Here is a 255,120-nt window from a genome sequence, read left to right on the forward strand (position 1 = left end):
TGACCCTGGGTCAGAAATCAATTTTGAACAAAGGCTAATGCTAACATTTTCTCTTCCATTGTGAGTGATAATCTCCTGCCCAGCTTTTGGCATTGAGCACAGTGACTTCTGGAAGGATGTCTTGACTTGGAAAAGCGCGGGCAGGCTGACCTTCAGACAAAAGAGGAGCCCCTCCCTCCTCCCCTTTACTGTAGGAACGTTTGTGTGTTTCCTTCGATTCTGCAGATGGGAGAGAAAACCCTGCAAGACTAATCTGAGCAGCCATGAAGTCTCCATCAGACCTGGGCAGAGGCCCAGGGGGACCACAAGCTCGCTCATAAATGCACAGTGTCTAATAAAACTGTGATGACGATGATGATGATACATTTATTGAGCAGCAAAAATGTGCTAAATTTAAAAATGCAGGCCCTCCGTTATTCATACCTCCTGACGGACGTGCAGAAACTGCTGGCTGGTTGTTTCCCCCGTAACTGGCATCTTGTTTCCTCAGCCTGACGGCTGCTGGTGGCCTGCGTGCCGCTCACGAACTGCGGGTTTTCTGTGGCCCGAGCACTGCCCCTGACCATCACCGCACATCAGCACCACTCAGCTCAGCTCCGCTCTACAGAGTCAGTGTGGGACGAGGGCGCGTACCCGGCCCGTGGGGTTTTTTCCCCTCTTTCTCCAAAGGAACGCGTGTGTTTGAGTTTTCAAAGTGAGGAATCCACTGCTTAACCCAAAGGTCACACCCACAAAAGTGACTTGGTATCCTAAATCCACTTCTGATTTAGAAATCACTGCAGGAAATCGCAGCCCTCTCAGGTGAACTCTCTTTTCTGTTTGAGGAAAACAACAAGCAATTAGGTCCTCGGGGAATTTTAGAACGTCCCCAACAACCGTTACTTTACAAGCAGTTTATCAACTCTTAGGTAAAGTGCTTTAAAATGCAGCAAATGGGTAACACGTGGAAAACCACTGCTTGTACATCCACCCAGGAACAGGCGCTTTGTGAACGGCTCATTCTGTCTAAATTCTGCGATGAAAAGGATAAAGTCAGTCGACAGAAAAGTCTTCTTCTACGCCAGGAGAAGGCTGCTGTTTCCCTTTGTGCCCTCCCCTCCTCCAGAGCCGAAAGCCCGCGACATGACTCAGCCACAGCCGAGAAGGGACGTTCCAGGGCCCAGCTTGGCCGGCCTCTGTCCCCAAGCGCACCGAAGCCCAGCTGTTTAAAAGGTCACCTCCCTTTTCTGCATCTGGAATCGCTTTCATGCACAAATAGTATAAGTTAAATCGGTCACTTGTGAGCTGAGTTCAGCACTGGCTCCTCGCTTCCAGAAGTGAGGAATCGGCTTCCAGTGAGATGGCGTTTACGAGCAGATTTGTGTCCACACGCTACAGCGGAAACAAACAGCCCTGCGAGGACGGCAAGGACCCTCCTTAAAGCTGAGCACCCCAGACGGGTTTTTCCTTCCCCTCCTCACTTTTCTAACATGATCGGTCAACACAATTGCTGTCACACATGCAAATTCAGAAGAAAGAACCAAAACAAATTCAGAGTTTTCACGTCTCGTATTCCAAAAAAAGGGGGTCTGGACTTGAGTTATGCACAAGAAAAGTTACTTTGATGAAAAAGACGAGTTTATCTTCGAATCCACCCAGTAAATAGTGTTGTCCTAATTTTTTGTTCTTAAATCGTTTTTACACTTAGAAGTAGTTTGCAATTCATGCAACTCCTGTCTTTCTACACGGAGGAATTACTGTATGTGTCCTCGTTACGGCAAATTGATCAAGGCATGAGGTTCAGCCAGGGGAAGTTAAGGAAACCACTTAGAGAACCAATGTGAGGAACACTGAGGTGGCTCTTCCCAGGGAGGGACTGCGATGGGCAAGTCGGGCGCCCAGGATGCTACGTTTAGGAGGCTTTTGGGACCTGACCCTGTACTGGAGGGACCTGCCTCCCTGCTTCCCTGAGTCCAGGTGTTCTGGGCGGGGCCGGCCCCCTGACAGCCAGCAGACCTGAAAGCGTGGTGGCCTCACTGCCAGGCCCCGGAGCCCCCTTGGGTCCCCTGGTGGTGTCAGTCAGCCTGTGATGCTGAACTGGGCCAGTCGCCAGTCGCTGAAGTAGCACCGGCCAGCTCACACTCAGAGGGAAGGGGCCCCTGCCCTCGCCCCAGGGAGCCCCCTCCTGGTCTCTCCACTTCTCCTTACAAACCTGGCAGGTAAACGTGAGGGCAGAGGCTGGGGGAGGGCACAGGGTCTGCCTTGCATGAGGCTCCGCGCTCGCTGAGACAGAGGTGCCTTTGCAGGAGGTGGGCTCACAGCCCTGGCTCTGTCCTGCACAGGGGCGCCGACAGGCTGCTGTCCACCTGGCGGTCTGGGCCGTCTCGGGGGGCACTGGTCCCCCCCGGACCCCGGCCAGGCCGGCTATCACTCAGTGAGGTTAGTCTCTAACTGGCTCACACGGCCTCACTGCACAGGCTCTCCTGTAATTGGTGCCATTAGCGAGGTGGCCATCAGGCCGTTGCCTGAAACTTCCTGGGGGGACCCGCTGGCGGCCGGGCGGCCACGGTTCACTCGAGTGGAACAGCGGGAGGCGCGCTAATTCCCAGGCCCGGGTCCATTAGGGAGAGAAGCAGCTCATTAGAGGTCCTACCCTCTCAGCTCCAATTACCCCCAGATAATGACAGAGCGCGCAGCCCGCGGCCACAACCTCTCTCTCACTCGTGATCCCACCGTTGCATCCACAGGGCCCAGGCCAGACCCTGGCCCTGCACCGGCGGGCGGGGCGCAGGCAGCCCGGGGCCACAGGGCCGCGCTCCTGTCAAGGCAGCCCTGGTCCGCACGCAGGGCTGGTGGCGGATGCGCCGGCCGGCCGGCAGAGCAGGACAGAGGGCTCCTGGCGTGCCGGCTCCAGGGCAAGGTGAGCAAGACCATTGTCTCCAAGGCTTTAACGTCTCTTCTCTTTGCAGAAAACTGTCGGAACAAAACCTGACCTGAACTACCTCCCCACGTCACATTAACTTGGGAGAAGAGGCGGGGCAGGGAAGCCAAGAGGGACAGGAGGAAACACTTCCCAGGAAAGCAGAAAACTGCGTGAGCCTGCTCTAGAAGTAGCGCCTTCACCCAGGTACCTCCTGTTGGACCAATGGGCGGAGGCCCCAGCCTCAGGCACCATCATGCTCGTACTTAAGTCCAGTGTCGTTGAAATTAACTCCTGTTTCCTCACCCTCCGACCGCTTGGTTCGTGACCTGTGTCATAATTTCCCACTGCGTTTGAAGCCACGCTTCTGATTTGCAGCTCTCTGGCCACTTGAAGGACCTTGTGTTTGCCCACCTGTGTCCTCACCCGCAGCCCTGTCCTTGTTCCTGGGTCCCAGCTGGAAAAGTGTCGTGTGACTCGCATCTGAACTGACGAGGGGCAACGTCTGCCTAGCGGTAACTGTCAAACCGTAAAAAAGTGTGTCCTTCAGTCTTTTCCTGTCTTAAGTGGATCAGTTTGTTCTCTTTGTTACGTGAATATTCTCTCAAGCAGGCAGCAGCGTATTCTGGAGACTATTACTTCACTGACAGACCTGGTCCACAGGCACTGATGAAGGAGATGTTTGTGGATAATCCAAATAGCAGAGCATAGCTGTGTTAGGAGAGGCCACGTGTCTGGGTGTCCTAACCGAACACCCCAGAGCACACGAGAAAAACGACGACTGTTTGGAATGTAATAGAACTGTCAAAAATGACTCGAAGTCAGCTCTGCAAACAGCAAGACCTAAGTCGCTGTTCTGTTCACCCTGTGCCCGTGTGGAAGTACACATGCCTGTTTCCAGGTGGAAAATAAAACCGAAGATTAGAGGCGCCCTCTAGTGGACACAGCTGGCACCGCCACCTCAGGGTGGCTTGTCCGCATCAGACCAGGACCCAAACCACAGGTCCTTTTTCTTTTTGTAATTAAAGTAGAGTCGATTTACAATGTTGTGTTAATTTCTGGTGCACAGCATAGTGATTCAGTTACATATATATTTATATCCTTTTCATGTTCTTTTTCATTATAGGTTATTACAAGGTATTGAATACAGTTCCCTGTGCTGTGCGGTAGGACCTTGTTGTTTATCTATTTTATACACAGTAGTGTGTCTCTGCTAATCCCAAACTCCTAATTTTTCCTTCCCCCTTCTTTCCCCGCTGGTAACCATAAGTTTGGTTATGTCTGTGAGTCTGTTTCTGTTTTGTAAGTGAGTCCATTTGTGCCATTTTTTTTTAGGTTCCACACATAAGTGATGTCATATGGTATTTGTCTTTCTCTGACTTACTTCACTTAGTATGGTCACCTCTAGGTCCATCCATGTTGCTGCAAATGGCATTACTTCCTTCTTTTTATGGCTGAATAGTTTTCCATTGTATAAATACACCACATCTTTATCCAGTCATCTGTCCATGGACATTGAGATTGCTTCCATGCCTTGGCTGTTGTAAATAGTGCTGCTGTGAACATTGGGGTGCATGTATCTTTTCAAATTAGTTTTCTCTGGATATAGGGCCAGCAGTGGGATTGCTGGGTCATAAGGTAACACAGGTCCATTTTTAAAGATGTTCACCTTCCTAGTTACTCCTCAGATGAACACTGGCCCTGCTGGGCAGGACATCAGAGGTTCGTGTGCGGTGTCATCAGGGACCCTGCTTAGCTCGCCGGGCCCCCTGTGCTAGGAGAGGCCCCGCCGGCCTCACCTTGGGCCTGCCCTTCCGGGACACCCTGAAGCTGTCTTGGCCTTACTGCACGTCCGACGAAACGGGGCCTTCGTTTGTCAAGCCCTGTACGCTCACACACCTTCATCGTGTGGAAGGGAAAACCTGATGTGACTCAGTCTTGCCGGGGCCACAGCTCTCTCCTAGTCCCCAGATGCCGTGGTCTCTCCTCAGACCGTGGCCCCAAGGCCTTGCTGGCTTTCCAGCACACACTCCGCCCTTAATAACCAGGTGTTGTACAACTCACCCCCATTTCAATGTCCAAACCTGGCCTTCTAGGAGCAGCAGCCAGAGGATCCCGGCAGAGACGGCTGCACAAAGGTCTGTGGTCAGGACTTGGGGGGAGGGCCCCATCTCCAGCCACAGGGGAGCAGGGGAGCAGAGACGTGAGGAGAGCCCTCCAGGCCGAGGCCCACCTCCCCTGCCGTCCCCTTCAGAGGGCAGCAGACCTGCCGGTGCCCGCTGTCCAGTCCAGCTCAAGGGCCCGGGTCGGGGTGAGGCCCAGGAACCGGCACCTCTAATGAGTTTCCAGGTGATGCTCTCGGGCCCAGGACCACACTTGGAGACCTGATTGAGTCTCATCGTCAGAACCACCTGGAGACTCTGAAGCCCTAATGCCCAGACCACCCCCAGGACAACAGAAATTCAAACATCCACCCGGGGGCCCAGGCTGGGATGTGTTATACATTTCAGCGACAGAAACACAGAACGACGACACGTCTCTTCACTGCAGGGCCTCCCCGAACAGGACCTCACTTGAGCCTCAAACGATCCTAGGAGGAAGGAGGGCGAAAGTTTAACTCGAATCTGGAGAACAGTGGTCAGGCAGTCAGTAGCAGCTCTGGGGCTTAACTCAGAGATTGTTGCTTGATAAAGTCATCTCCAGAGTCAAGTGAACTTGGAGGGGAGGTGTTGGGAGGTGACAGAGCGCCACGTGAGGCCATCTGGGGCTTCGCAGCGATCCCTGAACAAACCCGGGTCCCTTGGTGGCCGCAGGAGCCGCAGCAGTGAGACAGGGAGACACTGGGCCTCTCCCTCCTCCAGCCTCCTCCCAGCCCTCTTCCAGCCTCACCCATGCGGCGGCCGCCAGCACAGGAGCCAGGGGCACAGAGCAGTGAGGGTCCGAGTATAGACAGGCTGGAACCGCCAGTGACGCCATCAAATCCCAGGTCTGCCCGCAGAAGCCAGCAACCTCAACCAAGCTGCCTGGCCCCTCAGAAACAGAGTCTTCCAGTCTAGCGGACAGAGCTTCTGCATCTGAAGTGAATCATCACCAGTGACGCACGGCGCCCCCCGTGCAGCGCTGCGTTGAGGCGGCACCTCCTAAGTACCTCGTCCTCTGCTGTCAGAGCTGGTGGTCTTCCCGCTGCCCACACCCCTGAAACCACTGGAAATGACTGGTCCATGCCCCGTAATGGCCCTGGGATCTGAGATGAGCCGTTTCCCAGGCTGCGTGAGTGATGGGCTGCCCCGGACAGTGTCTGACTGGGCACCCTGAGACGCTGCCTACAACACAGCCCAGAAAAGCCAGGTCACTGCTGAACAGACTGACCTGGACGTGCGAGGCACAGACACACCCCCAAAGCAGTGTGACCCGTGCCAGCAGGCTGGCGACCACAAGCTAGGAAGTGACCTCCCTCTGCCTCCCCATAGGGCTCCCACGGGGCAGAATGTGTTCTGAAGACATTTTCAGGTGCTTGGAGAACACTCGTTTGAGGTCACTGTTTTATATTGTCAGTCAAAAGCAGCAGACACACTCTTCTGGTCGCCAGCCATTTAGAGAAGCCAGGTGCGTGTCACACAAGAATCAGCCAATTCAGACGGGGAGGGAAAAGCTGAGGGTTCGCGTGGCTCCATGACAAGGCGCCATTAACCTTGCGCGGCAGACTCCGGTTTTGCCCGCCTAAACGTAGAATGCAGAATTACTAAAGCTGAGTAACCAGGTGGTATTTTAAAAAAGTCAAATCTTTATCTAGAGGAAAATCCTTCACTAAGAGTCACTAGGCCTGGGTTACCTTTCCAAAGACAGCACAAAAGCCTCTAGTCTCTGGGTTCATTTTACTTCCTTTGTAAAATTAGAGAGTCAGTGAATCATTTCAAAGGTTTCTCCCACATCTAAGATTGTAGAATTTATTTCACAATTGAACAAGAAATTTCAAACTTCACCCCTTACTTTTCTTGACTCTAGTTTTGTTTACCAAATATTTTGTCTCCTCTATTGCGCGCACAAGTCAACCACGAGCCCAGGGAAGGGCCATCAGCCGGGGGGAGGGTTATCTCTAAAAAGAGCAGCAACACAGGATCAGAAACTGACTGTATGTCGAGTAATTAATTAATTAAAATTTTTTACATGAGAAGAGCGGCAAATCCGTGGTGCTTCCGGGCAACGCCTCTAAGCTCGGGGCCTCGGTCCCTCTGCACCACGTGCGGAGACTTACTGCTCTGGCTGCTGGAGGGGCCGAGGGCCTCACGCCCAGAGCATCCCTCAGAGCCAGCCATGTGGGGTCACTTACGGTGGCCATTACTAACCACGCGTCAGTTCTAAGAAAAACTTCCTTTTTGTTAGTCAGCATATAAAAAATTTGCAGGATTCCATAACAAAATTTATCGTGAAAACCCAGCTTTTTAAAATTTTCTGGTCAGTTGGTCACTCAAAAATGAAGTTAACTTCCACAGAATTCAAACAGTCCTACCGTCACATAACAATGGACACGCGGGGCCTTCACCCTCGTCGTTAGCACCAACATTATAATCACAATACCTTTTCCTCTATTCAGAGAGCACCTCTTTTCCCAAAGAGTTTGATGTATTTTCCAAAAGTATTTTCCTTAAATCTCTTGACTACAGGAAATAATCCCAGTTAAAACACAATGTGTTTTATAGAAAACAGTAATTATTGTCCAGTTTTACAACCTTAAACTTTATTGAGGGAAAAATTAATGCACTTTGTCATCTCCAATATTATTTTTAAAAGCATCACATTTTAAGAGAGACTTTACTATTAATTATTATTATTAACAATAATAATGCTAATTATAACCATTAGCCCTTGGCAGCTGCTCACACGGAGAAACTAGAGACTCAGTAAGCTTCTTTGAGTTTCACGTTCTCATGCAACATATAATTTTGATACACTGAAAATAGATCTCAACAGTAGTAATTCTATACTTGTGTTCTTAATAGTATCGTGACGTAATAGATTTCTTTCCCACTTAGATTGTGTCTTCCAGCGCATGCAGAGCAATTATTCAAAACTCTGTAATTCACGTTAGACTCAGATGCACAGACCCTAATAAATCTTACTGGAGCTTAGGGTAAAATATATCAGTTAACATCATTAATCTTGACATGATTTATTATGCTACTTGATTCAGGTTATTTTAGAGCTTAGAGACATATATATAGATATATATACACACACACACACACAATATATACATTACATATATAATTGCATATCATAACCCCATGTTAAAAAGAAAGGAAGTAACAAAGTTAACAATTCTAACAAGAATTAAGAACGAATTCCACTAATGTTACACATCCTAAACTTTCTAGAAATGATCATCTCACCGAGCACCATTATCAGTACTTACCACAGAGGAATCAGGAGTATTCACTTGCCTCAAAAGAGCCGTGTGAATGGCCGCAGTGTGCCTTCTAATTTTTTCCAGAAATAATGTACCTTTCTCCATCCTGTCTGACCTGTGTTTTCTCCAATATCTTCCTTTATGTTAATACGCATTGCTCTGCCTGGATGCTGGAGATGGAGGCACAGTAGTGCGACTGTATTTAACACCACTGTTCTGTACACGTAAAAATGGTTAAGATGGTAAATGTTCTATGAAGTGCATTTTGCCACAATTTTAAAAATTAATAAAGAAATAATAATTGGTGGAATGTTTAAAATTCAGTGGATTAAACAACGGAAAACGTAGCTGAAGAGAAAATCAGTGAACTGGAAGACTGATCTGAGAAAGCCGCTCGGAGGCAGCAGAGAGGGGCAGGCAGGCGGAGGGCCTGGAAGCAGCACCGGCAGCTGCAGGAGGAGCCGTGAAAGCCTGGGGGGGAAGCAGCTGCGCGGAGAAGAGACAGTAGCGGAGGAGAGAACGACGGAGAAGTTCCCAGAACTAAAGACAGACGTGACTCGTGGATAGTGGAAGCACAACCTGTATTGAATAAGAAGAAAACGGGAATCCCCAGCTACACGCATTTCGGCAAACTGCTGTCGGCCACAGATAACGAGACTGTCTTCGGAGCAGAAAGGGCCGCCAGGAGCCCCCGCGGGCCGAGGCAGACACCTCAGGGGCAGGAAGGGGAGCAGGACGGCTTCGCCGGGTGAAGAGTAAGAAGCTGCCAGCCCGGAAAAATCCAACCTCGAGAGAAAAGTTCGAAATACCGTTCTGATCCATTTAAAACTGAGGGCTCCTGGGAGTAAACCACACCAGGGGGTCAGGGTCGTGCACTCAGGGGAAAGGGAGATGGTCCGAGGAGGAGGGACCGAGATGCAGGAAGAAACGGTGGGCAAGTCACTTGTTTAAAGTGCAGGAAACGCTAAGTAAATACTTCTTTTCTGAATCAACAATGTCTGATTTGTAAAGAAAAGGACAAGACGAAATGCTAGGTGGACATAACATGTGAACTGGGAGGAACGATCAGAGCTGAAGTGTCCTGAGCGCCTGCATTGTTCACAAGGGGCTAAAATATTAACTTTAAAGTTAATTTAAGTTGGTTCCACCAAACCTCAGTTGGCATCCGGAGGAAGGAAATTCGTACACACTGCCCTATGCTTTGACCTCAGAATGCTGGCTTTAGGTCCTTTTCTTTGTAAAAGATAAAATTTCTTAAAGCACTTGTGACCTGTTGGGGAGCATTCAAGTGACCTCCAGAAGATCTCTGTCACATAACACATTTCTTCTTTGCTCTTGGGCTCAAAGAAAGGAGACGACAGGGTGAATGCAAGGGGGAGGGAGGGGCGGAAGGGGCGGGCAGAGGGAGGAGTGGCAGGAGGGGATGAAAGGGCCAGAAGTGATTTACAGTCCGCCTGGTGTCCAGTGTGCCCACCGTGCTGCCCTGCCGTCCCCACTGTCTTTGATCTTTCTCACGGCTCGTCCCATCTGCTCCCTGGAGAAGCTGGAAGGACCAAGGGTCAGAGCAATGTTATTTCTTCTCTTGCTGGACCTCAGCCTCCCCCCGCAGCCTGCTTCGTTGCTGCTTTTGTTGGGGCTGAAATCAGTGGCCTGCACGGATATGTAAGTGTGTCCAGATGTAAACGACGGTTGTGGGTGAATGGTGTCTTCCAGAGATGCTCCCGTCCCAACCCCCGGTACTGGTGAATGTGACCTTCTTTGGAAACAGTCCTTGCACAAGTAGTCAAGTTAAGATGAGGTCACAGTGGACTGAATGGCCCCTACCCCAGTGACTGGTGCCATTGTGAGAGAAGAGAGGGGATTAGGGAACAGACATGCAGACATGCACAGGTGGAGGACAGCATGTGATGGTGGAGGCGGAGGCTGGAGGCTGCGGCAGCAAGACTGAGGCCACCAAGGATGACCAGCACCCACCACAAGGTGGGGAGACACACGAAGGGGCTTCTCTGGAGCCCTCAGAGGGAGCACGCCCTGCAGACGCCTTGACTTCAGACTTCCGGCCTCCAGGCTGTGAGAAAACAGGTTTCTGGTGTGTTAAGCACACCCTGCCCCATAAGGTGTGGTAGTTTGTTACGGTGGCCCCTAAAAACTCGATACAGGCACCACAGATGCTGAGAATTCAGAGGGCTCTCAGACCAGAGGAGGAAGCGTTCAAAGTTCTCTCCTCCTCAGATCAAACTTAATCTGTTGCCGCAAATTGCTAAGCAAAGTAGTTTGCTCTGCTTAGAAAATATTTTGTAACGTTAGGTTCTGGCTGGGCAATTCCATCATATTCGTGTTTAAAATCTTAACCAGAAGAAAAGCTGACGTGGAAGAAAAGAACAAAGAATTAGTAGATGCCTGGCACCTGGTACGTGTTTAGTAAACACTTGTCGAATGAGTGAGTGAGCGAATGAGCACAGAATTACCAGAAAATGTCCTAAGACACGAGGCAGGCCTGCTGGTCCCGCTCCTCCAGCACCAGCACTAGGAGCTCTCACAAGCTGAGCCCAGCAGCGCAGCGCACAGGCCTACGGCCCGGCGGGGCCCGCAGCGGAGAGCAGGTGGCGAACACAAGCGCAGACGGGACGCCTCCTGAGGGCGATCTGCAGTCGTGCCCGCAGCTCAGGGAAGACGTGAACAGTCACAACAATTGGCTCTGATGGAGCACCTCATTTTAGCCTTCCTCCCCGCCCCTCCTCCTAGCACAGCTGCCCCAGTCCCGCAGCCCGCTCCCCAGCCTACATGCCGTCCTCAAGCAGTCTTGGGCTAAATGTTCCTGCAGTGACTGCCAGCCGCCCCTAAGTCAAGCTCTCGTTCCTTTTGTGCCCCGTGTCCAACAGAACCTTCCGTGATTCTGCGCCAGGGCCCAGGGCAGCAGGGACCAGCCGCGCGGTGACCGGGCACCTGATGTGTAGCCAGCACACCTGCAGGACTGAATTTAAAGTGTCCACTGAATGCTGATTAAATCAGACAGCCACAGCGGGGGGGGGGGGGGGGGGGGGACTCCTGCGTGGGGCAGCAGAGCCCTAGGCTAGTTCTGAGAAAACCCGTTTTTCCATTGCTTTCATGTCCTGCTTCCTCAGCCTCGAGCCCTGGGCTAGCAGGACACAGTCCGCAGCCACCCATCCTAGCGCACTCCGTCCCCAGGCAGCGAAGAGGCGGCCTGCCCCTGCTCTGCCTGCCAAGTGGCCAGTTTGAGGGGAATTGATGAAGTTGCCAAGAAGCCCACCACCCAGCCTTGCAGACAGTCCATCACTGAAAGGAATTTTATCATGAGACTGAATGATCCTCTTCCTCCTGGAATTTCTGTCTGGTGTTTCCAGTGACCTATGATGACAGGGAGTTCGCATTTCTTAACAGCTACTATGTACAGAGTGATTTTTCTAGACCCTCTATAAAAAAGTGAAAAAGGAGCTGCCTAGAAGGGGCGTTCATTGAACTGGGAAAAATCTAGCATTCAGAAAGACAGAGTGTACATTTTTGTAAAAATCAGGTGAATTCAAGGTATATTTATTTGTTGCCTTACTTCTGCTCATCTCTCTCTCTCTCTCTCTCTCTCTCTCTCGTCTTCTGCCCTAAGTGTGAGCTTTCTAAAGGCAGGAACCCTTCCTGGGTGGGTAGGGTCTTCTGGCCTCAGTCTAGTCACAGTGGGAAGGGGATGGCTCAGTGGTAGAGCACATGCTTAGCATGCTCGGGGTCCTGGGTTCAATCCCCAGTGCCTCTGGTAAAAAATAAAAACTAAATAAATAAACCTTGCTAGTCAGGCCGCCCCAGAATCTCTTGGGAGCCTGTTAGAAATGCAAGCTCCGCCTCGTTCCTGCAGAACTCGACTTGCATTTTAACTAGACTCACCTACCCCCTGCACCCTTCCGCCTGGTCATTTGTTTGCACATTACAGTGGAAAAGCACTGATCCAAGCTATTCAGAATGGTCCACACTGAATCCAGTAAATATTGTGTTTGTTAGAAGGATGGTAGTAGGCTGGTATTAAGTCTGAGAGGATATTTAAGTTACTTGTAGAAAGCTCATCAATTGACTAATTAATCATAATTTAAATTTGAGAAGTAGGTTCCTCCGTAACAGAGGAGCCATAAGTTTCTTAAAGCTACCTGCTCAGGGGAGCACGGGCAGATGAATGGTTGCACTGGAATTTTAACCAGGCGTCCTCCACGGTGACGGCAATCTTCAACTGTTCTCTAACCAAGACCGGAACCGACGAAAACGGTTGAAATAGCTTTCCAGAAATAGTGGGTAAGCGAAGGAGCAAAGATAACTGCATTTTCATAGTCTTCTGTCCCTCCGGTGCTGGGGTGGGGGAAGGGGCGTTGGAGCTCAGCTGCCTGCTTCCAGCAGCTCCCTCGTCCCAGGGCCTCTTCTTTATCCCCTGCCAATAAAAACTTGCATCACCTAAAATAAATGCATAAATCCATAAGCAAATGAAATAAATCTGAGAAGCCGTATATTGTTGTGGAAAGAGGGCTCGACTGAGCCGAGGAAACCTGCATCTTTTAGTCTTGATGCTGCCGTACCTTGTGACATCACTTTGGCCAAGCCATTCATCCCCTTAGGTTTCAGTCACTCTGCTCTTGTTTCTTCGTTACTATTCATCTAAACATATAAAACCAAGGTTTTCTACTCTTTGCTCTCAAACCAGGCCCCAGGGGCTCTTCAGAATTTCACAAAAGAGTAACCATCAGACCTCAAATAATGTTTTGTATTGAAAAAGCCTAAGGCCCAAAGACAAGTGCAACGCAGAGAAAACTCGGCCCCTGTTTGAATGCCCGTCTTCATGTCGATGACGTGTGGCACGGAAAAACCTGCACACGAAGACATTCGGTCTCGTTTACAGTTAACAGTCATAATCCTACTCTTCCTCCTCCAGCTTTTTTCCCTTGAACCTCTTGGTAAAGCTTGTGTCTTCCAGGTGACAGCAGTCCCACGTCAGATGCTGGCTATGCAAGGGTTCTGGCCCAGACTGCCCTCTGACACAAGAACAGAACACTGCCCTGCCCCTGGGCCCCTAGATTAGGCATTCAGAGATTTTTTTTACTCCCTGACAGGCAGGGTCAACGCCCCTACTCAGCCTAGAAGTAGTTTCAGAAGGCAGACCGTTGCCCCTCTGCACCCCCAAAGATTATGGCAGTAAAACCTCTGAGAGGGGAATGAGACAGGAGGGAAGGGGGCAGAGTACAGCCATTCAGGGAATGACAGCAATTAACACGAAAACAGCAGAAGAGTCAATTCCCAGTAGGCCTTGAGGACAAGGATGACGGAGGTCTGACTTCTAGGAGAACCTGAGCTTCCTTATCCGCCCATTGTAATACATCAGCACGGTGAGGGGCATGCCCACAGGCCATGACAGCTCCAGGGCTGGCCACTGAAGGTCAAAGAGTGGGCCAGTTCCTGGGAATCCCAGCCCGTCCCCCAGGTCAGGTGGAATGGCCCTCCCACTTGCAGGGGTGAAGCCGGCCCGCAGCCTCTCCGGCTCCCTCCCCCTCGGAGCCGCCCCGCAGCTGTCTGTGGGGTGTGTACCTACTTCTGCTTTAACCTGAGCTCCCAACCCCCACACCTCGTGGCCTTGCTCTCACCTTCTGAAACAGCCTACGCTCTACGCAGTATGTATCTCTCTAAATAAATCTGCCTTTACTCAAGAAGAAAGAAAAAGCCTGTCGTGGGAACTGTGCGTCTCCGCACAGCAGGGTCGCCCAGAATTTCGTCTTTCGCGCCAAGCATCTTCGCCGTCTCCCAGATTACTGTCAAGAGTTGAGCTGTCTCAGACACAGGAGAAATTCTCTCCTTTCATAAGGCTTCCGGAATGGCCACGGGGTGGGTGTTTAACAGCCTTTGCCGCAAAAGAACCTAAATCCTTCCATCCTTAAACTGTAGTTTGAGCCTGAGTCCTCAGATTCGCGGAGATTCGGGTCAGCAAGGCCTCCCTCTCTGAAAGGAGCCACTCACAGACACCTCGCCCGGATTAGCTGGCAGGCGGGGGTGGCCGGGACACGCAAGGAGGACGCAGCATAGGACAAAACGCGGTGCCTGTGGCAGGGCGGTGCCCAGGGTCACAGGCCTTCCAGGTCAGAGACAAGCAGGAGGCTGGACCAGGCCCTCCTGCCTCCGCTCTGTGCCGCCTCTTTCTGTCCTGGGCTTTTCCATGAATTAGAAGCCTTTTTTTTTTTCAGTCCAGCTTCAGTGACTTCATATTGTCACTACTTTGTAAAATCAAGAGCAGATCTGTCCCCAGCAGGGACACCTGAAAATTTTCCAGTCCCTCAATGCTCTAGGGAGTGAGGGCTATATTTAGATACCACACTGCATTTCAGAGAAAATGTGATTTTCCTTGAAGGGTTTGCACCCACATCCTCTCCTTAAGCCAAACGTACTTTCAAGTTCACAAAAGCTCTACCTGTCGAGACAGCAAATCCGGCTATAATTAAAAGGGAGGAAACATTTTACACATGAAAATGTGTTATTTGGTTAAATCACAAATAACAAAAAAAAAAAACATTAAAGGTGAAGCAAGATATAATTTGCATTGCTGGTTTTTATTTACTGAACAAGCTGTTGGGAGAAAATTGTTTTAACTGTTGACTTACTGTGTTCTAATACCTTTTTTTAATGTTTCACATAGTGACTGCAGTGGAGCTTGTAAAAATAACTTTAAATTCCAATGTCAGGTGGAGCATGAAGATTTGGTTTCATTTTCAAAACTGCTCTGTTGAGAAATACGCCCTAAAAAGCAATTCTCATTTTACTCCATTATACCTCCAACAGCTGCAGGATGAATTAGAAAATGTATTTAACCCAATCTGAAATTTAGAATTCTGATCTCTGAGGAAAGTATTTTTGAAGACTCTCACACATGCTAGGAAAAGGATTTAGAACTTCGGTAAGGCACCACAAAGACAGAAGCTCTGTGAAATTTAACAAAGGGTACCTTCTTTTTTTTTTCCCCCAACAATGCTTCTGATCTATACAATACAATTTAGTGCTTTATATACTGTATTATATATGGATAAGTAACCCCTTATTCCTGAATTTTACACCCTCTGGGCACATTACATTAACATATACAAAAACATGCTTTACACAGACAAGTTCAGGCAAATAGTTGTTTGCAAATAAGCAAATGTTACACACACACACACACACACATGCACACACACACCACATAGTCATTTTTTTTTTTCTGGCAATTCACCTATAAAAACCAGGCTTTCGAACACGGTGCATCTTTCTGACGCTACAGAGAGCTCTTTGAGCAGTTAGAGTGAACAGGGACCCTGAGCCTTGGTGATTTTTCGGAACCTACCCCAGGGGACGTCACTGCAGCGCCTCCTGCTGGGCCGGGTGGGCCTGCGCGCACCTGCCGTCCCACCTGCCGTGGGCAGGTAGATGCGGCTGTGGTCAGATGTCATCTTCACTCGCTGTGCTGTGTAACTCATCACTGCCATTCTCTTTTTAAACAAAAATGTCCTGTGTGCTATCTTCCTACTTTTCTCCTTCTACTTCATAAAAAACACATAATGAATTTTGTAAACACTACATATCAGCCTAAACAGTAAGTTGTTATGATTCTCAATATCTACCTTTGAGTGAGAAGTGAAATATTTCTTTCAAAAAGATTGCAATACAATGAATACAGGTATGTATATGTATGAGTGAAACATGACGCTGTGCACCAGAAACTGACACATTCTAAACTGACTACACTACAGTAAAAAGAATTGTTAGCAATAAATAAATAAAGATTGCAATAGATCTGAGATCTATTTGAACTGAGATCATTTGAACTGAAATACAGAAAAGCGTGTACACAAAAGACATGTGCACCATGTAAACGTGCCTATGGTTTGAGCATTAACTGTTTAGTATTATAACATCCTTTGTCCTAACTTCTGTCCATTTATCCCATCTAATTCCACCTTAAATTTAACATTTTTAAATCAACACATATATTAACATCTTTATTAATCAATCAACCAATAAGTATTTATTAAACGTAATTGGGAGAGCTACCAAGAAGCTGCTGATGCCGAGTCTGCCCCTAGCGGGAAGCAGCCGTCGTCACCATCACCCCAACGATCCGCATCAAACTTGGCAGCGCCGGGCCTCCCGCGTCCGGGCTCAGGGCTCACACTCTCGGCTTCCTGGGGCCTCAGCTCACCTGCCCGGGATGAGGCTCCGGCTTAGCCCTCCTGCTGACGGGAAGTGGCCCTCCCAGCCCACCCCGGCGGCCCTGCCGGCCCAGCAGAACATCTCAGTTTCCCCGGGGGGGCCAAAGGGACCCCCAAAGAGTAACAGCAAATCAGGCCACGTGAGCCTGGTGGCCAGGTTCAGACCTGCCGCCCCACCCAGTGGCTGCCTCCTTGAAGACTGGCCTTGGTGGTCACCCCTCCGCCAAGGAGCCCAGAAGCAACGCCCTCCCTCCACCTGTGCCGGCTCTTCTGCGTGGTTCGTGATTCTGTTCTAATTCCATATGTATTTTGAGTTTTTCATAATAAAAGCTTAGAAAGACATAAGGATCAGGGTTTCATTCCTTTAGTTAATAATTCACTCTCTCCTTCCATTTAAACTCATATATATTTCTCAGAGAACTTTTTGAGCTATGACAGTCATTAAAAACTAATGTCTAAATTAACTGAACAGAATGCCAGACCTTTGCATCTCGAGCTCATAAAACTTAAATTTTCTAAGTTAATGAAGCCAACTTAGTCACATGGATCTCACTAAAATAATATTAACATTTTTAGACAGAGCAAAACATTTGTTGCACCCTTAATAAAATTAAAATTTTCTTTTCACCTTTTACTCACCATTTAAATTTTTATTATCTGATTTTTAACAATTAGCTGTAAATGTGTAGGTTTAAGAACTAAACAAACAGACACAAATGGGGGCAACACACTTTTACAAGTTCTAAGCTCAGGGGCACAACCCAGCACGTGGAGACCCCTGCCCGTGACGGGGCACCGTGCGGGGAGCTGTGTCTGATACGTCTTTGCAGCTCTGAGACTTGGCGTCTGCTTGGCACATATTTCACGCTCAGCATAATTCGCCCGATGGAAAAAAAAAAAAGCCACTTTGGAGTGGCAGAGGGTGAGAATTTTAAAACTGGAAAAATAAACTGAAAGCAATCTCCTCGCTTTCCGGCGAGGAGAAGGAGGCTGAGGAAGGTGAAATTGCACGGCTAATGGAAGTCTGGTGAAAGGAATGTCTGAGGAAGATGGATCTGACACAGATCTGGGGGACAATTCAGAGGAGAAAGGGCAGCAGCTACAGTCCGTGTTAAGAGGACGGCGGGCATCAAAGCAAGCAGTGAGGGGAGTGTGGACCGGGTGCCGGGGAGGGAAAGAGACGCAGGCGAGGATCTGAAAGTCGCTAAAAATGCAACTGTGGGCACCACTTTTTCACTGTCAGTGCGATTTAATCTTGACCTATTTCTGCACATGCTGGTATCAATCACCATACCCAGATATTTTTACCCAGGGCCCCAAACTGCACAAAAAGGACATCATTAGCAATTCCTTTGACTCATCTCGGGCCTCTGAGGATGATTCATACCCCCTGCTCCACAATTATCCACCATAAATATAGATGAACTTCTTTCTATTCCAAGCAATGGTTCTTTCTAACGTCCATTCACATGCTGTTTACTCTGTTACTCTAGGACTGAGTCCAAGCTCTTTAATTTATCTTGGGAGACCCTCCATATCTTTTTCTCCTCCACTTGAGATAATCCATCTCAACGCTCGTGATTCTGCAATATGACAGTGAACCATCTTTCAGAATCAGGAGAGCAATGTGTTTATATCCCCCACACATGCTAGGGTTAAAGATGCATTTGAGTTAAACCTTCTAAAACGGAAACACAGAGAGTAAAAGCCTTCAGCAAGAAAAGCTGGCTGAGCTCCTTCGTTCAAGACCAGCCACCTAGAGAAAATCAAAGTCTGGTTGTAGGGCGGAAAGAAGATAAATGAGAGAAACCCGTGGGCTGGCGGATGAGAAAAGCCAGGGGAAATCTGGACAGGCAGGAGACCACCACAGGGCAGAGGGGGTCTGGGCACAGGGGGGTCAGGCACAGGGTGGGCGGCGGTGCCCGGAAGGAGGCGTGGAAAGCCCGAAGACAGCATATCGAGGGCCATGAGAGCTGACAACTGGTCTATATATTGGTAGAAATTACTGCATGACTCCCTTGTGGCCCCCAAGCCACTCAAGGTCAGCCCTAAACCCACCCTTCTTCTCCAAGCCGTGGAAGCACCCACTGGACCTTGCTCTCCCCCAGGCTCTCAGCCCAGTGTTCCCCCAGGTGTGGAGAAGTCTACCTACCTAAACCTTTCTCACTTTCCAAGTTCCAGATCCAGTCTCCTCCCTTCCCTCAAGGGCTTCCTCACTGCCCTGGTCCACCATACTCTCCCTCCTCTGCTCAGTACAATAGTTACACACCCCCTTGCATGGTTTTGAAATCCAGACTTGGTCTCTCCAGTGAAAGTAGCAGCCCCTGAGAACAGTTTTTCCACCGTATAACTTGTGTCCCTCCTACAGGAAAGGAGCACAGAGTAAGTGCATTAAGAGCGATGTTTTGAAGCTGTCGGTGTGTATAGTCTGTTTTTCTCCAGCTACCGTTTAAAGCAGCATAAACCTGACAGCTTTAGAAACAGCTTCTTACTGGGGGCTTGGTTTATAAACCACATGGTTGAAAACATGTCCCCACCAAGGACTTTCTCTACAGCTGGTGAGGAAGAAACAAACAAAGCTGGAGCCTAAAAAGACCAATACAGTCAATGTGCTCAGACACGTGTCAGCAGCTGCCAGGGAAGGCTTCATACTGAGAACAGTTAGCCGGCCAAAGATGGCTCTATTATAAGAATTTGGTTCCTCTGCAAAAGAAAAGTTTGAGTGCATTAGATCTTGGAGTTCTAGAGGTCTGAGCACATCACACACACGCGTACACACACACATGCAAAATACAAGGCACAGCTTTTCAAGTAGGTTTAAAGATTTTCAGCAAAAGAAAATAATTAAAAATGAGGGTTTTGTCTTGGGAAATAAATTCCACAAAAGGAACAGTATATTTCTGTAGGTTTGCTGCCTAAAGAATGGAAATTGGCACCCTACAGCTTCATTTGTGCCATGTAATTACTCACTTACTCACATTTCCTTCACTGAATGTCTAATATGTGCTGAGCACTGTGTTGCATGCTGAATAAACAGAAAAATAAGATATCCTCACCCACGAGGATGTCAAACTGTGGGAGAAATACAGTGTTCTTCAAACATGCCAAATGCTCTAATAGGAACACGCATTTATTTGGGGCTTGGGGCTGTGACTATGTGACAGATGTCAGCTTTCATTAAATGTGTACTGTGAACTGTGAATGAGGCAGCATGTATTTACACAACTACACAACTGTGTTTTATAGCTGTGGTTTCTGGAAACCAAGAACAAGCTTCAAGATAGGACATCCAGGATGTCCAAACAGACCCTAAAAATCCTGTAATCACCAGGGGACAGTAATAAACGAGATGTCAATAATCCAGAAAATTAAGACATAAGCCAAGAGCCACCAGAGTTGGTGGAAGTGGAAAAACAGACCAGAGACTGACGAGGTCAAGCCAGGTAAGGAGTATGAAACTCTCAGGTTAGGCCGGTCATCATGGACTCACAGACCTTCAGGAAAGCTCACCTGAGCTCCGAAGGCAGGAGTAAGCCAAATCTCCAAGAAGACAAACCGACATCTTACGGCTAGACACTGCCTGAAGAATGTTCCATGTAATCCCCCAACCCCAGAACGTGAGAGGCTTGTTTACAGTTGAGAAAATGGAGGCTCAGAGAATGTAAGTAATTTGCCCAAAATCACAGTGATCATCCTGGTAGAGCCAGGATTCAAACACTGTGGTCTGGCACACACAGCTGTGCACCATGAGCCATCTGCTTCCTGCTGGGGAGGCACAGTGAAAGGGCTTCCAGCAGCCAAGGAGAGGGGAAGCTCCAACTGCAGATCCACTAAGACAAGCTGGCTATGGAAAAGGGAGCGAGGGCTGGGGCCGACCATGACAAGAGGATTCAAGGAGTTAAGTGCTCAAATTAGATTGCGTGTGGCACTTGTTCTGTTTTTGGTTTCTTGTTTGTTTTCCCTGACTTCAAGATGGCTGTGGTTACGTGATGAGGATTCCTGGCACCTCTGTCGTTGGCTGTCAGTTACTGCCTGACCAAGTAAAGCTTCTGATGGCCTAGGGACACTTCAGAGGCTGAACAAAGTTGAACAATTAAATTTACTCTGAAAAGGAAAGACCAAGGAATGGAGGATCAGAGACTGCAACACAAGGGCAAGCCATCTGCCTCAGCTAAGTCATTCCTTATGTGCAGTCATTTCAGTACGGAGGTGTCTCTCCAAGCCTGCCCCAGGGAAAATACCTGGGTCCCAACGGTAGGGACACGGGGTAGGTGGGCTGCTGCATCTGACCGGTGCCAGGTGGGATGAGAGCCCCACCACTTTATTGGAGCAGAGTTTACACCCCACACTCAGCAGAGACTGCCTGGGGTGAAGAGTGGCTTTGGAGGATCACTGAAAACTACTTCATCAGTTAGATGGCTGGGTAGGATTTGATTTAGCAAGAGCCAAGCAGCAGACAAGACTATTAAGGACAGGAAGGATGAAAAGGCAGATGAGGAAGGCACTCTTTTTTTTTTTTTTAAGTTTGTCCGTTTTGCAAGATGAAAAAAGTTCTGAAGACGGACGGTGGTGACGGCTGCATAACAAAGTGAACGTACTTACTGCCACTGACCTGTGCACTAAAAAGGCGTCAAAAAATGGTGTTGTGTACATTTCACCACAATCAAAAAAGACACTTAAAAAAAGTCTGCTTAGGTGCTGAAGCAAGACAACTCGGAACAGCTTTTTTTAACGAAGGTGTTTACCGAGGCTGGGCGAGCTGACGTTACTCTGGGCGGCCGGTGAGAAAGCGCGCACAGGTAACGCCGCTTTGCGACCCCAGGTAGAAATTCCGAACCCAGCAGGCCCGCGGGATTCTCAGCAGACCCCGTTCTCAAGACCGCAGGGCGTCTCGCCCGCGCCCAGCACGGGCCCGGGTCGCGCTGCTGCGATCACGCCCACCGGGAAGCGGGCTCCGGGCTCGGCGAGACCAACGCCCTCCCCCGAGGCCCCGCCCCACTCCCGCCCACGGCACGGCGAGCAGGCTCGGGGCGGGGCGAGGAGGGGAGGGAGGAGTCGGGGGCGGAAACCGCCCGGGTCTCGCGACACCGCAGGCGCGCGAGTTCTCGGACCGCCGTGGGAAACGGCGCGGGTGCGGCGGCGGGGCGCTTCCGCAAAGATGGCGGCGGCGGGCGGCGCGCGGCTGGCGGCCTGGAGCGGAAGGCTGAGGCGCGGGTTGTCTGCCGGCCGGCGGGCCTTGCCAGGGCCCGGGCCCGTGGCGGCGGCAGTGGCCGGCGTGGCCCTGGCGGGAGCAGGAGCGCTGCGATACCACGGCCGCGTGAATGTGGCGGCGCCCCAGGGCAGCCTCACCGTCGTAGCCCAGGTACGGGACGGGCCCGGTCCGGCAGCCCCGCCGCGCCCCTCGGTCGTCGGACGCCTGTGGGCGGGGCGGAGGGGGCGGGTGAGGAGCGGGGTCTGGAGCCGCCCCCCGCAGCCGGGCGACGCCGACCCGCCGGTGACGGTGTGGGCGTGCCCTGTCCGCTCCCTGCCCCTCCGTCGGCCCCGGGTCCGGGAGGGGCGCTCGGGTCCGCGGGGGGGTCCAGGTGCCCGCCCGCCCACCACTGCGGCGGGACCGCCCCTTCTCTGCGCGGCCTGCTCAAGTTGTCCTAATAGGTGACCTTCTAATAAAAATGTCAGCCATAAAAATTGACCGGTTGATAATTGCCAGGTTTCCTGATCAGCTGTAAGGGGCATTATCGCATGTCGTAAACCTGAATGCTTCACCGCACTCAAGTACTAAGCAAAAGATGTTTCTTCTAAAACCTCCATGTTTGAAGGTGAAGGTTATGTTCCCTGTTTAAATATAAAATTGCCAAGTAAAATACTTGAAAATTTGAAAAAGAGTGCTACTTTTGAAATATTTTATGGACATTTTAATTTTAGTAAGTGTGTGAATTTTTTGAAAATTAAAAGCTGTATTTTATTCTTTTTGTTTGTTCCACTTAAATTATACCTTTCTAAATGCCTTGAGTTCTGAAAAACTCAACAAATACAATAAAAGAGAGAAAAGCAGGCCTTGTGGATTAAAATTAAGTATTGACAGATAGTGTTTTTTCACAGCATTAAGATGCCACAGAGTTAATACGTAACAATAACTCTCCCCTGTCCTCATCCATTTCTAATCACAGATAGGAGGGTCTACCTAATAGTGTTTTATAGCATTTTTTGTTAATCTTGTGTCAAACATTCAATTTATTTTTCATTTTTGGTTTGTTTGCCTCTGTTCTCAACCCCTTAATTCATCTTGTTTTAGGACCCTTAGTTAATCTCCCCAAGAGTATCACTTTAATCACGTAATCTTCTTCAGAAACCGTTAGTGCCTCATTCTCCTAGGATGAAATCCACGTCTTTAAATTTTGTCATTCAGAGCCCTCCATGGTCACACTCTGGCATAATCACTACTCAGACACAATCAAAGGAATTCACTCCGTGTGCCCAGAACGTGGCTTCGGCTTCACCCCCTCAGCAATCTGTAGATACTGGTTTCTGTTCATCTGTCTCACTGTTTCTGTGGCCCGCCCTAGCCTGCTTGTGTTTTGAATCCCTGACAGCGCACTGCAGGCTTGACACAGCGTAGTATTCTGAATTCTCCCAGCCCCTCCCTCCCCTCCAGCCTTTGGTACTTCCAGCCAAGCTAACGTAATACACAAACCATTTTATTGTCAGTGTTTTTCAAGGTCTGTTGACACAGCATTTGCTTGGCCTGCTGTTGGACCAATTTAAAACGCTGATTTTCATCCTTTTGCCACTACAGTGGACTTGAAGATGACCTCACCTTCCTCTCAGCAGCAGTGGCTGGATATGGCAGGAATTGAGGCGCCTATGATTTGAAAACTCTACTTCGTTGATTCTGATAACATTTCCCTAGAAGGAAATTGAACACTTTTCGGGTTCCCATTGTGACCAAAGCTTGCATTTGTGTGGGTCAATCAGGAGTTAAGGGTAGAATTCAAGGTCATGAAATAGCAAGTAATTTGGAATTCCCCTTCTTTCTTTCCTTTCTTTGCACAATTACCAAAGTGCTGCCTCTGCCAGGCAGTATGCAAGGGGTGAGGACTCAGGACCTAGTGCAGGTGCTTCCAGGTCTGGGAGGAGGGCAGTTTTAATACCGGGTGGTGAGTGCTGGGTGCACTGGTGGGGGCTGGAAGCGCACCTCACACAGCCTTGGTGTCCTGAGGTGGGTGAAGAGTATCGCAGAGGTCTGAAGGCAGGAGTTCAGCCCCTTAAGAGTGTGAGCTGCAGAAGAGGAGGGTCAAACCAGGGGTAGGTGATGGCAGGGAATCTGATCCTGACATGCCCCTGAAGTCATATGATGAGAATTTCATCTTGAGGATGGCAGGGAGCCATTGTAGGGGTTCTTAACCTTCATGGTCCCCAAGAATTCAAGCGTAGAATTCAGGGAGTCTGTGAACTTCAATCGAAAAAGATAACATTTTTGTGTTCATTGACCTGTAACTGAACATCTTCAATTGTGAAGGTAGGCAACTAATGAGTTTCAGGCATACAGTGTAGTGTAGTTAACCGTAGTCATCATGCTGTAACACTCGATCTCCAGGACTTATTCATCCTGTGTCACTGAAACCTACTACCCTTTAATCAGCATCTCTCCATTTCCCCAAGTTTTTGGCATCCACCACTCTACTCTATTCTTCTGAGTTCCACCATGTAGGTTTCATAAATGACTGAGTTCATGTGGTATCTGTCTTTCTGTATCTGGCTCGCTTCACTCAGCATGATGTCCTCCAGGTTCATCCATGTTGTTTCAAATGGCAAGGTTTCCTTTTTCAAGGCTGAATAGTGTTCCACCATGTGGTTGTGGGTGTGTATCGACATCCTCTTTAACCATTCATTTGTTGATGGAAACCTAGGTTGTTTCCACACTTCGGCTGTTGTGAATAATGCTGCAGTGAACATGGGAGTGCAGGTATCTCTTAGAGAAAGTGATTTCACTTCCTTTAGATACACATCCAGAAGCAGGATTGCTGGATCATATGGTGGTTCCATTTTTAATTTTTGAAGAATCTCCATACTGTTCTCCATAGTGACTGCACCAAGTTACATTCCCAGCACCATTGCTGGAGGCTCCCTTTTCCCCATATCCTCTCCAGCACTTATCTCTTGTCTTTTTGAAGCGAGCCATTCCGACAGGTGGGAGGTGATATCTCACTGTGGCTTTGATTTGCATTTCCCTGCTGATTAGTGGTGCTGAGCACTGTTTCATGTATCTGTTGGTCTTTTGTATGTCTTCTTTTCAAAAATGTTGATCAGGTCCTTTGCCCATTTTTTAATCAGGGTTTTTGTTTTTGGGGTTTTTTGTTTTGTTGTTTTGCCATCGAGATGTTTTGAGTTCTCTATATATTTTGGATATTAACCCCTTATCAGATGTATGGTTTGTAAATATTTTCTGCCATTCTGCAGGTCATCTTTCACTCTGTTGACTGTTTCTTTTGTTGTGCAGAAGCTTTTTAGTTTGATGTAGGCCTACTTGATAATTTTTTGCTTTTGTTACCTGTGCTTTTGGGGTCATGTCCAAAAAACCATTGCCCAGACCAATGTCCAGAAGCTTTCCCTATATTTTTATCTCATAGTTTCACTGTTTCAGTTCTTACATTTAAGTCTTTAACCCATTTTGAGTTAATTTTGTACAAGGTGTGAGATACAGGACCAGTTCATTCTTCTGCGTGTGGCTGTCCACCGTTTTTTTACAGAGATTATCCTTTTCCCATTGCATGTTCTTGGCACCCTTATCGAAGATCCGTTGACAGTGCATGAATTCACTTCTGGGCTCTCTTTTCTGTTCCATTGTTCTGTATATCTGTTTTTATGCCAGGACCATACTCTTTGGTACCTTCTACTTCTGGTTGTATTACTGTAGCTTTGTAATAGATTTTGGTTTTGGTGGGGAGGTAATTAGATATAATGAATTAAGTTTATTTATTTATTTTAGGGAAGTACTGGGGATTGAAGCCAGGACCTTGTGCATGCTAAGCACACACTCTACCACTGAGCTGTTCCCTCCCCTCTGATTTTGAAATCAGGAAATGTCTGCTTCCAGGTTTGTTCTTCTTACTCAAGATTGGTTTGACTTTTCAGGGTCTTTTGTGGTTGCATATGAATTTTAGGATTTTTTTTCTATTTCCATAAAGAACGCTGTTGGAATTTGATAGGGATTGCATCGAATCTGTAAATCACTGAAGTCTGTTGCTACTGAGAGGGTGAGGATAGACAACTGAGCGTTGGGTGTGGCAACGGGAGAGTTGTTGGTGACCTTGATAAGAGGCATTTCAGTGAAATACTGAGGGCAAATTTAACGGGAATATGTTGAGGAGAGACTGTGAAGTAAGGAAGCAAAGAAAGTGAATAGATGCTTCTGTCTAGAAGTGCTGTTGTAAAGGGCATTAAAAGACTGATCAAGGGACACCAGACCAAGGACAGATGTTGTCTTAAGATTTGGGACAATAGAGGGCGTCTGTTTGCTGGTGGAATGATGTAATAAGGAGGCAAAAAGTGGTACAGCTCTGGCGGGGTAGCTAGAGGTTGAAGTCCCTGAGGAAGGAAGTTACCTGGAGTCAGACCCCTGGTAGAACGGTCAGGCTTGGAGACTGGCAGGTTCTCCTCCTCCATCCCTACAGAAGGGAGAGCAGAGGGCATGGCTGCGACAGGAGAAGCTGACAGGAGAAGCTGACGGTGAGCCGCTCTGGGAAATTGGGGGGTGGACTCAGGGAGACGTGGGTGGGTCAGAGGGGTGGTCATGACTGCTGCTGGCGCGAACACCCAGGGAGGCGGGGAGATGGGCTCACCCGCAATGAAAGCTTCATCCCTAGCAGCAGTTAGGATGAATGTGGGCCCAGTGCTGCAGGCTTGTCATGGCTGGCTTTTGGTGAGACTTTCCAGTATAGCTAAAAAAAAAATTACCTAACAAATTATTTTCAAGAAGCTTTGGTATTACGAGTTTACTATGAGTATATATTGCATCATGGCATTAAATTTAAAAATTATTGAAATTCTAAAGTAGCAAGAGAACACCAAAGATAGTTTTTTCTTTGATATTATTTAAATTCACATTTTGAATTCATTTTACCTTTTGTGAGTACAATCGGACTAAAACAAATGGTCACAAATTTTAAATAAATAAAAGCAAGGAATGTGGATCATGTCTAAGTAGTCAGAAATGTGATAACTTGGAAAGTGGTTTTGCAAGTGTCCTTAGATGTAGAACTCCTTTTCTGTTGCATATCAGTGAATGTTTTAAAAGCTCAAATAATGTGATTTAAGGAGACAGAGCTGTTTTAATTTGCCCTAAGAGCCCTAAACAATTTGTAAAATTAAACTGGCATCACTTTCTTTCATTTCAATTTGTCTGACTATATTTGTGGTCATTATTTTTGAGAAAGAGGGGAAAGGACATGACTAGGACATTAGCAAGCATAAAGCTAGAATATAGTGCAGTCTGCTTGGAGTGGAGTGTGCTTGTGTGCAGTGTGTTAGGTTTAATGATAGTACATTTAATATTGGAATGCCAAGGGCAATGAACTTGATAGCAACATACAGAAGTTTAATAACTGTGAAACATTGTAAGCCTAGTGAAGACTAAAGCTTTCTTGCAACAGTAAAGCAAGAATGCAAAGAAGTTTTTATACTTTATTGCCTCAGGTGAAAATGTCTGTAGGAACAGATAAGTGATGACAAAGCTTTGATGTTAATAAAGCCAAATGGAAGTCAAAAATCAAAGTGTGTAAATGGCCAGATTATGAAAAGAAAGATGACAAAGTTGTACCCTGTAATTAGATGTAATTTGTGCTTTTGGCATAGCTATTTGTCCTGCATGAATGAGAGGCTGTCTTACCTTCTTCCCTGTGTGATGGGACAGCATTTATATACCCTACTGTAAATCTGTGGAGGTGCTTTCTGGCGGGTGGGGGTGGGGAGCCAAGAAAGGAAGAAAAACAAATTTTAATATAAAAGTAGAAGCATTTTTTAATCTGTCCTTTTGCAATTTTATTTATTTAGCTGAGCCCAAGTTAAAAATGACCATTTCCTCTTACTCTATAAAGCATATGTTCTGGTAGATAATGTACTCAGACTAATGCTTTTGTTACTGTGAATTTTGGAATTTTATGAATTATAAAGCGCATAAACATACCCTAAGCCACCAATAGTGGCAGTATATGAGTTCAAAACTTACAGTTTGAAAAGTGGTAAATATTTTCTAAAGTAAACCATAGCAAATGTAGTCTCTTAATAACCTGCTCTCCATAAAACAGATAAATAAATTTCAGATAAGTAAATAACTTCAGTATAGAAATGATACTTAATGAGTCCCATTGTCAAGCACAGCCTGGTCTATAGAGAAGATTTTCTTTGAGGTCTGTGAAAGTCCCATGCATGTGCGGCATGTGGAATAAAAGCTGTGATTACTGCTCATTAAGACATGCGGCCTTATAAAACCTCCCATTCGTCCACGTGTGTGTGGTATGATGTATGTGTTATGTGCCAACAACTCTATAGCTTGAGTGTTTCCTATTGCACACTGCAGTTCAGGCGTCTCCTTCCTCAGTCCTCATCACCGAGCTGATGTGCCCTGGAAATGCAGACCATTTTTAAAATTAGATGAAACCAACCTTAAATAGGAAGTAGAATTTTTTTTACAAATTGTTCTAGATACTCCAAAGCAAAATATGATTCACTTAGTATATCTGCTGTTTGGGAGAACCAAGTCATTTTCCTCATTTGCTGGTATACACAATGAGAAGATTATTCATTTAACAAATTATAAATGGGTTGGTTTCGGTGTCTTTGAGTCTGTGCAGTGTATCAATATCAAGAGATTAAATCACACTGTTAAGTGTTTTAAAGACAAAATCTTTTTCAATTTAAATTTAGTCATAATTGACCTATTAAGAGCAGCTTAGTTTAGAAGCAGATCCCTAGTAGGGCTTCTGCCTCTGTTCAGACCCACAGCCCTGGGGAGTTCTGGAGCGCCTGCAGTCGTGCAGGCCGGCAGGCGGGCCAGGAGCCTGCACGGGCGGCGTGCACAGCTCTGCGTGCGTGGCTTCTGCGGGTGCTCAGAGCTGTGGCTGCAAAGGAAGAGCAGCGAACACTGAGCACGTCCGAACGGCTCGGCTCGTCTGACTGGGTCCTGCTTGCGCTGGCATGTGCTGTGAAAGGCTTCTCTCCTCTGGCGGTTCTCGCCCTCAGACTCACCAAGTAGAATACTTGGGTGTGGAGCGGGGGAAGAGTCATTATAAGGGGACGTCACAACTTACCCAGGAAACTGTCGCCGTACGTAGAGGACCGTCAGTCTTCTCCTGGGAGCTAGAGGCACACTTTTCTTTTTGAAAGCTAATACTAACCATGTTTTACTTGTAATTAAAGCTTGACTTAATTTATTTAATACTGCAACTGTTTTGTTTTTAAATTAGGACTTGGTATTTTATTAGTACTGCCGTTAGGCAGTAATTAAATCCATCTTAAATTGCAGTCTTGAAAACATTGCTTCTTGAAACACTAAAGAAATGCTATTCATAAAATAATAAATAAAATGGTTATTGAAATTTCTTGAGTACATCAGGAAGGGAGTCCCAGTGGTTGGCTGTGTCTTAATTCTGAAAGATTAATTATGGTGACTTCTTATTAAAATATGTATATATTATAAAAAATTTAGGAAAAAAGACAAAAACATGTAAAAACCTTCTTTCCTCTACCATGACTTGAAAAGACTAGTCACCGTTAAAGTTTTGGTTGCTGTATCTTGAGTGGGAAGGTTTTTATTAAAATCCGTTTAAAACTTTGCAAGGCAAGACGAAGGTATTAACAATGATTGTTCTTTCACGTCATAGAAACAGAAACACAGCTGACGGCTCTGAAGTCAAGAGAGGCTCCACAGAGGGTCCGTGCAGCCGAGGCGGGCCGTCTGCCTGTGGGGCCCGCGCTGTCTTCCTGCCCCGCGGTCTGCTCTCACCCGCCTTCCGCCTCAGTGTGTCCCTGGGGACAGCCGTGGGTCTCGGGCCTCGTGTGCCCACTGCTTCCCCGTGCGGAGCAGCGCCTGGTTTGGGGAGGCGGCCGGCGTGGCTCTAGCCAGCGGCAGTGAAAGGGTCCAGTGATATGAGGACCAGAACTGTGCAGATATACATGTAAGATTTTATGAAACCCAAGCTTCTCTTCAGATTTTTTACACAGCAGTGATGTCCTCTAGTACTTTTCTTTACTCTGGCTACACAGCAGTTGTGTATTTTTTATCTTAATTAATCTGCTTTCGCTGGTAGAAAATGTAAGACATTTTTAAAGGGCTTGGAATTAATAATTTTCTCATTTTATGCTTCCTCCTATTGAGAAAACTTTTTTTTTCTTTTTAATTTTGAGGGGTGGGGCGGAGGGTGTAGATCAGCAGTGAAGTGCACGGCCCCCAGTACCACCATTTAAATAAAGAAGCCTAATTAGAAGAAAAGGAGGGGAAGGGAAAAGAAAAGAAAGATTTTTTAAAAAAACTCTGCGGGGTTGGGGGGAGCAAAGAAAAAACCAAGAGACCTCTGCAGTCATATGTTAAAAGTGAATTGTCTCACATTCATCTCAGTTATTTAAAGTTAACTAACTGTATATCCTATTCTAACATGAGCAGCACTCACAGTTGGGCCTTCTTTTGTTACTGTGTTTTGCTGTGTCGTCACTCAAGTTGCTGATTCACCTTTGTCATTTATTCTTAATCTCTGAGCACCAGGATGCTTGCCTGTGTGACGCGGGGTTAAGAGCCTCTGCTCTGAATGTTTAGGTTACATTCCTTGTCCCTTCAAGGTTCTTAATATTCATTCTTCTTTACATTATGAAACATTTCGAGTGTTACACCTTTAAAATCATTTCACGTTCACTGTTTTGATCCCATCACTGCGTTGCTCTTAGCTTTTGGCTGACAATTACCCCCAAATCAGATAGTTTACAGTATTTACTTTTGCTTTATGATATTTACTCTTCCTTTTACCCCTGCTTCACTTCTGTTCTGACTGTCCGTGCCCTTTCCTAGCCCAGTGTGCCTTCCACTAGCCCTGGTGTACTAGCTTGTCACGCTCCAGCTTTATAAATGTGCAGGTGCCCCTGTTACCGTAATCCTCTCCCGTATGTCTCCACGATCCATGGTCCGCGAGCGCCTCCACAGGCCTGTTCTCCTTACCCTCAGCATGCAAGCCAGGCGGGTATTCAAGTCCTCGGAGTGTACCTATGATTTCATGCTAATATTTGTAATAGTGATAATAATATAACATATATACAGTCTTTTATTTTAAGTTAAAAGAGTATCTGAGCAATAGCCATAAGTATTTAGAAACTAATTTTACACTAAACAAAGTGACAAAGTTCATCCAAGTCTTTAAGTATTCAGAGTGACTCTTTGGGATTTCACTAGCAATTCAGGTTTGGAGATTTGAGTTGCCTGAATCATTGTGGAACTTCAGGCTCTATTTTAGCCCAGAAAAAATCTGTTCCTTCTTTTCCCTGCTCTCTTCCCAAGATTTTTACTAGGATTATTCTCTTGACTATAAAGAAGACAGGAGTAAGTTAGCCACCAAATAAACTAACAGGGTGCATGTTAAAAGAAAAATCTTTATCTTGACCCCTGAGAATTTCAGAATCTTCTGTGAGAAGCAAAACCAGTGAAAATGCGTAGTGTCTAAGTTGTTACACTCATACTCTAAGGGTAGGCACGGAGGGAGCTAGCCTGTTGGGTGCAGGCCTCACTGTTGCCTGGGCAAATGCTGGCGTCCTGCTGACCTAGTATGTGAGTCACGGGCACAGCTTTATCCTCTTCCCACTGCTTGAAGGCTGACATGTAGACACTCAGGTTTCCTCATCTGACGCCAGCTGCTCTTAAAGGCGAAGACGGTGGTGGAGGAGTAGAGTAGAAGTGGTAAAGGGGAAGGTCTCTTCAGCTTATTTATTTAGCAGTTGAGTACTTTAGTTGTGCTTGGCGCTACCTTAAAGCAAACAAACAAAAACAGTCTGTTCAGTTTTTCAGTCATTATACAGAAATTCTATTATGAAATCTTTTTAAATCTTCACTGTTACAGAATCTCCAGAAATTACGAAATGAAAGCATGAATATCTCATCAAGAAATATGTCCAAAGTATCAGGTAAAGCAAAAAGGGAGACTTTGGCAAATCCTTGCCAGGTCTTAAATACTCTGTTGTCAGTGTCCTTACTTCACAGATAGAAAGCAGAGCTTTGCTTAAGCGATGAATTAATTTGCCAAAATAGATCATTGTATCTGTGCAAGACTTTTTTGTATCATGCAGTCTATGTGTTATTTTGTTTACTAGTGATTTAATTTATAAACATGAGCAGAAATATGAATGGCATGCACCTCAGGGCCTTTTTTGTTAAAGCAGTCTCTTGACCTGTTTTGCTGACGCTTGGTAAAATGTTTAGCTCATCCCCTGTTCATTTCCTATAAGGACATTTAAGTAAAACTTTGTCTTAGACATACTGTGTTATGTTATGTCACGGAACTCCAAACTGAAGCTGAAAAAATCCATTACAGCCTAAACCAAACATGGTATAGGGCCTGAAACTGATCAGATCTTTCAGATTTCCAGATGGAAAGTGAGCAGCAGCTGGTGCAGCCCAGTTTCAGAGTGTCTGAGATTCCATGACTTCTGCAGCAGGCAAACAATAAGACCAAATGCTTTGGGTACAGTTAATGCTGCCACCACCTGTCCATGGCTTTACCTCTGCTCTTGTTAGGGAGACTTCTTTAATCTAAAGTGATTAGCAGTGTGCAGTAATTTGTGGTTGTAATCAAAGGAGACAGGCCTTTATTTCTCTTTGTGGGCAGCATACGCAGGCACAGTCGTGCTGGCAGAGCGCGTACCTGGCTATCCAAAGATGTTTTAATAAGTCGTGAATAAGATTTAATATGCACAAAACCCTTTGCATATTGGTTCAAAGACAGATCTGTTTTTAAATTGTTATTTTTTAGTATTACAATTTGAGTTTGGAATTGGTTCCCATTCTCAAAGATTCATTCATTCCTGATACACTTTTTTAAACTATTACCAATATTAACCATGTGTTAGGCACTGGGATACAGAGAAAAGGTACATTCTGTCCTTGAGGAAGTCATCGTAGGGGCAGCAGTTCCAGCGCAGAGTCGTCAGGGCTTTGAGAAGCATCTGCTGAGTTCTGTATGCTCACACCAGAGGACACCTAACCCGAAGTGGGTGCCCGGGGGGGGGGACTGTTAGAGGCAGAAACTACCAGAAACCTCAACAAACAAGTTAGCCAAATGAAAAAGGAGCCAAGAAGCAACTAATTGTATTACGTGCTTTGTGAGGTTTCTTCATTCCAGTCCAAAGCAGCAAGTGGCTATTTGATCTGTCTTCAGGAAAGAAGATCAGGAAAGGTGTATCAAAGCTCTTCAAGGGCAGCCAGGTGAAGACTGGAGCCCAGACGCACCACAGACCTGTCATTTCCAGGAAAGGCGCGTCAGCCGTGACCAACACTAAGGCTGACGTTTTAAATTAGTACAGTATTTGTTTTGTACAAAGACCAATTCATAAAAATAATAGTATCAATGGAATTTTAAAATAGAAGTGTAATTTTTGTTTTTAATAAGAAATTGCAAATCTGCCCCTTCGTTTAAGCTTTCATTATTTTCTCATTTACCTGAAAGTTTTCAGAAACTTTGTTCTGTTTTTGTTTTGGATAAAATTTCTGTTTGCATGCAAGCAGCATGTTGCTGTTTGGTTTTTTCTTTTAACTAATTCCAGTCTATGTCCAAATTCCGTGGGACTGTTGGGGCCTGGTGGCCAAGAGGCAGACTGCCCTCAGTGTTCAGCCACAAGCTTTGAAAAGCCGTCCTCGCCGGGGTCTTCCTGTAAGTGAGGGACAGTCTTGCTGGGAGCAGGGGGCAGGGAAGCCAGAGTGGGTCACACAGAAGGTGGGGGCTGGGGGGAGCAGTGCAGAATACTGTGTGGATGAGTCCGCTCCCTTCTGGAATGGAAGCCCACACTGTAAAATACAGCTCTGGCCCGCAGCTGTTCCCCAGAAGGGACGGGAGGGAGGCTGGCCTGAGGGAGCCCTTAACCCATCCCCTCCACGCTCCATCCTGTGTGTGAGGTCGGATACCGTGTCCTAAGTGTGGCTAACGCTGGCGGAGCCTCTGTTCCTGACCCAGCCCTTTGATAGCAGCCTTTCCTCAGGCTTTCTGGAAGTTCTCCATTCTGAGGAGACCTTTTTGCATGGGTGTATAAGGTTCCTGAAATTAGATCATAGCTTGTATCACAAAAGGTTCCCTGTTACGCTCACTGTACCTCTCAGCTGCCCAAAGAAGAGAGCACAGTCCAGATAAAGTTACTGATACCAGACCTGTTGGTAGTTTTCTGTTTAAATTTAATTATATAATAATGAAAAATACCAGTCTGGTGCATCTCTCTTCTCCTCCTCCTCCCTCTCTCCCTCTCTCCATCTCTCTTTTTAGTTCGTCCTGCTATAGAGTAAATCCTTGTTGTTTATCTGTTTTATACATTGCAGTGTGTATCTGTTCATCCCAAACTCCCAATTTATCCTCCCCTTCTTCTCCTTTGGTAACCATAAGTTTTCTGTGTCTGTGAGTCTGTTTCTGTTTTGTAAATAAGTTGATTTGTATCATTTTTTAGATTCCACATATAAGTGATACCAGATAATATTTGTCTTCCTCTGCCTGGCTTGCTTCACTTGGAATGACAATCTCCAGGTCCATCCACGTTGCTGCAGATGGCATTGTTTCATTCTTTGTATGTCTGAGTGGTGTTCCGCTGTATGGGTAAAGCACAGCTTCTTTATCCAGCCCGCTGTCGATGGACACTGGGTTGCTCCCGTGTCCTGGCTGTTGTGAAGAGTGCTGCTGTGAACACCAGGGTGTGTGTGTACCTCTCATTCTAAAAGGAAAGAAGTGAGAATGTCAGGGTTGATAAATAACATTGGAGACATAACTATCAGAGGTGGGAATTTGTCATCGTGCGGCTTTCTCGTTTGCTGAATTCCGGGTGCTCCTCTCCTGCTTCTGCCTGGCACGTCCCACCTCTGTTACCGGCCCCCCCAGGACGGAAGCGCCTGTCCGGGTGTCAGTCCATCCGTGTGCAGAGCGTGGTTGCAGGAGACACGCAGTGGTTATTCAGTAAGTTGATGCTAAATGGTGGGGGAAGCAGTCTCAGAGTGGTGGTTACCTCTGTGTAGGGAAATGAGCTAAAGCAACTCAGTCGTTTCTCACGAAAAGCACTGCTCAGTTGTGGGTGCGGTGAGTGATGCTGACGAAGCTTCAGGAAGGTGTTGAGATCTCGGTTAAGGCTCTAGTCTTTTTTCTTAATCATGTGAAACCTAGTTTACACTTCTTGTTTAGAGCATAAGCAAAAATGTATGTAGTTGTAATGTACCTCGTGAGAGGTGATTATAGGGGAAGGGGAAACGAGTGTTCTGCTCAGCAGTCACATCAGGACAGGGAAGCAGTTACCGGGAGAGAAGACGCTCCTTTCCTGACTCCTCAGCGTCCCGCTCAGTGGCCGCTCTTCTTCAAACAGATGGCTGTGGCACTATGGTATTTTTTTAAATTAATATATGTAAACATATGCCATTTGACTTCTCTAAGAAAATCCAGTCTCTGGAAGGAAGTCTGGACCAGGCCATCACCGGATCAGACGATCTTCAGAAGCCACAGGAATGGTTCCAGAGCTCCCAGTTTTCCTGGGGATGGCTTTTGTCTCCTCAATAACCCTCTGTCACTTTGTACAGTTCAGCATGAGGCACAGCGTAGGCAGGAACGTTTCTAATTTAGTCGGGTAGCATTTTGTTTCTTGTACAGTAAAATCTCCATGATTCCAAACAAAATGGAAACATTCTAATGACTGAAAATTTCCAGTTATAAAGTTTTCTTTCAGAAGAAAACCTGTTCTTTAATTACACCACAGAAAGTTCAAAGACAACAAAACAATTACATTTTATCCAGATTGTTACAAATTCCAAAATAAAGACCCCAAATGCATAGGTCTTGCTGCATTTTGCCTAATGGGATGTGTGTACGTTGGACATACTGGACACGTTGTACGGAGGATCTTTTCTTTCCCACTTTCTTCCTGAGAAATGCAGAGACCAAAGAATGTTCAACAAAGAGCAGAGCAGAGAACTTTTTCCAATTTGTCACTTCGTGGATAAAAAGTAGAGACAGGATGGTGAAGCACCTGTTGTTCAAAGGCAATAAACTAGTGAAATGTTTTAACAGAAGTCATCAGCTTTCCAAGATCTCTTTTATCCAGTTCACATCACTCATTGCTCTTAATTCCTTTGTCACATTTTTTACTGCATTACAAGTAATCCTTGGAAGCCATGGAGTGTTTTACGTGTAATCAGAACCATGTGCACGGGTCTCACGTGCTGAGTGCAGCCCCAGCCCCAGCACTACTCTGCCCTCCTTCCCTGCAGTTGGAGCTCCAGAGGTTTGAGAAGTACTCCACACTGGGAGGCGGAACTCAGCCCACCCACACCACGTTCCACCCACCAAGACTGAGCTCGGCCCAGCCGGTGGCGGGGGTGGTTTAGGACAGTAGGCCTCTGCAGCCCTTCTGATCTCCGGGACCACGTTCCCTCTGTCACCTTCGTCCTCCTCCTCCTCCAAGGGGCTGCCCCTGATGTTTATGTGTGTGGTGCGTCAGCCAGCAGTGTCGGCTTGAAGTAGCTTCTGAAATCCCATTCAGATGAAGGGCAGGATTGGAACCGCTTCGCCCTTCCTGCTGGAATGGTTCTCCTGAACCTCAGCAAATGAGATGGGGTCAAGGAGGGCAGAAAGTTCTCTCCAGCCTTTCAGGTCGAATAGCTTGGCCAAGCTACCCCCCTTACACTGCTTTGATTTCCTCATGGAACATGCAGAGGTGACGTGTCTTTAAATAATCTTAGAAGTAAATCACGCCTAATCCTTCAGTGCGGTGCTTTCTTATGTTAATGTCTCTGAGAACAGCTTTTAAGAGGGTGGATCCAGCAGTTAGGGCATCATTTAACCTTATTTATTTTCTAACATCTCCTTTATTTAGGTTTCCTGAAAGAACTGAAGCCGGTCAGTCTCCCCGGAGGCCCTCTAGGACTGCTCAGACCTGAGAGCCGACTCGCCCAGGGCCGCGGGCGGCCGAGCAGGGCGGTCAGTCTCCCAGGGCTTCAATGGCGCTCCCCCTCTGGGCTTGCTCTTCCTCCTCCTGACACCCGGCAGGTTTCACTGTGCGTGTCCTTCTCCCTAAACACTCTTCTCTCTGCTTTTCTTCTGCCTCTGTGTGATTTTTCCCTTCTCATGAATTTGTATGTTTCTGCGTTGACTCCGGTCTTCAGTGCTTCGTGAGGTTTGTAGTTTTGTTGGTGTTCTTGTCCCGTTTCCTCTGCGTAGCTCTGCCAGCTGCCCTTCACCTGTTTGTCATCCTACGCCTTGCCTTTGCTCTCCGACATGTTAAAGCCCATCACATTGCGTTTTCTGTGATTGTTTTTCTGCTTTCTTTCAGTATTTGGTTTTCATTGTTGTTTCCTGTTGCTTCATTTTTCCACAGAATCTGTACAGGCCCATCAGGTTTTAAAGAGATGTCCTAGCCAGATATGTTATTCGCCAAGAACAGTGTAAATATATAACCTTGACCCCTTTCTGTCTTGGACGGAGCCCCCCCTGTCCTCAGCAGCTGGAGAGCAGGGCGTTAGCATGTATCCCTGTATCAGTGGTTCCGCTGCCCGAGGGACTGGAACAGGAGCTGGCCGGCTCTGGGGTCGGGAGCACATCTCTGTCCGAGATCTGCTCCGGCGTTCTGCCTCTGCCCATTTGGGGTTTTTCCCACCCGCGGCGATGGCCTTTGGGTTCATTCTGTTCCCCTACTTGGGGTGCCTGCCTCCCTAGAGAGATGCCCTGGTACAGAGTTGCTAGGTTTTCGGTCAGTGTGGTCAGTATTTCCCTCTGCTCAAGCGCACGCTGGTTTGCTGGTGCTGGTCCTTCCCTTGGCAGCATGCGGGAGGAGAGAGGCGAGCGCGGGGCCTGCGGCGGCCAGTGAGGGACAGGAGGGGCACGACCGCGCAGCCCCTGGCGTCCAGGTACCTGCGCACCTGGAGGACTCCCGTCCCTGGTGCGCTCCGCTGCCGTGCGTGCACTGGACCGCTGTAGGAGATCCCCGTGGGAGCCGTGCTGCTCACGGGCAGGGTGCCACGCCCACAGCCAGACGAGGCTCCCTAATCTGCAAAGTCTTCTAGGACCTTCTCGTCGTTTTCTTTCCTAGTTGCTGTCTTACACTTGGATCCAGATGATCCGTGTGTTTCTACAAGTTAGAAGTGAAGGTTCGGAGCTGGCTTCAGCATGGGTGGGCTTACTTTTTGCTTTTGGTTCTGGTTCTCTGTCAGATTATAGGTGGGAGGTTTTAAGAAAATTTACTCAGTGCTTTCTCATTATTTTGTGGTGGTGATTTTTTTTAATGACCGTTTGATTTTATTAAGAGTTAAGTCTCAGGAATTTGCATCATACCTTTTTTCTTAGCATGGAGAAAGGACCGTCCCAGATTTTATTTCCAAATGGATTATTACATAGACTGAGAGTGAAAACCAAAAATCAAAGGAAAAAAGGCATACTTGGGTTTTGTAGTGATATATAAAAATAAAATAAATACATTTTATATATTTATATATGTGTATATTTGTGTATATGTGTATATGTACATGTGTATATATGTATACATGCATATATATGTATGTGTATATATGTGTATGTGTATATGCGTATATATGTGTATATGTGATATGTGTATATGTATGTATGTGTATATGTGTATGTGTATAGGTATGTATGTGTATATGTGTATATATACACACATATGAAATATACATGAAACCTGGAGGTTCCGGCTCCCTTCAGTGCTGAGATTCTCACCATAGTCTTGAAACAGCCCTTGGAGCCAAAGAGGTTTTTAGACATGAATAGCAATGTTTATAGTGAAATTTACACCCTAAATAAATTGCTTACAATTATGGTTTGCCTTACGACACCTCTTATCTTTGAAAGGGATTGATTTAGCCCCGGGAGACAACAGTCACATCCCTTGACATCCTGAAACCCCACAAGCTGTGCGCAGCGTCCTGAATGGTTGGTATAGATGCTTTTCCTGTAGGTGACGTTTCATTATATAATGACTGAGAATACACTAGTGGAAGGTTCTTTTAAACATCTATGTTAACAGTGTTGGAAAGATGAAAAGACTGGCATCCTGTGGTTTATTTGACATGTAGTAGTATTCGTGACAAGCCCAGACTCTGTCTACGTGTATTTTTCTGAAAGACATTCTGCTTTCACTCCCAGCTCTCGTCATTTTCAGTCAACGTGGACGTAGCCCTGGTGTGGCTACGTAGCACACATTCTACAGAGTGCTCTGGGTGTGTGTAGTAGATTAGGGAGTGATGCTGAATTTACACAGCATCAGTGGAGTGTGAGTTGTGCCGTGTAAGTGAATCTTCCAGACAACTAAAATTACCCTCGTGAGCAATCCAACATCTTTTTTATGCAAGATTTACATTAAAAACAGTTAAACTACATTACATACTCTCCTGTGTTTCTGACAGAACATTCCCTGCATAATTAGCAGTGCCTCAGTGACTGAAGGCCGGTATCAGCGTAAATAGACCTAGAGCCCGTTTACCGGCTGTGATAACGCTGACTGATCCAGACTGGTGTGGCCAGGTCTGTTTAATGTTTCTCTCCCATCTCACTGTCAGGCTATTGAATCTCCCTTCTGCCACGTGTATACTTGACTTCGGCCTTTATAATGTAATAGTTTTCATATGCTGGCATTTTGAAACTGAAAAACCAACTTTATTGGATTGGTGCATTGATTAAGAGTCAGTGCTGAATCATGGCATGAGATCAACACAGGAAAGGGGGCTTTAGTTTCACCTTCTCTACTTTTTCTTGTTCATCCTGGAGAGGATATTTAACCAAAATTGGAAGAGATGAAAAACAGCCCAGTCACATGTTGATGGCCTACTGTGGATCACGTGCCCCTCTGATAACACAGCCGTCACCCAAATTTGGATGACATGGCGATCAGCATGTTAAGATGATGCCTTTCAGAATAATTGACACCTCTCAAGACTGCAGAAAGACTTCTGCAAGTTATAGACACATACAGGCATATAAAATATGGTAACGTGAGACAGAGGAATTTTTAGGGTCTTAATCTCCCAGAAGTAAAAACAGGATTTCTTTAAGAATAGTTTTCATGTCTTGTCATGAGAGAGTGGGAGCTTTGCGTTTTTACTTCCGGGTCATTTTCACTATAGGTTAGGACCAAGGAAGAGTCAGACTGCCATGGGGCAGAGGACAGGAAAACCGAGAGGGATGTGCAGCAGCGAGCCAGCTTGTCACGGAACTGTTGGAGGAGGAGGGGGAACCGGTCCCTTTTAGTTGGCTGAAGTTTGGAAAGGAGAATTTGTTCGTATAAAAAGAATTAAGTTGTTGGTAAAAGGTACTTTTTTAACTAGTCATGAACAACTTAGATGTTAGTATAAAAGAGCCAACAGTTGTTTAAAGATTTGGAAATACATATACTATATTTCAGTGTAGATTATTTACTTTTTAAAATATCTTAATAGACTATATAGTAACATTAGTATAGTAAATACAAATATTCTCTAAACTAATAATGTGTATGTTCATGTTCAGCTTCCTTTGTTCTTCAGGACACTGTATTGTCCTTCCTGTCTCGTATCTGACTTTGTCAGTGCTATGACATCCACTGGGAAGACTCTTACTGCCTCCCCTTCCCTGTCCCATCTGTACATTTTCTGTAAATTCACCGCCAAAACAAGTACCAGTCCGTTCCAGGAGGACTTAGTGTTTGTCTTGTTTACCACTGTTTTCCTACAGAAACGCACTTACCAACTTGGTAATATAGCAGATGATAGTGTATCTGCCTCGTGTATGGTATGTTCAGAAAATACTAATGAAAATCAATTTTCTGATTACTAGGATAAGAGTATGGATTCATATAATTAAAACATGCCCCTTGAGTTATTTTTATAATAGTAATTTAAGGGGAAAGAGAAGGAAAGACATGAATAGGCAAGTTCTAGAGAAGGTAGTGACACAATCATAGCAGTGTTAGTGAGTGTTCAGGTCTGTCCAGTACTCAGGTAGGCTCTGCATGGAACACGAAAGGGGTACAAAACTCGCTGCTCGAGGAAACCAGCTGTCAAACTGGTGAGAGAAAATTAGTACTAGTTAGATACTGAGGTCCTCTATAAAGGAGTTGTTGACGGCTTTGAATTTGGGGAGGTTTAAACAACTAAAATTCATGTTTTCCCCCATTTCAGTCTTGGTCAGCACTCACTGAAGAACACTTGTCTGTCTGTGTGAGAAGGAAGTGATGTGTCCAGGACTAATGTTGTGGTCCAAGTTAGAGCATTGCCTTAAGGAGAGCAGTCCAGAGTGAGTGCTGTTGGATTTCACAGAGAATACCTCCTGTGTCAGGATTACTGTTTTGACCTTGGTGTCTGTGTTAACTGGCACGTCATCTTCTTCCAGTCTGCCTCGGACACAGTGCCCAACCCCGGGGACGAGGATGGTGTGGTAGCTAAGAGGGAAACGCTTCGAGTCGGACACACCAGGTTTTCTTTCCTGGCTCTGCCATTTACTGCACAGCTTTCCTGTCTGCTGTGTGTCTACCGTTCAGTTAGTGTGAGGATGAACTAAGTACTCCCTGGAAAGTACCTGATGAGCGCAGTGTGTAAAGTAAGTGCTCAGTGAAAGGTCAGCAATAAAGATTTCAGTACTGTCTCTGTCAGCACTGGGGTCCAACCTGTGTCCCGCTGCCCGGGATACAGGCGCTGACACTGACAGTGTTTTACCCGTTCTCTTGTTCTTCTGGCACTTTCCACCCATGATATAAATAGATTTCCAACAGCAGAGCTGTTTTTCGGGCAGGGAATATTTTATCTTTGTGAAAGCACAGCCTTACATGATCTGTTGCCTTCCTCGCCCTCTGGTCTGATCTCCTGCCACACCTTACCCCTTGCTGAGGGCGCTCCTCCTCCGGAGAGCCCCAGGGCCCGCGAGGTGGCCCTCGCTTAGTCTCCATAAAGGTCGCCTCTTTGGAGAGGCTTTCCTTGTCTATTCTATCTAAACTGTTACTTCTCACCACTTTCTTCATGGCACTTCTTGCTGTCTTACATTGTTTTATGCATGTATTCATTAATCGTCGTGCTCCTGCTGGTGAGTGCGAGTTCCCTCCGATCAGTCCCATTCACCGTGTATCCTCAGTGCCTTCACACTCAGAACAGGCCATCAGTAAATATTTGCTCCAGAAACGATTTAAATTTTGGAGGTCGTTAGACCTCAACACAAAAATTACTCTTTAAAGATTACTCTAAAAGTAGCTAAGTTAGGGAATAATACTGAGAAAATGATCTTAAATTGCAATTTCTTTTTCTTCTAGAAAAATGTTGACTATGGAGAGACAATGGGGAAGTCGTCCCTTCGTAAACAGCGCTTCCTGCAGTTTGCGTCCCTGGAGCATGAGGGAGAGTGTTACATGACACCACGAGACTTCCTCTTTTCGGTCATGTTTGAGCGCATCGAACGTAAGTTTTTTTTCTGTTTTTTTTTTTTAAGTTAAAAAAATCAAATGTTAAGACTGAAAAACCTCTTTTTCATAATTGGTAACAGCTTTTCTTCGTTTTAATTATCATCATTCTTTGTGCCATGCGTTTACTTAATTATTTAGATTTTTCATCCTTTACAACACTAGTTAAAGTTTTATTTACTTATCTGTTGATGCATTTATGTAAGAAATAGTTGCTTTGTATATTTTCTATACTGCTTTGTTGTTTTTCTAAAGAGGGGGAAAATAGGTAAGTTTTTAACTGTCACTAAATAAATTATTAATAAAATAACTAATTGATCCAAGATATTATTTTGAGGGGTATTGAGGTTTTAAATTAGGAGGATCATATAATGGAGTAGTCATGATTCCACTCTTTAAAAAAAAAAAAAAAGCTGGAAAAATAGAATTAGAAGCAAAACTCCAAAAGCTATAATTACATAATTTTAGTTCATAAACTCAACTCTCAATTATCCCAAATTGTCAGAGATTCTTAGTTTTATTTATCTAAACTAGTCCCTTTCACTTTGCAGAGATTAGATATGCCCCATCCTCTGCAGACCTGCTCTGTGGAAAGTTCTTGGCTTCCTGACATCTTTCCGAGTGTGCTGAAGGTGTTGCCCTGTGGATAGCTACATATGGGATGGGTGAAATGGGCCAGGCCTGGGTGAGCCGTGAGAAGAACAGACTGAATTGAAGAAGACTGAAAAGGTTTAGGAAGGCATTACTAATACTGAGGGATGATGAACAAAAACAAAAGGAGTGATCATGGCATGTCCCAGGGACTTTTAGTTCGCCAGTCATTAGAACCAAAGGATGGCGTTGGAGGGTGGTGAGAGATCAAATTGAAAAACGAGTAAGGGCCAGGTTGTGCAGAGGATTTCAGTGACCCTGTGCAGCCACCAGAGAAATGTGTTTTTGGTGTAGATGAGTGGACTTCATCTTGAACCAAAGAGGGAGCAATGAAGGCTTATGAGAAGGAAAATAAGGTGGTGAAAATACGCTTAGATTATTTTGGTACAGCTTCTGTTAATCTAAAACAGTAAAGCAGCCACTTATTTTATCAGCAAAGTGGTTTTGGTGGGAGGAGCAAAGAACTGCTATTTGCAACATGCATCAATAACCAAACCACGTGCAAGTCCAGTACAGCAAAGGAGGGAAAACTCTTATGGAAGAGAAGGGGAAGTTGAGGGGGCTGTTACAAACAAAAAGCCTGCTGGAGGAAACTGGGAGCTTGAAGTGTAGTGGCTTTTCATTGCTTGAGCTGTTGCCAAGTAGGAGAAAATGTTTCTTCTTCCTGCCGGCAGTAGAACGAGTCACTTCCTGCTGCAGATGCAGGTGTGTCTCCCTGCTGGGACTGAGGTGGGGTCACGTGTGCACACGGGCTCCCCCTTCTGGCTTGCCCGCTCCATTTCAGTGCAGTCTCCTCTTGCTAATTTTCACTCTTCTTTGGAAGGAAGTGTGGCAGTATGCATGAAAAACCTTAAGTTTGTTTCCCCATTCTGATGCAGTAAGTTTACTCCTAGCAAATTAGTCTTAGTCAATAATTGGAGAGATACAAAAAATTTTTCTTTTAAAAAGTAGTTTAGCCTCTTTAGCATGTAAAGCTTGGACATCATCACTCCTGTCTCAGCAAAAGAGAAGCTGAAAGATTGAAAATCAGCAGCTCTTCTTGGATCCGTGAGAGAATTGAGACCACAGGGCACACAGAACTGGGAACTGGAGGCAGCAGATACTGAGACGCAGAGCGTACCCAGAAGGAAGCTGCCCAGAAACCACCCATGCAGCTCGCCTCTGGTAGGAATAGCTAATGAGTAGTCGGCCAGGTGCTGGAATCTGAGCGTGGACTCCCTTGAGAGAGAAGAATGTGTGAAAGTCCAGCCATGAGGGGCCCCCCCAGGTTCTCGCAGTGAAAATCTGAGCAGAGTCCTCTCCTGCGTCCCCTCAGGGGAGAGGGAAAGTAGCCGTTGTTAAATCCCAGAGCTTTCTGCTCTCCTTGACTGTTAAGGCCTGCGCAGGAAGGAAGCTGTTTTTACCAGAGTCTAACTAGCTCCAGCCCCCTCTAGCCTTCCTGCCTCGCCCAAAGGGGAAAAACAAAAACAAAAAACCAAAAGCACGTGTGAAGATGGCAGCCCAGGGACACAGCTCACTGGCAGACTGAGACCGAATCACAGGATCACGGAATGCGCTCACTCCGCCCACACCTCGCCCCACGTCGGCAGTAGGGCTCCTGTGTAACGGGGGTAAAACTGAAAGAACCGCGCCTCCCAGGCCCTGCTTAAGGAGTCTCTACGGAAACGAAAGCACAGCAGAGCCAGCAAAACCGAGACAGCAGAGGAGACGTTGACCTCTGACCCCTGCAGCTACAGCAGACGTGAACACAGCCTGGTGCCGGCCCGGTGGACACAGAGCCTCACCCTGAAGGCTGTTCATTTCATGCACGTTTACCCAGTGCATCATGCCTGCTCTCAACACTGAAATCAAATGTCATGCTAAAAGGCAGAAAGCACAGTCTGAAGAGACAAAGCAAACTCCAGAATTAGAGTCAAATACAGCAGAGATTTTAGAATTATCAGACGAGGAATTTTAAATAACCATAAGTAATATACTAAGGACTCTAGTGGAAAACGTCCACAGCACGTAACAATAGCCGGGTAATGTAAGCCGAGGTAGAGAGACTCTTAAAATCAAAAGGAAATGTTAGAAATAAAAAACACTGTAACAGAAATGAAGAATGTCTTTGATGGTCCCATCAGAGTAATGCTCTGGGCAGAGGAAATAGTTATCTTGAAGATTTGTCAGTGGAAGCTTCCCAAACTGAAAACCAAAAAGAAAAAAGACTGGAATAAAACAGAATATTTTAAAGCTACAAGATAATTCAAAAACTGTAATATGCAAATAATGGCAATACCAGAAGGAGAAGAAAGAACAGAAGAAATATTTGAAGTATTAACAGCTGAGAATTTTCTAAAATTATTAACAAACACCAAACCATAGATTCAGGAATCTCACAGAATACCAAGGAGGATGAATACAAAAAAATCTACACCTAAGTGTATTTATTATATTCAAACTGGAGAAAAATCAAAGACAAAGAAAAATCTTGAAAGAAGCTACAGGGGGCAAGAAAAACCTTAACCTATCAAGAAACAAGAAGAAGAATTACATTATATTTCTCTTCAGAAGTCATGTGAGCAAGAAGAGAGTAGAGCATAATACTTTAAATTTTGAAAGAAAAAGCCACCACCTAGAATTCTGTATCCGGTGAAACTGTCCTTCAGAAGTGAAGGAGAAATAACAAATTTCTCAGACAAAGAAAAACTGAGGAAATTTGTTACCAGTAGACCAGCTTTACAAGAAATGTTAAGTTCTTCTGAGAGAAGGAAAATAATTTAGGTCAAAAAGTCAGATCTACTTGAAAGTAAGAGAATTAGAAATGGATTAAATGAAGAGAAAAGAAAATAATTTTCGTTCACTTTAAAGAAACACCTATTCAAGAAAATCTGCTAAAATTGGATAATTTTTATTAATTCTGTGGTATTTGGACAAAGCCTGATCCCTCTTTCCCCTTCCCAGCTCAGTGAAGCAGAAGCTCCATTCCAGACTGACGCAGCCAGGGACACAGGGGTCCCCTCCCCACAGCTGCCAGTCAGAAGGCTTTCTTCCTCGGAGGAACAGGACCCCAGTGCTTCTCATCCTGCTCCCAGCTGCTTGTGCTGAGGCCAAGTTCTGGATGTGTGCAGTGGGGAGGTGGGGGCTGCCTTCTTCCCCTCTGCCCTCACCTGTGGAATGGAGGCTCTGCCTTGAGCTCTGTACCACTGAGAGTACTGGGGCCCTAATTTCTCTTGCCTCAGCTCCTAAGGCATTGGTTGCACTGAGTAGACTTGAGAGCACTGACCCTCACCTAGAGCGAGGGTGTCACCCAGAGCCCTGCTCACAGCTCTAGCGCCCTGGCTCTGAGACTCTGCCTGGGGGAAGGAGTCACATGGTAAAACAAGTGGCTCCTAATCTCTTCCCAGAGAAACTGGCTTGTTTTCAACAGAGCGTGCACTCGAACATTCAAGCCTAAGGGCGCTCTGAAGAGCAGGTGGAGGTTGTGGTGCAAGGTAACTGGGAGGATACTGAGAGATTCAGCGAAGGTAACTGTAGTCGGGCTAGTTTGCCCACGAGAACTGGAAAGACAGCTGGGAGGCGCCCTCCTGAGGTCATAACAAATACCAAACACTAACCATGAGAACTGTTCCTTCAAGGAACCCAGGTTTGGTTGTATTTTTATCTAAAGCAGTTTATGTCCTAGGGCATTCTTGAAAACAAGAAAGCAGTCAACTGCCAGTTCGAGCTTAACACCTTGGTATCATAAGGGAAAGAGACGAGGAGAGCTGCCAAAACAGTCGTCATCCCAGTGACTGTGGGTGTACCCAAAGCTGCTCCGCCCTGGGAAGCAACATCTGAGGCTTAGCATCAGGAGCAGGGGTAATAGTCTTAAGTAAAACAATTTAGCCAGACACTGAACAAATAAAAAAGCAAATAGCAAGCCCTGTGGTGAGGAGGGTACAAGTACCCAGAGTTGCTTCTTACATTATCTACAATGTTCAGTATCCAAAAACAAAGAAACAGGAAAGTATGACCCCACTGGACAAAAATAGTCAACAGAAACTGCTTGTGATTGCAACCAGATATCAGAATCAGAAAAAGACTTCAAAATAGCAATTATAAATATATTCAAAGAACTAAAGTAAACCACGATTAAAGAATTAAAAGAAAGTGTGACGACAGTGTCACATCAAATAAAGAATACCAACTAAGACGTAGAAATTATTTTAAAACAACCAAATAGAAATCCTGGAATTGAAGGTTACAATAACTGGAATGAAAATTTCACTAGAGGGGCCCAGCAGTAGATTTGAACTGGCAGAAGAAAACATTAGTGAATGTAAAGACAGACTGATAGAGATTATTCAGTCTAAAGAACAGAAGAAAAAGAATGAAGAAAAATGTGAAATCTCAGAAAAATGTGGGACACCAGTAAGTACACATCAATATATGCATAATGGGAGTATTAGAAGGTGAGGAGGCAAGGGAACAGAAAAATGTTTGAAGAAATAATATCTGAAAATGTCCCAAATGTATTGAAAAACACTAACTTATACATCCAGGAAGATGAGCAAACTCCAAGTAGGCTAAACACGAGGAGATCCACTAACAGACATGTCCTAATAAAAATACTGACACTCAAGGAGAAGGTGAAAATCTTAAAAGCAGCAAAATAGAGAGAGAAAAAAAAGACTTGTCATCTACTACAGGGCTTATGATAAGATAACAGCTGACTCAGCAGGAACAGTGGCAGCCAGGAGGCAGTGGGATAACATTCTTAGGCTGCTCAGAAAGAAAGCCTGTCAGCCAAGAATTTTATATTCAGTAAAGCTATCTTTCAGAAATGAAGGTGAAATGGACTTCCCCAGATTAACAAAAACTAAGATAATTTGTTGCTAGTAGACCTGTCTTACAAGGAACACAAAAGGAAGCTTTTCAAGGAAAACAAATGACTCCAGACAGTAAATGGAATTCACACAGAGAACACTGGTAAAGGTAATTACATATCTTTAAAGGGTTATATAAAGGCATATATTTTTCCTTTTAACTGATCTTTAAAATAATTACACATATATAAATATATATATATCACCCTTTATAATGTTAAGATCTTTTCTATTCCGAGTTTATTGGGTGTTTTTACCATGAAAGGGTGTTAGATTTTGTCAGATGCTTCTTTTGCATCCATTTAGATGATCATGTGGGTTTTTTCTTTCATTCCGTTCATGTGGTATATTGCAATGATTAATTTCCATATCTTGAACCACCCTTGCATTCCAGTGATAAATCCCATTTAGTCATGATGTATGTTTTTAGTGGGCTATTGAATTCTGTTGGCTAGGTTTTGTTTTTGTTTTTGTTTTTTGAGAATTTTTTCACCAGTATTAATAAGATAGTGGCCTATAGTAGTTTTCTTTTCTTACAATATTTATGTCTAGCTTTGGTATCAGTAATGAGGGTCTCTTAGAGTGAGTTCACACATTTACCTCCTCTTCAATTTTTGGAAGAGTTTGAGGAGGATCAGTGTTAATTCTTTAATGTTTGCTAGAATTCACTAGTGAGGCCTTTGGTCCTGGGCTTATCTTTGTTGGGAAGTGGTTTTTTTTAACATTTTTTTTTATTGAGTTATAGTCATTTTACAATGTTGTGTCAAATTTCAGTGTAGAGCACAATTTTTCAGTTATACATGGACATACATACATTCATTGTCACTTTTTTTTTTTGCTGTGAGCTACCACAAGATTTTGTATGTATTTCCCTGTGCTATACAGTATAATCTTGTTTATCTTTTCTACAGTTTGAAATCCCAGTCCGTCCCTTCCCACCCCCCACCCTCTTGGCAACCACAAGTTTATATTCTATGTCTATGAGTTTGTTTCTGTTTTGTATTTATGGGTTTTTTTTCTTTTTTTTTTTAGATTCCACATATGAGCAATCTCATATGGTATTTTTCTTTCTCTTTCTGGCTTACTTCACTTAGAATGACATTCTCCAGGAACATCCATGTTGCAAATGGCGTTATGTTGTCAGTTTTTATGGCTGAATAGTATTCCATTGTATAAACATACCACATCTTCTCTATCCAGTCATCTGCTGACGGACATTTAGGCTGTCTCCATGTCTTGGCTATTGTAAATAGTGCTACTATGAACATTGGGGTGCAGGTGTCATCCTGAAGTAGGGTTCCTTCTGGATATATACCCAGGAGCGGGATTCCTGGGTCATAGATAAGTTTATTCCTAGTATTTTGAGGAATCTCCATATTGTTTTCCACAGTGGCTGCAACAAACTGCATTCCCACCAGCAGTGTAGGAGGGTTCCCTTTTCTCCACAGCCTCTCCAGCATTTGTCATTTGTGGACTTTTGAATGATGGCCATTCTGGCTGGTGTGAGGTGATGCCTCATTGTAGTTTTGATTTGCATTTCTCTGATAATTAGTGATATTGCACATTTTTCATGTGCCTATTGATCATTTGTATTTCTTCCTTGGAGAATTGCTTGTTTAGGTCTGCTACCCAATTTTGGATTGGGTTGTTTGTTTTTTCTTATTATATCATATGAGCTGCTTATTATTCTGGAGATCAAGCCTTTGTTGGTTTCATCGTTTGCAAAAATTTCCTCTCATTCCGTAGGTTGTCGTTTTGTTTTACTTACGGTTTCCTTTACTGTGCAGAAGTGCTGGGAAGGTTTTGATTACCAGTTCACCTCCATTCTTGTTTGGGTATAGTCACATTTTCTGTTTCTTCTTGAATTCGTTTGCTAGTTCCCACTTCTTTGTCCGTTTGAGGTAGGTTATCCAACTTGTTGGCATACATTGTGTGTACTATTCTCTCAGGATCCTTCTTATTTCTGCAGGATCACTTGTAATGTCCCCATATTCATTTCTGATTTTAGTAATTTAACTTAAGGCTTCTCTCCTTTTTATAGTCAAGCTAGGTAAAGTTTTCCAATTTTGTTGATCTTTTCCGAGAACCAACTTTTGATTTCACTGATATTCTCTGTTGTTATTCCTCTCTCTCTTGTTTATCTCAACTCCAGTCTTTGCTCTCTCTCCCGTATGCTCGCTTTCACTGCAGTCGGCCCTTCCACTGCCTCTCCAGTGTGTACAGTCAAGCTGCTGATTTGCGATCTTTCTTCTTTTTCAATGTGCACTTTCGCAGCAGTAAGTTTCCCTGTTGGTGGTGCTTCTACTACGCACCGTAAGCTTCAGTATGTTGGGATTTCATTTCTTTTCTTCTCAAGGTATTTTCTAATTTCCTTTGTGATTTCTTCTTTGGTCCGTTGGTTATTTAAGAGTATGTTATTTAATGTCCACATGTTTATGAATACTTTAGTTTTCCTTTTGTTCGTTTATAGTTTCATCCCACTAATAGCAGAAAAAATATTTTGTATGATTTCGGTGTTTAATTTTATTAAGGTTTGGGGTTTCGTTTGGGGGGGGTGTTTTTGTTTTTTAACTGTCACATAGTCTGTCCTGGAATGTTCCATGTACACTTGAGAAGAATGTGCATCCTGCTGTTCTCGGGAGAAGAGTTCTGCATGTTTGCTGGTCTCACTGGTTTGCGGTGTTGCTCACACTCTCTAGTTCCTTCCTTATCCTCTGTGTGGCGGTTCTGTCCTTTGTTGAAAATGGAGTATTGAAGTCTGTTCCTGTAGAACTGGGTTTTTTCCCTTCAGTTCTGTCAGTTAGGCAAGTTTTAAAAAATTATGTAGAGGGTAAGATCATCTCTCTTCCCCTGATTATATATGTGTATAAATAAAATACAGTCTGCAAGGATATTGGCCAAATTGTTAGTAATTCACTGTTTTGGAAATCCTGGCTTTTATATTTCCCTTTTGTTCTGATGGTTTTCTAATTCATCTGAAACAAACATTTATTATTTGTATAAAAAAGAAAAAGTAAAAATACTTCTTAAAGAAATCTGCATTTTCAAGGTGAGTGAAACAGGAAGAACCCGTTACAGAGATTTTTAAAATAAAATAAGACCATTGACCGAGGGTGAGAGAGCAGTATTGTGGGAGTCGGGAAGTGTTTGGTCAGTCGTGTAGGTGTCCAGAAAGGTCCGGTAGGGTGGTAACTGGGGAGAGAATGTGGGTTTGGTCATCAGCGCGGGTCACTAGGACCTTTGGCAGATCAGTGTCAAGAGAGTGGTGGGCAGGTAAAGAGAGAATTAGAAAGAAATGCAAATGGCAGGTATAGATTGTTTTTCCTAAAACTTTTTTTTCTAAAAGGTGCAAAACGGAGAGGAGGATGTTATGAAGGAAAACAAAGGGTAATGAAAGCATTTTTTAGAAAGACTTCATAGCCAAACAATTCTTGATATCAGAAATGTCTGTGCTTTGTCCTACAGTGAAATTTACTCTAATTTTTTCATTTTAGGGTTTCAAGTGGAGGTTGTAAAAACTCAGCACTCTCAAAATACTAATGTCTCATATACTTATAAATAATGTGTGTTAGTGACTGTTTTCTCTTTACCTAACTTGGTGATTCACTCCTCTGACTTTCTCTCATTAGACATGTGTATTTTCTTCCTCGTGTGACATCAGCTATTCACTCTTGTGCTCAGCATCATCAAAGAATTTCCCCCATTTTATGTTCTTTCAGTCGAATCTAAGTTTTGCTTTGCTCTGCCTTGTTGTAGCCATAGGCCCAAGCTGTTCTAATGAAGTTCAGAATTTACATGGCTTTTTCTCTGTTTCATTGTTGTTGTTTTTATGCAGCTCTTGAGTCGACCAATTTAGATTCTTATAATGTTTCCACTGTATTATTCATTGGAATGCAATTAAACTCTATCAGAAAGCATTTAGCGAAATCAAGACTTGAGTAATTCTGAAGGCTGAATAATACGTCCTTTATGCATATGATGTACTTCACCTTCATTTGTCATCGTGGGCAGGAGGAAGAAGAATGTTGGTTGCATTCCTGCGGATCATGATGAACAGCAAAACAGGGGAAGACAGAGCCAGCGCAGTGACCCGTGATCTTCATGTATAAACAGAAAGAGAGAAAACAGTCTGAGATTTATTAGCTCCTAAACTCACTTCTGCCTGGTATTTATCTTTCTGGACTTTTGCAGATAATGTACTTTATTAATAGTAATCGATGGGGCTTACTTAAACCATGTCCCCAGGCCTCTTTACGGCGTGCTGGCTGCCTGTTCGCCTTTGTTATCTGCCAGGTTTGGAGGAGAGCGGGGTCATCCTTGGGCTCCTACTGCACACGCCAAAAACCTCAAAAATGCACTCCTTTGAGAATTAGGTTATCTAGCCGAAACACCAATGTCCCTCATTCAAGTTCTTTTCCATTGAATTCCAAGTTTTGGTGCTAGTTTTTACTAAATTGCGTTAGCCTTACAGCTCCTTAGTTCTCAGCTGTAGTGACCTTCGTTCTCACCACTCACCTCCCGAGCCCGTCACCAGTTTGCAGCGTCCCACACTCTGGCAGCAGCCTGTCTCCCCACCTTTCCTGCTCCCTCTCACTCGGCGCACCTGTTCTTGACCTCGTGAGCCTCTGCTCTCAGGTATTCCGTTCTTCCCAGGCTCTCGACCCCCTGGACCTCCTGCGCTCCCTGTGGTGCATGATTTGTCACTTTGTCACTCTTTCAGAATTGCTTTCCGATGTCGTTCCCCTTTGTCTTTTGGAACCTAGACTTCTGTGAGCTGTAGCTGTTGGAGCAGAGGGAAGGGCCGAGGGCTGGGGTGCTCGGCTGTTCCAAAGGTGAAAAGATTGTTTCCCTAAAGAAGTCTTTGTACCTACCTCTCTCTTTTTCAGTGAAAAACTTGGGGATGATTTTCCTAAAGCATTTGCGTCTTTGCTTTCTAGCTGACACCGTGTGACCAAGAGCTTTATGGAGTCGCTGCTGTAGGTTTTCTTCCAAAAGAGAGAACAAGGCTTAGGCTCAGTTACATCCCCGCTCTGATAAAACTTACATTTTAAATAAGTATCTTATTCTGTTTTATACTTTTTAAGTTGACTGTACCGCTAGTGCTTAGTGCCAGTTTATTGGTTGTGTTTGAAATGGGTTCTTTGCTATACCTTCCGTTTGGGGGAACCTGAGAGACAAGACCCTGCCTGAAATCATCCATTGTGATTTCAGGTTGTTCAGAATTTCCTATATTTTCAAGTTAATGCTTCAGATTTCTTATGTTTAAATACCAGTCTTTGACAAACATTCAAAGTGCTGGTGTGGATGTGCTGAAATCGGAACCCTCATAAATTTTTTGGTGGGAATGTGGGAATGTAAAATGGTACAAATACTGTGGAGAACACTTTGGTAGTTCCTCAAAACGATAAACAAAGAATTACCGTATGACCCAGCAGCTCCACTCCTAGGTGTAAAGCCAAGAGAAGCGAAAACACAGTCCCCACAAAAGCGTGCGCGTGGATGTTCATAGCAACATTATTCATAATGGCCAGAAAAACGTCCGCCAGTGGTGAGTGGATTAACAAGATATGGTATATTCACACAGTGGGATAGTCTCCAGCTATTTTTAAAGTGAAGTACAGACAGACCTCATTTCACTGCGCAGCACAGACACTGCGCTTTCTGCAAATGGACAGTTTGTTGCAACCCTGCATTGTCAGAGGAAGATTAGCATTTTTTAGCAGTGAAGTATTTTAGTTAAAGTATGTCCATTTGTAGACATGATGCTGTTGCAGACTTCATCAGTTACGGCATGGTATAAGAATAAGTTTTATATGCCCTGGGAAACCAAAAACTTCCTGTGACGCGCTTTGCTTTGTTAAGATGGTGAATTTCCTCAAGTGAAAACAAAAGGGAGAGTGTTCCACGCGAGGGGTCGGTCAGCCAAGGTGCGCTGGCAGGGGACGGTTCCGAAAGCGGCTGCAGCAGCGCTTCTGGTCCCGTGCGCCCTTCCAGGCCTTCCTCTCTCCCCACCAAGAGGCCGAGCCGTGTCCGCTCCCCTCAGCTGAGGCGGGCGCACCCACGTGACAGCAGGCGCTTTCGAGGCTGGATCCTCAAAGGCCGCACGGACCTACAGCCATTTGCTGTGTCGTCGGAGCAGTGAAAGGTGCGAGGCCGCGCCTCTGAGGTCGGGAGGCAGGCGGGGCCGTCCGCTCTCGCCACGCGCGGCCCACACGGTGCCGGAAGCACTGGCCCGTGTGAAAGGCAAGGAAACGAAATGACACCTGCAGAGTTGAAAAGGAAAGCAGGGTCGTCTTTGTTCAGAGACGTGATTATCTGGTAGAAGACCCCCAAAGCGTCCAAGGCAACAGCTGCTGGAACTAGCAGGTGAGTTGTCAGGGTCGCGGCGCGCGCAGCGCCTCTGCACGGAAGCCGTCGTCTGCCTGTGTGCTCGCGCCTCTGCTGCGTGCCCGCGGGCCCCACGCCGCCTCCGCGCTCAGGCAGAGGGCCGACCGCCAGCTGCGAGAGAAAGCCGGCCTTTCGCTGGTGGTTCCCTGGGCTGCGCGCGGCGCTCGGCCCCTCCCCTCGCCACGCTGGGGGAGACCCGGCCCATCCCGCCTCGGGCCTGGCCGGTCCCGGGCGGTGGCCTCCCCGCCCTCCTGAGCTGAGCGCGCTCGGCCGTCCGCAGGCCCCAGCTTAACCCGGCTCGTACCTGGAGGAGCTTCCCTGCCCCCCCTCTTCCCAGTGTTTGGTTTCCTAGCTCCTGTCTGTCCCCCTTTATATCAGTTTTTAAACTGGAAATAAATAGTTTATGTAGATTGTTCTTAATATTTCACAATGCTTAAGGTCACAAAAAAGAAAGTCACTTTTTTTTTCTATTCAGAAATGATGTGAACGTATTTCCAGACCCTACTTAGCAAAGCTGACAAGGAGGCCAGTTCTAGCCATTTTAGGGGATCGCATTTGTCTTTCTCTAGAGGAAATACCAGAGGCTGTCTCTTGCTCTCACTATTAAATATTACAGCAGAAATAAAGCAGCCATACGCTTTGTTGAGGGAAAATAGCACCATGGAATTTGCCCTTTTTTCCTGCAGTCACCAGTTTCATTAGTGACATTAGGGAGCTTCGTTGCTCTGCTCATGTGCCGTTTTCTGCCTTGATTTCCAGAAGAGCTGTGACTGAATTCAAGCAAGTACTGGAATAATCAGCTTTTACACTAATTCTAATATTGATGCCAAGTTGTTCCATGTGTTCATGCGAAAGATATGAAATGATATAAATGTCTCCACTGTTAATTTTTATGTGTTGAAAGTCCACTTACCTCCAGCAAAATGAAATTGAATTAGATACCATTAGCAATGTTTGTGTAATTATGATTATCCAGTAACTTCATTTGGGCTACAGGCAAAGATTTATTTGACCTGGGACAACGCTTAATATGTATTAATGCAGTTTTACTTATTTTAAGTATTAAAATGGCTGTTTGCCTGTAACAAGATGTGCCTGTTCCCGATTTTTACTTCAGAATCCTCTGTAAACAGTGAAAAGCACGCAGTGGAATCTCCAGAATAGGTGGAGACCTTTTAAAACATTCTACTCCTGAGCCAAAATTCCTTCAAAGTGCTTGAAAATTTATGCCTTCCCTGCCAAGAAGAGCCACAGTGTATCTCCATCCTCATGCTCACACAACAAAGCACTACAGCCTCAACTCTGGATCTGCCTTTTTTGCTGTTAGTTTTTCCCCCATTCTGTTATTTTTATATATGAGAGCATAAATATAAATGAAAATTAGGTTTTTATGTTTGTGAAACTATTTGCAAATGATATGACTGATAACGGTTAATGTCCAAAATATATAAGCAGCTCATGCAACTCAGTATCAAGAAAACAAGCAACCCAATGAAAAAGTGGGCAGGAGACCTGGGTAGACGTGTTTCCAGAGAAGACGCACACAGACGGCCAGAGGTGCGTGAGAAGGCGTGCAGCCTCGCTGAGGGTCAGAGAAACGCGGCCAGAGTCACAGTGGGCTGTCGCCTCCCGCCCGGCAGCACGGCTGTCGTCAAAAAGTACACAGATAGCAGATGGTGGTGAGGATGTGGAGAAAAAGGAACCCTCATACATTGTTGGTGGGGATGTAGATTGATGCAGACGCTGGAAAACAGTATGGAGTACTCCAAAAAAAATAAAAATGGAACTACCACATGAGCCAGCAGTTCCATTCCTGAGTATTTATACAAAGAAAATAAAAACACTAATTTGAAAAGATGCACGCACGCAGCGTTCATAGCAACATTGTTTACAGTAACCAAGATGTGGAAGCAGCCTAAATGTCCATCAGCAGATGAAGGAATAAGGAATATGTGGTTTATATGCCCACACACGATGGCATACTACTCAGCCAAAGAAAAGAAAGAAATGTTGCCGTTTGTAACAATATGGATGGACCCAGAGGGTGTTATGCTTAGTGAAGTGTAAGTGAAGACAGAAAGACAAATACTGTATGTTATCATTTATATGTGGAATCTAAAAAATAAACGAATGAATAAAACCAAAAAGGAACAGCCTCACAGATACAGAAAGCAAACTAGTGGTTACCTGTGGGGAGAGAGAAGGGGAAGGAGGGGAGGAGGTCCAAACGACTGTGTATGAAATAAATAAGCTACAGGGATGCGTTGTACAGCACAGGGAACACAGCCCATGTTTTACAGTAACCGAATGGAGCATAATCTGTAAAAGTTATTCAGCACCATCTTGTACACCCGAGACTAATATTACATTGTACATCAATTATACTTCAATTTTTAAAAAGTAGGGGGAAGACTGCCAAAAAATACACCCATGTATCTACATCTGTTCAGTGTGTCCTTGTGTTGTCGCTGTGGTCAGGTGGACAGGGTCGTGCTCCTCCGGCGGCAGAGCAGACTGGACTCTGGGCTGATTCTCTGGTCCCCTCCTGGAGCAGCCCGCAGACGAGGGGTACAAACAGGCCCGCCTGGGGAGAGGCGCCGAGACAGCCCCGAGCATTCTTCTCCTCGGGGAGAAGTCTGTGGACGCGGGAGGAAGGAAGTGAGAGAGACGGTGTTCTCCTAGTCGCTCTGCCTCATCCTTCTTTTTAACCTGAAAATGAATTTTACGTCAGAGAATGTCCCGCAAACTTTTTATCAGCAAAGATACAACTTTTTATCATTTTCTAATTATCGATTCCATTTTGAAAGCCTTTCGCCAGACAGGCTCACTAAGCACATGGTTTCTCCATCTTTGATGATCACACGCACACACAGGTACCAAGCAGAACCTGGAGTCCGCATGAAGTAAGCAGTATTAGCGTTCTGAGTTACCATCAGGAGCAGCCGACTGCCTCTGTGACCGTCGTGCTCGGTGCTCCCAGGGCTGACTGCGGTCCGCAGGATCCGCTGCTGCTCTGATGGAGCGCGGGGCGTCTGACGCCTGCTTTTCACCAGATTTTGAAAGATCTGCGAGAGAAAAGAAATCCTCCAGCGCCGCACCATGACCGGTGCCTGTCGCCGTCACAGGGCCTTGCTTGCTTGTGAAGTAGGGACCGTACTCTCCGAGCCACGAAGCCGCAGGGGTCTGAATGAGAGGACCTTCTGGGATCTCCTGATCTTTTACTCAGTTATTCATTGAATGAACGTTTCAGTACTCATCACCACACACATGGAGTCGGCCTCAGTAGTGTTTCAGATTGGTTCTGACGGGGTTCTGTGTCACATTGCCAGTTGTTGGTGACTTTATTGTTGCCTTTCATTCACATGGTATTGAATTTTGTTGGCTTAGCTGTTTGGCATCCAGACTTCTCCTGCACCTCTTCCTCACTCAGTTTCAGGTAGAAGGGTTTTTTTAAGCCCAAAGATTTTTGAAAGACCAGATCTAGCTCTGAAGCAGATAATAAGACCCCTTAAAATATCTTATTTCTGAAAAATTGTTCATATTGACCGCAAGATGTTCCTGTGGGGTCATCAGTTACTACTTCCTAGAGTGCGACTCAGCTGCGTGTAAGGGTTAGTCTGTCTGTAAGAAACCGATGAGGCTAGCCCTAATTGTCTAAAAATAAAAGCATGTTTGGTCATGTATAATTTGTGACATAACTTTAAGAAAAGCAATATAACGCATGTGAATCATGATCAATTAATTTTTTAAGTTGATAGGAAATGCAAAGATAGGTAAAATACAGCTTTCTGAAGTTTATCAGCATTCTGTTACTACGTATTCCTATACACACATTCACACAGACACTTAGATGTGTAAATTAAACGGTAGCTTTTATCTGTTTGATGATCTCATGTTGTAATAGCACCTGACATTAGAATCTGGGGTTACTTGTCATTGGATAGCATGTAATAGTTTATCAGTGACGAATAATTATCCCAAAATAGTAACTCTGAAGCTTATAAACATGGTCATAGATGCTTCTAAAAATTATACAGTCATATTCACAACTAGTGTTTGATTAATAATGCAAAACTAAAATCTTGGGGATGTATTAACAATAAATAATAGAATTTGTCCCTCGTAGGTCTATAGGCCAAGTTTAAGCACCCCAAACTGCAGAAAACGCCCATTTTAAAGTATCCTTTTTTTTTTTAACTTGTCACCTGAATTTTCTTAGAACATGTAATTATACCGAAGGAACTTAATGGATAAGATAATTTTGAAAGCAAGAAGGGAAGTTTGTGATGCGCATGGCTTACATAAGAAACAAAATAAACAAAGTATTTTCCAGTGTTGTTCTGAATGTGTAAAATGGCTTGAGGCTATCTTCAGAGTAAGTCTCAGCAAAAGAAGCAGGTGATTGCTTTAGAATTACAGTGGATAAAAGGAAACGTCAGCATAAAGAAGATGTCCGGAAGCCTGACAGAACTTTAACCTCCGTTACCCAGAGGGAAACTCTTAGAAGCAACATGGCTTTAGAATGAACAGGCCTGCTGGCTAGCCTTTTAAATCTGACTGGAGAGCTGAAAGCTCAAGGACTTCTCAGAGTTCTAAAAAGGTAGCTTTCTAAAGCTTGAATGTGCATTTCTTTTAATCAATGAAATCAAAAAGAGACAGACTTTAATAATCATGTGAAGGAAGAAATTATGTTTGGCGCAAATTTATTTATCTTAGCTGAGATGAGTCAAAGATGATTCTAAGGCTTCATATGTCTGGAAGGGAGTTGTGGAACTGAAAATAGGCCGTAGATCAACTACCGTGTGTGTGTATGTGTGTGTGTGGGTGGGTGTGGGTGTGTGTGTGGGTCTGTGTGTGTGTTGGTGGGTGTGTGTGGGTCTGTGGGGGGGGGTGTGGGTGGGTGTGTGGGTCTGTTGGGGGGGGTGGATCTGGGGGGGGGTGGGTGTGGACTTAGAATTCTCTGGCTCATAACTTTCGTTTACAGATATTAGCTAAATTTGCCAAACTTCTATTTCTCATAAACATCTAGTTGTTTGCCCTCTTCGTCTTTTAAGTGATTTTCTTTCTTGCTGGGCATTGGGTTTTACCAGTGCTGGGTGCTGAGTGACGTTCCTCCTTTGCTGCAGGTAAAACTTCAGTCAAGAAGCTGACAGACAAGGTAAGGGATGAGGGGTCTGCTTTTCTTTCCTTCTTGTTAAGGTAGAAAACAAGCTTCCATAAGTTAAATTGAAAGGTGATAATATGTGTATTCAAAGGACATCGAGGACGTCCTGGCGGGAATCAGAAGAGCTAGTTGTGGGTCAACGTTTTTCAGAGACCTTGGCGATAAAGGTAATTTTGATTTCATGTTAAATTTCTGCTTGTGTTTTCTTTAACCAAAATATTACTATTAAGGAATTAGGTTATGAGGTTTGCAACTGCGTGTTGGAGAGTCTACACAGAGAATGTTGTGATGCTGTGTTGCTTACGAGGTGTTTTAAAACATAATAAAATGCTCACTATGTTGCAAGTACCCTTCTCAAACCCTTTGAACAATTACAGATAAATTATTTAAACACTGATTTTAATTAAAGCCTGAAGACAAGGAGTGAGGTGGGGCATCTAAGGTAAGACGAGAAAGCCTCAGACACAGTGCGCAGGAGCACCAGCACCTGCGGGAGCAGGGCGGAAGGGGTGCCCCTGAGAGAGTCCCAGCAGAGGAGAGGGGAGCGGGCCCAGCGGCCCGAGGAGCCCCGGGGAGGGAGGGAGGGAGCTGCCAAGGAAACCAGGGGTCGCGTCAGCCGACTGAGGCACGCTCATTAGATGAGAAGCAGAGCTTTAGACATGTCGGCAAGAGCAGGCGTAGTGAGGGGCGGGTTCTGAAGCCAAACTGCAGAACGTGGGAGGGAGCGGGGACACCAGGAGATGCCGCAGGGCAGGGGAGGGGGACCAAGAGGGCCTAGAGGGCAGTCTTGGGGGCAGGGCAGAAGGCCGGGGGACATTGGTTTATGGTAGAGAAGGGACCTGGGCTATCCCTTGGCCTGGGAGAGAGAAGTGGAAACACCAGAGAGCAGGACAGAGTTCCGGGAAACGTGCGAGAGAGGGCTGTCCCCGGAGCACAGGTGGACGGCGTGTCCTCAGGTGGAGAGCACTTGCCTGGTACCCGCAGGGAAGGATGAGCACGTGGGTGTCCAGTGCCCCTGCTGGCAGAGTTAGTGGTAAGAAGCTGAGGCGGGTTGGGAGGGTCACTTTGATTTTCTTTACAAAGTAGGAGGGTGGAGAAGGAGAAGGCCTGAAGGCAGCTTCTGTGGTCAGTAACAAGAACTGACAGGGGAACATGGGAAGGTTTCTGGGAAGCCTTGAGGGGCCAGAAGACAGTGTAGGTCACGAAAGAGCCGTCAGCCCGTCGGTGCAGCTATGCGATGGTTCTCCACGGCCTCTAGTGGGAACAGGAATGCCGTTCGGCTGTATAGGGTTAGGGTTCTGCAGGACACACGGATGGAAGAATGGTTGTGGGAGTTAAGAATGTTGAGAGCAACATTTTTACTTAAAAGTGTAAGAAGTTTTAAGTAACGAGCCTTGGCATCTAAGCAAGATCATAGAAAAGAAAGTAAAACAGGAAGAGAGATGAAAAGAAGAAAGCGAGAAGGAGGGAGAGGGGGGCTGGGAACAGGTGAGCTGTGAACCCACGAGCGAGCAGGAGACCCTGTGAGGTCGAGAGCAGGGCGTCTGCCCTGATGAGGTCACAGGTGAAGCAGCTCCAGGTTCTTTCCGGTTCAGGGTATGGCTGTGGATTAGATGGCTGGAGCACTGACGTCATGTGTGTGACCACAGGGCTAAGGGACAGTGTCGTCCTGTGTGCTGAAATCGCCTGGGACGATGATGTTGAGGTGAGAGAAAGGCAGTGAAGCAGGGGCCGGTCTTTGGGACTGAAAGCTACAGCGCGGGCGGCGTGGTCGAGGACCAACCACAGAGGAAGCAGGAGGCGGGCTGGCTCGGTGGTGTTCGCCTCAGAGTAGCGGGTTTGTCCGGAGGTTGGAAGAGTGAAGGTCTGGAGTTAGCACTGCAGTGGGAGACAGGGGTCACCCCCGTCGGAGGGCCAGCCGGGCGCCACACCCTCCGGGGGGGCTGGGCTGAGCGAGTGGAGGAGTGGGGTCGGGGCAGAGCCGTGGAGGCCGGCGTGCAGGTGTGAGAACACAGATGTGCAGAGGGGCTGCCAGGGGTGTGTGGAGTTGGGCCGGAGAGGTGACAGAGCCTAAATCTGCATGGCTTTGCAGGACCTTGACCTCGTCTGAGAGCAGTGGGCTGCCGTCAGAGAGTTGTCAGAAAGTGGCAGATCCGATGGGAAGACCCCTCTGGGGGAGGGCGGCGAGTGGCCGAGGGGGTGAATGACCCGAGACAATGGGAGGTTTTGCAGCCCCAGCGCGGGATGTGCCAGAGCAGGGGTCGTGGGACGGAGAGCAGGGGTCGTGGGACGGAGAGCCGGGTGTGATCTTGACTGGCGTCTTGGTGACAGAATGGACAGGCTGGGTTAGACTGCGTGTGAGGGAGGGGAAAGGGGTCCGGGATGAGGCCCAGCGCTCTGGCCTGAGCAGCTCGGTGATGACTGTGTGGGTCACGGAGGCTCCGGGGCGCGGGAAGGAGGCCGTGTCTGCAGGGTCGGGAGGGGCCGTGCCCGGTGGAGGACGTGCGCTGTCCTCCCTGAACGGCTTGGGAAGCCTGGGTAAAGCGGGGACACCAGGGGCCCTGGACAGAGCACCTCACTTTAAGGGAGGGCGGCGAGCAGGGCGGAGCCCGAGGAAGAGGCCTCGGGGTGCCAGGGCTGCGCCAGGCCGCTTCCAGAGCCCGCTGTGCCCGCGGCGGCTCCTGCGCTCAGGCCCTCGCCCTGGGGGCCCTGTGCGCATGCTAACACCTTTCCTGCTCGCAGGAGTCCTACGCCGTTATCTCGTACCCTGTTTATAGACAAGTTACCCGAGGCACCAGGAGGTCAGGTCACCTGCCCGAGGCCAGATGCAGTTGGTGAATGCAATTCATAAATGTTTTCAGCTTTACTCTCATACCTATTCGAGCCAAATGTCACTTAGGAGGTGTCGTTTGAAAATGCTCATACAAATAGGCGAAGGACCTCCATGGGTCCTTTTTATGTAAGGACCAGTCTGTGACAAGTATAGAAAAGTATTCACCCACAGTTGTGATAAATTAATGGCAGATAATGTTCCTTCCTGTTGGCCACAGAAGGAGCTGGAGAATTAAACAGCACATGCAGTTTCCTAGCTAACTTTCTGCTATTGAATATAGAAGAGTTTTTACAGTTATCCTTGAGAGATTTACAGCATTCTCAAATCACATTACTTTTTTTTAACCTTTGTATGTAAACGTTAGCTTCAAAATGAGAGTATTTGTATCACACAACACTCCATGGAGGAGGAAGACAATGAAAGAGCTCTGGCGTCTGAGCTCCGTGGAGTCGGCACTGACCAGCTGCTTATGGGCGAGAAGTGTCAAGTCCTGCCCACTCGCCAGGGTTCGGAGTCCAGTGGACTCACAGCCCTCGAGTCCATTCTGCGATGTTAGTTCCTTGTACTGAGCTGCCTGTCTTCGCACCATCCCACCCGCCCTCTCCGGACTCCTTGGTCAGCACCAAACCTGTCTACTTTCGAGAGGTTAAAAAGCTTCTTAACTGTTTAAGTGGGGATTTACTGGGAGGTGGTCTGTGCGTATGGAGAAGAGGGTGTGTTTGGGGCCAACAGACATACGTTCACAGTTTCCTGGTTTCGCGACCTGAGGAGGTACTGGCCTTCCTCGCTTTCGTCACCTTTGAAACAAGCTAGTGATCCCTGCGCGACGATGGCTAAGAGTTTAATGAGTAAGATGTTTTTAACATTTATAGTATCTGGTACCTAGCCCCAAAAACCATGTTAGGAGCATAGCTTTAAGCCTGGTTTGGCTCCCCAGCTCTGGCAGTTAGCTGGTGACCTCGGGCAAGCCAGTCCGCTTGCTTGTCACTGTGTGTCTGGCACATTGTATGTTTATAATTGGTAATATTATCATTGATCTGTGTTTTCATAAGGTTTCATATTAACTGGACCTTGGCCTCTCATTAAGGAATTTCTAAATTAAAATAAATAATACCTTCTAAATCATAATTAAAGATTTTAGGAAATGGTCATTAATTCGGCACTTAAAAGTGGATTTTATGTGTAATATTTAAATCCCAAATGGTGATACTTAAATTGAAGCTGTGGCTTTGAGATGTCCTTTCGCTACAAATGCTTTTCTGAAAGCATTTTGGGGTTTTAAGAAAGATACTCTGTTTACAGTTGTGAAAACTTGGGTAGTGTCCGTGGATATAACTCCATTGTTTCATCGTTGATTTTTTTCCCCTAAAGTAAGGAAGGCAGGGATAGTCTATAATAATTCTGACTTAACGGCAAAATATTAGAAGCAGCAGTGGGTTAATTCAGCGTTTGTGTAAAGCACTAACATGGGTATATGTAATAAATATATTAATATTTACACCACTAATAAATATATTCACACGTGTTATATTTATATATTAATATAGTAATGAAATAAATATAATTTAGAAAGTCTTTTAAATATTACTTTAAAGGCAAATTCATAAAATGAATGCTGAAAAGAGAAAGTTTAAACCATTTTAAGGAGGCAGTATCTGGGAGAAGAGCTTAATCTGTGGTACTTAAGAGAGGGACCATTTGCAAAGACCTCAGACGCTCCCCTCGCTTCTGCAAAGACATCCTTCCGCAGCCTCCCGGCAGGCAGTACCCTCCCCCGAGCTGGGAGCTGGGAGCTGGGAGCGGGCCTTGAGTGCTGCCTGTGCCTGCACAGCCCGCCAGGACACCCTCCCGCCACTGCCTGTCCCGGCCCCCCCCCCCCCCAGGAGAGCGAGCTGAGACCCCAGGACACAGGCCTTGTTCTTTCTCATCTTTTTAGTTCTGCTGCACTGCACCGTCTCTCGCACTTTCTAATTCAGCCACAAATCCTCCAAGAGGAAGAACGTGTGTGGTCATTTCTGTATCGCTAGCTGCCTGTAGCGTGTTGCCTAAAACGCTCTCCAGCACAGAGCAGACGCTCGTCTAAAAGTGACTGACTAGTATCGCTAGTGACAGTCATCCTCGTCCGTTTCTCTGAGCCCTGATCATTTTTGTTGTGTAACTTCAGTTCGCCTATCTCTGTCGAAAGTAGGAAGGCTGCACGTTTTTCAAAATATTTTCCAGTTAAGGGGGAGGGTATAGCTCAGTGGTAGAGCGCGTGCCTAGTGTGCACAGGGTCCTGGGTTCAATCCCCAGTGCCTCCATTAAAAATAAATAAGTAAATAAACCTAATTACCTACCCCCCCAAAGAAAACAAATAAAAATATTTTCCCGTTAAAACTTGTAAGTAATTTTTATTGATCCTCTTCCAAGTTAGGACTAGTTGGTGTTATTTTCTCAGCAGTGAAATCCGCTTAGCGGTGATGCTTTTGTAAGTTTTAGAAAGACTGTATCAACCATTACCAGTGTCCAAATAAAACCATGAGATTATCGTGTAATTGTTACTTCTTTTTCATTAAAACATTTTTCTTTTGATGTCAACTATTTCTAAGATAAAAATGAAATTTCTGCCTCCTGGTGACCAAAAATGTTATCAGCTTGATACTTTATGATTTGCAACTATTATATAAAATGCTTTTCCTTTTCCTGAACTAGATATTATGTAATTGAAGTTATTCAGTGTAATACCATATGTTATATGGTGTACACTTATTTCAAAGTACATTACCTATAAAATGCTGCCACTTAATTGAAGTAAATAAGTCTAATCATGGCAGAACTGAACAGAAAACATAATTTTTCAAACTGCACTTCCCTACTATTGATTACAAGATTGTATCTTAATACCATGTAGTCTGCGCTCAGAATCATGAAGATAATTATCAAAATTGGTAACATTTATAGTGAAGTATATCCTGTGCAGCAAAGAATTTAACAAACTTTCAGGCAGTTTTCTCTTTACGTAAAGGAAGAAAGGGCTCTGCGCTGAACCCGCGGCGCCCGCGTCTGGCCCGCCTGCTTCAGCTCCGCAGCGTCTTCTCCAGACCCCTGCTGCCGTGCTGCTCCCTCCCACGTCACCGTCTTTCTTCACTGCCTCATCCCTGTCTTATGTAAACTCAGAAAATGTTCTCCCATTTTTAAGGAAAAAGATTCTTTCTCTGACCCCACATCTCCTGTCAGCCGGCTCCTACTTTTCTGACCCCTTTTCACAGCCGAACCCTTTGTTTTATATTGTGTCCACTTCTTGGCTTCCCACTCATTCTTCAGCCAGCTTCAGCCTGGCCCGTCCTCTGTGGACACCGCTCCTGTCCAGGTCAGCCTGGCCCGTCCTCTGTGGACACCGCTCCTGTCCAGGTCAGCCTGGCCCGTCCTCTGTGGACACCGCTCCTGTCCAGGTCAGCCTGGCCCGTCCTCTGTGGACACTACTCCATCTAGGTCCCAGTCCAGCCTGTGTGACCCCAGTGGTGTTTCTCATGGCAGCCGTGACCCCATAGTTCCTCCCAGCGTTTTCCTTACCATCCTCGTTGTTTCTTCTCTGTCGCCTTTGATGGAATTCAACCAGAATCACGTAAACTGGGGAAATCAAACAGTGAGGTCAGTTCTAATAGGATGAGTTTGAAAGATGGAGCAGGCTAGTCAGGCCTAAAAGAGCAATGAGAAATTCTGTGTCTCACAGGAGATAATGAGGTTTAAAGCAAGGCTTAACAAATTTTGAAGAAAGTGGGAGGCCACCTGGCAAATGCAGGGCAGTGTCTCGAGGCCTGAGGTGTGCAGTGAGAGCGGAGGCGTCTGCAAGCAGGGAGCAGACGTCCGTTTTCCTGGTGTGACGAAGGCGGCCAGCGGTGGTAGCTCCCACAAGCCAGGGGAGCGGGGGGCCTTGAGAGCAGCAGGGCGACTCGAAGGGCAGGCGAGAAGGTACTCCAGTTTCCCAGACTGCTCCGTTACAGTTGTGCCTCTTTGAGCAGGGGGTGCGGGGCACCTCCAGATTTTCTTTCTTCTCTCGACACAGGGACCGGTGCTCTGTCATCCAGCCTCCACTTGCGGCCGCGAGGCTTGTGAAGCAGTTTTCCGCTTTGCCAGGGGAGGCGTGGGGAGGGTTGTCGCTGGTGGCGTCCAGTTCGAGGGTTCTGCTGCACGTGGTCACATCTGGAAGCCACGGTTCTGTCTCTGGAAGAAGGGGTGTGCGTCTGTGTATCTTTACCAGCTCCGCCGCTTCTGTACCGTAAGGGAGGTAAAACTGAGAACTGTTTTCAGAGGGTTCTAAGAAAGATTATTAGTAACTTCTTTGTTACTTGTTCCCGTTGACTTCCAGGTACATATACGTATCTGTGCGGCTCTGGCTCTGGCTCTGTATGTATGCCTTTCTAACATCAGGGAGATAAACTTGTCAGCCTAGCCACACACTGTTCTTGCTGAGGAGTTCTGGTTCCCCGCCCTTTGTGCAGCTAGAGGGCTCTATATTCTCGGAATGAACAGGGGCGTCATTCATTTCCAGGATTTTTTTTTCGGCAGGGGAGGGGGAGAGGAGGGAGGTAGGTTTACTAATTTATTTATTTTTAGAGGAGGCACCAGAGATTGAACCCAGGACCTTGTGCATGCTAAGCATGTGCTCTGCCACTTGAGCTATACCCTCCCCTGCATTTCCAAGATTTCTTAAAGAATAAAAAGTCAGTATTTCTAGATGGTTAGGGAGAAGGCCCTTAGTGATGGACTATTGAAAAGATAAACAGAAAATGGAAGTCCAGAGCAGAAAGTTTGCGTTTTTTTCCTTTAGGCGCAGTCTGTGAAGATATTCAGAGAAGGAGGAAAAAGGAAGACAGGGGGCTTTACGTGGAGCTGGAAGGAAGGGAGGAGGGAGGGGCTGCAGGCGAGGTAACGTGACAGCGCTCGTTTCAGAGTCGGGGAGGATCAGAACACAGGCGCTGGCAGCTGCGGGGGGCCAGGGACACCCAGCTTCCTGCCGTCCACGCGGCGCTGCAGGTCGCGGCCCCACTGAGGACGTAGCAGCGCAACTCGCCGAGGACGAGAAAAGTAAGCCGCTGACGGGCAGGAGCCGCGTGTCCGTGCAGAATCAGAAGTAGCGAGGCAAGGCGGTGAGGACGGCTGGTTCCGCGCGTTCCTGCGGCGCCAGCTCCCTCACCCCGGCTGTCCCGTCCCTGCTGTCACTCTGCTCCAGCCGGGGTCCGGCCCTGGGCCTCCTGTCCTCTGGGACGGCCACTTGACCGCACTGTCACTGGGAGAAGAGTGTCCCTGAGGTGAGGGAGGCTTCACAGTTCCTGTGTCCCCTGGAGTAACTAACAGAATTCTCTAAAGCCTGTGTTACCTGTGAAATAGAGGTCATTTGTTTCCACGGTTAGAGGGGGATGCGTATGCGAGTCTCGGGCTCAGTGCCTGGAGACAGGTCAACACAGGACCTCGGCGGGCAGAGTCACGTGCTGCATGCTCTCTGGGGTCTCTGCAGCCACGCTATCCCGGGTCTCCTTGTGCTGCTCCCTCCTCCTGCCCTGCAGGCGCTGGGCTGCCTGGGGTCCTCCTTCACTCACTGCCCTTCTCCTCGCTCCCTTTGGTTGTAGCATCCGTGTGTGCTGGTGACTCAGATCCCTCCTAGCAGCCCAGGCCACTCTCCCAAGCCTCCTGTGTACAAAGTGGCTGCCAGGCACCTGCATGTGGTTCTCAGTTACCTAAAATTCATCATATCCCAGACCATCGTCCCTCAAACCTTGGTTTTTGATCTTATTTGGTAGTAGGATTTTTCACCCAGCTCATCGAAACCCAGAAACATCTTTGAACCCTTTCTTTCTTTGCCCCTCCCATCCTTCACATGCAGTCAGACATAAATCTAATTTCGACTCCTAAATACTTACTGAATTCATTCCCTTTTCTCCCTGCCTCTAGAAAACTTAGAAACAGAACAAGAAAAAGTCTCGAGAAAGGACTTAAACAGGTTTTTTTTAGTTTTTCTCTGAAATACATGAGTTGAAATATACATTCCACTTAAAGAAAAAACACTACTGTGAATATTTTATAGGAAAGTTTCAACAGATACACTTTTTTTCAGATATACTCCTTTGTTGATATAATTGAAGTCACTTGAAGAAAAGAATAACATTTAGCTACACTTGGAGCAATTTATTCTGTTCTACCACATGAAAGCGCTGCCCAAGTGCACACTCTGTCGTAACAAGCAAAGGTGGCGGACGCTTGAAGTCAGAAGACAGCTCGCCCCCTTGCATTGCTGTAAAGAAAAGTGAATTGTCTGTTACGATTATTATGTATTGTTTACAGACTGAGCAGAATTTTCAACGTGATACTGTCCTCAAGGATTTACCAAATACAAGTTAAGATATGTCATAAGATATAAGTATGTTCCTATGATAGCTGTAGTCATTTCTGTTTGGGGAACAGAGTTCTCAAAATTGCATTCCGTAGCAAGTCATATTTTTCAGTGGTTCCAAATTTAAAATATTTCCAGGGAAGCATAGTAACTAACAGAATTTGATCATCTCTTCTAGTGGCCCTTAAGAATTCTTTACTCAGTTTTTAAATACAAATTATTTAAACTACTTCCCCATTTGAAGTGCAGTTTTGAAACATTGCCATTTCACAGCATTCATTTTACAATTCAGTGTAACAAATATGTATTAAACTGTCTCTCCTATAAATGTTCTGAAGTGTCAGTTTTCTTTAAAAGCATTTCAGAGGCAGATGGGCAGAATGCTGTTGGAGAGCTGTATTGTCTGTAATCTGTCTTGAGAGTGTAAGGTGCTGCTGTTACACTGTCTCAACTGTGTTTATTCAAGCATTTTATTTAAGTCAGTATTTCAAAGAAAGACTATGGGATTTTCTTTTTCAAAAAGTTCCCCTATGCACGGGACAAGCACCTATGTCTCGAGAAGAGGACAGTGAGGTCTCCTTTTGGCACCAAGCCCAGTTCTGCTTGGCAGATTGACCGTTTTTTCACGTTGCTGTATTCCTTTGAAAACTAGAAAAAAAAAAATCTATTCACTCTTTTGAGGCCGCCAAGGGATGAAATCCTTTGATCCTTCAGCTAACATTAGAACATTTCTCTCAGCTCTGAAGTATGGCAGAACACATTTAATTTATTCTCCCTTGGTATAAACACTGAATGTTTTTAAGAAAAAATATCTGAAGACTTACTGTGGGCTTTCTTATTAAAGGGAAGTACACCTGCTCCAGAATAAAAACAACAGAAAAGTTGATGATGCAAAAACTGTAAGTCATTAAGAACATTTAAAATATATACATGAAGGCGCTGTAGCTGAAACATGGAATTACCTAGAGGGCAGCCCTGCCTGCCTTGCTCTGCGCTGCTTTCTGAGTCTCCACCGTGTTGACCGGGAGCCGGCAGGGGTGGTCCTCCTTCACAGAAGGATGAGGCAGACCCCTGCCGCCACCGCCTCCAGCCTGTCTTCCCTGTCTCTGAACCCCTGGATTGGCTTCCCTTCCCATTGATTCTTCCACGTAGACAGTATTCCAGACAAACAGTTGCTTTTTAATGCTCATATTCAGCTTTATCAACCTTATATATGTGGTTTTCCCACTGATACTACACCTGCTTAAGTAAAATTTTCTCCCATCATTCGAAGACCATTTTTAGAATTATTTCTTCTGAGACGTCTCTGATCACCTAAACTCTGGAATTGACTTCACTGTTTTTTTAAGTCTTGTAAATCTTCTGTCAGCATCTCTCGGTGGTATTTAGCATTTCCTGTAAGCATTTGCATTTGGGCTTCCTGGTGAAAGTATACAGCGCCATCTGTTAAGAATTCTTGCCACAAACCAAACTTGAATCTGAGCACAGCTCTGGATCCAAGTACCAGTTTGCAGAAAATGTAGATGTTAGAGGAATGAGTGAAATGACACCACGGATGCACTTAGCAAAATCTTCTGGACACTCAGAAACTTTACAGGACAAATGACCAAGCTTCTTTTAACAATTAAGTTGAAATTGAGAGGGGGAAAAAGACCAGGGAGAACCTATAGAGTAAAAGAGATTTAAGACACGGGCGACAACAGAAAAATTTTAAAGTTTTGCGACTCAAAGTACACTATCAAGAGTGAAAAGGCAGCCCACAGGATGGAAGAAAATATTTGCAAATCCCATGTAGGGGGTTAATATCCAGAATATATAAAGAACTGCTACAATCCAATAACAACCAAAAAAAAAACCAGTTAAAAACGAGCAAAGGACTGGAGTAGACATTTCTGCAAAGAAAACATTCAGACGGCTAGTTCACAAATGTTTATGGTGATTCTTTGCATTGCAAGCACGGGAAGCCTGACACTGCTTACTGGAGCAGGAGAGGAAGTTTATTTAGTGGGCAGACGTAGATCCAGCTTCAGCCCAGCTTCGTCCAGGGTTCAAACAGCCTCTTTCTGGCCTGCGTTGGAGACCAGCCCCCTGGAAGGTCCAGGCACTCATCTGGCCTCGCTGTCCTAAGCGGGACATTCTTGCATCATCAGAGCTCGGGGGGAGTGGAGTGAGTGGCCCAGCATTCTCGCAGCGGTTCCCCCAGTCCCCGCATCTGGCTGAGCAGGGCTCAGCCCTGCAGGAGCGTGGCTGCCGCCTGGCCAGTTAGCATCTCCCTCCAGAGGTGAAGACGAGTCGTCCCACCCAGACAGGAGTGGGGAGGGATGGCTTCTCAAAGGCCAGTCAGGTCACTGCTGCGAAGATCGAATGACTTCATTTTGATAATGTAGTTTGACCTTTCGCATATTCAGATCTCTGTCATTCTACTGAATTTGTAAGTTTGCTTCAGTTGAGATGTTATGAATAGTGAACTTTGTGTAGAGATTACGCAGAATGCCGTGCAAGTGAAGCCCCTCGTGGACACCTTTGTTTGCTGGCCAACGTCCGTTCCCCTTCCTGCTAGCGACAGTGACCTGATCAGTCTTTTGTTTTTAAGCATTTGTACTAGACTCTCTTATGACGGTTCTCCGTAGTACCAAAGAGAGGTCATTTAAAGTAAAATGTGTTTTTACTTGGGTGAAGGTTCCATACAGTATATGTATGTGTGTGATCACTTCTAAACCGCCTGAAACTTGTTTTCAGTGTGTGTGTTCTCTCTCTTTCAGGGCTCGTTTCGTACACTGAGTATCTGTTCCTGCTTACAGTCCTCACTAGTGAGTACCTCAGTCCCTCAGTGACCCTGACTGTTCCTACCAGGCGGGGCGCGGAGGTTCTGTACTTGCGTCTCTGTCACTGCGGGTGTTGCCGGTGCCTTGGCGTCTGTCCCTGCAAGATGACGCTTGGATCGGGTCATCCCTGGGCTCTCGGCCTCCTTTGCTCTCTGCTCCCGTAACTTTGTCTCATGACTGAAGGCTCTTTGAGCAGAAGAAACAGACCTAGCCTTCACTTAGGGATATTAAAAATGCCTCATCTGGGGGGGTATAGCTCAGTGGGAGAGTACCTGCCTAGCATGCACGAGGCCCTGGGTTCAGTCCCCAGTGCCTCCATTAAAAAATTAATTAATAAAAAGGCTAATTTCCTCTCCCCCAAAATACAATAATAAATAATTTTTTTTAAAATGCCTCGTCTGAGGTGGGCAGGGTAGAGCTCAGTGGTAGAGGGCATACTCAGCATGCACACGGTCCTGGGTTTAATCCCCAGCGCCTCCATTAAAAAAATAATAATAAATTTTTTTAAAAACCTAATTACCTCCCTCCCCCCAAAAACATTTTTTTAAAAAGCCTCATCTGACATCCTGCAAAATTCCTGACCAGCCCTCTTCAGACTGTCAAAGCCAAGAATACCAAGGAGAGATTAAGAAACTTCCCCAGCTTGGAGGAGACCGAGGAGGCATCCCAGCTAAATGCAGCGTGTTTCCTGTGTCTGACCCTAGAGCAGAAGAAACGTGCAACCCAAATGAAGTCCATAGTTTAGTATGAAATGCTGTCGTGTTAAGTGCTTAGTTCTGATAAAGGCACGAGGTTCCAGAAGATGCTGACGGTAGCGGCAGCTGGGTGGGGGGCCGGTGAGAGCGCGCTGTGCCGACCTCACAGCGTCCCTGTAAGTCCAGAATCACTTACGAGTAATTTTTTTAAAGCCTTACTCTTGAGAAAGGGAAATCAAGGATAATCAAATGAAAATAGCCAAGGTACTGTAAGAATACAGGAAAGCGCCGAGTATAGCTACAGAAATAAAGTGGTTGAACTACGTGTGCTCTGACGAGCAGAGCACGGCGGGGGAGCAGCACACCGTGGAGGCAGGTCAGCCTCTGCAAGCTGGTGTCCTAAGCAGGTACGGCTTTTTGTCTGTCTTAGGCACTTACGTTGTTTCTGGTGGCTCATTTCAAGTTTGAAGATCTGTATATCTGCAAATAAATTGCCTTTCACCAACATTGCCATAATTATTCATTTTTCACTTGCTTGCAGAACCCCATACTGGGTTTCATGTTGCATTTAAAATGCTGGATGCAGATGGTGATGAGATGGTTGAGAAAAAGGAATTTTTTAAGGTAAGTAGATTCTAGTTAATTTTGGTTCATTGTTGAACACCTGTTGTGTTTACACTGTACTGTAGTCTGTTTAAGTGTGCAATAGTGTCCTGTCCTAATATGCATGCCTTCATTTAAAAATACTTCATTGCTAAAAATGCTAACCATCCTCTACCAATGCAGGGTTGCCCCAAACCTTCAATTTGTAAAAAACACAAAATCTGCAAGGCACAATAATACGAGGTATGCCTGTATTTCTAATGGAATACATCATATGAATGATCTGTAATGTAAAATACACACCGGATTTTGAAGAAATAAGAAAGGACTATAAAATATATTGATTTTTGTATTGAAGATGTGATAAAGTCATAATTTTGAGATATAATTTCGCCTGTTTCTTTACATTTTTGCTGCACTTTAATGAAAATGAAACTGAGAACTACAGATGATAAATTATCTTTTATATACTTAGTCAAGAAAAATAACAAGTAATTTCAATCAGTGGCTTCACTCCAAAGAAAAGGCCTTGGTTCTGAAACGGATGTTACTTATGTAAGTTAATTAAAATGTTCATTGTGCAGGTGTCCTTCTTCTTTAAAAGGATTCCTCAGTTTAACAGACTTTTTAAGTAACTGGACAACTTCCAGCACTGGCCTCACTGGCTGAGACACTGAGAGCTGCACCCGCCGCTGTGCAGCCGCACACCTGCCCCTTCCCTCACCTCGGCTCGCCCTGCGCTGAGGTTCGCGCACTCTGCACCCTCCTCCAGATACTTTGTGAACTTGTTAAATGTTTATAACCTACTTTTTGTAGGATCCCACTGTTTATAAATGTGTTCTCTATTTTATGACCTTCTTTTTGCTACATCATGTTTTCTTAATATTTGAGATAGTTTCTTATGTATAAAACCAAATATTTTAGTAATTAAATTTGCAAAGTCATGGTCTAGACCCTTGTCAGAGGGGTTTAACTGTGAGGTTACGTTATATACAATAAACTGCACCTGTCCACAGTGTGCAGAGGGATGAGTTTTGACAAATTTATGCTCTGTGTCCCTACATCCCAGTCAAGATCTGAAACATTTCCCACGCTCCAGAAAGCCCTCTTGGGCCTTTCAGTCCGTTCTTCACCCGTCCTGGCCCCAGGCAACAACCAGTCCTCTGCTTTCTTCTAGCATCGATGTGCTCCTTTCCTCGAGTCTCACGTAAATGGAATCAGAAAGTGTGCGCTCTGTTTGCCTCGCTCGGGCCCGTCCCCGCTGCCGCGGGCGTCAGTGGTCCGCCCGTCCCCGCTGCTGGGGGGGGTGGGGGGTCTCTGTTGTGCGGACGTCGTTCATCTCCCCAGTCCCTTGTGGATGAGCATGCTGGTTGTTTCCAGGCTGAGGCTGCTGTGAATATTCATACACAGGTCTTTGGGTGAATGTATGTTTTCTCTGACTGAATACTTAGGAGTGGGGTTGCCAGGTCATACGTTAAGTATAAATTAAGAAGCTGCCAGTTCTGTTTTCTGGGTACTGTTTTACATTCCCACCCGCAGTGGGAGAGAGTTCCATTTCTTTCGTGTCTCAAAGGCTTTTTTTCAGTCCTAAATTAGTCATCTATATGTGTGCTCATTAATCCATCAGTGGTTTTTCTAAGTAGTTAGTAGGTGCTGATCACTGTGCCGTATACTTGCCTTTTTCCTGGTTCTAACGTGCCTACTAAAACATTCTAAATCACTTACTCAGGCCAATACTTTCCTGCTGGTCAGCACTGCTCTAAAGTATACAGGGCTAAAGATACTGAGGAATTTTTAGATGTACTTTGTTGCATACTCCTTATGACAGTTGTCTCAGATGCTGGAAAAGATTTTTCTTACTCCTGCGTTTGCAGCTTAAGTAAAAAGGCTGGAGGATTCCAGAGGATTGAAGTTGCCTGAAATAAACCTCTAGGTACATGAGGTTTCACTGTACTATTCAGAAAACAGGTGGTAATCTTATAAAATCCATTTTCTCAAAGTGGGAGAAGTTAAATGTACTAAAAGCTGTAGAGAAGACTACTGTTTAACTGCTGAAAGAATGTTTGGAATGTTCCACGTATTCAGAATATGTTATAAATAAGAGATACGGATTTGGACCCCAAAAAAGTGTTTCATTAGAAAGTCATTGTGAGCAAATGTCAGCCCCCTTCCTCCCCAGGTCTCCTCCCAGGGGCCCATGGAGCCACGTCCTGCAGGGTCTCCTTCCCTGCGGGGCAGCCTCCACCCGGGACGTGGCACACGCCTGCTTCAGGAGTGTTTCAGATACTTTTTCTGCGTAATCATTCAACACGCTGAATTTGAAGAACGCTTTCTGAATACCACGGTTTTTCCTGGTCAACCTCCTAAGCCTGTAAAGGGTTCTTTGTGCTGATCTTAGAAATGAAACACTGAACTTGATAACCCGTGGAGCATGATACACTATGTCAATTAAAAATAACAGCTTAGAGGAGAAAAAGCATTTACATTAATTACTTGAATAATTATTTCATTTCCATGGTCATCATATTAGGAATCCTAAGTATGTATTCTCTTCTATTTGAAGTTTTATTGAAATAGCCAAACAGTTCTTTTCCGGTCAGAGAAGCATGTTTAAGGGGCAGGATTTGTGAGTTTTCCAGCTTATCTGACTGTTTCCCCAGTAAATTCTGTTTGTTGCTCTTCCTATCATAAGTGCTAGGAAAGTAACGAGAATTACTTTAATACCCAAAACAGAGGCACAGCGAAGTGACTTGAACGGCAAACGCAAAAGTAACGAAGAAATCTATTAATATGAAGTCTTAGGAAAATGTCCTAGAATATAAATTGCCTTAGTTTGTTTCTTTTGTGCTATGTGGTACATTCCGGTTTTGTTAACATCAGGTCTGCACGCTGTGAGGTAAGTGTATTTATTGCTCACTTCTTCATCCCAAGAACAAGTACAGTGGCAGCGCTCCGTGTAAACTCTTCTCTGTCAGCAGACCACAGGCCGCCTGCAGCGGTCAAAGCCAGTGATAATCAGTCCATTTCGTCTTTACCTCGATAGAAGGTACATCTGCTTATTTGGGATAAGAGCCAGGGTTTCAGTGTAATTTCTTTAAACAAGAGATTGATGACAAGTCTGTTTACTAGTATAGATTTCTCTTTAGGTGGTCCCTTGATTTCACAGGTCTTTCATACTGGTAGGAAGGACTGTGCTCTTAACGCAGTGGTGTAATAATTTTATTATACTATGTCTACCTGCTAATGGGGGGGCTATAGCTCCAGTGGTAGAGTCATGCTTAGCATGCGTGAGGTCCTGGGTTCCATCCCTGGTACCTCCTCTGGGAATAAATGAGTAAACCTAATCACCTCCCCCAACCAAAAAAAAAAAAAAAAAAAAGGAAAAAGGAAACTAAATGTACCTGCTAGAGTTATTATTAACTGTAAAGGCCTTCAGTAGAATTTATTCTTCTTGATTTTGGAATAGTGTTCTTATTCCAGAACTTAATCATGATCCATTCTGAAAGCAAAAACAAGTTAAACTGACCCTAGATAGTTGTCTTCACTTTCAGCCTGAAACTGAAAATACGGATCAGTATAGAGCTGGTCGGTTTGGCAGTGGTTGTTAGATGTCGGGAATTCGTATTTGCGCGTGCCCTCCTGCTGCCTTTGTAGCTGCGTATAACCTCTTTACCTGTTTTTGGTTCTCTAGCAAAGCACCCCTATTTCTACCAGAAACTTTGCTCTTACCTCTACCTAGAATGCCCTTTCCCCACCCCCTTGGTAGCTTTTAATTATTCAGCTCTCAGCCCAGATGTCATGTCCTCAAAGACAACTCCCCAGAATAAGCATGTCTGACAGAAAGCCTGAATCTTGGCACACCACTTCATTGTCTTTTTATTCTAGTCGTAGCACAAGACTGAAAATTCTGGAATTACCTGACTGATTTGTTCACTTGCGCGTTATCTCTGTCCCACTGGATGTTGTCTACATCCCACTGGAATGTAAGTTCAGTGAAAGCACCCCGTGCCGCCCTCTGTCCGTAACCGCTGTGCTCCCAGCACGGAGACCGCACGTGGTCACGTGGGGGCACTTAGCGCAGTGCCGTCGTGACTCAGCGTCACATGCAGCCGTCTCAGAAAGCACCGTAGTAGACCAGAGAGACCTTTTGGCCTAAGAGGGTACCTGGATACAAAGTGTTCATGGTCTTTCAAATGGAGCTGTTACTACAAAACAAGATACACAGCACTGCAGTCTTCAAAGTGCAGCCGAACCTGCCGTAACCTCTCCCTGAGTCCAGACCAAAGTGCCTTAGCTAAGACTCTGGCAGGGCAGCTCCGTCTGGCACTAAACCCACATAGTCAGACTGCAGGACTGACCCTTGTTCTAAGTTCCACATGATACTGGGACAGCCTCCTGAAGAACTTCTTACTTCAGTGAGCTAATTCTGTTTGCTTTTTTGTTTTGTAACTATTTACAATGACTACGTGAAGATTATAACTATAGACAATAACTATATTGTCTTATAATAAAAGATAAGTTTTGAATGTTCTATAAAAATGTATCATTTTATGAATAACATCTGTTGTTCCTATTTTTAAAATTATCCATCTGATAAATTTGACTGATCCTTAGTACTTGACCTAACAGAAACAAACAACAACAAAAGAGATCAAATGCCCAGTATTAGCAATGAAAAGGAGAGCTCACCACACATCCTGCAGGCATCGGAGGGATAGAAGTGGAACACTGTGAGGTACTGGTTCCTATGTGACTGGGAGTTTGATAACTCAGACGAACGGACAAGTGCCTTAAGAAACAAAACTTACCGAAGCTAACGAGATGGGATAGAAATCTGAATGGCCCTTTATCAAAGGAACTGGATTTGTTATCAAAAACTTTCCCACAAAGAAATATCCAGGCTCAGATGCTTTCACCGGTGAAACCTGTTCAAGCACACAGGGATGCAGAAATGCCCAGTTTGCACAGACTCTTTGAGAAAACGCAGGAAAAGGGAACAGTTCCCTCATGTGATGAGACCAGCACATCCCTGATGGCTGAAACTTGGCGAAGACCTAACAGGAAAAGTGGACTATAGACCACCTTTCCTCGTGAACAGAGATGAAAATGCTTAACCGGATGGAGCAAAGCTCGTCAAGCGCTATATAAAATAACACATCACGACGAAGTGAGATTTATCCACAGAGTACAAAATTTGCTTAATAGTTGAAAACCAGTCAGTGCAGTCCATCTTAGTATTAACAGAATAGAAGAGGAACCAACACGATCATACCAGTTCATGCACACAAAGCATTTAACAAAATAAGCACTTTTGTGATAAAAGTTAGCAGGTAGGAATAGGAGAGAACTTCAGTCTGTGAAAGGCGTGCACAGAAAATTTAAAGATACATCCTGCCACAAGATGAAGTACTGGACGCTTTCCCCTTGAGGTCAGGAACCAGGCAAAGGACGTCTTCTTACCCCTTCTGTTTGACATTTTGCTGGAGATTCTAGAGATAAAAGCAATACAGGGGGAAAAGGGGAAAAGATGAGAAAGGAAGAAGTAAATCTGACTTTACCACAGATAATAGGACTAAGGAACTGACAACCAAATCACAGCCAAATCAAAGACGTGTAAGTGAATTTAGCAAGGTCTCCGGGTGGGAGATCAGTGTAGAAAAATCCATTGTGTTTTCATATAATGGTAGCAAACTTTTGGAAAATGAATTTAAAATCAGTTCTTTTTAGATGGTGCCAAATGATATAAAAGAAGTAGGAATAAATTTAACAAAAAACATACACCAGAAACTTCAGACATTGCTGGTAGAAATTCAAGGAGACCTCAATAAATGGAGAAATACACCATGTTAATGGATTGAAGATTTGGTAGTGTTAAGATGTCACTTCTTCCCAAATTGGTCTAAAGATTCAATTTCCCCAAGCAGAAACCCAGCCGACTTTTTTTTTTTTTAATAGAAATTAACAAGCTGATTTTAAAGAGTATATTTAAAAGCAAAGGCTCTAAACCACCCAGATCAATCCTGAAAAGCAGGAATAAATCTGGATACTCTGACACTACCTAACTTTAAGATTCTGCAGACCTGCAGTAGTGGTGACACTGTGACGTTGCCCTAAGGACGGACAGGTAGATCAGTGGAGGGGAGCAGAGTCCACACGTACATAGTCACAATTCTCAGTAAAGCCTCCAACTCAGTTAATGAAGAAACAAAAGTCTTTTCAACAAATAACACTAGAACAAGGGATAGGATATTATGTATATGAAAAAGCCATAACCCTTGCCTCAGACCACATACAGAAATGTATTTGAGATGTATCTTACGTCTAAACATAAAAACTAAAGCCATGAAGCTTCTGGGAAAAAATATAAGAGAGTATCTTCAGGATCAGTAAGTCAGTTACTTAGGGCACTGAAAGCAGTGACCATTAAGGGAAAAAGAGTGATAATCAAAATTAACGGCTTCTGTGTATTAAGAAAATGAATAGGCAAACTGTAGGATAAGAGAAAATATTTTCCAAGCAGGTAATTGACAAAGGACTTGTGTCCAGAATATATAGTAGATCCATACAACTTAGTAGTTAAAAAAAATTAAAATCTAGATAAAAGAGTACAACAGACACATCAGAAGAGAAAATGTGTGAATAGGAGACAGCACTTGAAAAAGTGAGTTATCAGGGAAATGCACGTTAAAACCACAGAGAAGTACTGTTCTTCCAATAGAATGGCTGAAATTAAAAAGGTTGATGGCACCACATGGTGAGGCTGTGAAGGAACCAGAATTCACTTTGGAAAAAGGCTTGACAGTTTCTTATAAAGTCAGACAGACCTAACTGTTCCCTCCTGGGAATTTACCCAAGAGAAATGTTAAAGCATGTCGAAGACAACAGAGGCTGCGCAGGGAAGTTTGTGGGAGCTGCGCTGCACAAACAGTGCACACGCTTAGCAACACGGTGTCATGCGCGTGAATGTGCATCAAGAGGCTGAATCTCGTGCTGAGTCACCAAAACCACAGCAGAGGTGAGAGCTGTGTCTGCTGCCTTGATGGTGGTGGTGTGTTAGGGGGTGTGCAGAGGTTCAGACTCATCGAGATGTGTACATTACCGTGTGCAAGTTTTTGTGTGTTAAGTATACCTCAGTAAAGCTGGGGGAAAAAGAAAAAGTTTATGGCAGCTTAAGTCACAGTAGCCGAAAACTGGAGGCAGTAACGTGAACATCTGTCAGCAGGTGAATGGATAAACAGCTGTGTATTTATTCAAATGGGTCCAGCTCAGCAACAAATGGGAACGTGTCCTGATAGCAGACAACACAGATAAATCACAGAGCCACTGTGCCGAGTTACAGGAGATGATGGCAGACACAGACGACTTGATGCCATTTATTTGAATCTCTAAACCAATGAAAACTGTACGGCCCAGATTTGTGCATTGCAGTGCACGGGAGTCTTCCCCGAAAGAGCTGTGAATATTAATGACGAGTCGGGAGTGGGGGTGGGTGACTAGGGACCACGAGTGGTGGAACATGGGTAAGGCTGCACCCGAGTCATGTGTTGGGGGTAGTTTATTACAGGGTTCTCTCTGCTGTGTTTGAAATTATCCCTAATAAAAATGTTAAGAGGAGCAGTTTTAAGCAAAGTAAGAAATGTTTGGGTGTTGAACATGGCAGTATACTGATTGTCAACTTAGATAAAGGATAAAACAAATAAAAGCTCTTTAACGTTATTCCCTAAAATTGGGGGGGGGGGGCGAGTGTTGAAAAGTCTGAGGGCTTTAGAGAGCTAGAGACAAGCCTTATGCCTACAACAAATGTAGCAGAAGCAGCAACATTTGAGGCAGCCCTTCTCAAACTATTAACAAAGAAGCCGTCTAGAAAAAAATGGGTGGAGATTTTGTCTACATTTAATTTTTTTTAAACTTTTTTTTTAATTTGCTTTCCATGTGAGGACTGGTACAGATGACACTGAACGGTAGGTAGGTTTTTAGCGTGCTCAGTCCTGAGGTACTGTTGACAGTTTTTTAACTGGCAGAAATGTAGGCCTATGAATTATCTCAAAGCTTTATAAATGCATAAAGAGAAAAGGGAAGGCTGTTTATATGATATGAATAGCTTTTTAAGAGCTATACACTTGCAATATGGCCATAAACAATCAGAAAAATTAATTACGAATAAAAATCCTCTTGAAAAATGAGGATAATCATGAAGTTTTTATATAGTGATGCCTTTAGTATATATATATATTAAGTAAGCCAGCTTTCTTAGGAGAAAAAGTGATCCAAATCATAGTAATAACAATGTTAATACTTGTATATCTTTCTCCTTTAATTCTTATGTGATCTAAGAAAAAAACTGATATTAGGAGTTATAATAAAAAATTTAATATTTAATTTAATATTTAACAAATAACTGGTATATATTTTGTAATAAGAACTTAGCATCTGTTTTTAGGTTGTTTTGAGAATTCCGGTAGACACACAGCTGAATTCATGTTTGCACTCTTTTTAGCTGCAGAAGATCATCAGTAAACAGGATGACCTGAAGACAGCAGTAGCTAGTGAAACAGAATGCCAGGTATGTGCAATAAGCCGAACGTTTCCAAACAGACGTTATTTACAGTAGCTTCTCTATTCTGTTTGTTCAAATAAGTATTCCCAGATAGTCCAGAAAGTCATCAGTAACTTGACTTTTCTAAATATTTGAGTAGAATTGCTACATTCACGTGATCCGACCTCAAGAGGCTCCCAGAAGGATGTATGTAGGCAGAATTTTCCTCCCGTCACCAGCTCCCATGTGTTCTTCCAGACAGACTTCATGCGCAAACTCTGCCCCCCTTCCTGCGCCCCCGCTGATGGGCCTGACCGCCCTCCGCGGTGCACCCCCTCTCTGGGTTCCTGCTTACCCTCCACTGAACAGTGCCCAGAAGATTCTAGAAGCCCCCCTCTGCCTGAGCTCCACATGCTGCCAAGTAGCCTGCTTTCCCCCACGTCTTGTCCCGGCTGCCTTTTCACCCCTTAGATTCAAGGTTTTCGTGGGTTCTGTCAGGTGACAGCCACACTGCCTACCGCTGTGTGTGGGAGGCAGGCTGGACCAGCACCTGAATCCAGCGCTTCTCTCTCAAACTATATGGTTTAAACCCTTTTGTTGTTTAGTTGCTGCTGATAATCTTTTTAGTGGTTCTGTGTTATTATTTTTGTTTATTTTCTGGGAGACTGGAAGGAGGAAGGGTCTGTGGATCTGCATCACTCATTACCTTGGATGGAATCCTCACCTGTTAATTTTATCATTAGGAAAAGCTAGCGTTTTTCAAATTTCCAACATTCAGCAGAAGGTCCAAGGCTTTCCTGCTTTGATTCTCTCCATCCTGCTTCATTAGAAAATGCTAGGAGGTCACATTTTGAAATAACTAGTTTCACTATTCTGAGCTCTCTCTTTGGCCCACTCCAGTTGTGCCCACAGCTGAAGTCCCCCTGGAGCGATTCCGGTGTGTTAGCCCTCGGTGTTTTTCTCCTGCTCGAGCGAAGTCCGTAGAGAACGGTGCTATGCAGAGTAATAGAATGTTATTTGCCGTTGTTGTTACGAGAATCTTTTGTGGGTATTGTCCTAGGAGTTCTAGGCTGCTGTGTCCATTTTTGTTCTTGGTTATGATTACCTAAAATTATTATACCCTTTTTTTGTAGGAAACAACAGTGAAAGAACCTGAGATTAACACAACCCTTCAGCTACGTTTCTTTGGGACAAAAGGGGAAAAAAAACTGCATTATAAAGAGTTTCGTAAGTAAGTGCGAATACTTATATTCATTTAGGGAAATTTTATAGGTAAGAGGTAAAGAAACAACTGAATGCATTCGTGCCCCAGGACTGCAGACCGTTAAGCCACATACTGTGCGGAATTCGTCTGAGAGCAAACCCTGTGAAATGTAAACTAAAGTTACTATGCTAAAAAACATCTAACTTACTATGAAAAATAATACTCGTGTATAGACTATAATAATTATATTTAGTAACGTACTATAACAGTTGGTTCTTAATTTAAAACAAACCTGCCCAACTTAACGTCAGACAATGACCATTTCCTATTGCCATGAGTCTTTGGGTCCAATGGGTGGTTCCCCAATGGGGGCAGGGTCGCCCTTCTGGACTGCACAGGCGCACGCGGCGGCCGCTGCCGCTGGTTGGCTGCCCCAGCCCCGGCCCCAGCCCTGGCTCCGGCGCCACCCGGGGGGCTCAACCGGGCAGCTCCGCTCGGCGGCGCAGTCTCCGGGCCTCCTGCACAGGGGTCCACGGCGTTTCTCCGTGACGACTTCTCAGCGGTGCCTTCACAGCCTGAGACGGGTGTGTGTGGATGTGTCAGTATGCAGCGCGGGTGTCTGTCAGTGTTACACCAACAGTGTGTTTACCCACCCTGAGCTGACTGCTTTACCTGTGAAGTGGGCCTAGCACTTACAGGGTGTGAGATGCGGGGCCCTCCTGCCTCCTCAGGTGGATGAGCAGCAGTGGGCCAGCAGTGAGCAGCAGCGAGGCCACCTGAGAAAAGAGGAGAGCTCGAGAAGAGACACAGGCGTGAGGCCCTGTGGCTGGTAAAGGACCTCGGTCCTGCAGAGCTGTAAATAAGCATGAAGTGGGAGAGTGGCCAGGGAAGTGTGTGCCCACCTGGGGGAGAGTTCGCTCACCGGAAGACCCAACTTCAGTTAACCCTGCGAGGGGAGGCCCTGAATGGAGGCCTGGGGAGGGTACCTGTTCAGACGTGCCCATCACTCTCTCCGGATGATGGGTGACAGTAAAGGGAGGACTTTGTGAGGGAGGGGACCGCTGGGATTGCAGGCAAGAAATGGGCTAGCGTTGTGGCAAAAAGGATTTCCAAGTGGGAGAGTTTCCAAGACATAGGAGATAAGATCGTAGGGCTTTAGTGACTGTTTCAAGTTGCTTCTAACTTTAATTTTCCTTAAACAGAATAATTTCATCTAGAATTCTTCCTTTAAATTTTTTTTAATAGGAGTTTCTGTAAATAATAGGCCCTGAGAAATCTGTCATGCCATCATGCAATTAAAAAAAAAAAGGTCCAGTTAATAGAGACTGCTTTAAATGCAGTTTTTCAGGAGCTTATCTCTTGAATAGAGCAGAGTGCCCCTGAAGTTAAAATTATAGGTGTGCTGGGCTAGACTGTGATAATCATAGTATATCTTTAAAATTGTGCGTACGTCATAAAGTAACAAAAAATAGCTTCCCTGTATAATTTTTTTCACCATCATACTGGCCAAATTAATCATCGAAATTCCACAATAAGCATTCAGTGTGCTATTTGCAGCTTTTAATTTGTTTTTATGGGAGTGTGATGGGTAACCCTTCCTCATAAAGAGTTGTTTGCCTTTTCTCTTCCATCCTTTGTCTCAGCCTCCTTCTTACAGCTTCTCTGATAAAGGACATTGTTTTATAAGATACAGCTTGTAAGTCTCTAGGAAAGGCACTGAAGGAGACAAAGTGTTCCCACCTGGGTCCTCGGACTCCTTAGTCAGCAGGAACTGACACAAGGCCAGACAAGGAGTTCAGGGAGGCTTTACTGGGACTCGTGCTGCAGTAGGAGGGAGCGAGAACCGGTGACAGGTGCCCCTGCTCTGTCCCCGAGGGGGTCAGGGCGGGCCCCGGGGGCGGGCCAGAGGGGTGGCTCTACTATAAATTCTTCAGTTCAGTGTTTATGTCCAGTAGCATGTTCCAGACTCTGACGTCATAATGAGATGTAGTTTTAGACTTAGGCAAGGTTATTATCATTAAGCATATGTAATATTTCTCAAAAGTAGTATAATCAGTTGAGAGCAGCTGTATAGTTTAACAGCAACTAAGTTTGTAATATTTCAACCTCAGATGGAGCCCAAAGAAGGAGGAAAGGAACAAGTTAGTAATGCTTTTACTCTGTATTTTCTACTCCTCTAGTCACTGTGCATTCATCTGCAAGCAAAGCCTCCCTTTAACAGTCCTTGCAAGACAGCACTGACTGCCAGCACAGCACACGGAACAGCGAAACAAAGGACAAAGCATATCAGTCAGAGCTTTTGTGGATCAGTCCAAACTTGAAATGCTTCAAATTTTAGATGAAATTCTGCTTTGACCCAGAAAGATACACAACATTGATAAATAAATCTGTGTATCCAGTACATTCAGAAAAGGCTGCGGGTAACAGACTCTTACCTCCCACATAGATAGACGCCTAAAGTCAAACTCCCTCTTCATGCTTTTAAGTTCTGTGGGGTGATCAAAATCTAAAGCAAGTCAATTTTTAACAGCAGCAGTGTTTCTCCAGCTGAACGAGAACATTCCTGTTGGTCTCCCCGTGTGCGTTTCTGTTAAGTTGTGGCATGACCAGTGGTGCGGCCCCCTGGACATGTGGGAAAGTGAGCAGAGGGTCTGCCACAGAGTGAAACTCATGCACATAATGATTCTTCTCACATGATTTAGGTTATAAATAAATGAAGTGCGGCATTTCTGGGTTCTCATTCAAAGAAAATATTTTTTAATCTGATATCCCTTCAACTTGCACCTTTCCCAGGAAGCTGTAGATGACAGTTTGATCAAAGCGCCATGTTGTTTTTATTTAAAAAAATAATATTGAGTCGTACAGACATATGTTATGGTCCAAAAGATTATAAGCATTTTTAGGTAAATCTAAGCTTTTGATGTAAGGCCATTGGTTACACTGATAAACTTTGGTATCTGGAAACTGTTAGGAGCCATTATTTATCATTAATATTCTAAAAGCAGTATTCTAACTGAAATTTGAGTTTCTCTGACTAGTGATGGTTTTTCTGTATTTGAAAAAAATTTATTTTCTGTATAGTCTTGTTTTCTCTGGATGTACCAGAGCAGCATCTTACAGGTTTCTAAGTCTTGAAGTTTATCAGGATGCAGGTTGCCAAGCGTAACTTGCACAGCCAGGTTGGGTGCGGGCCGCCGGGTCAGAGCACTCACCCGCAGGGCCGCAGCCCAGGTCCAGCACATGAAGCCACAAGCTGCTTACATCCATCTCATATTTTAATGTCTAGATTTATGGAAAACTTACAAACCGAGGTCCAAGAAATGGAGTTCCTGCAATTTTCTAAAGGTTTGAGTTTCATGAGAAAAGAAGACTTTGCAGAGTGGCTCCTTTTCTTCACTAACACTGAAAATAAAGACGTTTATTGGAAAAATGTGCGAGAGAAGTTGTCAGCAGGAGAGGTTGGTATCCCTTTTTATTATGCTCATGATGCAGATGAAATAACGCTAATGTATTTATAAAATTAAATAACTTAATTACTAATCAAAACTAAGATTAATCAAAACTAAGCTGCTCTCTGTTATTTGAGTGTAAGATCGAATTGAGGAATGTTCTTCACGTACTGTTTTCTTACTAAGGAAGCGCTGCCTAGGACAGACCCCGTGTAGTGGCCACGACCGTGCGCCCAGTGCAGGGGGGTGCACCATCGCCCGCCACCTTCTCATATCTGGGAAGCTTACCTGGCCGGTGCAGATCCACAGGATAGAAGAGTTAAAAGTGTGAGCGGCGGCCGTTCTCTTTGCATATGATGTGATTACAGGCGAATAGAACCCAGGAGAATCAAACTGAAAAACCATCAGAAGTTGCATTCAGCACAGTGCGTGTCACAGTGCTTCTCTCTCGGGAGCAGCTGTGCAGACGACAGGCCAGAAAGTGTAACAGCGCATGTGTGTGCAGGTGTGTGCGTGTGTGTGTACACAGATACTGCGGGAAGTGATGACTGCTAAGCTGTTAATAATGGTTAGTGTACAGTGCAAAGATTTCAAGTGATTTTTACTTTATTGTTGCAAATTTTTTTTGAAATGGGCATGAGTTTTTATATAATTTTTAAAGCTATCTCTGTAGTGAGAAAAAAAGATAATAAAATATAAGAAAGATGTCATTTCAATAGAGATATATAACAATTAGAAATAAATTTAACAAGAAATACATAGAAAACTCTTTAAAGCCTTGATGGATGTAAAAGAAAACTTACCTAATTACAGAGACATCCCGTTACTGAGTGGAAAATCTTAGCATTACAAACACAGCAGTTGTCCCCTACGTTAGTCTGCAAATGTAGTGTTAAATGAGTCTGAACAGCACAGGTTCTCTGCCCTCACACATCAGGTCTGAAACCCTGTGGCTGACACAGGGGAGGTCGCCTTCTCAGTCATGCTGTTTCCCTTGTGGCCCGTGGGGGACCGGACTCTGAGGCCCCGCCCCTCAAAGCCCCACCATCTGGAAGAAACGCCACCCTCCGAGGCTGCGCAGGAAAACAAGGACTGAGTCACTGTCCAGCAGTGAGCGTTTGAGCCCGGATGTGTCACGTGGCTGCTGGCCAGACAGATGGCATGACACACCTGACTACGTGGAGGAGGGGACGTACAGGAGTCAAGAGGGAACCAGAGCTTCACTGAAAGTGCTCTGGGGTTCTCAGGAGCGGGCCAGACAAGCCACTGGAGTCTGTGAAACTTCGGGGGGCAGGGGTGCCTGGAAATTCCTGCCCCGTCCCCATACTTTTGCTGTGAACCTAAAACTGCTCTAAAAAAATTAAGTCTTTAAAAAAAGAAAACGCTGAGATAGTAAGATGTGTCACCAAATATTGGAACCAAAGTGTTACCAACAGTGAATCTGACTGACAAATCAGTTAAACAGACTATCAAGTCGGAAAGAGATACAGTTACACTGGGAAACTTGGTGTGTATAAACTCAGATTGCGACGAGCTGGGTGAGAGAAGAACCAGGAGGAAATGGCACTGGGACAGTTCACTGGCCATCAGAGGGGTACGTGGACGTGGACCTCTGTCCCTCTCAGGCCTCGGGTGCATTCCGTGCGGGTCAGAGTTAGGAGGAGAACGACACTGAGGACGTACAAACACTGGAGCGGTGTCCTAGCATGCGTGCTAAGCAAAACCCAGAGACTTCCAGTGAAGTGGTTAAATTACCATCTAAAATTTAAAAGTCTGTTGCCTCCCTCATCCCCCACAAACTATACTCAAAGTCAAAGGAAAAAGGAAAAATTAACAAAATGAGGGGAGATACTGGTCTCCCGTTTAATAAGCCAATTTCTTTAATTTATAGTGAGATACTAAAAAATCAGGAGTTGAAGGGTCTTTCTACCCTATTTAATGTATAATGGGGTCTTAAAAATCAATGTGCTAATTACTCAGCGTCTGGACTTCATGTACTTGCAAGACGCGTGTACCACTGCACCTCCTCACAGGCATCGGCTGGGTCAGAGGCAGAGAAGCTTGTCATTCCCGGGTCAGTGGCAGCACAGGCCTCAGGTTTGTCCCCGTCCGCCGAGGCCCACGCGGCGGGTCTGCGCTACAGCCAGGGAGCCTGGGTCTTCCGTGACCGGCAGCGGGCGAAGCTGTCCTCTGCCCTGAGGGAGCCACGTCTCGTTCCGGGCTGCTGACTGTGCCGACGTCCTGGGAGGGACCATCCAGAGCAGAGAGGAGGCAGCCCCGGTCTGGAAGACGTGCAGAACACGCGGCGCGCTGTCTCCCAGCTGCAGGGCCCTGGCGCCCATCAGACGTCTGGGCGGAGGACACAGGGGAGTCCACAAATGACCGACAAATGTGTGAGTGAGAGGTGGTTAACTGTGTTACGGGTAGAACCGTACGGAGGCCAACACCGACGACGTACCACTTCTCACCAACAGTGAAGCAAAAACATCAGCAGCTTTGCACCTAGTGGCTGCTTCGAGGTCATGATGCTGAGAAACAGCCACTCTTGTTTGTGTGGTGAGCGTGAAGCCGGGTGTAGAAGTGTGTGGCGAGGACGCTCCCGCCGTGCGGGTCGGGGGGTGTGCGTTTCATAGGCATAGAACGTTTCCGGAAGGATCCGGAAGGACGCGGGGCTCAAAGAGGGAAGAGCTCTTCTCATTTTTCATTTGTTGTGCTGTTGGGGTTTTTATTTACCATGTGTACATATTCTTCAAAAAGTTAAATTGTAAAAAATAAAATTTGATAAACTCACAAACACTGAAACTTGAATAAGACACCGCATGTGCAGAGGGCGTGGTCCTGAAGGTCTCTGCAAAGAGAAACTTTTTTTCAGGTCAGGAAGAATTTACTTTCAGAATAAGAATTTTTATACTTTTACTTTTTCAGTGGAAAACTAGCTAAAAGGTTTTCAAAAAATTAAAAAAAAACATTTTGTTTGTTTTGTTTTTAAGTGCATAGGTTTTAAATATACTTCAGTTTAAAAAAAAATCAGATGGACCAAGGTTTAAGTTCTGATCACCCCATTCGGCAGACCGTAGGCAACACGCTTGATACCGGGAGGGCTGCCGCCCACGCAGAGGGCAAGGCCGCGCTGCATACAAGCAGGCCCGGCCAGCCCCGGACCCGGTGCCCTGACTCGGGGCTGTGTCCCCGGGTGAAACTGAGCAGAAAGGAGGAGCCGGCCCCCAGCTGGACGTGGTAGCCACCTCAGGCTGCTCCAGGCTTAAACAGCAAGTGTGTGTTCTCAGTTCTGGAGCCTGGAGGCCAAGGTCCAGGTGCCAGCGTGCTTAGTTTCCGGTGAGGTCTGCCCAGCCGGCCAGCAGCTGCCTCCCCACACGGCCATTTCTCTGTGTGCACACACAGGTGAGAGCGCTCCAGCGGCTCCTCCTCCTGTCACCAGGACCTGTCTTGTCAGAACGGGGCCCACCCCAGGGCGTCTTCTAGCCACAACTACCTCTGCACAGGCCCCGCCCCCAAATACAGCCACACAGCCGATGGGGGGAGGGTGGGGAGCGGGGTGGTCAAGGCTTCAGCATGGGGCCTCTGAGGAGACGGAGGTGAGTCCACAGCACAGGCCCGCCTCCTGGCACCCTGCGCTCCTGGCTCCGGGCGGCCCCGCTGGCACAGCGTGCAGCTAGACCCAGCGGCCCCGCTGGGTGCCCCCCTGGGGCCCCTCCTCTGCTCTGAAATCTGTAGTTCTGTTCTTACTCTGCATCTCAGAATTTCTGACAGGCATGCTTAGAAAGATACAAGTTCGTAGACTTGATAGAAAAGAGGACTCACATTATATTCTTAAGATTATCATATTTACAAAATTGTAATAAAAAGTCACTTTGTTATTTCATTAGAGCATTAGTTTGGATGAGTTCAAGTCCTTCTGTCACTTTGCGACCCACCTGGAGGACTTCGCCATTGCCATGCAGATGTTCAGCTTAGCTCATCGCCCTGTCCGGCTGAGTAAGTCGTGCGAGTCATTCAGTGTCGTCGTCTGTACGCAGTGTTGCTCTCTTCTTTAAGTAGTTATACCAGTCAGGGACCACTTACGAGCAAGACAAGTGATCGGCCATTCAGTCAGTTCAGTGTGAGGGTTCTCCGTGTTTGGCACCAGCACTCATGTTTCAACAGTCACCTTACCTGCTTTTACTTTCTAATTTTTCTGCTGAGAAGCAGAAGGAAATATTTAAATATCTGCGTTCAAAACATCGATGAGATTAGAATAACCTGCTTATCTTGCGTTTACTTCCATGACATTTCTCAGCTAAATTTATTATTTGAACATGTTCTTGATGAGTATTTTTGTTTTTGTTTTACTTCCCAAATAATAAGTATATAGATGTTTTTGCTTCTCAAATAATGAGAATTTAGACTTAGACTATTTTACTTGATCGATGAGCTTTTGCATTTTCTCTCTGTAGCGGAGTTTAAGAGAGCTGTGAAGGTAGCCACGGGCCAGGAGCTCTCAAACAATATTTTGGACACCGTCTTCAAGATCTTCGATTTGGATGGTGATGAATGTCTCAGTCACGAAGAGTTTCTTGGGGTGTTAAAAAACAGGATGCATCGAGGCTTATGGGTAACAGACTTTGAATAATTACATGCTTTTATGTCATTAAGTGAACAGAGTTTGAGGAAATGTGTAGTCCTCAGTGGGGTTCTCATTTTCTAAGGAGATTACAAGCTCTAATTACAACACTGAAATACCTCCCACAGATGGGTCCACCATTCTTCTTTGCTTTTTTTTTTTTAATGTATGAATCTAACCAGAAACTACTATTGAGAAATCATAGCCTGGAATTTTGCTCTGGGCTCCGTACGTGGACACCTATGTCCGGGCCCCAGCTGTGTCACTCACTAACTGCCAGGTCTGGCAGAGCCACTTAATTCTTCTGAGCCTTGGATTCCTCGTCTGCATAATGAGGACAGTGGTGGAACCTGCCAGAGAGTTATTATGAGAATTAAGTGTGAAATATTTGGTGGCTGACACACGTGAGTAAATGTTGGCTGGTGTCCTCATTCACTCAGACTCGCATGGTGGTCTGTGACTATGGGACAAGTCAAACTCAGAATTTTGTTTAGATTAGAATCTGCTAGAAACACACAGGGACGCAGCGTGCAGGTTGAAGACGGTGGTCCAGGAGGACTACCTGCCACGTCAGTAGGTGATCAGCCAGGACGGTGGAAGGGAGAACCAGAGAAAGAAGCTGGAGGGGTCATGAAACAGTTGTTTATTACAACCTAGAGGAGCAGGTTCATCTTCCTGCTGCAAACACCACTTACGAAAAATGAACAAATGCTAGTTTCCACTAGCAAACGTGTTTTACAGACTTGTGGTTATTCATCATTAGGCATCACATTCCTGGAAATTCAGCCGACCTTCCCAGATAACAACTTAGTGTCCTCAGCAGCCTCTTTGCCATTTCTCAAAAAAATGTGTTAAACAGGAGAGCTGCCCGTCGGTGGTAGGAGAGGGTCACAAGTGCCCCTTGCAGTAGGCCTGCGCCTCCGCCCGGCGGGCCCCGCAGCGCAGGGGCCACGTGCTGTCTGGCCTGTGCTTCCCGCTTAACTGGCGGGGGCCGTGACCGCGCCCACTTGTCTGAATTGTAGTGCTGCTTCTTCAGACTTCTCAGCAAGTGTATGGTCACCTATAGTGTCTTCTAAGTTTTAGCCAAGGTTAAATCAGAGTTTAAGGCTTGCAGTTTTTATTCCACATAGCTAAGTTCACAAAAACCAGAAATGTTATAAAACATTATAAAAGGAAAAGAGTATCAATCACATTTTTAAGCCAATGTATGAAAGAGACCACCCAGGGTCTCTGCCGTCTCCTTAGGGAGGATGCTGTCCGTTCCATAGTAGCCGGAGGGTGTTCTTACCTCACGTCCTCTTCTCGCCTTTCACGCTTACTTTACAGCTTGTGTTGCGATCAGCTCTACCCCGGAATCCACCTCAGGTACCTTCGGAGTCACGGGGGGAACACACAGCAGCGAAGTGCATGTGAACCGTGTTTAACTTTGCAGACAGTGACCCTCTAATTCTTACTTTTGGTTCACAGGTACCACAGCAACTAAGCATTCAAGAATACTGGAAGTGTGTGAAAAAAGAAAGCATCAAGGGAGTAAAAGAAGTCTGGAAACAAGCTGGCAGAGGCCCTTTATAGACAAGATAACATGGGAATTGCTTTGCTCCGAGAGTCAGAGTTGGGGATTTTTTCCAAGTCCTGGATGTTTATGGTCCAAAGTCCTCACTCTTTTCCTTTGTGATATAAAGATGCCTCGTCTTTGCTTCTGATTCAGTAGTTTCTTAGTCCGATTTCATTAAAGAGCTTAGTAAAAAGAAAAGAAGTGTTCTTTTACGAAGACAAATAATTGGATTCTGTCAGAAGCCTGGGGTTGAAATAAGGCTTTGACTTTGATAAGATGGAACACCTAGTACTCACTGATTTCTCAGCACCGAGTGTTTTCTGGGAGAGTCCACAAGTATCCGCCAGAAACGTCCCTGACACACGAGGCCAGGACCCAGCCTGCACGCCCTGGAGGTCCTGTGAGGACCCGTTTGCTTCAAACACTTCAGGTTTTCTCATCTGCACCTTACATCTCATGAATTCTCGTGTGTTTTATTTCAGGGAGCTGTGTGTTAGTTGTCTTAAAAAATAATATTTAAATTTCAGGATTCTATCTGGAGACAGAACCAACTATAAAGATAAAAAATTACAGAGGTGCGTTTTGCATTTTTATATGTGCTGTTTTAAAACTACTATTTTTAACGAAATACTCTCATTCATTGACAACCTCACTAGTTTGTATTCTTGAAATCTAGTGTAATTAGGAGAACCTTGATCACAAGATAAGGGTCTCTTGAGATATATGGGCTATGGGTAAATGTTTAAAATGGTACTAGAAATTAATTGGCATTAATTGTAAAATGGCATATTTTAAACATGGCAAAGAAAAATTATTTTTTAATATGCTTCTCAAATAGGACTACTGCAGATACTTAAACCGTGGTCCACTCGGGATAAAGAGCTGATTCCAAGGTGGGGCAGGGGAGGTTCAAGATGAGCCTGGACCGTCAGAGGCGAGGGGGCGGCACTCTTGGAAGATGAGGGCCAGCCAGGAGTGGGGTGGGCGGGGCATCCTGGCCGGGTCTGGGACAGCTTGAGCATCACAGCGATCAGTGCAGGGAGGGATCGCAGCCTGCTGAATGAAGTGAGAGAGTTCATGAGCTTCCTCCGCAAATTGATTGATTGACTGACTGACTATCCGACTGACTGATTGACTGATTGATTGATGGATGGAGTAAGAGGAGCCTCTCCTTACCATTGTGAAGGGATAAGGCCTTGTAACATGTGAATGAATCTGCTAACTTGGAAGGCTCTCTTGTAATTTAATGGTTGAGATTGACAAGTGGTGGTAAAAGCTTTTGTCCAGTTATTTTTAAAAAATCACCAATTAGATAAAAAATTGTTCTAACTCATTATTTTATAATTAATTTTTATTTATCTTATTATAAAAACCAAACCAAGAGAAAAAAAAAGACAATGCTAAAAAAATAAAAGTACAGGCCTGCCGCCCGCACCCTTTCTCTGTTAGCCACAGAAATGCCATCTGACTCTCTTTGCCTGTCTGCCTGGCTGACGTTGTGGGTGAAGATCAGGATATAAAAAGCAAAAAGTTAGGGGGTTTTCTGGTGTCTTCAGTCTCACCATAACCGTTCCAGCCCCTCGCCTGGCACGGCTCTTGCTGCCCGCCGATCCCTGTACCCCACCTCTGTGGGGCTGCTTCCCCTGTGCACCACTCCCCCAGCCCATGCACTCGCCACCCCTCCTGACCACAATGCATTTTCCTTTCTTGTCCTGGTGAAATTCTGGGTGTCAGATCCCTGTCCACAGATCGGGTTTGTCTCTGCCAAATGTACATCAGAGCTGGAGCCATGCCTCAGTCATGTCTACATCCCAGCCTGGCAGGGTCAATCCCACATCCTGCAGATGCTTGTTGAATAAAAGGAGGAGGAGAAGGAGGTCAGATGGCTTGTGAGACCTGCCAGGTTGCAGGTGACGAAAAGCAAAGGGTCCTGCTGTCACAGGACCTAGAGTCTAAAGTGAAGATGACGTTTTAAATATTCAATGCAAATTGAGACAAAAAAATGGAGCACTGCTGGGGAACGAAAGAGTAGCCTTTCTTAAGCCAGAGTGTTCAGGAGGGTGAGAGAGCAGCTTTCAGTTCTTCAGAGTCAAGAGATGTTCTACCACAAAAAAAAAGTCTGAAAATGAATCATTCATTTTTTGTCATTATCATGTAATTGCTGCAAAACAACCTGGTCCCATTTGAAAAGAATCTGGATCACCTTTGTGTGAAATAAGCAATCTGGACTGGACGGTGTCTCTTCTCCGGAGGCGGGAACACCGACTCGGGAGCACTGGCCTTCCTAACGCCCAGGTCCTAAGGTGTGAACGCCAGTTAACGAAGGGGCTCCACGTAATCAAGAGGAAGTGCGTTAGTGCGGCCGGGAGGCTTGTCTCAGGAGCTGACCCTGGGCTTCCCTTGGAAACCATGCCAGCAAGAAGAGAATGGAATGAAATATTTAAGAGAGTTGAGAGAAAAAAGCCCACCAACCTAGAATTCTGTATCTGTCAATATTCCAACTCAAAAGCAAAGCAAACAAAAACTCAGGACTTTCTCAGAGGAATAAAAATTGAGGCAATTTGTCACTAGGATACCTGTTTCACAAAAAAAAAAAAAGTTACATTCTTCAGGAAGAAGGAAAATTACATAGCTCAGAAACTTGGCTCTACATGAACAAAAGGGGGGCTTTAGAGAAGGAATAAATGAAGGTAAAAAATAAAGTATTTTGTTTTTCCTATTTGGGGGGCAGGTAATTAGGCTTACTTATTTTTAGAGGAGGTGCTGGGGATTGAACCCAGGACCCTGTGCACGTTGAGCATGTGCTCTGCCGCCGAGCTACACCCTCCCCCCGTTTTTCCTTCTCTTAACTGATCTAACAGGTAACAGTGTGTTCGGGATAAGCATAGCAACAACGTAGTGGGCGTCACAGCTCGTGGGCAAGTGAGGTGAAGGGCGGCCGTGCTGCGGGGGGGGGGGGGGGTGCGGAATGCCCTGCTTTAACGGGCCTGCCGCTGCTCCGGAGGTGCATCCCCCGTGTCATTGGAAAGGACGAGAGCTGGTTGTAAACGTGCACTGCAAACTCCAGGACGCCCACCAAAGAAATACGTGGCCGGTGAGGCTGCTTCCAAAGCGTCCCACGGCAGTGAAGGCTGGACCCTCACCAGGGTCCCGAGGCTCCGACTGCCCCGCCGCTGACTCCGCACGCAGCCTCGCCGTCTGCCCCCCTCCCTGCTCGGCCGTCGCAGCCATCCCGTTCTTCCCGCAGCCCCCGAGCGCTCACTCCGGCCTCAGGACGCTGACGCTTGCTGCGTGCGCGCTGTGCTGTTCCGACGCGGGTCCTCCCTGGCCTCGCTCCTCCCGGCGGCTCTGCGCTCTGCTCGGTTACGCTGTCCCAACGAGCGTCGGGGACCAGCCTCCACCCTTGCTCTGTTTCGTTTCTCTTCACAGGACCTTCTCTCCCAGAGTGCATGTGTATGTATTTTTAATCTGGCTATTGTCTCCATCCTACTAGAATTTCAGTCCTGCAAGAACAGAGAATTTCTCTATTCACCACGGTGTTTTTGGTACCTGATACAACACGTGACACGTGGTGGCTGCTCAGTAAATATTTTTGAATCATGAAGAGATAAATAAGAAGGAGCTATGGGCCAGTCGTGAGCGCATAGGAAGGACTTCCCAGACAGAGCGCGGCCCGCCCAGGAAGCGTCCTCCTTTCCAGACAGACGCACCCCTGCTGCAGGGCACCAGAGCCGGCTGCGATCGGCCCCTTGCTTTGGTTTTCTGTTCACCAAGCAGCCTTCAGAAGATCTGGGTCCACACCGTTTGCTCACAGGAGAGGGGCTCTGGTCAGGCCAGCCTCCCGACCACGCAGTGACCCCGACCACGCGGTGACCCTGACGTGGGCCCCCACCCCTTGGACGCAGCCGCACTGAAACCGCTCTGCAGGAGGTCAGACAGGAGGAAGACGGTCAGGGGGCAGCTGGGACCGAGGAGGAACCACCAGCGCTCTCCCCACTGCCGTCTCTGCTTTTGCGTAGCGAGTCCGTTCTCCAAGGCGCGAGCGCCCGAGGAGGCCGGCGCCGCCCCCGGTGGAAGCCTGACTCGCCTGCGGACGTGCTTACCGCTCTCCAGCCCCGTCTCTGGCCGCCGGGTTGGGTGGAGGGTGCGGGGTCCAGGCCCCCGCAGGCTGGAGGGCGGCCGGCGAGGCCGTTTACTGGGGGGGGGGGGGGGGGGCTGCTACTCCCAGAAGAGTTTAAAGGGTAGACTCTTCCTCCCCACAGGGAGAGGCTGGCGGCTCAGGCCAGCCCGGGGTCTCCGGGGCCAGCAGGGCGGACTGCCTCATCGCCAGAGGACCGGGTCAGAGCGACAAGTAGGTTTCAGGAGAACTCTCAAGAAGCTGGCCGCTGGCGGAAGAGGATGCTCCAGGGACTATGTCCTTAACGCTTTGTCAGCAACAGCTTTGACAGCGAGCAGTGAACCAGCAGCACTGCAAAAGACTTCCCTTTGATCTGCACGCTTTATTTTCTCCTCCTGTTACTAGAGCAGTTTAGCCTTCCATCGGGGGCCGGAGGTGAGCCAGCAGGGGGGCGTGGGAAGCAGAGAGGAGCCACCAGGCCCTCTAGTCCTGGGCGGGCCTCTCTCAGCCCGCAGGCGTCCCACAGCCCGCCGTCCCTCTCCTCCGCCAGGTGAGCTGGGGACGAGGAGCGCCCGGAAACCTCGTCTTAGCGATGCGGGCGGCGTTTCTCCAGTTGGCGTTTCTGCCGGCTTGGTACCAAAGAAAAGCAGGACCTGGACAGGCACGTGCACAGGGGGATCCGCGGAGCCGAGCTCGCGTCAATCTGGGACAGGGTTTCCACCCCAAAGCAGGGCTCCGGGCCTCGGAGAGCTGTGCCCTCCTCTGTCCGCCACCGTGGCAGGTGTGTGCCGCTACCCTGTAACGGGTACGTGCATTTTAAGGAAATTTCCCTGATCTTCCCAGGGAAGTACCAGGCAAATAGCAGAATCAGAGTTTGATGCCAATAAGGACACACAGAAGCTGACCGGGCAGCTCGGGGCGAACGAGGAGTCAAGGTGTGCTTAGCGGAAATGGCACATCCTCAAGAGCTGGGGGCCGACTGACACCAGTGTCACCCCAGTGCCGCGGGACAGCTGAGACCAGAAGATGAGATGCAGGGAGAAAACCGCGCTGAGGAAAATAAGGAGACTTGCCTGTGACCTGCAGCAGCGCCGCGGCTCCTTGAAGGCGCAAGAAGGCAACGCAGAGGGTCCGCTAGATGGCGCTCCTGCCTTTCCAAACGGTTCTCTCCTGGGGCCCCACGCCTGATGCTTAGCAGAGGCCGCGCGAACGCCCAAAGTACGGAAGATTTCCAAAGTGACTTCCCGACTGACGAGCACGGGAGAGACGACGGACTGACACGCCTGAGCTGCGTCCCTCCAGCTCTTAGAGGGGCGAGGACGGTGCTACCACAGCTCCCATCAGGTGCGGTTTGTGTTTGGCTACGTTCTGCGAGGACTCTGGACGCCGGTGACGGGCTGTAACGGGGTGGGAGGGGCCGTAACGGGTTGGGAGCTGTAACGGGGGGCTGTAACGGGGTGGGGGGGCTGTAACGGGGTGGGCTCCTCCTTCAGCACAAGCAGCGTCAGATCCCTGTGCTCACCGGCTCCGCCCAGCACTGCTGGTGTGGTCTTCCGTGCATGAGAGCTTTCCCTCCAAGAAGATGGAACGGGAGAAAACATTTTGCTTATAACATTTATATCACCTGGATTTACGTAAGATTTAGACATTCAATTCTGGGAGACAATGGTATTAATTAATAATTCTTTTATTTTGCAGAATGTCAGACGTGCTCTCCCAAGTGATAAAATTTTACGACCCAAAGAGAGAATTAAAGGAATTTTTATTGCAGCATCATTTCAAATAAAAATTCTGAAGTGACTTGAGTGCCGAGCACCATGAAAGTGGATAAAGAAATGGTGCCAGAAGTTGTACAAGGGGCTCCAGGCGGCAGTTAACACGAGGATGCTCAGATTAAGTCCCATGACCTCGCCGGTTGTGAGCCATTGTCTCCCTGCGCCAGCCCGTCCCTCCCTCACGCTCTGCTTGGTGACGCTGGGACGGGCGTGCCCTCCGCCGCTGTCCTGCCAGGTCCCCACAGCCTGCACCCTGGCAGCACTTGGTACCACCGCCCGCTGGGCTCGCAGTGGAAGCAAAACAGATCTAATCTTTCCTTTAAAAGTTCACAGTCTAGGGAAACGATCTTTGATTTAAAAATCGTACGTAGGAGAGGTACCTGAGCGTATGAGACAGGACTTAACGTGGACAGGCTGACTACGAGACAGTTCCAAACGCTGAGCCCTCACGCACATACGCACACAGATAAACACACACCCAAACACGCGCACACGCAAGCGCTCGGCATGTGCGCCTCTCCCATCTGGAACAGCACGTCCACTCCACCTCCTCCGCCGGAAAAGTCGGTTCGCAATCCAAAGCGATCATAGAGAGATCACAGCAGTGGAGACAGCAGCGCTGTGTGCTGTGTCCTAAAAACCCGCTCTTTTCTGGCGGGGAGCCAGTCAATGTTTCCAGTGGCAGCAGCCAAGCCCAGACTTCCCTGCAGCCTCAGTGCCTTCAGTAACAGTCACCTGGGCTGATGAGTGAACTGGTGGTCGGGAAGCTTTCTGGGGACAGATCCCATATGTGCACACACAGATCCCACCCAACCAGAAACTCGCAGTCATCAGGGTCAGGGCTCTATCTGTGATCCCACTGTGACAGCTGCATCTCTGGACTCCCTTTTTGGCTGCATTTTATTAGTCAACAAACAGATCATTAGTCAACTACACAGCAAAGAAAAAGAAAGGCCGGCTCAGCCCAGTCCACTGATGGATGTTCAAATTAGTGGGAGAAACTTTACAGAGAAGCAGGATATTTGCATAGCCTCAGAGTACCTCCTCCAAATACTTACCCAGTACTGTGATGCTGGGAACAGATGTCCACAAATTCCTTGACATTCCTCCCTCCCGGAGGTAGAATTTAATTCACAGAGGAGAACTGAAGATGAGACAGAGCAACTGAGCTGCTCGTGGCCCTGAAGGAGCCTCCAGTCCCCGAACTTAGAGCAGAGGCTGGCTGAGGGCAGGGTGTGCTGGGAGTGAGTGAAGGAGGATGAAGACGCGGGAGGACTGCAGGCGGGGCGTCTGTGGGGGCAGAGCAGGCCGGTGGCTGGCGGGGCACCGCAGGCCCAGGACTCACCGGAGACAGTGAGAAGGCAGGGGACGCAGGGATGGGGGGCCTCCAACCCACTCCTTCTCTCTCTCTTCTGATTCAGCACTGAAGGTCAGAGGCTGCCACTTTCCCCCACTCTCTTGATCCTAAAGCAAGATTCGGCCCTTCTGAAGTCCTCAGAGGAAATTTTTTCTCGTTCATAGAAATAGGGAAACACAATTTTATGTTTGTGTGTGTGTGTGTGTTTCAGCCTAGCCCCACAAGCTTAAAAGCCAGTGGTCAGATTCATTGCCACTGCTGAGAAAGCCAAGAGGAAGGCGTGTCTTGCATTTTTTTTCATTGAAGTATATAGTTAGTTTACAATGTTGTGTTAATTTCTGGTGTACATAATATTTAAGTCACACATAAACATGCGTATCTCCCTTTTCATATTCTTTTCATTATAGTTACGACAAGATATTGAGTATAGTTCCCTGTGCTCTACAGTAGGACGTTGTTGTTTATCTATTTTGTATATAGTAGTTAGTATCTGCAAATCTCAAACTCCCAATTTATCCCTTCCAACACCCTACCCCCTGGTAACCATAAGTTTGTTTTCTATGTCTATGAGTCTTTTTCTGTTTTGTAAATAAGCTCATTTGTCTCTGTTTTAGATTCCACATATCAGTGATGTCTTGCATTTTTAATGATGACAATAATTACCACCTATCACTGGGCAGCAGGCATCATCCTCATCTCAAAAATGGTCCTAAAAGTATGACATGTTTTTGTAGAACTGTGAGAAATAAACAAAGCTGCTAATATTTTGCTTCCAGTTTTCCCACATACACTTTTTGTAAAAAAATAAAATGTAGTTTTACATAATACGATAAATACTCTGTTTAAATGTATTGTGATTACTACTCAAGATGGTTTTAACTTTCTCATCTCATATCTGTTCATCTGTTTCCAGTCCTATTTTGTTGCTTTTTCCTTCTTCTTTTCTATCTTCTGTTAGTCAGACTAAGTTTTCTCTATTTTCTTCACTGCTACTTTGTTAAAAACTTAGAGATGATATTTCTATTCTTTCAGTAAATACCCTTCTTCCAATGTATGTACCTAAATATCAATTTTTCTAACAATGTCTAAAGTTATTCAGTATTTCCCTCCAGCTCGTGAGTAAAAGAATCTTAACGTCTAGTTATCTCCGAGCACCCTCCACTCCCTCACCTGGTTATTTTGACCAGAATTTTCTTTTTACTCTTTTAAACACACAAGAAAGTTGTTTTAGGTTTTTCCATTAATTGCAATTACATTTACAAAGATATCTCACCAATTTCTGTGTTCACTACTGTTTATTCTTTGCAAACACCTTCCTTCTTTGTGATGGCTATTCTATGTGCTCAAATACAACTCCTAATAGTTCTTTCAGTGGGAGTCTGTAGGTGGTAAACTTTCTTAGACTTCATGTCTGAGAATGTCTTTGCTTTGCCTTCACTCTTTTTAAAATTGTGGCAAAATAGACATAACATTTTCCCCTTTTAAGTGTACAGGTCAGTGGCATTAAGGACATGCACGTTGTTGTCCGGCTGTCACCACCATCACCTCCAGAACTTTTTCACCTTCTCCGCCTGAAGCGCTGTATCCATTAAACAGTAATTCCCCCCCCCCCCCGCAGCCCCTAGGAACCACCGTCTACTTTCTCTACAAATCTGACTGCTCTATGTACCTCATGTAAGTGGATTATATGGTACAGTTGACCCTTGAATGATACGTTTGAACTGCACAGATCCACTAATACATGTACATTTTTCGCTAGTAAATACTACAGCACTACACAGTCCATGGTTGGTTGAATCTTCGGATGCAGAGGACCCTCAGATATGGAGGGCTGCCTGTAACTTATATGTGGATTAACCCTTTCACTTTTCAAGGGTCAACTGTTTTTGTCTTTTTGTGACTGGCTTATTTTACTTAGCATAATAGCTTTAAGATTCATCCACGTTGTGACATGTGATAGGATTGCTTTCCTTCTTAAGGCCGAATAATATTCTACTGTATGTATGGAGTGCATTTTGCTTATCCATCATTTGACAATGGACACTTGGGTTCCTCCCACCTTTTGACAATTGTGAATAATGCTGCAGTGAACATGGGTTTACAAATACCTGTGTGAGCTCCTGCTTTCCTTTCTTTTGGGAATATACAGGAAATAGAACTGCTGGATCACATGACAATTCTATGGTTAATTTTGGGAAGGGATTGCCATACGTTTTCTACAGCAGCTACACAGTTTTATATTCCTAACAGCAATACACAAGGGTTCCAAATTTCTCCATATCCTCAACGCTTGTTATTTTCTGCTTTTCTTGTTGTTTTATAATAGCCATCCTAATGGGTGTGATGTACTTTCTCATTGTACTTTTGATTTGCATCCCCCTGATGATTAGTGATGTTGAGCATCTTTTCATGTGCTTATTGGTTATTTGTATATTTTTGGACAAATATCTATTTAAATCCTTCGTCCATTTTTAGATGGAGTTGTTTGGGTTTCATTGTTTTTGAGTTGTAGAGGTTCTTTATATATATATTCTGCATAGCAATCCCCTATCAAATATATGATTTGCAAACATTTCTCCCGTTCCATTGGCTGCCTGTTTACTCTGCCTTTGCACTTAAGTGATCACTTTTCTGGTATAAAACTTAGGGACACTAGGTATTTTCCCTCAGCACTGAGAACACTACTTCATCGTCCCCTGACGTCTCTTATCACTGATAGGAAGTCAGCCATCAGTCTAATTAGCGTTCCTTTGGTAATATGACTTCTAGCTCTGGAATCTGAAAAATCTTAAAGATTTTTCTTTATTTTAAATGTTGAATAGCTTCACTACTTTGTGCCTATGTTTTCCAGACATGTCTTTCTTCAACTCTGGAACATTCTCAGATTTAATCTCTTCAGAACTTGTTTCTTTGACACTGCTTTCATTCTCCTTCTGGAGCACTTATTATAGATGTGTGTTGAAGTCTGCCAATGTAGCTTCCATGTTTTTCATATTTCAAAAAAATGTTATTTGAGTAGTGTTCTGGATGAATTTCTCAGCAGTATCTCCCAGCTTGCTAAGTCCCTCTTCTCCAGTGTCCAGATTAGAATTTATCTTGTCTATTGAGCTTTTAATCTGACAATATTTTAATATTCTGAAGATTTCTAAAATCTTATTTTTTAAATCCACCTATTCTTTTTCTGTTCATTATTTTGTTTCAATTTTTTTTTGTTCCTTTTAGATGGAAGTTATTCTTTCACTCACCTCTTTGGGCATGCCATATACTGTTTGTAAGACTGCTTCATAAAGTTGTTTTATTTTGAGTGCATTGGAGTTCTTATAATTGATTTTTAAACTGTGTCTCTTTGGGGGGTAATTAGGTTTATTTATTTATATTATTTAACTGTAAGTACTGGGGAGCGAACCCAAGACCTTCCGCATGCTAAGCATGCAGTCTACCGCTGAGCTACACCCTCCCTCTTATTGTTGATTTTTAACTGCGTCCTTTTTTTCTTAGTAGTAGATTTGTTTGGAAATTGTGGCTGTGCGCCTGCGCATGCGCGCCATCCGCTCATTTCCGCCGCCTGTCCCCGCCCCTTCCGGCGCTCGGCCCCCGCCCACTTGGAGGCCCCGCCCTACAGGCCCGCCCTCACCGCGCGCAGGCCCCGTCCGCGACGGCGGCCAGTGCGGACACAATGCGGGGCGGGGGCGGGGCCAGGCGCGAGGCGGCGCGGGGAGGGGGCGCGGCGGGGGCGGGGCGCGGAGCCGGGCGGAGCCGGGCGGAGCTACCGGGAGCGCCGGAGTAGCCGCTGCCGCCCCCGCCGACGGGGGCCTGGCGCGCCCCGCCACCCCGGGCCGCTGGGTGCCGCGGCCGCCGGCGGAACATGGCGCCCTGCACGTTGTGGCGCTGCTGCCAGCGCAGCGTGGGCTGGGTGCCTGTGCTGTTCATCACCTTCGTGGTCGTGTGGTCCTACTACGCGTACGTGGTGGAGCTGTGCGTGTGTGAGTACCAGCGGGCCTGGGCGCGGGCGGCCCTCAGCGCGGCGGGCGGGGCCCTCGGTCGGCGGGGCCCGCGGGGCCGTGTCCCCGCTCCCCGGCCCGGCCGTGCGGACCCCTCCGGGGCCCGTCCGTTTCCCGTCGGCGCCCGGCGGCTTGGACGGAATGTGCCTTCCGGGCGAGCGCGGACGCGGCCGGGCCGCCCGTCCTCCCGCCCTGGGTCCCGAGGCGGTTCCTCTAGGCGGACGGCCCTCCCGCCCGGCTCGGCCTCCCCGAGGACGCGGCCCCGGGTGCCCGGGTGTCCGAAGGGCCGGCGGCGCGCCTGAGGGAGGAGAGACCCTCAGGGAGCGAGGGGCAAGCCGCGGCCCCCCACCCCCGCCGCACGCCGGGAGGTGTGGAATCGGGACCCCCACCCCGGCGTGGCCCGCGTTTGTCCAGCTCCCCGGGACGTACTTGGTTAAAACCGACTTCTGCCCGCGGAAGAGAAGGCTCTGACTCAGGCTTGGGGGAAGGTTTTAAATGAAAATACTTACCTTTCAGAAAATTACTTTTTACTTGTAGGATGTTTAATTTTAAGGAGAACTATCCCTGCAGGTAGGCCCGGAATAAGTTAGTTGTGGAATATATTTCCAAATAATAACGGAGTTGATCTGTTGAGTATTACTGTTCAGTTTCCTCCTTTCGGGTACCAAAATGTTTGCCACAAGTGATGTTTGAATCTATTAAAATTGACTAGATTTAGGTACTTCTTAAAGCTACTTCCGGAAAGTGATGATGATCGTAGGATTCTCATCAGCTCGTGATGGTACTTTTATTTTATTTACTCTTAAGTGAGCATTTATTCCGAAAGCTGTATGCGTCTTACTTAATACCGTCAGGAAATTATTCTCTCTCGGTTCTAATTCCCTAGTGGTTTTGGAGTAAAGCTTTTCAGGGAACATTGAAAATATGCATTAATGTTGAAATTGCACATTTAACCCATAGAGGGTTGTCAAAAATATCCAAAGGTGTCGTCAGACAGGAAGGGCAGTTGAACTCGGATTGAGCAGTGCTGTGTGCTCCTGGCGATGGAGAACGTTTCCTTCCTTAATCCTCAGTGTCTGAGCGCAGGTGTCTCTAGGGATATGGGTAATGAGGCTGAGCGACTCGCTCCTTAGGTTAGGTCACACAGTTGTTGAGTGACTACAAGAATGTGACCCTCAGCTTTCCACTCTGCACGTAACTTCTAGTGAGCCAGGAGGCTCAGTAGAACTGAATTGTTTGGTCCATGATGGGGAGTTGGGCGGGGCTCAGTGGTTGAGGTTTTTGGAGATCAGGTAGGCTTTAGGCCCATCCTTTAGAGGTCACACCCCAGGATTTCATTAAAGTAAAACATTCTGCAACAGTTAAGGCCCAATGCTTGGCACAGTTTTAAAACACTCAGCGGTGAAAGGTCTTACATAGGGCCTGCATTTAATACTTCAGAGTTATCAGAGTTGAGGAAGAATTTGGGAGGACTGAGGTGTCGCTAGACTATATGGTTGAGCGTGAAACTCGTTCAGTCTCGTATTGAAACTATCCTTTAAACTACTTATGTAGTTCATGTTTTCATAAGCACAGACCCTCCTGCTGAGATATATCAGTGTATAACTTTATAGGAGTTTTAAGTTGAGTGAAGTGTGAGTTTGACTTAAAGTGCTGTTTCAATAATTTTTATAGAGTTTTCTTAGTTTCTGGTGTTTTTTTTTTTTAAATCAAACTCAGTGGGAGAGAATGATAATTGTATCTTTACATGTCTTAATTTATGTGTTAATCCTCATAATAATCTCCATAACGTTGAGTGATTTGTGCAGGGTCATACAACTAGTAAATGACGTAACTAGAATTGGAACTGAAATGGCTAGGCTTCACAGCCCATGCTTTTCTTTTTAACTACCATGGAAGACTAGTCTGCTTGGTTACCCACAACTGGACGCTCAGGGCAGATTCCAGTCTTGTCTGTAATTATTTATCTAAGGTAGTTTTCTCCGGAAGGGTAGCAGTGGAAGGCTCCTAAATATCTCAGACAACAGAAACGCATGACTTACCACTGTAGGACATTTGAAAAAAGTTTATGAGAGGCCCTTTGTTCCATCCCAGCCTCCATAACTTACATTTGTAATTCCATACACATATACACACACATGCAGAAATGTATCAGTAACTCCCATTGCTGGTAGGAGTGATGCTGACAAAATTGAGTTGGTAAGAGGTAATGCATCTGAGACGGCCATCCCACAGGGGTGATAAGCAGAGAAGTAATGATGGAGTAATTAATAATATTGGTCCTTGATTTTAAATTAAAGTGAAAATTTTCAATTTTCCCTCAAGGCTGATGTTTAAACATAGGAGTTAGTTATGGATGGATTGACCCACTTTTCCGGTCAAGTTGGTTTTGAGGAAAGTGCTAATACAGGTTCCCAGGATTTATCAGGTCATTTGAAGCTGTTAGTAGTAGACGTGTACCTCTTATTTGGCATGTAGAGGATCTTAGAGCTTAAAGAGATTTTAGAGATGATTAATTCAGTCCCTTTATTTTACTTCTGAGAAAATTATTGCTTGGAAGAGCTATATGGTTTGTTCAAGGATGGTTATACCTTCTATGTGTTTTTCAGAGAGAATATGTAGGGTAGAACTATAACCTCTGAGTCTATATATCTAATAATTCATTGTGTCTCCTTCATAATTTCTCCAGATTTAGAAAGAGACAAGATAAATAGCTTAAACATCAGTGTTGCGCGCACTGTCTTGACACAGTTGATTGCAGTGTCTTTTATTGATTTCAAAAGAATCAGCTTTTGATTTCACTTATTTTTTTCTGTTGTTTTTCTGTTTTCTATTTCATTGATTTCTTGTCTGATATTATTTCCTCTCTTCTTTTACTTTGGGTTCGATTTGCTCTTTTTCTAGTTTCTTAATGTGGAAACAGAAATTGATTTGAGCCCTTTCTTAGGTGTTTACTCCTGTGTATTTACCCCTAAATATGCTTTATTCACATCTCATGAATTTTGATATGTTGTATTTTCATTTTCATTCGATTAAATTATTTTTTAATTTCATTTTTCATTTCACCTTTGACCCATGGGCTATTTTAGAAGTATGCTGCTTAGTTTGCAGTTACTTGGGGATTTTTCAGATCTCTTTTTGTTCCTGATTTCACATTTAAGTCCATGTGGTCAGAGAACATACCTTGTATGACTTGCCCTTTAAAATGTATTCGGGCTTGTTTTATGGCCTAGAATGTGGTCTGTCTTGGAAGTGTTCCATGTTCATTTGAAAAAAAATGTATTCTGTATGCAGCAGTGTATTTTGCTGTTTGTTGTTGGGTATTCTGCTATGTCATAATGCTCCATAAATGTCAGTTAAGGCAAGTTGGTTGATAGTGTTGTTCAAGTCGTCTGTGTTCTTGCTGATTTTCTATTTGTTCTATCAAGTACTGAGAGTTATAGCAATAATTGTGGATTTGTCTGTTTCTCCTTGTGGTTCTGTCAGTTTTTGCTTCATGTATCTTGCAGCTCTGTAATTAGGCACATAAAATGTCTAGGACTATTGTCCTTTTCGTGAATTGACCCTTTATCATTATGAAGTGACTTTCTTACCCCTGGTGATACTATTTGCTTTGAAATCTACTTTGGTATATGTTAGCATGTCCACTGATCTTTCTTTTGATTGGTAACAGCATGGTATGTGCTTTAACCTGTTTAGTCTTTATATTTAAAATGTGTTCTTTGTAAGCAGCATATAGTTGGGTCTTGCTTTTTTAATCCACTCTGAAAATATCTGCCCTTTTTCCTTTCTTTTTTCTTAATTGAGATGTAATTGATGTAGAACATATTTGTTTCAGGTGTACAGCATAATGATTCAATGTATGTTTATATTGCAAAATGGTCACCACAAGAAGTCTAGTTAACATCCATCACCACACATAGTTACAAATTTTTTTCCTTGTTATGGGAACTTTTAAAATTTATTCTGTTAGTAAGTTTCAAATATGATAGTCACCATGCTGTACAATCTCTGCCTTTTAATTGGTATGTTTTGACCATTTGCATTTAATGTGATTATTGATGTGGGTAAGTTTAAGTCTTATCATTTGCTTTTTAAAAAAAATCTTTCCTGTCTATTGTTTTTTCCCCTTTTCGTCCTCGCCTTCTTTGACTTCATCGATTTTTGAAAGATTTTACATTTTAAATTATTTTTTATGATTGTTTTCGCCTTTGTTAGCTTATTAGCTATAACTGTCATTTTAGTGATTGCTTTAAGGTTTATAACATAATATTTAATTTATCATAATCTACCTTCCATTGATATACCAGTTCACATACAGTACCCTGTTAAAGGATTCTTCCATTTCTTCTATGCAAGCCTTTATGCTATTGCTGTCATGCATTTTTTATGTTATAAAACTCACACTATGTTGCTATTATTTTGCTTAAACAGTTTGTCTATTTTAAATATTTAAATAATAAGAAAACGAATCTTATGTATTTACCTATCTGCTTATCATTTCTGGTATGCTTCTTTCTTTTTTATAGATCTGTATTTCCTGCTGGTGTCATTTTCTTCTGCCTGAGGGTTTCCTTTAACATTTATTGTAATGCAGGTCAAGTGGTGATGAATTATTTCAGCTTTTGTATGTCTGTAAAAGTTTTTATTTTGCCTGTTTTTTTTAAAGCAACTTTGTCGAGATAATTTACATATCAAAAGATTTATTTGTTTGAGATGAACACTGCAGTGATTTTCAGTGAACTTAACCAAGTTATGCAGTCATCATGACCATCCATTTTTAGAACATTTTTTGTCACCCTAGTCAGATCCCTAATGCCCATTTGTGGTTAGTTCCCGTTCCCATCCCCAGTCTGAGGCAGCCACTAATGTACGTTCTGTCTCTGTGTGCTTCTTCTGGGCGTCTCACACAAAGGGAGACGTACAGGAAGTTGTCTTTTGTGTTTGGTGTCTTTTGCGTGTTTTTGAGGTTCATCTGTGTTGTAGTGTGTAGCACTGTTTCTCCCCTTATTCTCTGCTTCACATTCTAATTTGTATTTTTCTGTTTCTAAAATATGTTTACAGTTTTATCTAGTAATATATATCTAGTAATCCTCCACAAATTGTGCATTGAATTAGAGTATAAATAAAAATCTTGCACTTCATTATTTTAAGATTTATAGTATGATTGGGTCCTGTTCATGTTTGTATCCACTACAGAGTCTAGTGGCTGGTAGACTTTTAATAAATATGTATTGAATTAAATACAATTATCTTCTTACAAACTCACTGGAATCATATTTTTGAGTACATTGAACAAACATCCACAGTAACAATTAGATTATAGTTAACCAGCATATATTTCAACATTCTTTGGGTTCGAAGGCTACATGATATTGCTTCTTGGTTGTGCAGTCTTTGGGATTTTGAAATAGTAGTTTTTGGAAATTACGCTGGTACTGTTTTTTAAAATCTGGCTCCCTAAATGTCATCCTCAGCAATTGATCTAATTATAGGAAAAGTTAAGATATGAATTAAAGTATTTCTAAAAACCTTTTTATTAATTTTGTAATTTCACATCTGTTTTCAGAGCTAGAGCATAATAATTTTCTGTGTAACTTGCCTTTTGAAAGCTATAGTGCTCTGCAGTTTTCTTTACTTGCATTCTACAATTATCCTGGTCTTTCTCTTTTCTTTTTTTGAAGAACAGGTTTTTATTCTAAAGACTGCTAGTGATTTAATCTGTCCTGATATCATTTTCTGTTGATAGCAGGAAGCAGATTGGTCTGGGAGAACTCTGTAAATATATATCCAAAAAAAGCCAAACCCACATGAACAAAAAGAGCTTTTATATTTTCTTCCTTATAAACAGAACCTTTGGGCCTTCACTGCTTTCTTGTAAGACGAGAAATATGGAAGAGGTGCTGGACAACTTAGCAACCAGGTCAGGCTATTTGGGAGAACAGCATTATGCCCTAGTCATGCAGGTAAAACTTCTCCTCTGATCACTTCCACTTTGTGGCAGAGAAGACATTGCACACAAACTCCAGTCTCTAATGTCTGCTGGACATCTCTGCTTCCCTTTTTTTTTTTTTTTTAACGTCTCTGCTTGGAAATCTTATAGGCATCTCACGTTCATCGTGTTCAAAACAAAATTGAGTTTTTTTTCTCTTTCTTCTCTGCACCTGTTCCTCTGTCGTAGCTCAGTAGGTGAGTTTTATCCTTTCAGTTCCCTGGTTGAAAAGTCACCATACGTCCATTAATCATCATATCCTGTTAAGTGTAGCAGAACTCAGTTGCTTCTCACCACCACTGCAGCTATTCATTCGAGCCACCGGGCGTCTTGTGTAGTAGACTGAAGAACATGGCCACAGTAGTTTGCACTTCCTCCCCAGAGGTGGAGTCTGTGCACCCACCCAGTGAATCTGGGTTGGCCTTGTGCTTGCTTTTACCAGTAGAACGTGGTGGGACTGATGTGTGTGATCTGGAGCCTAGACCTCAAGACAGCATGCATCTTCTGCTTTAGTCTTTTGGAACGTTGTGGTTGCCAGGTTAGGGCATTTAGACTGGCCCATATGGAGAGAGAGGCCCAGCTAAGAAGAGCTAAGCACCAAATCCCCCGATGTGCGAATGAGGCCATCTTAGACTCTCCTGCTCTGGGCGAGCTGCACATTGGCTGGAGCCAGTAGAAAAACAGCCCAGCTGATCATGGCCCAACTGCTGACCCGTCCTTGTGGGAAGTAATACATGGTGGTTGTTTCGAGTCCCTAAGTTCGGGGTGGTATCATCTGTGTCACTGCAGGGCCGTATGTCTCGTCTCTCCCGCCTTGTCCCACCCCATCCTCTCACTCTGTATCCTGTCTGTCTGCCACAAAGCAGCCAGAATGACCCCTTTACAATGAATACCAGATCTGTCACTCCTGAATACTGTGGCTGGCTTCCTCCCTTGTTCAGGGGGCTCCTCGCATCCTTTCCATGGCCTCGCCCCTCGTTACTTCTCTGACATCATTTCCTTTGCACTCTTCCCTTTAGTTGTTCTGTGGTTGCCACACTGGCCCCCTTGCTGTATACTTTTTTACCTGACGAATGATCTTAATAACTTTTCAGCCTCTCTGAGTTTGTTCCTCTGCTGTAAGATGGGGTGATGCCTGTCTTACAAAATCATGTGACGTTCTTAGCACGGCAGGCTTTCACATGTTGTTGGAGGTGGGGACTAGATGTAAATAGCTACCATATTTTGGCAAGAGGTGTTTTTTTTTTTTTAATTCTTAGGGCTCCCCCACCCACCGGCATGCGCACACTGTCTTTAGTGAGTGAAGTAGCACATTCTCACACTTTTTTTAAATTGGCTGCATTTGAAGATCATATTGCAAAACTAGGTGCCTCTTTTGCTGTGCTGCTGACAGTGAAGGGTGTGCGTGTGGGAGAGCTGTCTAAGGAAGGGGGCCCTCCACTGCATTGTCATGTGGGACTTTAAGAAGATTAATACCTCATTCTATGCCTGTAAGCATATAAGCTACGCAGATTTAGATGTCGCTGAATATGCAGCACATCTTCTGGAGCAGATGGGCACCTACGCTCAAATCACTGAAGTAGTCGCACATAATGGTGATTGTGGTTTTATGGAAAATAGATTTCTCCATAAATCATAGGCAATCATAGGAGGAATAATTTTTATAAACATACTAATTGAACAAACATGAGCTTATTAAATGTGAGGTCTCCAGGGAAGCTTTTTAAACTAATTTCACGGAAAAGATATCACCAGCACCTGGAGGCGATAACACTGACACACCACTGGTCACACCTGGAGGCGATAACGCTGACACACCACTGGTCACAGTGTGCGTCACTGGTGCACATATTACAGGAGGGGCGTGGGGGTCACGGCTGCGGCACATCCCATGTACACACGTGCACTGGCCTCCTGACAGCACACTCACCCTCCCCACCCTCCAGAAAGCCAGAGTGAATCTTTTAAAGTCCAAGTCAAGATCCTTCCTCCTCTGCCCAGCATGCCCCAGTGGCTTCCTCCTTTGCTCGCAATGAAATCCAGAGTTCCTTCTGTGGTCACTCAGGCCCGAGGTGCCCCGGCCCACACCGGCTTCTGACTCATCTTCCTTTGCTCATTCTGCTTCAGCCAAGCAGGGCTCCTTGCTTGGCATCCGTTGGGCCTGCGTGGTCGCCCCCGAGAACCTTTGTACCCGCTCCTCCCCGGAATGCTTTCCCCCAGACTCCCACGTGCCAAGCTCGCACTGCACTTAGGTTTCTGTTTGGGTGTTCTCCCACCAAAGAGGCTTTGCTGACTACCCTCTTCAAAATAAGTGCTTCCTCTTTCACTTTGTCCTTACCCTGCGTTACTGCTTGGCATGTCGTCGTTTGTGTTTCTCTCCTGAGTAGTGTGTTCACTGCTTTATTTCCAGTCCTGCATAGTGTGCACTCGGTGGGCAGGCGCTGAATGAGTGAGCTGACTGTGTCACTGCCACTCCCCATCCCACTGCGAGAGGGAGAGGCGGAATGAATTCCCATAGTAGAGGACTCATAATTTCAAATACGGATACTCTCCTGACCTTAGAAACATCTGTGTTAATTTGGTGATTTAACACTGAACGTTTACGGTGCTCCAGGTGCTGGTTTTGACACTGGAAGTTTGAAGCTGTGTAACAGCTTGGTCAGGTGGATTTGGACTTCACGTAGTAGCGCCCATCTTCACAGTCACAGTCCTGATTTGCATATTACACATTATAAGAAACCCTGCTGTAATTAGGTATGTAGCTTTGTTTAATCTAGTATTTTTCTAATTTTTTTTTGTCGTAGAATTCTTTTTTCATAAAACATCTATTTAAATTCTTTTAGAATTAGACAATTGTTGACCTTTGGGAACAAAGCTCCGTTAGTAGTGACAGGGGTGGTAAGAGATCAGGACTTGAAGGGACTGTGCCTCTGAAGGAGGTGGTGTTACTGGTAGATATGAAGGGTAATAGCTAGTTCCTTTTACTTAGTTACTAAATTCATCATATTAATACGTTTAGTAGGAAAACTCATTATTTCTGTAGATGCCAAAAAGGTGTTTGAAAGATCCAACGTCCATTCCTGATTTTAAAAAACACATAAGTAGATACTTTTCAAAAGACTCACACACACGGAATACTTAATCAGTTTCCACTGAAACCAGCAATAAAGTAAAATACTTACCACCATGGCCATTGCTATGTGACATTGGTTTGACAAAATCAGTTACCACACTGAATCAAGAGAAAATAATGAGAAGCGTGAGACGGTGGAAAGGGAGAGGAGAAGCTGTGTGTGTGCAGATAATGTGATCGTGTATGTTGGAAAGCCAGGAGGGTCAGTAGCATCAGAACGCCTAAGCAGAGGGTGTGAGTGAAATGGCAGGATATAAAATTAGCAAACAAAAACCAGTACTTTCTATATACACTATCATGAAACTGATGAATAATTATAAATATGGTAGAAGTTTCCGTTTCCAATAACATCAAAAAGATAAAATACTTAAGAATGAACTCAAAAAATATTCCAGGTCTGTAAGATGAAAACATTCCTGAAAAACATAAAATTAGGCTTGAACAAATGGGAAGACATTTCATATTTCACACTCATAAAGAGAATAACTTGGCATTACAAAGACTTCAGTTCTCCCCAAGCTAATGTATAAATTCCAGTCCCAATACAGGTGGGTTTTTTTCTAGCACTAGACTAGTTTATCCGAAAGGTCACATGCAATAAAAAAAAAAAACAAAAAACAAAAACTAGGAAACCCCCGAAAAAGAAGAGAGATAGGGAAAGTCCCACTGGACCAGAAACCACAAACCTCTTTAATTTAAACCTGTGAGGGCAGTGGGTGTGAGTGAGAACTTTCTACTTCTCATTCAGTTTTGCTGTGACTCTAAAACTGCTCTTGAAAAATAAAGGCTACTGTAAAAGCAGTTGTATGGTATGATGTGTGGACAGACATATCGGCCAATGGAAGAGAACAGCACGTCCAGAGATAGACAGTAATTATAGAAACTTAGAATAAAGGAGCACCTCAAATCACAGAGGGAAACTGGGACGTCTGCACAGCTATTTGGTAAGAGGTAAAACTGGGTTTGTATCTCACACTGTACTCCAAGGTAAGCTACAAATGGATAAAATCTTATTTTTCTCTTCTTATAGTTTACACTTTTTATTTTAAAATAACTTGACAATTGTGAAAAACAGTACAAAGAATTTTCATATATCCTTCACCCAGATTCCCTAAAGGTTATCATTTGCTACATGCATTATCATTTAGTCATTTTGTCTCTGAAATATGTGAGAGCAAGTTGCAGACCTATTGTCCCTTTGCCTGTAAATACCTCAGTGTTATGTCCTAAGAACGAGACTGTCTTCGTCTGTTCAGACTCCTGTAACAGAATACCATAGACTGGGTGGCTTATAAACAGTAAAAATTTATTTCCCACGCTTCTGGAGGCTGAAGTCCCAAGATCAAGGTGCTGGCGGATGTCCGGTGAGGACCCACTTCCAGTTCATAGGTGCCATCTTTTCACTGTATTGTCACATGGTGGAAAGGGTGAGGAATCTTCCTTCTTTAAGTGCACTAATTTCATCCATGTGAGCCTCACCCTCATGATGTAATCACTCCCCAAAAGCCACGCCTTCAAATACTATCACACTGGACATGAGGATTTAACAGATGAATTTATGGGGGATACAAGCATTCAGTCTGCAGCAAAGAACATTCTCTTATATAATCAGAATACAGTTACCAAGGTCAGGAAATTAGCACTGATAAAACGCTTCTCTGTAATCTGTAAGCCTTACTCAGACTTCCCCAGTTGTCCCACTGATCCCATGCTCTGTGCCGCAGGCCAGGCCCACACACTGCAGTTAGCTGTCAGGTCTCTGTGGTGTCCTTTGAGCTGGAAGAGTTCCTCAGTCCTGCTTTGCATTTCATGACCACGACATTTTTGAAGAGTACAGACTTCTTGTGTAGAATGTCCCTCAAATTAGGTTTGTCTGATGTTTCCTTATGTATATGTGTTTAGCACAGATAGCACAAAAGTAATGCTGTGTCACTGATTGTACCGTGTTAGGGACTGTTTACTTTGGTCACCACTTAAGGTGGTGTCTGCCAAGTTTCTCCATGCTGTAAAGGTGCTTTATAATTAGTAAGTATTCTGGTATACCCAGACAACCCACAGGGTCCCCCTTTGAGGAAGGACTTGCTCAGTTGTGGCATTTGTGGTCAGCAGACAGCTTCCAGCTGTCGCCTCTCTCAGCGTGACTCAGCTCACCCAGGTCACACCCTCCCTGGGCAGTGGCATCCAGTGCTAATTGAGCGGGCGGACTGTGCAGAGCGCGCCGCCGGTGGCCAGAGCTGGGGTAGGCCTGCGCCGCAGTGAGGCGTCTGCTTCTGCCCAGCTCTGCTCCCCACCTTCCTTTCTCAGAGGTTGATCTCTAGTGAATATCCTGCACCCCAAACTCTGTCTCAGCACCTGATTCCAGAGAACCCAACTTAGGACAGGTGTCGCCGGGGGAAAATGCCTTGCGACTCTAAGTCTGCTCGTGGATACCTGCGCTTGCTCTTCGTCAGCGTCTGCTGAGCTTTCTTGCGGGAGCGGCTACTGTGCTGGTTGCCAGATGGTGGTTTCTCTATTATGTGGTTCGTCTTTTTACATTTAATAGTTCGAATTCTACTGAAAGGAAAAGCTTTCCCTCCCCGTTTATTCATTCATTCATTCATTCATTCATTTACGTCAGCATGTTCTCATGGATTCTTATTTTATGAGTTATAATCTATCATTTATTTTGTTGCTGAAATTGTCCCAGATTTTGCCAGTAGGAGTCCTTTCAGTTTGGCTTCTGTGTCTTTTTTGACACATCCCCATCATTTGTCCTTCCTTCCTTTCTAGCACCATGATTTTTCAGGTTTATCTAATACTTTTCCTGCCCCTGGAATCTAACATTTCAAAATGGACCAACTCTAAATGTAAAAAATAAAAACATTCAAGTACTAGGAAAAAGCATGGGTGGATGATCTTGTAACCAGGGAGTGAGGAAAGCCTGATAGAAAAAAATGGATGTGACATAAACAGTTCTCAGGAAGAAAAAAGTAAAAATAGTTTATAAACATATAAAAAGACGCTTACCATCACTTATAAGATAAATACAAAGCAGAATTACCCTGTAATACCAGAAGGTTGAAAACAATGTTGTAGAGAAACAAACAGCCTCATGCATTGCTGGTAGGAATATAAAAATGGTACAACCCCTGTAACAGGGATTTGGGGAAAGCGGAGAGTTACTTTCAGTCCAATGGTCCCACTGTTAGAAATTTACACTGAAGATAAACTTCCACAAGTAAACAACACATGCATAGGGTTATTCTTTGCTGCACTGTTTCTAACAGCGGAAGACTGGAGACAATCCAGATGGCTATCAATAGAGGCCTGGTTGTGTAACTGGAACACCATACAATGGAATACCATGCAGCCCTTTACAAAGCAAACAGTGATTGTCTCTATGTACTGATGTGTAGTGACTTCTGGTGTCTAAGTGGAAAAAGCAAGGTGTAGACCAGGATACTAGAAATACTTACTTGCTTATTTTGCTCAAAGAGATAGTGGAAGGATGAAACAGACCCTATGAAAAATGATTACCTGGGGTGAAGGGGTGAAGAATGAGAGCCAGGCCAGGCCTTTCTGAGTACTTTTTTGTATAGTTCTGACTTTTAAACCATTTATATTTGTTACATATGCAAAAAAATAAAATTAAAACAAAGGAGGGGGGAGTAAAAAAGCAAACTGTAAAATTTGAAATCATGAAACAAGTGAACTTAATGTTATATGAAGTGGGTACTGTAACTACACAGAGGAAAATATGATTTCAAGTGACTTTTGGACATAGCACTCCTTAGTTGGATGTAGTCTAAGCCAAAACAGTAAAACAAAACAAAACAAAAAAACTGCAGAGAAATTTTAAACTAGTATGTAGTTTGTTTCTTTCTTTTTTGTTTTTTTAGTGTGCTGTTTTCAAACTGTGTATATTTTAGGATAAACTGAATAAGTAAACAATTAGGAGCTAAACTTTTCACTGTAAAAGAAAAGAGATGCAAATGTAATGCCAAAGAAATTACAAAAAAAACTCTGTAATGCTCCATTTGAATTGGAGATACCAACATGAGTATAAATATAAATGTCTAATACTACTTCTGTAACCCAAAGGGCCTAAAAGCAAGAAAACTCAGGTAGCTTTGCGCACGTCCAGTATTCAGACCTGGTTTCTAAATATCATTAAAAAGAATTAATGCCCCTTGGACAAATGGCTGATGTCAGGTCCGGGGAGGGAAAATATGAAGTGGGCCTGGGACATCTTGTGCTGCACAGCGTGGCAGCCCTCAGAGATGGCTCAGGAGGCGACAGGCGTCCGTCGGAATGGACGTTAGCCACGTTAAGACGATTTGATCATAAGACCTGAGTGTAATTGATGATGACACATTGAATAAATAAAAGCCACAAGTTTCTGTATTGACATACGAAAAGAGAAAAACTAAATTTATTTGCTAACAATGGAAGTGAATGTTACCTCATTCTGAAAATAGATACTTAAAAGACAGTAATTATATTTTTGTACTGCCTTCTTAGAGTGACTATAGTTCATCTCCAGTGAAGGAAAGCTTTTTACATAAGAATGCCAGCTAAAAAGTATGAAAATAAATAATAGGTGGTTTTTAATGGTGATTTTCTAATTCTACAAAATAGTTGATTCAGGTAAGGCTTATCAGTGGATGCTAAACCCAGTGGGTGAACAGTTCGGGGGTAAGAAGATACTCACATACTCTTAAAAGGGGTAATAATTCCATACCAGTGTCAGGAGTGTAATGAAAAGGGAATTGTAAGTGCTGTGGGAAGATACGCTAAGGAAATTGATGTAACCCACTCCTGTGGTCAGGAAAGCCCTCTGTGAAGAAGTGGTTCTGGTCATTCTTAGTCGGTCTAACTTTGTTTTTGGCGTGGAACAGTTTTGTTTCCTGTAATTGCATGGTGTCTTAGTGGGAAGTTGGAAGAGGCTGCCACCAGAAACTGTTGGCTGGATGCAATTTTAAATTTGAACTCTGCTCTGACAAGTGTCACACAGTTTGTTACCAACTTTTGATTTTTACCAGTACTATTACTAAAAATGGTGTCGTTGTGTAGTTTTACTTTGGATTTATCTTATGAATGAGGTTGACCATCTTTTTTGAGATGTTTGTATTTCCTTTTCTGTGGAAAAGTGTGTTGTTTAAAAAAAAACTTGTATTGATTTGTAGGTACTCTTTAAATATTAGAGAAATTAGTTCTTAAGTCTACGGTAAGAATTGTGAATATTTTTTTCGTAGTTTCTTGTTACTCTTCATTGGCTTGTAGTGATTTTTTCCAAGCATTTGTTTTTACTTTTACTTGTATGCAGTCAAATGTATCGGTATTTCTTATAGCTTCTATGTTTTGTGTCATACTCTGAAAGACTGACTGTGCTCCAAAGTTTTAAAATGTCTCTTGTTTCATCTAGTACATGTATGGTTTTGTTTTTCTTTTTGCATTAAAATCTTTGACACATTTGAAATTCACCCTGGCCTGTGTTGACTCTCAGTGGTGTCTTTCTTCCCACGTGGCTCCCCATCTGCTCCAGCCCTACTCGTGGGCTCTGTCCACAGTAATTCGAACCCCACGTTTGTCATAAACTGAATTCCGTATGGACTTGGGTCCGTTTTGGAGCTTTCTGTTCTGTTCCGTTGATATGTTTATTCATGAGCCAGTACAGCTGTCTTAATAATTGGGGAATTAGTTTTTCCCTCTCCCCCGCTTTGGAGAATTTATAGTGTTTTTTAAATACTGTGCCTTCATATTTGGCCTGATCCGTGCCCCTCATTATTCTTCTCTTTCGTAATTTTCCTACCTCATCAAGCAAGTTTATCTTTCCACAAATGAACTTTGGCATCTGGTTAAAAAATAACAGTATTTTTATACAGATGACACTAAATTTGTAAGATTAACCTAGGAAGAATTGCCATTTTAATGATGACTCTTCTATATGAAAGTAAAAGCATTTCCATTTGTTCATATTTTTATTAATGTCCCTCAGAAACATTAAAATGTTTCTTTTTGCATATATCTTGCACAGTTCTTAACATTTATTGCTAGGAACATTATCTTTTTAGGTGGCTTTGTAAATGAAACTTTCTTTTATTATAACTTCCACATAGTGATTACATGTATTTTCTTAAGCTGCTGATTTCTGTATATCAGTTTTTTACACTACCACCTCTCATTTATAATAGTTTTTCAGTTGGTTTTCATTGACTGTGAAGGAATATAGTCATATAATCTACAAATAGTGATACATATGTCTTCTTTTCAATTTTTATACAATTAATTTTTTTCTCTTTTGTAATTGTGTGGCTGTTGTAGTGCTTCCCAATCATTTCATACCATGGTACATATTGAAAATTATATTTTTAGTGTACACTAGCATAAAGGAGAAATGCTTTGTGAGTCCAGAGGGGACCAGCCCAGGATTTAATTACCCCAGATCCTGCCTGAACGACCTAAGATGGGTTGAAAAACAGCCCTACACTTCTCTAAAACAATTAAAAAAAAAAAGAATGATCATGAACCTGCTTATCTTGTTACTGACTTTAGTCAGAATATGTCTATAATGTTTTCTCATTAAATTATGTTGGTTTTGGTTTGACGATTGAGGTAGATATATTTTAATTTATTATGGAAGTATCCAGGTACTCCTACTTTATCAAGATATTTTAGTCAGAAATGGTTATTGAGTTAGTAAGCATTGCTGCTGTATGCCATGCTTTGGAGCTAAAACACTGAATAAGATGAGAGACGCTGCAGGAAAGAGTACAAGTCCAAGTAGACTTGAAATCAAATCTGGTCTACACTGCATGTACTATCTCTGTGACCTCAGGCAAGTCATTTAGTTATTTTGGGTCTTAATTTATTTATCTGTAAAATGGAACTAATGGTAACTTGGAGGGTTGTTACTGTTCTGAGACGTGATTGCACACTTAGGCAGTCCAGCAGGTGAGACAGCCCCATCAACAAGTAATTGCAGGGGGGAGAGGGTATAGCTCAGTGGTAGATCCTGTGATCAGCATGCGTGAGGTCCTGAGTTCAATCCCCAGTACCTCCATTAAATAAATAAATAAACAAACCTAATCCCCCCGCAAAAAAACCAAAACAAAAAACCAAGTAATTGCAAAAAGTGAGGTGGTATGGTGGAGCTGGAAGAGTGAGCTGTGGTGATACAGAGGAGGGTGATAAAGAGGCAAGCAGGAAGGCTCTGCTCAGGAGGTGGTGTGCAGCCTGGGCCTTGGAAGGTGCACAGGGGAGGCACACAGCATATGAGGAGCTGCCTGGTGTGTTCAGGGAACTGCAGTTTTCCAGGGTACGGAGACCGTGGGTAGGGACAAGTCACAGAAGAGGCTAGAGTGGCGGGCAGGTGGTGGATCGCAGAGGGCCTGTTGTGTTGGCCCCTCTGGAGGTTTTGGACTTGTTCCTGTAAGTGACTGGGAGGTGTTGAAGAGAATTCGATCCCCGCATTTGCTGGTGGTGAGGGCGTTAAACTGATAGTAGAGTGGCTGTAAGCTGTCTCATTTGAGAAGGGCCTGATACGAGGCGGTGGGAGAAACTGAGAGGAAGTGACAGGTTTGAAGAGACTTAGGCAGTGGAATCAGCAGGACCCAGAGGCCATTGGGCTGTCCAGAGAGGAGTAAATAACAATTCCCAGGGGTTCAGACCAGGAAGGAGAAGCGCTCTGAAAATCACTTGGATGACCTCCTCTGCTTTTTCCGTAGGAAAATAATTTGTCTTGAGTGTGGCTTTCACAGAAAGTTTGGCGAGGGACCTCACAGACTGTTTGCGACTGACTTAGAAGAGAGTTCCATTCATTCTGCAGGTGGCATTAAAAGAGCTGAAGAAAACATCACAACTAGAACCGCATTGCTACACTTAAAATTAACAAAGGCCTGAAAAAAACAGTAATGTGATTGCAGTGTTAATGATAAAGAAGAATTTGAGTTTTAGTGTTTCCAGGATTTTTTGAGTTTGCAGTTCTGAATTTGCGCTTGTGTTTACATTTTAAAACTAAATTTTATTTTTATGAAGATGATACTAAGATGAAGAGTCAACCTGAAAGTTTATACACAGACTTTAAAATGTATTTACTATCTTTTCTTCTGTTCTAGTTACACTCTCTGGGAACGGAGAAAACGGTAAGGCACTTTGAGTCTCAGTTTAAGTAGACGACTTAAGGTATTTTCGTCGCAGCCTGTATACTTTCTGTTTAGCGATGACTGCATGTGTTTCTTGATTTCAGAAAGAAAATACGTATTCTTAAAGTTTAAGTAATTAAAAGGAGATGCATTATCGGGTTTTATTTCTGTACGTTCAGTGTATTCTCATCTGTGTTATTTCTGTAATTGAAGTTGCTGTTACTTCTTAAGGCATTTAGTGCCCAGACCTCCTTGACGCGTTTATATACACATTCCTGCCATGTAATCTGCTCTTTATGGTAGCGGTTCAAAGACCTTTTAGTACCAGCTCTACCAGCTCCAGCTTGGTTTTGAGGAGGAGGTCTGAATTTTATCGACGGTTCTCTTGTTTATGCATTTGTTAAAACAGTACTTTACTGCTCAGACATTTAATTAAATAACCAGACTCTGAACTTGTAAATTGCATTACTGGTTCATTTTGAAAAGGAATTAAAGTTTTTATAATGACTAATCAAAGAGGCAGTGCCTAGAGAGAAGAATCATTGCTCAGAATTTTCCTGAGATAAAAGAAAACATTAAGTTCTTTGAGATCAAATTTTAAAAATAAAATTTGATTTGGAATATGAAAATCTAGAGATTTCTAAAACAGTTGAACAGTTCGAAATTATGAATAAATATTCTGACTACTGGAAATAAATATAGACATTAAGCATGTAAATTTCAAGCTGACTTTGGATCTAATTTCTCATTAACACAATAAATATAGACTCATCTTGGTAGGCTTGTTTTTCTTCTTTAATGTCTAAGCTATCTCCTATATGTTGAAAGCAGAGATACAGAAAACAATTTCTGAAGTTCTTATAAGAGAATTTTAAACTTTCATTATTATTTCCTGTGACTGTTCTTCCCATGTCTTTTGAAGAGTCTTTTGATGAAGTTTTTTGTTTGCTCATTTGTTTCTTTTTTAATTCAGTTACAGGTGATTTTTTTTCATTCTTTTTTTTTTAATTAAAGTATAGTTAGTTTACAATGTTATGTCATTTTTAAAAAGTATTTATTTATTTAAGCTGTTTTTGTTTTGGGGGGGTAATTAGATTTATTTTAACTTTTTTTTTTAATGGCGGTACTGGGGACTGAACCTAGGACCTCGTTGCGTGCTACGCATGCACCCTACCACTGAGCTACACCCTTCCCCCCGAGTGACAGGTGATTTTTGAATCAGCCTTTTTTATTTATAGGTTCAGATTTTTTTCAGCTTTGATTGAATTTGCTCAGTTATGGTTTTACTGTAAGTATTACTTCTAACCAACAGTTTATAGCGTGTCATGTGTGATTATTAGCAATCACACTAATTTGGACTTACTGGAAAACAATATTTCCTGTTACTCTTTACATTATAAGTTGATAATTATCTGTCAAGTGCTCACTATGTATTGCAGGCAATATACTAAGAGACTTTTCTTTCTTTAAAGGTTAAAATTTTTTAAGGCAAAAACCATTTTGTTTTTGTATGGTGAGCAGAAATATTCTAAAAATACATTAAATGTTTAAAAATATTTTAAGAGTTTATTGTTTTATATTCTAGCCTTAGTTATAAGTAACTAAATGATTAGGAAGTTTAAAGTAACCTCAAGGTTGCCATTTATCTCAAAACTGTACAGTGGTATGTAGATGAGAATTGACGAACTTGATGGAATATAGGGGCCAGGCAGTGTAAGTGAAGTGAGCCAGGTAACACTGCAGATAACACTGCAGGCTTGATAAGTGGCCTCAGTGTTGGTGTAAACACAGGAAACTGAGCTCTAGTGTGTTTTTCCAAAGGAAGGACAAATGAAGGAATGAATCTGAATCTATTGGTTAGACCACGGGTTCAACCTGAAGGGAGCTGAAATGATTCAGGGAAATCAGAATTTTCAGTGAGGATGACAGTCGATTTTGGTGAAAGTGAAAATGGAAAGTAGGTGTGGTTAGCACTTTATCTTGGCATCAGATGTTATCTTTGAAGTAGGATGTGACCACCAAGATGATCATTAAAAGAGTGGAGGGAAATAATTTTAGGTACGACATAGTGAAAAGGACTTTGGATTTTTATCAAGCAGATACGGGTTTGAATTTTGGCTTTTTATCATTTAGTAATTCGGCCACACTGGGCAAGATATTAAACTCTCTGAGCCTTCATTTTTACATTTGTAAACTGAAAGAATAGCTATGAGATGATTGTGAGGGTTAGAAATAAGGTATACGTTTCATGTCTTCAAGCAGGTCTTCAGTAGGTGGAAGTAGTGATTTGAGTTGCTGTTGTTAAGTGTGGTTACTAGGGAGTTCCAGAGTTTTAGAATGCATCCATTAGTCATGTAGATGGAGCTCTTTCCCAAGAATGTCACCGCCAAGGGAAGGAGGACACTGAGCAACAAGTTATACACGGGCCTTTGGGATGGATTGGAAGCAAGAGAGACTGGAGGCAAACACACCAGTTGGCTTTTGCAATAACCAAATAAGACAAGTAACAACTGTGAACCATTGCACTAGCAGCAAGAAGAATGAGGAGGCTTTACTTTGAAAGAGATTTTGGTAGCTCGAAGTTGAAGTCCATACATTCTGCTGATTAGCAGTGTGGTGGAGGAGCCATTGAGCCCTGGCGTCCTGCGTCGGTCACCTGTGTGTGACTCAGGGTTCTGTTCTGTTAGACCAGGCGTGGACCAGTATAATTGCAAAAGAAAATGCTGGGGTCCAACAAGTTGTCGATTTTTATTGTTATTTAAGAACTTTTTAAAACCAGAAACATAAGGGAAAATAACCTCAGACCAAAGGAAGGTTAGTACTTCAGACTGAATACATGTTTTATAAAAACTACATTGACTTAATGTTTCTTATTTCATTCAGACCAGTGAAAATTCTTATCCGTCCGTAAACTTAGGTTAACACTGAAACAGGGGGTACACAAAAAGAACCAAATTTCAAGAAGAAGAAATTAATATGCTTGATGGCAGTAATAGCAGCCAGCATTTGTTGAGGGTTTTTTGTGTGCCAGACACTGTTCTAAGTGTTTGCATTTGTTAGCTCATCAACATTAAGTAGCTGACATTAATGAAAGCACATTAAGTGCTTTCACTGAAGTCTGAGCAAATTATTTGGGGAGTACAGTATGAAGGGGTAATGAATTCTGAAAGTAATGGAGAAGGCTTTGTGGAAAAAAGAATATTTGATCTGAACTTTAAAAATCAGTAGAATCTCAGAAGCTTCTATACTTGTCTGTGCTTTGTTTCTTCAGTGCATTTGTGGTGCTGCATTCCAAGCTGAAGAAGACTTTAATCACTTGGTAGATAGTCCTTGCTTCTCAATGGAAACCAGTCCCAGTTCTTATAGACAGAAAAACCACAGAACACAGCAGGCTTTCAGTTATATAGTGAGTTAATATTTGGAGATACAGGTGTTGGAATGTTACACTAATCCACTTAGGAAACAGTTACAACAGAAATTCAAAGTAGCTAAAATTTTTTCATTACCCTGTATTGAAAAGGACAGTGAAATTTAGGATACCTTTTCTGAACAATCCAAGAATTGAGTTATTTATTTTCAGTGTTTAGTTCCTTGGATTTAATGTTCATAGTGATGGAATCTGTCTTAAATAATGTCTAAATCATTTAAAATCTAACTTTTGGGACGTGGTTTTGAAGGAGGTGTTTGAACCTAAATCTGCAGCAACTTAATAAAATCAAATCTCATCTCAGACTACAGTTGTTAATTATAAACCAGGAGGATAACCCTTAAATGCAGGAGTAGTCTGTTTCTTCATATCTGTGATTTATGCCATGGAGATAAAGGAGTGTATAGCTGAGTTTTTTAGTATGTTTTAATTAAATTTTTTATTGGGTTAATAAGCCTCCTGACCCTGAATATTGTGTTTTAATATGTAATGCTTTTTCCTGTTTTCACCTGGATTCAATGAAATGTTGTTTGTTTTTATTTACCAGGAAAGGCCGTTGTTTACCTTGTGGCTTTCCATCTGTTCTTTGTTATGTTTGTGTGGTCCTATTGGATGACAATTTTCACATCTCCCGCTTCCCCCTCCAAAGAGGTAAATTTAATGTTGGTAAATTACCAAATGCTTTCACTAATTATGGAATTATTTTCCCTGTGTTATCTTTGTTAAAACTTTATTGTATAATGCATCTGTTTGTTTCTGTTCATAAATTTCTTGGCAGCTGCATTGTGAATGTGAGTCATCAGCCGGTTCTCAGGTACAGCCCCTGACCTAGTGCAGTAAAAGCTCCACGGTGGTGCTAAGGCTTGGCTGCACTGGTATTTTTCTGCCATGCTACATTTTCTTAAAGACGTACTTTATCACTGGAGTGAAAAATCTTAAGGGACAGAATTGATAGGAAAGTAGAGTTTCTTTTTAGAAACCCTCTTAACATTTATATTTTCTCAGGCCTGAACAGATACGCTGCAACTAAAGTGTTTTGATTGTGGGAAACAAATTGGACTGTTGCTTATGTCACCTAGTGTGGCTAGTGTTTTTTCTGACTCAGGGTTCCACTTGGAAGTAACGTGCAATCACGTTTACGTGGAGCACGTTTGAGGCCAGTATGTCGCTCTTGCCTTGATGTCGCCGACCTGCAGTTTGCTGTGGCCAGATGGTTGAGGCCGTACTCCAGAGCCAGGGTCATCTGAGCTTGCTGTTCTGCTCTGACACATATGAATCACAGCCTCTGTTTGCTATTTGGAAACTGGAGCTGACAGGAGTGCCCGTCTCTGTAGGATGTTGTGAGGATTAAGTGAGGTTCATGTAAAGCTTTTTTAATGTACGACCTGGAATGTGGTTGGCATTCAGATACTGGATGACAATAATAATATGATTATTTCCTTTCATATTAAATTCATCAAAATCCATTAAAAGTTATAGGCGTATGTTTAAAAATTATCAACTTCCCTTCAGCTTCTTATAGAAGAACATATATGCAGAAAAGTTTACATACCATAAATATACACTTGATGAATTTTCACGAACAAAACACATGAGTGACCAGCATCCCGTCCGAGAAGCAGAATATGGCCGGCGTCCCGTGAGCCTCCTCGTGCTCCCTGCAGCCCCTGCTCGTGCGACACCGCCCTGCCCGCTGACCGCGGCGCCCGGCCGGCCTGGCTCTGGGCTCCCTGTGGGTGGGGTCGCCCAGGATGTGTGCTTGCGTGTGCTGGCAGCCTCGGAGGTGCGATTCGCCCTTGCTGTGGGCCACTCGCTCTCGTTCTGTGTGGCACTCAGTTGTGGTGTGGAACACGGTTTATTTATGAGTCCGCTGTCGGTGGGCTCGGGCCTTTGGGCAGCTTCAGTTTCAGGTGCTGCTGATCGGCCTGCTGCGAACCTTCCCGCGCGTGGACACACACGCTGGTCTCCTGGGCGGCCTGCGGGGCGCTGCGTGCAGGCTTGGCGGTGTGGGCAGTGCCCGGCTGTCGTGTGCCCGTTGTTCCCACTGGGTGCTTTTGTTTTAAGGGATGATCAAGCCATAATCACACTTAGTGCTTCTTCAAATATATTCTTCAAACATTTGGTAATAATTAGTCAACCCTTAAAGTTAGGTTACAAACTGCCATCCGTATCTTAATCTCTAAGTAGAAAAGGACCAATTTTATTTAATCAATTCCTAGTAGTGATGGCTTATGGAAACATAGTGTGTGTAAAAGTAAATGGTTATTTTTACAGGAAATAAAAAAGAAAGAAAGAAAAACAGTTGGTAATACTTTTGAGAAGCAGTATCGCATAGAGGTTAACCCTCAGACCGGCTCCAGACTGCCTGGGTTCAGCTCGTCCCTGTGCTTAACTGGCTGCGTGGCACTGGAGACTTACCTTAGCTGTCTGTGCTCAGTCCTCCCCGTGAGACGAGGGCGGTAGTAGCATGTCCCTCGTGGGCTCGCTGTAGGGGTTAAATAAACTGATAACACGTGTGTCTGATTAATAGTGTTTGTAGTGCTATGTGATTAGTGCTATAAGTAAAGTGCTTTAAAAGTGCCTAGCACATACTAAGTGCCCTATGTTATTTTTTCTTCGGTTATTTTTGCAATACTGCACCCGTTTAGCATTTGGCCCAGGGCTTAAGCCTTTCCATCCCCTCCATCCTTCACGCCTCTGTCCCTGTCGGTGCAGCTGACTGCCCCGCTGTGGCAGTTCTGCTGCCCCATCCTGGGCCCCCTCGTCCAGTGTTGCAGCTTCCTGTTTCCTTGTTCGCATCACTGTGTGAAACTGTCGGGTGCTTGAGGGCAGAGCTCACTTCTGTCGTGTTCTCCACCGTGGCCCTCGCCCACTCATCACGTAGTGGGTGTTGAGTGGGTCCTGGCTAGATTCGTGATTAAATCATGAAGGGCCAGCTGAGCTGGGCTGTGGTGACCACCAAGCACAGGAACTGAAGATTCTCCGTCAGCTCCGGGGGCTGCCTGAGGTCGCTCTTTACAGGAAACCTCACAGCTGGGAGGTGGCACTTAGGACTCAGGAAAGGGCCCCGTCAGCCCAGAGGCTTGAGCAACACGTGGGGGTTGGCCCTAGGGAGTCAGTAGGATCTAAAAAGCAAAAACTATACCTTTTTAGGGAAGCTAAGTTATAAATCCAGGCATTTCGCAGCCCCCCCCCCCCCATTACTTCAGTCAGCAATTATTTACTGATTTTCAGACTGGTAGGCACTGGCACTGAAAACAGCCAGGCAGATACGGTCTTTACATTTAATTTATTTACTTACTTTTTAGGGAGAGACATTTTAAAGGGAGAGACGTGATAAGTAAACACATAAAATAGTATAAATTGTGATAAATTTAGAAAAAGAACATGATAGGGTAGAGCGTAACAGTAAAAACTGTTAGGAAAAAAGCTACTTAAGATACTCTGATCAGGGAAGTCTCTGAAGTGGTATTTAAGCTGAGACCTTTGTATATGTGTCTTCCACCAAAGTACAAGCTTTCTGAAGGAAGAATCTTTGTTGCTTATTGCTGTATCTTCCTTGCTGATGCTCAGACCTCGTACATAGTAGACTGCTGAATACTTGAGTGAGTGAGTAGGGAGGGGAAGCAACGTATGAAAAGCTGGTGGGCGCCTTCCATCACTGAGTGTCATGTCATCTCTCTGAAAGGAGACACGGGCCCATCGCTTCTCTGGCCACCCAGCAGAGGTTGCCAGGGGGCTGCAAGACACAAATCTTGTCCATTTGCATGATGTGGAGACCCTTTGCAAGCTGCAGTCTTAGTGACTTCATCTCCATTGCTTCTTCCTGGAACTCTATGTTCAAGTAATGTGTTCCCCTGAATATCCTATTTTCATATCTTTGTGCTTTCCATATGCACAAAAGTTTCTTTTGCCAAAATTCCCTTTCCCACTTTGTCCTCCTGGAAGATTCCTGTTTATCTTTCCCAGCCCAGTTTAGGTACCACTTCTTTCAGGAAACTTCCATTGACAGTCCCCATCCTTCCCAGGGGAGCTTTAATCATACGGTGTAAAGAATTGGTGATTTGTAATTTGTAATTCTTTGTTTACATGATTAGCATTTGTACTGGAATACACTATAGGAGTGTATTTTTGAAGGCAAAGGCTGTATTTTTATTCTCTTTGGATCCCTGGTACCTGGGACAGTGTCAGGGTCTTAATTGGTGTTTAACATATATTTAAATTGAACCATCTAAACACTGAATGTAAGATAATGGCATTTCATAGTTTGAATTCTGTTCAGTAGTATTCAATGACAAATAGTCTTATAGGAATAATTTCAAAAATTAATTCATTTTAAGTTTTGTTTTATTTCTCATCTGAAATCCTGGTGTTGTTTGAGATTTTCATTTGGTTTAAGCTTTTCATAATTTATAACCTTAGTTCTTAAGGAAAAGTAATGATTTTGAGGCCTGGCTAGAAACAGTTCAGCCAGGCCTCAAAATATGTTCAGATTTTACAGGGAAACTGTAAAATTTGATTAGCACATCTCTTATCCAAATATGTATTTAACAGCATAATATATGATTTTTATTCTCTGCCATGAATGTTTCAGAGATGCATTATATCAGGGAAGAATTTTCTAGCAAGTTAGAGTTCTCTTAAAAGAGAATGGGCCACCTTGCAAAGTAAGAAAGTACTCCTGTACCTGGAAGTGTTCCGGCTTGCCTGGGAGTTTAGATAAATGACCTCTAGTCTCAACTTGAAGATTTTGTGAATTTTTTCTGACTTCTTTCTGTCCTGTTCATCTGTCTGTGTTCCTTCTTGTCCCTGATAAGTAATTTGGGGATTTCTTGTCTCACCAGCCTTTGGCCGTGGGAGCCAGGCGAGGTAATCTAGTCTGAAAGCACTCATCTGCATCCTGGGCCGTCGTGTTTTGGTCAGGTTAGAGAACGTGTATTTCACATCAGCAGTTTAGAGGGAAACATGCTAGCCTAGAACTCAGGAGGCTTGTATTTTTGTATCAGCTCTGCCAGTAATTATACATTCTTGGAAAATTCCCTGAACTGCTTGGAATCACAGTTTCCTCGCCCCAGCACTCTTAATACCGCAGCCTGCTCTCGCCCCACGTGTCCCAGGAAAGGCTGCATTGACAGGCTCTGCAGTTACTGGTGTGAGGCAACGGGAGGATGGGAGGTTTGGTATTTGAATTAGCAGCTAGACCCAGATACTCAAAGTTTAAAAGATGAAATTCCAGCCATGACTCCTTAGGGCTTTTCAAGCAAAGCCCTTCCAATGAATAAAAATTGAGGAACTGTGGTGTTATAATATGACCCATCAAGAGCAAGCAGATAGTAGGACCCCATGCCTGTGACTTAGCCTGTTACCCAAAGCCAGTGAATCTTTGGACATCCTTCCAAAAATTAAAGATCTCTTAACACTAACTTTCAAACACCAGAATTTTTAACCAGCAGAAAATATATACTAAGCCCTTTTTGATGGAGAAAGTTAATTTTCTCTGGAAAAAACAAAGATGTAAAAATATTTAGTTCTTATATTTTGCCATCATTAGTATAGAGGGCATTTTTTTTTTAATCTATCACAGGTATGTAGTTTTGTTTAAAAGTGCTTGGATTTAGCCTCTTAAAGAAATTTGAAGACAGGTTTTGCTTTCATCAAAGAAAATATTTTTGTTTTTTTTCTGTTCTGGATTAAACTTTGCTTTTCTGAGCATGATAGTTAATAATATGGGGTTAAAAATAATTAATAGTTATTTCTCCTTTTATAGTTCTACTTGTCCAATTCTGAAAAGGAACGTTATGAGAAGGAATTCAGCCAAGAAAGACAACAAGAAATTTTGAGAAGAGCAGCAAGGGACTTACCTATCTATACCACGTCGGCTTCAAGGAGTAAGAATAACAAACCTTAAGCTTTCCTTTCCAAAGAATTTTAAAAATATGGTCATTTCTGCCAAGATATATTTGCAGGATTTGAGTATTAAGTGGATATTGTGATTATAAGTAACATTTGCAGGAACAAGATTTTCCTGTGTTCTGTGTCTTCTGTGGTATTTCAGAGATAGATGTATACATTTTTCAGTATAGATTTTTTAAAGGGGCTGACTTTAGTATGAATCTCTTTTCTCTGCATGTTCTTTTTTTTCCCAGCTCAACCTTCATGGCTAAAATGTTTGTTATTTTTGGTAAACTGTTTGGAAATTCTGGTTTGAATTTGAATATTGTGTGTCATCACTGAGTAATTTTTTTTAAAATCAAGAGTGTGCTAGCTTAGAATGTGGAGAAATAAAAGACACAAAGGGGAAGAAACTTGTTCAGGGTCGTAAAGCTAATTCTGAGAGCCAGAGATTTGAACTCAGGTTTCTCATTCCGAAGCCGTGGGTGTTTCTACTGTCCTGCTGCCTCCACTGCCGTGTGTGACTGAAAAGCAGCTTCCTTTTCCCAGAGGTGGAGCCTTATGACAGGGGTGAATGTGTGAGTGGCCAGACTGGATGTTCGAGTACAGGAAATTGCTTTAAATTGTGTATTATATGCCTCGTTAATTCGTTCAGATCCCAGTAGATGGTAATAGCTGGCAGTTATTCTAATCTGAGTTCTTCACACACATGAACTCATTCAAACTTCACAGCTGCCTATGGAGGGAGAGACTGTTGTCTCCATTCTGCAGATGAGGAAACTGAGACACAGAGGTTAAGTACCTTGTTCCAGGCCATACAGATAGTATGTGAAAAAACAGGGCTTTTGAGTAGGTGCTCTGGCTCTGCACCCCACTGTGCCTCTCAGCTCCAAGGGGAAATAAAGGAACTTTCCCTTTCTATAATTATGTACATATTCTGACTAAGGAAACTTAAAATTTGTGCAAGATTTTAGGAGGGGATATTTGACCAACGTTTTAGTTTTTCATGCATTTAATATTGGCATACCTTGGAGATACTGTGTGTTCAGTTCCAGGTCACCGCAGTAAAGCGAATGTCCCAGTGAAGCGAGTCACATGAGCTGGTTGGTTTCCCAGCTCACATGGAACATGACTTCTCTTTTCTTACCCATTACCCGTAGGCAGGATGTAGCCATCACTTGTGACTCATTTCCAGTGAATGCAGTTGTGACTCACTGTCCCTCAGTCCTCGTGCTCAGTTCACAGGAGTGGACTAGGGGGGAGGGGTGGGCTCACACGCCAGGGGGTCTGAAGTCTCTTCCGCAGAGAGCAGTTAGAGGCCAGGCAGGTGCCCCGGTGGGAGTCCTCCACACTGCAGAGGTCGGGAGGGCTTCTGCGTTAAAGAAAGACCCATGGTAACGTGTCTTGTTGCCAAGTTTACTTTGGAGGCCATCATGTGGAAGAAGGTTAGCACCTCACTGTAATTTTATTATTCTCTATTCATCCAAAATAGTAGCTTTAAAGAATTTATTGATTTGTGAAGTCTTGGGACATTTCCCTCAGGAATCTCAAAGATCTGCTTTTAAATTTCACTCATTTAAATTTCAAAAACCAAATAAATAAATAAATTTCAAAAGCCAAAACCTCAGGTTCTGAACTTTACAGATTCAGGTGGAGCTCTCGCTCCAGTGGACTTTGTACTCTCCACTTTTTTTCTGTCAGTACTTGAGCTGAGTGGGGAAAGGAAGCCTTCTCTGAGCCGACTTCCTCTTATTCTCTGACCTCTCTCCTGCCTGTTTTTCAGTCTTCCTTGAACTAACTAAGCACAGCCCCACCTCAAGTCCTGTTCTCTCTGCCAGATTCCTTTCTCCCCAGATATCTATGTGGTTCACTAACTTCTTCCTTCAATTTTGGTTTGCTTAAACGTCTCTAAAATGACAGTACACCTGCTCCCCTTCCCTGCTGCAGTTTCCCATCAGCACCTCTCACTCACATACTGCTCTTGTTATCTTACTTATTACGCGCCCTTTCCCACTGGGATGTAGGTTTCATGAAGGCAGCGACCGATGCCTGAGCAGTGTCTGTACCCTAGTAGGTGCCCACTGTGTTTTGAATGAATGAACACATAAACTGCATATATTAGAATTCAGTGGGAAGAATTTCGGAGTTTTTTTCAATGCTGTGTTCTCAGTTTTGCTATTCAGTCTGAGTTCTGCCGCTCAGTTACGTGTTTGACCTCGCACCAGTCACTGGTTTCCTTCGATCTGCTTTTTCATCTGAATGTTGCCAGACCAATTTCATTTCTGAGATTCCCTTCTGTCTCTTGATGTTATGATTTCAGAAACTCTCCAGTGCATTTTGGTATTATTTTACAATTATTAGTCGTCAGTTTCCCAGCGTTGTTTATAAGAAATGAAAGTAACTTTTACGGTCAAATTAATTAAACTCTAAATGTGCATCCTTCAACAACTTCCTTTTAATTCTTTAATGTAGCCATCAGATATTGTGAGAGATGTCAGTTGATCAAACCCGACCGTGCTCATCACTGCTCAGCATGTGACATGTAAGTGTTACTGACGCATTTGCTTCCACTTAACGCAGCACTGGAAGTGGTGATGGGAGAACAGAAGGGGGAGGAAGCTCCCCAGCACTGCATCCTCTCCCATTGTTTGCTCTGTGTACAGAGCTAACGTAATGATGTGTATAAGCTAGAACACACTTTGAAGGACTCTTCAATAGTAGTCCCTGTGCCAGTTGTTAGAATTTTCTCTAAGCGTGTGTACTTCCTGTGCTTAATGCTCAGGACAATATTGATGAGCAAGTAACATCCCTTGAGAAAGGTAATTTAATTTCCTGGATCAAAAAGGCCATAATGACAGTTTTCTTGTTTTTTATTATTCATTTTAATATTAAAACCTAAAAAACCCACAAAAATATTGCTTTCAATTACCGCCTGTGACATTGTTTCCAGAAAAGTTAGAAAGATTTTATCCCTTATGCTCTTGTAAGAAGGTAGTCTGTTAAAGGAAGGGCCCCTGTGTGGAAATCCCAGTTAGTCCCAAACTGCAGTTGGACAAGCCTGACCTTCTAGGTGTCAGTTTGCTTATTTGTTACACTGTTTGAGAAGATCTGTGGTCTGACTTTATACACATACAGGTTACATGTACTGGTGGGGACGCACATTTGGGGATTTTTTTTTCTGATTATAAAAGTACCGTAGTTCCTATCCACGGGATAGAATTTGATAAAATACGTGGGAAAAATAACCACCTGCGAGCCTGATAACATTCTAGCAATATTTGCATGTGAAGGTTTATTTTTATGACTCACACATGTTTAAAATAACTCTTTTGATCTTTCTCGGCTTATTTTGTGAGCTAGACCTATCTTGTGTACCAAGTGCTATATGCACCATATCTGTGTTAAAATGCTATTGGATGTGGTCCAAGGGAGCTGGCTATGCTCAGCTGAGTTCCCAGCATGAAAAGTCAGTACCTCCTATCTACAAAAGTGTTTGTGTAAATACCAGAAATTTTCTCTAACCTAATGTTTTCTAGGTTGGTTTTTCTAAGATGTATTGCTAAAGGGAAATTTTTAAGTCAAAAAAAAAATAAAATTATCAGAAATTAGGAATTTTTCTACATGGATTTTCTTATGCTTATTTGTTTCTTAGATGTGTTCTTAAGATGGATCATCACTGTCCTTGGTACGTATGAAAAATAGAGGAAGTGACATGGGGGTGGAGAGGTGGGAAGGAGAGAACTTAGAGGATTTACGTCAGCGTTCCTCAGTCTGGTTGGCAGTTTAGTCATAGGTATCAAGATTGATCTACTTTCTTATTTCTGTTACATGTTTTTCCTTTAAAAATATATTCTGATGTTATTAACCCAAATAACTGTATATTAATAATTAACATTAAAATTCCAGATTTCTTACAGAATTTATTAAAAACTCACATCTATAATTAAGACACTGCTCCCTACTTCCTAAATGGCCCATTTCCAAGTCACAATGATTTTAAGTTTTTGATCTGTCTTACTTGTTATTATTGTGGTTGAAAAAAGTAAAATTTACCATCTTTACCATTTCTAAGCACACAGTTCAGTTGTGTTAAGTAGGTTCACACTGTTGAGCAACCAGTCTCCAGAACTTTTTCATGTTGCAAAACTGAAACTCTGTATCCATTAAACCATTCCCACCAGTTTCTAGCAAACACCATTCTAGTTTTTGTTTCTGTGAATTTGTCTTATTTTTACAATGTGACTTTCTTTATTCTTCTAGGGTGAATAACTGTGTGGGATTTTCTAATTACAAATTCTTCCTGCTGTTTTTACTATACTCTCTATTATATTGCCTTTTCGTGGCTGCAACAGTTTTACAGTACTTTATAAAATTTTGGACGGTAAGTCTTGTTTCTATCTTAAAATATATATTTAAGACTTTTTAAGATGCCATATTCATAAAGGATTCTTTCTTTGTTTAAGTGGATATACTTTATTTTAATTCTACTAGTTAGAATTCATAATGGCTCAGAGGACAGACGGGGTTGAAATTTACCTTCTTATATACATGTTTATTTGTAAGTAAATGAATGTTAAACAGGATATAGTGAGCTTTTTTCAGTAATTCAAACTGTTTTCAGTCGCAGTCTAACAGTTGGCTATCGATTTAGAGAAGTAATTACTTTTATTTGAGTTGATGAGACTTACACGGTTTTACAGTAAAAGTGAAATCCCCAGCCCCATGGAACCACTAACCTGTTTCCTGTCTATAGATATTAATCCTTTTTCTGTTGTGAGTTACAAATGTTTTTCCACAATTTTGGTTTATGTCTGATAACTGTTTTCTTTTCTTCTTATTGAATCAAAATTTTATCTTTTTGAAGCATTACTTTTTATTTATGATCTCTGGCTTTAGTCTGTTCACTGTAGGTTTATACACATATTCACTGAGGTTTTCTTCTAGTATTTTTATTGTGCTTTTCCCCCCACATTTAAATGTTTCATTTTGAAAGGGGGATTATTGTGCTGAAAAACTACTTTTGTATTTATTCTTCCTAAAAACCCTATGAAGGTATTTTAAAATGCAAGTTTTATTATAATTCAGGTGTGGTGAAGCCAACAGATGAGGAGATGATCACCACTGAGAAGATAGTTTGTAACTCACAGTTTGCAAGGGAGGGGTCATGCCACATCAGGCAGGGCCACCCAGGGACGCTGCAGAGCCTTTACTGTGGCGTCTGTGCGGAAGGCGGGTGCGGCAGGGTGAGTGCGCCTAGGGCTATCTAGTTGAAATCATCTGGTGGTCTCTGGGGTGATTAGGGCAGGGCTGTATGACTCCCTGGAGCGTGAGAGCCAGACAAAGGAGGTGACTTGAGTGTGGGCTCTGGGCTCTGGATCAGCTGTTTGTATGCCGAGAGGTGCATTCCTTGTTATCTCTGTAAGAATCCACAGCCCTGGGAGAGGCACTCTCCCCAGTCAGCAAGGCTCCAGATGCCCGAGCATCAAGAACACAGGAAAGAAGAAAATACCGGTAATGCAGAAGGAACTATTATTATTCCAGTTTTCAGAGTTGGAAGCTGAGGTGGGAGAAGTTAGGAAGCTACTCCAGGTCTCATTCTTAATAGCAGAGGAAGCCAGAATTTTACCTTCGATCTGTGTGTTTCAACATTCAGGTACTTTCTCCCTTGACTTGCTACTCATAGTTGTAAGTGGGAAGAATATAATTAAAGCCCTGAGTCATTGAGCACAGTCATTTTCCCAGGAAATGTAATACATTTCAGATGGGTTTTCATTAAACATCAGTAGATTTTTAACCTTGTGTGTTTCAGACCAGGCTGTGCGAGCACCTGCGCTTCTGTGCGTGTTAGGAATGAGCAGTTGTGTGTGGTATCAGCCCAGGACATTCTGGCCTCTGTTGCCCCCTAGCTGGGCAGCTTGGTTCAGTTTGCAGCCTATACAACCATATTCAGTGGCCCTATTTAAATGAAGATGATTCAGTGCCAGATGAGTGAAGTCCAAGTTACAGAATTTCACATTTCTTTATCAGAACTTTTGCAGTGTTTGCATGTAATGATTTATTAATTAAATAATAAATATTTTTAAATTTAAATAATAAATTTTTTATACTTTTTACGATTCACCATGAGTAAAGAAAGACTAATAAACTTAAATCTACCTTTTTCTTCATTCATTCAACAATTACTATGTGCCAGGCAATATTCTAGGCACTTGGGATATAACAATGAACAGAACAGACAAAGAGTCCTGTCTTCATAGAACTTACTGTTGAGAAGGGGGAAACAAATAATAAACATAATGAATAAGTAAGTTGTATTATATATTAGAAAGTAAACGCTATGGGAAAAAAGTAGAGCAGGTTAAGGAATTTTACACGTGTGTGTGGGGATGATAGGGACAGGTTACGGTACTAAAGAGAGTGGCATGGACCTCAGAAGGTAAGATTTGAGCAAGACTTGAAGGTGGAAATCTGAGAGAGTACTTATGCACCTAACAAAGGAGCACCTAAATATATAAAGCAAATATTAACAGAAGTAAAGGGAGAAATAGACAGTAAGAGAGTAATGGTAAGGGTCTAATATCCCGCTTTCATCAGTGGGTGGGTCATCCAGACAGAAATTCAGTAAAGAAACAGACTTAAATGACACTTTTGTCCAGATGGACTTAACAGATATACAGAACACTCCATCCAAAAGCAGCAGAATACACATTCTTCTTAAGTGCACACATAACATTCTCCAGGATAAGTCGCATATTTTATAAGTTTAAGAATATTGAAATCATAGCAAGCATCTCTTCTAACCACAGTGGTATGAAACTAGAAATCAGTTTCAAGAAGAAAACTGGAGGGTCCACAAATACGTTTAGATTGAGCAACACACGACTAACCAACCAATGGATCAAAGAAGGAACCAAAAAAATATCTTGAGACAGATGAAAATGGAAATCCAACATCCCAAAACTTACAGGATGCAGCAAAAGCAAGTTGTAACAGGGAAGCTCATAGCAATGAACTCCTGTGTTAAGAAATAAGAAAGCTCTCAAATAACCTAACGTTGCGCCTCAAGAAACTAGAGAAAGAACGAACGACGCTCAGAGTTTGTAGAAGACTCAGATAAAAGCAGGAATGAAAGGGGAGACGTTGCAGCTGATAAGTACGAAGGATCAAGGAGACTGCCGTGAGCAGTCATACGCCGGAATACTGGACAGCTTAGAAGAAATGGATAAATTCCTAGAAACATACAACCTGCCAAGACTGCATCATGAAGAAATGGAAAATCTGAACAGACTGATTAATACTCAGGAGATTGAATCAGCAATCAAAAGCCTCCCAAGAAACAAAAGTCCAGGACCAGGTGGCTTCACAGGTAGAGGGAACACCTGTCCTTCCCAGACTCTTCCGAAAAATAGAAGAAGGAACACTTCCAGGCTTATTTTATAAGGCCAGCATTACCCTCATACCAAAACCAGACAGGGTCACTGCAAGAAAAGAAAATTACAGGTCAGTATCCCTGATGAACATAGATTAAAAAATCCTCAACAAACTATTAGCAAACCAAATTCAAGACTACCTTAGAAGAATCCCATCCCACAGTTGAGTGGGATTTGTTCCAGGGAACGCAAGGTGGTCTGGCATCCGGACGTCAGTCAGTGACAGCCCCTGTTAACAGATCGAAGGGCGAGATGACGTGAGCGTCTCAATAGACTCAGAAGCAGCGTTTGAAAAAATTCAACATCCCTTTATGGTAAAAACTGTCAGCAAAGTGGGCACAGAGGGAATGTGCCTCATCTTTAAAGAGGCCATATTTAACAAGCCTACAACTGACGTACTCACTGGTTAAAAGCAGAAGACTTTCCCCTGATAGCAGGACGAGACAGGGATGCCCTCTCCTGCCACGTGTATTCAACAGAGAATTGAAAGTGTTGGCCAGAGCAGTTAGGCAAGAAAAAGAAATAGAATGCATTTGGATAGGAAAGGAAGAAATGAAACTGTCTCTATCTGCAGATGATGTATTACATATAGAAAATCCTGAAAACTTAAAAAAAAACTGTTAGAACTAACAAACTCCGTAAAGTTGCAATATACAAAATCAGTATATAAAAATCAGTTGCAAGATACAATAAACCTCCTAGAGGAAAACATAGGCAAAACATTATCTGACATACATCTCAAAAATTTTCTCCTAGAAGAAATAAAAGCAAGAATAAACAAATGGGACCTAATGAAACTTACAAGCTTCTGCACAGCAAAGGAAACCAGAAGTAAAACAAAAAGAAAACCTACAGAATGGGAGAAAATTTTTGCAAGTGAAACTGACAAAGGCTTGATCTCCAGAATATATAAGCAGCTCATACGACTCAATAAGAAAAAAATAAACAACCCAATCCAAAAATGGGCAGAAGACCTAAACAAGCAATTCTCCAAGGAAGACATACAAATGATCAAAAAGCACATGAAAAAATGCTCAATATCACTAATTATCAGAGAAATGCAAATCAAAACTACAATGAGGTATCACCTCACACCAGTCAGAATGGCCATCATTCAAAAAATCCACAAATGACAAATGCTGGAGAGGCTGTGGAGAAAAGGGAACCCTCCTACACTGCTGGTGGGAATGCAGTTTGGTGCAGCCACTATGGAAAACAGTGTGGAGATTCCTCAAAAGACTAGGAATAGACTTACCATATGACCCAGGAATCCCACTCCTGGGCTTGTATCCAGAAGGAACCCTACTTCAGGATGACACCTGCACCCCAGTGTTCATAGCAGCACTATTTACAATAGCCAAAACATGGAAACAGCCTAAATGTCCATCAACAGGTGACTGGATAAAGAAGAGGTGGTATATTTATACAATGGAATACTACTCAGCCATAAAAACCGACAACATAATGCCATTTGCAGCAACATGGATGCTCCTGGAGAATGTCATTCTAAGTGAAGTAAGCCAGAAAGAGAAAGAAAAATACCATATGAAATCGCTCATATGTGGAATCTAAAAAACAAAAACAAAAACAAACAAACAAACAAAAACAAAGCGTAAATACAGGACAGAAATAGACTCACAGACAGAGAATACAGACTTGTGGTTACCAGGGGGGTGGAGGGTGGGAAGGGATAGACTGGGATTTCAGAATTGTAGAATAGATAAACAAGATTACACTGTATAGCACAGGGAAATATACACAAAATGTTATGATAACTCACAGAGGAAAAAATGTGACAATGAGTGTGTATATGTCCATGAATGACTGAAAAATTGTGCTGAACACTGGAATTTGACACAACATTGTAAAATGATTATAAATCAATAAAAAAAATGTTAAAAAAAAAATAAAAATCAGTTGCATTTCTCTACACTAAAAAGATTATCAGAAAGAGAAATTAAGAAAACAGTCACATTTACTATTGCATCAAAGAGAATAAAATACTTAGGAATAACTTTAATCAAAGAGATGAGTCTTTACACTGAAAACTAAGACACTGATGACAGCAATTGAGGAAGATACAAATAAATGGAAAAATAAACTGTGTTCATGGATTGGAAGAACTATTATTGTAAAATTCCATACTACCCAAGTAATCTACAGGTTTATCACACCTCGTCAAATTATGATGCCATTTTTCACAGTAATAGAACAATTCTACAATTTGTATGGCACCACAAAAGACCCCAAACAACCAAAGCAGTCTTGAAAAAGAAGAACAAAGCTAGAGACATCACAATTCCTGATTTCAAATTATATTACACAGTAGTGGTAATCAAAACAGTGTATTTTATTGGCATAAGAACAGACATGGATCAATGGAACAGAAATCAAAGGAGCCCAGAAATCAACCCGTGCGTAAATGGTCTATTAATTTATGACCAAGAAGTCAAGAATATACGAGAGGATATGACAGTCTCTTCAGTAGATGGCGTTGGGAAACCTGGACCTTTGTCCTACACCAGAGTCAAAAATCAACTCCAAGTGGATTAAAGACTTGAACATAAGATCTGAAATAAATTTTCTAGAAGAAAATAAAGGTGGTAAGCTCCTTGACTTCAGCCTTGGTGGTAATTTTCTGGATTTGACACCAAATGAAAAGCAACAAAAGCAAAAATAAGCAGCTGAGACTACATCAAGTTGAGAAGCTTCTATACAGCATAGGAAACTCAACATCATAATAAGGCAGCCTACTGAATGGGAGAAGGTATTTGCAAATCACATATCTGGTAAGTAATATCCAAAATATATTAAAAATTCCTACAACTCAATAGCAAAAAAAAAAAAATCAGATTAAAAAATGGTCAGAGAATGTGAATAAACATTTTTCCAGTGAAGACATGCAGACAGCCAACAGGCACGTGGAAGATGCTCAGTATCGCTAGTCATCAGCGAGGTGTAGGTCAGAACCGCAGTGAGGTACCACCTCACACCTGTTGGAATGGCTGTTATCAGAAGACAGCAAGTTTTGGGAAGGATGTGGAGAAAAGGGAGCCCACGTGTATAATTGATCTGAATGTAAATTAGCACATCCACTATGGAAAACAGAATGGGGGGTCCTCAAAACATTAAAATTAGAATTGTGTGATCCAGCAATCCATCCACTTCTGGGCATTTGTCCAAAGGAAATGAAAATACTAACTCAAAAGGCTATCTGCACCACTGTGTTCACTGCAGCATTCTTTACAACAACCATGACATGAAAGCACTCTGGGTTTGACGGTGGGCAAAGAAAGAAACTGTGGTACAAGTATGCAGTGGAATATTATTCCACCATAAGATGAGGAAGTCTTGCCATCTGTGACAACACAGATGGACCTTGAGGGCATTATGCTAAGTGAGTGAAGTCAGAGAGACAAATACTGTATAATCTCACTTATATGTGGAATCTTAAAAAAAAATCATAGCTACTGAGAACATTTTGGTGGTTGTCAGAGATGTGGGTTGGGAGATGGGTGAAGTGGGTGAAGGCGGTCAAAGTAAGTCCCGGGGGTGTAATGTACAACACGATGCTTGCAGTTAAACAAGTATGTTTGAAAGACTCTTAAGATCTTAAATGGTCTCATCACAAGAAAAAAAATGTGACTCTGTAGTGATGGATGTTATGCAGACTTACTGTAGTGATCACTTTGCAGTATGTACACATATGGAATAATTATGTTGAACTCCTGAAACTAATATGTTAGATGAAATTATATCTTACGGTTTTTTTTTTTAAGAGTAACCATGGTAGGCGTCAGCAAGAAGGTAATGGTTGAGCAGAGACTTCAAGTGACTTAGTGGGGATCTGAGAGAAGACTGTTTCAGAGGAAACACCTGAACTTCAGAGTAAAGACCCAAGAGGAGGAGCAGTGTGCAGGAGGCCAGTGGGGCTGGGGCAGACCAGCAGGAGGGTGCCTGAGGGGAGGCTCCGGAGGCGGGCCGAGTGGAAGGGCTTGGAGGGTGTCGCAGGATGGCAGCTGCTCCTCTGAGGAGTGGGGAGCAGCGGGGTAACGGGGTCTGACTCTCCGGGGCAGTGGCAGCACCCATCAGAAGGCTCCTGCAGAGCCAGAGGACGGGCGAGACGGTTAGAGCGGGGTTTTAGAAACTACTCATCAGAAGTTTTTTTAAAAAGCTATTTGCTTAAAGTTTTTTTAATTTTATTCTTTCCTAGATACAAATCTCTGTTATGAAAACTTTGTGGAAAGGTGTATAAAGTGTACCTGAAGTGTGCTTACAGAGCAAAATGTCCTTTTGTGTTTTTGAGAAAGTGTCGTCGTTGACCTTTAGAGAGGCTTAGTGTTCCTTCCAAACGTGAAAGGTTTATTGTAACACTAGTGGGCAGGGTAACCTTGCATAAAAAGTGGTTTCTTAATACGTTGTCTCTATTTGTACAAGCTTTGCCGCAGGAAATCTACAGAGAGTTGTCCAAAGGTAAAATGCGTTATTGCCATGACATTCTTGCCATCTCTTTTGTGACATTTGTAGTGAATGTGTGTAATACTCATTTACTTCACAAGATGGGGAGATAGATATGTTCAGAAGGTATTGTGGTTGCTCTGGAAGAGAAGAGATAAATTACCCAGTGCTAAAAGCCTTCCTCTTAGCTTGTAAACGACATTTCGAGCGAGCCGAGCAGCTCCTGTGCTGTGGAGGCCGTGGGCTGCCTGCCCAGCGTTGTCGTGAGAGCAGGCTCTTCAGGCCGCCTCCTGCTCCTTTTGCTGGGTGCTGACTTCGTCTAGGTTCAGACTGCTTCTGTTGAAATGAATACAGCTGCAGCAGCGGGTAGCAGAGAAGCTCTCTTCACTCACTGATACCTTGTGGCAAACTTACACACCAAAATTGGTTTATTACAAAAAGGCTCCATAGGAGTGGAGCAGGGATTAACAAGGTAGGAATGCCAGGTGCGGAGAGGTCGGCGCGTTCTCGGTGGCGTCCCGAAAATAGAGATTAGGGAGGCCCAAGAGTCACGTTAGCACACTTACTTCCTGGTTGGCAGCATATGTAATTAAGCAAATGTTTTAGCATAGATGGGGAAAAGGCTCACATAGCCTGATGTTGGAGAAAGCTTGAATATATGCGTAAAGTTCAAAAGAAAGATGTTGTGTAGAAAAGGTCATCTTTGTATTTTATTACTGAGAGTACTGCTAAAATTTAAGAGCAGTTTTTAAACGACCCTCCCTGACGTGTTACGTAAGCACGCCCCTTGATAATACCAGTTCTCTGCTTTGGGAATTGTTGCTTTGGGTATATTATCTGATTTATTTAACTACTCTTTTTTTTACTCATCAGTTTTTTGGTGAATTCAACTTTAGGAAGAACCAAATAATAAGAGTGTATTTTAGAGGTTGACTAGCCTCAAAAATAAATCTTTTTTCTTTCCTCAGAATGAACTCTCAGACACACGTGCAAAATTCCATGTCCTTTTCCTTTTCTTTGTGTCCACAATGTTCTTCATCAGCGTGCTGTCACTCCTCGGCTACCACTGCTGGCTCGTTGGAAAAAACAGAACAACAATAGGTAAGAAGGTTAAAATAAACCATAATTATTTAGGAAGATGGCCACAAACGAATTTGAAATCCAGAGAAGAACAGTAGATGATAAAAGTAAAGTAATTCTGTGTTAAAATGAACTGTGACCAGATAGAGACAGCGGCTGTTGAATAAATGTCCAGGTTCATTATTTGGAGAAGGTTGAGTGAGACTGATTTTTATGTATTTTTTTTTAGTAGTGAGTTGTATATAAAAAAAGAACTGACTTTATTTTATAAATTTCAATGAAAGCTGTTTCCTGCATTTATAGTGTCTTTTCAAAATATGAGTCTATGAAAGAGATATAGATGTACATGTTATAAGGAAATTTGTTCTCACATTGCAAAAAAACATTTTAATCCTTAATTACAGCTTATCATTTAGCTAAATCATATTTCTTTCCTTTTTCCCCACATTCGATCACACAGTTTCCTGGCACGTGTTTCATGCCTGAGCTGAAGAATAGTGTTTTTGACATGGTTAATCACTTCCATGTTTGTAACATTTGACAGTGAAATTTACCTGTTGTATCACTCAGATTAGCACTTAGGTCCCTTTTTTTGTTCATTTTGAAAGTGAAAATAAAGGGGAAGAATTCAGTAAGCTACTCAAATAATTGGACACACACTTTAGACAAAGGTGGTATAGCATTGCTCAGACCAAACCTCCGGCATGTGCGCTGCAGCACCCGCCCTACCAGACGTCTGGGTGTTGGTACCGTACCGGACACAAAGCAGGGATTTGTTGCAGTGTTTCTTAAGAATGTTAAAGGCTCCCTGCTGTCTGAAGCCACAAATCTTCCAGAAGAACTGGAAGGGGACATGTTTTAATAAAGAAAGGTGTGGCATTTTAGGGAAACTTAGATACTTGTATGTTTGGATCATTTGCATCTTGTGTCTTACTGAGTCATATAGAATGTGATGGGCTCCTGGGGGAAGGACTGTGTGCCCCTCCTTTCCCAGCTTGCCCTGCTGTGGAGCTCCCCTCCCATTCCCCGCCTTCACCCCTTTTCCACGTGAATAAGTTTCCATTATCAATGTATCCTCTTCACGGAATATCCTGTCATCTCCTTACCTTTAATCAGAGGTGACAAGGCAGGCCTCATGCATCTTGTTCTGAAGACCTCCCACAACAGCTAAACGCTGAGAGATTTCACTTAGAGAAGGAGATTTCTTCTTTCTGAAGTTGATGACTCTAGTGACGGTGGGCCTGTTTTCATCCGGCATCATTCTGTAGGAGCTCTGCAGTGGCCGACTGCTTCCCGTGGGCACGAACATCTAATCAGCCACACTCCCCACCAGCCTGCGTCCCTTGTTCCCCGCCCAGACCCTGGCGATGTCTGAGAGAGGAGTCCTTCCTAGGAGACACGTTGTTCTCTTAAAAACAAGCATTTTCAAACTTTTTTTTGCCAGTGACTACAGTAGGAGATGCATCATTTTATATCACCTAGTGTATGCACACGTACTTATAAAATTGTATAAAATAAGCAAAATTTTCATAAAACATCATTAATGCCTACGGTGTCCAATGTACTCTTGTATTTTGTTCTAGTTTTTTTAAAAGAAATGTTGGTTGTAGACCACTGATTGATTTCACAGCCTATAAGGGTATCTTAGCCCACACTTTGAAAACCAGTGCCCTGACGCACCCACGCCGTCCATGCCGGCCTTGCTGGGCCTCCACTGCTGCTTCCAGCTGTTTGTTCTTCTGTCCCTCCCTCGAAACTGTCCCCTCCCTGCCTTGAGCTCATGCCTCACGTTAGCGTTCGGCGTGCGGACCACCGCCGCGGTCCCAGACGGGCCACCTGGTGATCCTGCACCCTTCTCCCAGCCGTTCCTTTCCCCTGCGGCCTCGGTTCTCACCCCTCCCATTCTAGCTTCTGCGTGAACGACTGGCAGCCCCCAGCGGCCCCTCTCATGACGCAGGCACCCCGGCGTCTCGCCCCCGAAGCCATTGTCGTGGCTGCAGGTGTAGAGCCTCAGCCTCACCTCGGCCCTCAGCTCCACTTGGCAGCAATGTCATGTGTTTCATCGTTCTCCCTAATTTCCTTACCTATGCTGTGAACCCTTCACAAGTAAATTCTTACCTTTAAAAAAAAAGATGTATTGAACACCCTTCAGTAGATTTTCAGTAGTATTACATAATGTTTTTGACCTTTTTATTTTGTAAGGGTGATGAAATATTCAGAGGTTATATTTTTACCTGAATAATTTTCAGAAATTTATTTTTAAGTGTTACAAACATAGTATTTATTTTAAATTATATTTATGGCTTTTTATATCAAAGATACAAAGCAAGAAAATTGATACTATCCTCCCCTCCTATAATTTCCAAATAGATTAACCCTTTCCTTTTATGATACATGTAACAGAATCGTTCCGTGCGCCCACATTTTCGTACGGATCTGATGGAAGTGGTTTCTCTCTTGGATGCACTAAAAATTGGAGAGAAGTCTTTGGTGATGAAAAGAAATATTGGCTACTTCCAATATTTTCAAGGTAATTCATAAAATGCAGGCCTCAGAAATTAGGGAATCTGTGATAGTTTCTGTCTCTCTTGTTAAAATGTCTTAGGATTCAGAGAATACAGTATATAACGGCAGCCTTAAGAGCCTTGGGAATGAAAACTCGAAATAATTACGCGAAATATTTTATTTTTCATGGTTTCCTTTTTATTAAGGTAAAGGAGAGTTTGGGCATATATTTGAATGGGAATTAGGAGAAAAAGATGATTCATAGAAAATAAGACTCACTCTTTTTCCTTCAAAATGAGAATAAGTTGTTTGAAGTAAAGAATCTATATTTATTAGCCCATATCTTCAAGGATTTCCAATACAGGTTATGTATTCTGTTGTGTCTTAAAATCAAAAAAGACCCAATACTTAGTGCAGCTTTTACCTCAAATCCAAACAAGAACACGTGCTCAAGCTGAGTCATAGTTTCCTTTTCTCCCGAATTGTGGGCTGTCCTAGGCCGTCTTTTATACCAGAATTATTACAGAAAAGGAGACAGTGCTTGAAGTTCAAGTACCGTATTTGTGTTGTAGGGTTTTTTCCTTAACTAACTGTATTGCCTACTATTTTGTCTGAAAGTGATCTATTTTTGTCTTCATTTTTGAAAGACATTTTTCTGTAGCATAGAATTCTAGATGTTGCTTACATTTTTTCTGATGAGAAGTTTGTGGTCATCTTTTTATAATATCTTTTTCCTCTGGCTGCTGTGAAGACGTTCTGTTCATCATTGGTTCCATGAAACTTGATTATGCTGTGCCTCGGTGCGGTTTTCTTTGCTTCCTGTGCTTAGGATTCTTGAACTTCTGGGATCTGTGATTTTTTAACTTGCATCAGATTTGGAAGATACTTTAACTACTGTTTCTTCACGTGTTCTTCTGCCATCCCCTGCCTCTCATTACTGCAGGAGCTCCACCTGCACATCTGTGACTCTGCTGGAGGGTCTGCCTGGCTCACCAGGGGCCTGTCCATCACTTTGTTCACTCTTCCGCATTTCCTTTGGGTGGGTCTTCAAGTGCATCTGTCTCTCCAGTGCACTTTATCTGTATGAAGCTTTCCTCTCTGGTTGGAACACAGACTGTTTTTTTGTTTTAAGGTTATTTTCTCTAAATGGAAATTTCAGTATTGGCAGGTGTTTGTGTGTGTGTGTGTGTGTGTGTTTTATTCCCTTCTTTAAAGATGTTGCTGCATTATCTTCTGTCTTGTGTTGTTTGTGACAAGGAATCAGTTTTGTTCCTCTGTTTGTACAGGCATGCCTCGGTGACATTGCAGGGTTGGTTCCAGGCCACCACAATGAAGCAAGTATTGCAATAAAGGGGATCACACGATTTTTTTGATTTCCCAGCTATATATAAAAGTTATGTTTACACTAACTGTAGACTGTTAGGTGTTCAATAGCATTATGTCTAAAAAAACAATTTACATACCTTAATTTAAAAATGCTTTATTGCTAAAAAATGCCATTCATCGTCTGAACCTTCAGCAAGTCATAATCTTTTTGCTGGTGGAGGGCTTAAAATATTGCGAGAATTACCAAAATGCAACCCAGACAGGAAGTGAGCAAATGCTGTAGGAAAAATGGCCCCAATAGACTTGCTCAATGTAGGGTTGCCACAGGTCTTTAACTTGTAAAAACAACAGTATCTGCGAAGCGCAGCAAAATGAAACATGGTACATCGAGGTCTGCCTGTCAGTTCTGTGACTTTTTCCCCTGTAACTACTTTTGAGATTCTATCTTTATCACTGGTTTTGAGTAGTTTGATAGTAATTTTCCATGGTGTGGGTTTCCTTGTGTTTATCCTCTCTGGAGCTCGTTAGGCTTCTTGGATCTATGAATTTATAGTTTTCATCAAATTTGAATAATTTTGAAATAATTTTCCGTCTTTTTCTGCCTGCTCCCCTCTTCCTGTGCCCTCGGGTCCTTGTAAATACTCATTGTGACCCAGAGGTCACTGCTGCTGCCCCTCCCTGCCCCCACCCCGACTGTTTTCTCTCTTTGCTTCAAGTTGGATAGTCTCTCTCGTTATGTCTGTAAGTTCACTAATCTTTTTTTCTGTACCATCTAGTCTACTGTTAGGCTCATCCAATGAAATTTTATTTCAGATATTATATTTTTCAGCTCTAGAAGTTCAATTTGGTTCTTTTTTTACATGTTACATTTCTCTTTTCATTATATCCACTTTTTCCTGTTAATTCATGGACATATTTATAGTCACTATTTTAAAGTCTTTGTTTCAGGTTTTCACGGTCATTTCTAAATCGTTTCTATTGACTTTTTCTCTTAGTTGTGAGCACATTTTCCTGCTACTTTTTCTGCTGATAGTAATTTTTGATTGGATGGATGGCGGACGTTTTGAATTCTGAGTATTTAAATTTTATTGTCTCCCTCTAGGGAATGTTGAGTTTTGTTTTGGCAGACAGTTAAGTTGCTCGTGTTCCAGCTTGGTCCTCTTGAGGCTTGAAGATTCGTTAGGTTGGGTATAAAGAAGCAGTTTAACTCCACAACAGAGGGGAGAGCCTAGTGGGGTCTCTACAAACGCTAGTGTCCCATGTCTCTACTTGAATGGCCTTCAGTGCTCTGTGAGCTGGGAATCCTTCCCGTCTACTTTCCCAGATTCACATGTTTGGCCGAGTGTTCATCCGGTGACTCCGGGAAAGCCCTGTGCAGGTGTCTGCACTTCCCTCTCTTCCCAGCTCTGTCCGACAGAGTCAGGCATCTTCAGTTTCTCGAGACCCCCGTCTCTGCCCCTCAGCTCAGTGGGACTGCCTTACTCTGCGCCTTTCCCCTCCTGGTGCTCAGGTTCTGCAGAAGCTGGGACTCCTTGTCAGTGCCTCGTCTTTCAGACACCACGGTTCTGTACTGCCTGTTTTGAAGACAGTTGTGCAACAGGAGGCCAGTCCATCTTGGCTGGAAGTGGAAGTCCCTGTTGCACACGATTTTGATGCGTTTAGAATGTGGCAGTAAGGCATAGCTGTACTTCCTTTAGGTTGTAAACTCTTTGAGGGCAGAGATTTTCTCTTCTTTTGTTCACTTGCTGTGTCCCTAGCACTTAAAATGGTGCCCGAGTGGGGAGAGTACAGCTCAAGTGCTAGAGCACACGCTCAGCCTACACACGACCCTGCGTCTGGCCCCCGGTCCCTCCTCTGAATAACTAACCTGACACCTCCCCCCTCAAAAAAGTGGTACTTGAAACATCATATGCATTCAGTAAATATTTGTTTAATAAATTTTGTTGAATGAATAAATAGGTGAAACTTATATCATGAATTTCAGTTCAAACCTTGATGATGTCTTAAATGATTGTGATAAGCAAGTCAGCTACCCAAATATTTGAACATGTATGTTTGAGGTATCATAGCTTTAATAGGCACCGTAACCTCAACAGTCATGTAAAGTATGTTTTTAAATATTTGTAAATTATTGAAGAAAAAAGCTCATTTCTTCAGTGGAGGCTGATAACCTTCTAAATTAGAAATCTTTGGACTTATACTCTGAAATGACTAGTTATGATAATTTCTTTATACTATGCCTCTGAAAAACAAGTGTTAAATTTGACCATTTTGCTCTAACTTAATATAATTTAAACTATCACCAGTATTTTTCATTGTACAGTCCGGGTGATGGCTGCAGTTTCCCGACTCGCCTGGTGGGGACGGATCCAGAACAATCTTCTGTTTCAAACCAAAGTGAATATGCCAGAAGGTGTGCTTCTTGTCGTTTCTTTTTTCAGAGTTCACGATAAAGCAAACCATGTGTGTCATACAAAGATGAACACGGTGTGATGAAGCAAGCCAGTGTAGACAGGGAGAGAAATTATAGAGAGTTTTTAACTGAGGATTATTCTGTGCATACACCTGATGTGCTTCAGATAATCATATTTTTATCATCCAAACCGAAACAGTTTTGCGAGTTAGGAAGTGAGTGCTGTGCGTAGTTGAGCCAGGGCAGTCACGTGACACTGCCCGCGTCCGAGCACGAAGCACAGCTTCCCTCCTTGTGCTGCGTCTCCCCTGAAACTGAAACCCTCTTGCAAGGTTGGACTATGTTGCTTTGTATCAGTTAGTTTTCAAAGAAGTTAGTCGCTGTACTGTTTATTTGATAAACAGATTTTAACTGTAGTGTGAAAATAATATTAGTGAGGATTCAAATGTACAAATGCAGAGTTTTTTCTTACTCATCTTAGAGGATATTTTCTCAGGGTCTGTATGGTAAGCAGACAGGTTTACAAGTTCAGAGAAATAGTTTCTTTTAAATGAGATTGTAAAGAAGATAGATACCCTTCTGTCAAAGTGAAACCCTTGAAACTTAATTACTCCAGAAATAAGTTGTGGGGGAGGAGGGATTAAAACTTCCAAGTTAGCAGATGAGTTTCAGGAGCGCGTAGGCCTTCAAGCCTAGAGCCTAAGGCCTTCTGGGACCTCCGAGCGCTGACGTCTGCTGTAGGTCTGAGCAGTTAGCGTCCAGCTCTGTAAGGGGAGAGCGGTCGTGCTGCCTCCGGGGTGGCTGTGCAGGTTGCGGTAATGTGTAGAAAGCACCCAGCTCCGTGTCCAGCCCGGAGCAGGCACCCAACGAATAGTAGCTCCCTTTCCTTCTTCTTCTGCCCTCTGTTCCCTCCCTCCCTGGACCTCTTAGCTAGAAAAATAAGTCTACGCTGAATCACTGAATCATTTTTTCCCCTTAGATCTATACTGCAGAGGTAGAAAGCAGAAAACTTGGGAAATGACAGGTAACTTTTGTCCCGGCCACAGACACAGACCCTCACCTGTCCTTGTGCTGCTTTATGGCTCGTGGTTAACATGGTAAAAATGTCTCAGACTGGCCCCTGCAGCCTCTTCCTTTTGTCTGATTGTTTTCACTGGCAGTGCTGAGTACAGATTCTTGGGTCTAGAGAGCCATTTAGTGGGGGGTTGGGGGCATTTTTTTCTTTTGAAGACGGAGTTTTTTTGGAGTGCTGAGATCTCATGAGTTGCCCTCATATATTAGGAGAAGGAATACTAATTTGCTGCTTATTAATTAAGTACCCTTAATTGAGCATTAAACTGTTTACTAAATTATTTGCTCCTCTTTTCAGTATTGGCTCAAATCAGCCCTTTCCTACTAAACCGCTTAGTGAATCAAAAAACCGCTTGTTGGACAGTGAATCTCAGTGGATAGAGAATGGACCTGAAGCAGGTGCTGTTGGATCAGGTGAGACTTACCATCTGAAAACATGGCTTCATCTGGCTAAAATGAAAGAGTTAATAAATGTGGAAAAATCAAAACATGTAATGTGATATTTTGAAATACTAAAATATGTGAAACTTTTAAATAAAATATCTTGAACACAGGGTGCTAGTGTCCACAGTGGCCTCTCTGGAGGCGGGGGTTGAGCGGGCTGTGGTGGCTGCCCCATGCGCGCTGTGCATGGCGGGGCCGCTGTTGCTGTTCCCCAGCCATGGATTTTGTCACCTCAGATGTAGAGGGTTCTTTGGCATAATATTCTTAAAGGTCATAGCTTTTGCTTATTTGAAAATAATTTTGAAATGCATTGTCCTCTTTGGCTGTCTTGTCTTAGTATAAAAAAGAGTGCACTGAATATATTTTAACCTTTTCTTGATGACTTAATCATTTGATGAATTATGGATACATTATAGAACAATTGATAAGATAGCAGTGGGCTTTTCAATCAGACCTGGGTTTATAATCTAGCGTGGTCATTTACCAGCATTATAGCCTAAAATATATCCGTGGTTCTTAATAACAGTAGTAATAATGTTCTTCTTGCACTGTAGGAAAATGGTTTGGACATTCAGATCAATTTATACTAACTGAAGGAAATACCCTAAAGCTTGAAAACTTGCTGTCAGACTTTCTGATTTGTCGCTGTGGTTGGTTTGGCTTTCAGCAGCATTTCAGTTCTTCTGTTAGCATCGTGAGGACCTTCGTTAGGCTTGGTAGACCTTCTGTGTGAGGTCACAGGAAACGTTTGTTTTGTGGACTTTCAGTCAGTGCTGCTGAGCATCCTCAGGGCCAGCGGACGTGTTTACAAGGATAAGATAAAAGCAGACCTTCAGATCTTAGCACTTCTGTTCTTCCAGGTGACAGACGGTTGGCACCAGAAGCCTATTTAGTGCTTACATAAGACTTGCTTTTACTGTAATCATCAATTTTACCATTTGGCCAGAAACTGAATACTTCTTTTTGTCATGTCATATATAATTATGTGCTTACAGGGACAAATAACCATGTTACAGTGGCAATAGAAAATTGAGTTCCACTTGTTCATAACTAACCAATTGAATAAGAGCAAGGTAAGACAGTATAAAGGTAATTTCCTTGAACAAATGCAGTTTATTTGCGTGTTATAATCTCAAAACGATTTGCAATTCGCTCTTTTTTTTTTTTTTTTAAACTCTTTCCATTGTGTCTGCAGTCAGGTAGGTCAGGAAAGACTGGAAGGTGACGTCTGCCTAAATCCCGTTTCTCTTAGGCTCCTGCGCAGTCTCAGTGAGTGTTGCTAGACTAATTGAAGAAACTAATGCAAGTTGTTTAGGATTGGTAGGTGGACAGCTAACCTTCTCAGTAAATGGCACCTTATGAATTAGTTTAAGGGGGGAAAAAAGCTGACCTTTGCCCACTACTGAAGAAATCTGACCCAGAGAAGAGTGACTAAGAGTACAGGCCAAAAAAGGGACTTAGAGGTTCGTTGCTGTTACTTACTGGGCACGAGATAAGCAGAAGAGCACCTCCCTGCAGCCGAGTCGCGGGCCAGCGATGCCGCGGCCGCCGTGCGGCGGGAGCCAGAGCGAGGGGATCTGAGCGGGACGGGGGGTCCTGGGCGGCGGGCCCGCTTGGCGCTGCGGGGCGGCGCCGCGCAGCAGAGAAGCCGCTGCCGCGCCCGGGTCAGGAGCGGGGCGCGGTGGCTTGTGCGCGGCTGTGAGGCGTTTGGAAACCTACGTGTCGTGTTCATTGGTCACCTGCTGCTACATAACAAATTACCTCAAACCTAGCAGCTAAGAGACAACACGCCACTAGGGCCTCGGTTTCCTGTTCTCATCTGTCACCTCGGCTGGGGCCGTCTGCTCCCTTGCTTGGTGTGAGTCGTTAGTGCTCAGTTCCTGGCAGAGGACCCTGAACCGGTGTCCAGGTTACAGCTGTTGGGCGGAGGGCAGCGGGGACCGCAGGTGGGGGGTCACATGTCGCCAGCAGGCCCCTGGGGCCTGGTCCTCAGCCCTCAGACCAGGCTCCTTCTCCTCATGGTGGGGTAACGGCGGGCGCTCGTGGTTGTCGAGAATGCTCGCTGAGGTCCCACAGACCCCCGAGACAGTCCCCTTGGTTTGTGTCCAGAATGGAAGGGACAGGGGAGAGACTCTGCCTCTAGTGAGCGCTCTGTGCATCACTTCAGGGAAGGACAGTCAGCATCGATGCCTTACTGGCTGCTTCTAAAAACGATTATAGTTACTATAGTATTAGCAGCATTCTGGTCGTTCTTTCCTTGCCTGTGGTAGCAGCTTTACACCTGAGCCCAAAGAATCATTTAATGGGTCTCATTTTCAGAAATACAGGATCAAGTTAATCAATAATTCAATTGTTTCTGGTTTTATAGGTTTATGAAAACATACTATGGACTGATATTTTCATTTCTATTTGCAAGAAAATGATCAATGGAATGAAATAGTTGAAGTATAACAGAAGACATATTTTTTAAAAAGGAAACCTTTGTGTGAGACCGCTGGACCCACGGGAGCACCTCTCAGAGCGGGAAGACGCCTTAGCCTTAAATGAGCCCATTCGGTCGACGCTGACTTACAGCCACGAACGTGACTCGGACTTGCTTTGGAAATAACACTTACAGTTCTGACATGCTGCGGCATGAGCTATCAGGTCACACGTTAACATGGCATACGTAGTTTTTGATCCCTGAGTTACATTAGTAGAGTTATTTCTTAGTATCCATGTAAATTTTCACTCTAGAAAACAAGCTAAAAATTTGTCTCCAGTGATGTAGGTCAGCGTGGTGGCTGAAAGCAAGTAACAATATCCAAATTACTGCTGCTTGTGCTGTGTGAGGGAAAGAAAGAAACTGCTTTTTTAAAAAAAATCTGGTGTTTGCTAATTTATAGTTACTGTTTTATACTTTCCAACATTTTTAATAAAGATTTTTTTATTGTTGGCTATTAAATAACACTCAGAAGGATTTAGATAACTAAATATAATTGCTTAAAACATGGAGTACATTTGTATAATTCACTGAAGGCTTCGTTCTAAGCATTAGTTAAACCATGTGTGCTGTTGTGCCCAAGGGTTAAAAGAAATGTGGCCGTGTGAGACATGTTTGTTTCTCTCTGCTTTTCGAAGTACTTTTTTGTTGAGCTTTCATGGGTATCTATACAGGCAGGGAAACAAAGGTTACACGTGTTACAGAAACACAGTCACAGTAGGAGCAGGTGGAGGTGGCCAGAAGAAAAGCGAAGAGAAAGATCGACCGCAGGTCAGCTGTTAGAAGACACTGAGTGCTGCCTGCTCGTGAGTCGGCTCCCAAATTTCAGCTTAGGGAAGCACTGAGATCTGCTTTGAAACCTGTTAAAGGAATACTGTAAACTTACGGAGGGTGAAACTGTTTAGCATGACACTGTTCTCAAGGAGGAGATTCTCACCTGAGTCGTCGTTCGGAATCTCTGTTTTCTGAGAGGTGGATTCCACTCTTAAGTGCAGGATGTACAGTCTGCCCTAACAGCAACCTCTTTCTGCTTAGACCCAGCTCCCCTTTTTCCTTTTGAAACCCAGTCTAAACAACAGGACTTGTCGCATTAATTCTGAAGAAATATAGTGTCCTGTAAAGGAGAGACTGCACAGATGTTGCTGCTGTCCTTCCTCATCCACACTGCTTAGCCGGACATGCACACACACCTGATCACTTCTGTAATGAGACCGCTTTTAGCGCCATCTGTGTGTGTCACGATTACGGTTTCCTGTCTGTAGAGTGGGGCTGGGGCCGGGCTGTTGGCATGATTTGGGCTGGGTGCCCTCTAACAGTCTTCAGTTCGTAATTCTGCACAATACCGTATGACATCCACCCAACAAGTATTTTTGTAGTTCCTTCTGGATGCCAAGCAATATACTAGAGATAGCTCTGTGATTTCCTAATGTAGCATAAGTTTTACAGCCACATGCTCCAGGTTTACAGTTACAGGATTTGTCTAATTCTGTGGGCTATGCTAATATTAGATTTTAAAGGGAAGTAACTTTTTTTCTCTTTGAACCAGAGGAATGGGTTAGCTTTGAAAATGCAGTTTGAAATGCTGTATAATATGGCTTCTTCCATCTTTATTTCAACTCTGCAGTCTTAGTAATCTTGATTCTAGAAAACTTTTGTATGAGAGTTAGGGGGCATCAGTTACCAACCAGAAATGACACTTAAGTTTGGCAGTTTGCATGTTACAAGGAAATGACAATGAACGCATGTGATGCTTTCAGAAACGTCCTCCTGGTGCTTGTGGGTATCTCTGCGTTGTCGCAGGACTGGCTGGCACCTGGTTAACCACTGAGGAGACTCACCTTTCCCCTCAGCCTACTCGGGTGCTTTAGTGTGTTTTCTTTTAATTTTTTATTTAACATCATTTTTAGTAGTAAACACCTTTTCAGAAATTTTCAGCTAAAGCCTTTTACTTTAGTTATCTTTGGTTTAATTAATTTATGGCCAACATTTGCCACATTCTAAATAATTTTTGGTTGAGTTCGTTCATACATATTCGTGACTGTTCAGCAAGGGCCTGCAGGCATGTGGGAATCCGGGAAAGGCTGCCTCTTGGGTAGTTCAGCTGGTGTTGAGTCGTGCTGTCAACTCCTTGGGGGAGAAATGGCCAAAATGAGCCTTGTCAAAATGTGTTAGTACTACCTTTGGTCTTTCAAACACTTGAACAATTGTGCTGACATTTAAGGAGAATAAGGTGGAATTCCAGGTGTTGCTTTTCACATTAAAAACAAACTAGACAGGAAACTTGGTTTTACCTGGGCGTGTACTTGAATATTCTGTCCCTGAGGCGTCTGACCACTGTCACTGTGCCAAACCCAGGAGCAGCTGCAGCCCGTGGTTACTCAGCATACAGTTTAGCTTCATCTCTGCATATGGATGGTTTTCTTAAAATCCTTTTACATATTTAGTGGTTATGATCTCGTGTGATAAGTTAACTGTAAAGTTAGTTTAAATCAAATATGCAATGTTTACTTGAATTCTGCTTCTATTAGAAAGCAAATTTTGACTGTTTACAGGATTGTTTAAATCACAGTTTTCCAGATGTGTGAGCGTTCCCTTCGGTCATCTTGCAGATGCATATTAAGGGCTCAGTGTTAGGATCTGCATATTTGGGGCAATGAAAAGACATAAGACTTACAAATACATTTCACTTATATTTTGTTCTAAGGACTGGCACTGCTGTCAATGGAGAGTATTTTTAACTAATCTGTTATTGAGAAATTAATCATATTTTTGCATTTCAGCCAACATAAAGATCATAGCTACTATTCTGTAAGATATAGCTAATCTGTAATCCTGAAATTCTTGTGTTTCATATGATCTGAACTGTATTTTACAACTTAAATTAAAAATGCAATATAGATTCAGAAAGGTCCATATTTTTCTAACAACTTCACTTTGTATTATTTTGTTGGGTTGCATAAAGGAGGAATTGTATTTGTATTAAAAGCTTAAGAAAGCTGTTGGGTTTATTGTATTTGTACATGATTGCAGATGAGTCTATGCCCATTTTAAAGAAAAGATGGACACTATTTTAAAGTGATCTTTAATATGTTTTTATATAAACACATCTGAAATACAGTTTACTTTGATGATCTTTACTTACTAAGTCCCATAAGTCTTGTATTTGTTTCTCATAAGTGTAACCCTGGACCATGACTTAATGTTAACTCTTTGCTTTGTCTTTTGGGTGGCCTAACCTACATTAACATGAAGCCGGAACATTTTGAAAATATTTCTTCCCAGAAATCATCATCATGATTTACTTTATTAATAAACAAAATCCTGTATTTGAAGTTTTTGTTTTTGTTGTTGTTGTAAGTGGCATTTACCAAATGAGAGAATAACCATTATTTTAGTCATTATGGAAATCTGGTAACACATAGTGTTTAGTTAGAGAAAGAGGTCTGGCTGGTAGTTTGGCGTAACCACATCTAAGGTAGGAATTATCTGAGTGCAGCAACATTGTAGTTTCTTAGGCTAGGAGTACAGATTGCTTTATTCACAATGGTTTTAACTTAGCTTTTACTAAACATAATTTTTTTTCTTTCTTTCTTTCTTTTTTTTTTTTTTTTTTTTTGAGTAAAGGTTGATTTATTCAGAGAGATACAAACCCCATAGATATAGACATAGTGCTGGCCATCTCGGAGGACGAGGGAGCAAGAGAAAACATAATTTAATTTTCGATTCAGAAGTCACTTTAGGGTTGTAAGTACCCTCGACACTATAGAAGTTACTGAATTGTGATTGTTGAAATGCCGAGTAATAGATTTTATCTTTTGTAGAATTCTTTTCTACACAAGAACTTGTGCTCCAGTTCCCTTCCAAAGGAACGAAGTTTTGATATTTAAGGCAGCTGAATAAAACAAGAAAGCTGTGAGATAGAGCTATGATTCCCAGCAGTAACGTTTCAAAATATCTGCAGGAACCAATATAGGTCAGTAAAGATAAAGCAAACTTCTGGGGGCTTGGACACCCAAAGAGCAGAACCGATGACGCCACGGGGGCCTTACTTCCCTCGTTTCCCCTAAGCTGGCCCTTGGGAGCCGCTCTGGGAATGTCTGGTGATGTTGGCCTCCTTCACCAGCTCTGCTCACTCCTGTGCCCCAGGAGCTAAAGGGGAGAGAGCTCACTTGGTTTCTTCCGTGTAGCAGGTTTCCACGGTGTGTGAGCAATCCTGTGAAGTTAACTTCATTGACTTTAACTGCTCTGTGTCATTTCCTTATATGTGATAAAGGGGATTGGAATGCTGTTTCTACTCTGACTTATCACGTGCTGTTCAACCAAGAACGCCTCCTCCCTGCCTGTTCTCCGTGAGGCGATCCGTTCATCCCGGCTTTCACCTCCGTCGCACTTCCTCAGGGCCTCCAAGCCACATTGACGTCTGTGCTGCCTGGAATACTTCTGTCAGCCATAGACACATTTTCAGGTCAACCCACTCGATTATAAATTGTTGAGAACTTCCTCCTGTTGTGGACTAGTCCACACTGAATGCTGACACTGCTTGATTGCCACAGCTTTATAGTAACTCCTGAAACCAGGCAGCGTAAGTCCTCCTCTTTGGTTTTCCTGTTCACAGTTTTTCTGGCAATTCTAGGTCCTCTGACTTTCCATGTGGATTTTAGAATCAGCTAGTCAGTTTCTACCCACAAACAAAGTGTTTTAACTTTAAAATTTTAATTGGGATTCCACTGAAACTACAGATTAGTTTTGGTAGAACTGGCAATAGTTATCATATTGAGTCTTCTGACCAGTGTACACAGGATCTCTCTCCATTTCCTTTGGATTTCTTTAATTTCTCACACTTTGTAGTTTTCAGTGTGTTGGTATTGCACATCTTTTTTCAGACATACCCCTAAGTAATTTAGGGGGGTGACCCACGGCCAGGTGGCCTTCCGCCCCCATCCCACACTCCCTAAGTAATATTTTTAATACTACTGAAAGTGGCACTTTTAGTTTCAATTTGCTTGTTCATTGGTGGTATATAAAATACAATTTGTGACTATTGATCTTTTCTTTTGAAGTACAGTCATTTACAACATGTCAGTCTCTGGTGTAATGTGTAATGTCCCAGTTTGACTACTGATCTTTTATCCTGCAGCCTTACTAAAGTTACGTGGTCCTGCCACATGTAACTCAAACACCTCATTTCTGCCGTTTCCTAGAGAACCTCCCTTCCTGAGTCCTCCATCCTCCTGCTCGTCTGGACCTGCCGACTTTTCAGCTTCAGGACCGTGGTGCTGGTACTGCTGTCCCCAGCTCTTCCACGTCCATTCCATGCTTCCCCTTGTTTTACGCTAGCTCTGTTGGGGCCCATCGTCCAGGGGCCTCCCACATGAGCTTCCTGGTTGGGGGGCTCGCTGCCTCTGTTCTACTGGCGTTTATTTAGGTCACAGCTTTCTTCCCTTGATTGTCAGACATCTCTATCCATCTTTTTTCTTCCAAAATATTCATTGAAATCTACTTTCGTTCCCTTCCTTCTCAAGGGTTAAGTATTGCTAAACTCTCTTTACTGTCATCTCACCAAAGTTTTGGGAGAGAGAAGAGAGAAACTGTTCCGTTCATCATTGTAAAGGAGGCCTTGGCACGGCGTTCGAACACAGGCGAAACGAGCACGTACACAGCAGGTCCGGTGCCATGGAGGCGGATGCATTCGCGCGGACGGCTTCGGTTCCGTCAGTGACTGAGGCTGGGTCCCTGGTTGAGTGGGATGGAGGAGGGCCTGTAGGTGGAAGGCTCCTGGACAGAAAAGGTAAGAGTTATCTCACTGAATAGGAAGTTGCACCAATCAGAGAAACACTCATGGGCCAAATTGTGTTCCCCCAAATTCGTATGTTGCAGTCCTGACTTCCAGCTAACCTTCTTTGGAAATAAGGTCTTTAAAGAGGTAATTAAAATGAGGCTGTGAGGGTGGGCCCTAATCCAGTACAGCTGGTGTCCTTACAAGAGGAGGACATTTAGACACACATTGATTCCAAACATGTGTCAACACGGTGGGACAAGCACATGAAGACAGAAGGTAGCCACATGCAAGCAGAGGGGAGGCTGGAACAGAGCCTCCCTGCAGCCCCCTGACAACACTGACCTGCCCTGACCTGGCCTTCTGGCTTCTAGAACTGGGAGGAAGGAGGACATGTCCGCCGTCTAAGCCACCCGGACTGCGGGGTTCTGTCACAGCAGGCCTAGCAGGCCAACACTCGGGAAGGCGGCTGCGCAGCTGGGTTCTGGTCTGTGGCTCGTGGTCATGAATTTAGACAGAAACTAATAACCCTAATTATGTGATTTCCCACAGCAACATTCAGCAACCAAGTGGGTTTCAAACAAGGAAAGGCAGATGGTAGAGTTCATCAAGGGAGTTTTCCAGTGACTACGCTGGAGAGAGGCAAAGACACTTAAAGTGCCCGTCGTGTCCTAGTTACATAACAAAGCATTCTCCACCTAAGCAGCAAGCTAGGAAATAAGGAGCCGTACAGTAGGCCACAAACTTCTGTTGATTCTGCCTCTTAAACTCTGTACCCACCATACAAATTCAGTACATAGCTGGTCACTGTAATAGCCACCAGGTCTCTGTTTCCAGAGTCTTCCTCCAACAAGCCCCCTGGACAGTGTTTTCCACTAATTAGACGTTTTCCACGCGTCCCCATTACTTCCACGGTCAAAGCCAAACTTCAGGTGCCACACAAGACCTTCCGTGCTCTCGTCCCTGGCCACGTCTTCAGCCTCACTGGCTATCGTTGCTCTTCCTCACTACGCTGCATCAGTACTAAACTGTGACAAGCCCGTGAATAATCACCTCTGCCTGTGACTCCTGCCACCCATCTGCTTGCCAGGCAGGCTAAGAACTTGCTCAGCGGTCACCTCCTCCTGACTGCTCAGGCACGGTTGATAAATGGCCTATTCCCTGGACTCTTTTCATCCATGCAGTCAGTCATCACACTGCATTTTATCAAGTGAGACAGCAAACTTGAGGTTCAAAACCAACAGCACCGGGTCTGACTCGTGACCAACCCTCTACAAGTATCTGAGACATGAGCAACTGGATGGAAACCCCAGGAGCTGCAATATGGAAAGAAGCTAGGGAATGTTCATAATGCATAGGCTGACACAGATGGTTTACTGTATGTGTGACTGTGAACAGCTCGAGTGGCAGTGAGCTTTGTATTAAAAAAAAAAAATTATGATGGCTGTGGCATCAAGTTGCGGAGTTTTCAAAAGTCAAATGTTTTACAGCATTGCCTTGGCTGAGAAGTGACTGAAACAAAGCTACAATCTTTTATTCATAGCAGCTGGTGTGCTATATTAAATGAATGTGTCCTTGACATAAACCTAGTCCTGAGCTCTACCTTTACTGTTTAACTGTGTTAACGGGAATACTGCTGACACTTCTGAGCCTGTTTCTAACCTGTGCAGTGGGGATATCTATTTCACAAGATTATCTAAAATTAAATAAGGTTAACTGTACATTAAAATGCCTCTCTTCTCATGAATCACCTTCTCTTCCTTCAGACCCAGTGTTTTATTTTAGCATCCTTTTGCTTCTCTGAGATTCAAGTTAACCATTAATTTTTCAAACTCCAAAGTGTAAGGAAGTTTCTGACTTATGTAGAGACTGGAGCAATAGAAGTGGCTGTGGTATGAAGCAGGCTCCCCGCATCCTCTTCCCATCACCTAAACAGCATCTCCAGATATAAAAGATACACTAGGTTGCCCATATTCACCAGAGACACTCCTGTGGGCTCTAAGTATATGCCACCAAGAATTTGACATATTAGTAACAGTTCAGCGTGGTTATACATTCAGCTATCACGTGTCAGTTACCTCAAGTGAAATGAATTAAAAAAAAATTAAGGTCTGCACTATACCCTACACATACTGATGGAAGATATTAAAAATGTGAACCATGTAATTAACTAAACATGGCATTTTTGTTAATGAAAAGAACATTCAAGGCTGGCACTCTTACCCATTAGTCTTGCTGTTTTGCTTTCTGGGAAGCCATTTGACAACATGCATCAGAATCTTTAAATCTTTTCTGGCTCCCACTTCCTTTTATCTCAATCAATATATGTTCAAAAAGTTAATGTGTATAAAAAGACTAAAAGAAAAGTTATATATGAAGATTCTTTCATTTCTGGGTAATGGGATTGTATTTTCTTCTGTTTTGAAAACTTCCTATTAAACAATGCAGAGCAGCTGAGATTTCTGGATTATACAGTAATCCAAATCCAAGTTGCTCTCATTCCTAGAAGAGTGACTTTGCACAAGTTTCTTAAACGTTTCCGTGTATGTAAAACAGTTCCAAGTGACAGGATTACTGTATTTGGTAACACATGTAAACCACTTGACGTTTTTTATTATATTTATAAAAAGATTTGAAAAAAAGTCTTCAACTGGTGAACTGTATTATGTCAACATATCCCAATAAAGATTTTTAAATACACCTAAGTGGACAGTTCTGCTAAATACGTCTTTACTTCATTTAAATGTCCACTTTTAATAGCAAATCCCAGAAGAAAACGCAGTTTTCAAGAGTATGTTTAATTGAAAAAGCACACTTCTTCATTTACGCTCAGGCAACTATTTTTGACAGAAGGTAAACGAACTAACGTTGCACCACAAAGCCCCAGCGAGCACATCCCACGGAAGCACAGGAGCCGGAACACAGCCTGTGGCTTTACTGCAGCACCATGCACCCTCCGGGACCAGGGCCCTCCTGCTTTCCTCGTATCGGGGAGAGAAATGAAACCGACACGACCGAGACGAGCCTCGGGGCGGCGGGGAGCGCGGAGTCCAGGACCCCCGTCCGCAGACAGTCCGCTCCCGGCGCCGGCGGCTCCGCAGGCCGCCCGCGGGCTCCCAGGCATCCCTCGGCCGGCTGCGGTGGCTCGCGATCAGGACCACTTCTTGGTGACGTCGAGGTGGGCGAGCTGGGCCTCCAAGGATCTGTGCGCCGGGAACCGGGCCGCCTGCGCCGCCTTGATGGCCTCGAAAGCGGCCGCCCTGCGGGCCGCGGCGTGGCCGTACTCCTGCTCGGCTGTGAGGTAGGGCCGGCTCAGCCAGTAGTGGTTCTCTGTCTCGGTCTCCAGGCGGCGGACCATGTTTCGCTTCGCCTGGTCAGACACGGGCCGCGGCCGCCGGTGCTTCCCGGTCCACTGCCTGCCGGGGATGCGGCTGCGCCGGAGCAGCGCGGTCAGGAACATGGCGCCTGCCGGGACACAAAGCGGGGACCTAGCGGCGCGCCGGTCGCCGGGAACGCGCGCTGCCGCCCCCGCGGCGAGAAGGGAGCCCGCCTCCGTCCGCAGACCAAGCCGCGAAACGCGAAGCAACTCACCTGCGTGCGCCTGCCCCGCCGCCCCTTCGCATGCCGGCCGACACGACGCCGGAAGTGCGACAACACGACGCCGGAAGTGCGCCCCTCCGCCGCGCCGCCCGTCTCCTCGCGAAAGCTCAGCTCTCGCGAGAAGAGATTTGAGCGGCTGGCGGAGCCAATGGTGCTACTGGCGCCAGCATTCAAAAGAGTGCGGGCGCTGAGGCCAAGCTCCGGGCCTCCCCGCGCCCCCGCCCGCTGGGCTGCGGTCTCCCATGGACCTGATCCGGAGCCTCTGCGGGCAGCTGCGGACTCTGGCCGTCACCCTGGACAGCGAGACGGCGCGGCTGCAGCGGGCGCTGGACGGAGAGGACAGCGGTGAGCGAGGCAGGGCCCGCCCTCCGCCGGGCGCGCGGTGTCGGGCGGCGTCTGTGGGCCGGGTCCGCGAGTTACAGCCGCGGCGCTCCCCGGCGCGTGCGAGGGGCTCGCGGGTCAAAGCTCTCCGTCGCCGCGTGCCTCCCGCCGCCGGGGCCCGTCCCCCCCGGGGCCCGTGGCCGGCACAGACGCCGCTCCTCCGTGCTGCTTTTTAGACAACAAGTGCAGCACGATTCTCCACCACCAACGTGTGCGTTAGAGGATTTTGGAAGTTGTTGCCAGAGCAGTTCAGATTTTGAGATTATTTTCTAAGTGTCGTAATTGTAATGTGCCTTAAAACACTGCACCCGGTGGACGCAGACTCCTTTTACTTTCTATCGTGAATAGTTTTCCAGCCATTTTAAACTGTTTATACTGTGACTGTGAAAACAATATATGTTCATAGCAAAAGTCTGAGATAATGGAAAAGTGAAAGAAGAAGAAATATTTTTCCTGTAAATCCAGCATGAGAAGACACTACTATTAATATTTTAGAAAATTTTCTACCATTCTTTAGCATTGCTCTGTTTTTGATTTTGTTTACATAGTTGAGATTATGCTGGAAGACACAAAATTGTATTAACATTTTTGAATTTTTGATGTATAACTGAATTTGCTTTCCATAAAGCTTGCGCTAATTTACCTTCTTACCACCATATTACCTGTGTACACAAATTCTTTATTTACTTTTGCTTTTACAAGAAAAAAAATGGAATAATTTTTCAGTTCCTGGCCCATATGTATTACAGAAATTATGGAATTGTGATAATTAGAGAAAATGAACACCCATAATTGCCCTTTTATGTGCACAGTGATGAATCTTATTTAAAGGATACAATTCAGTGGATTTTAGTTTATTCACAGAGTTGTGCAACCATCATCACGTGAAGTTCAGATTTTCATCACCCCTAAAAGAGCCCCCTTGGCTGTTAACAGCCACTCGCCATAGTCCTGCCCCCACTCACCACACTGCCTTATGCACCTGTTCATCTACTTTCTGCCTCATAGATTTCCTGTTCTGGACATTTCACATAAATGGAATTGTACAGTACATAGTCTTTTGTGACTGGCTTATTTCACTTAGCGTAACGTCACAAGGTTTATCCATGTTGTGGTAACACGTATCAGTATTTCATTAGTTTTATTGCTGAATAATATTTCTTTGTATGGATTTACCACATTTTGTTTATCTGTTCAGCAGCTGATGAACACGGGTTGTTTCTGCTTTTTGGCTATTAAGAATAATGCTGCTATAAACATTCATGTGCAAGTTTTTGTGTGAACATAGTGTTTTCAGTTTTCATGGTATACATTTAGAATGGAATTACTGGGTCACATAGTAAAGCTATGTTTAACTTTTTGAGGACTACCAAATTATTCACCAAAGTGGATGCACCCTTGTACATTTCCACCAGCAGTGAATGAGGGTTGCAGTTTCTCCACATCCTCAGCAACATTTGTTGTTGTCTGTCTTTTTGATTATTAGTTATTCTAGTGGGTATGAAGTACAATATCATTGATTTACATTTCCCTAATGAAAACTGGTCAACTTTAACAGGTGGTATAAGAGAAGATCTTGAAAGGAGGCATGTTTTAGAAAAGAGAAATCTTTTCTTAAATGGCTTTTACATTATATATGTGGCCAGCTGATTAGTAAGAAGGGGGCGTAAAGGATGCCAGGTCTGCTGGACACTCATGGAAAAGGAGAGTGGATCTTGACCCTTACCTCATGCCACTCACAAAAATCAATTCTAGATGGACTGTAGCTCTAAGTACAAATGGCAAAACAGTAGAACTCTTAGAAGAAAACAAAAGTATTTGTCATGGCAAAGATTTTAAAAATAGAAGCCAAAAAATGCTCACCATAAAGGAAAAAGTTGCTGAGTGAGACTATTCCCTCCTCCCTCCCACCCTGGGCTGAGTGCTGATTATATAGGTATATTCACTTTAAAAGGTCATCAAACTATATACTTATGACTTCTGTACTTTTCTGTATGTTATAGTGTAATAAAAATTTTGAAGAGGGCCTTAACACTTCTCTTTGCAAATGACAGGATATAAATTATAGTATCTACAAAGACTTCATAATTCTAAGAAACTATCCTAAATTATACTTTTTGTTCTTTTTCCTCCTTCCCTTTATTATACTTTTTCCTTTCAATATTCATATTGAAGACTTTGAAGATTATCCAATGAGAGTTTTACATGACCTTCATTCGGAAGTCCGGACTCTAAAGGTATCACTCCTACAGTATTAATTTATCATTTTTATGTGGTAATTTAAAAAATCTAAATAGACTTAGTCAGAAGTTAAATTAAAATGTACTTTCTTTCCTCATAAAAGGATGATGTCAGTACTCTTCTTGATAAAGCAAGTTTGGAAAGTCAAGACAGCATTGGTTTCATAAAGGCAACAAAAGTACTGATGAAAAAAAATTCAGTGGATATCATGAAAATAAGAGAGTTTTTCCAGAAGTATGGATATAATCCACGTGCCGAGACAAATCCAGGTGTGAACAACTTGCACTTTATAGCATTTGGTTTAGTATTAAAGAAGGCAGCACGAGGAAGCCTGCTGTGGGCTTGGCCCTGGTTTGCGGTCCTGGCTCTGCCATTCTGTGACATCACCGATCATCCCTTGCACAGCAGTCACTGTGTGCTGGACACAGGGCTGACCAGCGGGCAGGTCAAGGCCGTCCTCACTCTCCTCTGCGAGATGCTGACTGAGGACCAGCGGTGCTGGACGAAGGACGGGGCAGGATAAATCTGCACGACTTGAGGCTACTTGGTTCCGTTCTGCCAGTGGACAGCTGAGAGAGCAGCCTTAAGGCAGGCTGTCTCACTTTTCTTGTTCTCAGTTTCTTCCACAGAATGAGAGGTTTGGGGCTATCTAAATTGGTAACGTCCTTTTTAGTTCTAAAATTCTAATGAAGGGCAGTATATCATGGGTGTTTAGAGTCAAACTGCCTGAGTTCACATCTCTAATTTACCACTTACTGGCTATATTACTTTGACCTGTTACTTGACTTTGTACCTCAGCTTCTTGTCTGTAAAGTACCAATGTTTAATAGTATCTACCTCTGAGGTTGCATAAGGATTAAATGAGATAAAATTTGCTTAGAACAGAACCTGCTATGCTCATCACCCAGTGTTCGCTCTTGTTACGGTTACCCCCGTACCTGTGAGTAACTAGCTTCAGCCTGCTTCAGGATGATCTTTGTACATAAATAAAGCATTGATTAAATTCACTAAATAGGTATCAGAGGTATATTAAACAGCCCACATAGTGAGATGAAAAGAATTCGGGCAGCTCTGCTGTGAGCAAGTGGGCTTTGGTTACTCAGACACGGGTCCTGCTGGCCACTGCATGTGTGCCCTTGGATGATTTCTCTCAACCGCGTTTCCTCGCTGGTGAGATAGAGATGATAATAGCCCCCCTGAGGGGTAGTAATGATGGTGGCCACTTTACTTTATTAAACTCATCAGTGACAGCCTTATGATAAATATAATAGGTTTTCTGTAGTTCTTGCAACATTTCTCAGCATTAACAGAAAGCACAATGCCAAAACAGATCTCAGTGAACCAGCAGCTCTCCCAAGGGCCCAAAGCCAGGAAATCAAGTTATAGCCACCCACCCCCCCTTTTTTCTTTAAATGGTGCAGCCTTCAGATTTAACGTGCCCTGGCTTCTGCACACAAAACAGTACCCTGTCCCAGTCATTTCAAATCAAACAGAGAAACAAAGAAAGTTTTATCTTCAAGGAAAGTGTGTACCTCTTCACTTCCTTCAATCTGTTGGATCGCTTAGCTGGTCAAGTAAATGTACAGCCTAAATTTATCCCTTTCCTCTGCCTTTGGGCTCAAAAGATTCTGACAAGGATCTATACCAATGTCTGATAGACCCCATTTCAACTATAAACCTTCCTTTAAAACATGGAATAAACAAACAAAAAAGGTTATTATCAGGCTTACAAAAATACATTCCAGTTTATAACAGGAAAAGTACAAATATTTTTTTCTTAAAACGAATGCAGTCCCAGTCTATCCCTTCCCACCCCCTGTCCCCCTGGCAACCACAAGTTTGTATTCTATGTCTATGAGTCTGTTTTTTTATTTTGTATTTATGGTTTTTTTTTTTTAGATTCCACATATGAGCGATCTCATATGGTATTTTTCTTTCTCTTTCTGGCTTACTTCACTTAGAATGACATTTCCCAGGGACGTCCATGTTGCTGCAAATGGCGTTATGTTGCCGGTTTTTATGGCTGAATAGTATTCAATTGTATAAATACACCACATCTTCTCTATCCAGTCATCTGTTGATGGACACTTAGGCTGTTTCCATGTCTTGGCTGTTGTAAATAGTGCTGCTGTGAACATTGGGGTGCAGGCGTCTTTTTGAAGTAGGGTTCCTTCTGGACATATGCCCAGGAGCGGGATTCCTGGGTCATATGGTAAGTCTGTTCCTAGTCTTTGAGGCATCTCTGTGCTGTTTTCCACAGCGGCTGCCCCAGACTGCACCCCAACCCGCAGTGCGGGAGGGCCCGTTTCCCCACAGACCCCCAGCACTTGTCATTTGTTTCACCCACTGTTTCTCACACCAAAACTAGCCTTTCTCCTCCTTGAACTCTTTGTTGGCGTTCTAAGTGTCATCTAGATCACTTAGCTCCAACTGAAGTTCCACACCAAGTTCATTAACTGGTGGTGCACCCAGGAAGTGGCAAAGGACTGTGTGAAACAGTACAGTTGTTGGTAAGATTGTCCAGTCCAAAGTGCACGGTGTGGTGGTGAAGCACGTGGGGCCTGGAGTCAGACACAACCTGTTACAGGCTGACAAACTGTCTGTCTCACCAATTTCTCCTATTATTTCTTTCAGCTAGACTTGATACAGGTGTTCCAGACTGAGCATAAACATTTAGATTTGTATCACAGCCTTTCCTTTTACCTTAGGCATCTGTAAGTTAGAAATCTAAAGTTATATTAGTATACGTTGTGTTAAATCTATAGTCAATTCCACACTAATTAATGCCATTAAGTGGTAAGATAGCTTCGTAATTTAAGAAAGACGGGTAAATCACATTAACTGAGGAAGTAAGGAAATTGGACTTTAATTTGTGGGCACTGATTTTTCATCTTGTAACATTCTAGTTTACTTCCCTTCTCTAATGCATCATCAAAATGGGAAATGGGTGGACAAGTGGCACATGTCAGAAATTTATTAAAGGGACAATTGAAAATAAGGAGAGGATCAGGACTTTTGCTGACTTGGGACATTTCAAATGGAGCTATTTTATGTGGTTTTAGTATATGACATTTTCTGGTTTGATGTTTGACCAAAACGTGACCTTGATTTTTCCTCCCAGCAGATGAGCAAGAAGTCATTGACTCTAAAGCAGAGGCCACTAAACATGAAAATGTTCAGAAGCCTGATGTGGAGGATGACTTGTCTGGCTCTGCTGTTCCGAGCAGTTCTGTTTCTGAGAAGTCTCCACGCAGTCCCCAGCTTTCAGATTTTGGGCTTGAGCGGTACATGATAGCCCAAGTGCTGCCAAGCCCTCCCCTGGCAGTGACTGGCCGTCAGGAAGAGCCAAAGCTTGTAACTCCCTTTTCCAAACAGTCACTAGCAAAAACTCCAAAATGTGCACTGAAGATGGATGATTTTGAGTGTGTCACTCCTAAATTAGAACACTTCGGTGTCTCTGAATATACTGTGTGTTTAAATGAAGATTATACGATGGGGCTTGAAAGTGTGAGGGATAAAAGGTGAGCAACTTTCTTAAGAGGCACATTTCATCTGACTTTCTAAGTCTTATTTATTGATTTTTCCTAGAAGAAATATGTTTCAGACAATATTTTTCTTCAGAGGTTTTCAGATGCTTCTATTTCACACTTCCCTGAATTACCAATTCCATCAGTTAAGTGCGAGCTGTTAGTTTCCTCGTTACATGATGTAGAAGGAGTGATGAGAGCCCGAAAACAGATGGTACTTGGTAGGATAGAGAAGAGGGGATAAAGTGACAGGTAAACTACTAAAAATGTGTGATCGATTCGTCTGGAGACCTGGGAGGAGAAGAGGATCTGGGGTGAGTCACAGGTTTCTGTTCTGTTGCTCAGGATGATGCTGGGGAAGAAACGCGCGGGTAAAGGTGATGTGTGTACCGACGGGCTGCTGTTGAGGTGCTCTTAAGCTTAGGCACCTTAATGTGATTTAAAGCTCAGTGGTGAACTTTACGCTAGACTAAAGAGACTGGGAGCGATTGGTGTGGAAAGGGTAATTAATGAGTTACAAGGGAAATGAAAGTACTGTGTATCCAAGCAGCCAAGCAGCCAGGCGGCATCTGAAGATCGATCTGTACCTTTAAGAGCCATGATTATTAAAGAAGGAAGATAAATGATCAACTCAGAGACGGGAAAAACACCTACAATTCTGGGGAAAAGAGAAGGGAGCAAACACTCAAGATCAGATAAAACGTTGTTCCGAAGGACCTGGAAGGGTGGAACTCATGTGTTCAGGAGCTGGTTCTTATTTAAACATAAGTGTAAATGACAAAATTAGGAACTACAGGCTCTTTTTTTCTTTGTTAACCTATTAGAAACACTGTATGGTGTCGTATCGGGAGATTGAGAAAGGTCAGAGAGATGAGAGTGGTTTGAAAATGACACAGAATTATCAAAACAGATTCGAAGCAGAGAACCTGGACAGACCAAAAATCAGAGGAGAAACCTGAGAAAGTTGTCAAAGAACTAGCTCCAGAAGGTTCTGGGCACAGATGGCCTTCTGGATGAGTCCTTTCATAACTTCAAAAAGAGAACATCAAGGTTCCATCTTACATAAAAGTTCTTTTCCTGAGAAGGAAGCACATGTTCCGGTTCAGGTGCCAACACCCAGCTTGGGGACCATGAGACTCAAAGCCCCCTGCGTTGTGCTGCGTCACTGGTGAAGTGGGTGCAGCCGTGCCCACCCGGCCTGCACAGAGTCAGCGGGGTAAATGGATAAAAAGTTGTAAACTGCCTTAAGAGTGGGACACTGTGAAAATAATGATCCTTAAAAAGCAGTGTCAAAAATTTTGAAGTAATAAAGAACTGTCACTCTCAGGGGTTTACAAACTATCCCTGCAGCTCAAATCCAGCTTGCTGCCTCTTCTGAATAAGGTTTTATTGGAATAACAGACCCAAAAATGTTATTTTTCCTAAAACTAGAATAAAAGAGAAAACTGTGGTTTAGTTTGAGATTGATCCACCCTTGATACTGACACAAAGCACAGAGAAGGAAACTATGGCCTAATCTAATTGTGAATATAGATGTAAAAATCCCAAATAAAATACTCACAAATTGAATTCAACAGAATGTTAAAACTTTAATGGACGACTTCCCCGTTAAGCTTATCCCAGGAATGCAAAGATAGTTTTAATATTTGGGAACTCATAAAATACATCATTTCTATGATTCAATAAGAAAAAAAAGTAGAAAATCTCAATAGATGTCAGTAAGGAATTTGATAAAATTTGACACTTGTTCTTCATTTAAATGCTTGGTCAAACTCTAAATAAAAGGATACTTTGTTAATAAGATAAACAATATGCGTGGCTAACTCAATAGCGAGCTGTCACCATTACTGAGCATCGCTCTTGGTGCTCTGGCCAATGTAATGAGACTGGAAATAGAAATAAGTCTTATTCTGATATACTTCCAGGCTGTTTTGTACTTGGGCAACTCGAGAAAATCGCCTCTAAACTTTCTAGAAACGGAAGGAGTAGCTCAGAGGTAGAGCACATGCTCAGCACACGTGAGGTCCTGGGTTCAATCCCCAGCACCTCCATTAAATAAATAAATAAACCTAATCATGTGCCCCACCGCCAAACATAAAAACAAAAACAAAAATTAAAATTTCTAGAAATAATAAAAGTTCAAGAAGGAGGCTGATCTAAGATGTATTTTATATAGCTTTAAGATAACCATTTAAAATAGTATACTTTCCTGTATTGATAACTAATTGGTAAGTATAGTGGAAAAAGTCGTTCAGATGTGCAACAAAAAAGTAAAATACCCCTGCCAGTTGTATGTGAAAGTCCGTATGATTAAAACCATTAAATATTTCTGAATTGTATTAAGGGGAAATTAGGATGAAAAAAGATACCATATTCCTGAATAGAATGACTGGATATTATTAAGATATTACATCAAGTTAATTTATTGATGTCATACAATTACAACAAAACTTCTTGGGATTTTTTTTAAGGTGGAGGGTAAGGGATATTTGACAAGATTATTCTAAAATTATTCAGAAGAATATAAAGTGAAGGTAGCTAAGACAATAATGAAAGCCAGCAGTAATGAGGGACTTGACCTACCAGTTAACAAAAATGCACAGAGCTACAGTGAGTGGAACAGTGTCAGTCGTGACAGAATGGGCCGGAGCAGGAGCAGAACAGCCCGGAAGCAGCCTCTAACTCCCAGAAGAATTTTACACTGAAGGTGTTTTTGAAGTATGGATGATTCAGTAGGTTACGCTTGGGCCCCTGGTTAATTGGACCATCTTACGGTTTTCAGAGGCACTTTTCTTTATAACTGTTTCAGACGTCTGGGTCATTGGCTGGAACAACCTTAGTAAGATGACAAGATCAGTCAGTTCAGTCTGAAAAATGACAGGTTCTTAATCTACTGGTATAAAATTCCACTTTACGATTTTGAAGCTGTGAGCTATCCAATTTCTATATTTGAACTATGAGTCGAACTCATGGCTTTCTATAAGTGAGGGATTGTAAACCCACTTGTAAGTCAAAACCATCAATACAACATGGTTCTTAACCTTTTCTGAGCCATGGATCTTACATTTGCAAACAAAAAAAGGTTTGTTCCGTGGGACTCCTGCTCTGTGAGATATAAAGGACTGTTCGTCCAGACTTGATGGTATACAGTAAGATTAAACTTTTTCCAGGGGTTTAATATTAACTTCTTTTTTAAACTTACCATTTCCCTGTGAATTGCACCAGGGAGGAGGCCGCAGAAACAGAGCCAGTGACCAGCGATAACTTCTTTGCCACTCCCAGCCTTGTCACGCGGCCTCTGGAAGAAAGCGGTAAGTGTACAAATCAAGTTATTTCTCAGCTGTGCTCCTTCCAGACTGCCTTTGTACAAAAACGGGCCCCAGCACCTTAGCCGTGCAAAGAGCCTTCTGCGTCTTCTTGGTCCACAATACTGTGTGAGTCACAAGAAGCACCCTTCTGTTCATGCTGAGCACGATTTCATACAAGAGGAATATAAATTTCTGGTATGTTTTTCATACTCTTCCTGATTATATTTTGTATTTGTCAGCTTGTTTGTTTTCAACATTTTACCTTAAAACATATAAATGTATATTCATTCACCAATCTTGCTATAGAGCCAGTAAATAGCTTTTAGAGTTTTAATTTAGCTTCAGCCCATTGACTAGAGTTCTACATTATCTTCCTTACATAAGCCACACCCAGAATACATCTGCTCTCTTCAAATTTGGGGTTTTTTTAATAGTACAAGAAATTAAAATTATTTTCATGTTGTGTTTTCATATTTGTCCCAGCAAACATGAAAACTGGTTTTCATGCAAATATAAAAAAATCCTAGAGTTTTATTAGTTTCTTCGAATAATGTTTTTTGTTAATGAAAGTAGATTTATTTAGGGAGACACACATTCCATAGGCCTAATATGGTTAGTCTCCGAAGGGAGAGCCGCCCCAGGCCGTGGGGTTGTCTTGCAAAGTGAGAGCAGTCTAAATAATTATTTTTAATTGTCTGACCTTATACCAAATTTAGTGGCAGATTTTTTAAAATAACTTGTCAGATTTTTCCAAAGCTTTGGGCATATTTTCAGGAAAACTCTTTTTGTGCTAATTTCACTGACTTGTTATTAAATTAACAAGTACTGTTGGCAGAACCAGAATTGAAAAAATACAACTGATTCATAGGAAACTTAGAGCTCAACTTGCAGGAAAGAGCACAGCTCTATTAAATAGAGGCCTTTTTTTTTTAAAGAGAAAGATTGAACTGCTACCTCACACCTTACTCAGAAATCAATTCCCAGCGGACCGTAAACTTTTCTCAAAATGATAAAGAGTATCTTGATGCCTTCTGAAGGGGGTGGAGTTTTAAAGACGCTTACTGACCGAAGTCCTTCAGCGCACTTGAGCAGTGTATTTTATGGCAGGAATGGAATGCTTTGGTTTATCCGTTAGTAATTGATTAAGTGAAGGCTTGTTAAGAGATTTTTCTGTTGTTTTAGTTTGACCCTATGATGATACTAAAGGATCATCATTACCATTTTTATGCTCTAAACTTAATAAAACGTAGTGCTTACCATTGCTTCCTATATCCCATCGTTCCTCCTGGGTTTGGTTTTCTTCTTGTTAAAGAAGGTTCTTTCCGAGACGTTACTTCCAGCCTGTGTGAAGTGGCCTCTAGTTTTGTATGTCAGGTCACTCATTCTTGAGTGATGACTGAGCTAGAGAGAAACCACCAGGCTGGCAGCTTGTTTTCCTTGAATGTTTGAAAGAAGGTGTCCCGCTGCGACCTGGTGTCCGTTGCTCCTGTGAGCAGGGTGCTGCTCGTCTGCTCAGCTCTCCGTAGGAAATCTGTCCTCTCTCCCTGCAGCCTCTAAGGTTTTTGTCTTTATCTTTGATGGTCTGCATTTCTCTGCAATATATATGTATGTTTGTTTTTATATATTATGTTTAGAATTTGGTGTGTTTTTTTAAGCTAAGGACTCATGTGCTTAATTCTGAAAATTCTCCAACATTCTCTCTTTAATAATATTACCTCCCTCTTGATTCCTCAGTTTTTTTCCCTGAATCTCCTGTGAGACATATTTCAGCCCGTTACCCCTCGGCCTTTTTGGTTTGTTAGCTTCTCTTAGGTGTTTTCTTTCCCTTTCTCTGCACTGCTTTGTGCTTTAGTTAGCGCCTTCTTCCGATTTGCTATTTCTCAGAGTCTGAATTATTATTGCAATCCATTGATTGAATTTTTTACTCCAGTGACTACATTTTGTTTCATACTTTTTCCTTTCAGATGTGACTGTTCCTTTTTTTCTCTATATATTTTCTGTTAGGATTTCTGTGCCTTCATTTACCTCTTTGAACACTTTAAAACACGTATCTGAAAGACCATGGTATTGGTTCTCCTGTTTACTGCCCTGATTCTCCTTGACTGTGACGTCGTCCTCAGATTAAGCCACCGTATTCAGTGGGAGCCCCGTGCGCCGGGGGTGTCGGGCCCCAGCCAGGGCCCCAAGGGCGCACCAACTGCAGACGAGTTTTCAGGTTAGCTGCTGGCTCGGGATCCCTGCGCCAGACATGGGGGGCTCAGAACCCACAGCTCCACATGGTGTGGACCTGATATTCCGACTTCTCAGTATTCTTCCAAAGACGCTCCCGTTTTCTAGCCTGCTTTCATCCTGTTCCCTGGAGCCAGTGCCAGTGGGCTGACACTTTCTAGTCCCTGGTTTACAGCCTCACCGCTCTTCCGGGCGCTCAGGCTCATGTGTGGTGTCCGTCTCCGGTTCTCACGCAGCAGAGCTGGTGCCCTCAGCCCCTGCTCTGCTTGTCTTAAAACCCCAAGTGTGGAGGTGTCTGCTTGGAAGTGTCAGATTAAATAGATGTTAACATCTTGCTACATTGGCTTCAAATCTTTTTTTTTTAAATTAATATTATACATAAAGCTAAACTCCCAGCCCCACGCCAGTATTCCCCTTCCCCCCCAAAATAACAATTACCCTAAAATATAGTTGTGTTGTTGTAAGGTTTCACGGAAGTGGCAATATCCAATTCATGTTCTTTTGTCTCATGCCTTTTTCAATCAACAGCAGTATGTTTTCTGCAGTAATCTGTGTAAATCCAGTTCATCCATTTTCGTTGTGAAGCAGTATTCCATTGTATGAAAAAGCCGTATTGTATTTATTCATTTGCTTATTAAGGGACAGTTAAATTGCTTGTATTTATTTGTTTTGTACCGTTACAGGCAGTGCTCTGGCTAAACTGTCCCTTGTACACCTGTATTTCTCACATCTTGGAGTAGAATTTCTAAATCAAAGGGGAAGCACATCTTCGCTTATTCTGGAGAATGCTAAGCGGCCCCCGTACAGTGGCCGTTCTTGTGACGCTGCTTTCAGTCACAGAGCTTTAGAGTGAAGTCCTAGGGTCTTGGGGGGCAAGCAACCTTCTCACCATCTTTCTCCTCCTTTTTCTTCAGAAATTTGATTTTCTCATAAAGGTCTTCTGTAGATTTTAAAAGATGTTTATGTGTTGATCTTGTCTTCCTTGTTGCTGTTACAAAGAATACCCTTTTTCAAATATGCTTCTGTTTGTTGATTTTATAGAATAACTGTTCATGGTTGCATATTGCGCTTGGACCTTGCAACCTTGCCAACTTCCACTAGTGCTAATGATAATTAGATGTGTGGTATGACACCTTTGTTTTCCTGTCCAGTCAAGTACACTGTACTTATAATTTAGTAAGTTATTAATAATAAAGTGCACAAACTATATGGGCAGAGACTATAACATAAAAGTTAAAATCTTTATTTCAACTTCATTTTCATGCCCCTGCATGTGTCTTCTAGATGCTGAGTGTTCCCAGTCTCCCTTGGCACCTACATTCTGCACTCCCGGTTTGAAAGTCCCTTCTACAAAGGACAGCACAGCTTTGGTAAATTTCCATGAACTTGAAACACTAATCTTTTTCCTAGTGAATCACATACACTGTTTCCAGGCTCAGTCTAAAAAACGTAGACTGATGCAGTCTTTGGGAGTGTATTTACAGTGTTTCTGGAGGGTTCTTTAACAGCATATATCAAGAACTTTAAATTTTTTGTTTTGCCCTTATCAATACTGCAGTTTCTTCCTCTATAACTTCCTTGTTATAAATCTTTGTCCCAATGTGCCTAAGGCACATTGGGACAAAGATTTATAACAAGGAAGTTATAGAGGAAGAAACTGCACTATTGATATGGGCAGAACATGGGGACAAATGGTCAAATGATAAAGGGGAGTGAAATATATTAAGGTGAATCCGTTAAGATCTAGTGCCATGTGACGGGCATATGTTTTGAAAAACAGATAAGAACATACAGAAAGAACGTTTTCAAGAAACATTTAATGATAAAATGATTTATCTGTATATATAGACATACACATGTGCCCACATACACCTGTATTTTATTTTATGGAAAAGGAAACACACCAAAATGTGGTTATCTGTGGGTGATAGATTTATGGGTGATTTTTATTCTTTTTTCCCCCAGTTTTTCCCAGTAAACAAATTTACTATCTAATCAAAACCTCATCCCTTTTTAAAGTCAATATGAACACAAAACAACCAGCCTGGCAGGCTGGATCATCCAGAGCAGCGATAGAAATGTCCTGTGATGTGTGTCCAGTGTGGTAGCTAGCTCCTGAGGACATAAAATGTGACTAGTGCACCTGAGGAACCAGTTCTCAGTTTTTCCAAGTGTTGTTAAATTAAAATTAGATGTCAGCAGCGCCACGTGACTCGCGGTAATCCACTGCTAATATTCCTGCTGGCGCGGAAGGCACGCCCCCCCCTCGTCCCCTCTGACCTCAGGGAGCCGCGCCAGGGCAGCGTTGAGGGAGCCGCTTTCTCCCCGCTGGGAGTGAGGGCAGCGCCCATCCGTGCTATGCCTCTTGTCTGGCCCAGGTTGGTGTGGCCTGAGTCTGGGTGGTGAATCGCCTGGATCTGGGGTTCAGTCAACGAGTCTGCTTAGCTTTCCCATGAAGCTCAGCCTAGGGTAATGAAGACGGTACCTGGTCCTCCGTACGCCATCTTTGTGTTCCTGATTGTATTTAGTCCTCGGTCAGGGAAGCAGGGGTCATTTTGGGGCCTACTTAGAAACCCCAACAGAACTAACAGTTGACTAGCAATTTTTATTTACTCTGTCACTTTATACCATCATACTTTAATGGTTTCTTTTTATTCAATAGGTGTCCACAAGTGACCCACCGTCAGAGACAAACAGCTCAGCAGGTGGTTTGGAAGTGAAAGACCGCGCGCCGCTGGTTTCGACCTCAGATATGCGCTTTGAGGGCTTCGCGGACCCCCCTTCTCCCACGATTTCCTCCTACGAGAACCTGCTCCGGACGCCCACCCCGCCGGAAGTAACTGCAATCCCAGATGACATTCGCCAGGTTATCTTTCTAGACGTCTTTTTCTGTTGGGCTAATGTGCTGGTTTGGACCTAAACCTAAGTTCTGGGCTGTCAGGCCCTCCGAAAACCACCTGGCGAAGGCTCTTCAGAGCTGGGCACCAGCTAGTGGCGGTGTCGTTCTCTGTGCCCTCATGAGGCATCTTCTCTTCACGTCCTGTTCTGAAACGTGTTGCGATACTTTCTAGTCATTGTTCAGTGGCGATCACCACGTTGGCCCGCCTCCCTCGGTGCTTCCCTCAGAGTCAGAAATGTCACCCTTACGGCGACTGAGGGTCCGAGTACAGGAGTCACTGTATCGGTGTCTATTGGACTTGACACATCCTGGACCTCAGCTGGAGAAATGCTGGTTTAAATATGTTCGATGTCTGATTCTATGTACAGTGTAATTTGCTGGCAGTCTGCTGCTGATTTATAACAACTGCCAACTCTAGTGAATAACCACCAGCCAGATTGTCTGAGCACCATGCTCCCACCCCGCAAATACGGCCGTAGGGTGGGCGGGTGTAACTTAACTGGGTGCAGCTCTTAATAACCATCCGGGAAACCCTCCTAGCTTACAGAGAGCTAAGAGGAGGGTCAGCTGTGTGGGAAAACACCCATGTGCCATTGGCACGGACTCGTCCTAAGGTCAGTCCGGTGTTTGTTACCCTCTCTCTGTCTCCACTTCCCTGGCATCGTCATAAACAGGGGGAAGGAGCTCGCTCTGCCTGTGGCATCCTGTGTTTCCAGTTTGCCATGGTGGTCCTGCTCTCTGATTTCTACATGAAGGAGGGGAACCTTGTACTTCACTGTCACCTCTTTGGGAAAAGCTCACGGCTGATATTTCAGATTCTTGTCTTTCTAAGCTTTAGAGCTGATGCGCTTTCTTTTGAGCGATTATCTCGCTGCTTCCTGTCTGTGTTTTCTGAACGTCGTTATCGAGCCTCGCTTTGCTCTCGGGAGGCTCCCGTTAACCTCGGGGTGCACTTCAGCAGGCTTCAGAAACCAAGCCTCAGCACCCAAGGTAAACTTCTGAAATCACCATCTTCTCTGTGCTGCTGAAATCACAGACTGCTTCAAGTAAGCCACAGCTTCAGATTTTCCTTGGCTTTCCTTGAATGTTTTATAACACCTTCCAAGCTGACATTATGTTGTTCACAGGACTAGATAAAAAGGAATTTGCTTTGTTTTAGATTCTATCAAAGTACAACTCAAACCTCGCTACTCCAGTGGCAGTTAAAGCGGTGCCGCCCAGCAGAGGGCTCCTTCCTCGACACGAAGGGCAGAACGTCCGGGATGCTGGCAACAAGGAGAACTGGTGAACGTGAGTGTGCCCACCCCAGAGGAGCGCGTTCTTTGAGGACAGCATTTGGAAATTCACGTCTGAATGGCAGTGAACATTCCTCCTTGACATGTGCCGGCTTCAGGCAACATCCCCTTGGTACTACGCCCGTGATTCCTGTGTCTCCGACTCCCACACCGGCACGTTCAGTGATGCCACGGGGAACCTGTTCCCAGCTATTCTAGAAGCATAAACTAGATGGCTGCGTGTTGTGTCATTTGTTTTGTTGGTGGCTATTAAGTAGACTTAGTTGATACTTTTTATTTGTATCTTTCCACAGAAGCTGCGGTGGGGCCCTCCTTCCGTTATGGATGAAGCGAAGCTGCACCCCACCCCCCACACCTTCCCCTTTTTAAAAACCAGTTCATATTAAAGATGAGAATGGACACTGGTGGCCTAGTTTGCTTTTGATTCTGTTTGGTTCAGTTTGGTTGCGTTTAACCCCAGTTGTCAGTGTGTAGCTCAGTTACTCAGTTCTGAAAGGTCATTACTGTTTCACTGATCTCACATTTCCCTTGTCTAATGGACCAGAATGATATAAGTGATATTAGGAAGCAGGACAAACAGTCTTTAAAATCTCACTGTTACCGTCTGCTGCTCAGATGTGGCCGCCGTCAGTCCTCAGGCTGGATGCCTGTCGCGTGGCTGGAGCCAGCCCCTTGCCCTGCCCTCGTCTCCTCTCGTGACTGTCTCCAGGTCTCTTCCTCCCATTTCAGCAGTGCTCTTTCAAGACAGTGCTGTTCACAGGTGACAGCTTCGATTACTCTAGGGAAAGAGGGACTCACAGGCCTAGGGAACGGCACTGTAACAGGCCTCAGACACTCGGAGTCGGGCCCACGCTGTGTCTGTTCTGTCCTCTCAAACCCCTCTCCCCAGCACGTGGCTGTGACCCCTCCAGTCCAGAGGCCCAACAAGGTCCCGCAGGACCCTCTCTGCTCTGTGGCCTCCAGAGCCGGCCCCTCGCTTCTGGCAGCCCTGCCCGTCGAGCCTGGCGGCCTCCCGATCTCCGCGCAGCTGCAGAGTGGTTTTCCCTGGTGACACTCGTGACAGCACTGTTGGCAGACCACATTACGGCCAGTGCGGAAGGGGGACCTGGCGTGTCGAGGAGACAGTTAGAGACATGAGCAGAAACAGGTGACGAGGGGCTCCCGTGGCTCAGCTTCGGAGAAGCTGACGCATGAGATCGCCCTTTCACATTGTGCCCTGAGAGTCATGTGCTCTCTTCACTTTGTCAGAAAATCGGCACTAAAACAGAACAACTTCCTCTTTGTTCTAGGAATTACTATGCAGTTATAATTATTTTTTGCTAAATTTCACGTAAAATTTGAGATACTTCATTTTTCAAGGTAAGCCCTGGTCCACCTTGTGTTTGTGGCAGCCTTGTCCACTGTTTACCGTCGTTCTGTGTCCGCAGGTCCACAGGGCTGGCGAGGTTGGTGGAGGGAGCGAGTCCATTCAGGGTGTGCCGAGGCCTGAATCCTGGAGTTCTCGTTTCAGCAGGTGGAAAGAGGCAGACGAATCTGGCAGAGAAGACTGAAAAGACGCCAGTGAAGCAGGCAGAGGATGCTTCAAGGAGTGACCGATCCCATCAGTGCTGCTGAGAGCCCAAGAGGTAGGAAGACGGCGTCTCCTCTGGGCTTGGCGGAGCTGACGTTACGGACAGCACTGAGGCGTTCTGCCGGCGCGCTGGGCACATAGGTCCGGGCAGGAGACGGAGGTGAGGCCGCAAAGACGATGACTGTACCTTGGCAAAAACGTACAACGCAGAGGACAACTTTACGGGGCAAGGACCAGTGTAGCTGGGTGGGAGCCAGCTTGCAGTGAGCTGAGGACAAAAGGCACTATTTTTGGAAACAGCTGTTTCAACTCATCTATTGTTGGCTGTGCACCTAGGTTCACAGCTGCTGTGGGCGGTTACTCACAGCGGGTCTCAGTTTCACCTTGAGGGGAGACCGCGGTCACTGAACCTCAGTGGTGAAGGTTAGATGCCATCAGCCCGGGCGGGGCTCCGCACAGCTCAGCACTCTGTAATTAGCAGCTCAGTTTGTGTGCTGCCTTCTCAGTTTCACAAAAACCAAGTTTGGAATTTGTGTTTGAATAGAAAAAGGTGGGCTGAGTTCAGCTCTATTTAAGAAGAACAGTTGAAATCTTAAGAGAACTTTAAGCCTAGCCTAGCCGGACAGTTTGCCTGCTTTCTCTCCCCTTCGCACCTGCCCCTTAGACGCACACACACACACACAAAGCTAATGCCTGAAACATCACCTGCGCTGACGGCTACTCTGGGTGTAAAAATTAACTGATCTTAACTGACCCCCTGTCGAGGACCTGCTGAGTAACTGAAAATGCCAAGTCCCCGCACGGTGAGAATGTGCGGTGCACGTGCCCCGGCTCCCACTCCAGGTGGGAGGTGCTGCGTGATGAGCCGAGCTGGTGCTGCCACGGGGACCGGTCTCTGCCTGAGCACAGTCGGTTACTCACCCAAAGCCATGCTGGCCACAGCCAGAGAGGTACGTGAGGACCAAGGACAAGTGTTTTGCTTTGTAGCTCTCTATGCAGTGATAAACTGCTTTTGGTGAAGTTTGCGATCTTTAAAGGAAAAATTCCATGTCGGGACATAGAGATGCCAGCAGATACATGAAAAGGCGCTCAACATCACTCATCAGGGAAATTCACGTCAAAACCAGAGATACCACCACCCGCATGTCAGGTGGGCTGCCATTAAAGACCACAGGTAGGTGTTGGTGAGGATGTGGAGAAGAGCTGTCTGCAACCCCACATTCACTACGATATTGTTTACAACAGCCATGATGTAAACAGCCTTAAGTGTCCATGGGGGGGGGTGAATGGATAAACACGCTGTGAGACACACACGATGGAATATTCAGCCATTAAAAAAGAAAGAAATCTTGCCATTAGCAACAATATGGATGGACCTTGAGTGCATTATGTTACATGAAAATTAGGCAAATACCACATTTTCTCCCTTATATGTAGAATCTGAAAAAACAAAGCCAAACCAAACTCACAGATACAGAGGACAGACTGGTGGTTATTAAAGGGGAGGGGAGTTTGGGGGGACAAGAAGGGTGAAGGGGTTCAACTGTCCGGTGGCAGGTGCTAACTGGACTTACTGTGGTAGTCAATTTGTAGTCGGTTTATTCTGTGCACCTGAAACTAATACGTTGTTATGTACCCGTTTTACCTTAAAAAAATAGAATTCCTTGTTGGAACCAAGCAAATAAACCACTTTATATTGAACTAGTGGGAGAATAACCTGGCATTATAAGAGAGCCCCCAGCGTAGGAGTTCACACCATCATGAAAAGTTGGCCGAGAAAGTCCTTTTCTGAGTTCCTGCCTTCCTGATCTGCACTGTACATCTTCTCCACAAATAGGAAGGTAATCACAGCTCCTCTTCAAAAAAAAACACGTTTAAGTGAATTTTATGAACTAAGGTTTGAGGCAAACTGCAGGGGAGACAGGTGCCAGAGCTGGGAGCCAGGCTCCTCTCTGCCATCTGCTGACTGCACAGGGACCCCCAATTCCATAATCACTAGATTTTAAAACAGCATCAAATTACTTTAATTTTCCTTTGCTAGGATATTTGCTAGTACATATTTTTCATTTTGGAATACACGTTTTCAAAATGTCCTACTGTACTGAACTAAAGGTGACTGAGATCGTCGCACTGCACTGTTACACACTGCGCTGTTACAGCAGTTCCTACGTGCTCTTACACACTGCACTGTTACACACTGCACAGCAAGGCTGCACCTGCCGCGGGAGCCAGGCCGCCCTGACTGAAGTCCAGCTTGGGACTAACATTTGTTCCCTACGTGACAGGCACTATTCTACCCCCTTAGCAAACATTTGTCGCAATCCTACGGGCTGTTTCCTCCATTTTACAAACTAAAAAAAAAAACAAAGACTCAAGTAACTTGTCCGAGGTGGCTACTGCTGCAACCAGATATAAATGTCCAGCCCAACTGGTTTGAACCAGTCCACACTCTGCCTCCCAGGTCAGACCTCAGGTACGCCCCACCCCTCAAGGCTCCTGACAGGGTATGGGCACCCCACTCTCACCCCGACCTGCTCCCTGGCCCTAAGAGTCCCCTTTTGTGCCCCCCCCTTCGTCTCCAGGCAACCCTCCGCCCTCACGTCAGTCTGTGCTAACCCTTGTTCCTCTACATGAGTCCTGCCCTCAAAGTGCCCTTTTCTCCCCATTCTTAGAACATGAAAAGGCGTCACTGTGGCACCGGTTCTCCTTGCCTCTAACTGGCAGACACTGTCCCGTGGTTCAGGCGGGCCCATCTCTCCCCACGGCTCCCCTTCCCGACTCCAGGCTCCCGCGATGACGGACCCCCATGGTGTCCTTGTTCTGCCCACCTGGGCTTAAACACACCCAACTCCATTACTCAGGAAAGCCCCAACAGAGTTCAACCCTGCCCCAGGCCCTAGAATTTTCACACTCAAGTTGACTGCAACATATATTTAACAATACAGTTTTACATAGAATGCTAAGAGCACTTTTCTTCATATTTTACAGAACTTGAAACATAAGGACTTCCTATTAACATTCATACCATAGCAAAGCCAAGTCTAATTGCTAAATAGATGCATTACAATTTGTTTAGTTTAAAGGCTTAATGGCAATAAGGGGGGAGGAGAAAGCAGTTTATTTTACATAACTGAATGAAAAATAAATTCAAGAAATAGCAAATAAAATTTAATATGGTCGCATGCGTCCCGAAGGAGGTGGTGCCCGATTTGGGGGGGTGATCGCTATGTCCAAGTAGTCTCCTATTTGGAACTTCTGTGACTGCAGGGTCATGGAGTCATCCGTCCCCTTCCTCCCAGACATGGTGCTGCCGATCTCCTTGACTCTGCGGGGAAGAGGCCAGCGGTTAGCGGAGGACAGTCACTGAAACCTAAGCGCTGCCAAGTGCACGTGGGCCGGGCTGCTCCGGAGCTGTGCTGTCAGGACCGCACTAACCCCAAGCAGGCATCAAGACAGTCCAGGGTCCTCCCGCCCATTGAGGAGGTTCAATAAGAGGGGTTATCTAACCGGTAAAACATGCCCAAACCAAAGAGGTCACTGCAGGAATTAGAAATGAAGCCACCTACCTATACCCGGGCCTTTTAAGATCCGTGAAAACAATTGCAAAATTGAAGTGTGTGCCCTTCTTCCTAGCCTCTGGGTAGACTTCTTTCACTAAACTAGTCAGTTCTTTCAAGGTTGCGTCCATCCTGAATATTTTTAAAAAAAAAGACATTGTATTATTAACATAAGGTTAATCAGCAATAATACGACAAGGATACTGACACACAACGTGTCTCAATTACAACTTACGTTAGAAACGTCTACAGTTGAGTAAATTCTGAGGCACCTAGTAACACTGCCTGCCCCCAGATATTCCCCTGACCATCCTCAGTGTCCAAAACTTGATGAATTAAGGTCAGACTGCTAGTATGCTGAAGGGACTTCAGAATTAGGCATGCTGTCTTTTGCTGCTATGTAACATCTTACTGGCCTACTAGTCCAAATTAATCCAAGTTCTTAAAATAGTTGTTCTTCATTATTTCTAAGACACATACTTTCCCCACATTTTAGCATCTCTGAAATTGGAATGCATCTCAGAATCAGTGTGATAGAAAAGCATTTTCATAAAGATGTGCAGTGTTTTCCTTTCGAAGATTGACTGATGAGTTTTACAATAGACGGAGTCAAAATCAATGAAACACATGGAACTCTACACTAAGCTTGGCCTCCTCTCAACATATATTCCTGCGCTGACAGTGTCCATCTGACTCAGAACTCAGTATAGTCCCTTGAGCTAATACGGCACAGTCTGGAAAAATCTTCCAAAATATAAGCGTCCTGGAAACACAGCAAACTAGTCTAAGTTCCTGTACTGTTTTTCTTTCATGATAACTGGGAATATGAAAGGGGGGACTTGGAACTTGAAGCACCGCCGCCTGACGTGCTGTGTGGTGACACACGGAGGCAGGGCGCCTGTGAAGATGGGAGAGCTCTACTGTGTAGCACAGAGCAGGGAATCCAGCATCCAAGACACCGCTCAGCTTCACCTCCGCACCCACTGACACCTCTCCACCTCGTCACATTCAAGCAGAACCTCGGCTCCAACTGCACGAGTGAAACCACCCGTGATGACCACGGCGTCTCTGCTCTCCACCACCGCCGCCTCCATGCCTGCAACAGAGCTCAGCAGTGCCCCCCAGTGTGCCCCGTTTCACCACCAAAGCCACCACCACCCGCCAGTCGCCCGTCTGCAGCCCGCTGTCTCTAACCTCTAAAGGCAGATCAGATCTGTACTTTCTCCATCCCACCATCACAGCTTCAGTCCAACCTCTCATTATTCAAATCTTTGTATGTTGCCTTCAGTTCACCTCAGTGTTTCTTCTGCCTGATACGCTGACGTTTACTCTGTTATCAGTTATTCCCTGGTACACAGTATGCACTTACGACGTGTGCCAGAAAGGATTCTTCCTTCCTAGCAACATTCTCCAGAGTGTCTGCTTGAGGAGTGTGGTCACACCCTGTTATCAGTTCTGACATGGCTGAGGACTGTCTTCCCAGACCAATGGTTGGGAATGTTGCTCTCCAACCACGAGCCTCAAGCATGACGAACGTAAGACTCCCCCGGGTTGAAGTCTTTGCTGGGTGACCATGAGGGTTAACTTTATGTGCCAATTTTGAGAAGCACAGCCCAGTTCATAGGTGTTGTGTCAGGTAGATAGGATTAAAGTCTACACAAGATTTTTAAAGGAGATTATCCTAGATAATCTGCGTAAATCTCAATCTGAGTGGGCCTCAATCAGTGGAAAAGACGCACTTTCAAGACTTCCCTGAACAAATTTCAGCAGCTTATGCTGGAGAGTTCTGGACTGCCCTTCCTGGTGGCCTGCCCCACAGCTGAGGTCTTAGGTGCCTAGGCCGTCCCTACAATTGTGTAAATCAATTTTCTGTAATAAATCTCTTCATATATATCTCCTACTGGTCTGTTTTTCTGGTTGAACCCTGTTACAGTCACCTAGATAATTCTCTTCCAATAAACAACCTGCTTAGCGCCCACCCAAGCGCAGGATATACCTGCTCCTGCGGCGTGCCTGTGGGTGCTCCCCCAGCTCCGCACAGCACTCTGGACTCTGGCAAACTCAGCAAGCTTCTGCTGTGCTCCTGTGGACGCCACTCCTTTCCGTCGACTTGTCTTCGGGCTGCCCCTAAGTCTCCTTCTGCAAATGGTGAGTTCCCAAGGCTGTTAACCAGTCTCCCCTCGTTAGAGCTTCGGGAGTGGCGGCAGGCTGAGCTACCCCTCCGTGACCACGTTGTCTCTCTGTCTTCTCTGCCACCATTTTGAGGTATGATATAATGTTGTCTTTCCTTGTTTGGTCGCAGTTTGTGGACAGGACTTTTTGTAATTTCTTTCCTGATTGAGAGTACAGGTCCGTGGAACAATCCCACCCTGCCATCTCCACCCAAAGTCTTACTTAGTATTTATTCATCTGCCTTCTCTCCCAGGTTGAGTTCACTCTAGGGAGGGGCAGTACCTTCTTTATACCCTTAGGGTCTAAGCAAAGCACCTGGCAAACAGGAAGTGTTAATTTGATGGAGAAAATAAAGACATAATCTCTGAACAGAGGTTCAAGTTAATCACCAATCTATTAGTAACAGCTCTTCCCTACAAGCTAAATCAAGCTTCCTGAGCTGTTATCCTGGAATAATACTGAACTAGACTCAAACTACTACATGCAGAAATTTAGTAAGTACCTCCAAAGAGAGAAATGAGGTTCCAATATTTAAAGAACTGAATTCTAGTACACTGGGTTTACAATTAAAATTACACCCCTTCTTAGGAATGTAAAAGGCTGTATGTAGAACAGTTTAGCAGTTCCTCAAAAACTTAAAACCCAGGAGTGACCATGTACAATCGAGCGATCTCATTTCTGGGTACATACTCAAAAGATACTTATGCACCCACGTTCACAGCAGCATGATTCACAATAGCTGAAAGGTGGAAACAGCCTCCAATGTCCATCAACAGACAAGTGGACAAACAAAACTGCATAACCAGACAATGAAATATTACTCAGCCGTAAGGAAGAATTAAGTCCTGTTACATACCACAACGTGGATGAACCTTAAAAACGTAAGTGAAATAAGCCAGACACAAAAGGATGAATCTGATGAGTCCACTTACACGAAATGCCTAAAACAGGCAAATTCAGAGACCTAAAGCAGAGTAGTGTCTAGCAAGGACTGGGGGGAGGGAGGAATCCTCACCGTTACTGCTTACTGGTACAGAATTTCTTCTAGGGAGAACTTAAAACTTTTGGAAACAGATATTGGTAGTGGTTGCACAATGTGAATATACTGAATGCCACCAAGTGGTGCACTTAAACAGTTAAAATGGCACATGCCACATATACTTTACATAACAGATAAAAAATTTTTTAACATACACCTTTTAAGGCTACTAAAAAGCCATGATGTCAAACCAAGGACTTACATGCAGCTTGCTGTATGTAACAGTCCTAATCAGACGTGGGGTAAGGAAGGTCCACTTAACAGGGAAACACCCAACCGCAGGTCTTCAGGCAACACATCAAAAGCTTATCCACTAAGCACCACATCAGAACACCGGGGTTTGCTTTCGTGATGCTGTGGCACCTAAGGCTTGGTACTACGTGGACGTGCTCTCCGGATGGCAAACCTCACTCAATAGCACCACATATTCGACCACGAGCCCCTCAGGGGCGGCCACCGCGTCTTAACGACCCAGCAGCCAGAACAGCGAGGAACCTCGGGTCACTTCCTTACAACCCCAGAGTTTTCTCACTAAACGTAGAAGCGCCCCAAGAGGAGCGAACACCCGCTCCCCGACCAGCTGAGACCGCTAACTTCCCGCGAGCTGCGCCCAAAGGCCCCGGCGGAAGGGGGGCTGCAAACGCGCGGACGGGCCCTCAGCGGCCCAGGGACTCCCGCCCGCCCCGGCCCCGGCCCCGCCTCACCAGGTGTAGATCTGCAGCTCGCTGGACGGCACGTTCCCGCGGGAGAACTCGTCCATGCGGTGGTGGCGGCCGTTGTTGGTGGTGAACACGCGCAGCAGCAGCGGGCAGGTCTGCGGGGCGGGAGGCGGCGGGAGTCAGGCGGCGGCGAGCGCGGCCGCCCCTCCCTTCCCTTCCCCGCGAAGCGCCGCCGCCCCCGCCCCAGGCCCCCTCCGCCTCTCCTAGCCCGCACCTTCTCCCGATCGATGGGCTTCTCCGGCTCCTTCTTGATTTCCTCCTGGGTAACGCGCGACTCCACCGCCATCTTCCTTCTGCGGCCCGCGAGACGCTCGCTCTGACCTCCGACCCCCGCCGCGAGCATGAGAACCACAGTTCTCGCGAGGAGAGGCTCGAGATTTTATAGAAGACCGGCGTGGGGGCGGGGCGTCCCCGGCGCAGGCGCACTAGGCGGCACGGAGCCCGCGGGGCGCGCCTGCGCGCTGCGTGCGGAGAAAAAGGCGGGCGCCGGCAAGCGGGTCGCTGCGAGGCGGTGGCGTCGGTAGCCAGCCTGAGAGCTCGCGCGCTGAGGGAGGGAACCGAGGACCGCGGACGGCGGGGTGCGGAAGGTAAGCGAGCGCGCGAGCGTTCTGGAGTGGAGTGGGCTGCCTTCATGGCCGGTGGCCAGGGCTGCGTGACCCGACGGGCGCCAAGCAGAAAAGGCTGGAAAGTCTGACGAGATTAGAGTGGAACAGGCAGCGTCGCGGGGAGGGGAGAACGTCCGCCCCGGGTTGGGAGGGGCGTCGGCGAGGCGTACGGCGGGCACGGGGCCGGGGAGGGGGCGGGCAGGTGCGGGCGCTGGACGCTGGCGGCGGTCGTGCGGGCCGCCTTCGCGCTGCCGGTCCCCCTCCCCGGGGACGCACGCCCGACACCCTGCGAGGATGTGCTCGGCCGCACGGCTCGTGGGGACGGAGAGCTGGAAGCTGCCCCGTGTCCAGGGGCCCGACCAGCGGGGTCCTGCCTCGCGGCAGCCGACACAAGCCGCCTTGGGTAGCTCGCGGCAGAGCGCGTGCTGAGCGCGCACGGGCACCTGGGTCCCCCACCCCCACCCCGTGCCTGCTCTAAGGTAAAGAAACCGAATTACCTCCCCCGCAAGGAAAACAAAAAGAACTAACTAAGGAGTGAGCAAACTACACTACGTGCAACAGCTTGAATTTCCCAGATTGGACATGTGTATTCCACTCCTGTTAGTATACCCTGTCCCTGTTAGTATACTGTTACGCCTGAGCACCAGGCAACACACTGAACACTGTTCTAACATCTTTATTCATAATAACTGGAAACAATCTGAATATCTACCGAAAGAATATTCATAAAGTAGGATACTAAAAAGACTTGAAAGTAAATGAATGAGTCAACATGCTTTTTTAAAGGTGGAATTTTTTTAAAAAGCAAGTCACAGAACAATACATACAATAGGATTCAGTTTATGAAGAGCTCAAAAATAGAAACCACTTTCCCCTCCCCCTCCAAAAAAATGCTTTTTGGGGAAACAGACACAGATGTTCAAACTACAAAGAGAAGCAAGGAGATGAAACACTAAATTCAGGAGAGTGTCCCCTCTGAGAGTCAGGGGGTGATGCAGTGTGTGAAGGGCATCCTGGTTGCTTCTGAGGTGCTAGGAATGCACTCTTTCTCACTAAGAGGGGTGTGGTTTTTTATTCTTTACATTGTAGCTAAACATTTTAGATCCGCTTATGTGTATGTGATTTGTATCACGTGCTTACGGATGGGCCCTTGCATGCAGTTAGTATTCAGTATTCAGTTTTTTTAAAGATATTTAAATTTCCTCCTCAATTCTGTGATTCCAACATTAAATATTTTTCAAAACATCCGGAGTATAAAAATACAGACACATGAGGGCACTCTCGTCAATCAGTTAAAGGGAAAAGATAGAACCTGTGAAAATGAAGAACCTCACCACCTTTTATTGGTGGTATTGGGGCCTTTAGTTTCTTTCTCAGCTCTCATTTTGGACCTTTCCAAATAACAGTCTCACCAAAACAGAATTTCCCAATACCTTGAGGCCATGGAACTGAAGCTACATTTTAGAACAGTTAAGGTAGCTTTTCAGCATCCCTCAGTCCACCTAACTTGGCCTTCCAGGTCCAGCTCTGAGCACAGACTATACTATGTAAGTATAGGCATCATTTCTCTTTCTCTTTAGCATTTGCACAAATGAGTATTACACTTCTAGGTATATACCCAAGAGAACTGAAAGCAGGAATTGGAACAGGTAACACTAATGTTCATAGCAGCATTGTTCACAGTAGTCAAAAAGTGGAAACAACCAAGTGTCTGTCGACAGATGAATGGCTATAAATACCATGGAATATGATTTAGCCTTAAAAAGAAGTGAAGAACTGATACTTGCCACCACAGGGATGAGCCTTGAAAACATTGTGCCAAGTGACATTATCCAGACAGAAAAGAGCGAGTATTATATGGTTCCAGTTCTATGAGGCATGTCTAATACGTAACTTCCTAGGGACAAAACACAGAATAGAGGTTAGCTGGGCCTGGCGGGAGGTGGGAATGGGGAGCTATTATTTAATGAGTACAGAGTTTCTATTTGGGACAATGAATAGTTCTGGAAGTGGATAGTGATAATGGTTGCACAACAATGTGAATATACTTAATGTCACTGAATTATACACCTAAAAATAGTTAAAATCATAAATGTAATGTTATATATATTTTGCCACAGTAAGTTTTTTTAAGAGTGAACATTTGAGGTATGTGAAAAATAGGTCATCGAGTTTTCTTTACTTCACCTTTTCTTGCTCTCTCTCTTTTTTAAAACATGTTCTGGCATTTTGAATTGAGGGAAAGGTAAATTATCCTAATTAAAATCAGAAAAAAGTAATATGAAGTCTTACAGAATACTCCTTAGTGACTACAGCTCCATGGCTGCTTCTGCTGTTGAAATTAAGAAGGACAGCTTCTCATGGCAGGAAAACAGATATTCTTGAATATGTATGAAATGTGTTTCTGGAAAAGACTTAATGGAGTATGTTTGTTATAGAATTTTCTGACTCTTTTTATAAAAGTTGTGGATTATAAATTTGAACCTCTCTAAGGAGTTATTAAAGCTTTTCAAATTACTTTTTCCTTCAGATGCATCTGTGGGAGACCAGGTGTATGGCATTAATAAGCCCCATATTGATTTATGGGGTTCTGTTTCACAAAGTGTATGTAAGCACTCAGTAAAGCATCTGTTTGTTGCCAAGAGTGGGAAAAATATATGCATTTCCATAACCATTTCTAGAAGAATTAAACCTACAGGCAATATAATTATTACTTTATTACTTAAAAGACAGGTGGTTTTATATTACCCTGAAAACTGTGTTTTCACAAATGAGCATACATGCCTGCTTGGCATTAGCGCTACAAGCAGTGCTGCGCTGAACCAGTCCTGACACTCCTAACCGGTCTTGCAGTGTCACCTCCAGCCATTCTTCACGTTACAGCTGGGCATGGGGAGGTAGCGTGTTTAAAGGCTGCTCCCACTAAAACACGCTCTGAGGTATGGGGTTTAGGAATCCACTTTTTGTCCCTTTCTCAGGTTGTTCTCAGAACCATCTCACTTGTAGATTTTAAGCCAGTGGAACAGAATGCCAGGTCACATTTGCTTTTCAAAGAGTGGAAATATCTCTGGCTTTTTAAAGTGACCCCTTATTTTAAGCATTTAAATGATTAGATTGTAGATAACTTTTAAACTGTATGCTTTAAACAGTTTAGTCAGTTTAGTAGCATTAAGTATATTAACATTGTTTCACAGCAGCTCTCCAGAGATTTTTCACCTTGCCAGGCAGAAACTTGATACTCATTTATCAAGGACTCCCCATCTCTCCTCCCTGACACCCAGCCCCTGGCAACCACCGTTCTACTTTCTGTCTAAAAAGTGAATTTAACTATGCTGGGTACCTCATATAAGGGAAGTCACACTGTATTTGTCTGTTTGTGTCTGGCTTATTTCACTGAGCATATTGTTCTCAGGATTCATCCATACTGTAGCATGTGACAGGATTTCCTTCCTTTATAAGGCTGATCAGTGTTTTCTTTCGGGGGGGGGGTAGTTTATTTATTTATTTATTTAATGGAGGTACTGAGGATGGAACCCAGGACCTTGTACATGCTAACTCCTAAGCACGCACTCTACCAGTGAGCTATACCCTCCCCCTGATTAATGTTCTGTTGTGTGTATGTGTCACATTTTCTTTACCTATTCACCTCTCAGTGGACACTTGGGCTGCTTCCACCTCTTGCCTATTGTGAAACATGCTGCTCTGAACACGTGTGTTCAAAACCCTGCTTTCAGTTATTTTGGATGTATACCAGAAGTGGGATTGCTGGATCATATAGTAATACTATTTTTAATTTTTTGAGAGACCACAACACTTTTCCCTATTGCCTGCACCATTTTACATTTCCACCAATAAGGGTTTTGTGTCTGTGTGTCTGTGTATTTATATATGCCATATAAGAATATTGAACATTACTATTTTATCAAGTGATTTATGGGTATTATTTTTTGGTTTTTTTAAAATTTTTTTTAGCCTTTTGACCCTCTTCACCCATTTCTCCCACTCCTAACCCCTCCACCCTTGCCTCTGGTAACTATCAGTCTATTCTCTGTATCTATGAGCTTGGTTTTGTTTGTTTTACGATTCCACATATAACAGAGATCATATGGTACTTGTCTTTCTCTGTCTTATTTCACTTAACATAATGCCCCCGCGGTCCATCCATGTTGTCACAAATGGCAAGATTTCATTCTTTTTTATGGCTAAGTAGTAGTTTCTTATGTACAGTTGAGCTTTGTACATTTGTCCAGTGGTGGACACTTAGGTTATTTCCATATTTTGTCTATTGTAAATAATGCTGCAGTGAACATGGGGTACCGATAGCTTTTTGAGTTAGTGTTTTCACTTTCTTTTGGGTAAATACTCAGAAATGGAATTGGTGGATCATATGGTAGCTCTGTTCTTAATTTTTTGAAGAACTTTCATGCTGTTTTCCATAGTGGCTGCACCAAGTTACATTCCCACCAAAAGTACACAAGGGTTCCATTTTCTCCATATCCTCACCAACACTTGTTATTTGTGGTCTTTTTGATAAAAGACATTCTAACAGGTGTGAGGTGATATGTCGTTGTGGTTTTCATTTGCATTTCCCTGATGATTAATGATGTTGAGCATCTTCTCATGCACCTATTAGTCTGTCTGTTTGTCTTCTTTAGAAAAACGTCCATTCAGGTCCTCTGTCCATTTTTTGATTGGACTGTTTTTGTTGTTACTGAGTTGTATGGGTTCTTTATATATTTTGGTTATTTACCCCTTCTCATATATACAATTTGCAAATATTTTCTCCCATTCAGTAGGCTGCCTTTTCATTTTATTGCTGATTTCATTTGCTGTACAGAAGCTTTTAAGTCTGATGTAGTCCCACTTGTTTATTTTTGGTTCTGTTTTGGTTTTTTTTTTTTTTGGTTTTGGTGTCAGATTAAAAAAAAATCATTGCTAAGAACATCAACAGATGATTGGATAAAGAAGATGTGATATATATAAACAATAGAATATTAGCCATGATAAAAGAATAAAATAATGCCATTTGCAGCAACATGGATGGACCTAGAGATTATATATTAAGTGAGGAAAGTCAGACAAAGATGAATGTCGTATAATACCATTTTTATGTGGAATCTTCAAAGAAATACAAATTTTATTTACAAACCAAAATTAGACTCATGGACATAGAAAACAAACTATGGTTACCAAAGGGGAAAGGGTAGGGGAGGGATAAATTAGGAGTTTAGTATTAACAGATACACACTACTACATATAAAATAAACAACAAGGTCCTACTGTATAGCACAGGGAACTATATTCAATTTCTTGTAACAACATATAATGGAAAAGAATCTGAAAATATATATGTGTGTATGTATATATATAACTGAATTGCTTTGCTGTACACCTAAAACTAACCTTGTAAATCAACCACACTTCAATAAAAAGTTAAAAAATACACAAGAGAGAGGATTTGAGTGTCAGTGGAGATGGGGGAGGGGGAGTTAACGCCTCCGTATTGAGTTTCTTTTTGCACTGAACATACAATACTTCTAGAATATTTTAATTAAGTTAAAATTGCCTTTATAAGCTGCTTTTATCATTTACAACATATAAACATCTCCATTAGTAATGGGAATACAGTATTCCATTCCAGGGATGTACCAAAAATATTAAATTACCTGCATTAGGTTGTTTTTAAGTTTTTTAACATTTTTAAAAAACTTGGACAAGTATTCTTTTACATACTTGCATACTTAAATACTAATTTTTAAAAAGTTTTCAACATGGAGATTTTCAAATATATGCAGAAGTAGAGAGCGCTACTGTGACACTGCAGGTGTCTGTCTCACCCACCTTCCACAGTTATCAACGGGGAACATGCCTGGTTCCAGTGATACCTCACTCACTTTCCCCTTCCCAGATTATTTTGAAGCAAATCCCAGAAACAATATTATTTCATCTGTAAATATTTCAGTATATATCACTAAAAGATAAGATTCTTCTTTTAACACATAACCACGATACCATTATTACTCCTAAAATTTTTTAAACATCAATTACTTTGTATTATCAAACAGGCAGTCAGCATTCAAACTTCCAGTTGTCTTTTTGTGTGTGTGTGCAGTTTTTTTATCAGGATCCAAATAAGATCTATGTCTCCTGGTTGATACGCCTCTTAATTAGCTTTTTAAAGCAGCTTGGTTGAGGTATTATTTATGTAACATAAAATTCACAAACTTAATTCTCCTTTAAACCATAAGCTCACCTTCCATCTCTTTTTTCCTTGCAGTTTTTTTTATGAAGAAAGTGGGTTGTCTGTCCTGTAGTTTCCCCGCTTCTGGCCTTTACCAAGTGCAGCTCCGTTTGAGTGTCCTTTAGCTGGTGTCCTGTCCTCTGTGTTCCCGTAAATCAGGAGTTAGATTTAGATGCTAGATCAGGTTTAGATTGGAAGCTTTTGGCAAGAGTGCTTCACAAGTGGCAGTGGTGTGTGCTTTCACACTTGCTGTTGATACTTCTTGCCAAGAGCCCAGACGAGGGTGACACAATGGTAATGTTCTAATTCCATCTTTTTTTCCTCATTTATTAGCCGAACAACTTTGTAAACAGAAGCCTCCCCTCGTCTACTATCTGGTTACCCAGGACCACAGTTCATGTTGGAAAGGCAGAATATAAATACTTAATTCCTTACTTTTATTTACCAATTTTCAAAATAAAAAGTTGGTCCCTCACGTTCTCCCAAGGTGACCAAAGAGGGTGTTGCCGTCGGTTTTAGTGTCCTTGTGAATTCCTAGATTTTGACATTTTTAAAGTATTTCAATCCAGTGTAATCACTTTCTTTATTTTTGTTCAAATTGTCCTTTCTTTGGCCAGTGGAAGCTTCCAGCTCCATCCCAGGTCTTTTTGACTTGACCCTAGAACTCTCTGCTTCCCTGCTACTTGGCTCCAGAAGATACTCAGGCTCATTTCCACCCACTCACCCTAGACTCTAATATGTCATAGACAGAGGAAAGCCCAAGGAAACAGACAAATGAAAAACAAACCAAAAAAGCAGCACTCAGAACATCTAGGTTTTAACTCCTGACTCTAACCCGCTGAGATTTCATTTTATTTAGACAATTGTTAAACTCTGATTCTCTCTCTTTTTAATTGTTTCCCTTTGGTGCTGTGAAGATAATTAGAGCAGGAGCAACAGTGGTAGTAATGACAGTGATGCCAGAGTCTGGGTTTTTGAGAAAATAGGGAATCTGTAGAGGTACTTTGCAGTGGGCTAGGCCTCCTTCAGGCTCCTTGATGCTGTGCTGTGTCCTTTCTTTAAAGTTTCTTTTTGTGTCCTGTTAAATGAAATGCAGCTTCCTGCTGTGCAGAACAGAAGGAGTAGTTCCTCTGCTTTTTCATCAGAAAACTTAAAATTTTTCTGGCAATTTTGCAGTGATTGACATGGCCACTTTCCCACAGTTCTTCCTCATTATTTTTACGCTGGCTTTGTCCTGAGTACTGAGCTTTCTGTGGCCCCGTGAGCCGTGCCCTCGGCCTGTCCCCTGGCTAGGAGGACCGGGGGCCTCTGCTCTCCCTGACCCCACCTGCTGCGCTGCCTGGGACCATCGAAGCCCCTTCCCACCGTCGTGGGAAGCCTGCCAAGGAGGGGAGGGTGACACCGAGAAGAGGGAGAAAAGCTGAACCCGGACTGGATGCTCGGACCTGCCAGTTAGCCTCAAGGATGAGCCTCATGGTGGGAGTGGCCCGGGAGTATTCACTGCTCACGAGTGTCCATGTTTCTGCAGCAGCAACGTTAACACAACTGACCAGGTGCTACCTTCAGCACTTCACATCCACCCCTCCAGGGAGGGGCACAAAATCCTCGCAAGGTAAATGCTGCTCTCCTTCCCTTCTCTTTCAGGTGCGGAGACCCTGAGGTGCGGCCTCACCCTCGTGGGGCTGCAGGGATCCAGTGGGGTCCTGGCAGGGGGCAGCCCATAGCGGCTTCTCCTGGAGTCCTTGTCAGCACAGCTCAGGGACTGAGCTCACAAGCGGATCCAGACCTGGCCCCAGTGCAGGGCCTCACCCAGGAGAGTTTGCCGGCTCAAGGGTGCGCTGCCCCAACCAGAGAGGCTGCCTGGAAACACTTCATTGTTTTTGTTTGTTTGTTTGTTTTGACATTTAGAAAACACTTATTCTTTCTAGAATATATACTTTATATATACATATATATGTGTGTGTGTGTAAATATAAATACACACGCATATTCAGATGTCCCCCTTGAAACTGTGACCCACGTACATTAACATTATCTGCCTTAAACAGGTTGGGTGCAGAGCCACCTGTTTACTAAATCAGCAAGTGCAGTTTGTCTCACCCCTTAGGTTTCAGACCTGCTCGGCCCTGTGATGCCCTGGGCCCTCCAGGATTTCAGATCAGCTCGGGGTGCCCTCCCTCCGGGCCCACAGCCTGGCACACACTGCTGGACCTGCAGCCTCAGTGCCGACCTCGCTAGTTCCCCAGCACAAGATGCGAAACGCCGGGTGTCGGGTCAGCGCCCACAGGCAGAAATGCCTTTAAGGAGCTCCCAGCCTAGAAGAGGACCTGACAGCCAGCTTTCCCATTGTCCACTGAGTATGAATGCTGTTTATTTATAACCCAACTGAGAAAACATGGATTTAAAAAAAAAAACAGAACTACCAAATGTAATGTTTTCCTAAGACTTCATCTATCGAATGAAGTGATTCTGGTTGGATTGATCTTTCAAGACCTTCCTTTGTGATTAGTTATTTCCTTAAATTTTTTATTTTTTATTAAAATAATGTGTTAACTGCATAAAATTCAGAAGAAAATATCAAGGTGAAAGAAGAAAAGTTTGTAGTTATCCATAAACCTGTCAGGTAGTGATAATCACTGAATATTTTGGTATTTTTCATTCATTTTGTCTGGATACATATATAAATGTGTATAAATAAATATGTGCAGATATGGAATGACAGGAATATTTATTTGATAATCTTTTTTTAAACATTCCATCAGTAATTTCCATTACTATAGAAAAATGCAGAACCCCCTTTTTTACATGATACATGACAAACGTCAGATCACTAAATCTTCTATAGCAGAATGTTTCCTAAGTGCAGTATTCCTCTCTATGAACACGCCGCCTCTCTAGGATTCTGGAATTGCCTGAGGTTGAAACCTTTCTGATACAGATTTCAGATCTTAAGTGGGACTGTTATTTCAAGGTCCTACACTGTCTTCCAGATCATCTATGGAAGCTCGTGGGCCATTGAACTACCTGTGTCAGGACCCTCGGGCGCTTGGTGAAATGGCAGATTCTCGAGTTCCCACCTCAGCCTTGCCAAAGATCCTAACGGACATCTCATCAAAGAAGACATGCAGATGGCAAATACGCACGTGAAGACATGCTCACTTCATCTGTCCTCAGGGAGATGCAGATTAAATCAGCAGTGAGGTACAACTACACTCCTAGAATCACCAAAATCTAGAACACTGACATCTCCAAGTGCTGGGGAGGATGTGCAGCAACAGGGACCCTCACTCTGCTGGTGGGAATGCAAAATGGTGCAGCCACTTGGGAAGACAGTTCGGCAGTTTCTTACCAAATCTAACCCACTCTTACCATACAACCCAGCAGTCAAACTCCTTGGTATTTACCCAAAGGAGCTGAAAACATGTCCACACAAAAACCTGCATACAGAAGATGACAGCAGTTTTACTCATAAAATCTCCAAAAATTGGAAGCAACCAAGACGTCCTTCAGTAAGAAACTATGCTACATCCAGAGAATGGAATATAATTCAGTGCTCAAAAGGAAAGGGCTGTCAAGCCATGAAAAAACATGGAGGAAACTTAAATATAATTATGAAGTGAAGGAAGCCAGTCTGAGAATCATAGATGCCAACTATATTACATTCTGGAAAAGACAAAGCTATGAAGACAATAAAAAGATCCAGGTGGGGGGGAGGGGGTGGTGAACAGGAAGAGCACAGGATTTTAGGGCAGTGAAAATACCCTGTGTGAGACTGTAAGTATGGATACGTGTCCTTACACATTTGCCCAAACCCACAGAATGTGCAGCCCCGGGAGTGAACCCCAATACAGACCACAGGTTGGGTGATGATCACGTGTCCGTGTGGGTCCGTCAGCTGTGACAGGGGTACCTCTGGTGACGGTGGGCAAGGCTGTGCCTCTGCAGGGAAGGGTAGGAGGCACATGAGGAATCTCTGTACCTTTCAGTTTCCCTGTGAACCCCAGCCTGGTAAGATAGCACCATGTTTGGGGGCCCCTTCTCAGAGGGCCGGGCCCCCAAGTGGTGGTCAGAGCACTGCATTTGGAAACCACCAAGCGGCAGACCTGACTGGCTGACAGTTGGACTGACATTGGGCACCTTCGTTTTCTTGTGGCTCGATCTCCTCAAACAACATAATGAAGAGGTTTTAGAGTAAAAAAGAAGAAATGTGTTGGAATAACATTTCAAATACTAATACAGCATGTTCCATATAACGATTAAAACAGCCCCTCTGGGTTCACCCATCTGTTGAGTTGTAAACGTGAGAGGAAGATTATAGGTGAGTATATACCAAGTCAGACTGTGTTCTACATAATTAAATGGGAAAAAAATAATAAAAAAAAAATCTTCGGAGAGGAAGAAGAATGTATTGCCTGAAGGAGGAATTAGCCTAAGCGTGGGGTAACAGTGTAATTATGGAGGGAGTGTATCCAGTTTCTCACACCCAGCCCTGCCGGCCACCCCTAGAACGGGGGAAGATGCTAAGAGTTCCTGGGAGGCGGCCTGGGGAGGGGACAGGGCACCAGAGTTTAAATACTTCAGTGCAGCCTGTGTGACATGGCCTGTGTGCCCATCAGCAAAAATTTAATTCTGAGAATGTCCAGCCAACAGCCTGCTCCCAGCACTGACATACAGCTCAGTGACCAAAGGAACAAAAGAGCACCCAGGTCAGGTCAGCCACGTGTGCTGGGGGAGCTGCGCTGCACCGTGTGGTCCATCTCTATGATGTTCCGGGAGCAGTGAGCTGGCAGGGTAGGAAACAGATCAGTGGTTGCCCAGGGCTGGAAGTGACTGCGAAGGGCCTTGGTGGACGTTTTGTATTGAGGGACAGTTCTATATCTTGATTGTGGCGCCCAGCTGCAGATGTTTTTCTAAACTAGAACTACATGCCAAAAGGAGGAGATTTCACCATAGATAAAGTGCTCTTCAGTAAACTTCAAAAGATGGCCCTGTCCACAATGTGCTGTGACTTTCACTTCAGTAAATCCACGTTGGAATATCAGTCTAGTTGACAGTGTGCCTTTGGGAGGGTTTAGGGGTGACTGGGCTGAGGCCTCTGAAATGCATCCAGGAGGAGCTGGGACTAAGTACATGCGGAGCGTTTAGCAGTGGAGCCAGGGTCTGTGGTTCTCAAAGTGATGCCCCGGAAACACGGTGGAAATGCACATTTTCAGGCCGGAAGCGTGTGTTTTAGTAAGCCTTAGAGGTGTTCTACTGCAGGCAAGAACCTGAGAATGGCTGATAAGATGCTGGGTTTTGGTGTTGGTTTTATGGTTGTTTCAAGTTCTCTGTGTGCTTGAGAATCTTCGTGATAAAATGTGGGGGCAGAGAATGTGGAAGTCTGGGAGGGGGTGCCCAGTGCTGCCTCAAGGGAACCCCCCTTCTCTCGTAAGCATACTGGCTGTCAAAAGTGGGGTCTTATGGGTGAGAGTAGTGTCCTGTTATTTAGCGTGCTGACTAACAATAAAGGCCATAACCAGGCTCCTGCTGGGGAGGTGAAGGGTATTTAAGTGGGGACAGGTCAAATTGCAAGAGCAGGTGTTGGATCTGGAGGCCTGTGGCCTGTGGCCTGTGTCCACAGGTTGGGCCTGGGTGTGCAGGCCTCTGGGGGCTCAGCCTTCAAGTCTCAGGAATGTTGCATCTGCCTGGCAGACGGGTGGACTTAGGCGCAGAGCAGCTGAAGGGCCGAGGTCTGGAACTTCCTTGAGCTTCCAGAACAGGTTGTATGAGCTGTTCTGTGCTCGCCTTGCCAGTAGATGTCTGATAGTCACCTGTTTGTATCTGCATCCGGCCTGAGACTGGCTCTCACCTTAACCCCGCAGTGAGGTTGTTAACTCAGACCCCTTCAGAGTCTGCAACAGCTTCCGTCACCTCCCAAAAGGAACAGAGGAGCTGTGCATGATCAGATTAACTCCAGGCAGTTATAACAGCGGGGACAGAGAATTTGATATCCAGATGGCCTAGGAAAATTCATGTGGTTGCCTTCCTGTCTGCCGTCAAGTACTTGAAAAATCCCTCCTTAAGTGTTCATTGCAGAAGTACCTGGCTTCTAGACTTTCTTCGATTCCTGGTTGGGCTTCGTTACAGCCCTCTTTTGTTAGCTGGCCTTCTCCTTTGTCCCAAAATTTTGAAAAATACTTACTAATTACCCCAGAAAATTCATTCCACGTGGAAGGAACTCTAATGACGTGATGTGTGTTGCGATCACCCCTAACGTTTAATGCACATTAAGCCTTTGACTAGGCTGGCCCTTCAGGTAGGGGATACTAGTCCAGGGCTCTTAGTCGAGGGTCACAGATCCCAAATGTCTGTGGCTAGAACGCGAGAGACTTGTGAACTTGGATGGGGAGAAGTTGCATCTGTATTTTCTCCAACTTCAAACTGAAACTTCGCATATCCTTCCGTTATGAATACAGGAGCAGAGTACAGGCAGGTGAGCAGTTTTACATGACGGTTGTAGATGTCCTTGAAAGATCATTGTGGTCATCACCGCCTCAGATCTATGGAAGCTGTTAGATCTGCCAACAGATCTTAATGCATGAATAAAACATCGCTGTATCACCAGATTTTTTAAATATTGGATCACTGTATTTCAGTAAAACTGGTTTCCTTTGGAATCGTGTGTAATTTTATGCATTAGAAAATATTCTGAGAAGGTGTCCACTGGCTCCCCCAGACTGTTAAAGAGGGTCCTGGCTCAAAAAAGATGGAAAAGGCCCTGCTTAGCCAGATTGAGATATTCCACTGAAATTTATTTCTGAAACATGTAAGGGTTGGAACCCCCCACCATCCCCACCCTTGGGGCTCTGCTAACTGGACTTCAACAATTATTCTGGACTCAGAGGAGCTGGACGGATGGGGGTGCTAAAGTTGAGGGCGGTGGAAGCAATATCCACATAAGAACCAGCCCTGGAGGAAGAGGAGGCACCTGCCTACAATGTTCTCCATCCTCCCATCCGGGCCTGCAGAGTGGCTGGTGTATCATCATTATGGTGACAGCTTTGCTATTAAAAATAATCTTCAAATTCCTCACTGTTGGTGTGAGCCTCAGTGTTGTCAGTGACAATGAAACAAAAGGAGATTTAATGCAAATGTACTGCATAGTTTTCAGTGGAGCTCAACCTTGGCCCATTGTACAGAAATGCATGAAATGGCTCCCACTTCGCCCGCGGTGAAACCCAGCGAGAAGCTGTTCCAAGCTCAGGATGGTATGGTTGTTCCAGGAGGAGGAGGAGGAGTCCCTGTTAACTCCCCGGAGACGTGGAGATGGGCGGCGCTCGCTGGCAGACACGCTCGGCCTCGTGTCGCTGGATCCCAGTCCACGTGGTGACTTGTACCCGGGGTGCTAGGTCTGGATTGGGAACCAGCTTTAGCCACTTCCTAACCGTGAGACGAGACTTTGGGCAAATAGGTCTCAGTCTCATTTTCCTCTCTGTGAAATGATCAGTGTCCATTTTGGTCACTTGAGAATGTTAATTTCACTAATTTACCGCTCAGCTCGACCACTGCCACCAAAAAAAGGCTGTGAAGCCAGGCAGCAACGGCTGAGCCTGTTGTTAAACCAGCTTTCCCCCTGTTAACGCCTTTCCTGTCCAGTGCCACGTGGGTGAGACTAAACTCATTAAACCAAATGTCAGTTAACTGCAGAGTCACACGAAACCATTTTTTGTTTTTTTACATAAAAGTAACTTCGGTAGAAACAGTGTTTTTTAGAATAAAATAAGAACAGATGTTTCATTCTGCCTTCTAGATTTGACAGGTGAAATCAGCTCTCTGAGCCTAATTTTGGGGTACTACCTTAAAATCACAGCCCCGGGCCTGTGTTCCCACCAGAGCGGCCCCCTCGGCCCCTCACTGTGTTTCCTGAAGCTGCCCTAGGTTGAACCTCAGATTCCAGCTGAGCCCTGAGCTGCTGTCTGATACCCTCTGACCACTGATGCCCCCCCACCCCGTCTGTAGTGTGTTACTTTGAGCTCCTGCTATTACGCTGCTCTGCAGAAAGCACCTGTCATGGTTCCTACGTGCGGGCCTCCCCATCAGTCTCCTCCCTTCACTCTCTCGGCCGCTGGCACTGAGTGCACGGTGGATGCTACTGGCCGACATCCAGTCCTGTCCAACCTGAGCCAGTCACAAACCTACAGAAACTGAGTGTCACACTCTTGTGGGATCCTGAGCATTTTAAACAATATGGTTACAGGCATCTAATGGTGGAATGATGAGCACAACCTCAAACATGAAATCTGTTTTCGGCTGAGCAGACAAGGACTTGTTTTTCACGCAAATGAAACACATCTGTCGGTGTCTTGCCAGTCGTGCTGTTTTGCAGAGCTCGCGTGTGATGACCTCACGGCCCAGGCCTGTCCAGCGCTGCCAGGGAGTTTTCAGGGCTGAGCCGCTGTCCTGTCCTGGTGTCTGTCCTCCGTCGGCCCATTTGGCATTTGAGATGATGCCCGTCAGACAGGAGAAGTGCTTCCTGGAAGTGACAGAGCAGCTTCCTCCAAGCTTCCCTTGTCGGGGGGCGGGAATCGCTTCACCCACGGAAGGAGCTGAAATCACTTGACCATCTCTTCACCCAGAGCCTCAGGTTCCTGATGTTCTGAGAGTTCTTCAGTGACACATTCTGATGGGCATGTGAACAGACCAAACAGGACGCTGCCTCACAGACCAGGTCTGGGAGCTGCTGTCTGAGCGACTCTCACCTCCCTCTCCAGCTGAGAGCGAGGCCATCTTGTGTCTATGTCTGTGTCTGTTTGTGTGTCTGTGTGTGTTTGACAAACAACAGGGCTCAACTTTGATCAATTCAGCTAACTATGCAGTGAGTGTGAAAACAAACTCAAAAAAAGGTGAAGTGGTGACACAGTGCTCTCCGATGCCAGCAAGTTCAAAGTCACCTTCTGTGTATTTCCAGTCTAACCTGTAAGTCTTACATCTCTTCTCTCTGTGTAATAGCGTTCAAGGGAAGCTAGGATTATCCCTGAACCGGAACCCCGGATTTCACAGGTCTTCTGGAACACACACTGGCTCTTCTCTCACCAAACAACAAACTCGTCAGGACTTAAAATGGCTTGGAATTAATTCCACAGCTGGCAGTTATGACGTCCGACTGGTGCTGCTCCTTCCTAATGTTAGGGAAATTCCATTCAAAGTCCCCAGATTCTTTTAGTTTTTTCAGTATGTACAGCATGTAGAACCTAATACAGCTAAATAGTTCTTCCAAAAAAAAGAACCCACCATCTACAGGATGTTGGTCACAACACTGCTTTCCTTAAAAATCACCATAAATGCCTTTTTTAGATGTTTTGTTCATGATTCCTAAGAATGCACAGCTCTGTGCTGTAATCGGTAGCAGATGGTGCTACTACCTTCCGTAGAAATGCACGTTCCTCCCCAAGTGTGACGTTAATAATCTGATTCACTAGACAGAAAACAGACTGACTGAACCGTCCCTTCAAGGACGTTCTTTTCACTCTTGATATTTGGGGATCTCCAGCTCTTCAAAATTTTCCTTGGACGAAAGTTTCAACAAACACCTACCGCGTGCCAGGAACTTCACACACATGGTCTCATTTGCTCCTCGTGACGCTGGGACGAGTATGAATCCCTGCTCTGTGAACAAGGAAACCAGAGCTCTAAAAAGTTGGAAGACCCTTGGTCGAGATCTCGCAACTAACCAGCTACACTGGCTCCAAAGGCTGCCTAGTGGACCAGAGGTCATGTGCTTACAATCCTGGATCGGGGAGGCTTCCTGGAGGGGGTGGCAGGATGTGCTGTTTTAAGATCAGAGTGATGGACCCTTCAGAGCAGCGAGTGGGAAAAGGAATTAAGGATCAAAACCATATGGAAAATAAATAGAAATAACACAGCATTCCTGGGCACCTGAAGTCACAGCATTGGAAAGCAATTCATTTCAAACACTCTCACGTTTATTGATCACTTTCCATGTGCCAGTCCCAGCTCTAGGTGCTGAGGATGGAACTGAGGCTAAATGGTCCTGTCCCGGCGCATTGGCAGCAGAGGGGTACGGCCTCTCCTCCTTCACCTTCACTTACTGTCCACCCGCCCCTGCCTCTTCCAGGGGCCTCAGGAGCATCCAGAAGCCAGGCCTGGAGAGAAGCCTGTCAGCGGGCAGAGTGAGGAGGGTCTGTCTGTCCTGAGTGGGTCACCTCAGAGGGAGGGAGGCGCTGGCCACAGGCAGAGGTCGAGGGAGGTCCCTGCTCACTCCTGCCCCGCCTGTCCTCCCTGCACACCTGCCCCCGCACCTGCCCCAGCCCATCCTCCCTGCACACCTGTCACCCAAACCTGCCCCGGCCCATCCTCCCCGCACACCTGCCCCCGCACCTGCCCCAGCCCATCCTCCCCGCACACCTGCCCCCGCACCTGCCCCAGCCCATCCTCCCCGCACACCTGCCCCAGCCCATCCTCCCCGCACACCTGCCCCCGCACCTGCCCCAGCCCATCCTCCCCGCACACCTGCCCCCGCACCTGCCCCGGCCCATCCTCCCCGCACACCTGTCACCCAAACCTGCCCCGGCCCATCCTCCCCGCACACCTGTCACCCAAACCTGCCCCGGCCCATCCTCCCCGCACACCTGTCACCCAAACCTGCCCCGGCCCATCCTCCCCGCACACCTGTCACCCAAACCTGCCCCGGCCCATCCTCCCCACACACCTGCCCCCGCACCTGCCCCAGCCCATCCTCCCCGCACACCTGTCACCCAAACCTGCCCCGGCCCATCCTCCCCGCACACCTGCCCCCGCACCTGCCCCGGCCCATCCTCCCCGCACCCCTGCACCTGCCCCTTCCCCAGTCCGTCCTCCCTGCACACCTGCCCCTGCCCCGGCCTGTCCCTATACCTGCATCTGCCCTGCCTGCGTCCCAGCAGACAAGGCAACCCCGTCCCACCCCTGGTGCTGGGGGAGAGCTCTTCCCACCTCCCCTTGCTCCACACGGGCCTGGGAACCAGGCGCCTCAGGGATGGAGACAGAGCCCAAGGGACTGCTGGCGGCAGGAGTGGGAAGGGTCGGGGTCAGCAGCCTAGGCAGTCTTTCTCCCTCTCAGCGTGACTGGTCTCCGCGCATCAGCCCTGTCAGTCTAGTGGGTGTGGGGACCCAGCAGGTCCACCTGAGTTTGGTTTCCAGGTGTGCTGTATTTCACCAACAAACTGTTCCCAAAAACAGACTTTGCAAACTTTCAGGAGAGGCGCGCCTCCCTCCACAGGCCGGGCTGTCCTTCCTTCTCCTGTGGTCTTACCTGGTGGTCCTCGCAGGTGAGCGCCTCCCCTGAGCTACCTGGTCCTACGGGGAGGTGGTTGTCCACATCTCCGTGTCCCCCCGCCTAGCTTATGGCCACGTGAGGTCCGTCCTGCCTCCCCGACAGCTCCTTTATGGGTCCCGTGGTCCCAAGCACCCTCTGTGGCTCTAGAGCACGGTTGGCAGCGCCCCCCATAAAGGGCCAGACAGTGAGGCCTGAGGCTCGCAGGCCCCACGCAGGGCAAAAGCAGCCACGGATGGCGCGTGCAAGAACGTCACCGTGTCCCCAGAGCTTCACTTGCAGACACTGAGATATGGACTGCACATAATGCTTGTGAGTCATGAAATATTCTTTTTCTGATTTTTCCTCAATCATTAAAAATGTAAACATCATTCTTAGCTCATGGACCGTTTAAGAATAGGTGGGGGCTGACCTGGCCCGTGGGCTGTGGTTTGCGGACCCCTTATTGCAGGTTGAGTTGTGTCCCTGCAAAATGCACGTTGCAGTCCTAAGATCCAGGACCGCAGAGTGTGACCTCACTTGGAGAGAAGGTCTTTGTGGAGGTATTCAAGTTGAAATGAGATCTTAGAGGGGCCCTGACTCACGTGATTGTGCGTCCTCATAAAGGGAGTGGTTGGGATACCGACACATACAGAGGAAGATGGCACGAGGACATGGGGTCAGCGACCGACAGGCCAAGGGACAGCTGAAGCCACCACAGCTGGGAGGGAGGCCTCGAACGGACGCTCCCGCACAGCCGTTTGGGGGACCAACCCTGCCGACCCTTTGATCTCAGGCTCCCAGCCCCCAGAATTTCTGTTGTTTAAGGCCCAGCAAACTGCTGCAGGCCTCGCCAGCACCCCCACCCGCTCCCCACACAGCTGCCACGGTGGCTTAGAAACCAGGTCCCTTGTCAGCGTGGACTTTCTCAGCAACTCCCACGGCTTTCGGGTCCATCAGGTCCCACAGACTTACCCTCCTCCCTGGCACCTCCTAGGGCCAAGTTGTGACCTGACAGCCGCAGTCCTCGTGGGCCCCTCCTCCGCAGAAAGTTAGTGGTATTTGTGACTGTGTATCATCCAGGCCAGATTTACAGTTACACATTCACTGGTATTGCATTCACCCTTTTTCTTCTGATGTAAAAAAAGTTCAAAGGAAAAGCTTCCTGTGAGCCTGAGGGGGAGGTTGGCCCCGCGGGTGCCCCCCCACCAGTGGAGAGGCTCTCGGGACGCGAGGGCGATCTAGGTCACCAACACCTCCTACGGCGCCTCCAACTAGACACACACCCCAGTTGAAACAGTGCCGCTGGCTCTGCAAGAGCCCTTTGGGAACAAGTCCTCACCCTTACCCCGCCTGATGGTGGGCCCTAGGTCACTCCTGTCAGCGCTGAGATCGTCCTCCATGCTTGCGAGCCAGCGCTGCGCCCTGTGCCTGCGATGCAGTGCCTGCCCTCCCCACTTCTGCCTGGCCCGACCCCACGGGTCCCTCGGCCTCAGCGGTCACTCCCTCGGACCGCACTGCAGGGGAGAGGCGTTCGGTTTGCTGCGCCTGATGCTGCTTCCAGCTGCACCTTTGTTTGCTGTGATGATGGTTTGACTGAGGTCCACCCGCCGCCTTAAGGCTGAGTGTTCTGTGACCACAGGGTCCTGTCCTTCTGCTCCCTGCTGTGACCTCAGTGCCTCCCCCGCGCCTGGAATCCAGCACGCACATGGTGAGTGAATGAATGAAAATTCCACCTAGAGAGATTCAGCCCTGTGAATCTTCTCCACGGCGCCCTGCCCGCCATCACCTGGGGCCCTCACTGGCCCTGTGAATCGTAAAGTCTGTCTGTCTTCTGGGTGACACACATACCCCGCGGTCATCAGTTACGAGGAAACCTGGTCCAGGACGGGCTCACGTGTGGGGCGTGGGAACATGGCGTCACCCTCCTAAGAATCAGGCCAGGACTTCAAAGAGTATTTACAAGACCCTCCTCTCCTACTTTGACCCCCCTCAGGGCCGGCTAACAGAAAGGACCTGGGCTGGGAGGCCTATGTGAGCCTACACTATTTTCATTGTCCTTAGCAATTAAAACTTAATCTGGAGAAGATGTTGAGAAAGGCGCCCAGAGCACTTCCGCAGTGGCAAGGCAGGCAGCCCGCTTTCTGAGGGGCGGGAGGGACCGCAGGCCCCCACGCTGCCCCCTCCCAGCCAGTTCTCTCTCAGCCTCCGCCTCTTCGGCTGCACTTCTTGGCTTCCCTCCCTGTGTTCGGCCACTTCTCTGCCCAGCCAGATTTTATCTAAAAGTTCTCCAGCTTTCCGCAGCTATGTTCAGTGTTTGAGGAGTTACACGCTCGTTAGAGGGACCTCCAAGTCGTTACGTTTACAAAAATCAATACAGTCGTTCCTCAGTATCCTTGGGGGACCGGTTCCAGGACCCCACAGACCCCGAGTCCCCTGCACACAGTGGTGTAGTATTTGCACCCGAGCTAAGCACACCCTCCCGTGTACTGGAAATCACCTCTCGATGACTGATAATACCTCGCACAACGTCACTGCTATGTGAGTAGTTGCTGGCGTATGGCAAATTCAAGTTGTTCTTTTTGGAACCTTCTAGAATTTTTTTCCAAATGTTTTTGACCCACAGATGCAGAGGGCTGAAGGTAGTGTGCTGTTTGGTAGACGAAGGGCACACGGACAGGGTGTCACTGAAGCTCAGAAACCAGCAAGAGCCTGGTAAAGACGCAGTCTATCCTGCTCTCTCGATACAAAACTAATCTGTTAGTTCAACTGTGAGTTGTGATTTTTAGTGTAGTTTCAACTGTTTAAAAAATATCTTCCTCTTGTCTTCTTAAATCTGTAGTTCTGGGGTCTGTGAAATCCGTGCACCCATCCTCAACGGAGCAGCTGCGCCTGGTATCTGAGTCTCGCCTGACGCCGTCACAGGGAGTCCTTGAACGCATCTGCTTCCCGCCTCTGGGTGTTGAGCTGTGCATGGTTGTACCGCTCGTCTTGCTGTCTTCATCCTCATGGTTATTTAGAAGAGATGGACATGAATGTGTGTCCCTTGATCGGGAGGAAATATTTTCTTTTTTAACCAATTTTTCTCTTTCTAGGTCTAAGCACAACTTACATTCACCATCGGATTTTTCTCTCCATCAGAATTTCACCCTGGAAAGGAAACATTAAAATGCAGACCTAGTTCTTCATAGTGAGCAGTCCTGTTTGAGGTGAATGTAGCTTATTCTTGTCAGCAGTGTTGAGAAAAATAATTCCTTGGTTGTCAGTAGTCACTTCCAAGTGAAAGTGTCTCTTTGTCCATTCTTACTTATTATTAATTCCCTAAAGTTCCAAAGTCCTCTTCTGAGGAAAGGTGTGAAACAGAACTAAATAAAACTATTTACATGACAAGAATAATGTTTCCTATGTTAACTGAGAAAAAATGCACAACCTAAACGTTGAGAGTTATGTTTTTATTCTGCCGCGTCCTGAGGACTTGAGCCCGGTGGCAGCCTCACCGATCGCTCCGAGAGAGGCAGGGAGGAGTCAGGAGACACAGGAGTTTTGCCGCAGAGAGCAGGTAGTCAGAACATCAGAAGAGCACCGTTAGTTAAAGAACACAGACACCTCACGTCAAGGAATTCCGGGCTTTTCTGCGTGTGGGAAGGTGCAAAGGTCTGGGCTCCCTGAAGTCGCTCCTCTGATCTGCACCCAGCCGTCCAGGGCCGGCGTCCTGTGCCTTCCCACCCCGCGTCCCCCGGGGGCGCCCGTGGGGGCGGCCGCAGAGGCCGGGCTGCCTGCTTGGCCGCAGCCGGAGCTCCCTCCGCGCACCGTCGGGGCGGCGGGAGGGGCTGGGCCTTGCTGGCGGCAGCATCCTTTGTGTACTGATACGGCTGGCAAGATTTTTCACTCACACCTATTTACAGGAAATGCTCAAATGGTTTGGGGGCCACCGGTGAGAGTTTAGGAATGTCGCAAGGAGATGTGCGCGCTGCTTTGAGTCACGACTTGGTGGCAGTTTGTTGCAGACGCAGCAGGTTCTCCGGCTAAAAATCAGTCTGCCTAGAATCCTCCTTCCTCTCCAGCTGCAACTTCATCGCTTTCCTCCCCTTTTCCAACTGCATGTCTCAGGCTTCTCTTCGATTTTTGCTACCAGCTCATCGCAAACATCTCCCCTCTCCTCTCGTCAGTTCCCAGAAGAGCTCTCTGCTGCGTCTCCGACGGCCGCTGTGTCTTTAGACCCATGAGTGCTCTCCTGCCAGTTCTGCCTGACTTTTGAGTAGCGTGTATCTCGGTGGATCCCTCCCTCCTGGTAACACCCTTCCCTTTGTTTCTGAGAGGCCACGGTTTCCTCCAGCTCCCTGGCAGCCCGTCTGTTTCCCGTGCAGGCTCACCCGCCTGCGCGTCACCATTAAATGCTGCGTTTCCTCAGCGCCGTGCCCCCGCTGCCTCTGCGCCGTCCGCAAGGCGATCCCTCGCCCTGCACCTACAGCCCCTGTAGGCAGCTCACACGGTTACACCCCGTTTATGCTTATGTCCACAGTGGCCTTCGTGACATCCCCAGACACTCCGCTCTACCTCAGAAGGTACCTCCGAAACCAGACGTAGGGTCTCAGCCCAACGGATGGCACCATCACCACCAGATGCAGAAGTGGGGCCCCAGCAGCCACGCCCTCCTCCCGTGGCCCGCAGCCAGTGCATCTCTCCTGGGCCGCTTTCCCTGGTCATCTTGTTAATTTCTTCTCCGCTTCCTGCACCTCCGCTCACGCATGTGTTCCTCTCCTCGACCAGGTCACATGCCCTCTGTTCCAAGAGTTCATGGAGCTGTGTCTTCCCTTTGCAATATTAATCACAATCCATAATTTCCACCAGTTTGGAGTATCATCTGATTATTACGTGCCTCTCCCACTAGCCTTGGAAGCTCCACGGACAGTGTCCACTGGCACTACGTTGCCCCTGGTGCCCAGCACAGCTGGGTGCCCAATGTGTCCAACAAATTAGGTACTGGTGGCAAGGTTGGCATATTGCAAGTGCTCAATAAATATCTGGGCAGTGAAGATATTTGTTCCATTTTAGACTTTTTGACTTTGAAAGATTGTCAAGACCCAAACGTGTGAAAATGTCTAGCAACTGTTTGGAAGTGTGTCAATGAAAACATGGGATTCTGTGATGCAAATCTAAACTTTCATTACCTGTGAAGGCACCCCAAATCGCCATTTATGCAAAATACCAGAGAGAACGGGTAGGCAAACCCAAGCTCTTGTTTTGCTTTGAGGTGCCTTTCAGTGTAGATATAAACCGTGCTCCACCCTTCTGTGGGGCGAGCATTGGGCACTGGGACGCTTTCCACAAGTGCAGCCCTCTAACCTCCAGTCTCTGCTTGAGCTCAGTTTAGCTCTCTTGCACGTCCTGTGACGGCTCCAAACAGCCTTTCAGCTCCTCTCTTCCCCCTTGAGGGGGGACCTGACTGCACAGGCCCACAGAGCTGCCATCCGACCTTCCAGTTTCTCTGTACTCCATGTCTCTGCTGTTTCTCTGAGGCCTCCCTGCTCCCTGAGAAGCCCATTCTCTGCATGCCTTAAATACCTGCCTTCCTGTGACCCTGATTCTGCCCTTTCTCCCTTCCGAGTATCTTTTCCCTGAACCCTGGTTCCTCCTCTCACCTCTGTCTTTCTGAAGGGGATTAGCTCTGGGACATTTTTCGAGTTCCAAGCCCAAGCCCCAGAGACTGCTCCTGTCCTGGGTTTACCAGAAATCAAATACAGTGTCCACAACCACTTCCTGGCTTATGGAGATTTCCCTCTGCTCTTCCAAGCGTGGCGGCCGTCTGTCACTGGCCTCACCAACTCCTGCAGGTGAAAACACCTTATCATAATCACACCATGGTTTTCCTCATCAAAACCCATTTATCCAGCACATGAGAATAACACACTCAGTTTTTCTTTTGAAATCTGGTTGATAAAGCAAAATACATGGTCTTAAACGCAACTGTTTAAAAACAAGCAAAACAACATTTAGTAGTTAACTGCAGATTGAAAGTTTAAAACCGACCATGAAAATGTTCCTCTTACAGTCACACAATTAAATATTTCTCGTCAGTTTGCATTGGTTCAGTCATTTCCCTTTGAAAATGCAAATTTTGTCAGAGAAATCGATTTTGTTGAGACAAGAGTTGGAGCCTTACCCTTTTTGTTCTTCCTGAAGCAAGTTTTACCAGTGTTTACTGCAAAAGATTAGATCAAAAATCTGAATGTAAAGTTCGAGAACATATAGGAGCGTTATAGGCCTTTGCGGTCTGATCTTTCTTTGGATTACAGACACACACATTCTGCCTGTGTCTGCAAAGGAAGCAGAAGCTGCAGTCAACCTTGAATGTAGTAAGTCAGTAAGTAGCTGGCGTTGCTGTCACAGTTCACTCAGCAGAAAAAGCGAACTAACGGAAGGTGTGGTAAGGAGAGAAAATCTGTTTTAGGAATTGTCTCTTAATAGTGTAAAGTGTCAACGTAAGAATTCTTTAAATGCAGAATGTGATTTTTATCTTGACAGTTTTTTTTTTTTTTTGAGGTCTGGGAACAAATCTTAAATTATTGAGCAATTCTGACTTATGCAACCATGTACTTCATTACTCATCTGAGAAGCAGAGCGGCTATTCAGAGAATGAACCTGTGTTGTGTTGGAGGTGGCTGGACAGGCAGCTCTGCAGAGCCTGGCAAGGGTCCTCTCCTATGAAATAGGGTAAGGCCTGCTGGGACCCTGGGCCTTCCCCTAAATATTGCACTAGAGATTTTTACCAAAATGTCCAGGAAGTTCTGTTTTCTAAAAGGGCTTAAAGCAATTAGAAATAAATTAAAATCATGAGAAAGTTTACTCTCTCATGATTTTAATATTGGAAAACACGCATGAGAATTGAAATGTAATACTGGCAATTATCCCCCAGTATCAAAATTGGTTTCATTATTATAGAAGATAAGAGGTTGTATACTTAAAAATGGCTAAGATGGTAAATTTTATGACAGGTATATTCACCACAATTAAAATAAAATAATTTAAAAAAGAAACCTAGTGATAGAACCCTATTAAATAAAGGTTAAAAAAAATACACATGATAGAAACCATTTCTGGTTATTCATATGCTACCTTTTAATCTACTGCTTTCTCAAAAACAGTGATAATCCACTTTTCCATAGTTCTGACTTCCAATACTATAAACAATTCGGGAAATGTCCAGAAACGGAGGAAACAAAAGGTGTTTTAATAGTTGAAATGACATCGCTAAGTCCTAGCTTTCCTCTGCATAGGTCAGGCTTGTAGGAATAAGAGGTTCTATTAGCTCTTACTTTATGTACAATTTTGATAAGCGAAATAATCTTTCTTACGCAACAGCAGATTAAAAGCTGAAAATTAGCAAAGTATAATATACACCTGAGGACTGGAATTTTGATAGCAGAGAAAGAAGGAAAACAACAGCAAAAAAAAAAAAAAAATCCCTCAAAAGGACAAACAAGAGGGGGAGGGGAACGGGGAGTTAGTGTTTAACAGGGATGCAGTCTCAGTTTGGGATGAGGAAAACATTTTGGAGGTGGATGGTGGTGATGGCTGCAGAACAACGTGAATGTGCTTAACGCCCCTAAACTGTGCAGCTAAAATTAGCTAAAATTAGCTAAGTTTCCTATTATGTATATTTTATCACAGTGAAAAAATCAGTTTAAAAAAAAAGATTTTGTCATTGAAACAGAGCCCCCAACTAATAAACCTGGTATTGCTAACTCTTTCTAGAAGTTCCTACAACCTTGCAGAACCAAAATCGCGAAAGAGCAGTGGATCAGGAGATCTTGCTGGCTGACCCAGAGTGCTTGGTTCTGAGAAAAAGGTGGTATTTAAAAATTTGGTATTTCAGACATTAAAACAGCCTTTAAAAGTTCATTCAATACATTCAAGCCAGTAGTTAAATTCTTTATACGTAGTTTTGGGGAGAATGTGGTCCCTGTTCTTGAGGAATGTGTACTGTGATTAGGGAGGCAGACCACATGGGTATAAAACAATTGGAATCAGTACAGCACACCTTCTTGCTAGTTTACTAGGCCTTCCATCATCTGACGCACTTCCTCACTGCCCCCGTGTAGAGCATGGCTTGGACTTAGACAGACTTGCTGGATGTCCTCCAGATTTTACACAAGGAGGCCTTTTCCTTCCAGAAAGATCAAAATTGTGTCTAGAGACCAGAGCCTGCTTTCTAGGTACTCAGGTAAAAAGAGGCTGAGTCATAATCAAGTTTCTTGCATTCACTGGTGGGGATGGGTGGAGGGGAAGCAGGTGGGCAGCCTGAGGGTAAATTCCAGGGCTGCCCAGGAGGATCCCTTGGACATCCTGGACCCATATCTGCAGGCAGGTGTTCCTTGTGCCTGTGGGCCCTCGATGTCTCTGCTCCAGCTGGTGCCGGAGCCTCAAGTCTTTGGGCCCCTCTTCCTCATCCACAAAGGGCATTCCTGCCTCCCCAAAGTATAAGGGAGCTCACTTACCCTGAGTAATAAGGACGTTATAGTCACAGCTGTTCGAGATGACCTGAAGACAGCCATGTAATTCAGCGTTTCGAGTCAGATCTACCAAGGTTGGAATCCCAGCTCTTTGATGTTTGGGGAGTGCGTTGGGTTTTGTGCTCTAGGGTTCTTTTCTGTAAAATGGGGTTAATAACATCGTTGTCTAGAGGGTTAAATAGCACACAAGTTTAGGGCAACAGCTGGCATACACACAGAGTATGCGTGTGTTAATCCGTTCATCTGTACGCGCGTACACGGGGAGGGAGGTGCTGCTGCTGCGGGCTGTGGCTCAGTGGGACTGGTGTCCTCTCTCCTTTCTCCCCTTCTCAGCTGGATGCATTACGTGAATGCACTTATTTAAACGTAGATTTTGTTAAGTATCGGGAATTATAAGACAAAAATCACCCAGAATCACTATATCCAGAGACTACCGCTTTTAATATCTGGCTGCATACTTTTCTGGACGTAATTTTACATATGTATATATATATATATGCTTAATACATGTTATACATTTGTATATTGTATAGTATACATTATATATTGCATATATAGCTTAGATATAAATACATATATTGTTTCACCGAGTTACATGCTATAATGGCCATTGTAATCCCAAAATCTGATTAAGTGTTTTACACATACATTTTAAAGTCTATTAAATTCCTTTTATTTCCAGTGTATTTCATCTGACCAAAACCAAGTTGTATTCACTTGTTTACCCCGCTGAAGGCAGGGCAAGCGCGGGACGCGAGGCGGGGCGGGCGGGGCCGGGTGGCCGGGCTTCCGGGCGGCAGGTGAGCGGGGCCGCCGCGAGCGCCGCTGTCGGCGCGGACCGAGCGCAGCCCCGGCGGCACCGGCGGTCCGACCGCGCGCCGGGAGGGGGCGCCGGGCGGTGGTCACGCAGCCGCGGGTCGTGACCTCCGTGCTGCTCCCGCGGAGGCGGCCCTCTCCCGGCGTCGCGGAGGCCGTCAGCCAGAAGGACGGTGGCCCGGCCCTGAGGGGGCCGCAGGGGGCCGGAGCCGACGACGGAAGGGGCGGGGGGCGGCGGGGGCGGACGGACGGACGCGCCCTGCCCCCGTCCCCGGCGTCCACACGGCGGGCCGGGCCGGGCGCAGCCGGGCGGTGACGCGGCGGTCACGTGACGCCCGAGGAATGCCAACAATGTAGCGAATGTCCCGCTCGGTCTGCGCGCTGGGCCGCGGCGCGAGCGCCGGAAGATGGGGCCGCCCGCCCGGCGCCCCCGCGTCCCCGCCCGCCGGCTGCCCCCCGGGCCCGGCGTCCCCGCGCGAGGCCCCCGAGCCGCGGGCAGGCGGCCGCCGACCGCGTAGACGGCGCGGCGAGCTGAGGTGAGGCGGGCGGGCGGCCCCTCGGCCCGGCCCTCGGCGGCGTCCGCGCTGGGACGGGGCGGGCGGGGCGCGCGCGGGGGCCGGGGGCGGGGGCCGTCCGCGCCGTCGGGCCCCCGCGGGCCGCGCCGGGGCTCCCTCGGCCCCGGGCCGCGTCCCCTCACGGGCCGCCCGTCCCCCGACGGGGCCGCCCGTCCCCCCCCGGCCGCGCCCCCGGCCGGCCCCTCCCCTCCCCCACCCCGCCGCCCCGCCGGGTTCCGCACGCGGGCTCCGACCCGGGTCGCGCCGCCGGCCGCGGAGGCAGGTGGGCCGCAGGTGACACACCTGCCCCGCCCGCGCGTGCCGGGCCTCGATGGGAGTCGCCGCCCCGCGCGGCTGGGAACGTGCACCTCGGGCGGTTCCTCGGGCAGGTTTCCCTTTGGTGCGACGCGGGGAGGGTCTCGGTGTGGACGGAACCGGGTCTTAGAGCTGTTCAGCCTTAACCCCTCAGCCAGAGGCTGTGTGGACTCCCACGTTCGGCAGGTAAAATTCAGTGGCCGGACGGCTCTCCGCCCAAGGTGTTCACAGCTCTGCGTTTTTAGAAGAGTTTGCCCACGTTTTCCCTAGAAGCTTGGATGTCCTGAAACTTGGATGAAAAGTCACAGAATGTGTGCGATGTTCCTTACAGGTGTTCAGTTTACATCTTAACCTGGTAGGTGACAGACCTTCCCTGTAATGGAGAAAGCTACTTCTGGTTTATTATTAGGAAATTCGTGCCCAGTAGGTCTTGATCCGTATTTTCGGTTGAATTTCAGCTTAAATCCCTGTGCGGCGAATCCCCATCTTTGAGAGCTAAATAAGAGGCTACGATGCTTTGTATCGTTTAAGTTTTTTCTTTAGCAACTGTATTATTAATAAGGTAGTAACAGAAACGTCTTCAGTGTAAGAATGCGCAGACTCTTTAAGCAAGTCTATTTTAAATGATAATTAACAAGACATTGTTATTCAGTCGCTTCTGAAATTTGTTCTCATTATCCAGGTATATAGAGCACTGTTTAATGAATGTGCCAGCATTCCTTTGAAATTAAAATTTCTGAACATATAATAAATCTCAAAATGTCAAGCTGTTTAAAATGATATCTGAGCAGAAGGTGCCATGCAGAACGATTGAGTGAATTACTGGAATCACGAGATTTTTGAACTAGAAAGAGTTCTTCTAGTCTCTCCATCTAATTTGAAATAGTTTTGACTGAGGTGCAAATTGGGCCTGTGCATATTTCTTAGCAAATCGCAGGGTTGGTGGGAGGGGCATGTTTTTACAATAAGATGCCTTGTTGTTTTAAATGCTGTGTTGTAAATAGCCGGCCCTCGGCCCCTAAACCCCATTGTGTGGGGGGCTGAGTGGGGCGGCAGGAAGTGTGGATGCTGGTAAATTCACCGTAAACGCACAGGAGGGATGCGGGGGAACCGGGGGCGTTCTGATTTGTATGGGAAAAAACAGACTGACAAGTTTCTGAAAAGCTGCTTTTATATTTTATTTCATGGTTTTAATACTGTGAAACTTCTGAATAATATTCCTCACTGACTTTTGAAAAATAATAGGCTTGAAGAAATACAGAAGACAAATTCAGTGCGTTTACTTTGTTTTGACCATAAATCTGCTCTAAAAGGGAACAAAACATTCTGGTCAACAGAATGGAAAGCTTGGGCTTGAAAATTCCTGAAGTGACTGACTGCCAGCGTGGAGAATTCTGTCACTCGCCTTCCCTGTTAACAAGCCTACTGTTAGTAATTCCTGTGGGCAGAGCAGGGCCTCCCAAGCCCCGGGTCGCCGCTCCTGTCGTGTGCTGGTGGCCGACACCGTGCGGGCCTTTGCTGCGCAGAGCACCTGTGAAGCTCCGGGGTCTGAACTGAACCTGCGTGGCCTCCGGTTTTACCAAGTGTCTGCTGTCCGCTCATTACTTTTAAGGCTAATGCCATCTAATTTACACTTTCATTTTGAAAGTATTATTAAACCAAGGTAATGTTGGAAATAAAGATAACAGTTATGGTGGTAAAATCAGGGTGGAAATTTGACATTGCTTCGTGTTTACTGTTCAGTGTCCGAAAACTTTACTTCACTTGCCCTCTAGACCACGTCAACTAACTGTGACAAGTGGTTTTTTTAAGTTAATTGCTTTTTGTTCGTGCGCCAAGATTTGAGATTCATATGAATTTTTCTGGAGGCCAAGTGAAAACTGATATTCTGTAGGAGTGGTTTGTGTTTATTAACTGTTCTGCTCTTGTGGCACAGTACAGGTCCTGTAACCTCTAAATTAGTCAGGATGGTGAGAATCTTTTCAGGAATGTGAGTTGGGTTTTGAATGGAGTGGGCCTCTGTTGGGAGTGTTACCTCCCTGCCTCCAGGCCGTCTGTCCTCCCTCCCTAGTGTCACTGCGGTACCTGCCCTCCCCTCCCCTGTCTGCCTGTTCATCTCTCTCCTGTGCTGTCACCGGAAGTGCCCGACTCCAAGAATAGCTTCACACTTCCTCCATCAAATCATAGCCTTCAGCCTTTCCAGTTTTGGTGAAACAGTCCTTCTCTGGAAGATTATCTCCAGATAGGCCTGTGCGCTGGGCTGGTCACGTGCCACCTCTGTCCAGAGCCATGACTCTCAGATGGCCCGGTGTTCGGACTCCCTGGCTGGGGAGTTTCTCAAACTTGGAGGGCAGGGTTCAGAGGAGGCGAGGCTTTTTGGAGGCTCAAACCCCCTGCTGGGTGTAGACTTGAGTGTAAGGAGACCCAACCCGTCAGCTGTTTGCTGTTAGGAATTCTGTTAGGAATTAGGCAAAGAGCGGACTATAAGTGTGTCTACAGTCGGGTCATTCCGTGTAGTGACCTTGAGTACGAATTTCTATGGCTGCATTATGTGCTGTCATTCATTGTGTGCGTGTGTGCGCGCACGCATGCGCCCATATATCATACAGAGATCGAGCACAGAGCTCACAGAGTGGTGCTTGGTTTTCCTCTAGGCTGTACACCTGTTTAGAGGAGAGGCCTCTGCCGCCAGAGGGAGCCCCGGCTCCTCTGCGGCCTTGTGCTTGCACTGTCTGTTGGGGAGGTGACCTCAGGGACCCCTGTTGTGAGGGGTGGCCCCACCGGACGCTTTCCTGGAGAGGTCCATCGGCATGGTGGCTTACGCCCATGACATGCAGCGTCTGGCCAGAGGCCTGGCCTGTCTGCCTGATTTAGCTTCAGCTTTGCTAGTTAATTATAGTAAGGATATGATTTAAATAATAACTGGAATTTTAGGTCCAAGAAATACTGTTTTAAAAATGCCAACGTGTGTCATCAGTGCGGGACGCGTGACACATGGGCTTGGTTGATTCTTTGGTGCTGGATTGTGTATTTGGCAGCCAGTGTGGGTTTGTGAAGTAGCAGGAGAAATTAGAATAAAAATTCTTGAACATCTGATAGTGTCTTTCAGGACTGGACTGAGAGTTGGAATTGGGTTGTAGGGCCAAGTTAAGGGATGGATAAAATATTGCTGTCACATGAGTTTTTACAGGCTCCACCCAGACAAGAGTGGGACCGGTGGTTGTCTCGGTTCCAGAATCAAAAACAAGGTGTTTTTGTTTTCTGAGCTGTACTGAAGTTTTAAAATTCCAAAGTCTTGTAGTTTCTTCTAAAGTATATTTAAATCAGTGGGTGACACCTAAGAAATTTCCAGTTAGATTTACTTTGCTTGATACCCCCGTTTTAAAGTCCTCGTCTCTGAGGCCTCGGGCCGTGGTTCTGGGGCTCTGACGGCGGAGCTTATTAAAGTGCTGTAGAGATGTGTCGGACTAGCTCCCTTCAAGCTTTACCTTAATTTGGCTGGTGAGTATTCTCATGAGAAGTTCTTTCAGAGGTTCAAATTTTGGCCGTGAAATCAACTGTCCTCAAACTAAAGTCTAAAATACAGGGCCTCAAGCTGAGAAAATACTTTCATTCTTTGTGCATCTGGAGGAGAGTTTTGGCCTTCCCCAGTGACTCCGGCAGGAGTGGCATGATGGAAGGTGTCACTTGGAAGGGCAGGCAGACCGGTGGCTCCTGGCAGGCTGTGGTGGGAGGGAGATGGCAGTGGGAGGGGTCCCCTGCTCCCTGCACACGCCCTGGGCTTACAGGGTGTCACGGAAGAATTCTCTCACGTTTCTCATACGGATGAAAATTTTCATCATGAGATGTTGAGGGGAGGAAAAGGGACCAGGACGCTGATCTGGACTCTGTTCAAGGGCACTTGGTGTTTCTTAGCTGGTGCGTAAATGCATACGTGGATGCAGCAAAGTCTGGTCTGCTGTGCTGCTTGGCTTCATAATTGGAAAGTCTGTGGGGCACGAGTGCTGCATGCCCCAAGCAGCTCCCCACTTTGTGTTCAGCGTCCCTGGGGAGCGAGGGGTCGCCAGGCAGTTCAGACCTCCTTCTTGGGGGGACTCTGCCCCACTGTCAGCACGCAGTCGCGACGTCCGGCCTTTTCCTCGTGTAGCTGTGTTCAGAGAGCTAGTTAGCTAGGTACCAACGGTCAGGTGAGTTCCTGGTCCACTTTCCGGCGAGGTAGAGCATGAACAATACTTACCACTTTAACCGTTCACGAGGGTACAGTCGGTGACATGAAGCACACACGCTGTTGCACGGTCGTCACCACAGTCTGTGCTCATCCTTGTTCATCATCCCAGACGGAAGCTCGGTGCCCGTCCAGAAGTAACCGCCCTCCCCTCTGCTGGTCACTCCCTCTGTCTTGTCTCAGGACGTGCCTGCTCTGGGAGTCTCAGCCTCTGTCCGTCTGTCTGCCTTACCTCACTCAGCGTGATGTCCCCGGGTCACCTGCCTTGCAGCCTGTGTCAGCCCCACGCCTTTCTCTGGCTGAGTAGCGTACCGTGGTCACGCAGCTGTGACAATGGATTTGTGTCGCCTCACTTTGGACTATGGCATCTGAACCTCAGGGAAGGATGCTGCTGTTTCCTGTGCGCTGTCCCCGCGCTCGGGTGCCGGGCACCCTCCTGTCCGGGGCCCAGCTGCAGGCTCCTGCTTCAGGCCATGAGGCTCTTGGTATAAGCTTTTCCCTCTCTGTGCTTTTCTCTCTTTCGGGTAAAAAGAAAGATAGTTTAACTTTTAAAACATCATTATCAAGTGCTCGTTAAGGGAGTCCCTTGGAGCGAGCGTGCGATGCCTGCGCTTGGACGCTCAGCCTTTCCCCCTGAGCCCTCCGACGTGCCTGGGCTTGTCTCCTGACTTGATTGAACGTTTTTGTCTGACTGAGCCCTGACCTACCGGCAAGTCTGATAACTGGGCAGTGTGTTGAGCGTCAGAGCTGAGAGTGACCTCACACACGGTGTCACTCGGGATCCTCAGCACAGCCCCATCAATAGAGCAGCTTGTTCCGAGCAGAGAATTGAAGCTCAGAGCAGCGACGTGCTTGTCCAGCCCCTCAGAGCTGAGTGCCGGAGCCGGGGGACGCCAGGCTGCCCCTCCAGCTACGGTTTCCTGTGCACCGAGACAGCCATCTTCTTTTTTAAATTTTTTGTTTCTTGTTGAAGTATATGGTTGATTTACAATGTTGTGTCCATTTCTGGTGCACAGCACCACGTTTCAGTCCTGTATAAACGGACTTCTGTTTGTTTTCATGCTCTTTTTCATCACAGGTTTTTACAGGATGCTGAGTGTAGTCCCCTGTGCTGCACAGTAGAAACTTATTGTTTATCTATTTTATATACAGTAGTCAGTATCTGCAAATCTTGAACTCCCAATTTATCCCCTCCAACCCCTTTCCCCTCTGTAACCATCAAGGTGTTTATTGTGTCTGTGAGTCTGTTTCTGTTTTGTAAATAAGTTCATTTGTATCATATTTTAGATTCCACATGTAAGTGATATCATATGATATTTGTCTTACTCTGTCTGACTTCACTTAGTGTGATCATCTCTGGGTCCATCCATGTTGCTGCAAATGGCACTATTTCATTCTTTTTTATGGCTGAGTAGTATTCCATTGTATGCCTGTATCACAACGTCTTTACCCAGTCATATCCATCTGCTGATGGACATTTAGGTTGTTCCCATGTCCAGGCTGTTGTAAATAGTGCTGCTGTGAACACTGGGTCCATGTATCTTTTCAAATTAGAGTTCCCTCCGAATACATGCCCAGGAGTGGGGTTGCTGGATCATATGGTAAGTCTGCTTTTAGTTTTTTAAGAGAATCTCCATGCTGTTTTCCATAACGGCTGCGCCAAACTCCATTCCCATCATCACTGTAGGAGGGTTCCCTTTTCTTCACACCCTCTCCATCGTTTACTGTTTGTGGACTTTTGGTTGATGGCCATTCTGACTGGTGTGAGGGTGATACCTCATTATAGTTTTGATTTGCATTTCTCTGATAAATATCGACGTTGAGCATCTTTTCATGTGACTATTAGCCATCTGCTACGTCTTCTCTGGAGAAATATCTATTTAGGTCTTCTGCCCATTTTTTGATTGGATTTGTTGTTGTTGAATTGCATGAGCTGTTTGTATATTCTGGAGATTAAGCCCTTGTCAGTCGCATCATTTGCAGATGTTTTCTCCCGTTCCGTAAGTTGTCTTTTCATTTTGTGTATGGTTTCCTTTGCTGTGCAAAGGCTTTTGAGTTTGATTGGTTCCATTTGACACGGCCATCTTCTGACTCTGCCTCTGCCAGCCACGTCCTCACCTCCCAATAACTGCCCTCCTCTGTCCACACTGGGGTCACACTCTCGATGGTCCGTGCTGTCCAGGTGGTTGTCCTGGCTTAGAGAATGCACCACCGCTGACTCCGGTTTCTAAGCCAGACGCTTAGGCTTCACCTTTCACACCAGCCCCTCTAGTGAACATCACCAACCGCTATGGGTCCTCCCTCGTAAGTGTGGCCGGCGCCTGCTTCTCTGTCTCCCAGCTACTACTCTGGCCTAAGTCCCCATCATTCCTTGGGCAGCCTTTTTATTGTCACAGGTACTGTACTGTTGTTAGATAATTGGTTTTCTTGTCTGTCTCCCATCTTGAACTCTGAGCTCCTTGAAGTCGGAGGCTGGTTATTTTTTCCTCCCTAGGACCTAGTAACAGGGCCACCTTGTATGGGTGTTGAGGCCGCGCATTGCTCAAGGGAAAGGCGTACCTCACATAGCAGGTACTCACTTAAGGGCAGTTCCGCCCACTTGGAGTCTCTGGGCCACTCACAGAACACCTGGGTGGCAGTAGGGTCCCCTCCCCTGAGAAAGACACACAGGTGGCCACACACCTGCTCTGTGACCTGTGCCTCAGGGGACCAGGTCCCAGCCTCCTCAGATTCAGACGTTGCCTGACCCCCACCTGGGTAGAGCATGTGCTGGATCCCGGGTGTGGTGTCGGTGTCCGAGGTGGCCGGCCCTGCCCCTGCCACAGGCCCTGGAAAGCCCGCAGGGCAGGAGCTGCCTGTGTGATGTATGTGGTACAGTGACGCGGCCTGGGGAGGGGGTGGGGCCCTGTGACCCCCCAGGGGCTCTGGCAGTAACCACACAGAGAGCGTGTGACGGGGGCAGGGACTTGGGGTGGACCCCTCACTGCTCACTCCTTAGCTCTGGGGCAGCAACCACAGGGATCACCGCCTGGAGGCAGCAGCTGCAGACCGGGAACAGCCCAGGTGTCCTTGGTGGCAGGACAGAGACATAAGCGTGTTCCCCTGGGAGTATCCTCGGCGGCGGGGGGGGGGGGTGGCAGCCTGCTGGACCCCGCGTGCAGGCCTCGCCACGGCGCTGAGCAGAGTCACTGGGCACGGAGGGGTAGCTCGTGTGACTCCACGGGCTGAAGTTCAAAGACTGGTCGCCATAACGCTCGTGTTTGGAGGGTCTGACCCTTGTGAAGGCTTCGGTCGGGGGCAGGGCTTCTGGGGCAGGAATGACTGACTCTGTGTCAGCTTTCATCCATCTTGTGATTTGTGCACTTTAAAAAATGTGTGTTAAACTCACAACATTACCCCCACCCAAAAAACAAGCCGTCTTGTTCTCCCAGCTTCCAGCATTTCCTTCTTCAGAGTGAATTCCAAGGAGTTTTCAAGCCTTAGACTCGACCTCCTTTGCTGTCCCTGACCCCTCCCTGCTGCTCGGCCGGGCCGGGCTCGGAGGCCACCCCCGCCCTGGCTTTGGCGTTGTCGCAGCTCGCTGGCTCCTTCTGTGTGGACTGTCTCCAGGGCCCGCTGCTCCCGCGCCCAGCTGACTGCCCGAGTCCTGAGCAGGTGGACACCGTCCACACACCCGGGGCCTCCAGCTGAGCTGCGCCCATGGGGTTGGTGCCTCTCACCCAGGCCTGGTTGTCTACCTGGAGTGTCCCTGCTCTGTCCCTTCCAGCCCACCCTCCAGGTGGCTCCAGACCTAGCTCTCCAAAGGGCACCCCCACCATGTCACCTGCAGCTTAAACGCAGGTGGTGGCTCCCCTTCTCTGCGATGAGTCCAGATGGTGAACGTGGCCTTGGGGGTCTTTCCCAGTCACCACCTGCGCACCTCCGCGGCCTCACCCTCCCAGACGAGCCTCTAGGAAGGGCCTCCACCCGGACCAAGCCCGCGGGCGCCAGGCCCTCTGCTGTTCACTCTGGGCGGTTCCCAGGGCCGGAATTCCAGTCTCCCCTACACAGTGTTCTCTGCTTTGGACCTTCCTCTGACTTCCTCCTTTGTGCTCCCATCTCTCAGATGTTTTTTCCTCCTCTGGGGCACCTCTTTCTTGCAAGCTGTTTATTTGCCTCCCTTACGCCGACCTCTCGCTGGGCTGTGAAGGGCTGAGGGCAGGTTTGACGTTCAGCCCAGCTGGCCCGGCAGTGCGTTGGGCAGACAGGTGGGGAGAGATACTGGAGGACCCTCCCTGCCTGCTGTCAGGCCGCACCTTCACATCGATTATTTATCGTGAGGACAGTATGATTTATTCTTCTGTATCTCAGTTTTCAAAGAGAGGGAAGAGGACTAAAAATGGAAACACAGGGGTCTGTGTGAGGGTCACCTGTCCCCAGACCCCGCATGTGCTTGGGAACTTGCATGGTTGCTGGAATGTGAACGTATGGTTCTAGAAAGTTAGGTATTTCAGAACAGGTGCCTAGACCACAGAGGCTCTGAAAATGAGTGTGCTTGCAGTCATGGCCCCGTTTTACATCAATTAAGCAGAGCCCTGGGCTTCTGGTCTGCGGCCAGCCCAGGCCCCAGGGCAGTCCCCGCTGTCCTTCATCCAGCGACTCACTCGTGTGGGGTCTTGAAACAGTCATTTCAGGACTTGGACACACTAGGTGTTGTGTGCTGAAATACGAATTTCATGCTGAAGAATTTATGTAGTCTGGTTCTTACTTTCTAAATAGAATCTTCTATTAGTTACAGTGAGAAAGGGGACAGTTAAAACCTTTTAAGACCTTCCATCTTCCCACCTCTGAGAAAGGAATAGTAATTTTATGTCATTTCTTCAGGTTTACTGCCATAGCGGTAATGTAATACATCTGTACAAGTTACCTCACAAAATGCTCCTGGAACCGAGCCTGGCACTGAGTAAATACTGGATAAATATTAGGCAGAAGGGCATCTTAGAGGTGAACGTTCCTTACCGAAGGGAAGAGCCCAGACCCCTCTGCCGCTCCTTTTAAACGATGCTCCTTTTTGGGTCAGTTTTTCCTTGTGCATGAGAACTCGGTGATTGTCCTTTATCGCCTGCTCATGGCGTTCCCTGGGGTCAGAAGGAGCGGAGCAGGTGAGGGCGAGAGGCGGGGAGGCGCTGGGGCTGCCGGAGAGCCTTGAGGCCGAGTCAGCCCAAGGAGCAGACAGAAACCAGCGCTGAGCCTTCGACCCCACTCACCGGGTGTGGTCGCCTGTGTCACAGAGGAAGGGCCCAGAGGGGAGATCCCAGCCTCCAGCGGGTTGGCTGCCAGGGCAGTGTCAGGGCTGGGTTTGGTTCCATTTTCTGAATTCCGGAATGACAGTGTAGTCAGTGCCGTAGGCCTGGGGTAGGAACCGCAGTTGGAAAATGCCTTTGTGACAACGAGTTCTGTGTAGAGGCTTTTCCATATTGAAGTACATCCACATGGCCACGTGGTAGGGTGGCTGCAGTGTGGTCGGTTACCACGTGCTGGTCCCTGCCCTTCCCTGTAGCATCAGTTTCTTATTTTAGTATTTAGGTCAAAATGCCAGTAAGAAATTGACTACTTTATTAAAAATCAGGGGAGTACTTGCCTTCCAAGTCTCATAACACATTGTGTTGAATTACTTCCAGCTGCACTGTAGCCAGCTTCAGCGTGACAGGTCGTGGTATCTTTAGGAAGTTAGGGCGGGTTTTAGAAGGAAAAATTTCCAAGGATATGGACAGACCCCATGTTCAGGCGAGCGGAGGTTTTGTTGAGCAAAGCCCGGGGCTAAAGGACAGCTGTGTGAACCAGGAGCTGATTGATTGCCGGAACCAGCCAGAGTCCGAAACCCCGTGGAGGACGTTTAGCCCTGAATCCTCAAGCTGTGGATTTCAAGTATTTTATTTACTTATTTTTGTTTTTATTTTGTGTTATTTATTTATTTTGTTATTTCAGAGTGTTTTTTTTTCTTTGAAGTCTAGTCAGTTTACAATGTTGTGTCCATTTCTTGTTAACAGCATATTGTTTTAATTTATTTAAGTATGAACTTGCTGTTTAGCTATTTTATATATAGTAGTCAGTATCTGCAAATCCCGAACTCCCAATTTGTCCCTTCCCACCCCTCCTCCCCTCTAGTAACCATGAGTCTATTTTCTATGTCTGTGAGTCTGTTTCTGTTTTATTCATTTGTATCATTTTTTAGACTCCACATATAAGTGATACCATGTATTTTTCTTTCTTTTTGACTTACTTCAGTTAGAATGACAATCTCCAGGTCTATCCATGTTGCTGCAAATGGCATTATTTTATTCTTTCTTACGACCCAGTAGTATTCCATCATATATATATATATATACATACACACATACATCACATCTTCTTTATCCAGTCATCTGTTGATGGACATTTAGGCTGTTTCCATGCCTTGACTGTTGTAAATAGTGCTCCTGTGAACACTGGGGCACAGGTGTCTTTTCAAATTAGAGTTCCCTCCAGATGTGTGCCCAGGAGTGGGACTGCTGGGTCATATGGTAAGTCTACTTTTAGGTTTCTAAGGAATCTCTATACTGTCCGCCACAGTGGCTACACCACCTCCATTCCCCCCAGCAGTGTGGGAGGGTCCCCTTTTCTCCACAGCCTCTCCAGCATCTATCATTTGTGGGCTTTTTAATGATGACCATTCTGACTGGTGTGAGGTGATACCTCACTGCAGTTTTGACTTGCGTTTCATTGATAGCTAGTGAGATTGAGCATTTTTTTCATGTGCCTATTTGCCATTTGTATGTCTTCATTGGAGAATTGCTTGTTTAGGTCTTCTGCCCATTTTTGGATTGGTTTTTTGTTGTTGTTGTTGTTGTTGTTAAGTTGTATGAGCCGATGAAGTATTTTAAAGGAGCCATCTGTCGTTAATATAGTTGCCGTTGCCCTGAACTCGGTGTGCTGGCAGAGGTGTGCTTCACTGCAGATTCCACGCCACAGGAGGCGTCCCGGATGGCCTCACGCCACGCACACTGGCCAGAGCTGAGCCGTATTTTATCATGTCTGAGAGGTGATGTGCTCTCTCTCCCTCAGTCTTTTCAAGTGGGGTATTTTCATGATCATTCATTGTCCATTTCTGAAAAGTGTTCACACTATGTGGAAACAACCCATGAATATCGTCTTCCCGTTTTCTTTTTCAGAGAGTGGCGATCTTCAAGATGAAGACTCTGGAAAATGTTCGGTTCTCCGCAGGAACTACAAAATTTGAAGGAAAGACAATTTTTGAAAGGAAGTTGTTTTGAAAGTATGTTTACAACTAACTGATACTGTTGACAGTTTTTTTTGAAACAGTAAAAGACTTTGAGAAGATTGTATTTATGGTAAAAGGAAACTGGAGTAACAATGAGGCCAAAGACTTTCCCTGCCACAACGTACTCCGGGAACAGCCGGCAGCGGCTGCAGGAGATCCGGGAGGGGTTGAAGCAGCCCTCCAAGCCCGCGGCCCCGGGGCCGCCTGGGGGCCCCGGCAGCGACGCAGCCCTGGACGCCAAGGTCCTGGGCGGCAAGGATGCAGCCCGGCAGCAGCAGCAGATGAGAAGCGCCCCGAAGTTCGGGCCCTACCAGAAAGCACTGAGGGAGATCAGGTACTCCCTGCTGCCCTTTGCTAACGAGTCGGGACCCTCGGCAGCTGCAGAAGTGAACCGACAGATGCTGCAGGAGCTGGTGGACGCGGGCTGCGACCAGGTGGGTGTGAGCTCCCGGGGTGCAGGCGGAGACTGCGGAGAGCCTTGGGGGGGTCTGGGTTAAAGACCCTAGTTCCTTTACGTGCACCATCGGACTGTTGTCCACCTTCTCTCCAAGCCCGTCTTGTTAGCTGCTTTCCTTTGCAGGTGAGATCAGAGGTTTCTAACTCTGCTGAAATTGTGTCAGTGTCTTTTCAGTTCTGCCCTTGTGACGTTGCGAAGGGCTTTCACATGCAGCCCTTTCTTTCTTTGGGGTTTGTTTGGGCTCATTCTGAGCTGTCGTGAGGAAGAGACTGGCTTCCTTAACTACTTTTGGTTTGTGCCTTTTTTGACTTGCTTCAGGGGAGCATTGATTAACATGAACTGGCTCTTTTTTGACTCTTTCTTCTTTTAAGAAATAGCATATATGCTATTACAGGAGATGTAACTGTATTAAGGAAATGAGAAAGACTAGAAAACAGAGAGCTCGAAGAGTCATCCAAATGGTGGCAACGCAGCCTAACTTCTCAGCTGCTTAAGAGTAAAGGCCAGTTAGTGGAAGTGGCACCAGTTATGCACAGACACACAGCTCACAGCTGCACATTTATGGTCCTGTTCCCGCGGCTGAGGAAGACCCGCCTGGGGGCAGGACCGCATAGAGGGGGCTCACGTCCGCCCAGGTGAAAGTGTAATTAGCGCGACGGAACCGGCAAGAACGCGGCCGCCTCGGGAAACGGCTCCCCCTGTCGTCCTCAGAGGCAGAGCTGCCTGGGCTCAGAAGCAAGCTAGGTAACGTGGTAGGACGCACGCTCAGAGCACATCAGGGTGGCCTGAGCACTTCTGGTTTCCTTGAAATGACCTAATTACGTATGGCTGGCGTCCCAGCCCCAGGAGCCGGAGTAGAGGGACAGCGCCCTCCCAGGTCCCAAAGGCCATCCCTCACCTTGCGGCTCCTGGCCTGGGAGCCTGCGTTTCTCAGATGGTGTTTGTGAGACTCATCGCGCAGTTTTGTGGGGCTTCCTTGACACTTTGGGATGTGCTGGGATTAACTTGGGGTCACAAGCATTGTTGGTTGGGAGCTTTCAGGCAGCACAGGGCCGATGGACACGGTGCAGGGCGTAAGCCACGAAGGCATGGGCTCTGTCACTGCGAAAACCCGAAGCTAAGTGCGCTGCCCCGGCAGTCGGCGCCTGATGGCTCTGCAGGTGGGCAGGAGCGGCCCTGGGGAAGCACGGAGTGAGGCTGCAGGGACTCGCAGCCCAGCAGCAGAGCTGAAATCTTCCCTGAGTTACTTGCAAACAGAAGAGGTAATTGAGCTCGTGTTCCTCGCAGCTTTGTTTCAGCCGCGATAAAAAGAAACTAATCAGGCAAACAGTCCTGAGTGCAAGTGGATCTCACTGCGGGAAAACGCGCTAGTGATAACCGCGGGCGGGGGGTGATGAGGCTGGTGCCATCTCCAGGGCAGCGAACACAAATACGGTGAAGGTAAGGGTTGGGCGCCAGGCAGTGCCATCAGCATTAATTTATATTAATTTCAAACAGAAAAGACTTCATTTACCATCTTTAATTCTCCTGAAATAACCCATCAGTTTGGTGTATAGTGTTAGTTAACTTTATAAATAAAACTGTGCCGCCTTCACTCACCCTCAACTCCGTCTTTTTCCGGTCTGGTTAGAGGGTGCGTTTGCTTTCAGAGGGTTCTGTTAGAAAGTCATTATGTGAGTCCCAAGCACGGGGAGACAGCGGCAGTGCCCCTGGGCTTGGGTGAGCCGTGGTGAAGCAGGTGACGAGAGTCCAGGGTGAGGGGCGCAGGGACGCCTGTGGGGCAGCGACCCCTTGTCTCCTGGGACATTGCCCTGCCACTTGGGCCAGGTTTCTCTGTATCTGAGTTAAGTGCCGTTTTTAACCCTGTATTTATCAGGATGGCAGTAAACCACGTGCTTTCCCAAGGTCGTATGGGGCCTCGGTGGTGACACTTTCACACGCAGTGTATGTCTGTTGCATATGCACGCACACCTTTTTTTCCCATTTTATTTGGGCTACAACTACATTTCTGGAAAAAGCTAAGACTATTCATTGTGTAATGCTATAATGTATATGTCAAATGATACAGTGTTAAGATCTGTGCATAAATTACTAGAGACATGACAATTTCTATAAGGAAAACAGAGGCCAATAGATTAACATTCTTAAGGAAGGAGCTGTTCTTTAAATATAGATTTAAAGGATTGGAGAGAGAAGTTTTTGTTATGAGTGTCATATTTTTATCATTGGGTACTCATTGCTGTAAGTGATGATTTAAATCTGGCTTTTACTTTATCTTCCTTGTAAAATGTAGTTTTACTTTTTCTTTTAATCTTTATGGTTCCCAATGACCATATTACCAAATGTTCCCTGTTTTTCTTCCTACGAAGTTTTAAAACCACTAATTTGATTTTGCAGTGATGTTAACGTTGTGACACTTCAGCTTCTCAGAAGCACGTGGCTTGTGTGCCCGCCCTGAATTGTTCTCTCCGTGAGGATGCTCTTGGGGCAGGCTCGCGCCCCCTGGGCTTCTCAGAGTCTGTGGTCCAGCTGGATGGCAGGGCCTCATGGGAGCAAGCATCAGACTCAGTGGCTCCCAGGGGACAGGATGCCCATGGCTCCTGGGCCCTCAGGGTAGCTAAGCAGTTGAGCCTGTGGTGCCCCCTAGAGGAAGACTCGGGTGAGACAGCTCTTTCAGGCTTGTCTGTGGTTCCCCGCGCACAGGCCACGTGCTGTTCTCCTGTGGGCAGCCTGTGTCCTGACCTTCCTCCAGCGCGACCGGCTGTCAGGGCGCCAGGCCCGTGGCAGCTCTGAGGACTCGAGAGCTCTGGCCCGTCGGGGAAGTCGGGAGTAACTGCTGCCCCGGCCTGGTGACAGGCGGGCCTCAGGACTGGGTCCTCTTTGCCAGCGAGGAGGGACTGAGGTGACATGCACGTTCCCGCCTCTTCCTCTGCGGGGGGAGCCGCCTTGCAGGGCTGTTGAGCAGCCAGCACGGCCCTGACCCACGGGTGCGAGGAGAAGGAAGGAAGGAGCATGGAGGCGTGGGAGCGCCCAGCCTATGGCAGGAACCTGTCTCATGGCGGGTCCTCGCCTTTGCCCTTTTTCCTTTCCTTTTTTTTTTTTTTTTAATTTTCAAATTAAATTTGACCCTGCCAAAAAATCAACTGTACCTTTTTAAAGTGGGATTTAAAGTTACTTTCACGGGACACGAGCAAATCATGTTGTGTCACACTCTCCTCCCGGGCTCCTCCTGGTCATTAAAGTAGCTTGTGTTCCTTTTGTAAGTTTGGAAAATATAGAGACGTATAAAGAGGAAAAATTGCCTGTAATTCTATCAGCTCAGATACAACCACTCTGAACATTTTGGTATAAAAATGGCCACTTTTTTTTTTAACTAATTAAAGGAAATTAAGGTAAGTGAGGAGGGATATGCCCAGGTCAACAGGTAGAAAAAAGCTAATCACAAAAAGTATATCCAGCGTGGTCGCAGTTCCTGTTACCAAAATACACGTGTATGGCAGACCCTGCTCGCTCTCCTGGCCTGAGGTCTCCCCCAGGACGTGTCTTCATCCCCTCACAAGACCGCCACATCCCCTCTCCGCCCAGGCCTGGGCTGCCTTTGGCGGGGGGCGGGGGGCCCTGAGCGTGTGACGCTCGGAGTCTGTGATGCCCACCTGATTGGAAGGCTTCCTGTGGAAGAGAGAAGCTCTGTATTTGTAATGTTGATTACATTTTGAGAAGATGTATGTGGGATAAATAACATGCGAACATTAATTCTGCTTTTACTTTTTTCCTCTCAAATGGAGCTACAAGAAAATGGAAGGTGTCTGTGGCCCGAGTTCGGGTCTGTCAGGCAGTGGTTGGCGGTGCCAGTGGAGGCGGGCGCACCTCGGCCCCCCCGTCAGGCGCCTGTGCCGGTGCTGCCGGCCCACTTGGGAAGGGGCACTTTGATCACTTACTTATTACCGTCGCCGTGTGATTTTAAGTGGTAACTTCTGCTCCTCGCAGGGCATGAGATGGAACCAGAGGCAGCCGAGAATCTGCCCTCTGAAAGGCAGTCGCTGGTGGGACTGGAGTTTTGCCGTTGATACTTGGATAGGTACACACCTCAGTCTTCTGTACGTCTGCATTTCGTAAGAAAGCAGCTTTTTGGTTTTGACGCAGGCTTCAGGTTACCGTGCCGTTAGTTGCTGCTGCTGTCCATGTGCCGGTCCTGCTTCGTCTGGCTTAAGCTCGTTCACGTCACTTCCCGGGGAGCGTGCGGGGGCCCGCTCAGTGGGGGCTCCGCCACAGGATGCCGGGCGCCTGCTTGGTTTTTTCCCCCAAGTCCCCTGATCTTTCCCCCGTAGCCAGTAGCACGAGATGTGGCATTAACTGGACCTCTCTCCTATCCTTTTGGAATTCTAAGATCTCGTTTCTTTGCTGATCCTCAGTTTCGTGAGACTCAGGAGCCAAATGTTGTCGAGAACGCCAGTCCCCGCCACGCGCAGTCCTGGAGCGGGCCATTCCCCGGGGCCCAGGCTGTGTGAAGCCTGCTGGTTTCCCTTTTCTGCGCTTGTGTTTTATTCTACTCCACACAGTGTCTTAGACTTTTTGTAAAGTCTGTTTACAATTTTTAAAACCCAGGAGCTTTCACATTAAAATTTGGGTTTTTAGCTGCTCTTGAAAAGGAGAAGCCAGCACCTGTGCTTCACGTGGAAGCTGGTCCCAGGGCTTTGGGGTGACTTCTGAGCCCTCTGCCACAGCTCCAGCTCAGTGTTGACACCTGGAAAAGTGTGTCCGAGGGAATCGAATCCCAGAGACAGCGGAGCTCAGCGCCGTCCAGCCTCGGGGCTGCAGGAGCACCTGGATGGCTTCCTCCCCAGCTGGCAGGGGCTCAAGCCCCGGCTTGTTTCTGCATTTTCACCCGCAAGCTACACCCGGTGGGTAAACTCTTAGGTGACTCTTTCATTGCTGGGCCACGGTCAGTACTATTTGAGACTAGTTGTCCAGCAGAGAACTTGAGCCAATCTGCAAGAGAGATTTCTGGGTAGTCGCCTGAGAGGGGGCTCCTGGAAGGCAGACACAGGTGCCAAGGGAGAATGGGCTCTCGGCACCTCGGTCACTGAGTCACATGTGAAACGACTTGTCCCTGCCTCCTGGGGCTCAGGATGTGGTGGGGACACCAGCACAGGAGGGGCTGTGCTGTGTCTCATTTGTTCTTTCATTCCTGCATTTGTTCACTCATCACGAACCAGGGAAAGGACGGGGGGCTGTGAAGGGGCAGGCAGACCGGACCTTGGTTTTACGGTTAAGTGTGCTGGTGATGGCTGATGGTGGGGTCACACTTCAAACGTTATGCACGTAGAGAGAATAATCTTGCATCTTGCACCTTTCTTTCAGAGACTTTAGAGAAATGCTGTACCCCGCACAGCAGCCTGTGTCCTGCCCGGAGGCAGCTGCTGTCCTGGGCTCACCCCTCACTCCCGCCCGTGCTTTGTGCTGTTACTGCGTGTGCACACTCTGACCCGTCTACAGTAGTGTTTCATACTTTTTAAAGAAACTTTATACAATGTGAGTTTGCAACTTCTTTTTTTCATTCAACGTCACGTTTTTGAGACTTGTCCCTGCTGACAGATGAGGCTCCAGTTCGCTTCACTTGCTGGATTGTACTGCATGCGTCACGGTACCACCACGACGTGCTCATTATCCTGCTGACGTGTGTTTAAATAGTTCCCGGTTTTCTGTTGTAAACAGAAGTGCAGCAGGGGCTTCTGCGGGTCTTCTTGTGAACATGGGGGGTTTCTCTGGAAGTGGGATTTGAGTGTCTCTGACTTTACTTGGTGCCGTCAGCGTTCCGTGTGCATTCCTCTCCTTTCTCTCCAGGCAGGTCTCCCCGACTCTGTGAACTTGGGGAACGATGGCTTGTCCTGAGCCTCCATCTCCTGCTTTTGGTAAAACACAAGTACTTGCATTGTAGGGTGATTCCGAGACTTGAGGGCCCCGTGCACAGCTCCCGGCTCGCTCTCTGTCTCAGGCCCGAGTCCTCCTACCAGCCGTGCCCGGGGGCTGCGCCCCACGTGGAAGATTCCCCCCCAAAGGCTTGGTCTGCACCCAGGAGTACGGAGGTCCCGCAGGTCTGCGAGGGCCTCCCAGGAACCCAGCGGGAGTCTCAGGGACACGGACGGTCAGTGCGTCTACAGGGTCGCGCAGGCCCCTTTAACCCCACTCCTCCCTCGGAGCTGGCAGGTCTGAGGGGTGCTGACTGAGGCCCGCGTGCTGTTCTCGGCTGGAGGGGGTGCGCGGCAGAAGCTCACCGGTGGGGTTTGCTGGGGGCGTCCTCCCACTACTCTGCCAGCCTCGTTTCGGGAGCCAAGGCTGACTGTGGCCGACAGGAGAAGCCGTTCTTGCAGAATCACGTGAGCGCATGTTGCTGCTCGGCTGGTCTGTCTTCTGGTGTCCTGATGTGGTGACAGCACAGGCCAGTCCTCCGTGCATCTGGTCAGGCGGCGGGCGGTCCTCCCACGGCGAGCCTGCCCTCTGCCCTTCGCAGGCGCCTGTGCCACTCACCCCCATGGCCTGTGGCCTCTCTCTTCGCATCGTGAGTTGAGACAGAAACTGAGCCCTTCCACCGAAGACAGTAGCCAGCGGCCCGTCGTCTTTCCGTCTCTGGTGGCTTCTCTCTACCCCTGTGAGAGTCAGCAGTGCAGGTTCAGACTCAAGGGTGCAGAGCTTGGCAAGCCCTTCCTTCTGGACCCTCGTCCTGAGCTTGGGGCCCTGGTGCTGACCTCAGGGCCCACCTTAAGAGGTGCCGGGGTCAGTGCAGGCGGGGCCAGCCTGAGTCCCACTCAGCAGGGGAGCAAGGAGCCCGGCCTCGGCCTCTCAGCCCTGCGTCTGTCCAGTTCAGAGCATCCGGGCCTGCCGTGTCCTCCCAGGCTCTCCGCCCGCCGTCCTTGCCTGCCTCCCTGAACCAGGTCCACCCCCAGCCCTCCCCCGTCTGGTCATCAGCCTGTGTCTCTTAGTGTCAGGTTTCTCCGTGTGGGGAGACCAGGGACCTCTGCTCCTCCGGCTGGTGCTTCACAGAGCTTCCCCAGAATTGCCTCTGTGGGGCCCGTGGCGCCGCTCCCTGTGCTGTCCGGCACGGGCTTCCTGCTGAGTCCCCCAGGGCTCCGCACACCGGGCTTGTGCGTCCCTGGAAGGGGCCATCTGGAGTTCCTTCCTCGCTTCCTGGGGCGTAGAGGTTGTCTTAGAGACTTTGGAAAGGGAGGCCCAGCTAACTCTCCTGTGGGGTTGTGTATTTGCTTGTTGTGGTGGGTTGTACAAGCCAGATTTCAGAGGACCTGCTGTCCTGCACAGGAACGGGTGTGTGCTGGGGGCCCGAGCAGGCCTGAGCGGGAGGCCTGGTGCCGTCTGGCGCGGGGCCCTGCGCTCTTGCCTCTGCCCCAGATCCGTCTTCTCACTGACCTGCCGCTGCCTTCAAACTGGCCCAACAGTCGGCCCAGGCTGTGGCCCCTCCCCACTGTCTGCCCAGGCCTCTGCTCTGACTATGCCCCCTGCCAGGGATACCTTTTCTCTCCTGGGCCTTCCATCTGCCCAACTCGGTCTGCCCTTGAAAAGCCAGCTGTGCCTCTGGCTCCTCTGTGACCAGCCCCGGGGACCTCTCCCTCGGCGGGAGGGTCGCCCTGCCCAGCTCTGCTGGGCCCATCCTGGCCTTGCTGCAAGGCCTCCTTCAGTGCCTGTCTTTCAGGGCCCCTGCTGTGGCCAGCACAGAGCGTTGTAAACTGGAGGCATGCGGTGAGCTCTCTGCCCCATCCCAGGGGAGGCCTGGGGTGGGGGGCCAGGCCAGCTGTCTGACTCCCGTGGTTGTCCCCAAACCAGAATTTGTCAATCCACTCGCAGACAGTTTCTAGGGGAAGCAGAATGTACAGCTCTTCCAGGTCCACCATCAGGATTCCCGCACGTTCCTGACCTTGGCCTCATGGTCTGTAGTTCAGGGTGTGTGGGGATACGACCCCAGCAGTGCTGGTCTGGAGACTGGTCTGCTGGCCTGGCTGTCACGGAGGTGAAGTCCCCGTGGTGGGTGCGGGGCAGGCGGGACGTCTGGCATGTCTGATGGGGCATCTCTGTGCCGGCAGGAGATGGCGGGCAGGGCCCTCAAGCAGACCGGGAGCCGCAGCATCGAGGCCGCCCTGGAGTTCATCAGCAAGATGGGCTACCTGGAGCCGGGCAAGGAGCAGATCGTGCGGGTCGTCAAGCAGACCTCCCCAGGTGAGCCATGGGGCTGGGCGGCGGCCTCCTCCCTGCCAGGAGCCCGAGAACAGAGCCGGCCTGCCAGACCTGGGCCGAGTGGGTAGGCGGGTCCCGGCAGCTGGCTAGTACTTCCTACCTGGTCGGTATAGTCGGTCTGTTTTGTTTTATGGAAGACTGAAAAAGTCTGGATTTTAAAATTAGGCAAGCCAACAGGCTGAGAGTAAGAATGTCCTTTCTCTTGGGCCTGGGGAGGAGTCTTTGAGAAAGAGGCTGATGTCACTCGTCCTCAAACATGCTCTCTTCCACAGTGCAGCCTCTGGGGACAGGCTGCCCAGTGGCGGGTCTGTCCAGACCACAGGCCTTGGGAAGCTGTGTGGGAGGGCCCGAGGCACTGGCACCAAACGGCCTGCTTCGCTGGCTATCACCGAGTGTTTCTCTGCGGGTAGAGCAGACGGGACCATTTTGGGGCCCTAAAGTCCCTGGGGGTAATAAGGGATTCAGGATGTTGAGCAGAAGTTTTGCCTCGCTGCCACCCCGTCAAGATGCCTGGGGCTTGGGGTCTGCATCCGCGTGACACCCCTGCACCTGCCTTGGATGGAGGCTCGGTGATGCAGCGGCTAGCCTGGAGCAGAGCTGTCATTTGGCTGTGACTTCTGCTAACGTGACGGCCGTGAGCGTCTTAGCTCTGCCAGGCACTCCTGGGAGGGTCTCTGATGGGCTGGGCAAGGCCTCTTGACTCAGAGATAGCCTGGCTCTGCCCATGTGGCCTTCCTGAGGGCCTCTGGTTGTGGAAGAGCCGGAGCAGCAGCCCCAGGGCCACAGCGGGCATGAGGCTGAGCCTGTGGAACCGTGGGCAGACCCTCTGATGCTGCCTCCCACTCTGTCTGCAGGAAAGGGCCTCGCGCCAACCTCTGTGCCACGGAGGCCGAGCTTTGAAGGAGCTGGGGACCCTTTCCCGCCCTACCCCCAGATGAGCGGGGCAGCCTACGAGGGCCCAGCCGCCCTGGAGGAGGCGCCCCGCCAGTACTCGGACTTCCTCTTCGCGGGCGCCGGCCCTCACTGCGGGCCCGGCCGGCAGCACCAGCCCAAAGGCTATGAGGCGCCCCCACTGCAGGGCCCGCACTACCGGCCCCACCTGCTGGTGCCCGGGGAGGGCCTGGGCTACGGCATCCAGCGCAGCCCCTCCTTCCAGAGCAAGAGTCCGCCGGAGGCAGGCGGGTACGCCAGCCTGGCCACCAAGGGCCCGGCCGTGCCGCCTGGGGCTGGCCACGCATTTCAGCCCACAGGAGCCACGGCCGGAGCCTACACGCCCCACCCTCACCACAAACAGGCCCACCAGGTGCACGTGCTCGGCTCCCGGGGGCCCGTGTTTGCAGGCGACAGCCCCCCGCCAAGCCTGGTCACACCCTCCAGGAGCAGCCTGAATGTGGACCTGTACGACCTGGCCAGCCCCTCAGCCCAGCAGTGGCCCGGCACCACCCTGACCCGGCGCGACTCTCTCCAGAAGCCTGTGGCCTTCCTGCCTGAAGGCCCGGTCCCCAGCAGGACGAACTCTTTCAACAGCCACCAGCAGCCGGTGGCTGTGCCCCTGCGGGCGGGAGCACCAGGCAAGGCCGAGCCCTCTGTGTCCTCCCCTAACACTGTGACAGCCGTGACGGCCGCCCACATCCTGCACCCGGTGAAGAGCGTCCGCGTGATGAGGCCTGAGCCCCAGACAGCCGTGGGGCCCTCCCACCCGGCCTGGGTGCCAGCGCCCACCCCCGCGGGGGAGAGCCTGGCCTCCAAGGACGAGCACCCCCTACCCCTGGGGGGCGCCAGCGCCCACCCACTGGATGTGGAGTACGGGGGCACCGAGGCCAGAGGCCGGCCCCCGCCCTACCCGAAGCACCTCCTGCTGCAGAGCAGGCCAGAGCAGAGTGACGTGGACCGCCTGTGCGCGGGGGTGGAGCAGGGCCTTCTGGGGGGCCAGGCCACTGAGCCCCCAGACAGGGCCGACAAGGGCCAGAAGGGCGCCAAAGGCGAGAAGACAGGGAAAGACAAGAAGCAGATCCAGACGTCACCCGTGCCGGTTCGGAGGGGCAGCAGGGCCGAGGAAAAGAGGGAGTCCCGCGTCAAGAGCTACTCGCCCTGCGCGTTCAAGTTCTTCATGGAGCAGCACGTGGAGAATGTCCTGAAGACCCACCAGCAGAAGGTGGCCCGGAGGCTGCAGCTGGAGCAGGAGATGGCGAAGGTGAGCCCCCGACCCCGCCCGCCTGGCCTGGCCGGGCCGCCCGGGGTGCTTGGCTCTGCCTTCTGCACCTCCCTGTAGGCCTGTGGTCTCGGGGGGGGTCTGGTTTTGGGGGACAGCTTGGACGTCCCCTCTCAGGATGGGGAGCTGGGCGTCACGTGCCCCGCAGGGCAGTAGCAAGTCCATTTTCGTGTTGCTTCCTTATTCCTGACAAATTTGTCAGTTTTACTAACTAGTAACAAAATGTTTTGAAAGAGTAGAAACCAAGTTTGAGGTTTTATGAATTGAAATTGTGGGATTTATAAGGAAAAGTACATCTCGCAGTGACCTGTCGGTTCCTTCCTTTAAGCCTCTGGTTAGCAAATAATGTCTGAAATACACCTTAGTTTATGCTGAACTGTTAGAGAAAGTAATTGCTAATTAAATTATTTGAATTAAATGCTGCAGTAAATTTGAATAACACAAGGCCAGTGGCTTCAAATTCTAAGAATAAAATCTGTGTTCTCTCTTTCTGCTGTCCCATTTTCATTGACTTTTTTTCTGTTAGTTTACTCATTTTCCCCTGAACTGTTAAATTATTACACTGCCCTTAGAGGAATTTTGCGGTCCCCTTTCCCACAGGCCTCCTTTAGAAGTTTCCTTTAGTTCTTAGAGTCTGAAGTCACCTAGAGAAACAGCTCTCTTGTGCTGCTCTTTGGAGTCCAGACTTGTGTCTCTGGATTTGAGGAGCAAAAGCAGGAAGCACATTGCCTGTGGTGCCCGGGCCCCGCCTCTGCCCCTGTTTCCTCAGGCAGGCTGGTCCCTGCTGTGGGGCGTGTCCCCTTGGGCCCTGCTGCACAGCCCCTGGCGTGACTGTCCCTCACTGTGCTCTGTCCGCAGGCGGGACTGTGTGAGGCTGAGCAGGAGCAGATGAGGAAGATCCTCTACCAGAAGGAGTCCAATTACAATAGGCTGAAGAGGGCGAAGATGGACAAGTCCATGTTTGTGAAGATAAAGACCCTGGGCGTTGGCGCCTTCGGGGAGGTGTGCCTGGCCTGCAAGGTGGACACGCACGCCCTGTACGCCATGAAGACCCTGCGGAAGAGGGACGTCCTGAGCCGCAACCAGGTGGCCCATGTCAAGGCCGAGAGGGACATCCTGGCCGAGGCGGACAACGAGTGGGTGGTCAAGCTGTACTATTCCTTCCAGGACAAGGACAGCCTGTACTTCGTGATGGACTACATCCCGGGGGGCGACATGATGAGCTTGCTGATCCGGATGGAGGTCTTCCCTGAGCACCTGGCCCGCTTCTACATCGCGGAGCTGACGCTGGCCATCGAGAGTGTCCACAGGATGGGCTTCATCCACCGGGACATCAAGCCGGACAACATCCTTATAGACCTGGACGGCCACATTAAGCTCACGGACTTCGGCCTCTGCACTGGCTTCCGGTGGACTCACAATTCCAAGTACTACCAGAAAGGTACTGTCTTCCAGCGGCCCCCGGCCCCCGGCCCGGGACCCTCGTGTGCTGAAATCACCTGTCGCTGTGCGATGGCATAGTTTGGTGTGACAGGCTTTTCTCCCTGAAGAGTTAGTTTGATGTGAGGTTTTTTTTTTAAGTTAGTAGACTCAAATTTTATTAAAATATTTTTAGGACAGTAGGTCATAGGGTGTCTTGGGGCTTCGCTGAGGAGCCATCACTCTGCCCTGTTAAAACGAGCCTTGAAAATAGGCCTCGCGGCCTGCCAAGGAGCCCCCTCTTGGCCGGAATCCGCCTGTGGGCAGAACGTAGCTGTGGGTCGGGCTCAGCACCCCCTGGTTCTGCTGCTTGGGAAAGTCAGACATAGCGGGTCGCCATCTAATTTTGGCTTGGATTCTTGAAATAGTTATTTTAATACTGTAGCTTCTGTTTTTTACTTCAAGCTAACCCTAAATCACTTAATCCTTTCCCGTTTCCTGGCACTGACGTCGTCTGTGTTCGTGTTTCCTAAACCCTCATGCTTTTCCACGTTCATCTTGAAACGTGTGTCAAACGGCTGCTGTTCATCTTTCTCGATGGGCCTGAGAGGCGCTGGGGATGCCATCCCACAGTCACCTGGCCTTTCTCGCCTGGCGTGGGGCACCTGGCACTACACCACCATCCAGCACAGGGCACCCGGCACGGGCGCCCGGCTCAGGGTACAGCCCTGCGGCCGCCTCACCGTGGTCCCGCCTTGGCGCTGGTGTGGACCTCGTGGCTCGGGTTCGGGCCCAGGACCACGGGCAGAGCTGTGGGAGATTTCCTTTTCTCACTGTGTCAGGAGCTGAGTCAGATTACTTTTCCTTTTGAAGCTGTGGGTTTGCTGCATTGTTGAGGAGTGAAAGTTAACTTTATTTTTCATCCTTCTCTCACTGCCCCGATTCCGGGGTGAAAGGGACCCACACCAGGCAGGACAGCATGGAGCCCAGCGACCTCTGGGACGACGTGTCTAGCTGTCGCTGCGGAGACAGGCTCAAGACCCTGGAGCAGAGAGCCCGGAGGCAGCACCAGAGGTGCCTGGCTCACTCCCTGGTTGGGACCCCAAATTACATCGCCCCGGAGGTGCTCCTCCGAAAAGGTGTGTGTTCCAGCTGTGCGCCTGAGCAGGGGGGTGACCTTTGAGGGCCCCCGCTCCTGCTTTCCAAGCCTCCACGCACCCCATTGAGTTCGTGCTGTGGGAGCCGAGGGTTGGACTATTTCCTCGGCAAACGAGCCTCTGGTGTCGCCTTCTGTCTTGGAGCCGCCTTTGCTTCCCGGCTGCGTCCACTTGCCCTTTTCTGGGCTGGGCGTGTTGGACCGGGTGCAGCTGTGGACCTCCTGCCTGGAGGCCGGAGGGCGTCTCCAGGGCTGGTTCTGAGAGTCGTGTGATGGCGGGGCTCTGGGGTCCCAGGCTCCCAGCGCAGCCCCCGCCTTGTTGTCAGGCTGAGAGTACAAACACGGTTCCTCCAGCTCCTGCCAGCCCAGAAGGGCCTTGAGGGCCTTGAGGGTAGGGTTTGGGGGCGACAGGCACCCATGCCCCAGCACTCGCCTGCCCGTGCACAAGGGGCTCTGACGGTCGGCTGCAGGCCCGCAACTGAGGTGTGTGGATCAGAGCCGCTGGCCTACGTGTCCCCGTGTGTCACTTCAAGTCTCTGGAGCTGGCGGACCCGGCCAGGCCTGCTTTCCCCGTCGGCCGTGTGACCTGAGGCGGCCACGGCCACTGTGAGAGCTGAACCTCTGACAGCGGGTGGTGAGGACACCCCGTGTCCGCTCCCCGCCATGTGCAGCGGGAGGCGGCGGCAGGGTGGCGGCAGTGCCCTCGGCAGGGACTCGGGGCTTGGACTGTGATGTGGGCCCTGCAGGGAAACGGGAGAAAGTCCAGGAAGGTCAGGCTGCTCTGCCGGGAGGGCTGCACCCCGGGGTCCCTCCCTCCTCACCCACACTCTTCCCCTCCTCCCAGAGCCCTGTGGCAGCCCTCAGCATGCACCTCACCTGACCACGGGCCACAGCATTTCTGCTTTGTGGTTTCTACTGTTTTAATCCATGTCTGTCTGTGTTCTTTAAGAACTTAAGATCCCGGCTAGTCTTGTCACTAATGGTCACAGTAATCTTTTTAAATTAAGAAGTCTTATTACAAAGGCAGCCTGTGCTTATCACAGACTGATGGTTGAAGACGACACGAAGGCTCTGCTCTGAGCCCCTGTGCGGGAGGCACTTGGTAACACGCGTGCGACTTCGGTGCTGTCCCGCTTAACAGTGAATGAGTCTTTTCAGGATTTCTGAGAAGAACCTGTGTGCACGTTGGAATTGAGTGAGACTCTGTCTTTCAGGGTACACCCAGCTCTGTGACTGGTGGAGTGTCGGCGTGATTCTCTTCGAGATGCTGGTGGGGCAGCCGCCCTTTTTGGCCCCAACTCCCACAGAAACCCAGCTGAAGGTAACTGAGCAGATGTGGTCTGCGGGCTGCAGGCACGTGGCTTTCTGACGGAGCCAGGACAACAACTGACCTTTTATTCCGAGTAGTGTAGGAGTGTCAGTGATGTAGAATGGGATTTTAAAAGTAATACTATTATTACCCTGATGGACAGTTTTTATTTTAATAAGTGGAGACGCAGAGTCAGACCTGAGTTTTGATGTGCACGTGTGTCTGAAGTTTTACTCGAACCACGGTCAGCTGCCCTCTTGGAATTCCCAGGTGAGAGCTAGGAACGGGTGGGGCAGGGAGGCCGGCAGGTTCCCCGTGCAGGACCGAAGCTCCGAGGACCGTGCGGGAGGGAGTCAGGGTGTTGCTGGGTGTTACCTCGCTGCCGCTTCATGCGGTGAGGCACTGTGCGTATTTCTAATACTCATCTCAAGGAATTAAAAAGTTTTCCTGTCAAGTAACTTAATGCTAATAGTTCTAGAATGATGGCCATCTACTCTCAGAAATGAATGGCTCGGTTACTTCAGGGGGATTGCGCAGGGAATCTGATGAAATCTTTGGGACATCTCAGAACAAAGCTCTTATGTGTTCATTGACAATTCAATTTTTATTTTTTAGTTTTTTGGCTTAAACAACAGAAATTTATTGTCCTAGGCTTCCACAGGCTGGAAGTCCAAAGTCAAGGCGTCAGCATGACTGATTCCTTCTGCGAGCCGCGAGGGGAAGCCGTCTCGGGCTCTCTCCTCACGTCCTCAGGCAGGCCCCAGTCTGCAGACAGCCACCGCCTCCGTGTGTCACTGACAGTCCTAGGAAGCATTCCTGCGCCCGGAGTCCACAGTAGACCCGAAATTAATACTCCCTAAATTAGAGAAACCCTGAATTAAGGCTTGGTTTCGCTGCAGCAACAGTAAAATTGGAATTTGGTATTACCTGTATACTAACTGAATTGCTGAACCACTCACCGATTTGCCTGCCTGATAATAGCCTAATTTTTAAAACTGTGATAAAATTTACCATTTTAACTACTTTTAATTGTGCAGTTCAGTGGCATTAAGTACATTCACAGTGTTCACAGCAACCATCCCCGCCACCTGTTTGCACTCTCACCCTGCCAGACAGGAGCTTTACCCGTCGTCGGTCACCGGCGCTCCCCTCCTCCCTCCCCCGGCCCCGGTCCCCCCCCCACCTCGTCTCTGTCTCTGTGAAGTTACCCTCCCTCGGCCGGGTGGAATCACGTGACTTTCACGACTGGCTTCGTTCACTTAGTGTAATGTCTCAGGGTTCATCCGTGTTGTAGCAGGCGTCAGGATTTCCTTCCTTTTTAAGACTGAATAACATTCCATCCGTGTAGTACTGAGGAGTATTACACGGCACGTGAACAGCATTCCAGTTTATTTATTCATCCTCTGGTGCAGACATTTGGGTTGCCCCCACCTTTCGGCTGCTGCGGGTGGTGCTGCTGTGAGGGTGAGTGTGTGAACAGCTGTTGGGCCTGCTTCCAGTTGCTTTGGGTACTTCCCGGGGCGGGACTGCCGGGTCCCACGGTGGCTCTGAGTGTAACTTCCTGGGGCGCCTCCATGCTGTTTCCGAGTGGCTGTGTTCCCACCGGCAGTGCACGGAGGCTCCTGTTTCTCCCTCCTTGCCAACACTTGCTTTTCTTTTCTTTTTTTAATTAATAGTAGCCCTCCTGGTGGGCGTGCTGTGCTGTCTGACTGTGGTTGGCGTCTCCCTGAGGATCAGCAAGGTTGTGCTCGGTGGCTGAGTGTATGTCTTCTTTGGAGAAGTGTCTGTTCGGGTCCTTTGCCCTTTTTTAATCAGGTTGTTCGTGTTTTTGCTGTTGAGCTGTAGTTCTTTATGTATTCTGGGTGTTAATTGCTCATCAGAGACATGCTTTGGAAATTTATTATCCCATTCCATGGGGTGCTTTTCACTCTGTCGATGGTGTCCTTTGAAGTTTATTTTATGTACTTTACATACTTACTTTATTTCCTGTGCTTTTTGTATCATATCCAAGAAATCATTGCCAAATCTTCATTGTCTTGAAGATTCTCCTTTGTTTTTGTCTGTGAATTTCACAGCTTTGGCTCTGCTGGACCACCTACTCAGGTCCAAGCTGCTCTCGAACCTCTGCCCCCAGGCCATCCCCGCTTACTTCGGCCTTGCTTTGCCCCGGCTCCACGCATGAGCAAGCAGTGCCCTAGGCGTCCTGCTCACGGAGACGCGCATCTGTGACAGGCGGGTTTCCTGGTTTGTGTGCTGGGGCGCCCTCACCTGTGCCACAGCCACGCGGACCGCGGGGTAGCTGCTCAGGTCCTTGTGCATCTGTTCTGTTCTCCCAACATGGAACTGTCAGTCTTTTCTTTTTTAATATTTATTTCTTTAAAAATTCTCAATTAGTTTAGTTTATTTCTTTCATTTTTATTTTTAATTGAAGTATGGTTGGTTTGTAATGTATTAACTTCAAGTGTGCAGTGTAGTGATTCAGCTACACATGTGCATATATTTCTTTTCATACTCTTTCCCATTGTAGGTTATTATAAGGTACTGGATTTAGTTCCCTGTGCTCTACAGCAGGACTTTGTTCTTTGTCTATTTTATATACAGTAGTTTGCATCTGCAAATCCCAAACTCCTAATTTATCCCTCCCTGCCTTTCCCCCTGGTAACCGTAAGTTTGTTTTTCATGTGTGTAAGTCTGTCTCTGTCTTATAAATAAATTTGTGTCATCTTTTTAAGATTCCACATGTAAGTGATACCATATGGTATTTGTCTTTCTCTGACTTACTTCACTTAGTATGACAATCTCTTAAGTCCATCCACGTTGTTGCAAATGGCACTATTTCATTCTTTTTTATGGCTGAGTAGTATTCCATTGTGTAAATGTACCATGACTTCTTTATCCAGTCATCTGTGGATGGACATTTAGGCTGTTTCCATGTCTTGGCTTTGGTGTATAGTGCTGCTGTGAACACTGGGGTGCAGCTGTCTTTTTGAATCAGAGCTCCCCCCAGATACACACCCAGGAGGGGGCTGCTGGATCATTGGGCAGGTCTGTTTTTAGCTTTTTACAGAATCTCCGTACTGTTTTCCATCATGGCTGCACCAAACTGCGTTCCCACCAGCAGTGCAGGAGGGTTCCTTTTCTCCACATCCTCTCCGGTATTTCTCCTTTGTGGACTTTCGGATGACAGTGTGGAGTGACACCTTGCTGTAGTTTTGGTTTGCGTTTCCCTGGTATGTGGTGACATTGGGACACAGTCGGGTCCTCTCACCTCTGTCCCGGGGCAGCACTCGCCGGCTGCGAGGGTGAGGAGGAAGGAACCCGCGGTGTGTTGTCCCCGCAGGTGGTCAACTGGGAAAGCACGCTGCACATCCCCGCCCAGGCCGAGCTGAGCCCTGAGGCCCGGGACCTCATCGCCAAGCTGTGCTGCTCGGCGGAGCACCGGCTGGGCCGGAACGGAGCCGCCGACCTGAAGGCCCACCCGTTCCTGGGCGCCGTCGACTTCTCCAGTGACATCCGGAGGCAGCCGGCGCCCTACGTGCCCAAGATCAGCCACCCCATGGACACCTCCAACTTCGACCCGGTGGACGAGGAGGGCCCCTGGCAGGCCGGCAGCGAGGACAGCACCAAGGCCTGGGACGCGCTCGCCTCCCCGGGCGGCAGGCACCCCGAGCACGCCTTCTACGAGTTCACTTTCCGGAGGTTCTTCGACGACAACGGCCACCCGTTCCGCTGCCCGAAGCCGGCGGGGCCGGGGGCGCAGGCCGAGGGCTGCCAGCCCGTGTATGTGTAGCCGGCAGGCCGGCCAGACAGAGCTTCGTGCGGAGGGCTCCGTCTGAGGGTCTGGTTGGGGCCGGGGGGGGTCGGCGTGGCTTTGAATTGGCTTTTGAGGACCTTCACGGCATTAAAACAATATTTTTTACAATTAGTACAGTTTAGAAAGAGCACTTATTTTGTTTTCAGCCATTTTTCTGACTAGATCATAGGGACCGGTTTTGACCAGTCGTGCTGCTGTCTTCTGCATTTGTGTTTTGCCCACAGCACTTGCTCACGTTTAGGGAAGGACATAAAACTGAAGAACATGTGATAAGAAATCTCTGTGCAATAATGTAAAAAAAAAGATAACACTGTTCTGATGTTACTTATACGTGTTATTCACACAGTGGTTTTTGTTTTTTATTTTCCCCACATTTCAGACTTGCGACATGATGTTAAAGCTGCTTTTGTTGTCGTGTTCTGCCGCTGTTGTGCATCAGCGTGGAGTGGAAGGTGTGAGCGGGCGATCACGCAGGGCGGCTTCAGGCGTCTGGTGTGGAGGCAGCGCTGCGTGGACAGGGGTTTTCTCTTATAAGTGACCGTGTCTTGCCGTTCACAGCAGGCTCTGTGAACACGTTTTTACCGAGTGTCTTTGAGTGAGACCTCCTGGACCGTGTGTGACGTTGCGTCGTGTGGCGACCCCTCGCCGTGGTCGTGCCCCTTACTGTCTTGCTGAGGAGATGCACGTGTAACTGAGATGCGGTGAGGTTTGTGTGTGTGTCTTGGGTGTGACTGAATTCTCTGGGGGGGCTTGTCCTCGACTAAACTTGTATACGTCAAAAGGGATGAACTCAGCTCTGCCAAAAAATGAAGTTCCTGGCGGAACCCTGTCCGTCCTGCCGTGGGGATGCTCTCCGCCTGGCCCTGGCCGCAGGCGCGGAGAGGCGTGATCCCCAGGTCCTCCCGCATCCTCTCCGGTGTGCTTTGAAGTATCAGTCTTATTTCTAACCTTTGTAAAGCTGCAAGGATTATTGAAAGTGACGTTGGAATAAAAAAAAAAGTAAGCCATACATGCTTTCTTAGAAGCGCAGGTGTGTATATAACTGCATAGATAAACACAGAATATTCTTACTTCAGATTAGTATGATTCCTATTCAAAGTGATTTATATTTGAGTAAAAAGTTCAATCCTTTTTTGTTTTTTAAAATCTGATGCATCATATTTTTCATTATATTATTCCACATATTTTCCTTGAAGGTTTTCGCATCATGTAGCCATTACTTAGCGTACATCTAGGCAGCAACACCTAAAAGTCTGTCCACGTCTGAACGTCACAAACAGACTCCTGTGTACTGGTTTACACTTGTGTGAGTGGCCCGTGTCGTGACTGCCCGTGGTTTCTCTGTTTCACAGTAACGCCGTGTATTTACGCTCTGACGGACTCCATGTGGTAGGTTCTTTCTCAGGAACTCAGTGTAACTATTATTTATTGATATATCATTGCCTTTGAAAAGCTTCTACTGGCACAATTTATTATTAAAATTTTGAATCCAAATCCCTCGGAGTCAGATTTTATTGGAATTTGTGAACTTTTGCTTTTCTTGGCGCACTGTGACTCCCCCGGGCTGTCCCCGTGATCCCCACGGAGCCGGAGGGGAGCACGAGGGAGGGGCCCCCACACGGGTCCTGTCCTGGAGGGGCTGGGGTGTGTTGGGTCACAGCTCGGCATCCAGTTCAGCGTGTGGTTCCGTGAGCCAGCGTCCCTGCCAGAAGGTGGTGACAGGTGTGCCCCATCAGGACTGCCGGGTGGGTCACGTGGGGTGCCGGGTCAGTCGTGCGTAGGAGCTCATTCTCTTGCTTGCGGCAGAACTGGAGGGCAAGTGTAATAGCCCACCTCGGGTTTGGAAGGGTCGGTGGTTTTAAGACACTGAGAAAACGTAATGGTTTGACTTTGGGTTGGTCTTTGAATAGTTACAATCGTGTGGTCACCAGCGGGCAGTCCTGTCCCCGGGAGACGCCCTCCCCTGACCCCATCCCGGCGGGCCAGGCAGGGCCTCACTGCCCTTAGACTCCAGGTCGGGAGAGTGTGTGATGTGATTACGGCCCCTTTTTTATACCGAAAAAAAAAGTCCACATGAACTTAATAATCACCTTGTTGCTTCAATTGCTTTGTTTTCTCTGAAACCACAGGTGTTTGCGTTTTTGTCCCTCCCTCCCTCCCTGTCCCTGCTGCAGCGGAGCCATCGGACCCCAGCCTGCTCCCCAGGAGCTGTGCGCCCAGCCCAGCCTGGACCAGCGCCCGTCCAGCCTGGCGCACAGCCACCGCCTTGGGATCCTCTCAGTCACTTTCCTGTGTTGGGTCCTGTTTTGCCAAATAATGCCTCTTCATTTGTCTTGATTTATGTCTGGAAAAACACTGGAGTTCTTGCACGTCTGAAAATGTCCCTTTTCTACTTTATTGAAAATATAAATAAACATGGAATTCTAGGATGGAAGTCGTGCAGCGTTTTGGAGGCATTAGTCCTTTGTCTCCCTGACTCTCTGTCCTGCTGAGGGACCTCTTCTCCCTGCCTGGCAGCCCTCAGGACCGTCTCTGTCCACCAGGCACGCAGGGCTGCGCCGGGAGATGAGTGCCCTCCAGCCCTGGGAAGTGTCCTTGCATATTTGAAGCCCCACCCTCCCCGCAGGTTCTCTGACTCCTGCAGCTGGACCTCCTCAGTGATGCTCTCAGTTTCTTACGCCTGTTGTCCATGTGTTTTTATTCTACTTTCAGATTTCATGTCAGACCTTTGGGGGTGAAGGTCTCACCTTTCTCACTCTCAGGAGCTTGTTCTTGTTCTCCTCAGCCTGCCGTGGTTTCTGTCTGTGTTCATTACCCCTTACATTTAAAGGGTTTCTTCGTCCGCTTTGCGCGTGGCCTCTGTTCCCTCCAGGCGTCTTGGTGTTACCGTTTTTGCTGCTTGCTTCTTTGTTTTGCTCTTTCTCTAAATTCACATTGGAGACTTTCTAAATGACTCTGGCCGTCTTTTTTTTTTTTTTTTTTTTAAATAGCTTTAATGAGATACAATTCACATAAATAAAAAAAATCCACCCATTTAAAGTACACAGTTCGACAGTTTTTAGTACGTTCACAGACTTGCACGGGCATCAGCACCATCAGAGAACGTTTCCATCACTCAGAAGAGACCTGGTTCCCTGGGCCGTGACCCCCTCCCTTTGTCATGCGCGTCCCAGTTGCCCCCTTAGGCAGCCACTAAGCCGCCTTCTGTCTCTGCGATTTGCCTTTCCTGGCACATCACGTGAGTGGAATCATCCAGTGTGTGGCCTCAGGTGACCGGCCTTCCCCTGAGCAGCCTGCCTTCAGGGTCCATCCGTGCTGTGGCGCATCAGGATGTCGTTCCTTTTTGCTGTTGAATCGGATTGCGTGTGTAGCTGAAGCCCCGTCACTTACGCTCCATCAGCTCATCCTGCCCTCCCCCAGCCCCACTGATCTTTGTTCTGTCTGCACAGTTGTGGCTTCTCCAAATGTTGTACAGTTGGAATCACACGGCGAGTCAGCCTTCTCAGGTTGACTTTCACTTCTGTGCGTTGTCTCCTTCGCTTCTGTGCGTTGACGTCTCCTTCGTGGCTTTTCATGACGCGACAGCTCATTCTGTTTCAGCCCTGAAGAATGTTCCGTGGTCTGGATGGGCCACAGTTTCTTCATCCATTCACCCAGGGGAGAGCACGTTGGTTGCTTCCCAGTTCAGGCAATTATGAATAAAAGTTCTGTAAACATCCAGGTGCAGGTTTTTGTGTGGACATATTTTTCGGCTCATTTGGGTGAATACTAAGGAATGCAGTTGCTAGATCGTGTTACTGGAGTGTGTTTAGTTTTATAAGAAACTGCCGAACTGTCTTCCACAGTGGCTGCCACCTTGTGTCCCCCGCCAGCGGGGAATGAGGGTTCCTGCTGCTCCACGTTCTCGCCAGCACTCGGAGACGTCAGCGCTTCGGACTTCGGTCATTCTGCGAGGTGTGTGGTGCGGTGTCGCTCGCATCCCCCGATGACGTGCGATGCTGACCGTCTCCCCACGCGCCTGCGTGCTGTCTGCGTATCTTCTTGGCTGACGTTCCTGCTCAGACCTTTCGACCTGTTTTTTGGCCAGGTGGTTTGTTTCCTTATCGTTCTCTGTATGTTCTGAACAACAGTACTTTATCTGATGTGTCTCTTACAAATGTTTTCGTCCAGTCTAAGGTTTGTCATATCCTCTTGACAGCGTCTTCCACAGAAAAGGTTCTAATGCCTACTGGAAGGCCAGGTAGTCGCTGCTTCCTTTCATGGCTTGTGCCTTTGGCGTTGTGTCTGAAGCGCCGTCACCACTGCCAGGGCCAGCTGGGCTCCCTCCCCCGTCGCGCTCCAGGAGGTGTATAGTTCTGTGCTCTGCGTTTAGGGCCGTGCCTTTTGTGAATCACTTCTGTGCGTGAGGCCGTCTGGTTGCTCTGGGACCAGTTGTTGGAAAGATGACCCTTGCCCCACTGAACTGCCTTTTCTCCTTCCTCGAAAGTCGGTTACCTGCCTTCACGTTGGCCTGCTTGGATGCTGCACTAGCCCGTCCTGCCTGGGGCGGGTCACACTTGCCGTGGTTAGGGTTCTTCCTGTACTTTCTCGGATCCGATTTGCTAATGTCTGTTGAGGACTTTGCACCTACGTTTACGAGAGATACTGGGCTGTAGTTTTCTTGTCTTGTGACATCTTTGTCTGGTTTCGCTATTAGGGTAATGCCGGCCACGCGGAGTAGGTTAGGATGGATTCTGTTGGCGTCTATTTTCTGGAAGAGATGGTAGAGAAATGGTGTGATTTCTTCCTTAGTGTTTGGTAGAACTCACCCTGTGGGTGTGGTGCTTTCTGTTTGGGAAGGTTATTAATTATTGATTTTCTTTCCTTATCGGATGTAGGCCGGCTCAGATCATTTCCTCTCGTGTGAGTCTTGGCAGCTGCTGTCTTTCACGGGATCAGTCCATCTCATCTAGGTTGTCAGGTTCACCCTTTCAATGCTCCTGTGCTGGCGATGATCCCCTCTTGCATTTCTGATATTAGCAACTTGTGTTTTCGCTCTTTCTTTTTGCTCTCTGGTCTGGCCAGAAGCTTATTGATTTTATCAATCTTTTCAAAGAACCAGCTTTTGGGTTTATTGTTTTCTCTCTTCTGATTTCCTGTTTTCGATTCTGTTGATTTTGCTCCATCAAATCTTTATCGTTTTTCTTCTTCTGGTCACTTTGTGTTTAATTGCTCTCCTCCTTGGTTCCTAAGGTGAAGGTTAGATGATGGATTTTGTGTTTTCCTTCTTTTATAAAAGTGCACTCAGCTCTGCCAGGTTCCCTCATCACTGCTTCTGCTACACCTCACAAATTTTGATAAGTTGTACTTTCATTTTCTTTTAGTTCAAAATATTTTCAAATTTTTCTTGAGATTTCTTCTTTGACCCATGTGTTATTTAGAAGCATGCAGCTTAATCTCCAAGTATTTTGGCATTTTCCATGTATCTTTGTGCTTTTGGTTTCTGGTTTAATTCCATTGTGGTCTGAGAGCTATGATTTCTCATCTTTTGAATGTATAAAAACGTGTTTTATGCCTCAGAATGGGATCTGTCTTGAATGTTCCCTGCTAAAATGAAGGGGCTTGGTTGAAAGTCTGTTTTAGAAGTTACCCAGATCATCCCAACTCTGGCCAGGAAGTGGCTACCTTCCCCCAACTGCGAAAAGGCGGGAAAGATGTTCTCTGTGGGTGGTACCCTGGAGGGTTGCTGTGGCAACAGGCGTGGTTTCGGACAGAACTGTGAAAGGGATGCACACACTGGAGCCATCAGCCCGCTTTCCCACTCAGCTCCCAGCACACCGGCCACGAGCCATCAGCCTTGGGTGGGGACTGGTCTTCTCTGGGGTCTCTGGACAGGCGGGGGAGAGACTTGAAGACACGGGCCGAGGGCCCAGCCAGGTAACCATCACACTCAGTGCATCCCAGCAGCTGTTGGTGTCTGGCCCTCAGACGTGGCCCTCTGAAGAGTAGCATGAACCTGAGAAGACCTCTCACACAGAAGGCTGCTAAGAGAGCCTTCAGAATTCACGGAAATACTGGTCTGCAGCTCTAAGTTCTCTACCCAGACCTCAGCTCTTAGTCAGCTGTGAGGGTCAAATGAAGACATTTCAGACGCTGGAGAAGTTAGAATCGTTTCTTCCCATATACTCTTCGCAGGCAGCTCTCGGAAGCTGCATTCCACCAAGGGAGGGAGGAAACCAAGTCCAAGACGCGGGCCCCCCAGGGTGGGGAGGCAGGGGCCTGGGGTGTGCGGAGGGCGAGCCGAACGCCGGCTGCCCACCACGGTGGAGGGCAGGCCCCCCCCCAGCCCTCGAGGACAGAAGGGCACTTGGGGATCCGTTTGGGGCTGGATTTGGGTTAAGTACACAGAAAACTAAGCAAGGGGGCAACACAAGCCAATTACTAGTTCTGGGAAAAACACAGGGCCACGCAGAGAGGCGGCGGTGACCGGGCGTGGGACGGCCCACTGGAGGCGGCACCACGCAGGCACAGTAGCGCGCTCCCCACGGCGCCTGCAGCTCCGCCAAGGAGGGGCGCGTGGGTATCAGGGCAAGCGGACGTAAAAGGAGGTAAGCTGCCATCTTCCACGATGGGAGACAGCTGCCTCAGGAAACCGCTGCACAGGGGTGCCGTGTGGCTGCGGGTCCTCGTCGGATGCGGGTGCCGAGAGTCCTTTATTCCATTTTCCTTGTGGCGTCATTCAGAGAGCAGAAGGCTTTGACTTTGATGAAGCCAGATTTGATGCTTTTGCTCTTATGGTTAGTGCTTTTGGTGTTCTATTTCAGAAGGCTTTTCCGTCCCCCGGATGGTGAAGAAACTCTCCTTTGTCGTCTTCTAGAAGCTTCTGAGCTTTCGTGCTGTGTTGGATCTTGGTGCCGGCGAGAGGACCCCTGCTGTTAGCGATTTGTGCGGAAGGGACAGTGCAGGCTTCCTGCACCGAGCGCACAGCGGGCACTCGTGTTCTTGTCACAGTCACGTGTGTGGCCTTCCGAGCAGGGCGTCTGTGTCCTCCTGGTCCGTCCCCATTGTGCTCCACGGAACCCGTGGCCCTCAGGGGAAGGAGCCCGAGGGCGCCAGGGGCGTCGGCCGCGGCTGCTTCCCCGTGTCTGTGCGTCGGGGCCAGGGCAGCTCTCTTCTGCCCAGGACCGCAGGTGACAGAGCTGCCTGGGCTGCTGCGCTGCGGGCACCGGCCGTGGGAGGAGGCTGGCCCTGGAGTCAGCCTTCCCACGGGATTTCATCTCCTTTTCCCGGGATTTCACACCAGAAGCTGGGGTTTTGCCCCGTGCTCTGGATTTTAGGGACAGCCAGCTGTAAGCTGAGGCCATTTTCTTCCTGGAAGCTCTGATCGTTCATCTGTGTGTTTGCACGTGAGGGTATTTCGTGCCTTTTCACTGCTGAATAGCATTCTCTTCACCTGCTGGTGGAGGTTTGGGCTTTTTTCCTGCTTCTTGGCTGGTGTGCACATCACTGTATGAACATTTGCATGCACGTCTGTGTGTAGATCTATGTTTTCATCTCTTGGGTGGATTCCTAGAAACAAGATTGCTGTGACATATGGCAAATTCATGTTTTAAGAAATAGCCCAGCTGTTTTCCAAAGTGGCTATTTTCAGCTAATTGCATTCGTCATCTTATTGCAGCCTCCCCAGCTTTACAGATCAGAATGCTATACTCAATAAGAACCAAGTCAATTTTCTTTCTTTTTTCTAATTTTTAATTTTTATTTTTAGGGGGGGAGGTAATTAGGTTTACTTGTTTATTTTAATGGAAGTACTGGGGATGGAACCCAGGACCTCATGCAAGCTAAGCAGACGCTCTACCACTGAGCTGTACTCTCCCTGCCCCCCATTTTCAGTATAAATTATACTCTTTTCATGAAAAAAATAAGATGTGAATTGAAAGAGTGGCTGGCGTGGTTGGAGCCAGGAAGCTTCTCCCAGAACGACGGCTCCCTGGGCCCTGGGCGCCTCCTTCCCAGCCGCGCCAGGTGCAGGTTCAGTTCAGGGAAAGACGCAGCGTCGCCAAGGGCGTCTCTGAGGACCCTCTGAGGTCACGTCCGGTCCGCCTCAGCCGCTCTCCTCTGACTCAAGAGCCTGTGTCCCCTTCTGAGGGTGAAGGCGTCAAGTCTCTCCTGGTGAAAAGCTCTCACAGCCCCTCTCCTCTGGGGATGCCCTGCGCTCGGCCAGAGGGGGGCTGTTTGCCAGTCTGTGCTCCTTTCCCAAGGAGAGTCGTTCCTCCCCCTCCCCCCCCCCCTCCCTTTTTCCCTCTCTCCCCTCCCACAGACCTGCATTGAGCACCAGCTTGGCCAGGCATCCTGCAAGGAAACCAGAACACAGAACAGCAGGGGCCCTGTCGGCTGGGGGAGGACCAACATAGTTATGTTTTTAATGTGATAAATTCTGGGATTAAAATAAGCAGTCTATTTTGGAAATTAAAAAAAAATTAAATATTTTGTAATTTGCCTTCTAATTGTTTATTGGAAGAATGAATAATTTTTCTAACTTACAGAAACTTTAAAATTTTTATAAAGTCAAGTTGGATGTTGTTTTCTTTGAGGTTTTAGTATGTATTCTGGTTCTTCAGAAATTAAGTATTGATCTCTCTTCCTTCCAGTGTTACTGTATCTTCATGTTTACATTTAACTCACTAATCATTTGAAATATATTTCATGTATGATGTGAGAAGAAACTCTGACTTAATTTTTTTCCAAAAAAAGTGTGTGCACTTAGTGTACAATGAACACCTACAAAGTAACAAGAAAAATGCTAGTATCCCGGTGTGAAAAATGATGAAGAAAATGAACAAGAAATTCACAGAAGAAATACAAGGCACTAATAAATATATGATATTCAGCCTCATCTTCACTGTTAATTGAACAAACGCAAATACTGTTTTTCACCCATCAATATGACAGAGATTACAAACAATAGCATTCGGATTCTACAGTGGTTACGTTGAAATAGACACTCATGTGCTGTTGATAAAAGTAAAAATGGTTACAACGTTCCTGGAAAATGACTTGATGATAATGTCTAAGGAAACACTGAAACATAGGGACAGCATTTATGCACAGAAGCATTTATTCCAACATGTTTATTGTAGTGTTTTTAAAAGCAATTGCACATCCAGTAATAGGAAGACAATTATAATTATTATGGTGTAACTTTATGCCTTATTGACATTTTATGAATCTTTAGAAATCCTGTTTTCAGAGAGGTTTTAATGACAAGCTAAATGATCACTATATAATGTTTAATAAAAAATGCAGGAATAAAACTATATATAGTATGATCTCCGTTACAGAATGTAGAGAGAAGAAAAATACACCAAAATTTTCAATAGCTAAAGAAATGTGACTAAGTGTTAAAAATGGTTGCTTCTGGGT

The 255,120-nt window shown here is 46.0% G+C and overlaps 6 protein-coding genes, 2 long non-coding RNA genes and 1 other non-coding gene across 22 annotated transcripts; 7 read left to right on the forward strand and 2 right to left on the reverse strand.

Moving 5' to 3' along the window:
• Positions 1-21,668: 21,668 nt before the first annotated feature.
• Positions 21,669-93,242, forward strand: MICU2 (mitochondrial calcium uptake 2). Of its 3 annotated transcripts, XM_031465730.2 has the most exons (12): positions 21,669-21,887; positions 42,023-42,167; positions 59,181-59,212; positions 59,310-59,385; positions 71,184-71,231; positions 72,483-72,565; positions 81,042-81,107; positions 82,214-82,311; positions 85,571-85,742; positions 89,621-89,729; positions 90,188-90,345; positions 91,822-93,242. In XM_031465730.2, the coding sequence occupies exons 1-12, from the start codon at positions 21,684-21,686 to the stop codon at positions 91,924-91,926; spliced, it is 1,296 nt and encodes a 431-aa protein (XP_031321590.2). In that variant the 5' UTR covers positions 21,669-21,683; the 3' UTR covers positions 91,927-93,242. The 3 variants fall into 3 exon arrangements, with proteins under 3 accessions (XP_031321590.2, XP_064349345.1, XP_064349347.1); XM_064493275.1 differs by lacking the exon at positions 71,184-71,231; XM_064493277.1 differs by lacking the exons at positions 59,181-59,212; positions 59,310-59,385.
• Positions 64,279-64,351, forward strand: TRNAT-AGU (transfer RNA threonine (anticodon AGU)). The gene has a single exon. It is a non-coding gene; the product is annotated as a tRNA-Thr (tRNA).
• A 2,907-nt stretch (positions 93,243-96,149) lies between the features above and the next one.
• LOC135322796 (uncharacterized) lies at positions 96,150-99,922 on the forward strand. The gene is made up of 2 exons (XR_010383713.1): positions 96,150-97,370; positions 97,725-99,922. It is a non-coding gene; the product is annotated as an uncharacterized LOC135322796 (long non-coding RNA).
• A 3,000-nt stretch (positions 99,923-102,922) lies between these two features.
• On the forward strand, positions 102,923-156,267 carry ZDHHC20 (zinc finger DHHC-type palmitoyltransferase 20). 5 transcript variants are annotated; one of them, XR_004141047.2, is made up of 13 exons: positions 102,924-103,141; positions 120,381-120,407; positions 124,382-124,485; positions 129,602-129,722; positions 132,199-132,268; positions 133,379-133,411; positions 133,987-134,107; positions 142,583-142,715; positions 145,098-145,224; positions 148,849-148,938; positions 149,918-149,962; positions 150,308-150,423; positions 152,822-156,267. XR_004141047.2 is itself a non-coding variant. In XM_031465726.2 (13 exons), the coding sequence occupies exons 1-12, from the start codon at positions 103,024-103,026 to the stop codon at positions 151,484-151,486; spliced, it is 1,098 nt and encodes a 365-aa protein (XP_031321586.2). In that variant the 5' UTR covers positions 102,924-103,023; the 3' UTR covers positions 151,487-151,526; positions 152,822-156,267. The 5 variants fall into 5 exon arrangements, 3 of the variants coding, with proteins under 3 accessions (XP_031321586.2, XP_031321585.2, XP_031321583.1); XM_031465726.2 differs by lacking the exon at positions 149,918-149,962 and adding an exon at positions 151,449-151,526; XR_010383714.1 differs by having other exon boundaries at positions 102,923-103,141; positions 148,849-149,962.
• Positions 156,268-161,490: 5,223 nt separating this feature from the next.
• MRPL57 (mitochondrial ribosomal protein L57) lies at positions 161,491-162,380 on the reverse strand. Its single transcript, XM_031465729.2, has 2 exons — positions 162,303-162,380; positions 161,491-162,176 (listed from the first exon to the last, which is right to left on the reverse strand). The coding sequence occupies exon 2, from the start codon at positions 162,169-162,171 to the stop codon at positions 161,863-161,865; it is 309 nt and encodes a 102-aa protein (XP_031321589.1). The 5' UTR covers positions 162,172-162,176; positions 162,303-162,380; the 3' UTR covers positions 161,491-161,862.
• Positions 162,381-162,443: 63 nt separating this feature from the next.
• Positions 162,444-178,595, forward strand: SKA3 (spindle and kinetochore associated complex subunit 3). Of its 2 annotated transcripts, none has more exons than XM_031465721.2 (9): positions 162,444-162,656; positions 164,868-164,929; positions 165,037-165,202; positions 168,055-168,454; positions 171,686-171,771; positions 175,282-175,367; positions 176,660-176,863; positions 178,056-178,186; positions 178,485-178,595. In XM_031465721.2, the coding sequence occupies exons 1-8, from the start codon at positions 162,554-162,556 to the stop codon at positions 178,182-178,184; spliced, it is 1,236 nt and encodes a 411-aa protein (XP_031321581.1). In that variant the 5' UTR covers positions 162,444-162,553; the 3' UTR covers positions 178,185-178,186; positions 178,485-178,595. The 2 variants fall into 2 exon arrangements, with proteins under 2 accessions (XP_031321581.1, XP_031321582.1); XM_031465722.2 differs by having other exon boundaries at positions 168,058-168,454.
• Positions 178,596-182,677: 4,082 nt separating this feature from the next.
• On the reverse strand, positions 182,678-187,623 carry SAP18 (Sin3A associated protein 18). The gene is made up of 4 exons (XM_031465728.2): positions 187,463-187,623; positions 187,234-187,343; positions 183,328-183,450; positions 182,678-183,086 (listed from the first exon to the last, which is right to left on the reverse strand). Exons 1-4 carry the CDS (start codon positions 187,589-187,591, stop codon positions 182,930-182,932), a joined length of 519 nt encoding a protein of 172 aa, XP_031321588.1. The 5' UTR covers positions 187,592-187,623; the 3' UTR covers positions 182,678-182,929.
• A 27-nt stretch (positions 187,624-187,650) lies between these two features.
• On the forward strand, positions 187,651-196,810 carry LOC105096399 (uncharacterized). The gene is made up of 2 exons (XR_010383716.1): positions 187,651-187,835; positions 195,739-196,810. It is a non-coding gene; the product is annotated as an uncharacterized LOC105096399 (long non-coding RNA).
• Positions 196,811-215,130: 18,320 nt separating this feature from the next.
• On the forward strand, positions 215,131-247,212 carry LATS2 (large tumor suppressor kinase 2). Of its 7 annotated transcripts, none has more exons than XM_031465715.2 (10): positions 215,227-215,249; positions 226,734-226,867; positions 226,998-227,541; positions 235,658-235,790; positions 236,663-238,002; positions 238,879-239,461; positions 240,396-240,578; positions 241,810-241,916; positions 245,245-245,684; positions 246,098-247,212. In XM_031465715.2, the coding sequence occupies exons 3-10, from the start codon at positions 227,200-227,202 to the stop codon at positions 246,108-246,110; spliced, it is 3,141 nt and encodes a 1,046-aa protein (XP_031321575.2). In that variant the 5' UTR covers positions 215,227-215,249; positions 226,734-226,867; positions 226,998-227,199; the 3' UTR covers positions 246,111-247,212. The 7 variants fall into 7 exon arrangements, 6 of the variants coding, with proteins under 6 accessions (XP_031321574.2, XP_031321575.2, XP_064349356.1 ...); XM_064493286.1 differs by lacking the exon at positions 215,227-215,249 and adding an exon at positions 225,433-225,714; XM_064493287.1 differs by lacking the exon at positions 215,227-215,249 and having other exon boundaries at positions 225,972-226,867; positions 238,879-239,106; positions 239,188-239,461.
• Positions 247,213-255,120: the final 7,908 nt, after the last annotated feature.

The sequence above is a fragment of the Camelus dromedarius genome, chromosome 13 (genome assembly GCF_036321535.1).
Source record: "Camelus dromedarius isolate mCamDro1 chromosome 13, mCamDro1.pat, whole genome shotgun sequence".
NCBI classification, from domain to species: domain Eukaryota; kingdom Metazoa; phylum Chordata; class Mammalia; order Artiodactyla; family Camelidae; genus Camelus; species Camelus dromedarius.

Coding starts and splice junctions, on each gene's coding strand:
- MICU2 (XM_031465730.2), top strand. CDS start 21,684: ATGGCGGCGGCGGGCGGCGCGCGGCTGGCGGCCTGGAGCGGAAGGCTG. Junction 85,743..89,620: donor AGAAGTTGTCAGCAGGAGAG/GTTGGTATCCCT, acceptor TTATTTCATTAG/AGCATTAGTTTGGATGAGTT. Junction 90,346..91,821: donor GGATGCATCGAGGCTTATGG/GTAACAGACTTT, acceptor TTTGGTTCACAG/GTACCACAGCAACTAAGCAT.
- ZDHHC20 (XM_031465726.2), top strand. CDS start 103,024: ATGGCGCCCTGCACGTTGTGGCGCTGCTGCCAGCGCAGCGTGGGCTGG. Junction 132,269..133,378: donor CACTGCTCAGCATGTGACAT/GTAAGTGTTACT, acceptor TTTGTTTCTTAG/ATGTGTTCTTAAGATGGATC. Junction 150,424..151,448: donor AGCAGGTGCTGTTGGATCAG/GTGAGACTTACC, acceptor ATGTGCTTACAG/GGACAAATAACCATGTTACA.
- MRPL57 (XM_031465729.2), bottom strand. CDS start 162,171: ATGTTCCTGACCGCGCTGCTCCGGCGCAGCCGCATCCCCGGCAGGCAG.
- SKA3 (XM_031465721.2), top strand. CDS start 162,554: ATGGACCTGATCCGGAGCCTCTGCGGGCAGCTGCGGACTCTGGCCGTC. Junction 171,772..175,281: donor GCGGCCTCTGGAAGAAAGCG/GTAAGTGTACAA, acceptor TGTGTCTTCTAG/ATGCTGAGTGTTCCCAGTCT. Junction 176,864..178,055: donor TCCCAGATGACATTCGCCAG/GTTATCTTTCTA, acceptor GCTTTGTTTTAG/ATTCTATCAAAGTACAACTC.
- SAP18 (XM_031465728.2), bottom strand. CDS start 187,591: ATGCTCGCGGCGGGGGTCGGAGGTCAGAGCGAGCGTCTCGCGGGCCGC. Junction 183,451..187,233: donor GAGCTGCAGATCTACACCTG/GTGAGGCGGGGC, acceptor AAAAATATTCAG/GATGGACGCAACCTTGAAAG. Junction 183,087..183,327: donor CTTAAAAGGCCCGGGTATAG/GTAGGTGGCTTC, acceptor TCTTCCCCGCAG/AGTCAAGGAGATCGGCAGCA.
- LATS2 (XM_031465714.2), top strand. CDS start 227,200: ATGAGGCCAAAGACTTTCCCTGCCACAACGTACTCCGGGAACAGCCGG. Junction 235,791..236,662: donor CGTCAAGCAGACCTCCCCAG/GTGAGCCATGGG, acceptor CTCTGTCTGCAG/GAAAGGGCCTCGCGCCAACC. Junction 239,462..240,395: donor TTCCAAGTACTACCAGAAAG/GTACTGTCTTCC, acceptor CCGGGGTGAAAG/GGACCCACACCAGGCAGGAC.